Source organism: Nilaparvata lugens, chromosome 5 (assembly GCF_014356525.2).
Source record: "Nilaparvata lugens isolate BPH chromosome 5, ASM1435652v1, whole genome shotgun sequence".
NCBI classification, from domain to species: Eukaryota; Metazoa; Arthropoda; class Insecta; order Hemiptera; family Delphacidae; genus Nilaparvata; species Nilaparvata lugens.
In genome coordinates this window covers 14965547-15243134 of record NC_052508.1, presented here as the reverse complement: position 1 = coordinate 15243134, position 277588 = coordinate 14965547, and the positions used below count along the sequence as shown (strand labels likewise).

The 277588-nt window shown below is 34.4% G+C and overlaps 7 protein-coding genes across 9 annotated transcripts; 2 read left to right on the top strand and 5 right to left on the bottom strand.

The window, feature by feature from the left end:
- Positions 1-2574: 2574 nt before the first annotated feature.
- LOC111060500 (enoyl-CoA hydratase, mitochondrial) lies at positions 2575-21769 on the bottom strand. The gene is made up of 8 exons (XM_039427728.1): positions 21371-21769; positions 13497-13697; positions 12476-12600; positions 10602-10806; positions 7556-7675; positions 5402-5469; positions 3106-3192; positions 2575-2739 (listed from the first exon to the last, which is right to left on the bottom strand). The coding sequence occupies exons 1-7, from the start codon at positions 21471-21473 to the stop codon at positions 3127-3129; spliced, it is 888 nt and encodes a 295-aa protein (XP_039283662.1). The 5' UTR covers positions 21474-21769; the 3' UTR covers positions 2575-2739; positions 3106-3126.
- Positions 21770-30072: 8303 nt separating this feature from the next.
- Positions 30073-50438, bottom strand: LOC120351246 (exonuclease 3'-5' domain-containing protein 2-like). Of its 3 annotated transcripts, XM_039427726.1 has the most exons (5): positions 40559-40701; positions 37588-37762; positions 33213-33349; positions 31699-31785; positions 30073-31065 (listed from the first exon to the last, which is right to left on the bottom strand). In XM_039427726.1, exons 1-5 carry the CDS (start codon positions 40661-40663, stop codon positions 30997-30999), a joined length of 573 nt encoding a protein of 190 aa, XP_039283660.1. In that variant the 5' UTR covers positions 40664-40701; the 3' UTR covers positions 30073-30996. The 3 variants fall into 3 exon arrangements, with proteins under 3 accessions (XP_039283660.1, XP_039283661.1, XP_039283659.1); XM_039427727.1 differs by lacking the exon at positions 40559-40701 and adding an exon at positions 49749-50438 and having other exon boundaries at positions 30073-31785; XM_039427725.1 differs by having other exon boundaries at positions 30073-31785.
- Positions 50439-57344: 6906 nt separating this feature from the next.
- Positions 57345-84112, bottom strand: LOC111058434 (exonuclease 3'-5' domain-containing protein 2). The gene is made up of 9 exons (XM_039427711.1): positions 83560-84112; positions 82697-82853; positions 80637-80811; positions 76150-76286; positions 73504-73802; positions 72011-72210; positions 64259-64404; positions 60648-60835; positions 57345-57629 (listed from the first exon to the last, which is right to left on the bottom strand). Exons 1-9 carry the CDS (start codon positions 83802-83804, stop codon positions 57437-57439), a joined length of 1740 nt encoding a protein of 579 aa, XP_039283645.1. The 5' UTR covers positions 83805-84112; the 3' UTR covers positions 57345-57436.
- A 1033-nt stretch (positions 84113-85145) lies between these two features.
- On the top strand, positions 85146-86426 carry LOC120351570. The gene is made up of 2 exons (XM_039429388.1): positions 85146-85295; positions 86175-86426. The coding sequence occupies exons 1-2, from the start codon at positions 85146-85148 to the stop codon at positions 86424-86426; spliced, it is 402 nt and encodes a 133-aa protein (XP_039285322.1).
- A 754-nt stretch (positions 86427-87180) lies between these two features.
- LOC111058435 (kinesin-like protein KIF23) lies at positions 87181-122616 on the bottom strand. The gene is made up of 15 exons (XM_039427710.1): positions 122463-122616; positions 121862-121964; positions 119180-119356; positions 109290-109594; positions 106699-106869; positions 105078-105139; positions 103267-103403; positions 101580-101906; positions 101036-101223; positions 98212-98342; positions 97396-97499; positions 96746-96850; positions 94964-95394; positions 92296-92635; positions 87181-90463 (listed from the first exon to the last, which is right to left on the bottom strand). The coding sequence occupies exons 1-15, from the start codon at positions 122465-122467 to the stop codon at positions 90272-90274; spliced, it is 2778 nt and encodes a 925-aa protein (XP_039283644.1). The 5' UTR covers positions 122468-122616; the 3' UTR covers positions 87181-90271.
- A 13175-nt stretch (positions 122617-135791) lies between these two features.
- Positions 135792-261917, bottom strand: LOC111063155 (calpain-C). The gene is made up of 18 exons (XM_039429387.1): positions 261689-261917; positions 252099-252236; positions 239925-239994; positions 206865-207141; positions 162102-162285; positions 160998-161072; positions 159347-159519; positions 157013-157185; positions 153776-153870; positions 152667-152780; positions 150599-150717; positions 149408-149453; positions 146400-146415; positions 140698-140756; positions 139333-139480; positions 138117-138233; positions 136950-137008; positions 135792-136020 (listed from the first exon to the last, which is right to left on the bottom strand). The coding sequence occupies exons 2-18, from the start codon at positions 252234-252236 to the stop codon at positions 135994-135996; spliced, it is 1890 nt and encodes a 629-aa protein (XP_039285321.1). The 5' UTR covers positions 261689-261917; the 3' UTR covers positions 135792-135993.
- Positions 261918-262470: 553 nt separating this feature from the next.
- LOC120351245 lies at positions 262471-264298 on the top strand. The gene is made up of 2 exons (XM_039427723.1): positions 262471-262921; positions 263960-264298. Exons 1-2 carry the CDS (start codon positions 262620-262622, stop codon positions 264261-264263), a joined length of 606 nt encoding a protein of 201 aa, XP_039283657.1. The 5' UTR covers positions 262471-262619; the 3' UTR covers positions 264264-264298.
- Positions 264299-277588: the final 13290 nt, after the last annotated feature.

Here is a 277588-nt window from a genome sequence, read left to right as displayed (position 1 = left end):
CCGGTGTTAAATGGTGTCATCTGAACCAATGAACGAATCGGGCAACAATGCATTGCATTGACTTCATTTATTTGCTGTTTAATTTACTGAACGTGCATCCGGGCCTAAGAATAATATCATTTTGTAGAACTGAGTTGTTGTGAATATATTGATTAATACATCAGCCCACAAAAAAGAAAAATCTGGTGTGGCGCACTCACACAACTTTCCTTGCCGTTATGAAAATTGATCACCTGACGCTAGTGTTCACGCGCATCTCAAGTCTACTTATGAACAAAGATCTGATCCAGCTGGTGACAGGACAATAATGCTGGAGACATACGAGGTCTGCTATTTCTTTATAGTGAATAATTTAATAGAATCAACAGTTGCCAACAGTTTGCAATTGAATAATCACATTTTCTCAAATATCAAGCTTATTTTCAATTTTAGGTAAAAATGTTACTGGACATTAATTGAAGATATTTTCATGTTCAATCTTTTCCACTCGAAACTTTTTGGTTTAAATTATATCTGAGACCTGATAATTGGAAATCTAAAATCAAACTTTGCATAGATAGGGCGGAGCTCCTGAAATTTTTACAGATATGCGACTTGTGGCAGTTGATATAGCTTATTGAACCATCCATATCAGAATCAGTCATTCCATCAGAATATCTGAAAATAATCATCACAATACAATCGTATTATGGAACTCACATAATCACTCTTGAACTTTCCTCAGTAAATTTACTCCTCATTCTTCAATGTCTATGATAGATGATGAAGGTTGGAAAAATTACCCTCATATGAAAGTGGGACAGTCATCTCCGTTGAAACATTTTTTGTCAATAATTTCAAATTCATGTAATTTATGATGTGCATAATAAAGTTAGAATCAAAATTTTAGTGTCATAAATTGATGGGATAGAGTCGCATTCTTAGAAATTATAATATTTTCCCTACAGTTACCTTGAAAAGTGACCATTCCTGCACTGATTACAGAACGCAAAGAATCACTTTTCCGCTCTAGTGCGCAAAGTATTACTTTGTGTACTCTTAATACTTTGCGTATTATCTTGCAGCCATCCCAATCAGCTGTTGACATTGTTGGCGTGTATTTTGTCTATCTATATTTTTTCTGATTTAATCAAAATTATTCAAATTTATTGGATTATCAAGTTTAAAATAAATTAAGATTGTTATTAATAACAAAATTATACAAACATTTGATGGATTTCAGCCATCATTTTACCCATAATCAACTACTTATCATATTCAATGGTAACTGTAGGAAAAATTTAATGTGAAATACGTGCGCAAAGTTCCTCTGCTGCACTCAAGAAACCATTCCGCCCTCGCCTACGGCTCGTGCGTAAACGTTTCTTTCGGTGCAGCAAACTGTCACTTTGCGCACTAGTTGCACAAATAACTATTTCCTACAGTTACGTTGAAAAGTGGCCATTGCTGCACTGATTACAGAACGCAAAGAATCACTTTTCCGCTCTAGTGCGGGAAAAATTTTTCTGCACTCCAGATTTGCAACATGGCAACGCAAAATACTTAGTAGGTTATATGGAGCAACAGTGCAGCAAAATCAAAATGAAGTTGGTAACAGTGACTGGGCTGCTATAGTGAGCAGAGGTGCAACGAAGCACAACGAGCTAATTATTAATTATATATTATAACCAAGGACAACGAGGAATTTAGGATTTTAGGATTAGGGTTTTTTATCAATAATAAAATTACACAGAAAAACATTTGATGCATTTCAGGCAATTTTACCCATAATTACCCACTTTTCATATTCAATGGTAACTGTAGGAAAAACTTGATGTGAAATACGTGCGCAAAGTTCCTCTGCTGCACTCAACAAACCATTCCGCCCTCGCCTACGGCTCGTGCGTAAACGTTTCTTTCGGTGCAGCGAACTGTCACTTTGCGCACTAGTTGCACAAATAACTATTTCAATTTATTTACTAGTTCTAACGACATATTTCAATATTCTACTCTTGCGATGTGATAATCCAAACTAAAATAGCCACATGTTTTTTGTGTAGTTGAGAAGTTGAAATTGTGGTAATTATTCATATCGAATGAAAAAGACAAAGAAATTGTCAAAAAACCACTGATTTATTGATAATATTAGAAAGACCGGTTTCGGGTATTACACCATTGTCAATCTCTGATAAACTAAAACTAAATACAAGAGGTTTTTTGACAATTTCTTAGTCTTTTTCATTCAAGCCACATGTTTCTCAATATCAAACTATGCTCAACTTTACATGATGATTCAGAAATTGAAAGAATTAAGCTGCGTTTAAACCAAAGTTATTAACAGAATGTTAATCCTTAAAGATTCTATTAGATTGAACGGAACTTGACAAAAACATATGTTCATCATAAGTGTATGATAAGTTAATTATGTTCAATTTAATAGAATCTATAAGGATTGAGTTATTGACATTTTTTTAATAACTTTGGTGTAAACGCAGCTTTAAGCTGTTGATGTTGACAACATCAACGTCTTATTCTTTCAATTATGGAGAAATACCACAACATCTCGTATCATACACTATAACAAATGTTACACAATTTTAATCAAAATATATTATTTATTCATCAAATAAACATTCTAACTATATTCTCAGATCGCATTCATATAACTGATTTTAGACTATTATATACTTCAACCCCAGAACACAAACCTCATTCCTTTCTCAGTCTTAGTTGGCTAGTTTATTATGAACACGTTGGTCCCTGCAAATCATACAAGAAAAAAATATAAATAGTTTTTGAAAAGCGACGAAATACATTAACAGATTCAACTGACCAAAGATAATTTATTAAAAAGCGCAGAATAAATGTAAAAACTAGACAATAAATATTTTGAAATTTTGTTGGATATGACGCCATGCAGAATAAAAAAGTAATATTCATATGACTATCAAAATGAACCTAGAATGCACTCTAAATTTAATAGTGTTTCTGAATTGTCTACTCTTAATAATTCATCTATCTGGCAACTAATTATACTATTTTAAATTTTCATAGGGGCTTACAAAGCTCTATAGGCCTATACGGAGTATTCCTTCATTACGGTGCACAGAAATGAGTACAACTTACCTTTTTAGAAGATTTCTTTATTTAGTTGTTCTTGAAATTCGGCTTTCTCTTCTCAACGAATGCGCCCATACCTTCCTTTTGATCTTCCTGCAAAATTTTAACAATTCCAAAGTTATTTTAAATTTCTAGATTAATGCTAAACTCATAACAATAATAATTGAGTGATAATTTATTACTTCGAAACAATCAAACAGAATTGAAATATTCAAAACTGTTGACAGGAAAGCCCGGGCAACACTTATCATGCAGCTTTCCGATCCGATCACGGATGACAACGGCTTAGAATGAGGCATGTGATCTGCCCACAACCACCCCTCCACCCCACAGAAATATCGGACATGAGAAGGATCGGAAGCTGCCTGACAGGTGTGACCCAGGCTTAATTCATTCAATTTTTCCGTAAGGAAATCGTAATGCATTCAATTAGAATTATTGACAGTAAATATTTTAATTTAATTGGAACAGATTTAAACTGAATAGAAAGTCAATAGAATAAGTTACTAGTCCAAATAAAATCTCATTCGGTCTATGTTTCAATTCGATTTGCTTTTGTCTGTCTGCATGTAACGCGTTGATAGAATTCGATGAGATTTGTCAGGAATATTCCTTTTTCAACTGCGCGTCGATGTATACACAAGGTTTTTTCAAATTTTGCATTTCAAGGATAATATGAAAAGAAAAGGAATTCCTCCATACTCTGATATCACTATATATCATCTACATTGAAGATACGATCAATCGGACTATAGAATTGTTCATAATCAATCAGCTGATAAGTGGATTATTCATTGCATGCATTACACAGATGTCTGGCCGTGTCTATTTCTATAAGGTAGGGTTTCAATATTTTTTATGATGCGTGCCCATCAGTATCAATATTCTCACATTTGAAAAACAAATTGTAATAGGTGATTGAAAATAAAATAAAAAATGATTAAAATAACTGAATAATGCTGAAGAAATTATATTATTGATAAAAAAATTTAAATAGTTGAGAAATATTTTTATTAGATGGAAAGATTTTCACGAAACTGGATAAATCATCATATGGGATACAAATTCAAACGTGAACTGAGTTTATTAGCATAGGTGAGTTTTTGATCTTGGAGAAAACAAATAACAGTTTTTACAAGTAAATTATGATTCAACTGTGAATTGTGATTCAACTGAATCAACTAGAACAGGTGACATCAGATACTTGTGGATGAGAAAACTGCGTGAGGTCTAATGTTCACAGAACTACTAGTTAATGATGACTCAAATAAAAAGATTCAGATATTAAAGAGAAAGAGAAAGGCTCAACTCACACTTACGCGACTCAGGTCAAGAAGAGACTCAACTCTAGTCGAAAGCATGTGTTTTCAAATGGTGACATCGCGGAGACTAGAATCGACTGGTCTGAGTGTCACCTTTGGAAACACACGGTTTCAACTAGAGTCGAGTCTCTTCTCGACCTGAGTCGCGTAAGTGTGAGTTGAGCCTACGAGATGCCAATAGACAAAACTACGTGTTAATGAAGGGATGTTGTCATGAACATCCATGTTAAATAAAACGAGTTGGTCCCGATTGTACAAAAGTCTATTAATTTCTAATCGCTATTGAATGCTACGAGAACCAATCAGAGAAGACTTCTCTACGGAAAAGCCTTCTGTGATTGGTTCTCGTGGCATTTAACCAAGATTAAAATTTATCAGGCTTTTGTGCAACCGGGCCTTCTATTTTTGAAACCTACTTATTTATTAAAATTTTAGACTAAATTCGATTCTCAACTCATTATCAATCTCTAGAAACAATTTCAATATTTTCAATAAAAGCTGTCATAATTGGTTCAATGGAAAGCATAGATGTTATTTATAAGGAATGCTCCTAAAGAACAAGAGTGCAAAAATTGTGAACATGCGATTTTTACAAGAACATAGTGAAAAATTGGTTTATAAATTTTTCAATTGATAATTGGTTTGACAACAATTTCAAGATGTCAATCCTCCCTAGTTCAATAAGAAAGTTACATAAAACACGAGACATATTTTTAAGATGGGAGATTTATTAGAAATTATTGCAGTTGACGAAATGCTGGAATATAATAGCCTAATAATAAGTAATTCGAATATTTAATGGAAATGATATAAATAGAACTAAGGATTTCTGCTACTGCAAATATTGACCGAATATCTCATATGTACCCCTTTATTGGAATCGAATTAATTATTATTAGAAATATTTAAAATGACTATGACTTATTGACGACAATTAAGATTTCTTACAAATTTCTAATCGATTTTAGACTGTTACTTACAGTAGCAAAAGTGGCATAAAATATTTTCTTCTCGTAACGAAGTCCTTCAGTCAATGTTGTCTCAAACGCTGAAAATTGAAAATAAATTATTAAACGTCTGTTTAAACAATGAAATGAAAACAACTCGATTAAAAAATTAATTGTAGTAATTCAGCTTATGATCGAATGGAGTTTAGACCTTTCAATGTAAAGGAAATCAATTTAGAACTATAGTGTGATCACATTTTGATCATACAATAGAATTCACTAACAGCTATACCACAAGCTCGATTTATCGTGTTATCCCAAATATAGTCAATTCTCCTCCCTTGAACGTACTTGCACAGTCATAAAACTGATTGTAAAAGTGCCTTGGTTTTGAAGAATATATCCCAACTTAACAGAATTCCCTGAATTCCCGAGTTGAACAATAGTATCTCTTGGTCCCCTGAGATACATTATATATTTTACGCTGAAAACGGAAGACAAGACGACATTTCTATAATCAATTTTCATAAATATAAATTTGATAGACTATTCAACACATAACATTGATTGAGTACTATCATAATAATCTATTTCTCTACAGGTCTGCCTTTACAGTCTACCATTTTTCTCAATACTTATATTTTTTGTATATTTTGTTTGTTTTTTTGAATATGAAATATTGTTTTGTGCAATGAATCTCTCGAGACCTAAGTGAGGTCCACGTTATAATGGCATTGCTATCCTTGTCTATCATTCAACAACGCTGATAGCGCTATCTATCTCTTTCTCGCTTTGCTCTGTTGCCAGATTGTCTTTTAACAATGTAGAATATTAATGATTGGTTAACAAAATGTTTAATCTTAATTAAGGAATTATTAAAAAATATAATTTATTATTTTAAACGAGAATGAACAGTTAATATTACATCAATAAACCTGTATCTGCTGCCTTCTATAGAATGCATTGACAAGACAGAGGTTCGGCAACATTTATCTCCTATCTTTCTCCACTGCCATTATAACGTGAACCTCACTATAGCACAACAAATAAAACTTACTCTACCTGGATGCTATAGTATTACAATAAAAGTATCATTACTAGTGAGGTCCACGTTATAATGGCAGTATTTGATAAACATTGGTTTTGCTATATTTGACTATCATTCGACAAATCAGATAGCGCTATCCTTTTCTAGCTCCCCAACGTTGCCAGATCGGTTTTTAACAATGTAGAGAAATAATTAATTAACAAAATATTCAATCTCATTTATGAAAATTTATTATTAACTCATTCAAAAATATCCTATACTATTAAACGAGCAACTTCTGTTTATATGTTTGGATATTTAGATGTTTATATGTTTGTATTTCACCGTATCTCGAAAACTGCTCTAACGATTCTCACGAAATTCAGAACATAGTAGATTTAAAATATAAAGATTCGATTGCACTAGGTCTCATCCCTGGGAAAACTCGCTGAAGGACATTAAAAGGATAATTATTATTCATCCTTGGAAAACAGCTGATAATAATTATTTCGTCGTCTGTTGGTGATGGAAGTGAGTGAGCGAGTTCATGTGTGTGGGACTGTGCCAAAATTATGACTCAGCTGTTGAACTTTTGTAATCATTCAATCAGGTACTTAGTGCCGGTTGCAAAAAGCCAGGTTATTTTCAATCCTGATTAATTCCAGTAGATCCATCAAATGGTCTTCTCTGATTTGGTTCACGTGAAGTTAATCAGGTTTCAAATTTAACCGACTTTCGTGTAACTGGGCCTTTGTGAGGGAAATTTTTGCATTCCTCTGAGAATTAATCTCAATTTACTGTGATTAGATAGAACATTTTAGTATGAATGTTATAAATGTTATTATAATTTCTTCTTCCGTAATAATTTTTTATGCTTTTGTTCTCCAGAGCGAAGCTCGGTCCCCCATATTTTATTATCTTGACGAATATAATATAATTTTAAACAAGTATGGAAAGTTAATGTTGCATCAGATATAGGCTACCGGTATCAGTTATCCTCTATAGAAGACAGTCGAAAGTCAGAGAATCAGCAATGCTGTTCTGCTATCTTTCTCCACTTTCATTATAACTTGGACCTCACTATATACTTTTTATCCCTAGTTAATATTTTGATTCTACAATATTCAAAGTATTAATTAGATTGATGATGAGATGTATACCTGTGTTTACGGATTCCTTGCATAGGGCAACAATTAGTGGTGAATGCGATGAAATTTTCTCTGCAGTTTTGATCGCTTCATCAACCAGCTTATCGGCGGGGAACACTTTACTGACCAGTCCTGCAAAAATTAATTTAAAAAAATTTAATCAAATGTGAACATGTTGTATTTTTTAATATTGCGCACTACATAGGAGGGTCAAAAAACCAGCTTCAGTAGGAATAATTTTACAGAATAGTGTGAATAAGGCGGGATGCACACCGGAGAAACGCGTTTCGTGAAAAACGTTTCAGGAAACGTGAAACGAAAGTTGCTCGCAATCGACTGATTAGATTAAGCTGGGAACGTTTCTTTTGTATGCATGCGCGAGTGAAACGGATTGCATGAAACAAGTTTCATGAAAGAGGGCTTCACGAAATGCGTTTCTCCGGTGTGCATCCCGCCTAAGTTGATTAGTTTATACAAAATTAAATTAATCAATAGTAAATGAAAGTTTTAATATGACAACTTGAGCAACCTCACCTCAACACCGCCGAATTTAGTCACTCTTGTGACCTAAGTTTATTTTTGTATTATTCAACAATAAATCAAAGTATGACTATATATTTAGTGTTTATTACGTTTACGACAGGAATGCCTGATAGAAGTTATGTGAATATTAGTGTTCGTAATGGATAATTTATCAGAAATATTAGTTATACTGAATTCTTGTTAACTAATTAAATGAATCAGTTTTTGAAAAAACTTATTAGGACTATCAACTTTGTAAAGATCTTCAGGAGAACTAGATTTGAGTAGAAGATTCATCTTTTTACTAGTGGAAAAATATGAAGCTAATGTATTCTGAAGAAAACATATACAATTTGTAGCTAACCAGACAGTAGAAACAGCAGTTGATTGTTAGTTAAAAAGTTATTCGAATGGAGACTGGATTTATAAAAAGAAGTAATCGAGGATTATTTCATCAACAATAATACAAAAATTCATATTAATCGCTTTCCTCCGAAGACTTTTGACAACAGGAAGAACAATTAGAAGGAGTGCTACTATCAAAACATGATTATTTTTTCCCGTATTAATTTCCCTCTAGCTGTTTCCCTGTTGTTAATATTTGCATAATCAGAAGTCTAAAGCCGTTTTCATAGTTCCAGTTTAAACGAAATCTCAGTTTAAACTGTATAAAAAAAACCTATAAATTAAGTTTCATTTCTTACAATTTGATTCATTTTGAGATTAAGCCATAAGCTGATTCAATTTAGTTCAAGATTTCACTGTGCAAACGGCCCTTAACGGTATAGACCAGTGATGGGCAAATTACGGCCCGCGACGTTGTTTTGATCACCCCTAAAAAACGAATAAAAAGGGGAAAACAACAGGACTTGAAACAGATTATCTGTTACCTAAAATGTACAAGTTTGGAAATACATTTAACAGACTGGGAATATTGCCTATTGTTTCAGTATGAATAACAGCCTTCTTTTGCTTCACATAGATTTACGAGCATTTCATAGCTTGTCTTGTTTGGAATGAGTCTTCCAAAGACTGCTAATATGAATGAGTTTTTATCTTATTTTACTTGTCTATGAAAATCAATTGGTTTATCATGCATGTTTTTTTTTGTTATAATACTATTTTGTGGCCGCCAGCATATATTTTATTTCATCCCGCCCTCTCCTTGAAACGTTTGCCCATCACTGGTATAGATGGTCAAGTCACAACAAAAATCACGGGCCTCTCAAGGCGGCTGCAATTTCAAGCTTTTCCTCGTGATTGAATTATCTGTAGTTGATAGTAGTTCATTTGGATTTTCGTTTGATGATTACTAAGTACACATTAGCATTTGAACGAATGTAATGTACCATATTATTTAGAATTAAGTTTGTTTTTCGGTAATTCTTTTTTTAATATTGAATATTTCCTATTTTAGTTATAATAATGTGAAATATTTCTAGTTTTGAAGCATCAAAATTTGAATATTTACTTTGAGAAAATGCTTCAGGACTGAAAATTTTGTGAATTGAAGAACTACAAGACTTAACCTATTTCGGACTATGTGTTATCTAAAATTGGGAGAGGAATAGCACAAGGTTTCCTTATTTTTCCTGTCCCTATCACTTTGATGATGTACTTACTGGGCCATATGAATAAAACCAGAGCAAATGCTCATGAGCAAGAGCAAGGAGCATAAGGTTTTGCTCATGAGCAAAAGGTAGAAGCAAAAGCATTTGCTCATTTTTATATGAATAAGCTTTACCTTATACTCTTACCTTATGCTCCTGAACTCTGGAGCAAATGCTCACGTATTTTAGAGATTTTTCATCAGCTGATTCGCTTTTGTAGCCTTAGTTTGTTTTTATAGCTCACGGAAGCGCTAAATATGCAAATAGGGTGCACCGCTTGTATTTGCGTCGTCTGCTCTGTTTTCTATTTATGAATAGAGTTTTAGGATAGTTGAGTTTAGAATTTTGAAATAATAGCGTGAAAAAATGTCATCTCTATAATAATCTTCAGCATATTCTTATAATATCAATAGCCTTCTTATAATCGTCTACTCTTTCATCTTCTTAAATACCTATTTCCTATTTTGTGATGGCTATCTTTTGTATTTATTCTTTTGTAGGGATAATGGTGATATGTATCAGGGTTGAATCTAAAAAGAGTTTTATAGTTCTCAACTATTGGTTGTGATCGTATCTGGTATAGTTTCCTCTTCCTCAAACGAATTAGTTGAGCCATTTTACTATGAGCAAAAGGTGATAAACTGCTCTAGACTAGACTCACCTTCAAAAGTTGAGCAAATGCTCTAGTTTATTCATACAATTTTGAGAAAAAGCTTTTACTTTTGAGCAAATGCTCAAACTATTTTTTTGATGAACATGAGCAAAAGGTTTTGCTCACTTTTATTCATAGAAAATGAAGCAAATGCTCCATATTTTAGAAGTATAAGCAAATGCTCAACTTTATTCATATGGCCCATTGTATGAATGAATAAAGAATATTATTTCTTTCCATCTAACAAAGGTGATCTGATCGTAGTTGGTCTCACCCATAGATTCGGCTTCTTGTGCATTGATTGGCGATCCAGTGAGACACATTTCCATGGCCTTCGACTTGCCACAGCTCTTGGCAATGCGCTGAGTGCCCCCGGCACCCGGGATTGTCCCGATGTTGATTTCCGGCTGGCCGAATTTCGCCTTGTCGCCCGCGTAGATTATGTCACACAGCATTGCCAGTTCGTTGCCTCCTCCCAACTGAATAGAAACAATAAGATTAAATACAAATAATCACTTGCACTCTTATACCGTATTCAAATTCAAATTTATTTTCTCAAAAAACATACACAATTATAATAATAATATAATATTATCACATCTAAAAATAATACAAGAAAAATACTATTAAAATATATAAAAATACTTTTATATATAAAAAATAATATATAATATATTATATATATAATATATAATATATAATATTATATATTATAATTATAATATTATAATATATAATATATTTTATATATATTAAAATATATAAAAAATATGTTCAAGGATTAGTAGCCTACAAGGTAAAACCTGTGCGTAGACCTAAGTTGCAGAATATATTCAATATAAACTAAGAACTTACAACCAAATAAGAAACAATGATTAGTGGAATTTACAAACAAAATATAATTTTTTAGATCAGTAAATGATAAATTAGATAAAAGTTAGTAACACAAAATAATAAATTATTCTATGATCAAAAAAATAAAACATAAAACAAGAAACAGTAGGTGCCTAGAAGATTTTTTCTTCAGTTTTATTTGGTATTATCTATTCCTCAATCTCGCAGTTTAGTGTTTTGCTCCGGCTCATATTGGCAACAAAATGAGTAGGAACAAGATTTATCAGCCTCTGTGTGATAAGTAAGTGAATTGTCTTCTACATACATTCAAATCCATCCTGTCTTGATGGAATGTTACTCTAGTAGGACGTATAATTTTATTGCCGACGAAAAAATTATTATTCAATTATTATACTAGTAGTTCTGTGAACAGTAGACCTCACGCAGTATTCTCATCCACAAGTACATGATTGAAACTATAGACCTTATGGAAATACAGCAATAGACTGGCTACTCCACACATCTGTGTAATCACTTGTCAGATGATTTATGATAATTCTATAGTCTGATTTTTACTCTAATAGAGGCTCCTTTTTCCTTTTATATTATCCTTGAAATGCAAAATTTCCAAAAACCTTGCATATAGCCTACGTCGACGCGCAATTTAAAAAGGAACATACCTGTCAAATTTCATGAAAATCTATTACCGCACTTCGCCGTAAATGCGCAACATAAATAATAGTATATTTCGCACCTAGGGTCGAAAATGTACGTTTTCCGGCTCGAGATCGCGGTTTTCAAGTTCGAGACGAAGTCGAGAACTTGAAGCGTTCGAGAGCCGGAAAAACATTTTTGCCCGTGTTGCGAACGCTATTTTTCGCCACACCAAAAAAAAAACTTCCCAATATATAAGAAATTGGGAAATAAATAAAATTCAAACAGCGTATTTTGATAGTTTGAATCTTGGTTATGACAACTTTTATTGCTTCAATTTCGCCCACATTACTTTTGAAATTGTAAAGTGTAAATAAAAGGCATTTATCTATCTATCTATCTACTGTATATTTTGTAATGTATTGGTATTTTTTGCTACCGACGTGGTTAAGTGGTAGAGTAGACATTAATGAGCAAACTTCGCCACGTCAACAAATAAAAAATTCATTCTATTCTATAAATGCGTACGTGTTTTAATGCCTGCGAAATTCTCTCAGGTGGCGTCTTAAGAAATATAAATAGAATTGAAAACAATTTTAAAAAATTGAATTAAGTTTTTCTACAGACTATACACTTGAAAATATTTACTAATGCACTTACAGCAAAACCATTGACAGCGGCAATGATAGGTTTCCTGCATCCTCTTATCTTTTCGAAATCTTTTAAAAGACCTTTCTTCACGTTACTTGAGAATGTCTGGCTCTGCATTTCTTTGATGTCAGCACCTGAAAACCAAAACAAGTAACCGGTTGCATTGGACTCAAAATTCAATTTTAAAAAAGATTTGACCATTTTTCAGAGCTACTACTCAGAATAATATGCTTTTTAGACTATTTTTTCAGAACTGATACTCAGAATAATATGCTTTTTAGACAATTTTTCAGAACTACTACTCAGAATATGCTTTTTACACAATTTTTTCAGAACTAGTACTACTCAGAATATGCTTCACACTTCAGAACTGCTCAATACACTCGTGAATAATTTGTCAATTAGAAAAAGCATTCAAAAAATATTCAATTTTATTTATTTACAAAAAGAAAACAAACAATTTACTCATACTGTCATACACATACATACATGTGCAAAAATAAAAATAAAATGTACATAATACAGTTACACATACATGCATATACATGAAGAAGAAAAACTGAACTAATTATAATATTTCTAGGCATCACCAGCAAAAAGATAACTCTCTGCCCGCTGGTGAGAGCTGCTTAAAAAACACTTTAAATAACTGGACATTGAAACGAAAAGGCTTTATAACAAAAGTAGAGGCACTGCAAAATAAACTGCTTAGCCTCCCTCTCTACTCTTTGGGTGGACAAGTTTCGTCCACCTATTTGACATTGTGACACAACATACCATCTTGAATAAGAGTAATTAGTATGTATGGACATGAGTGTTTTCAATTTTTCTATGACGATATAATTATATCCAGCGCAAGGTGGATCTCACAATTCAATTGAATTGAATACTCAGAATATGCATTTTAGAACATACTGGATGGCCTTAAAGTTTTAATTCAATTTATGACAAGGTCATAAATCACCTTGGTAATCTTGGGATTGTCAAACGCTTTTACTATGATTTTTTGTAGAAAAAAATAAAAATTCACCTGCAGCAAACGCCTTTTCACTTCCTGTGATGACGAGAGCTCCAACGGAGTCATCGTTATCGAAATGTTCGACTGCTTGACTCAGTTCCGACACGAGTTTGTCGCACAGGGCATTCAACGCTTTCGGGCGGTTGAGGGTGATCAGGCCCACGTTGCACTTCTCGCCTTTCTTCTCGGTCAATATGAACTCAAATGACGGAGCTGGAAAATAACAATTTGTTAGATTGTACAACTGTAAATGTAGCTTCCTTATTTATGCTACAAGCTTCCTTATTTATGTTTTTTGAATTTTCTATTCTTGATTTAAAATACTCTTTCTTTGCTAATTTTATCAGTTTATCATGCATTGTTTTAGCTCTATTGTATTCCAACTTGATTTCATTTTGATTGTTTGTTGTATTTCTGCTTCTCCAATACAGCTCTTTCAAGTTGTCTTTTGAGTTTTTTATTTCATTTGTATTCCACTTGACCTGAGACTTGTCTTTAATGTAAAAGTTAGTTTTAGGAAAACAATTGTTAAAAACATGTAGAAAAGTTTTATAAAAGTCTTCAAAGAGATATTCAACATTCATGCAGTCATTGTTCATAGGCCAGGTCTGGAGCCCCATCTTGCGCTGGAATAATTCAAGATTTTAAGGGTTTAATTTCCTTCTTTCAACTCTTTCTTCACGTCGTTATCCAATTCCATCATTATGTTAAATACAAGTATACTGTGGTCTGATAATAGTGGTGGTAATGTATTTGTTTTGTATTATATGCTTGAAGATCTGTGATGAAATAGTCAAGTTGACTCCTTTCTCTAGTAGTGTATTTAGAAGCTATATGTAATCCATAAGAATCTAATACATCACATAAATATTCGCTTTCGATATAGTTATCCACATTTAAATCACCACATAGAACAATTGGGAATCCGTAACTCTCCCTCATCAGAGTCTCTCCAAGAACTCCAAATATGTATTTGCATTTGGTGGTCTGTAGACATTTAAAATCAGAAAAGTTTTTTCTTGCAATTCACTATGGCACCGCATACCTCTATTACTCCATCAGCTGATATATCTTGGATTTTATTTATTGGGTGTATCTTAAAAGTAGAATGTTTGCTTACACCAAAAATCGCTACTCCACCGCCAATTCTATCCTCTCTAATATATTCCGTTATTTTTGTAAATCCACTTATTTTCAAATATTTACTTTTATGCTTATTCAGCCAGGTTTCAGCAAGGCACACTATTTGGGGTGACTGCTCACACAGAAGTTATTCTAGTACGTCAATTTTATTAAATAATGATCTGATATTTAAAAATATTAGTTTTAATGTACAGTTTTTACTTCTGTCTATTTTAGTATTGCTCCTTGAAACTTTCTGAATAAAAACGCTTCAAAGTTATGAATTTTGGCCATTTATTAACTATGATGATAAATAAATCCTTCGAGACTGGCACATTTCCAAAGCAGATTAAGATATAAAAAGTAGTACCAATTCCTAAGAACAGTGAAACAAAAAATGTCAGAAACTACAGACCTGTTGCAGTTCAAAGTGTATTTTCAAAAAAATTTTGAAATCATATTTCTCAAAAGACTTTCTATTTTTATTGAAAGTTAAAACATCTTTACTTCTCAACAGTTTGGATTCAGAAAGGGTCGGTCAACAGCAGATGCAATATTCGAATGTTGATCAACATATATGAGAATTGAATGCAAAGGGAGAATCAATGTGCATATTCTACGATATGACTAAAGCCTTTGACCTTATCCCACACAGTCAAGTCAAGATGGCAGTGGATGAGATAGTGAACTCGACTTGTGGTCTGTGTAATAAAGTTATTAAATCAAATTCAGAAGCTATATTTTGTGATTTGTTTTGTGACCAGTGGTTCCATTCAAGTGTGCTAAAGTCTCAAAAGAAAATTATGAGAATATTCAAGCGCTTGGTGATGTGGTCAAGTGGCATTGCTGTGTCTGCGAAGATAGGTTATCAACATTGAAAACCCATAGTATTGACGACATTTTATCCTTATTAGGAAGGTGAGTGAAATGGATGTTAAATTGGAAGCCGTGAACTCATTTAATAGTGAATTGTTTTCAAAAATGGATGGTTTACTTGATATGAAATTCAGGGAATACCTTGACGTAAACATTGGCAAACTAAAATATGTTTGTCAAGCTGATTGTTTGAATTCAAAATTACGCGCAAGCCAACACAGGTCGACCAACACCAACAGTCTAACAAAACAGTCAACACAAGACAACAGTCAACGTTTTCGTAAAAAGTCGATAGTCGAGGTCGAACCTGTCGACAACGAACTGTCATCGACGGGTACTAGTCGAGTTGACTCAGTCGACAGTGAGCTACAAAAACAGTCGAACTCTGAAGATGGCGGGAGTGTTTCGAATTTGAACTTTCCAAAGACCTTAAAGAGATATAGACCCACAATGCCTATGCCTTCCCAATGATAGCTCTTACTTGAAATTGAAGGCCGCCATTGAGGTATTTTAGCACGAGTATTATATCTATATATATTGTAATACAATAGATCACAAAGGCATTGGTGGCATTGGTATGTAATAATCTTATGGGTTGCCCCCTCAATGGCGGATTTCAATTCCAAGTACGACACTAGCGCTGTATGTGAGTCTATGCATCTTTAAAGTCTTTGGAACTTTCAGCATGGTTTTGAAACAAAGACAGAACTACACAACACCTGGTCTAGTATTGTAAAAAAATCGAAAAAAACACCAGTAAGAGATCATGCCAAAAATAATAATTCTACTGCTTTGAATAACAATCATGGTAATAAATGCACATCATACAGTGGGGAGGCTTCTGCTAATGATGTTGTGAGCGGGCGATCTGTGAAGACTTTCTTGAGGACGGTGGAAGAGAGAAAGTCATTATTTGTTTCTCGTCTCCATCCAGGAGTTTGTGAGGTGGACTGGTATCTTATCTAAAGCTTCGGTATTGACAAATCAGACTTTGAATGTGTGAAGCTGAATCCAGGTATGACTCATACTCTTCTTTCAAAATTGTTATGCTGAACGTTATCATGCATGTGTTTTGAACTCTGATTTCTGGAATGATGGTGTACTGGTGAAGAACTTTGTCCCTGATAGAAGAAGTAATGATAGTAAATATCCTAAAGCAACAAGGCCTTTTTTAGGCAAGCCGAACGGTCGACTTAAATGCATGTGATTTAGATAGCATGAACAACCGGAGTAGGCCTCTTAAAATGGGATACAAATTCTTTTCTACAACATTCAGTGCTTGAGCAACAAGATTATGAGATTGAAGCGATAGACAATTTTGATGAGAATATATATTTTGTGCTTCTGTGAACACTGGCAGAGGAGTGAGAACCTGCAACAAATACGAATAAAAAGGTTTTGAACTTGTGGCTGAATTTTACGAAAGAGCACCGTAATGGTTGTGGCAATCTTTGTTAATGACAAAGTAAAAGCTAGCTTTATAGATGTTGGAAGTTTTGCGTAGGGTAAGCATGAGTTTGCATGCATTGCATTGCTACATGAACAGGTTTTCATTATTGTGGTATATCGACCTCCTAATAGTGAATTGGACAGTTTCTTCCAGGTGCTTGAGGCTTTGCTTGACCGCCTTGAATCCCTGCACCCAGCTTTGCATGTGTGTGGGTGGAGATTTCAACATAATGTACTTGTTGATGATAACAAAACTAAGATCTTTGTTAACCTGTTGAAGTCCCGAAATTTGTATTTGACAGTTGATCAACCTACAAGACTGGGAGCTGCCTAGATATGTTGCAACAAGTATGAGGCTGAATGTTGATGTTTGGTCTGATGTCATGCACTATTCACTCAGTGATCATGAGGCCATAAGATGTAGAGTGGTCCCCCCCTCCACTGGTGGGCTCCTGCAAGGTGGACAGTTACCACTTGAACAGTCTGTGACCAGGGTAATTTCGAGGAGTGCTCTTGAGAGGTTTTGCTGCGCTATTGTTCATGTGAACTGGATCTTCCTGCTCCATCATCGCGATGCCCGGCTTGTGTTCTCGGCTTTCTTCAACAATCTCCTGTTTGAATTTAACAAAGCATTTCCCACTAAGGACTCTGAAACACACTGTGAAGAGTCATTCATCACCCTGGATTAGCCATGACTTGCTAAATCTGAGGGACCTGGTTTTAATAGCTTATGAAAGATTTCGGCAAGATGGTTCTGGTGACTCAAAGGCAGCTTACTTGAGACTGAGAGATGATTACCGTCATGAGGTTGCAAGGGCACGGCTTGCATACAATGCTGGCATTATCGGTGGGGCACCAAACAAGTGTTTGGCAGCATGGAAGGTGATTCGGAGTGAAACAAGATCATCTGCTCCTGCACGTGTTCCACTATCATCGGAGGAGCTGAACAATCACTGGGTGGACTCCATCCAGCAGATTCGAGAGCAGATTGCGGCATCACCAGAGGCATCAAAAACACCAATGGAGCTGCTGGAAGACATCAGGCGACCACCAGCGGCAGCCTTCGCTTGGCGTGGAGTGACCTGTGAGGACATCCTCAGGATCTCAAGCAGAATGAAGACCTCAACCAGCAAGGACTTTTACTTTATGTCTAGTGGCTTCTTGAAAAGTATAATTGAGCTCATAATTGTCCCACTCACATATTGTATTAACATATGTCTGTCTCAATCTATATTTCCAGACCAGCTTAAATTGGCAAAGGTAATACCTGTGTTCAAGAAGGGTGATAGGGGTGACCCCAATAATTATAGGCCCATTTCAATTTTGCCTATTTTGTCCAAAATATTTGAAATGGTGATAGCTGAGCAACTCTATGAATTTTGTGAGTTGAATAATCTGTTTGCAGGTACACAGTTGGCTTCAGAGTGGGGAAGTCGACAGTGGAGGCTGTTGAACATATTGTTCTCAAGGTCCATGCAAGTTTTGAGAAGGGAGGCCTTGCTGGGCTCACACTGTGTGACCTTAGCAAGGCATTTGACACCCTGGACCATGCTACTCTTTTGGCCAAGCTCGCTTCCTATGGAATTGGTGACAGCCCTCGGATGCTTCTCCGTTCCTACCTGGAAGGACGTGAGCAAATAGTGCTGGCGAATGGTGTGAGGTCTCAAGTCAGATCAGTGAGCTGTGGGGTCCCCCAGGGCTCTGTACTGGGGCCTCTCCTGTTTCTCATCATGATTAATGATGTTGCCCTTTTCAGGGACAGGACTGTGGTGTGTTATGCTGATGGCACCTCAATGCTGGATATCAGTGGTGAAATGAATGACCTGGGCAGAAAGATGTGTGCTTCTGAGAGGTCTGTTGCAGACTGGTTTCGGGCAAATCTCTTCCTCCTCAATAGTGAGAAGACCAGAGAATTGTGTTTGGCCTCAGGAATGGAGTACATTATGATTTCCCTCCAGTGAAGCTCCTTGGCTTCACTCTGGACCGTAAGCTTTCCTGGGGCGGGCTAATTCAGGTAGTCTGTGGCAGGTTGAGCAGGGTGCTGTTTTTGCTCAGGAGTCTGAGAAGATGTGTACCAGAGGCCCATCTCCGCATGTGTTACTTTGCCTTCTTTCAGAGTGTGATGGCTATGGCATCACCTTGTGGGGTGGTGCCTCTGAGGTAAAAGATGTACTGCTGGTGCAGAAGAAGGCCATCCGGATCCTTTGTGGAGCAGAATTTTTAGCACATTGTAAGCCTCTTTTTGTGAGTGAAAAGATTCTCACTGTATTAAATTTTTACATTTACAGGTCAGTTATAAAGGCATTCCATAGTGTCCGTACTTTGCCTACCAGGGGTGATGTGCATGATCATGGCACCAGAGGCAGGCTGAGGCTGGACCTGCCATATTGTAGATTGGGGAGGACCCAGAGCAGCCTCATCTACCAGCCAGCTGAAATTTTGAACAAGCTGCCAGTTTCAGCCAGGACTCTGCCAGAGACAGTCTTGAAGAGGAGACTGAGGGCTTTCCTTCAGGAGAACCCCTTCTATTCTATGAGGGAGTTCTATGATTGTGATCCTCAGACTGTAAGTAGATACTTCTTGCATTAGTCTTGCTGCCTCTTCTGCTTGCTGCTTTTTGTGTTTGATGTGTTTTTTTTTGTTCTTGACCTGTCTTATGACAGTTTTTTATGTTCTTGACTTGTTCACTTGTGGCCATACTTATGACCATGCCATGAACAGAAACTCATTATTATTATTATTATCACAAGAAATTGATAAGGAAGCTGCTGACTCTGGGCATTGGGGATATGGCATTGAAATGGATTGCATCTTTCAAACAGAAGACAGACAGTTTGTGTGAGGCATACTGGTGTGGATGGCTTGACCAAGCACTATTATTCCAAAATTCTGGAAGTTTCAAATACAGGAGTCCCTCAAGGTTCGAATCTGAGGCCGATTCTTTTTCTTCTCTATGTGAAAGATTTGCCTGAATCGATTACGGAGGGAGGAATATGGATGTTTGCTGATGATGTAAGCCTCCTTATACAGAGTCAAAATCATGAACAGCTAAGAAACAGAACGCAAAGAGGTTTGCAACAAATGCAGGAATGGTGCACCAATAACAGTTGATACTAAACAGAGGCAAAACAAATGTAATCAAGTTCTACAATCGGAAAAAACCTGACCACTCACCACTGCTTAAACTGGACGGCTATAGTATTGCAGTAAATGAATCCACAAAATATCTTGGGATCACTTTGAGTAGTAACCTTCGATGGAATCAGCACATTGAAAATGTGTCTGTAAAATTGACATCAATATGTTACTTGATTCGTAGACTCTTACCTATTGTAGAAAATGATATTTTCATGAAGGTATACTACGGATGTTTTAGTAGCATAATGAGTTATGGTATAACAATGTGGGGTGGAAGCACATTGACAAAAAGATTTTTTCTGTTACAAAAGCGTATTGTACGTACAATTTGTGGAGCACCATACTTAGCGCATTGTAAGCCACTTTTTCGTCAATTAAATATTTTGACTCTGCCATCAACATTCATCTTGGAGTCGGCCATGATGGTGAAGAGGAAGCCAGAATTGTTTATTAGAAATGAGGCAGTCCATCCATACAACACTCGACAAGCAGGATTGATTCATGTGGAGCAGGTGACATCTACTTTAGCCAGAAATGGGCCCAAATTCCTCAGCTCCGCCATATTCAATAGGGTTCCAGCGAACATTAGAACCATAGAGAGGGAGGACAGGTTCAAGAGGGCACTGAAGACCTACCTGCTAGCCAGACCTTATTACTCTGTAGAGGAGTTTCTGCAGAGCGACGACCACGACGCAGTAGCGTTTCCAGTGGGATAACAACAAGTATCAAGTAAGCAAGTAACGTAGTAGAAAAGGATGGCTAGAAGATGAGTTGAAGAGACTATTGTATAAATTTTGTTTGTAAATAAATTTATAGTAAACTAACAGGTAACTAGTGCTCCGCAAGGGTCTAATTAAAAACTTGACCTACTGAAATCCTGAAGAATTTAAAATAGGCCAATAATCATCCTCGGTGGATTAAGATCTATAGGTATGCAAAATTTCAAGTTAAACAGTTCAGTAGTTCAGACGTCATTGTAAATTTCCTAATCCGTACATGTATAAGCCAATTCTTTCTTATTATATTATAGATAAGTCATTTATTAATTATTGTATGTGAATATAGTAATAATGAATTATATAGTTATATTGAATTAGTCATCTATCAATTGAATTGGTCTGAAGAAAAAAAAAACAAAAAAGATGAAGAAAGATTTCAGCTGCCTTTGGTAAGGTTAACTTATCACGCAACTCAACTCGGAACCCGCAATATATTGAACAGTTTTGGAAGACGGTAAAATTTTAAGAAAAACTATTATGTAGCTCAATTATTTTGATAAAGAAGTATTGTAAAATACTTACCGGCACATGAACTGAATCTGGACGATAAAATAGTTTGAGCAAACAACTTGTTGGTAAAGCCCAATTTTGAACAGTTTACAACAATTTTTGAAACAGGAAACATTTTTAAAATTCTGAAAAATTAATTTTTAATGAAGTTATTCTATCAAAGCTCTACAAATATTGCAGCAAATTATAATCTAAACAAGGTTAAGGTTCACTGTCACTAACGTAACCTTCAATCTTATCAGAGCAGACATGACAAAACATCTTTTCATTTTGGAAAATCTCGGAAAAAATAAAAACGACTGTTCTTATTAAAAAAGCTTGAAAATTAAATTTTCTGTGATAAAAATATGTTTTAGAACAGCTATATGAATTGGAACAAAGTAGTTTGCCATGTATTGAGACCGGGAAATTTGAAATAGTTTGGCTTTCTCCACTGGCTTTAGGATTTCCATGAATCAGTGTTTCAAATTGAGTTCAATCTTGGATTTGATTTTTAGTAAATTTTGAAGATGAAAAGCATAAATTACTGTACATGAACTGTATTAGAATTGATTATCAATTTCATCTTTATAAAAGATTAATAACTCTATATTCACATTTATTGGGATGTTCCTTATAGTCACTTGTTACTAAGCTGCGTTTACACCAAGTTTTTAGCAAAATGTTAATAGCTCAATCCTTATAGATTCTATAGATTGAACATAAATTATCATACACATGATGAACATGTTTTTGTCAAGTTCCATTTAATCTAATAGAATCTATAAGGATTAGGTTATTAACATTTTGTTAATAACTTTGGTGTAAGCGCATCTTTAGGCTGTTGGAACGGCTCATTTGAAATTGAATTAAAATTTATTTCTGTCTTGTTAACAAGCTGTTCACTCAATTTCATTTCATTTCTATCTAAGTAGTGGTATGAATTCATATGAAGAGACACACATACATAGAATAATAGAAGATTAAATTTTATGTAGCACAGTTTGTACGATCTTCAATTTTCGTTTCACAGTCCAGGCTGCGTTTCAACTACTGTCCACCACTCGTAACTTGGCCTCTGGAAGGAATGCAGTCGATCTATAGTGAGGTCCACCTTATAATGACAGTATATGATCAACTTTGGTTTTGCTATCCTTGTCTATCATTCGACAAAGCCGGTGGTACTATCCTTTTCTAGGTCCACAACGATGCCAATTATGTTTTGGACAGTGTAGAAATATGATTAATTAATGCAGAGAATCGGCATCGCTATTCTTCTATCTTTATCCACTGTCATTATAACGTGGATCTCACTATAGTTTTAGGCGCGACATATGGCACTAGAGAGCAGGTAGCGAGTACACAACGCTGTGGTCTATTTGCCTTCACCAAATGTAATTGAGCAATTTCCATCCCACCAAATTGTAATTTAACCAGCGATCTATAAGTAAAATTACATCCTAACGTTTTTAGTCGTTACATAAAATGATAGAGTTTAAGATTCAAGTTCAACTTTCAACTCAGAATTCAACTTTTTGATGAAATAAAAAAATCATTGTTTTTTTCAGAATATTACTTCGCTTAGACTTATTATATGATGTTTTTTTTTTTTTTTTTTTTTTTTTTTTTAAGATTACGTCCTAAAGACTCAGTCATGGAGTATAAGACAAGTCATGTTATTACATAATAATTCTAATACTAAGTAGTTCAACCTAGTTTAGGTTTGAAAGGAATTCTTGTACACTATAAAAAGCTTTATCAACTAAATATTTTTTCATTTGTTTTTTGAAAATCTTCAAATCATCATTACTTTTCAAGATATGAGGTAGCTTGTTATAAAATTTCCTACAATATAATCTGGTTTTTGTTCAAATAACCTACTATTGTGACCCATTATATGATAATCTGCTCTGTTTCGCGTATTATACTCATGAACATCTGATTCTGGATCACACCACTCTTTTTCACATGCATTACAACTTCATATACATACAAAGATGGCACAGTTAATAGACCAAGCTTTTTAACAGGTTGGCTGCCGTAATGTTAAAATGAAAACCACCCCCCTGGCCGCAAGAGATAAACAATGCACATTACTCCAAAATATAGGAATATTCTTATATTGCACCAAAACCTTCATAAAACCTCGAATTTTCGAAAAAAATGGTGAGGATCACCGGCTATCCTCATGGCCTACAGATAACGTACTCATTCCCATAGGTAATCTGTATGCATGTATTATTCATTTATCAGTGTAAAGATAGTAATAATATAGATAGGATGTTGATTTTCCAAAACTAACCTCAAACTCCATTAATAGCCCTAAAATAACTCACTGATTGATATCACTTATGCCTACATAGTTAGATTAGAATTTGATGAATATTACTACTTTTTTGAACAAAATTGATATTATTTCATTGATAAATTATATAAAAACAAATTTGAAGTGTTCTGAACTATCAACTTCAAAAATCACAGTAATCTTTCTTTGTAAACAACCGAGTGACCAGCTGAAACTGAGAACATACTTCAATAGTCTGTGGAGATAGTTCTACATGTCACCTAGAGATGGCGTTTGAATCAGTGAGAAGGCAATTCTATTATCTACATGCCACATAATATGAACGGGACATGCTGAGCAGCCTGACCGATAAAGAAAGCATTGAAAAAAACGCAGCCTGAGGATCAAGCGTGGATCCTCACGGCCTATGGGTGATACTTGGCTGAGGAGCGCCTGCGTATCTCACGGCAGCCAACCTGTTAAATAAAGGCCTACAAGAGTCTAACCTATTCACTTTCTCTATACATCTGAGTGCCTTCTTTTGAATCTTAAACACTCTGTCCATATTTTGTTGAGATGAATTACCCCATACTAAAATAGCATACCTAATATGAGATAGTATAAGTCCATGGTAAGCAGTTAACAGTAGTTTTTTATCATTCAGCCTAGCAAGCTGCCGCAGGACAAATACCCCAGATGATATCTTATTACATATCCTCTCAATGTAAGGATGCCATGTTAATTTCCTGTCCAATAAAATTCCAAGAATGCTACTTTCTCTTCTTGGTCTAATTCATTTTCCTCTACAAACACATTTATTTCTCTATCCTCTACTGAATTATATTTACTTTTGAATTGTAGGAATTGACATTTCTTACTATTTATTGTTAATTGCCTTTGCTTCAAGAATTGGACAATTGACTGTACTCCAGTAAAAGCATTTATTTCTAGACTATCTAATAAATAATTGTTAAAGATAAGCGATGTGTCATCAGCAAACAACAGAGCTCTGTGATCTTTTAACTCTTTTGGTAATTGGTTCACATACAACAGAAACAGTAAGGGACCCAGAATTGAGCCTTGAGGTACTCCAGCCTGGACCTCCAGTTTTTGAGATTTAATTTTTACTATTTCATTCCCATCCACCTTGGTAAGCTCAACACACTGGTTTCTACCTATGAGATATGATTCAAACCATTTTAGTTCTATACCATTCACACCTACAGTTTTTAGTATTTCCAATAATATTCTATGGTTCACACAATCAAAAGCTTTGGATAAATCAAGAAATATTGCGGCTGCCTTCTCACCTGAATCTATTATATCTATTAGTCTTTCAACAAGGGATACTATTGCAGTCTTAGTAGATTTCCCTTTCTGGAACCCATGCTGTTCATCACATATGAAATTAATTTCTTCCAGGTGCATCAATAACCTATTTAAAACTACTCTTTCAAAAATTTTACTTATTACATTTAGAATACTAATGGGTCTATAATTTTCAACTCTTTCAGAATCACCGCTCTTGAAAATTGGCAAAATTTTTCCTTGTTTCAGATCATCAGGGAAAATACCCTGCTCTAGTGAAGTATTAAGGAGATGCAATAAAGGGTCCAGTAATTCATTTTCACATTCTTTTAAAATTTTGCTTGAGACCCCATCCAAACCTACTGTTTTTTTGTTATTCAAATTTTTTATTATTCTTGACAACTCATCTCTTGATAATGGATGAAATTTAAATACCTTTTCAATTGGCTCAGCATTTAATGTAGTTGTATTATAAGTATTAGTGTTCAGTGACTTTTGGAGATTATATGCAACCTGTTGATAATATTTATTGAAAAAGTTACAAATGTCTATACTATCATCCATATAATTTCCATGTTCATCGATTATCCTAGGGACATTAGTAACTGTATCCTTTTGAGCTGCTCTCCTATTTCTATTATTACCTCCCAAACAGCAGAGTTAAAATTGGTACTAGTTGTTAATATTTCAGCTGTTTTCTTACACTTAGCTTCCTCACTTCTTTTGCATAGTTTTTCTTTAGACATTGTATTTGACCTCACTCGGAACATCCCTCACTAATTTAAATTCCTCATAAGCTTCCCTAACAATATTCCTTTGAGTAAGGATATCTTCAGTTATCCATTCATCTACTTTGTTTAATTTACTTTTTACTTGACTTTTTTTATCGGACAGCATACACTAATGTGAAATCTTAGAGTATCAATGAATTGCTTATATTTGTAATTTAGGTTACAACTGTTATAAACACTACTCCAATTTTCTTGAAGCAGTTTCTGCTTCAAACAATTTATATTTCCTAGCTCATATTGCTGAATTTCTTTCACAAAAGTTTTTTTCTGCTTGGATTCTGGCCCTGCAACTTAACATCTAAAATTTGATAGTTATGATCTGATAGATCTGAGCTACCTAACCTGACATTACAACCTTCTATATTTGTGAGGATATTATCAATAATTGTCTGTGAAGTTCGAGTTACTCTTGTATATTCGTGGACCTTAATTTCTAAATTATTCATATTAATAATATCTCTAATATCCTCTGTCATTTTATCCTGCCTGGCAAAATCGGTATTGAAATCTCCTACTACTATAACATTTGTGAAACGAGCGGTTGTAATTTCCAAAAGTGTATGGAGCAGCTCACAAAATTTTTGCCAGTCTCCATTTGGTGACCTATAGATACCTAACACTGCTACCTCAAATCGATCATCAATTTTTAACCTTAGTCCCGTCACCTCTAAATCCATCTCAACAGAAAATCTCTTAACAAAATCCAGTTCATAAGTTTGGGTATGTTTAGCATTGCTAGTGAATATACATACACCACCACTTCTATGAGCTATTCTACAAAATTCTGATCTCAGTGAATAGCCTGGAATCCTAACTTGATTTATTTCCTTTATTTTAAGCCATGCTCTGTGAAAATAACAATGTCAGGATCCTCCTGTTTAAGAAATACTTCTAATCTGTCAATTTTGTTGCGAAGATACTGAATATTTTGATGATAAATACTAAAAACCTTACCATCTTGTGCTACTCTATCTCTAGCATTTGTAGCTATTTCCCTTTCCCTGTTTTGAGCCAATTTACTAAAAAATCGTTATTTGTTTTTTTGACTGTTTTTAAACCAGAGGATTGCAAACGGCTTTCAATCAGCTCTGCCAATCTATTACAAAAGATTACTTTGCCAGATCGATTTAGATGCAACCCATGATTAGTGAAGTTATGTCTTTTCAGCCTTTCATTTAGAAAACAAATCCCCAGTTGTTTAGAATTCTTATTTTTTAGGCTGTTGATTGTATTATGGATTGATTTGTTTGTCGAATTGATTGCTTCATTTAATTCTGGCCTATCAAACCTATTAGGAATAGTACTTATTATTAAGTTTGTTTTTTTGCTGAGTGGCACAATTTCCTTGATTTTTTCTGTTACTTGAGGAAGATGATTCAAGTTAGGTTCATTTATATTATTTGAGCCACCCAGTACAATTAGATAGTCATTTTCATCAAAGTCTTTAGTTTGTTCCCTAGCTGACTCTACAACTGCATTAATTGATGCACTTGGCTTGAAAAACATTGGACATCAATTTATTTTTTAATCTTTTATCAAGGAGATCACTGCAATCACGTCCATGACTGGACGTCAGTAGCAGAACTCTCCCTTTCCTATCTTTATTTCCCTCAGCTATATTTTTGGTTGCTGTCTTCAAAACCTCACTGTACGTTTTATTTCGACCATTTTCAGAGCATTTCCCATCATTTAGTTAGATTCTATTTTTTTGCATTTGGACGGAGGTTCTATCATACATTTAGTATTATCAAATTTAGATTTTAGTTTCTTTATTTCCTCCGACATTAGACTACATTGATTTTTTAGATTTAGTATTTCTTTTTTATGGTCTTCATCTTGTAATTTTATAATCAGTTCCAAAGATTTAATTTCTTCTACCATCCCTAACCTTTCTTCCTCAGACGTTTTTAAAGTTACTTCTAATTGGTTTTTTAAATTAGTGTGGCTACTTTGTAGTTGAGCAACTTTTTCGGCTAAAGTAGTTTGAAGAACTGGGGTTTTTGGTTTTGGCGTTTTGAATTTTGGTTTTGGGAACGCGTAAGTACTCCCGCAATGTTTACATTTCTATTATTAACCTTCGGTGTTTTACTTGAGCTCATCTTCCTATCTAAGAAATTATATTACTTGCAATAATAATAAATGATTTATAAATGATAGGATTTTAATTTGGTTATAATTTTAGTCAAGTAAACTATCTATGTTTATATTTAAATCTCAAAAACCTAACCTCAAACTAACCTCTAAACGGTGTTGGCTTTTTAAAATAGAATTAAGAGTTAAAATCTAGAACAAAATGATAACACGTGATCAAGAAACAATTAATAATGAAATAAACACAAAATTTGTACTTATCCGTGACTATTTATAACACAAAATCTTCCAAAACACAGGAGCGAAATTATGTAGTAATTTCATTCACAACCTCTCAAGGTCATCCTTATTAGTTTCTAATCAACTCCATAAACTATGAATGTTAAATAATTAATTATCAAACAAATGAAGAATATTTAATTTTTTACAGTATGTGGCCTATCCTAAAATTCAAATTAGCAATAAAAAATGCCTTGGAATCATTTTTAACAGTGCCAATATTTACTACACAGTGTTCATGAAGGGTGGATTTTATCTACACTTGTACTAAAAAGGGTGGATTTTATGACAATATAATGGGGATAATGGGTAAGTTACTCACAATTGGTTTTCAATATTGTTCATCCACATATATTTCAGTAAAAATCTGGTGTGGCGCACTCCCACAACTTTCCTTGCCGTTATGAAAATTGATTAACTGACGCTAGTGTTCCCGCGCATCTGAATTAGTCTACTATTCGAAGATCTAAGCCAGCTGGTGACAGGACAATAACGCTGCAGACACATGAAGTCTGTTATCTGTTCATAGTGAATGATTCATAGAATCAACACTTGCCAACAGTTTGCAAATTAAATAATCTTATTTTCTCGAACTTCGAGCTTATTTCCAATTTTAGGTGAAAATGTTACTGGACATCAATTGTAGAGATTTTCATGCCCAATCTTTTCCACTTGGAATTTTTTGTTTAAATTGTACCTGAAGCCTGATAATTGGGAATCTAAAATCAAACTTTGCATAGATGGGGCGGAGCTCCTGAAATTTTTAGATATGTGACTAGTGGCAGTTCATAGAGCTTATCAATGACTTTTTTAGTATGAATTTGATCAAAATCGTTAGAGCCGTTTTCGAGAAAATCGCCAAAAACCCTGTTTTTGACAACATTTTCGCCATTTTAGCCGCCATCTTGAATTGCATTTGATCGAAATTGTTCGTGTCAGATCCTTATATGGGAAGGACCTTAAGTTCCAAATTTCAAGTCATTCCGTTATTAAGAGATGAGATATCGTGTACACAGACGCACATACACTCATATACACACACACACACACCACACACACACACACACACACACACACACACACATACAGACCAATACCCAAAAAGCACTTTTTTGGACTCAGGGGACCTTGAAACGTATAGACATATAGAAATTTGGGTACCTTAATTTTTTTCGGAAAGCAATACTTTCCTTACCTATGGTAATAGGGCAAGGAAAGTAAAAATAAATTAAAATGTACATCCATGTCGTGACAATTAGAAGTTTCCCCAGTCTGTGACATTGTAAAAATGCTTGTCTACGGAGGCTAATCCACAAAATCACTATAATTATTTTAAAACTAATTTGATAAATCGCTATAACTATTTTAATAACTATTTTAATACTATTTTAAAACGGCTACTAACTTAATGAAAAAAATAACACAACATTTCGACGTTTACTCCGGTCAGCTGCGGAAACAAAACTGAAAGCTGAATGGTGAATAGCTTTATTAGTGAGCACGGTTTGAAGTCACACTACCAAGTCGTCAACAACATGGCGCCACTCGTTCATTTCCCCCCTGCGCCTCAGACCTCAGAAGCCATGTTACAAGCGGTGGACAGTACCATCAAACCATACATTTTTTATTGTATGGTTTTGTTCTCACACGCATGAGATAGGAAAACTGTTTTCTTAGCCAAACTGCTCAGTTTCAAAACTGAATACCGTACGGTACTGTAAATAAACTAATAATAACAACAGTATAATAACAGCGAGGTGAAAGAGCCTTGAGAATTCACAAGTTAATATTTAAAAGGTACTTCAGAATATTTTTTTTAGGACAGAGCAAAATATTTTGTTTTTAAAAAAAGAAGAATTTCAAACTGTGGAGTGAAAATGATAGAGATTCAGTTTACGGCAAGGTGCAGGTAGCTTATTGCAAGCATTCTCTACAACTATTCATATTGAAATACTATTTTTAAATAATGAGAATAAAATGGGTATTTTGCTCACCAAATCAAATTTATTTCAACCAAAAATACAACAAAAATATGTATTTAAAAATTTGAGGCCTACATTAGGTATTAATTTAAAACTTAATTTCACTAAATTATATGAAAATAAAACAAACCCTGAAATCAATTTGACTTAACAACATATAGAACTTGAAACAATATGCTAGGTTTATGAATTATTAATAAGTTAGGCTACTGTAAAGCTTACCTAGGCAACATATTGGCTGTGCGTAAGCTAGAGTTGAGTTTATATTAAGAGAGTTGTAGGAAAAATTAAAAAGGAAATTAAGGTTTTAAATCTCAAGTATTAATTAGAAGATAAGCTAAAAATAAAATCAAGATAAAATTGATAGAAGATGCAGAAATTTTAAAGAAGCAGCGAACAAAAAATAAAATTCTTTGAAGTTTGAAGAGGATCAATAAATGAAAAAGTATATATATAATATAAATTAAAACAGGAGACACAAGACATAAATAGATTGAAAACACTTGAAAACTTACATTAGAAACGGAAATTTTCGGAAACTGAGTTTCCTTCCTCAACCGAGCAGTGAGTGGGAACAGTTTGAAATCAAACGGTCGTGACCACAGAGTACGCACGGAGAGCCAATTGTAGCAGCAGAGACCATTAATTATTAAGAATCTTAAATATCCCGTTTGTAACCGCCTCCTAAATACCCCATAATGTCCCCTGAATCTGCACCCTTTTTCACAGATTACGCGATGCAGACAGATATTTAAGATTCTTTAATATCCGTTTGTAACAGCCCCCTAAATACCCCATAATGTCCCCTGAATCTGTACCCTTTTTCTCTCCATCTGTATGCACCGCGTAATCTGTGGTCTTATTATTGATAAAGCCTATTGCTTACATTTTGTAATGTTGTTTTATGGCCAATGAATTTCTTGATTATCGATTCATAAAAAAGAATGGCTGAGGAATTCTTAGAATTTGATCGCCAGGGAACAGAAGATCGATGTAGGATCGCCAGTACCATTCAAACCGAGCCCACAGGAAGACTTCCTGGTTGATTGACAAAGGGGGCCCAGCCCCCGAAAATTCTTGTTTATATGTGAGTTTTTAAGTGTTTTTAATCCATCCATGTCATGTGTATCCTGTTTATATATATATATATAACTCTAACAATCAATCTAATAATCTTAGTCAATCTAACTGTAGGTCTACAGTAGTTATCCCTATGTCTAGTGTAAAGTGTACAGTGTACTATGTGTACTATGTCTACAGTTAGATTGACTAAAACTCTGAAAAGTCATAGGTACCTACAAATTGGCATGTTTAATTTACTACCAGATAAAATGTTAAGCAGTTACCATTGAAAACGTTTTGTATTGCTGTTGATAAATGGCTCAAGTCTGAAGCTCTATACTGTTAATGAGTACCTGGATTATTTGAATGTGTATGTTGTGTAAATTTGATCGTTTGTATAGTCTACCTTTGTGATATTTTACTTATAAAGCCTATTGCTTACTTTTTAATGTTGTTTTATGGCCAATGAATTTCTTGATTATTGATTCATAAAAAAAATGGCTGGGGAATTCTTCGAATATTAATTTCGCGAGGGAACGGATCGCCAGGGAACGGAAGATCGATGTAGGATCGCCAGTACCATTCAACCCGAGCCCACACTTTTTTGTAGCTCCAGAACAATCGCTTGTACCAGGATAAATCTCGTTTCAACTGTGAAAAAAAGAGTTGTTAACGAATTTGAAGGCATAAATATACATGTGATTCAACTTTCAACAATAAAATAAGCGTTTATTGCTTGACTAATGAAGAATGGATTTACAACACAGTAACTTATGTTTATGTTTTTGAAGGGACGGATTCAAAGATCCAAATGTTCAAAGAACCTCACACGTCAACCAAAGCTTATTGTGTGTCCCAAAGTATGTTAGTTAGGCAAACCAACTCCCGTGTCCTTTACAAGGTCCTGGAGTTTTTTCCCTATACCAACATCCCACTCCTCACCTGGTTGCTTGCAGCCAAACAGAGCACTTCTTCTAGCTCCAAGACTTTCGCAATCTAGTACAATATGCTTGGCAGTCTCTCAGACTGATTACAAAGCCTACACATCTGGCTTTCATTTCTGAGTCCAATTGTGTGGAGATGTTTCCTGAAGTGGCCATGTCCAGTTATCAGGGCAATCACCTGCTTGACCTGACCTCTACCCAGACTCACCAGCCAGCTGGTGAAGCGAGGGCTTGCGTCTGCTAGCAGCCTTTTGCCAAGTGCTTGACCAGGATGACCCTGCCATTGCTCGTGGTGTAAGTCCCTTGACCATTTACTAATTGTGTGGAAGGCAGTTGTTTTACTTATGCCATAGCCTGGCTCTGGGCCAAAGAATGGCATACTAGAACCCCGCTTAGCAAGCTCATCTGCACGCTCATTACCTCCTATGCTTACATGGCCAGGTACTCTACCAAGAAGCACAGAGTTGCAAGCCTGCTGAGTGTTTTGTGGCACTCCCACACCAATTTGGACTTGATTTCATTGGAGTCAAGAGCCTTGAGAGCTGCCTGACAATCTGACAGGATTACTATATGCTTATTGCAATAGCACCTGGCAAAGCCTATGTTGGCACAAGCCATGATGCCCCAAATCTCTGCCAGAAAGATGGTACAGTGTTGTCCCAGACTTGCATAAACTTGTGTTCTAGGTGAATAACTGTACACCCCGTAGCCAGATTTCCCTTCAATGAGAGAACCATCTGTATACCAGACAAGGCTGCCTCTTTTGGGATAGGGTCCTTCCTCAGACTTCCACTCCTCTCTAGAGCAGAATTTAACAGAGAAAGGTTTAGTAAAAACCAATTCCGTGCTCATGACATCTGACGTCATTTCAAGCACAGGCTGTGAGCAACAGCTTTGGTGATTGTGCAGTGGCCTGTTCCAGACAGGCCTTCTCTCCATTGGCCTGCAACTTTCAGTCGATAGGCTGATTTCCGTGCTTCTGCCATGATAAAAATGTTAAATGGCAGTAGGCCAAGAGAACTTCAAGAGTTGCTGACGGGCTGCTCCTGAAAGCTCCAGTGACTAGAAGTGTGCCCATCCTTTGTAGACTTGTGACACAGTAACTTGTTAATAGTTAATGAAATCAACACTTACCATTAGATTGTTGAAATATTGGAACAACTGGACGGACACTAAGGCGTCATCTGCGGCATATTGGATTTGCCTCTCTGAGAGACAGCCGGCTTCCCAGTTGCTGCACGCGATGCTCCGATCTTTATCCAGTTCTTTATCTACCAACAAATAAAAAATACAATTTTATTTGTTTCTTAATAGTGTGTCACAGTTCGATTACAACAAGAATTTTTTAAAATGACTCAGATGGTAAATCATGTTTAATTTAGATGTAGTTGTGAGCTATGGTTTTTTCATTTCTGTAATTTGATTATTGTTTTTGAAGAGACGTATCCAAGGATCCAAAGGTTCAAGGAACTCCACACGTCAACCGAAGCTTATTGTGTTCCCAAGTAGTATGTTAGACAAAAATACCTGTGTTCTTTTCAAGAACCAGGATGGAGTTTTTCCCTATACTAACATCCCATTCATCACACGGTTGCTTGTTGCAATCCAGTGTGATATGCTTGGCAGTCTCTTCAGACTGATTAGTCCTCGTGACAAACGTGTGAGTTCTACTCCTGGCCTTCTTTGTAGGTCCTTCCGCCGAGGAAGAGGCGGCCAAATTGCCTCTAGGGCGCCTGGCCACCCATGACTCAGCTTCTTGATCCACATTTGTGCCTGGTTTTTCATTCATCACTGGTCTCTTGGGTTTTTTCTTTTCGCCCTTCCGAAACTTCGTAGGGTCAAAAGCCTCATCTCTCCCAAGAAGTTTTGCCTAAATGGCCGCCCTTCTTTGAGCAGTGGTGAGTTTTGGCCTCTCCACCCAAAAAACTCGTGAACTACGTGAGTTCCACTCCTGGCCTTTTTGTAGGTCCTTCTGCTGAGAGAGTGGACGCCAAACTGCCTCTAGGGCGCCCGGCCACCCTCGTCTCAGCCTCTTGACCCACATTTGTGCCTGGAGTTTCACCCATCTCTGGTCTCTCGGGTTTTTCTTTTTGCCCCTCCGAAGCTGCCTTGATGGGGCAGATCCCGTGGGTTTGAAGGCAAGGCAACTTCTGGAGTTGCCTTGAGGTCCATTTTAGTTGCCTCCCACGACAAGCATGGATACTGTGGGTTAATTCTGATTTTCAACACATTCTTGAGTACAATGTCGACTCAAAGCTCCTCCAACCCACAGAGGGCAATTTGATTATGATTCAATGTATGAATATAATAAAATATTTTTTTTAATGTCGTTTTATAATTGTTTTTAAATGATTTAGTTATTCAAACTTCCAAGTTATTTCAAATATCAAATCATTGACGAGCTGCTCTTTAAATTTTTAAGTGCCGTTTGCATAGTGCCAGTTTAACTGGATTCCATTGAGCTTAGACAGGACAAAATTACTCTGGATTCTCTAGATTAATATCCTATTTTATGATTTGTTTTTCAATTTCATTGTTCTAAATTGCACGATAGGAGAGGCTGTTGTTAATTATTTTCAAAAAAGAGTACTTTGAACTTTTGTTTTTCAAAAATGAAAGTGCTCTACAGTGAGGCTCACTTTATAACATTGGAGAAAGATAGAAGAAAAGCGTCGCCAATTATCTGCCATGCCACTGCCTTCCATAAAGGATAGCTGATATCGGTATATCTGATGTAATATTAACTGTTCATTCTTGTTTTAAAATGATCAATTCTATTACATTCAACGGCGTCGGGGAACCCATCGCCCAGTTGCTTCATGCAACTGTAGACACCCACTCCGGAGCCCTTCTTCCCAAATCCCTTCTTCTCTTCCTTTTGCTCCGGAGACCTTTCATCCTAGGGCGGCTGTTTTTCCATTGACTTTGCTTTTGAGCCGCCCTCTCCTATGTGCTATGTGCGTGACTTGTCGGATGGTGGGGGGGGGGGCGCACCGCGTTTTACCCACCATCCAAAGAGTCACGCACAAACTTTCTTTCATATCTGTCTTCCTTGACAAACTCTTCGTTTTCCAAATTTTCTCTAAAAACTGCTGCCTTGCAGAAGGGTTCAGTGGAACACCAAGGAAGGAGTGGCCGTAGTCGAGTGGATTAGATGCTGGCTTTGTAATCCAAAGGCCCGGGTTCGAATCCCAGCCTGGGCAAGATATTTTTCTCGGGCCACTCCCGTGTTTCGGATGGACACGTTAAGCCGTCGGTCCCGGCTGCCTAAAAAGCTGTCGTTAGGTCATGTCAGAGGCCCTGAAATTGATCAGTTGCGACCTGAAAACTCTGACCCCAGACCTGAGCCAGCCAGGTCACACGATATTATTATTTATGCTGGGAAAGAATGGCTTTCGCAAGAAGAGACCCATTAAAGATAAGCAAGGTATGTTACTTTCATCACAAGTGGAACAAATGAAAAGATGGGAGGAGCACTTTGAAGAAGTATTAAACAGAGGAAATGCAGGTGCGGAGCAGGGTTTTGCTCAAAATGAAAATATAGCTCTTGAGATAAGTGTAGATCCTCCAACAAGGAATCAGATCATTGAAGCAATTAGGACATTGAAAGCTGGAAAAGCAGCTGGAATTGACAATCTCCCACCAGAAGTGTTCAAACTAGACCCAGAACTGACAGCAGAGATTTTGGAACCCCTTTTGAAGATGATTTGGGTAGAGGAAGTAATACCCGAGCAGTGGAAAAAGGTATAATTGTGAAAATTCCAAAAAAGGGGGACATCACAAAATGTGACAACTGGAGAGGCATTACCCTGCTGTCTATTGTGAGCAAGGTGCTGGCCAGAATAATCCTTGGTAGAATAAAACCTTCAATTGAACTACAACTGAGAAAAGAACAGGCTGGATTTAGAGAAAACCGTAGCTGCATTGATCTCATTAACACTCTGAGAATCATCATTGAACAGAGTGCAGAATGGCAGAGCCCCCTATATTTAGCGTTTATCGACTTTGAGAAAGCTTTTGATTCCATTGACAGAGAATGCATGTGGAGGATTTTGGAAATATATGGCATTCCACCAAATATCTTGAATCTAATTAAGGGCTTATATGATGGTTACAAATGTCAAATAATTCATGATGGTGTGTTATCAACCCAATTGATGTAACATCTGGTGTAAAGCAGGGCTGCATTCTGTCACCTATCCTCTTTGTTACTGTGCTAGACATGGTTATGAAAACATCACTGAACAGAAGGAAAAGAGGTATTCAATGGGGGATGCAAAACAGACTTGAAGACTTGGATTTTGCAGATGACCTTTGTCTTCTGGCACAAAGACACAGTGACATGAGAGAAAAGCTGCTGGCACTGAGTGAGGTTGCTAAAAATGTAGGCCTGAAGATTAATGAGGCAAAAACGAAGGAGATGGTGGTCAATGTTCATGGAGGGGAAAGTTTTGAAATACATGGGAGGAGAATAGAGAGGGTGGACTCATTTGTTTATTTAGGCAGCATGGTAAATCCTGAGGGAGGTGCCGAGGATGATGTCAAAACTCGCATTAGAAAAGCAAATGGGGTCTTTTCACAGCTGTATACAGTATGGAGGAACAATAAAAATCTCGAAACAGACGAAGCTACGAATTTTCAATTCAAATGTGAAGTCTGTCCTCCTCTACGGTTGCGAGACATGGAAGGTAACAGCTGAAATCCGTAAAAGACTCCAAGTCTTCATCAATCGGTGTCTGCGAAAGATTGAGTGCGTGTGGTGGCCAGATATGATTTAAAATGAAGAGCTCTGGCACAATACAGGACAGATGCCCAGAGACATTGAGATCAGGAAGAGGAAATAGAGGTGGATAGGCCGTACTTTGAGGAAAAGAGATGGAGCAATAGAAAAGGATGCTTTGCAGTGGGGAATCCTCAGGGGAGAAGAAAAAAAGGAAGGCCAAGGATTTCATGGAGGCGAACAGTGGAGAAAGAGCTTGGCAAGGTGGGAAAGACATGGCGGGAGGTGAGAAGGATGGCAGATAATAGAGAGGGATGGCGGCTATTCGTGGATGCCCTATGCTCCAACTGGAGTTATAGGAATTAAGTCAAGTAAGCCAATTCTATTACATTCAAGAAAATATATTTTCAATGATTAAATAATAAATTTTCATTATTGAGATGGAATATTTTGTTAAGTAATAATATTTTTATATTGTTAAAAAACGATCTGGCAACTTTGCAGACCTAGAAGAGGACAGCACTATCTGCTTTGTGAATGATAGACAAGGATTGACACCAATGTTAATCGAATACTGCCATTATAACGTGGACCTCACTATAGTGATTATATTCAAGAAAAGCAATAATGATTGATGCCGCATCTACATTTTGGCCCAGTCTGTTTACCGAATGAAGACAAATGAAGGCCATTGAAGGCCAGCGCTAGCAAACCACCAATTTACACACTAGCGCTGGTCGACATTGGCCTTCATTGGGTAAATAAGTGGATGCGGCATAAAATACTCACTCAAATAGAGATTGGACATCTTTCCGAGGCCCGCAGGCACCGATCCGACAGCCTGGGCCATGTACCTCAAGTCCAGCACTCCATTGCAACGTACGCCGTAGTCTCGCAACAGTCTGCTCGCATCACTGTTAACTGCCACGCCAGTCTTTATTATCGATCTATCAGACAGCAGTGCCTACAAAAGAGCAGCAAAATGTCAGACATAAATCCTTGCAGGGGATGTTTCAAATATCTATAGTGATGTCCACGTTATAATGGCAGAGAATCGACAACCCTGCTCTCCTATCTTTCGCCATTGCCATTATAACGAGGACCTCACTATTGAAGAGAATCTAGGGTAGGAGATATAGTATATCTACTCGCTGAACCATATTATGGTAATTAGCGTAATTATGTAGTAAACTTTGACTCAAATTCTGCATAAAAAATACATAGTCCGGGCGCAAATGTCATTCCGTGGTCATTTTTGAGTAACAGCCGTGGAAGATGTCTCAATTTATTCGTTAGGTCTAGCATAATAAGGATCGTGATGATGATAAGTCGAAATCACAGGCAAACACCTCGGAAACAAGATGGCCGCCAAAATTTTCAGGGTTTTGCTATATCGCTTGTATTTCAATAACCGTTCAAGATATTGAACCGTTTTTTCAGACTAAAATATTTTTAAAATCTTCCTCTACAATTTTTGTTCTATGAAATGTTCCTCTAAAACGCATATTTTTTTTAGTTATAACCTTAAAAAGCCCAAAAAACGTTTTTTCTAATTTTTTTCAAATTTCATTTCATTATCACTTCTTTTATTAAATCTATGAAATTTTAAATCTATGACATTTGGAGCATTTTTTCAACTTTGGAACGATATATTTTCATGCGCTGTACGTCAAAAAATGAGTTCTCCAGCGCCCTCCAAAGAAAAACCTGCATGATTTCTGGTGCGTTTTTCCATACACATGAGGTAACAAGCTAGAACTATAAAATCTTTTTCATGACTAATTTAAGATAGAGACTTGCAAATGGTCTCAATCTCTTCGTTACAACAAGATGAACAAGAATATTGATGATGGAAACAACGAAAATTTTTGACATCATTGAAAAATACAAGATGGCGGTCATTATTGACAGAAATTTTTATATCGCTTGTTATTCAGTTATTGTGAGAGATATCGCATTGGTTTTACCTCCAAAGTGTTTAGAATAATCCAAACAATGATGTTCGATTACGGTACTAATTTTATTGTGATAATGCTTTTCTTATGAATTACAATAAAACAGCATGGAACCCAAGTCCTTTCATTTACACTGGTTGAAAAATTTTACTTACAGAGTGGGAGAAAAGTTTGAGAACTGCTTAATATCTCATACTCAAAGGTAATTTGACGGTGGGTGTGATTGGGGTTCCTACTAAAATTGAAAATACTACTCTACTATGACTTCGAAATCTGGTCTGCCATATTGAATGCAACTTTGTTTTTTTAAATGAAGGTGGTCATGCAATACATGATTTCAATAGGAAATTTTAAAAAGTCTTCCAAAGGGTTCGAGATTCCGTGAAATTGCCTTAAAATTCGTATTGAAACCATGTATGGGATGACCACCTTCCTTCTTAAAAAAACAAATTTGGATTCAAAATGGCGTATCGAAGATGTCGGACCAGATTTTTGAAGTCATAGTGAAGTAGTATTTTCAATTTTAGTAGGAACCCCAATCACACCCACCGTCAAATTACCTTTGTGTATGAGATATTAAGGCGTTCTTGGACTTTTCACCCACTCTGTAATATATTATTTGATGAAATTCAAGTTCAAACATAATGAAAACAACTTCCTTCAAAAAGTATTTATAATTATACGTTTCGAGGGAAAAAATTAAGAACAAAAAAAAGTGGAAAATTCGGGAATCGATCCGAGAACACTCGCGCCCAAGCCGAGCACTCTACCGCTAGAACACGGCTGCGGTAGTATGATGTCTTATACTAACGCTATAAGTTCCTCACTTATAAACAAACAAATTTTACAACAATGTAAGCTATGCTCGTTGTATAAAAAATGTCATGTCCCATAATGAAATTTGAACATAAATTATGAAAAATCTAGAAGGAAAATTGAAATTTGGGCTTCCAGGTGCACGAGATTGATATTTTTAGAATATATGTGCAAAATTTGGAGATCTAAATCATTCCCGGTTTTCCGGTATGCAATCCACAAGTTGACATGTTTTGATGCGAACAAACGAACAAACACAACCCTACTCTCTCTTATTATATAGATAACTCTTTTGAAAATTCAACTGATAAGATTCAAATACCATACTCTCTGCTCTTGTTCAAAAAGGATCACAGAAAGAGGCCATACTGCAAGCTACGAACAAACTTTATGCCTCCTACCTTAATGACATAAGAAGTGAATTTGAAAATGAATGTCTGCACTTCAAAATGTATGGAGAACAGGAAGAACTTGGTGGAATACATGACGTGTTTAAATAAATTATAGAACATGAATTGAAGTTTACTTTCTCAAATCTTGAAGTAGCTGTTAGAATATATTTCTAAGCAGAGCAGTCACCAACTACTCTGGAGATGATTTTCCGCTTTGAATCGTCTGAAGAATTTTAAGAGATCTACAATCTTGTGTTTGAAAGACGTGATCTTGTTATATCCTGTTATCCACTTCATAAGATATAAGTAGGCCTATCATAGATTATTTGCTTTTACATTATAGTAATGAGGGGGGCTCCAGTAGAACATTTACCCAGGGCGCCATTCTTCTAAGCCCGGGGCCTGCTCTATGCTTCTATCCTACCTTCGCCACTCCAAAATGTTCTGACACCTTTGAGAACATGGACTATTTTTAAAACTCCCAGTTACCTTCTCTGATATACTCTAACTTTGCCGCCCACTATGATTATCTTTTTAAATTTATTTTTTGTTTTGACCCCATGTGAGAAGAAAACCCCATGTAGATACAGTACTTACTTCTAATGAACTTGGTACATGGCGTAGAGCACAAAGTCGAATTAGTGAGCAATAGCCGTCAATTGAAGCCAATTGAAGGAGAGCGATCCTGCCTTCAAAAACCATTCACAATCCAGTCCTATGACCCGGACATCTTACATTTTCTGAAAAATGTAATTGAATTTCATTAAGAAAATGAAATATTAATTAATATAAGTATAAAATGGCATATTAATCGATGACTGATAAGTATGTAGTATATTAGTCTTTACACTTATATTGGATTAGACAGATCATCACATATAGGAAGAGAAAAACAAAATAAAAAAAATAGTTACAATTAGGGCCGGTTTCCGAGCTCGGGATCTATACAGAGTCCAGGACTTAAATAAGCTCTCGGGTCTAAATTGACTTCATGAGTCACGATTTTATCTTCTAAACTCCGGAGTCTATCAAGTTCTCGACTTATTTGAGTCCAGGACTTTAACGCTGTAAACGTGAGGGAAATTCACAATATTTTGCTGTTGTATTGTTGGCATTATAGCAAAACGGAAACAACTGATTGCAGCGGGACAATTCAAATGAGCATGCTCTCCCAACTATTTTGTAAAAATACGTTCCGATTTCTTTGTGGGCCTATTCAAAGCAAACCCTTTCTTGTGAATTTCCCTCACGTTTACAGCGTTAAAGTCCTGGACTCAAATAAGTCGAGAACTTGATAGACTCTGGAGTTTAGAAGATAAAATCGTGACTCTGAAAGTCAATTTAGACCCGAGAGATTATTTTTGTCCTGGACTCTGTGTAAGTCCAGAACTTATAAATCCCGAGCTCGGAAACCGGCACTTAAGATCACGATGTTTTAAGTCCTGGACATAACGATTTTTGATAAATCCTTGACTCGGAAAGAGGCGAGAATCTAATTCAAGTCCTGGACTTATAAGCCCTTCACTCAGAAAGCAAAATTATAAACTTCAGGGTCTAACGTGATCTCTAAACTCCAGAGTCTATTTAAGTCCTTAGTTATATATATAAAAGACAATAGATTTAGGAACTGTAAAGTAAGCACTTTGTACTAGTATTTAAACCTCTGTAAGATTATTTCTCGTGTCATTCCGTTACCAATAGTCATGCTGCCATTATGTATGTGTTTTATTCATTAAATAAATCTTTTTAAAAAGTGAGTTGCGCGTTCGTTTATCTTATCTGGCGCCCGATGCACAGGGACTACAGAAGTTTTTTCGGTAAAAGTTCAATTAACTTTTTCGCGACCTACGTTCTCGAGTGCCGAAAAACGTGAGTTTCAACTCTTTATCTGTGGTTCTACAACCCTACACGGACAACTCAACTCCAACTACACGCTGGCAAGCAGACGAGACATCACCCGATACGACGCTTGCAGAACTTTCCGCAGCCCATCGTCGGACGAGGAGGAAGACCCGGATCAGGACTCTACTGCAGTAAGTCCTTCCGTCAACGCAGAGATCATCCATCAAGAAACAAGGTTAGAAACTCTTTCTAATATTACCATGGCAACTAGCAAGCCCTTACCACATGAACTTCTTAAGTGCATACCGAGATACGATGGAACAGCTTACAAATTACCTCATTTCATTTCAACTTGTGAAGATTTACAGAGAGCTTATTGTACAGATCATATTGTAGAAAAGGAAGGTAATCATTGGCTTCTTTTTAAAACAGCTTTGTGCCACCTAGAAGGACCAGCGGAAGCTGTAGCCTACAACAATAGTTGTTCAACACTAACAGAACTGATAAATAGCTTAAAACAGAACTTTGCAGACAATAGGCCTGTTCCAGAATTGATAGCAGAAATATCAGCAATGTGCTCATTCAATAGGGAACACCCGATAGACTTTCTAAACAGACTAGAAGAAAAACGTACTCATGTAATAACAAAATACAAAATAGATGGAGTGTCAGGAGAATTGCTAACAAATTTAATACATCAACTTAACGCAACACTAGTGAACACCTTTGTGCATGGAGTCCATCCCACGCTAGGATCCCACTTGCAGGTGCTTCAAATTCAAAATCTAGATGATGCCAGAAGCAAATTGATAAATGATTGCAGCATTGTACTGAACCAACTAAACCTAAACAGAACTGAAAACAGATTTTTTCAAGCTTCAAATACATTTAGAACCCCAAACTATGAGAGTAGTTATCAATCACAAAGCAGACAAAACAGAAACACCCAAAATTTTTTTCAAAGCAGACAACGTCGATTCCAAAACAATGAGAGATTTTATCAACCGCACTTCCAACAACAGAGCTTCTACTCGCCACCAAGTAGCTCCCAACCTCACAACTTTCAACAAAGTTTTTCAAGTCCAAACTTTCAGCAACAAAGAAATCTTCAACAACAAAATTTCCAACAACGCTTCCCACAACAACAAAATTTCCAACAACGTTTCCCACAACAACAAAACAGTAATTTCAAACCAAGTACTCCGATAAATAACTCATCAAACACAGTATCCATGCGCACTCAGCGAACGGATCCAGTACAAAAATTAAGGAATTATAAGTCTCCATATGAAGTCAACTATCTGGAAGAAGACCACTTAGATTGCCAGAGTAGTGAGTACACTCAGAACCCGATTCAAAATATGCAATCTCAACTTGACACTTTGACTGAATCGCTGAACAGACTAACCGACCATTTTTTAGGGTCAGGCCCCCAATATGCAACGGACCCACCCAGCGATTCGACTTAAACATCCTTAATAAATCGCTTCCTTACTTTGTAGATCAGAAGGATAGGAAATGGCTCGTCGATACCGGATCTGCAAAGAACTATGTTCATCCTTCACTAGTCTCTCCTGGCGTAACTCGTCACAAAGAGGATTTTATTGTGAAAACTCCCGTTGGAGAAAGCACAGGGAATGAGTATGTGTTTTGTAATATAGAGAATGTATTTTCCAAACCTCATAAGATAAAACTGTATATATTTGATTTTTCGTCCAAGTATGATATACTGCTTGGGAATGAAACCATGCGTGCATATAAAATGCGATTAAACTTTGATAATAATAAGCTAGAATATAAGGATGGAGAGAAAGATTTGTTATTTTTGTTCGATAATAAGAGTGTTAAATTGCAACCAGGCTACAACGTGATTTCGGTCCCGGTTAAGTCAGCCTCGGATATGACGTTAGGAATAATTAAAGAAGTAAATGCAGATAAATATAGAATTGAAGAAGGACTTGTTAATATAGATAGTAATGAATGTATGTGTTTAGTTTTCGCCCATGAACTTACGACCATTTGTCCTGAGCCAATGGAGGTTGAACAAGTAGAAACTATAGTTGATTGTACAGATATAAGTGATTCATGTAAATCGAAATTTTCTAAGCTTATAAATGACATTCCAAATCTTCTACGAACAGATCATATGAATGAGGAGGAAAGAGACAACATCTTGAAATTAGTAAAACAGTATCCTGAAATTGTAAAACTAGAAAACGAGATATCAAGTAGCAGGAACTTAATGAAACATAAGATAATTACTACAGATGAAAATCCAGTTTACACGAAAAATTACCGGCATCCCCAAATCTTCCGAGAAGATATTCGATTGGAAATAGACAAACTTTTAAGGAACAAAATAATTCAACACTCAAACTCTCCCTACAACTCCCCGATTTGGGTCGTACCCAAGAAAGCGGATGCATCAGGACAACGAAAGATCAGAATGGTTGTAGATTTTCGAAAATTGAATAACAAGACTGTAGATGATAAGTATCCCTTGCCCAACATTGAGGACTTATTTGGAAAGATAGGACGTGCTACTTATTTCTCTGCTATCGACTTAGAATCAGGATTTCACCAGATTGAACTGCACCCAGACTCCATCCCGAAAACAGCTTTTTCTACTGAAAATGGCCACTATGAATTTCTACGCCTCCCCTTTGGACTAAAGAATTCACCCAGTTTCTTCCAGAAGTGTATGGACATGATTTTCGCGAAAATGGACAATGTTTTAGTGTACATGGACGATATTATTGTTTTTTCTGACAACCTCACTGAACATTTGAAACACCTCAAATCAGTATTTGAAAAATTAAAAGAACACAACTTGAAAATCCAGCTTCATAAAACAGAATTTTTCAAGCGCGAACTGTTGTACTTGGGTCATATAATTTCAGAAAACGGAATACAACCAAACCCCATGAAAATAGACGCAGTGAAGAATTTTCCTTTACCTCGTACTCCTAAAGAAGTTAAACAATTTTTAGGACTTACAGGATATTACCGAAAAATGATTAGAGATTATGCAAAGATAGCAAAACCACTCACCACCGTTTTAGGTAAGGAAAAACCATTCAATCCACACGATAAGGACTTCCAAGCAGCATTTGAGAAATTGAAACTTATGTTACAAAATGGACCTATACTACAATTGCCTGATTTTTCTCGTCAGTTCATACTCACATGTGACGCGAGCAACTTTGCAATGGGAGCTGTTCTTTCTCAAATATTTGATGGGAAGGACCTACCAATCGCGTTTGCATCCCGTACTCTAAATAAACATGAAGTAAACTTATCAACTATAGAGAAGGAACTACTAGCAATCGTTTATGCATGCAAACACTTTCGTCCTTACCTGTATGGAAGGAAATTTTTAATTCAAACGGACCACAAACCCTTACAATGGTTACACAATATCAAGGAACCCAATTCGAAACTAATTAGATGGAAACTCTATTTAGAAGAATTTGATTTCGACATCAAATACGTGAAAGGCCGGACGAATTTCGTGGCTGACAGCTTATCTCGCATTCCAAGTCACCCTGTTAACATGCTCAACCCCGAACCAGATGATGATTTAGAGGATCTCAGTCGAGTTGTTTTGGACGAGTTTCTTCGTGAATGTGGAAATGGAAATCAAGATACTAATAATGACGATGCCGCAAGTATAGGTGTAACAATTCACTCTCAGGATAGTTCGAATAGTCAAGTTGCAATAATGGAAGAAGACAAAATCATGAATGTAGAACATAATCAGTTGATATTAGAAAGAGGTAACGATCCTCTGAAAATTCAGAAAATTTTTGACAAAACAAGATTGACTTTTTACATACTTAACCCGTTTGATAAGGAAGAAATCAAGAACAAATGCCTAGAATATCTTCTACCGAACACAACATACGGTATATATTGTTACAAGAAAGGCGCTCTCGAGCTTGATTATGAAGTGATGTATACAAGTTTTGTTAATATCATAACGGACTCGTTTCAAACAGTCAAACTGAAACGCTACAAGAAGATCAATCTGGATGTTACTGATGGAGAAGAACAGAAGGACATTGTCGCTAACTACCACCGCGGGAAAACGTGCCATCGAGGAATCAATGAAAGCTACAATCATATTCGGAAAACCTACTACTGGCCATCAATGCTTCGCGATATAACAGCCTACATTAATAAGTGCCAAATTTGTTTAAAAGTAAAATATGATAGGAACCCAGTGCAAGTAGAATATAAAGTTGCTCCTACACCACACAAACCTTTTGAAAAATTGCAGATAGACACTTTCCAGTACGATAAGATCAAATTTCTTACGGTAATAGATTGCTTTTCTAAACGGTTAGCAGCGTACCCCTTAGAAAGTTTGAATCAAATCGAGATTCAGAAAATACTTTTCGACTACCTTTCATCTTTTCCAACTCCGCAAATAGTACAAATGGATAATGGACGAGAATTCGATAATAACAGCCTACGAGAATTTTTCAAATTGTATGACATTGAACCATACTATGTGACGCCTGGCCACCCTGATTCGCAAGGACTTCTAGAACGAGCGCATTCCACCCTCATCGAACTTCTCAACGCTCTTCAATTGGAAAACAAGAATAGGACAACACTTGAAAACATGAAATTAGCCCTGATAGCGTTCAACAACACGCTTAATTCCAATCTAAAACTAACACCCATGGAGATTACATATGGAGTTTCGAAGAATCCATATATGAATGATTTGGTTAATACATTAGTAACAGAGGAACGAACGAATGATTATCTGGATAAACTGAAAACAATTCACAATTTCGTTAAAGGAAAAATAATAACTGAGAAAGAGACAAGAACAACAAAAGTAAATCAAGACCGTGAAAAAGAGATTGAAATTCCGGATGAACCGTACATCAAGACGACGTTCAATAAGAAGAATAAGCCGAAATATTTCAAAGTGAAATATGATAAGAACACCAATCTAGCGACAAATTCAAGAGCGATCCAGAAACGCCCCTTCAAGATTCATCCCAATCGCATTAAGCGACCACGTAAAGTGAACAAAACTAATGATAATTCTGTTTCAGATGAACGAACACCTCCGCCGAAGGCGAAACAACCCAAAGATCCGCCACAAGACAAGTCTAAAACTGGCAGACTTCGCCCTCCTGATTGTCAGCCTGGCAGCCCTCAACCTGGCCCCAGTAGACGCATTCAAGACGACTGACCTCTCACGATCAGCAGGAGTCGTACCCATCCGAATCCAGGATGCTTTCATCATTAACAGAACCTACACCTACGTGCATAACATCAACATTACAGCTTTACAAAATGAACTTTCTACACTCAAAAATTCAATACAATTGTTAAATAGAAAAGAAACCGATAAAACAAAAATTAAATTACTTCAATTACATCTCGATCAAGTTACCATGAAATTCGATCATATTTTGTTAAATAAATTTCGAATAAAAAGAGGTCTTTTTAATGGATTAGGTTCCGCTATTTCTTGGTTAACAGGAAATATGGATGCTGATGATAAAGCTAAATATGATGAAATTTTGACAAAAGTGCATTCCAACGAAATTAGTTTAGAACATGATCTTAAGAATCAAGTTTCAATCAACAAAAATCTAATTAGTCGCTTTAACAATGGAATTGATGTAATCCACGCTAATAATTTGAAACTTAACAATTATTTTAATTCTGTCAACAGTAAATTTGATTCTGTAGAACTGAATGAACAGCATCATATTTTGTTTGACACGCTAACAATAATTCACAATAGAATAGATGATATAGGAACGAGTTTGGAATTTTGTAAACTTAACATAATTCATTCAAGCATCCTCACTTTTGACGAGATGGCGCGTGTCATCAGAGCTATTAAATTACAATTGATATCCGATGAGCCTAAGGTGCTATGGGAATTAGGAAGTGTTCATTGTTCTATTCATAATGATATTATTTCTTATTTTATTGAATTGCCACTTGAATCTAATTTGTACGAAACACTTTTTATGCTGTCTTATCCTGTAAAAACGAACAATGAAATAATTACGATACATGTTGATCCATCATTAGTTATTAAAGGCCATGAATTGTATGAAGGCGATTGCCAGTTATTGAATAATAATTATTATTGTAGAAATGCCACACAAGTTGTTAACAAGTGTGTAGAAGAATTGGTTAGTGATAAGAAATTGAATAGCTGTAGGACTTTAGTTATCAAAGGGTATAGTTCTTTTATTAAATATATTCCGATTATAAACCAATATTTAATGTTTAACATCAGCAAGAGTTCAATTGTTCACGGCTCAAGAAATATTGTAACATATCCAAAATCTACACAACTAATAGCCCTTGAAAAAGATGAAGCATTATTAAATTTTAGTAAACCTTATACATTTTGGGAAAGTAATGTTCTATATCCTACTGAAGTACCGACTTATGAAAATAAAATAATCACTAATTTTACTTTTGAAGAAATACATAAGGCAAATACTTATTTAGAGCCATTACTGATTCTTGAAGATTTTGTAGTTAGTAGCAACTTATCAGAATATGTAGTTTATATATTAATTGCGTGCTTAATACTTATTATATTATATGTAGTTTTTCATTCTCATGTATTCAATAACAAACTTGTAATTCCAGACAAGAAATTAGATAATGTTCAATTTCACTTAGAAAACTCTAAAATATTTCTTACACCCCAGCTACCCTTATGAAGGTGAGGACACCTTCATCTTAAGGGGGGAGGAGTTATATATATAAAAGACAATAGATTTAGGAACTGTAAAGTAAGCACTTTGTACTAGTATTTAAACCTCTGTAAGATTATTTCTCGTGTCATTCCGTTACCAATAGTCATGCTGCCATTATGTATGTGTTTTATTCATTAAATAAATCTTTTTAAAAAGTGAGTTGCGCGTTCGTTTATCTTATCTCTTGACTACGTTAACGCTCTGACTCGGAAAGCCAATTTTCTGACTCCAGAGTTCAAAGCCAGTTAAAGTCTAGAACTTAGGTAAATCCTGATCTCAGAAACCGGCTTTCATACTTCAGAATTAAAGATGATGGTCACTTGATCCATTCCGAGCTACATTGTTTACATGTATTATACACTATGTATTACCGAGCACGTCGTGTAAAATACACCAAAAAGTGTGATATACTTCACACAACAAAATTAACTTTTTAAGAAAAAATTTTGTCATAATGTGAATAGAATAATGAACTTCTTTATTTGTGACGATGTTTGGACAAATATGTTCATTCTACCAGAGTTCCGTACCACTTTTGGTATAGTGAGGTCCACGTTATAATGGCAGTGGATAAAGATAGAAGAATAGCGATGCCGATTCTATTCACCAATTAATTATATTTCTACACTGTTAAAAACATAATTGGCATCGTTGTGGACCTAGAAAAGGATAGTACCACCGGCTTTGTCGAATGATAGACAAGGATAGCAAAACCAAAGTTGATCAAATACTGTCATTATAACGTGGACCTCACTATAAGCTTTAAAATTTAGAGTATTGGATATGATATGAAGCATGTATTTGGGTCAAAACATAATATGCTACCATTTAAATATAATATGCATGATATTCAATACTCTCAATCTTAAAGCTATCCATTATGTCTGCACTTTACTGAAAGAGGGTAATCAATTCTTTCTAGTTTTTGTAATTTTAGGTGAAGTTTCTGTACGCTAAAACTTAATATTAGTTACAAAGGGTGATTTTAATTAATGAATTCATCTAGTATTAAATTTTAATAGTCATATGTAATTTTAGCTATGTTTCTTTAATTCATATTAAATGAATTAGGATCTAGGTAATTTTAATTGATCAATTTAATATCACGAAAGTTACGGAACAGTTATTACAATGATGCATGATTGAAAATAAAAACAACCAACTGAGTCTTCTAATATTATTTAAAAACTCACTTTCTCAACTCCAAAACTGCATTGTGACATTCATTAGCAGTGTGGATGATGTTCGGACCATTTCTTCTCCACTTCAACCGGCGCAATAAGAATTTTATAAACTTTGACAAACAAATAATTACAAGAACTATGATTACTACTTTAACTGCTGTTTCAGCAGTTATATCATTTTCTATTTCAGGATTTTGCTTATTGAGCCAACTCTTAAAATACTTTAGCATGTTACTAGGAAATTTATCATTATTTTGATTTTGCCTACTAGGAAATAGTTTATTGAGCAAACTATTAAAAAACTCTAGCAAACTAGAAAATTGATAATAATTTACTATTTTAGTATTTTGCTTACTAGGAAATAGTATATTGAGCAAACTACTAAAAAAGTTTTGCATACTAGGAAATTGATGTCCAAATTAAAAGACGAAACGTTCAATACATTATTTGAATAATGAGAAGTAACGCAACCAACGCTGCTAGGATTTTTAATAACAAAACATGCTTAAAAACTTGTAGAAGCTTTACTAACGATAAATTATTATCGATAAAAAAGTGAATTTTATGAATTGTACTAAAAATTTAGAAGAACAACACAAAATAGGCTATTATGAAATATGAAACTTTTCCTTTAAAATTTACACTTTAAACTTAACCTACATTTGATCAACCACGACGTCCACATCCACACGCTAAACAAAAGACAACAAAACAAGGTACCACGTGTCACTGCCGGGACGATGATAAACTGGGCTAATGCCAAAAATGCACGCCGTCAAACTGGCTACTTTTAAATCATGCCTAAGTTCTGATGTGATTATAGTGAGGTCCACGTTAAAATGGTAGTGGATAAAGATAGAAGAATAGCGATGCCGATTCTCTGCATTAATTAATTTTATTTCTACACCGTCAAAAACATAATTGGCATGGTTGTGGACCTAGAAAAGGACAGTACCACTGGCTTTGTCGAATGATAGACAAAGACAAGGTTAGCAAAACCAAATTTGATCAAATACTGTCATTATAACGTGGACCTCACTATAGTGTATCATACATGGGTGTTTTACATACAGATACATGCTGAGATTATGAAGACAAAGTACTCTTCATATTTGCTGAAGACATAGGTAAGTTATACATGATAAATTATGAATAATTATTTATAATTATAAAAAGGAGAGGGCCCCTAATTTGAGAATTCCAACAAATCATTTCTTCAGGAGTGATAACTCATTTGTCCATTCGAGGCTGTGACTGAGTGACTCCATGGACAACAGGATCACTGACTGATAGAACTTCAATTAGATGTTTTTATTAATTGAGAAGGAACTGCAATTTTTATTATAAATAGCCTACAGGCTCTCACACTGGAATGTGTTTTGAACTCACAATACAGACTTTGGACTTTTCAGAATGAGTCCTTCAATATGCTATATCTTATTCTGTGGCTGAGAACTAAGATTCTGTCGATTGTACTCAAGGTAGGCAAAAAATGCTTAATTAAATTGAGAAATTAATTTGAAAAACATGAAATAATAAATTATGAACAAAATAGACAAAGTAATCCACCAAATTGGACAAAAAAACATGGAAACGTTTTGGGAATAGATAATTTTTGGATAGTAGTTCTCATCGAATTTCCATCTAGCTGTTAACCCTGTTGTCAATGTCTGCAGTAACAGAGGTCTTCGGGGTGATTTACAGCATTCATTTAGGATTTTTGTTGAATAATAATTAGATAAATGACTTTTATTTACAGTACACTTTACAATAAAAGTGATGTGGGCAAATATCAAGAGAAGTAACCACAGCATGCTTCAAGTGATCATCAATGTGTCGAAACTACTGTATTATAATAAAGAAAACTTCTACAACCACTCCCCCCTCATAGGTGTAATGCTGGCTGGACTTTATAAGGTGAGTGAAGCAAGCCATCTGGCGAGTGTAGGCTACATTCATAATAGAATGCACCCTTTTGATAGAAAATTATCTTGTCAAAATATATTTTTTTCAAAAAAGTCTGTTTCTTTTTATAACGTTCTTAAGCTGCGTTTACACCAAAGTTATTAAGAAAATGTTTATATTTTCGTACTTATTAGACTTGAAATTTGAAACATAGGTCAGAAATGGATGACAATGCCGTATTCATTTGTATTAACATAGATTAAACTTACTGAAGAAAAATAAATCCTTATGCTCTATTATACAGAGTGAGTCATATGTATGGGTACCCTTCAATAAGTTGGAGATTATTGTTGATATAATGCTGTTACTCTCAGGATGAGTTATTGGTCGAATACCCTACCTTTTGACATACAACACTGTATTTCAACTCCTCATAAGAGGGTTTTACTCTTACTTGTCTGTGCATTGACCCATGTCAGATGGACTACACATCTATAGAACTAATCACCTGCCATAAACACTTGACTAATTTGCTTTCATAGTTTCTGCAATCCCTCCCTTTTTGGAACAATATTCAAAATTTAGGTAGCTTAATAGCCTATACAGTTGCCAGTTGTACTGTATCTTTGAAGCTCATTTATGAAGTCTACTAGATCTACTCTGTAGTATGTTGGTGCAAGAAGTATCAAATATTGGAAACAATGGTCACTGGACGACTCCAACCTAAAGTGGCGCCTTTCTCTTAAAACTTACAAGGTCTTATGTTACTTGAATATTTGATTTTACTGCTTAGGAGCAGTGAGTCTTATTATAATATGATTCTAATTATATTTTATGAATGAATTTTATTGGTGATTATTCTGTAATGTAAGACATTTGAATTCTATGAAACAGACCCTTCATAACACTTATGCATATTTCATTGTAGATGTAATAAATAAGATATATAGAGATGGAAAGATATAAAAATAATTACAATAAAAAAGTATCTTGCCTTACTCTTTGGGAAAGTTATCTCAAACATCAGAAAACAATCATAAACTTAAGTCTTCTAATTCTAATTCTCAAGAAGTATCAAATTTTAGCAAAGCAAATAGGCTACTCTAGAGAATAAGGAGTCCTGTCAAATGAAGACTATTGATTAAAATTTAAAGATTAGATGAGTTCTATCTGATATGGATAATAAATCAACGTGGGAGACCTCTAGCTGACCCTGAAAATTACACGATCTGGACTCTGGAAGTTGAAACACATTAGTGGTGATTTTCTTCCGAGCCCAACTCACCGGATGGGGCCTACAAGCCCGATCCACGACTCACCCTTTTGGACTCCCCCTTTAAACACAGAGGGTGTTAAAGATTTCATAAAAATGAACTTTCAAAATAATAAAATATTTGTGTTCGAGCAACTCAGATTTGAGTTGTCTTCAGTCTGAATTTGTACTGGTACAGAAAGTATAATATTTAACAATAAACTATTGTAAAAATTTAAATTTCAATAAGTAAAAGAGATTAAACATAATATTGACAAATGAAAAAAATTTAAATTTTGAATAATTGACCGAACGAAGTGAGGTCTAAGATTCAAGTCGACGGTTTGGCATTTCTCTTAATGTTTAAATGTTGCGCATTTACGGCGAAACGCGGTAATAGATTTTCATGAAATTTGACAGGTGTTCCTTTTTTAATTGCGCGTCGACGTATATACAAGATTTTTGGAGATTTTGCTATTCAACGATAATGTAAAAGGAAAAATGAGCCTCCTTCATACGCCAATATAAGAGTAAAAATCAGACTATAGAATTATTCATCATAAATCAGCTGACAAGTGATTACACAGATGTGTGGAGAAGCCAGTCTATTACTGTATTTGTATTCTTCTATATATATAAAAGCGAAATGGCACTCACTCACTCGCATATAACTGAAAATCTACCGGACCAAAAACGTTCAAATTTGGTAGGTATGTTCAGTTGGCCCTTTAGAGGCGCACTAAGAAATCTTTTGGCAATATTTTAACTCTAAGGGTTTTTTTTAAGGGTTTAAAGTTCGTCTTTTAGCATGTATATTCTTCTTCTCCCAATCTCTTAATTATAATTGAAATTTCCATATCATATGTTACTATAGAACTATAATCTAGATAGAGTACCTCTTCGAAACAGTTGTTAACTGGCAACTAAATTAATAATTTTGTCAGGTTGGCATTAAGTTGAGTTGACTTTGTTAGGTTGGCACCAAGTTGAAGATTTAAATGCATTTATCGCGGAAAAATTGATTGGGTACTGCTACTTCAATCCTGGGAATATTATATTACTAGCCGTCAGGCTCGCTTCGCTCGCCATATCCGTTTAGCCAGGCGTTTAGTCTGGACCCCCGACTGGATTGTCCTAACATATGATAAAAATGCTCAAATGAAAAATGCAGGCGAGCGAAGCGAGCCTGCTGATCTCACCCTTGGACGATCCAGTCGGGGTCCAGGGGGCGGAGCCCCCTGGCTAGACGGATATGGCGAGCGAAGCGAGCCTGACGGCTAGTAAGGTATATAGTATCAATCAAAGACCTTGAAGAGGTATGAATCTTTAAGCTGGGTTTACACAAAAGTTATTAACAAAATGTTAATAACTTAATCCTTATAGATTCTATTAGATTGAACGCAAGTTGACAAACACACATGTTCATCATGTGTATGATAAGTTATGTTCAATCTAATATAATCTATAAGGATTGAGTTATTAACATTTTTTTAATAAATTTGGTCTAATCGCAGCTTTAAGTTCTTGGGTTTCAATATTTTGTTTTGCAGTCATGGTATTATTATGCGTGTCCATCAGTATCAATATTCTCACATTCGAAAAAACTCATTCAAGTTGATAGGTGATTAAAAATAATCAAATGAACTAAATAATGCTGAAGAAATTATAATATTTTTGATTAAAAAAATTAATTTTCATTAGATGGAAAGATTATCACGGAACTGGATGAATATTATATAAATTCTGGAATAGAAATATATTCTATTCATTGTTTAAATTAACATAAATATTTATAAATTATGGAATACAAATTCAAACGTGAACTGATTTTGTTAACATTTAAAACAGTTGACATCAGGTACTTGTGGATGAGAATACTGCGTGAGGTCTACTGTTCACAGAACTACTAGTATGTTATTGCTATTTGGACTTTTATCTTGTAATTTTTGATGATAATCTCCAATCTGTTATCAAGCCATGAAGCGCCTCCCATCAATCTCTCTCTGATAATCGATAGAAGACACAAACTCTTGAGAGTGCAACTGGCACTCCTCAGATTTTGTCAGTCGGAACCACAGTTGAACGCCGACAAAGTGGGCTGCATTCCTTAGAGTGCAAGTTTAGCGGTGCATGCAACGACAAACTGGCACTCCTCAGATTTTGTCAGCCGGTGTCAAAGTTGCACGTCGTCAAACTGGGCTACTTTTAAACCATACCTAAACCTAGCTCCGCAGTGCAGGCTGGATGCTTGTCTGACTCGGACTAGGCGCTGAGACAGCAAATAATAGCAGCGTTGGTGGAAATGCGAGCGGCCGCAGTAACATCTTCCACCCAGCAATGGTCGGCGTAGTTCCGCCTAGCGGACAGACGAAAGATCAATCCAGTCGGTTATTTGATCCCTCCAGCCAGGCTCAGCCAAGCAGCCGAGACAATAGAACAATGGAGCAGCAGTTTTCTTTCTCACGATTATTTTGATTTTTGTGTTGCCTATAAACTTCAGTCACCAGTAAAAAGTTTCCAGAAACGTGGGGTACTACCATATTAATGACTTTTCATGATGATTTTTAATTATTTAAAAACATTGTTGACATTCTGAGCCTTCAGGCTAAACTTGGGGTCGCTGAGAACGAATCTGCAATCAGAATTTATCGATCACGAAAAATAACGAAAAAAAAACCAGCTGATGATCTTCCGGCAACCGTTAACAGTGATCCTGCAATGCGGCCGAAACACTTCCAAGCCAGACACCCATCTCAAATGACAACAACGCCAAGCCGTGAGAAACCATCCTGCACTGCGGCGCTAGGTTAAGTTCTGATGTGATTAGTGTATACATAGGTGTTTTACATACAGATACATGCTGAGATTATGAAGACAAAGTACTCTTCATATTTGCTGAAGACATAGGTAAGTTATACATGATTTGGAAACACATGCTCTCAACTAGAGTCGAGTCTCTTCTTGACCTGAGTCGCGTAAGTGTGAGTTGAGCCTAATACTTTCTGCTTCATCAATACCTACTATTACTTCAGGCCCCACAAATGAAGCTATGATGAACTTTGACGTCCTCGCATGTAAATGACTACTACGATAATCTACTGGCGATAGGCAAGCGAAATAAGAGCGCTGATACTTGTTATCACATCTGATATGGTAACCAACAAAGTTCCAACTACGAATTCTATTTTCACGGTCTTCCATTTCAATGAATATGGTGTGTTTATCATTCTTCTAATATTCGTTTGTGAAAAGTAATGGTGAATTTGGGGGTTTTAAATCATGGGATTCTGTTGTTGTGTACCCAATTGTCGCGGGATTTGTAACAAGACTCCAAAAGTTTCTGTATTCTCTTTTCCGAGATATTAAACTTTGAAAAGAAAATGTTTACAAGAATACAAGCGATAAGAAGAAAGAACGTCAATCCTACAAAACAACAGTTTACATGAAGTGTAATAGAACAGTGTAAATAAAGTGTGAGAGGAAAATTTAATTAAAGTGTGAAAGAACAGTGTACCGGTAAATAAAATGTGAAATGACAGTGTATAGAGTTTGGAAGAACAGTTGAATTAATAAATTAAAAAGTGAATGCAAGTGTTCAAACTGTCCATAACATCTTAAGATTAAAGGTTTTACCTAACTGAAAAACATTCTCCTAATGGGTTTCTTTGTACCACAGATTTATTGTGATCAAGTCTGTGGGAGCCTCTTTATTCCTAAAAAAGAGTTACATCTAATTTGGCTTACCTTTTGATTCTGATACAGGCTATTATCAAGTATTTTTGGTTGATGAATTAATCAATAGCTCTATCACTAAATCGAATATGTCTATCAAGCTGAAAGTATTGAGAAGTTATTACATTTTTGGAATAAAGTTTTTTATTTCAATACAATTTCTATTAAATAAATATACAAACGTCTTTAATCTGGAATTTAGATAGTATTTCACGCAATAAAAATCGATACAGTTAGAAAAGTTAGAGATCATACACTGATAAGCTAGTAGAAAGTGTAACTACTATAAATTATTCTAGGAAGAATCAATCTACATGTTATGACGTCATTAATTAGTTGTGGGGACTGAAGTAATAGTAGATATTGGCTTAATTCATTACTCACACTTTGATGGCGTCATAAAATTCAATTTCAATACATTACAAACACAAAACACTATTTAGATGGCAGATTCAAACAGTGACCACTTTTAAATTGAGGATCATTTTAATTAAATAGTCTACAATGAGTATTAATTGATCTTCAAAGAAGGATGGGTTTCATTTATTTTTGTTTCTTCACGGTATATGTTATTACTCATTAAAAATTTTGTTGTATACTATAAAACATTTTGCTGTCATTCTCATTCTGGAATTTCAGGAATCAGAACAATGTATAAAATGAGGAACAAATTTAGAAACTCAAATGAAAATTGAATTTGATAGAAAATGAAAATATTTTTGAATAAGATAGAAAGTTTTATTCAACTAAATATAAAACCATTATCAATTGAAACACATACTAATTTATTACCTAGTAGAAAAAGTACTCAAAATAAACGTTGATTGTGTTCGTAATTGATTGACCATAATTGGGGCAGAAACTCCGGTTGCATGTTATCGACAAAATTTCTTCTCCACATTTTCTCCAATACTCGTAAGCCCTCAATAGGATTACTAAATCTGTCCTTGTAACAGTCGACTACCTTCAATCCGTGTGGATTATAATCCTCATTTTTCACCCTAGAAAAAGAATTGAATAACTTTCATTAGAAATAATGACAAAATAATGCAAGCAATATCTAAGATTTTACTTATTGATGAAGACAAATGATGGCTATCAAATTGGGAGCTAGAACAGTGGTGTCCGAGCGAGTCGCGAGACATAGTTATGACACTATAGTGAGGTCCACGTTATAATGGCAGTGGAGGAGAAAGATAGGAGAAGAGCGTTGCCGATTCTCTGCCTTGTCACTGCTTACTGTAGAGGGTAGCTGATATCGGTATATTATCTGATGTAATATTAACAGTTCATTCTAGTTTAAAATAATTATATTATATTCGTTTAAGAAAGAAATATTTTTCAATGATTAAATGATAAATTTTCATAATTGAGATTGAATATTTTGTTAATTATATTTAAACATTGTTAAAAACCGATCTGGCAACGTTGCGGAGCTATAAAAGGATAGCGCTATCTGCATTGTCGAATTGTAGACAAGGATAGTAGCACCAATGTTAATCAAATACTGTCATTATAATGGGGACCTCACTATAGACTAGGGTTACCCGATCTCAGCCACTACTGTCCTAGAATCATAGCAGAGCATTGAACCGAATTACTGCTATTACACTACTGCACAGTACTGACAGTGACTGTAGTCTCACTGGTCTCTCAATCAACCTGGTGTTCTAGTAATGAATATTTATACATTCATAGGTACAATATAATTCTTGACTCATTATGAATGATTGGGAAAGGAGCAACAGGCTTAAAGCTCAAAACTGTTCCTTTCCTAATATAATCCTTTCCAATTGTGAACCTAATTATCACAGAGTGCTAAAGTCCTTTCCTAATATGAGCCTAATTATCACAAAATTGACATCTAGTCCTTATTAATTACAAGTGTTACGTAAATTAACGTAAATTTTAAAGTACAGTAACTCATTTATTACATGGTTATACTTGGTTGTTGAATAGAATAGAATAGAATTTATTGTTTCTCATTAACAAAAGTACAATATTCAAGAAAAAGCAAAACAAGCCCCATTATTAAAATTTATTGCAATTAAAATTATACACTGAGCTGAAGAATATAATAATTTACATGTGAAGGCCAATAGGGAATGAGAGGATGCGACTAAAACATTTTGAATTAAGTTTACAAATTTTCCAAGACGTGACGATTCAGGAATAATTATTAAATGTTCAAATTCTTATAAATTAGCATGAAATATCCTTTACTTAGTGGAGTTGGGATAAACCACTACATAACATAACTAAATAACCAACTACATTTACATAACTTGGCGATAGTCCACACTATAGCAAAGTCGCTGGTCAAGCTGGTAAGCTTGGACAAAAATCGGAGTGATGGCAAGCGTAGGCCAACAAAGGCGAGCGCTGGCAAAGCAGCAATCCACACTCTCGCGCTCGTCGTCATTTGTATGCATTGGGCGATAGTGTGGATACGGTAAAACATGAATTAAGTAAATAATGCAATATGGTGTAATAATATAAATTATTATTTCCAAAATAAGTCGTATAAGTAAGACAGTAATGCTGAATCATAACAAGCGGGAGTTTCCATGGATAGTTACCTACTTGTTCTACAGTGCAGACACTTCTTATACAGTAAGTTGAAATAATCTACAAAAAATGTCTAGTATCTCAGTTGATATTATCATAGAGAAAAAATAGCGTACCGGTAAGTAGATATCCCATGGTAAAGGGCGTTTATGTCGCAACTTTTACTGTTATCTCAAGCCGATTACTGACGATTATTATAGATTCTTACTGTTTTGGCCGGGTGAGAGTGTACGAATGGCACAATATGAGAGACTACCAGCGTCACATAGCTTCAAAGTAAAGAAATACGTGGATTATCGGCTTGAGATAACAGTAAAAGTTGCGACATAAACTCCCTATACCGTGGGATATCTACTTACGCTAATGTTTCTCTATGATATTGTGCAATTCTACAGAGTGTTTACGAACTCCCTTCCAATACTCTAGGGCATTGTTCCTGGGTGAAAAAAAAAACAAAATATCATATTTGAATTGTCCGGAAGTCTTCAGTTACTCACACAGAGGCCATTTTGCTTTTTTCACTTTTTTTCTAAATAATGGTTGAACATACACAATTGAAACTTTGCATGATCATTTACAACAACTAGACTAAGCTACAAAAAATATGATAATTTTTCAAATTCATAAAACAAAATTGCGGCCATTTGAAATCGTCATTCTTAAATAAATCAGAACCCGTTATTTTTATAAAAACTTTACTAAAACAACTTTTTTAGTAAATTTAATTGCATATCGATTGGTACCAGATGTTTCAAGACTGGACTAATATTAAATGAGATATGGCAGCTTTAGAGGTTGGTGACCCATCTTTAGAGGTTTATGTAACGCTATTTTATTGTTTGAAATGACCTAGAATCGCTTACAATTAACATACAAGATTTTTGCATCTTAGAGGCGACTCTATCAGCATGCCTTAGCATGCACTGCAACTAACCTCCAGCAGTGTCCTATCACTAATACTGCCATATGTCAGTTTATATTGATCGAATCTTAAAAAATCAGGTACCAATCGACAGGTAATTCAATTTACTAGAAACGTTATTATTATATATTTTTTGTAAAACAAACGGTTTCTGAGTTATTTGAGAAACATAATTAAAAATGGCCGCCATTTTGTTTTATGAATTTAAAAAATTATCATAATTTTTTGTAGCTTTGTCTAGTTGTTATAAATGATCATGCAATGTTTCAATTTCGTATGTTCAACCATTAAGTATTTGAAAAAAAGTGAAAAAAGCAAAATGACCGCTGTGTGAGTAACTGAAGACTTCCGGACAATTTAAACATGATATTTAGATATGTTTTTTCCCAGGAACAATGCCCTAGAGCATTGGTAGGGAGTTCGTAAACACCCTGTATAATGAATTATCAAAACTTTCAAGCGTATTTTCATTTCAAAATAAATACTAGTATTAAAAAAATAATAATAAAAAAGAAGAAAAAAATATTACCAGTAGCAAGTTTGACCGAGTTCATTCAATAATTGATCATTCAATTCGGGCACTTGATCATCTTTCCTTCTCAAATAGTTGGTGACGACGCTTCTCAATTCTTGTTTCCTCGGTTCGGGTATGCGATCTCCTTTCAATAGAGCTCTAGCAGCTGACCGAACAGCCATTATATCAGGTAATTCCAATCTCTACAAAACCAAATTACGGTACAATTATTAATCATCATCATCGTATTTTCTACTGAATTTGCATAACAGAGATTAGACAGCCACATTCTAAGAAAGGAAAGAACGTCGTGAGATGAACGAAAGTGACTTCTTGATACAGTAGCCTAGAACAAACTGTTATCAAAAATTAAATTACCAAGTTCAAGATTAGTACAAAGTTATGTAGAGTACAGTATTATCATGTACATATATACAGTATATATACATGTATATATACAGTATTATCATTCGTAAATAATTATTAAATTATTTACGAATACAATTTTTGATAGGGAACGGTTGGGGATTGGGGCTTATTTCTTTCCTTCATTTAATTTTTTATCATTTTTGTAGTTATTAGTAAATGAGTAAAAAATAATAAGTTGATAAGTTAATAAGTACATATTGTACAAGAGTAACCAATAAAGATACCTACCTTGGACTCATTTTCGCACACAGGCAGTTGCCTATGCGAAAATTTTATTTCCTATTCATATTAATTTGTATTTAATTTAAGACTCTTTTCAGTGTACCTTATTCATTGTCAAGTGTATGATTATTTTGTACAGCTGGAATTTGTTTTTTTATTATGTTTCTTTTTTATTATGTTTCTTTGAAATAAAATCTTTTTTGAATTGAAAAAAAAAATTGAATCATTTACAGCCGGTTTCCGAGCTCGGGATTTAGCTAAGTTCTAGACTTTAACTGGCTTTAAACTCTGGAGTCAGAAAATTGGCTTTCCGAATCAGAGCGTTAACGTAGTTGAGGACTTAAATAGACTCTGGAGTTTATAGATCATGTTAGACCCTGGAGTTTACAATTTCGCTTTCTGAGTGAAGGGCTTGAATTAGAGTCCAGGACTTGAATTAGATTCTCGCCTCTTTCCGAGTCAAGGATTTATCAAAAATCATTAAGACCAGGACTTGAAACAGCGTGATTTTAGACCCTCGACTGAGGTAGGGTTTAAATTCAAGTTCTAGACTTAACTGAGCAAACACAATTCAGTTATTGTTTTGGAGTAGATAAAAAGCCAAAATAGATGTCATGGAATACCTAAATTATTTGGATTAGTCCATATAAATTAATAATTTATAGTTTGCAAGTTCATTTTGGAATATAATTGTATCAGAATTATGCGTAAAAAACCAACCTCATTTTATGACATAACCTAAAAATGTTCAAGCAAAATAATACAAGGATTGCTTTGGAATTTATATTCCAATCTGAATGTTATTAATCAATGTCATATTCAACATATTAATAATAACAATAATTAATTATTACTCCAGTTTTTTTTCAAAACAAATACGTTTCAAACTAAATAGCCTAATGAATTTTTATTCCAAAATCACTGGTTAGGATCAATGATCAATAACAGCATAACGTAAAATGAAATGTTTATTCATTCACCTTTCAAAGGTTTTGCTTCGAATAGGCCTACAAAGAAATCGAAACGTATTTTTACAAAATAGTTTGGAGAGCATGCTCATTTGAATTGTCCCGCTGCAATCAGCTGTTTCGTTTTGCTATAATGCCAACAATACAACAGCAAAATATTGTGAATTTCCCTCATGTCTACTGCGTTTAAGTCCTGGACTCAAAATAAGTCGAGAACTTGATAGACTCCGGAGTTTAGAAGATAAAATCGTGACTCAGAAAGTCAATTTAGACCCGAGAGCTTATTTGAGTCCTGGACTCTGTATGTCCAGAACTTATAGATCCAGAGGTCGGAAACCGGCCCTTAGATTTTTCAGATGTACCATAGGATAGTTGATAATTTTGATTCATTTTAAATTCACTTATTTTTTAAATTCCAACGATGGAGTTACAAAATAAGAACCATTTGTTGAGTAAAGAGTAAATAGGAGAGGTTTGCTTGTTTCTGGTCCAAACAATGTATTTCTTTGCCTTGTCCAATAAAAACATGAACAAAAACTTTTATACCGAGGGTGTTACTAGCTATTTTCGTTTTTGCTTAGTATTCAAATGTTAAATTTAGTATTAATATCGGGGTACCGAGCTTATTTATTTATTGATAAACAAAACCCAATTCTTTAAAATGATTGGAGAAGGACTAATATTTTTTACTATGGGGATGGTCATGTTTCTATTTTACAGCTGGCTATACGTCAGTTTTTTAATTTCGGGGATGAGATATTTTAATTTTCTACAGATGCACTCAATCACTCACTTTTATTATTCACAGACGACGAAAGTCTCAGCTGTTTTTCCAAGGATGAATTATCCTTTTAATGTCCTTCAACCAGTTTTTCCAGGGATGAGACCTAGTGCAATCGAATTTTTATACCATAAACCTACTATGTTCCAAATTTCGTGAAAATCGTTAGAGCCGTTTTCGTGATCCGTTGGAAATAAATAACCACATAACCAGATAAATATAAGAATATATATACAGAAATTGCTCGCTTGATATAGGATGTTGCTTCCAAACTCTTGCCAAGTACAGTACATACAAAAAGAATGCCGACGAGCGCGAGAGTGTGGATGCCTACTATGTCACCCCTCGCCTTCAATTATGGATGCAATCAATTCACCGCTTTTGATGTGATTATGCTCGCCTCCACCGCCCGTATAGTTGTATACAGCGAGCCGCTTGGCAAGCGACTTGCCGAGAGTGTGGCGCTGGCATTAGGGTGGACTCCCACTAGCCAGCAAGTTGTACTTTTGCTGGTGGTGATTTTTATTTGAATTATATTAAATATTCATCTTTATTCTAATCTTCCACTCGCTCCTAATTCACGGAATTATTTTCTGGGGGAATTCTAGTGGTGTGTTGGAGGTGTTCAGATTACAGAAGTGGGCCTTGAGGGTGATGATTGGGGAATCAATACGAACAAGTTGTCGGCCTGACTTCAGAGATCTTGAAATTCTTCCACACCCAAGCATTTATATTTTTGATACAATCTGCTTCATAAAAACATATTAACGAATTTAACACAGGTGAAGCATTTCATAGATACTCGACCAGGTATAGAAGTAACTTGAGAGAGAATGCGCACCGGTAGAGCATGTATGAACGAGGTGTACGGAGCTCAGGTATTCGAATGTACAACCTGTTGCCAACCCACTTAAAGAATTATCAGGGAAGAAATTTAGAATTTTATTGAGAAGGGAGCTGCTGTCAATTGGTGCATATTCAGTTGAGGAATTCAATGAATATTACAAACCTCAAGTTGGAGGTTTAAGATGATAGCACACATTTTCTTGTGGTATAAATTTGACAAATCCATAAGCCTATACCCCTTTTGTAGGAGGTCAGTGGATTAAATGAAATATACTAATTGATCATATTGTATGGGAATGGAACAATGAATTTGATTTTGATGTGTAGTTCAAATTTGTAGTTTGGATTCAAGTTTTTAAAGATTTCAAATTATGTGTTACCTGTCGATTCTCTTTTGTATTTGAAAGAGGGGCATTGCATTCGGCAGCCAGTGAATTCTTCAGTTCCTGTTCATAATGCGAGTTGCGAATGTGACACTCAAAGCACAGAAGAAGTACGTCATGGGAACAATGATCTTTCATTTTTACTGCAAAAAGCAAAAAAAAAAAAAACATAATCAGAGCCAATGAATCATTCATAAAATCAACCTGATTATACTAGGCATAACTAATTAATACAAACAATATAACAACGTGTAGTACCCTTTATTAAAAACTTCAAAATATTTTTCTAACAAATATTTTAAAGTTTTCAATAAAGGTTACTACAAGTTTTTATATTGTTTTTATTAATTTAAATCAAGTAGCCCATATAAGTGAAGTGATTTTAGGCATAACTAGTTCCTTTACTAGGCATAAAGAGATTCTTCTATTTTATAACCATAAATTTTAATAATAAATAGTTGATTATTCGAAATAAATGAATTTCGGATTTTTATAGTCAGCGAATTCGACAAACATTGGAAAACATTAATATTAATTACTACTATATGTCATGCTTCATGGTTCCTTGAAATTCAGCTTTATCATGTAATGAAGTCACTATACTCATGAACTCAACCACAGGGAAATAGTAGTATAAGAAGATCTTCCTTGGTATATGACGTTCATGTTCCAAATTTCACTGTTTGTTCAAGCCGATTATTGTGAATTACTTTTGACTATTGTTGATTATTACTGTCTTGGCCGGATGAGAGTCTTAAGGCCGGCCACTAACGTTAGAACATGCATCATACACAGTCGTCATACATTGTTGTCTTCACAGCGAAACGCTTCCAGCAAAATTTTTTGAGGTTAGGTTTTTGTATCTCCGATTTTTGTTGCTTCTTCTTCTTCTTCTTCTTTGATGGCGCTACAGCCTAAATCGAGCCCTGGCCTCCTCAATACTGCGCCTCCATCAATCACGATCTCTTGCATCCCTTCTCCAATTCCTGATGCGAAGAAGTTCTGCAGCATCCTTTGAGATGCCATCCACCCATCTCAGTCTTGGCTTTCCCAATGGTCTTCTGCCTCCTGGTTGTCCCATATATTATATTTTTCTGGGAGACCGAGTGTCTGGCATCCGCTCCACATGCCCTGCCCTTCGCTGCTCTATTTGAGGTCAAATTATTTTTATTATAATTTGAAAATTTTCAGTGGTTTATTTATTGTTATTGGTTGTTTAATTTATGTTGGAAGCCTCTCGCTGATGATAAACAGGTGTATGTGCATGATAAACATGTATATCATGCATGTTCTACCGTTAGTGGCCAGTCTAAGAACGGCACAGTATTAGAGACTACCAGTGTTACATAGATTTATGACGAAGAACTAGGTGCACTATCGGCACAGAGAAATTTGGTACATAAACGCCTCAAACCATGGAATATCTTCATACATGGATATGGATAGCTATTAAATTATTAGACATCATGACCCTGGCTAGTATGTACATTTCCAAGAAATGTGGTTTTTATTGAAAAAAAAAATGAAAAAATATTTTATTAAACAATATGAATCTCATGAACATGACACTAGGAAAAAGTTCGATTTGGTAAAGCCCGTCATAAGATTGCACAAATCCTACAAGAGCAATAGATATCAACGGTTCGTACTTTTCAATAAATTGCCCTCCGTGATAGAAGGAGAAGGTGAAGGAGATATTAAAAACTAGGGTGTTCTATACCTTGCTTAGAGGAATACCTTGACAGCGAATTTGAGACCATATAATGAGTCAATTTTAATCTAGTCTTGATATACCAAATGTTCTTCTATGTTATCTCATGCTGTTTCATGTTATCTTATGTTTGTTTTATTTTATCTTAAGTTGCGTACAGATATACGCGCCTCCAACAAGCTCCGCGCACGATCCGCCCTTGCTCCGCAATCGCTCCGCCCACGCTCCGATCATGAACGTTACGGGAGATGTTAGCTCTTCTCTCGTTTTCCACTCTTGTTCCCCGGTCGATCATCAATCGATCTGCTCGAGTGACGTTCGATTGCAGAGCAGAGCGAAAGTCATTTATTTGACGAGACGTATATTTATATATTTGTTGATCAATAAAACTATTCTATTCTATCATATAGATAAATCGATATCTTTACACTGCATCAAACTAATTATATTTTCAGATCTGCAAACAGATATATTGTTCCTCGAACTGACTTAACTATATGTAGAAGACAATTCAACTATCGCAAACCGGCCAACGGTCTCGAAGGCGGATGAGGAGCAATCCCAACGGCGGAGAGGGCGGATGAGCCTAGGGAGTAAACCCAAATGAAATCCAGGGTAGGTTACACTCTGAAAGCTGCAGCGAAAGCAAGTGCCTAGGAGAAGGCGACTCTAAACAAACGACCCTGGTCCTCCAGGTTGGGGGTTTGGCGTGGTGTTAGCTGCTCCACCCAGTAAAAACTCAAGTTGCTGTGAATCCTTCAAACAAGCCTCGGATGTCGGACGGAATTTCGGAAAATTATAAAGGAAAAAGAAATGGACTAAGGAAAACAAAACGGAAGTATGTATTGAATGTAGCAACATGGAATGTTAGGACAATGCTGCAGCCTGGTAAGATGACAGAGATAGCAAATGAGTGTGAAAAGTTTAAGATTGATGTTTTAGCACTACAAGAGACTCGGTGGTGTGGAGATGGAAGAATCGATAAGAAAGGATATTCTCTCTTCTATAGCGGTCCAGACAAGAGAACGGGGGGGCAAGCAGGAACAGGGTTCCTCATAAATGCAAAGGTCAGAAAGAGCTTCATTTCTTTTGAGCCATGTGATGAAAGATTATGTAGAATTACATTGAAGGGGCGCTTCAGGAATATATCTATTATATCGGCATATGCACCCACAAATGAAGCACCAAATGAAGACAAGAATGCTTTTTATGACAATATGAGCAAACTGTGCGAAAGGGTATCAAGGCATCACTTGTTACTTGCAACAGGAGACTTCAATGGAAAATTAGGGAAGGAAGATTTCCTGGCAGGAATAGCAGGAAGGTGCTCAATGCATGATGAGACAAATGAAAATGGAAGATATCTAGCACAGTTTGCAGCAGAACAAGATCTTTTCGTTGCAAGTACCAAGTTCCAGCACAAAGAAATACATAAAGGAACATGGAAAGTGCCTGGAACCCAAAATACTAACCAGATCGACCACATTCTGGTGTCTAAAAGGCAAACTACATCTCTACTGGATGTGAGAGCACTGAGAGGCCCAAGCTGTGAGTCGGACCACTTTATGGTCAGAGCTATGATACTGGAGAGGATATCGCTAGTAGGGAATCAGAGCGGACCTAGAAGAGAGAAATGGGACCTGGAAAAGCTGGAAGATGAAGGGAAAAGAAATGAATACCAACAAGAATTGAAGAGACATTTTGAAAACAATGAAAGAATGGATATGGATATAGATATGACATGGTCTGACATGAGTAATGTAATCAAAGATGTGGCAGAAAAAGTAATCGGAAAAAAGAAAAAGGTCAAAAATGCTGAATGGTTTCATGATGAATGTCTACAAGCAGTGAAAATTAGAAATCAAGACAGACTGGTTGCAATGCAGAGAAAAACAAGACTTGCCCATGAAAAGTATAAAGAAAGCAGAAGAGAAGCAAAGAAACTCATCAGAGGTAAGAAAAGGGATTTTCTGAAGAAGGAGATGGAGAAAATAGAGAGGCTGAAAAGTCAAAATGAGGTTAGAAAATTCTACGAAGCAGTAAGAAAGTTGAGTAAGGGATTCCAGCCAAGAATCAATATATGCAAGGGTGAGAATGGCTCTCTTCTGACAGAGGAAGGTGAGGTTCTGAACAGATGGGCTGAGTTTTTTGAAGAGATTCTTCGGGGAGATGACGAGGTGAATGAGGAGTGGGCACCAAAGTACCAAACTGCCGAAATTGAAGTGGAAAGTCCAACTCTAGAGGAAGTGGAGCAGGCCGTTAGGAGGCAAAGTAACAATAGGGCTCCCGGTGGTGATGTCATACCAGCTGAACTATGGAAGTATGGCGGGAAAAAATTGAACAGCATGCTCCATAAATTGATAATGATGATATGGGAAAGAGAGACAATGCCCTCAGAATGGAACAATGGAATTATATGCCCAATACTGAAGAAAGGGGACAAACTAGATTGTAAAAATTATCGAGGCATCACACTCTTAAATGTGGCATACAAAATCTTCACCTCAGTCCTCCTGCAAAGAATAAGTGCGTATGCGGAGAATATTATAGGAGAATACCAGTGCGGCTTTAGACCTGGAAGAAGTACCACTGATCAGATATTCAATGTTAGACAGACAATGGAAAAAAGTTATGAATTTAACATAGATCTACACATGCTATTTATTGATTATAAGCAAGCATTCGACTCAATAGATAGGAATAAGCTGCTAGATGCACTTGAGAGCTATGGTTTGCCAAAGAAGCTTATAATGCTGACAAAAATGACATTTATGAGAAGTCAAGCTAGGGTTCTAGTGGCAGGAAAGTTGAGCCGAAGTCTTGACATTGTCAAGGGCGTCAGACAGGGAGATGCCCTGTCAGCTGTTCTCTTCAACTTGGCTTTGAACAAGGTCATGCGGGAGATGGACCCAAGAGGCACAATAATATATAAATCAAAGCAAATTCATGCCTATGCTGACGATATCTTGTTGGTGACCCGGAATCTGGCTACACTTAAGGAGACGTTTTTAAAGATAGAGCAGGAAGGAAAGCCACAAGGACTTAAGGTGAACGAATCTAAGACTAAGTATATGCTAATGTCAATTGCGCAGGCCCGAAGAAGAAGAAATGAACCAGTTAGGATAGGACAGTTCTTGTTTGAAAATGTGAGCAGTTTCGTTTACTTAGGCACAGAGCTGAATGTAGAAATTAAAATGTCTGAAGAAATAAGCAAACGAATAATCAGTGGTAATAGAGCATATTTTGCAAATGTTAAAATAATTAAGTCCAAGCTGATAACACGTGACACTAAAATAAAACTCTATAAAATAGTAATCAGGCCAGTAGTTACATATGGCAGCGAAGCTAGGGCGATCCTCCACGTAGGAAGTGAGGAAGTTCCTACACTTTGATACAGAATAATAATAATGTCTTCATAGTGTATCTATAGGTTATAGGAGCATGCGAATACCTATCAAAATATTATAGAAAATACGGAATTGAAAGATACGGAGCAGTGAGGTTTTGCAACATAAGAAGGCTTGTAGCGTTGTAGGAAGTCTAATCTATTCCTACAATTCGACACTAGCGCTGCGCTACATGCCAAGTGGACGCGGAAGGAACTACTCGTATATAAATGATTGAATAAGGTCCTTCGTAAGTAGCTCCTCAACCACATGGATTATCGAAACGAAATAATCGATATTTGATCCAATCGATAGACTTGCCGACAATGTTTCTGCTTTCTGCAAGACCTAATGAAGTCTCCATACGGACACGGACAATATTTCAATGTAAATAGTTTGGAGGCTGAGTTGTCGTAATTTACTCCTCTTCTTCCTTCATTAACTGCATTTCTAAATTGAATGACTATTTAGTGAATTATTTAACAGGGACATTCATTAAAAAAGCAGGAGTGATCCGTGGTCTAGTGGATAGAGTGCTTGCGTAGCAGCACAGAGATCCCGGGTTCAATCCCTCTCATAACCAAAAGTTTTTTAACCAGATCACTCCCGTGTTATCGGATGGGCACGTTAAACTGTCGGTCCCGGCTGAAGTATGACAGTCGTAAGGCCCATTGACGGCTTAAATTATATATTCAGGCGGTGGGACCTTCCCGCAAGGGACTCCCCACCAACAAAATCCATACGAATTTACTTTTTTTTTATTGAAAAAGCAGACTAATTCATCTAGTGCTCACTATCCCAGCTACAAAGTGCTTCTGCTGAACGCACCTTTTCGGCTCTTAAACGCATAAAAAAACACTAGGAATTCAACCATCAAAATCGACTCAATGGACTAGCTTCCCTGTGTATTGAAGAACAGTATTTCAAGAAATTGATGACAGAAGCAAAATTCTACGACTCTGTCACCAAAATGTTTGCTTCAAAGAAGGATCGACGAATCGAATAAAATTAAAAGTAGACCATGATGTGAGTAACTTATCATTTTGAGTTGTGAACTTGCATGTTGTGTTTATATAGGCCTAAAGGTGCGTACAGATATACGCGCCGCGAACATGAGCAATAGCAATTCACTTTTAATCAGCTGATGCCAAGCTTTTTATAACTATATCTTACCGTTTCTTTAAAAATACAGATATAATCAGCTGATTAAAAGTGAATTGCTCATGTTCGCGGCGCGTATATCTGTACGCACCTTTATATGCCAGCATCCATACAACATTTGAATTTGTCTATGGCAGAAAAAGTCAATGTGATCTTTTCCATTGCGACTATACTGGGGAGGGGGGTTGTAGCCCTACTTATACTTTTTGACTCCTACAAGTTCAAAAATCCACGAAGCGCCACTGCAGCGAAGCATGGAAATTCACTGTAGCAGATATATCCGCACTTAGAGTCTTTGAAAGGAAAATCATCCGAAGAATTTTTGGACCAGTTCGTCAAGATGAAACATGGAGAATAAGAAGCAACAGAGAGATAAACAATATCCTCCAAAACCAGGACATAGTTCGTTTCATCAAATCACGAAGAATCAGCTGGCTGGGACACGTCTGGAGAATGGAGCAGAACAGACTCCAGAGACAACTAACTGATTGAGGGTGAAATTTTCCAAGTAAGAAGAAAAGGGAGACCCAGGAGAAGGTGGCTGCAGGATGTCGAAGGAGATCTGAATAGAATGGGGATTCGTGGATGGAGAGGGATGGCGAATGACCGGAACGAGTGGAGGCGAGTGACGGAGGAAGCCAAGGCCCACCCAGGGCTGTAGTGCTAAGAAACAACAACAACAACAATTCAACTACATAGTAAATAAACTAATAAATATTATTCCAGAACATTTTATAAAAATAAAACCCTCTAAAGCACTTAAAACAAAAATTGAGAACTGGATCAAGACCGAAAATGTTATAGTCAAAATATTTTAATTCTAGGTATTCATCAATTCGTTATTATCATGTTTTATCCAATTATTTCCCCCTTTACTATCTGAAAGTTGAATCTGAAAGTGTCTACTATCAAACTGAATTCAATTTATATAATGTTATCCTGCACTAATTTCAAATTCTTGATAATTATATCAAAATGAATATTTGTTTAACGAATAATATTTTATTTACGTTTATGTTTATACTACGAACGACTCCACTATCATGTTTTTTTCTTTTTCTTTTTTGAAAGTGAATGCTAATTTTTTGTTTGAAGTGTTTGCTAATTTTTTTTTTGTTTCTACAGTTACTTTTTTCTAATTTTCTCAAATTGGAGTGCTTACTGAATGCTCGTTGCTAGCATTCACAAACTTTGTTTTGCTGGCAACGCCAATATTATATATTTTATTATTATTTAGTTTCAATAAAAGCTTTTGTATTTTTGTTAGTAAATTTCTAATCTATGAAACTGAATTTTGTTTTCCATGTTTTGTGAATTATCTATATGAATTTGGCAATAAATTTGATTTGATTCTATATCCATTATTATGCTATATTTTCTGTATGGTTGAAGCATGTCAAGTTCAGTTCATGACATAAAGAAGCTGTATTTCAAGGGTAATTGATATGATATATTTTCTCTATGCTTCATAAAGCATCCTGTTCAACTTACTAGGAAAATATTTTCTGTACTCGAGGGGAACTATGTTCTTGCGTCTCAATGCTTGCTTGGAGCCACAAACGACACACTCGTTATTCTTGGGCAGAGCGTAGTATTCGTCGCCGGCCCCATTCCTGCCTGACGGCTCAAATGTCAAACGCAGTCGTAACGGTTCCTCCGAAATGATTTCAGCTAATCCTTTCGTCAAGTACCTTCAAAAAAACGTTAAAAACTCAGTCAGTAAGTGATATTGTAGCAATTAGTGATAAAATGAACAAGTAAAAACTACAGTTTACAGTAGGTAATACAGGAAGTAATTCTGTAATAGCTTCAAGCTGTCAATTTAAAATTGAAAAATATGCATCTATAGTGAGGTCCACGTTATGATATGACAGTGGAGAAAGATAGGAGAAAAACGTTGCTTATCCTCTGTCTTGTCAATGCCTTCTATAGACGGTAGCTGATACAGGTTTATTGGTTTAATGTTCAAGTAGAAATTTCAATATTGTATAGTTTTTATTTTTTGTGTAGAAAGAATGTATTTATCAATACAATAATTGATTAATGCATTTGTTCACAGGAAAAATGTGGGAAGGATGACTTATTACTTCTCAAGTAATAAAATCAGTTCAAATGTTCAACTAAAAATTTCAATTTTTCTTATGTACCGTAATATTAAAAAATTCAATCAATGTATAAAAAAATTCAATCTCGTTTCAAATAATCCATTATATTTTATTAAGCAAGAAATTGTATTTTTCAATAATTTTATAATACATTTTCATAATTAAGATGAAATATTTTGTTAATTAATTATTAATTCTACATTGTTAAAAGACGATCTGGCAACAGAGCAAAGCTAGAGAGAGATATAGCTCTATCAGCTTTGTTGAATGATAGACAAGGATAGCAATACCATTGCTAATCAAACACTGCCATTATAACGTGGACCTCACTATAGAATTTTACAGAATATTTCAGACTTTATCGATAGGTTTTTATACCAACACTAAATTGAAAGATTGTTTTATTTTTGCACATAGAACTGTTTCGAATTGAGTTATTCTTGGATTTGATTTTAGTAGAAATTATAGATACTTCATCACAATAAGTAAATAATTTATAGTGTAGAGAATAAAATAGAAAGAATGCTATATTATTCAAGTTAACACAATACAATATAATACAATACAAGCACACATAAATTTACGACTTGATTACACACAATCGCCAGCCAAAATATCGTAAATAATTTATTTATTTATTACAGAACAAAGAAGACTACAGGCATTAAGACCAAAACAGTTTTCACTACAATTTACAATCGTATTAAGCAAGTTACTGAAGAAAATAAGAGATACAGTACATGCAATTTACAAATACATGAGAAAAATATGAAGAAAGCGCAAGTAATTGAAAGTAATCTAAGTATAAGTAATAAATACAGAATGAAGATAATAAGAATACAATTGAGCATAGAAACAGGTTAAATGAATTTTGCTCACCATGTGGCTTTACTGTCATCACAAGTACAAAGGACTTCCCCATCAGGCGCCTCCAGGTAGATATTGTGGTACAACGGCTTTTGGCGTGGATTGTCCTTGACTGGTTTAGTTGAGAATTTACGAGTGCTGTTCACACTTTTCGATGATTTCGAGAACTCACTGCCAACTACCATTTGCTCGCCACTGCCTTTCTGGTTGAACGGAATATTGATGTAGATTCGCCAGTAATTTACTGAATGAGCCCACATCTGTGTGTCGCTCCACAACAATCGCTTGTACCAGGGAAAATGTCGTTTCAACTGTGAAAAAAATACAATCTACAGTGAAATGGAAACATGAACAACGAAGGAAATTGGAATTTTCCGAATTGTCTTTGGAACAGTTTTTGGCTAGCTAATGTGTCTTCTTCATTAACATAGAGTCTGAATAGATTATACTATATAATTATTAACTACACATATCTGTGGCTTGGTGCAAGAACTAACTACCTATGTCAAAATATCAACTTTCTCACAAATCAGCTTGAAAGTTCACCTTGTATTTCGAACTACGGCATTTCAATACGGAAATGCGAGTGCTAGAAGTGCAGAAGTCGACATTGGTAGTTCTGGCACGGAGTATGAATGACAATCTAAAAACATATGTCTTCATTGGTAGTTTTCGCACTCTCAGGAAACTGTCAATCATGAGAAATGAGAAAAATGTCAATCATGACATTGGTAGTATAAATTTTATAACTCTTTATTGCTTTGAGATAGGACATTGGCACGTCTGGAACTGAAAATAATCTATATTTTTTGAAAAAAATTGACATTGTTAGTTTTTGCACCAAGCTACAGATATATAAATAAATTTAGTACAACATTTGCTGACTTACAGCACACCACACTTCGTTTAGTACGATTCAGGGTATAAATTCAGCATCTGATTAACATGGATTGCTATCCTTGTTTGTCATTAGACAAACCAGATAGCTCTATCCTTTTCCAGCTCCGCACTATTGCCTAATTGTTTGTAGACTATGTAGAAATATGATGACCTATCAAAACATTTCATCTCAGTTTATTATTAAATCACGAAAAAGTGTTTTCTTGTCGAATAAAAGTTTTTCAAATGGAAAATAATAAGTCACACATAAGTTTAATAAGTAATGGTACACACTTGACGGATCCTCATAGTGTGAGCAATATTATTAATGACTTTGTCGTTATGGCAGTTATGTTTTACTAGATATTCCTAACAGTTCAAGTCCTGTTAATGTACCAAATCCACTAAATTGTCAGTCTCCACAAAGATTTAGATTTGAAACTATTGCTGAGTGTCAATTAAAAAAAATAGTGATGTCATTTGAAAACTAACTCTCCTCTGAACCGAATGATATTCCAATGACATTAGTTAAAAAATATCCAGCAATAATCAAACCATTAGCACATATTATAAACTTCTCCCTAAAATCAGGTCATTTTCCAAACAAACTGAAGGTAGCTGAAGTCTTGCCAACATTAAAAAAAGAATACCAAGGATTCAGGTGGTTAAAGGCCAATATCATTGATATCAGTATTTTCGAAAATCATTGAACGTGTGGTATACGGAGTGAGTCATATGTATGGGAACCATTCAATAAGTTGGAGACTGTTGTAGATATAATACTGTAACTTTCAGGATAAGTTATTGGACAATTACTCTACCTTTTGACGTAAAACTAAATTTCAACCCCTCATAAGGGGATGACTTAGGGGTTGTAACTCGAATATTTTAAATGTAAACACCCATTGTGTGGTACATCATTTTAAAGACAGTTTTGAAACTATATGCTATGCGTCAAAGGTCAAATTTATGTACTATTCAAACATTAAAATCAATATACCCTGCAGTAGTAGATGCACATTTGGCATACGGTCGTTGCATATATTGTCGTACAAGTAAGAGCAATCCAGATAAAATCCTTAAGCAGCAGCAAAAACATGCATTACGAATTATGCTAAACCTTAATAGAATTGACTCTGTAAAAGTAGCCTTCTATCAACTTGAAATCTTGACTGTATATGAACAATACATATTTGATGTTTTTGTCTTCTTCAAAAAATATGCTGGTACAAATCTATGAAATAACACTTACAACTACAATACAAGATTTGGTCATATTACAGACAGACACAGATTAGTTCTTTTTGAGAAAAAACTCATCTATAGAGGAAAGAAATATTTTATGAAGCTACCAACCAATTTGCAAGTATTAGAAGATATTCAAATATTTGTAAAGAATTTGAAGGAATATCTGGTGAACCTATCGCTATACTCTTTTACAAGAGTTTGATGTTAATCTTTGACTATTTAAGTTGACAATTTATTTTTTCTTTTATAGTGTTTGTATAGGCTAGCCTAGCTTTAACTTGACACTATTCAAATGTATTTGTACATGTCCATGAATAGAGAATTTTCAATCAATCAATCCACTTGAAAACGAAAGATAGTATTTATTGAGAGTAGTTTAAAATGAAAACCTTGTATAAAAACACTTTTGAAGTAGAAACAATTAGGTTTCAGCAGTGACGACGTTTTGACCTGTTTTTGGTCATCTTCAGACTAATGAAGAATGGATTTACAACACAGTAACTTGATAAAGTTCATCAAATCATCACTTACCATTAGATTGTTGAAATATTCGAACAACTGGACTGACACTAAGGCATCATCTGCAGCGTATTGGATTTGCCTCTCGGAGAGACAGCTGTCTTCCCAGTTACTACACCTGATTCTCCAATCTTTATCCAGTTCTTTATCTATCAACAAATAAAAAATACAATTATATGAATGTCACAGTTCGATTACCTACAACAAGGATTTTAATATGACTTGGATAGTAAATCATGTTTAATTTAGATATAGAAGTTGTAGACTATGTTTATTTAATTTATGTAATATGTTTATGATTCAATGTATTAATAGAATAAAATATATTTTTTTAAATGTCGTTTTATAATTGTTTTTAAGTTATTCGAACTTATTATTTATAGCTGCGTACACATATTCGCGCTTCCAACCCGCACCGAGCACGCTCCTCCCTCGTACCGCCCTCGTACCACCATCGAACCACAGTCGCTCCGCCCACGCACCCATCATGAACGTTACGGAAGATGTTAGATCTTCTCGCGTTCCCCGGTCGAACCACTGTTGCTCCCCGGTCGATCATCAATCGCTCTGCTGGAGTGACGTTCGTTTGCGGAGCAGAGCGAGAGTCTGTACGCACCTTATTATTATCAAAGTTATTTCAAATATCAAATCATTGACGAGCCGCTCTTTACATTTTCAAGTGTCGTTTGCACAGTTCCAGTTTAAACTAAATTGATTTCAAACTGGATTAAATCCATATTAGGCCCATGTTATACAAGCGCTGATGCCGCGCTAATGACGCGAGAAACAGGGCGTTGAATGTCCTTGTTATAGATCAGCGCTCGTATAACATGGGCCTAAGTTTCATGAGTTATAATGTGATTCATATTGAGTTTAAACTGATTATATTTAGTTTGAGCTACGACGGTGCAAACGGCCCTAATTGACTGCATTGTTACGATTAAGTTCAGGTTGTCAATCAGAATATTGATAAACTCATTCTCCAAATTGATTAATATCCTATTTTCTGATTTCTTTTTTAATTTCAATGTTCTAAATTGCACGATAGGAGAGGCTGTTGTTAACTATTTTCAAAAATAAAAGAATCCTTTAAACTTTCATTCAAAAATTAAAGTGCCTAAAGCTGGGTTTACACCAAAGTTATTAACAAAATGTTAATAAATTAATCCTTATAGATTCTATTAGATTGAACTGAGCTTGACAAACACATATGTTCATCATGTGTATGATAAGTTATATTCAATCTAATAGAATCTATAAGGATAAAGTTATTAACATTTTGTTAATAGCTTTGGTGTAAACGCAGCTTTACAGTGAAGCCCACTTTATAATAACATTGGACAAAGATAGAAGAAAAGCGTCGCCAATTCTCTGCCTTGCCACTGCCTTCCATAGAGCACAGCTGATATCGGTATAATGATGATTTAATAAAATGAATATCGGGGTTCCAAGATTCGCTCGTTATTTATTTATTGATAAAAAACACAATTCTTTAAAATGATTAGGGAAGGACTAATATGCAAAGCCCAAAACTGTTTCTTCTCCGAATTTTGATTTATACACTATAATTAATCCAAAAAGTAGGTTATGTTGCATACACTTGAATCCAGGTCCAATTTCCAATCCAAACAGAAAAGTAACAATTTAGATTGTTTACAAACCAAATTGAATAAAAAAATAACACTCACTAATCACTTAAAACTGTAAAATAATGATTAACTTTGAAAATTATGATATACTTCAATTTAGAATGATATACCATGTCATGTCAACAAATAATCATATTATTTTGATCAAGTCGATTAAAATTTCTATATTAATATTTTCTCGTGAGGTAAGCTGATTGATTACACAGCTGGAAATAATTTTGTAACTTTCCCACACACGCATCTTCTGTTATCGACAGACGACAAAATTATCATATGTTTTCCCAAGGATAAATAATTATTATCGTTAATTATGTCCTTCAGCGAGTTTTCCCAGGGATGAGACCTAGTGCAATCGAATTTTTACATCATAAACCTGCTATGTTCCAAATTTCGTGATAATCGTTAGAGCCGTTTTGGAGATCAGTTGAACATAAATATCCAGATATAAAAATATATAGAAATATACAAATATACAGAAATCGATCGCTTAATATAATAGGATTTTATTTATCAGAAAAACTCAATTACAATTTTTGTAATAATACAATACACAAATAAACAATTAAAATTAACACACACACACACACACACACACACACACACACACCACACACACACACACACACACACACACACACACACACACACACACACACACCACACACACACACACACAACACACACACACACACACACCACCACACACACACACACCACACACACACACACACACACACACACACACACACACACACACACACACACACACACACACACACACACATATATATATATATATATATATATATATATATATATATATATATATATATATATAAATGTATAACTGATGTAATATTAACTGTTTAAAATTACCAATTCTATTACATTCAAGAAAATATATATTCAATGATTAAAATTTAATTATATTATTATAAAAATAGTATTATTTAATAATACATACTTTTCATTATTGAGATGGAATATTTTGTCGAGTAATCATATTTGTATACTGTTTAAAATTACCAATTCTATTACATTCAAGAAAATATATTTTCAATGATTAAAATTTAATTATATTATTATAAAAATTGTATTATTTAATAATACATACTTTTCATTATTGAGATGGAATATTTTGTCGAGTAATCATATTTGTATATTGTTAAAAAACGATCTAGCAACTTTGCAGATCTAGAAAAGGATAGCATCACTAATGTTAATCAAATACTGCCATTATAATGTGGACCTCACTATAGTGATTGTATTCAAGAAAAGGAATAATGATTGATGCCGAATCTACATTTTGGCGCAGTCAGCTGGCCCAGCCTGTTAACCCAACGTAATGAAGGCTGGCAAGCCACCAATTCACAAACTGGCGCTGGTCAACATTGGCCTTCATCAATCAATCAATCAACTCATTTATTTCACAAACAAACATAATACAAAATAACAAAGAAAGATGTAAAAATGTGAAATAAAAGTGGACAACCCTAGGCATAAGCCCGATTGGGGTGTACTACTCCTAATAAAACAACTAAAAATACTCAGAAGAGTAGGCCTAAGGCCGCTCCGCTCTATAAATAAACTTGGCATAATAAATTATAACTTAAAAGAAAATGCATTTTTTTCTGCTACGGTAGCCCATCACATGAAAACAAGGATGAAGTAATTACATTATGAAAAATAGAAGTTATACAGAGATGAAACCAAAAATAGAAAATTTACAATGCAAAATGCATGCTCTAAAAAAGGATACGTTAATTATTTTATTATTTAGGATTCAATAATAATCAATGATGAAATTTCTTATTTAAGAATATCATCTTACAATTTTCAGAAATGATTCAGTCATTAACACTGAGCAGGTAGTTTTTCAAACATTTCAGAAATGAATGTGAAAGTTCCTGGCAATTGAGATATTGTGACACTAGATTGAACAATCTAGGATCATTAAAATAATATGAATGTTGAAATATCGTTAAATTCGATTGTGGAACCTGAACCATAAACCGTCTAAAGTTATATCTCACATCTCTAATGAGATTTTCAATCAAACTCCTAAGAAAAAAAGCTTCAATACTTTATAAACATAAAGATTTCTTATTGGAAGTATCTTGAAATGAACAAATATTGGTCATGAATGCCGATAATTCAACAATTGGCAAGAGAAAAACCTAGAAAACCTAGGCAGTTTTAGGTGTTCTGGTTATAATACGAATGAAGGACTTTTGAAAAATTATGATGGGATAAAGTGTTGAGACCATAACTCATCCTGGAACTAATGAGAGCATGATAAGCATTTATCATCACACCAGTGGGGCACAGCTCTCTCAACATGTAAAAACTCCTAATCCCTCTACAGATCTCTTTTTTTAATTTAGCTACATGTTTCTTCCAAGATAGATTTGATTCAATAACTAGACCAAGGTAATTAATATTGCTCACAGTCTCAATTATCAGGCAGTTGCAGTAATCTATAGCAGCGCATGAGTAACGGTGATACGACAATGGTGTATTAAAGAATAGATCTCCTCTTAGGTTGAAAATCATATATTTAGTTTTTTCACTCATTACCATGTAATTCTTACTAAACCAGTAGTTTAAGACTCTCAAGTCGGCATTCATTTTCACATATAATGCATCACAATCGATTCCTGAATATTTAAGTGCTGTATCATCTAATTTCCCATCTAGTTTAGCATTGCATAGGTCATTGATATACACAAGAAATAGAATAGGCCCTAATACAGAATCCTGGGGCACTCCATATACAATGTTTTCAAAATCACTATAACATCCACCAAATGTTTATTGGGCCAACATATGGATGCGGCATAAAATACTCACTCAAATAGAGATTGGACATCTTTCCGAGGCCCGCAGGCACCGATCCGACAGCCTGGGCCAAATGCCTCAAGTCCAGAACTCCCTTGCAAGGCACGCCGTAGTCTCGCAACAGTCTGCTCGCATCACTGTTGACTGCCACGCCCGTCTTTATTATCGATCTATCAGACAGCAGTTCCTACAAAATAGCAGCAAAATGACAGACAAAACTCCTAAAATTAGCGGAAAATTGTCAGATAAAAATCCTAGCACTGTATATTTCAAACAAAAATCTTTGAAGGGAGTATTTCAAATATCTATAGTGTTGTCCACGTTATAATGGCAGACAAAATGTCAGACAAAAATCCTTTCAAGGGATATTTCAAATATCTACAGTGAGGTCCACTTTATAATGGCAGAGAATCGGCAAAGCTGAAAAGAATCTAGGGTAGAAGTTATAAGGTTCAGAGTGATAATATGTAGTAAACGTAGTAAACTTTGACTTCAATTCTGCATAAAAAAATACAAGACAAACTTCATAACCAGAACTGGTGATGCCATCCTTGTCTATAATTCGACAAAGCAGATAGAGCTATCCTTATCTAGCTCCGCAACGTTACAAGATCAATTTTTAACAATGTAAAAGTATAATTAATCAACAAAATATTCAATCTCAATTATGAAAATCTATTATTGAAAAGATTTAATGAATAAGCCTAACCTGTTTTTCCTTTTCTGAATATTGTATTTGTTTGCTCCATCAATAAATAAATGAATAATTTATTGAAAATATATTTTTTCGATGAATTAAATTTAATTGATTAATTTTAACAAGAATTAACTGTTAATATAACATCAGAAATACCGGTATCAGATATATTTTAAGGAAGGCAGTGGCAAGGTATAGACTCGGCAAAGGTGTTCTCCTATGTTTCCACTGCTATTATAACGTGGACCTCACTAACTTTTTTCGTGTTGTCCTATTTTTCCCACTAACATTAAAACGTGGAAATCACTACAGATCTGTGTGTTGACGGTGCTAGCAGTGTTTATACAATACCAATACTTTTACAATATTAACTATCACCGATAAACTAGACTAGGACCAGACGATTACCATCGTGAGTTATCGGGGTATTTCTATTTTGGAACACAAACTGTTGGTGTGAAATGAATCATTATGGAATAGGTAAATTATAAATTCTCAACTTACTCCCTATCCTAAGGGCCAAGCCACATTTAGCGTTTTAGCACTGGCGGTGGACGAGTTGATAGGGCTGGAAGCTCTCCAATTGGTTATCAGCTGATTAGGTTGACTGATAATTAGCCAATCGGAGAGCTTCCTGCCCTGCCGACTCCCGTCCCTCGCCAGTGCAAAAACTCCTGAAAACCCGCTTCATGTGGCTTAGCCCTTGGGATCAAAAGTGGAGCGGCGAAGGTAAGTGTATCAGATAAGTTATTGGAGAATGCAGCTGGAAATTTTTCATGTATTCGAACATATAATTGGAGCGGCAAAGGGAGAGTGTATCAGAGAAGGTAGCTAAGAGTGTTTTAATAATGCATATCTCAGATTCCTTCTACCAGAGACGAATAAATTTGGATTCGCACACAACAGTGACAGTGAACAATGAAAATATATTTTTCAAAATGTATAAATTCAGGGCTACTTCAACATTTATAACCTGACGATGGTGTGACCATCGAAACTAGTAGTTACGTTACAATTTGTATTATTGTTTTATTATTAATTTTAAAGAGTACTAAAATTCTATTTTTTGGAAATATATTTCCCTAAGTTCTAATGGTATTATTCATACTCACTTGGGCGGACAAAGTGGGAATAGTCTAATTAGAACTCGAGAAAATTATATTTTTATTGTTCTCCACTGTCATGTGCAAATCTAGCTATGCTAGTATAATAACGGTATCTTTTCTCTATGCTTCTATCCTACCTTCGCCACTCCAAAATGTTCTGACACATAATTGAGAACATGCACCATTTTAAAAACTCCCAGCTACCTTCTCTGATACACTCTACCTCGCCACTCCACTATGTTTTGACGCAAGTGATATACAGTACTTACTTTTAATGAATTTGGTACATTGCCCAGAGCGCATAATCGAATTAGTGAGCAATATCCGTCAATGGAAGCCAATTGAAGGAGAGCGATTTTATTGGTTTTCTTGCCTTCAGAAACCCATTCACAATCCAGACCTATGACCCGGATATCTTTACATTTTCTGGAAAATGTGAGAACATTTTATTATTATAATAAAATATTAATTGATATAAGTATGTGGTACGGTATATTAAATTTTACAGTTACATTTGGATTGTATTAGGAAGATCATCACATATAGAAAGAGCTAAACTATACAAACAAGATATAGCCTAAATGAATGGACAAAATAATTACAATCATAATTTACAATACGGTACTCCTCTTTTTAAGGAAAATTTGGTCATAATATAAATAGAATGAATTTCTATATTTGTGACAAAATTTGGACAGAAATGTTCACTGTACTTCTGTACTAGACAACAACTTCGGGTATAAGCTTGGAGGTGCGGCTAAGGTAGCTTTAAGATTGAGTGTTTTTACACTCTGATATAGAGCATGTAGCTATATAAATAGGTCAAAACATACGCTACCATTTTACGCTATTCATGATATTCTATATATTCAACACTCTCCTTATAGTCTCTTCCACCGCTCCACTAAGTCTGCACTTTTGAAAATCACTGAAAAGAGAGCATCCCATAAATTTTACTTTTCGTAATTTTAGCTGTTTCTTTAAATTAATATCAATTGGGTACTAGGTGATTGATCAAGTTAATATTACAAAAGTAAAGGAACAATTATTATAAATATGCAAGGTTAAAAATGAACAAACAATCAACTCAAGGTAGGCTAACTGAATATTCTATATTTATTTAAAAACTCACTTTCTCAACTCTAATACTGCATTGTGGCATTCATTAGCAGTGTGGATTATGTTTGGACCATTACTTCTCCACTTCAACCGGCGCAATAAGGAATTCATAAACTTTCTCAGTCCATAGCATCTACAGACACAACAAATAATTCCAAAAGACGTAACTATGAATGCTAGTTTTAATGTTCTAGCAGGAACATGGGTTTGCTTTCTAGGATATAGTTTATTGAGAAAACTATTAAAAAACTTTAGCATACTAGGTAAATTATGTCCAAATTAGAAGACGAAAGGTTCAAATCGCATAATGTGATAAGTAAATCAATCAATGTTGCTAGGATCTTTAATAACAACAAATGCTGAAAAACTCGTAGAAGCTTTACTAACGATGAATTATTACTGACAAAAAAACAGTAGATTTTATGAGTTGAACTAAAAATTTAGAAAGAGAACACAAGATAGACTATTACTAAACTTTTCTTCTAAAATGTACACATTTTAAACTTAACCTACAAATGACCAAACACACACGCTAAACAAGGAGCCACACAGCTGATAAGCACGCTGCACGCTTTACACTGGCACCATACATGCACGTTCTAAAAATCCAAACATGGATCAAACTTCAGCGCTTTAGTGGGAATTACATGAACATTACAAAATAGAAAATAAAAGATATTATGGTTATAAAATAAATTAAATGGAAGATATGGATATAAAATGGAATGGAGATAAGGGAATAGGTCCTCATAGCAATCATAAGGTATTTTGAGGAGGATAAGCGCTCCTCAAGGAATTCCCCCGGGACATCCAACAGATCACGGTAACTGGTGTAGAGGTAGGTAGTGAATGTCACAAAGTACATCAAGAGTATGTTGTATCCTCTTAAAATACACCAAGCTCAGGATGTAATGACTGACGACAATCAGTACACCAAGGCGATCAAAGATGGTCATGGTCTTGCAGCGGGCAAGATGGCTGCTTACTGTTATGATTCTGTTTTGCAGCCCCTGTCGAGAGACCCCACAGGAGCGATTCATAGATGATGTGGCAATGGAGGACAGGACAGAGTGATACACATTACAACACAGGTACTTCTCAGTCATCGAGCTCCTTATCTTGAGCAGCAGGAAGCAAGTGTTGGGAGAGTTGGCTGATTACCTGCTGATTGTTCCAGCTGAGTGCAGTCCAAGACAAAACCCAACAGTTTTACTAAATTCTGAGGGTCACACATTTCTTGTGACAAGCTGTAGATGACCCTTTGTGTCTTGTCCCTATTCAGCTGGAACATGGAATCGATTATAGCCAGAAATCACAAAGTGACAGATCGAAGATACCTCCAAACCCGCTCAAGCTCAGCACCCGACAACAGTACAGTGTAGATATGTATCATCCACAAACATCAGAGAGGAACCATGGTCATTTATCATGTATATAGGAATAGTGTAGACCCCAGAAGCGATCCCTGAGGTACACCAAAAGTCACCAGAAGAGTCTGAGAGTTTACATCACTGAGGGAGACAAGCTGAGTCATTCCAGAAAGAAGGTAAGAGCCCAAATGGAAAGGTCCGACTTCCATAGACCAGCTCTCTAAGTAGAATGCCATCACGACACACAATCATAGGCTCGGCTCAGATCACACAGTGCAAGAGCAACAGACTCACCATCCTGGAAGGAACCATCAATCTGCTCAGCTACATGGTCCACTGCATCCACTGTCAATATCCCAACTCGGAAGCCAAACTGCATGTTGGAGAACTGGGCCCTGTTTCATAAAACTTATAAGTCACGTAATACAGGAGAATCACCATTCCAATTACAGTACATGCTCAATATAGCCGATAAAATCAGCTGTTCCCGTATTACAGGACTTTTTATGAAACTATATTTACAGGAAGTTTTTATGAAACAGGGGCCAGGCCATTCTCCTCAAAGAAAGCCTCCAGCTGACGCTTGATCACTGCCTCGATCACCTTGCCAAAGGCAGGAGTTATAGAGATTGGCCTGAAACTACAAAGGCTCTCACGATCACCCTTGCTTCTTGAAGACTACAATAAATCTGGGAAATTTCCTGACTTCAAGCACTCGTTTGCTGATGCAGAGAAACTGCAATGGCATCCACACGTACCTCAATGTAAAACAAATACATACCTTAAATGAAAAAGACTAGGAAATTGTCAAAAACCACAGATTTATTGATAGACCGGACTTAGAAAGACCGGTTTCGGTAATTATTACCGACCGTTTATTAGATTGACAATGGTGTAATAACCGAAACCGGTCTTTCTAAGTATCAATAAAGCTGTTATTTTTTGACAATGTCTTAGTCTTTTTCATTTAATATGAATAATTACCACAATATCAACTTCTCAACCACACAAAAGTGGAAATACATACCTCATGTCGATCTTGACCTTATATTATATACCTCTACCTATTACCTCCTCATGTATAAGATGCTCATATAACATGTAATCAGGCCCCAAGGCAAAAGCATACAGCAACAGACGATGGAAAAATTCCTCAAAAATGTGTTTGAATGTTATAACGCACATAGACGTTTGATTTTTTCACCGTGTGTATTGGCCCTTTTTACGATCAAATCATGAGCTGTGTGATCTGTACCAGAAATGTCAAATTGTTGACGAGATAAAACTGAGGCGTTTGAGTTGGCTGGGACACGTTGAGAGGATGAGTGACTCAAGAATTGTAAAAAAGGTCTTCAGGAACAACCCAGGAGGAAGGCTGAGAGGACGTCCGAGAAAGCGTTGGCTGGAGGACATTAGGAAGCTGGGTGTCAGGGGATGGAGACGTAAGGCTGTCGATAGAGACGAATGGAGAGGCTTTTTGAATGAGGTCAAGGCTCTAAATGAGCTGTAGCGCCAAGGAGAAAGTAAGTGTATTGGCCCTTTACACCATAGACACCTCCTTGGGAGTATGACCAATCCTCTTCGAGTGAGGAGATTGAGGCCTAAATTCCGTCGAAATGGAGATACCTCAATGTAATACAAACACATGTATTAAATAGAAATGTAGCATATGTCATGGCGCCCGCATGGTGAGGAAATCGAGGTAGGCCGCGCGGTACATCTTTATCTCGGCCTCCTCACAATGAGAGCACCCTTATGTAGGTTTAATAAACTTGACAAAATGCTTACTGGCATGCCAGCGTATCTTGCAATGTAGGTAATTTAAAAACGTCATATCAGTCTCTTCAGATCAGTGAAACCAGACAAAAATGATAGTATGAGTAATATGCTTACTCTATGATGAAACAGTGCCGGTAGGTACTCTATAAAGTAGGATGAAGCTATATGATTTGGAACTTGAAATACATTATTTTTGTTGTTAGACTTGACGTTTTGGGTGGAGAAACAGATAAGACAAACATTTCGTTTGTATTGTAGTCATGTGGTTGAAAATTAAGATTATCATCTTGTTCTCCTCCTTCTTTTTCTTCAGTAATCAATCTTCATGTATACACCTTCATTGAAGCAGGACCTCTTATACATTATAAGAAGAAGATCCTGATTGAAGATAGAAGCAGCATGTGACTATGCCGCAGGTTCCGTAACTGTAAATTTAAAAATCTGCAACATCAATTTATTGAAGGGCAGTGTTAAAAATACTACAATTGCAAAAGTTACAAAATTTTATTAGTACCGTAAGAAACATAAAGCGTGATGATAAGATTAACATATTCATGTTAATTCAAGTTATATCTTATATTATGTACATTTTCTAAAAAAATAATTAGTATTTCGACAGTAAATGAAAAAGATGGAAAAATGAAACATTTAGATAGTTCCCAGAGTAGCAATAAATATAGACAGAGTTTAACGTAAGTAGTAAATCGATACTAAATAAATACTATTGTATTAATATTAAACAAACAGTTCTTATTTGCATAATTTTTTGATCATATTATTTTACCTATTAGATTATATATGATACCTAGTATTAAATAATACAACAGCATGGAAAACTGGATGGTCTGTGAATCCCAACGGGCTTTGGTGCCAGAAACCTAGCAGATTTTGTTTGTGTACAACCCTCAACCCAAACCAGCAGAACATAAATGTAAGCAGCATGGTAGTTTAGTAGTGCTGTCAGATAGGTAGCCTCCTCACTCTATCCCGCTCCATCTTATCTGTTGTAGAATCTCCCCTCTCTTCTCCACTACCACCAGTTGCTGCTTGGAAGCAGATACAAGAATTGCAGCTTAACCTTCCGGCAGTCGCGCTGTTGTAAAAAGAGCAACAGTTTTTGCTACACAAAACTATTGAATGCGGGTGTCAGTGAATGAGTCACCTATATATTCCAAAACTTTCTCCACATCACTCCACTGAGTTGCAGTATCAACCGAACAATCGTTAAGTTTTCAGGTGCCATTTAGTCGCCACAGTGCATAAGTATGATAGGGAAAGACTGTATACGGGGACTGTAAACGAACCAATAACACAGAATTGATGGCTTTGCTTGGGATACCCTTTTGGGTTACGAAATGGTAATCATCCAAATGTTTATAGGCGTGAAATAATACAATGAGATGGGAATGGTATTTATACAATTAATTAATATGTTTTGACAGTGAACAGAATACATAACAATTGGAAAATTGGATGTTGTGAAAATTACAACACGCGACTGCTCTTGTGATTGAGTAGGGCGCGACTACCGGAAGGTTAAGGCTGTGCAAAGGCTAAAAAATAACTTTCTACTGATGACATTTTTATTTTTTTACATTTTTGGTGACAGTTATTTTTAGCCTTTGCACAGCCTCAAACAGCAGACCCAAAACATTACTGTAACTACCACTGTGAGATTTTGCTACTGAATTGTGGCCACAAAACTAAATATTCTCTACAAAGTTACCCAAACAGTTCTAATTTCAGTTATTTTGTTTTTGTATCAGTCCTCAATCATAAATGAAAGCCTACAAAAATGTACCAAGTATTATCTAAGCTTGTCATGAAATTTAAAAATAACATTAAATCTTAGCTATAAAAATGTAAGATTGAATACAAAGTTCTAGATCTTAATTTCAACTGAAAAAAGAGAACACTAGAGATCTAATGTGTTAGTAAAATAATTAGATGGTCTAAGAAGAACACATTATTATAAGAAGCATACACTTTGAATACTGGAATCCCTGAATTGAGCAATATAATTATTACTGTATTACATTAAATTTATCCTTTCATGTAAACCCTAAGTTGAAGTAGAAAAAAGTTGTAGTTCGTAACATTAGGGGTTCAAAGAGAGCTTTGTCAACTTAAACTTATTAACCAATACTTCAGAGAGCTTAGTTTACAATAATTGAAATCTTCTAACTAATCTTCATTATCACTTTTTTGGTTCAATTTCATTCATGCGTTTTCAGGCAACCTGATTATTTTTAAAACTCATCTAATAAGATAATTGATGTTTCTAATGACAAATACTTGTAATCATACAACTCTATGGCTTCATCGCTTTTCCTAAGAAGATTTAATTTTCAAATTTATATTAAATACACTATCAATTACATCTATTAAAATACTTCACATTCATTTATACAAAAAAATATATAAAAATAAGTCATGGATATTAAATTTTTACAACTAATTTATAAAATGAGGTATTTGATAATACAAATTTAAGTACATTTTGTGAAAACAAATTACTTTGAGTAGGTTTAATACTTCATAATATTATTGCATAAGAGAGCTTGAATTTTGTAATATATATCTATTCTACATAAAATTTGTACATTTTACCACGTTTTTTCCTAAATATTGGTGGTTAGGCTATACTAATTTGTTCGAAAAATCAAATAAGAAAGCTCTGTATATCAAAGATAAAAGTGAAATAATATAAATTGATTTATTATTCAATAGATAAAATCAATGATTAAAAATAGGTCATAAGTAGTCAAAAAAAAAAAAAATTAAAAGAGCTACAAATTCAGTTTCAGCAGGTATATTAATCTTCATCACCATTCTCCCATGCACAAGCATGTGGATAATTTGTTAATCATCCTTAGCTAAAGAAAAAACCTATTCTGCTTTATACACATACAGTAGGACAGGACCTCAGAAATAGACGGGTTTTATCTATCTTCTTTGAATACTCTTAAAGTTACTCGTATATAAAGCTCAATGTAAAAGTAGCCCCATAAGTCCAGGCACCAACTTCCGTTTTGCAGGACAATTTCGGCAACCGGGACAACCTTCGACGCAGGTGTTCAATAATTTGCGTGCATTTGCAGGTGAACTGTTACAGGAGACTGTTCGTCGGTAATTCGAAAATGTGCGGTGAAACTTGACACAGAATAGACGCTCAATATTATTGTACCTACTTATAACATCAGGCCACAGTGTTTATGACATGTTTATCACAGTTGTGTGGCCTGATTTTGTAAGGTACTGTACTATAATACTGTACTTGTAAGTATTAGTACTTGAACTAAAAGTATTGTACAATACTAGAGAATCTAGTTCGTGCTTTAATGTTAGTGGCTGGCCTAATTGACGATATTCCGATATGATTTTTCTCCTGATCTAGTACGTTAAATTGAGATTCGACTGTACGAATCAGTAGGGGGATAAAGATGTTATTCTTAATCCCTTGATACAGCTCTACTTGATCCCTTGATACAGTTTCTTGACTCTACGAAAAATAAGTAAAATAAAATGTGATCGATTCGCATAGATTCAGAAAACCTTATCAATTTGAAGCATTTGTTAACGACGAGATTTCTTCGCATGACACTCAACAGACACTGCACAACGATTTTCAATATCTTCATAAGGAACTGCATTTCTGGCACTGGAACGTTTCCTGGTTGGAGAATCGATCGGCGATTTCTGTTTGAGAATTTCCACATCGCTGAAAGTGACCTGAGCGCCGCCCGAAGAAGTGGGCAATACGTCTCCCTGTGTACAAAAATTACATTAGTTTTAGATGATTTCACATTAAAATCATTAATCACAAAATAATACCCAATAAAGATAGAATAAAGTGAGAAAAGGAAGCGAGATTAAGAAAAATCCCACCAGCGAGCAAGTTTTGCTGGTGGTGATTTTCACTATAATTTTGTTTAGTTGAAGTTTTAACTTTGCTGGTGGCGATTTTCATTCTTGTTTGTTTAGTTGAATTATTGTAATTTTTTATTAGAAAATAAAATAATAAATATGATGTTGAAGTTTTAACTTTGCTGGTGGCGATTTTCATTCTTGTTTGTTTAATTTAATTATTGTAATTTTTAATTCGAAAAAAAATTATTTTAATTGATTTGGATACAGTAGAATCCCGATAAAACGGGTCACTCGCTATCACCAATTTATTTGTAATACATTTGAAGTTACTGAATATGACACAAATCAAATCAAATTGGTTTTTATTATCCATGATAACAGAGTACAAAACATTCAAATAATACAACAACGTTACATCTTCTGCAAACAAATAATCATAAATAAAACTAACAGATGAAATTAAATAATTAATCGTAATAACTAAATCTATCTGCTGCAATATATCGTAGTTACAGAAAATACAACATTATTTTTTAAATAAAATTCATGAAAACTCTCCACGAAGGCAAAGCCTGTGATAAATAGTTACACATGTGTACATTAGACTCAATGTGAAAGTAAGCAGTTTCAAAGAATAAGTCGATGCAACGAATGTTGGCCCCTTGAGACTAGCCGACTTATTTTGAATGTGAAAATTTTTGAATCTATACGAAAAATTGAAATTTTGGCTCGAGGTCGAGGGGCACCAATTCAATATTTGGGGAAACTACAGAATTCAGTGTTAATTATTCCTGGTTTTTTGATATTCCAGCTTAAACTTCTCGCGAATGAACAATCTAACAGACCCCTATTAATTGTGGCCTATTTATTATACAGATAATAGATTAGAAGTAAAATCACCCAACTTTATAAGAATTGGATTGATAAATAGATTGAATTGGTACTCACATCTCACATGTAACGGGTGACCCAGAATAACGGGAACATTATTTTGAAAACGCCATAAAACATTAGTGGGAAGGGCAAAAATGATTCTATTCAAACTAATGTAAAGTTCAAGACTTGCCATTTGAGAATTATTAATAACATCTATCACTTTTTGACAATTACTTCTTCAAGAATGCTTCCTCCTGCACGAATACACTCTTGAAATCTGTGTTGAGATTCCTGAACGATTGCTGCAACATTTCAGCTGGGATATTGTTAATTTCATTTTGAATTGTCTGTTATGATTCAACCACAGTTATTGGTGAAGTTGTGAAAGCGTTTGATTTGAGATAGCTCCATAAACAGAAAATCGCAGGTGGACAGATCATGGGACCAGGAAACGCAGATATTGCAGCGATCAATGAGGAATCGTCAAAACGGATTTTAAGAGTAATAAGAAAACAAGGATATTGTCAAATTTCACTAAACATTTAAATTTAGATTTCACAACATCACCATCAATTCTACTGATTTCAAGATTGTATTCGTTCAGGAGGAAGCCATCTTAACACTGTAATTGTCAAAAAGTGATAGATGTTATTAATAATTTTCAAATGGCAAGTCTTGAACTTTACAAACTCATCAGTTTGAATAAAATCATTTTTGCCCTTCCCACTAATGTTTTATGGCGTTTTTAAAAGCTCCCGCTATTCTGTGGGACGACAGAGTTGCCACTTATTTTTGTACATACAATGATGAAATAAATTCCTATTCAAATAATAATTGATAAGGATTGTACAAACCTTGTACAAGCAGGTTTCAATATCGCCGTCCGAGTCCTTATCCAGCACTGTGAGACAGTACTTGGACGACTTATTGACCTGCCTGATGTCGGTCAGTTTGTCGACGGGATGCGAGCGCTTCATGACGGGCTGGAAGAGGGTGTCGGGGGGGACGTTGGGCGGCCGATGGTCCAACCACACGTCTCCGGGTCCCGCTGACCGCGAACGACGGAACGCTGACCGCAGGTTGGCCACGCGACCACCTGTCGAGGTCGTTGCTTCGCTCTCCGTTGCCGTTGGCTGTGGAGTTTCGGCAAGCCGTTCTCCGGGGCCTGACGAACGCGAGCGTCGGAACGTCGACCTAGTAACAATAATATTTGTTACAACATCAAATAAAATTTATTGCCAAATTCATATAAATAATTCACAAAACATGGAAAACAAAATTAAGTTTCATACATTAGAAATTTACTAACAAAAATACAAAAGCTTTTATTGAAACTAAATAATAATAAAATATATAATATTTGCGTTGCAAGCAAAACAAAGTTTGTGCGCTAGCAACGAGCATTCAGTAAGCACTCCAAATTGAGAAAACCAGAAAAAAAGTAGCTGTAGAAACAAAAAAAATTTAGCAAATACTTCAAACAAAAAATTGGCATACACTTTCAAAAAAGAAAAAGAAAAAACATGATAGTGGAGTAGTTCATAGTATAAACATAAACGTAAACAAAAATAATATAATTCGTTGAACAAATATTCATTTTGATATAATTATCAAGAGTTTGAAATTAGTGCAGGATAACATTATATAAATTGGGTTCAGTTTGAGAGACAACTTTCAATAGTAAAGGGGGAAATAATTAATTTGAATCAGTGCAGGATAACATTATATAAATTGAATTTAGGTTGATAGAAAACTTTCAGATAGTAAAGGGTGAAATAATTTGAATAAAACATGATAATAAAGAATTGATGAATGCCTAGAGTTGAAATAGTTTGACTACAACATCCAATAATATTTGTTATTTATTCCAAACATGCAATAAATAATTTCACTTTAGATACTGTTGTTGGTGAGATGTAGTGATATTTATCCATAATAAATCCATGTTTTCCTTCATTTGCACATTCAAACCCATTTTATTCTTACTTACTCCTTATTTTCAAAGTTCTTTGATGGCAGTTATCATTATCACCCTCATCTCATCATTCATATGAGACTGCATGCTCTCTTATCATCTTTATTGATAACACCTCTCTTTCATCACTTCATATATTCATTTTCACCATCAACTCTATTAAGGAATGTTTTAGAAGTAGTTTTCTAAGTATTAACAGTAGTTAGAAGACAGCTCATTTATATAAGTACAAGATTCATAAATGATTTGCCTTTTGATCTGGAAGCAAAAATTAATTACAAAAAAATAAAAAATTGGATAAGAGAAAACTATTTCTTTTCAATTGAAAGCATTATCTAATTTTTTAAAAGCATATTTTTAAGCGTGGATTATTTTTTTTCTCTATTATTGTATAAAACTAGGAAACAACCAATGTAACTAGCTGATTGCAACTCTCACCAGCGGGCAAGGCTTGATTCCTTTTGCTGGTGATGCCGGATTACCATTGAGAAGTATCTAATTATGATTTTGGTATTATTTATGCTTAATTTTTATTTTAATTATGTTATACTTTTGATTATAAAATTAAGTATTTTCTTTTATTATGTTTTGAATATGTATTTATTGTATGGCAAATAAATGATTTGATTTTGAATAAAAAAAATTAAATTTGAAAAAAAGTACTTTTTTTCTTTTCAAGCATTAGTTTTAGTATTTTTTGTTTTGATTAAATTGTATAGCCTACTGTACTTATTGCTGTGTTAAGGAGACATATTTGGGTCTTTACCTGTTGTTTCCGATGTGATATTGTGAATAAATAAATAAATGAATAATGTAACACGGGGATGTTGCCTAGAAATATCAATTCAAAAGTTTTTGAATTTTCAACACTGAAGATGACACCATAGGTTTTGAAACATGTATTTAATTTTTCAATAAATTCGTGATGTTTCTCGACAACATTTCAGTGTTTCATAATAAAATTTTACTTTCTTTGTAAAAAAAATTATACAAAACAAGTGTATGTATCAATCAGTAAGGGTAGCCACTAACAATCCAAACTTATTCTACACTTGATGATGCATTATTAAAAAAGCTCTAGGAGAGTTATAATCTGTTTTTTTACAACTGCATTTACGAGAGTAGGAGATTATTTTATGATTATCATAAATGCACAGTTCATATATACCTAAAGTGAGGTCCACGTTATAATGGCAGTGGAGATTGATAGGAGAACAACGTTGCCGATCCTCCGTCTTGTCAATGCCTTCTGTAGACGGTAGTTGATATAGGTTTGTTGATGTAATATCAAGTGTTCATTCTCGTTTAAAATAAACAATTATATTTTATTAACAATAAATTATATTTTTCAATAATTTCATAATGAATTTTCATAGTTCAGATGAAATATTTTGTAAAGTAATTATACATTGTTGAATACAATGATAATATTCAAACATAGTAGTCAAACATGACTTTGAAATTTTGTGCATGACGTTGACCATACATTGTTGAAAATGTTCTTGTCAATAAAGCAATTTCTATTTCTATTTGTCTATGTTGTTTACCTGAGGTTAGCCACGCGGCCGACAGTCGCCGCCTTGCTGGCTAGATCCGCCTCACTCGCCGCATGCTTCGGTTGCGGCGTTTTGAACTGCGCGGCCAGAATGCGATTGCGCAGTCGCAACGGTGCTACGTCCGATTCGCTGCTCTCGGTAGTCGAAGGCGGATACCGTGACGTCACTGACGGGGTAGCACCACGTGTCGTCGCCGACGGAGTGGCACCGCGTGAAGTCACACTCGGGCCGCTATCTAGAATCTTCTTCACTTTCCTGAGCCGCCTGTCGCGCTGCCACATTTCCATCTCCATCTGACTCTTCTGTCGCTGCAGCTCTTTGGCCAGTTTCTCAGTTTTCTGCGTGATCTGGTCTTTCATGCGCATCTTCTCTCGCTCTCGTGCCTCCTGCTCCTTCGACAACTGCTCTTCCTTGTCGGCAAGCTGGAACGGTTTTGAAAACAAATTAGTAAAAAATCAAAGATATCTTAGATTAAATGTCGAAGGATTAAGGTCAAGGAACAACAAAATGACAACTTGACATAAAACCTGGAGAAGAAGTGAGTAGAAGGAGGCGGAGGAGGAGCTGGAAGTGGAGAAGAAGAGCGAAGGAGTGAGGAGGAGGAAAAACTGCTTTATACGCTGAAACTGGTCCCTTTTCAAGTTGAATATCAAGATCACCTTCTTCCAACACAACATTATAACAAATTAATTTTTATGCAATGAATACGATGAAAACCCTGAATAGGCATGAGCCTAAGCACAGGTTTTTGATCACATTGAATCATGACGGAGTTCGAATGGGTAATGTCCAGAGTACGAGTTTCCTCCATAATTTCTCAATTATATAATTAATTATATTTTCAATATTTCTCAGTTCAAATAATATTAACAATCAAAGAACAGGCTGAAGACAAGTCAGAAAATAGAAGGATTGTCAACACACATCATCATCATCATCATTATTGGCACTAGCCTACAGCCTTCGCAACCACATCCTTCCATCTCTCTCGACATTCTGCTGTTCTTCTCCATCTTCTTACATCCAGTCTTCGCAAATCCTCCTCCACATCGTCAACCCACCGCTTTCTTGGTCTTCCTTGTAGTCTTCTTCCTCCGGGTTTGCCTTCCAGCACTATTATTGGCACCCTCCCTTCCGGCATTCTGTGCACATGACCAGCTCATCTCAACCTCATAATTTTTACAACAGATAAAATACTGGTCTCCTCAAACAATCTTCCAAGTTCCTCGTTTGTTCTCATCCTCCATATTTCATTTTCCTTGATTACTCCAAAAATTATTCTTAAAATCTTTCTTTTCCCATAGCAGACCTTCTTCTCTTCTAGTTAAAGTCCAAGATTCGGCCCCATATGCCACTATTGGTCTTAAAATTGTTGTGTAAAATCTAATTTTGCCTTTTATTGACACATTCTTGAACTTGAGGATATTTTGCAGGGCGAAATAGACCCTATATCCGGACATTATTTTAGCATCCACTTCTTCAGCCACATTATTTTTTTCTGTTATTAGGGAGTCTAGATACTTGAATGATTTTACTATAGTCAACACACACCTTCACAATAACAAATAAAAAAATAGTAAGACTAAAGAAAACTAAATTCACAAAAAATAATGTAAGTTTATTGATTAGGATAGAATAGATTCACATATTTTCATCTATAAATGAAAGGTCAAGGTAAAATATCATGATGATTCTGAACTTTTTCAGTTTATGTGAATACTAATCGACAAATAATGTGGATGTGAAATATAAACGCAAATAATGTCACCTCACCTCATTTTCTCGACTTCGAAGATAATGCTCTGTACTAGTGCACTTCATTTTTAAATTAAGTTTTTCTGAATCCATTTGATGAATTTTCCTCCGCAATTCCTCAATCTGTAAACAATACATCATTAATATTAATTTTGCTCTTGTTATTATTCACACATTGCTGTCGTTAAACCATAAATTATATACCCATATATTGTTGTATTTATAGTAAGTTGTCTACCTACATAGATAAAATTGAATTATACAATTCTTATTGTGAAGAAATTTGAAAAGTGACTTCAATGTTATAATAATGTGATCTACTTTCAAGTAAACGGGCCAAAGTAGCCAAGTTGAAAGAGAAACGATGTGAATATGAAATTGAAGGATCACTAATGAACACATTAACGTTAGCAAATAGACACCAGAATAAATCCAATAGATCACAATATGAAAGACATGATAAGAAAACAATTTAATGATTGAGAATATCTTATATCAAACTATATTAAAGACAAACATTAAAAAAAAAAAAAACACTGAATCCAGCTATCCACGAATAATCCAAACATAATTATGCAGTTTGTTATTTATTACATTGAATTTCTCCATAATAAATATCAAGTTGATTATTTTTTTAAATTGGATGAGTAGATTTATATAATACTTACAGTTTGATCTTTTTCTCTATTGTTTTCGGCCAATCTTTTATATTCGTCTTGAATAGAATTCACTTCGTTGAAAAAACTCTCTTGTCCAACACGGAAGGAATTGGCTGCATTGAAAAAGAAAATAAATTTATTTGCCATAAAATAATACAGATTGATAAAATAAATATTAAAAAAGAAAATAAATCAACACATCAATTGAGAATTGGTAACAATAACTTCAAACACCAACAAAAAGCAATAACTCACTAACCAACATGAAAAATAAACAATAAATTATATATGAAAAAGACTGTAAATGATTTCTGTTTTCTAATTTATTCAAATATACCGGGATAACTATCACTCACAGCATAGCCACTTCTAATACAAGGCCCCGGCCTACGATATTGCAATGTCGCAGCGTAGGCCTAGAATCTAATACATGATTGGTGAAAAAGATCAGCAGGTATTTTAAAAATTCTTTTTCACCAATCATGTATTAGATTCTAGGCCTACACTACGACGTTGCAATATCGTAGGCCGGGGCCTTGTATTAGAGGTGGCTATGCTAACAGCAAACTACTATAGAATAAAGTGGAAAAGAAAAAGTGGCAACACTGCTGCCATATAATTTTTACTGACTTAACAGCATGAATGTCACTATAACTATATGTATCAATCATTATAAAATATTTATTACCCTGATTTTTTCATTTTTGATTACAGTATTCAACATTTTACCTTCAATCATCAAACCTTTTCCTTTTCCTTTCATAAGAATATTTTTTTCTCCCAATTATTTTAATGATAAATGTTACTGTGAGAATAAAGTATTACCTAATGTTTTTATGTGAGTCTGCAGTTCCTTTGCTTTCTCCTTCCTAGCAAGCATCACTTGAAGCGTTTCCGTAATGAAGCCGTTATTTTCAGGATCTGTTATCTCGGGCACCGGAAATGCTTGTTGAAAACTACCAGAAAAAATATCGAGAGGTTGTTGATAATAAATGAGATTAAAAATAAATGAATAAATCAGTAACAGTGAGGTTACTGTGACACTATTCAAATCACAACCAACTAAGAATAAACTAAAAATTAACAAATAAGAAAGTTTGTTTTTCGGTTTGTGTTTAAAAATTTCTCTAATAAATGAATATTCTCTATTTTAAAAATAACTGAGTATTATAATTTATTATTATTTTGTTATTTGGAACATCAAAATTCAAATGAATGGTTTGAATAAATTATTTATGGACAGGAAATTTTTGTAAAAATCTAAAATACATAACTTCATTTGGATTTATGTAACTAAATTTGGAAGAGAAATAGTACAAGGTATTCTTAGTTTTTCTCTCCCGATCTGTGCTTCATTGTAAAAAATAATAAATAAATAAAGAATAAAAGTAAAAATGTAAAAGAAAAGTTTATATATGTATTCGATTGATAAATAAGCATCCTTTGCCCACCTAATCAGGGGATCTGGAACTTCAAAAAATCGTAATGGTCTTAAATAGAGATCAACACCCGGTTGCACAATAATCTTTTAACTTCTAATCCAGATTAAATGCCACGAAAACCAATCAGAGGAGCCCTTTTTTCAAAAACCTTCTCTGGTTCTCGTGGAATTTAATCTTGATTAAATTATTCTAACAGGCTTTTGTGCAACTGGGCTATAGAGATATAGGCTACATCGCTTTGATTGAACTTCAAGAATTTATATTCAGACACTCAAAGCTTGATTGCATAATCAACCATTTCGAAAGAGTTGATTAATCACTATACAGAGTGTTTGAAAAAGAACTCCCTAGTTTTAGGTATAAATTTAATGTGTAAGTTGATGGAAAACTAAATCAACAAGTACATCAACAATGAAAGAGAGAGCCTTCAAGTTTTGTTTAAAATTAGTACTCTTCAACATATGGGATCCATTTGTTGTCCTGCACACGTCGAGACGATATTCAAGTTTTCGCCATGTATTCATCAACATATCAGCATCAGGTGTAACTGTCCCAACCGCCGTCATGATTCTTTCCCGTAAATGGTTCATGTCTCACGGATTTTTACTTTCCTTGCCCTACAACCATAGGTAAGGAAAGTATTGCTTTCCAAAAAAAATTAAGGTACCCTAATTTCAAGTTTTATATACGTTTCAAGGTCCCCTGAGTCCAAAAACATGATTTTTGGGTGTTGGTCTGTGTGTGTATGTCTGTGAACACGATAACTCCATTCCTAATTAACCGAATGACTTGAAATTTTAAACTTAAGGTCCTTGTACCATGAGGATGCGACAATAAGAAATTCAATCCAAAATGGCGGAAAAAATGGCGGATAATTACTAAAAAACCATGTTTTCACGGTTTTCTCGAAAACGGCTCTAACGATTTTCTTCAAATTTATATAATGGATATCTATTCATAAGCCCTATCAAGTGACATGAGTCTCATTTCTGGGAAAATTGCGGGAGCTTCGTAATATTCTTGGGAAAAATGGCGGATAATCACTAAAAAACCATGTTTTTCACGGTTTTCTGAAAAACGGCTTCAACGATTTTCTTCAAATTTATACCATGGATAGCTTATTCATAAGCATTATCAACTGACATGAGTCTTATTTCTGGGAAAATTGCTCTTGAGAAAAATTGTGGATAATTACTAAATAACCATGTTTTTTACGGTTTTCTCGAAAACGGCTCTAACGATTTTCTTCAAATTTATACCATGGATAGCTTATTCATAAGCCCTATCAACTGACATGAGTCTCATTTCTGGGAAAATTGCAGGAGCTCCATAATATTCTTGCGAAAAATGGCGGATAATTACTAAAAACCATGTTTTTCACGATTTCTCAAAAATGACTTGACCGATTTTTTTCAAATTCATACCCTGTATAGTTATTTATCAGCTCTATTAACTGGCATGAGTCTCCTTTTTGTGGGAAACTAATGGGGGGTCCACCCCATCCCTGAGAAATAGACTTTGTCGTGCATGAGGTAGGTAGGTAGAGCAGTTCATAAAAAGAATACATAGTCTAGATATTTCATCTGTAGAACAGCTGTTTTAACTTTTGAAAAATATCATAGAATTTCACAATATTTACACAAAGGAAAAAGTACTCTGAAAACAATTATATATACACATATACAGTAGTCTGATCGTAGTTTCAATATGTTGCTGCCAATCGTCATAATGTTATTCCCCTAAATTATTCTCCTTTAAGAATGGGGCTTACAGTTCAATGAGCAAGGAAAGTTGTGTGAGTGTACCACAACAGATTTTTTCACTTTACACAACATTATTTCATGTGTCCCCAAAGGAAAAAGTGCAGAGTGGTTAATTCCGGGCTTCGTGGTGGCAAGCAATTGGGCCAGCTCTCCCTATCCACCTTCCGGAAAGCCCGAACTCAAATGAGGAAACTGTTCCCTGGCGCCGTCTCAAGGTCAAGCAGTTCTGCTCACTACAGGGGGACAAAACTTAGACAGTTTTTGAATAAAACACCACAAACTATAATAGTGTATATCACTTTTTACATATTCTATGACATATCAAAACTAGGGAGTTTTTTTTTCAAACACCCTGTATAATGATAAGGCATATCACGATATACGGCAATAATTAAACTGTAACTGATGTCATAATTTAAAAAATATTATTGATAGTTCACTTACCGACAACTCGCTAGGAAAGACGAGCTCAGGTTGGTCTTGCTATTTGCTGACGTCACTATCTCTTCTTGTTGCTTCATTTCCGTAGAAGGTGGTTTCCTCTTGGCAGGTGGAGGACATGGAATCTCCTTTGGCGGCCTGATTCTATTAACTTTGACCTCTTGCGACATCTCTGCGAACTTCAGAACATGCTGGAACAAAGAAGGTTGAAAATTAGCCAGAGCTATTCTCTGTTGTAGTTTTGTATTGATAACAAGATTGCTTTTAAAGTAAAGTTAAACGAAAATGAGTTTGTAAGGATATGAATGGATCAATTTTTATAGTGAGTTTTACTCCAAACAGTCCTCAGTCAATATTAAATTATAGTTGAGATTTTAGTAAAAAAAATGTGTGATATAATATTCTTTATTACAATAAATTAAAATTAGCCATAGTCATAGTGAAAGAAAATCAGAGTTGAATCTTAGACCTCACTTCACTCGGTCAATTATATTATTCAAGGAAACTTGACTAATGTAAACGCCCCTTTAGATACAGATTAACTCACATTGATCTCATCACAGTCGCCAGCGCGCGGATTGACACAGATGATCATGCGCACATCGCCGTCGCCGTCAAAGTAGTTCTTGAAGAGATGCGTGAGCCGCGACTCGCGATAGGGAATCATCTTGCTGCCACCGGTCAGTTGATTGTCTCTGAGCAGCTCGAAGCATGTGCGCAGCGTCATCAGCGAATTGTTGATGTTGCCCGCTTCGCGCAGGCGCTGGCCGGCCGTGCGAGCGCGCGACGTTCGCTCGCTGCCCGCCAAATCAACCAGCGACAGTTGACTCACCGTTAGCCAGCGGCGGTCGCCGCCTGCTGCGTCCGAGGGCGCCTAATCACAAACACAAATTCATTTATTGCCTCAAAATAATACACAAAAACAATACTAATTGTGATTAGTAATCTAAAATGAAAAGTAATTAATAATAATAAGAAATTTTATTTCCATTAATATACAAATAAGCAATCTAACCAATGAAATGTACATAATATTCAAAAATACAATATATGAAATTTACTACAAATATAAAATAAATTGCATTTTTTCGGAAATTAACCTACTCAACTACGGGAAACCCATGTTCTAGAGCAGGCATAGTAGTAATACAATTATATTTAGAGTGGGAGTGCAAATACATTGGGTAAGTGAGCTCACATATTGTTCAAAATTATGTTTTCTATATTATGTCTTCCAGTTGTTGTGATACAGCAGTTTTTAACGATGCATTTAAATTTTCTTGAGTTTTCTATTATCTTGATATGTACAGGAAGTAAATTGTGGAGTTTTGGTGCTAGGTGGTTGAAGTGTCGGTGATGTCATTGAACAAATGATAAGTAATAGTACAAAACTTATGAAGTGATAAACATAACCAATTTTTGGACAATTTCTATCAAGACAGTTTTGGGCTCAAAGCCTGTTGTTCCTTTCCCAATCATTCATAATGAGTGAAGAATTATATTGTATCTACGAATGTAGGCTATAATTGAATAAGTACGGCTACTGAAAGTATTTAAAGACATATTAAGGACCCGTTTATTATATTACAACACAAAAAATAGTGAGGTCCACGTTATAATGGCGGTGGAGAAAGGGAGAGACAGAACAGCATTTCCGATTCTCTGCCTTGCCACTAGCTTTTATAGGGGATAGAGCTGATCCCGGTACACGATATCAGATGTTATATTAACTGTTTATTCTCGTTACGTTTAGTGAGATAAACTATTTTTTATTCATTTATTATATTATTGCATTGTTAAAAAACGATCCGGCAACGTCAAAAAATGATTAAACTAAAACCAAACACAAATTCACTCCTAAAATCACAGCTACTGTATCTAATTGAAGGTAATCATCAGTCTTGAAAACCATCATCCCTTTAGCACAAGGGATAGTAATGGGTACTTTTGATATGCTTTGATATGCTTACCTCCTAACTACTCTAAACAAAGCTGCAAAGTCGTAAATTGTGTTCAAAACATTCCCTCCTAATTCTGTAAGTCCGGTCAAAGAAGGATTATAGAGAATAAAGTTCGGAAGACAATCTTTGACCCCGCAGTTCTGTATGAGTACTGATGCTAGAACTTCTGTAACTAGCATTTTTGTAAATGGGCACCCGCCGGAAAACCTACGGATTTGGCAAGTCCCTCAATGTTTGAATTGTGAATAAAAATTTTGATTTGATATGTCTGACCTGAACAAGCCGTATAGTGAAGACCGAGTGGCTACGACTGGATTCAGTGTTGAGCGCAGTATGAGCCAGGCGCCTTCTCTTCTGCCCTTTATAGAATATCTCAACGGCTTCATCTGGTGTGGTCACTTCTATTTCATCTAAAGACCGTGGGGAAACCCATGTTCTAGAGCAGGAGTAGTAGCATAGCCACCTCTAATACAAGGTCGCGGCCTTCGATATTGCAACGTCGCAGTGTAGGCCTAGAATCTAATACATGATTGGTGAAAAAGATTTTAAAAATACCAGCTGATCTTTTTCACCAATCATGTATTAGATTGTAGGCCTACACTGCGACGTTGCAATATCGTAGGCCGCGGCCTTGTATTAGAGGTGGCTATGATAGTAGTAATACAACTAAATTTAGAGTGGGGGTAAAAGTAAACGTAAATTCGTATGGCTATTGTTGGTGGGGAGTCCCTTGCGGGAAGGTCCCACTGCCTGAATATATAATTTTAGCCGTCAATGGACCTTACGACTGTCATACTTCAGCCGGGACCGACAGTTCAACGTGCCCATCCGATAACACGGGTGTGATCTGGTTAAAAAACTGTTGATTATGAGAGGGTTTGAGCCCGGGATCTCTATTAGAGTGGGGGTGCAAATACATTGGGTAAGTGAGCCCACATATTGTTCGAAATTATGTTATCTATATTATATCTTCCAGTTGTTGTGATCCAGTTTTAACGGCGCATTTAAATTTTCTTGACTTTTCTATTATCTTGATGTGTACAGGAAGTAAATTATGGAGTTTTGGTGCTCGGTGGTTGAAGTGTCGTTGGTGTCATTGAACTAAGTAAATGAAAAGTAATTGTACAAAACTTATGAAGTGATAAACATAACCTATTTTTGGACTATTTCTATCAAGACAGTTTTGGGCTCTAAGCCTGTTGTTCCTTTCCCAATCATTCATAATGAGTGAAGAATGATATTGTATCTACGAATGTATAATTGAATAAGTACGGCTACTGAAAGTATTGAAAGACATATCAAGGACCCGTGCATTATATTACAACACAATTATTATAATGAGGTCCACGTTATAATGGCAGTGGAGAAAGGTCAAAAGACAATTCTTGTCTTGATTGCCGATTCTCTGCCTTGCCGATGGCTTTTATAGGGGATAGCTGATCCCGGTACACGATATCAGATGTTATATTAACTGTTTATTCTCGTTACGTTTAGTGAGATAAACTATTTTTTATTCATTTATTATATTATTGCATTGTTAAAAAACGATCCGGCAACGTCAAAAAATGATTAAACTAAAAACAAACACAAATTCACTCCTAAAATCACAGCTATTTTATCTATTTGAAGGTAATCATCAGTCTTGAAAATTCTTGAAAACCGTCATCCCTTTAGCACAAGGGGTAGTGATGGGTACTTTTGATATGCTCACCTCCTAACTACTCTAAACAAAGCTGCAAAGTCGTAAACTGTGTTCAAAACATTCCCTCTTAATTCCTTCAAGTGCAGACAACGAAGGGTTGTACAGAAAAAAGTTTGGAAGACAATTTTTGACCCCGCAGTTCTGTTTATAGAGTACTGATGCTAAACTTCTGTAACTAGCATTTCTGTAAATGAGCACCCTCAATGTTTGAATTGTGAAAAAAATTTTGATTTGATATGTCTGACCTGAACAAGCCGTATAGTGAAGACCGAGTGGCTACGACTGGATTCAGTGTTGAGCGCAGTATGAGCCAGGCGCCTTCTCTTCTGCCCTTTATAGAATATCTCAACGGCTTCATCTGGTGTGGTCACTTCTATTTCATCGACACCATGCACGTACATATTCTTCGAGCCATCTTCTCTGATTATTTTCGGTTGCAGAGCCCTGACAGAACAACGCATAAGATAAATATTAAAGTTCTTCGTTTTAATATTCAATAGAAATTGTATAATAAATAAAAACAAAGTAAATGTTGCCAAATACTTCTTTTTCTAAACTGCTAATCAAGCTAACAATATTTCAAGATAAAGTTGACAATTAAATAAAAATAATAAAATTGAAAATTACTGAATTCGGGATTCCACTACAACCAAAGATAAAATATATAAGTGTTGAACAATTTCATCAATGTTTCTGAAGGGGACCTCAGCCGGAAGATCTCTGTAAGAATCATATCAGATCTAAAGACTCAATTTATTGTTTACTTTTTCTTCATTTGTTTAAATCAAATCACAATCCAATGGGAAACTCTTCTGGAAAAGCAGAGAAAAAAGTGATTTGCAAAGAATAAGAATCTTATTGTAATTTGATATTTAATATTTGAAAAATATAAATTTTCACATAGGCCTACTTTGTCACAAAGAATGAGATGAATGCTATGTTATAGGCCGTTATAGTTATAACATGAACCTCAACCCCTCAAACGGTAAAAGAGTGGTAGGGATTTAGAGGTGGGAATATATCTCTCTCACACATCTTTCAGTCTCACTCAACATTCATAATGCCAGTGTAGAGAATGTTCAAAGAGAGGGTACCGACTGATGAGAGCAAACTGATCAAACTTCCACCTTAAAAAGAGTTGAGTCTCATGTGGTGGGAGTCGAAAGTTCATGTTTATAGCTCACAGCCTGTATTGTAATAAATTTCGGTCAGCACCAGGAATCGAACGAAAGATTTCCGAATCCATATATTAACATTCTTAAACATTCTAATCCCTACATGGGATCCCCAGCGGAAGGACCTACAAAAAGGCCAGGAATAGAACTCACGTAGGTCACGAGTTTGTGGGTGGAGAGACCAAACCTCGCCACTGCTCAAAGACGGGCGGCCATTTAGGCAAAACTTCTTGGGAGAGGTGAGGCTTTTGATCCTGCGAAGTTTCGGAGGGACAAAAAGAAAAAACCCGACAGACCAGAGATGGGTGAAACTCCAGGCACAAATGTGGGTCAAGAGGCTGAGTCAAGGGTGGCCGGGCGCCCTAGAGGCAACTTGGCCACCCCTTCCTCAGAGGAAGGATCTACAAAGAAGGCCAGGAGTGGAACTCACGTAGGTCACGAGGACTAATCAGTCTCAAGAGACTGCCAAGCATATCACACTGGATTGCGACAAGCAACCAGGTGATGAATGGGATGTTAGTATAGGGAAAAACTCCTGGTTCTTGTAAAGGATTCAGGTATTGGTTTGCCTAACTAACATACTACTTGGGAACACAATAAGCTTCGGTTGACGTGTGGGGTTCTTTGAACTTTTGGATCTTTGAATCCGTCCCTTCAAAAACAATAAACAAACAATCCCTACATGACACGATATAACTGGTTATCCTGAGTCTTATAACTGATGTGCATGTAAGACTATTGTTATAACTTACATTTCAGCCTAAAACCGGTCAAGCAATTCAATCAGTTGCATATTTGAATTTGGGTGGCAAATAAAATACAGCTTACCTGACTCTCGTGCAATCATCACTTTGATAATCTTCTAAAAGATCATAAACGCAGTTGTTATAGATCTCAATGTAAGTTATGAAGACTGCATAGACATTCTCATCATTGATGTTAAGTTTTTGAGTACTTGCTTGGCCACCTCTCGACCTCATGTCAGCATATGCATCTTTTCTGAAAAATAAACCAGATACAATATTGTGAAAAGTGTCATAAATGCAATCATCGAATGTGTTTTTCATACATAGTCAAAAACAAATCGAAACATACAAGTATTCCCTAGAGGCAAAATCACGAGTGTTGATTGAAACTATGAACAAAATCAAATTAAACTTGTAGGTAGAAAATATTTTCCAAAATGTACATAGGGCTAATGTAGAAGTACATCGTGAAATCTAATCTTTAGCATATCTAATTGATCTTTCTTTCATGTATAATCTATTCCAAACTAAAATCATGAATTTCCAAACTTGCTAGCATTCGCCAATTGTTATTACAAGTCAAATTAGTAGCTTATACAAATACGGTATTACTACAGAATTTGTATAGGGTGTCTGATAAGTCACTCCCTATTTTTATACAGCTATAATTCTTCACCTATGAACAAATTCTGTTAGAACTACTTTTGCTAGATGGAGCACTCCTTGAGGTTGTGTTTAACACCAATTTTCATTTGTTTTAGTTTAAAAATGCCCCCTCTCTTGACTGTAGAAGAACGAGCCAAAAAAGCAGCTCGTTATAAGGTATGGGGATCTGTGGTGCGAGTAAAAAGGTGGTGGAGGGCTGAACGAGGGATCCATGCAGCACTGGATATAAAAACAATGAGATCTTTATAGAGAATCGTTGCAACAGAGTATTGTGAAAGATCACTTTCATGAGATTTCTTAGGGCTCCTCATGAACATTTCACGAACTCTACATTCTCTGCTGTCCTTGACGTTGATGGTCTTCCTGATCGTCTTGCATCTGCGACACTCCCTGTTGATAGTAATTTGGAATGGGAAATTTTAACAGTTATTGCATCAAGTGTTGCATGGATCCCTCGTTCAGCCCTCCACCACCTTTGTACTCACACCACAGATCCCCAGACCTCAAAACGATCTGCTATTTTGGCTCGTTCTTCCACAGTCAAGATAGGGGGCATTCTTAAACTGAAACAAATGAAAATTGGTGTTAACACAACCTCAAGGAGTGCTCTATCTAACAAAATTTGTTCATAGATAAAGAAATTATAGCTGTATAAAAATAGGGAGTGACTTATCAGACATCCTGTTGTTACAATATCCAAGAACCTGTACCATGAATTCAGGAATTTGGTTTGATAAATGAGTAATGAGTATGAACGGTGTTGGATTTATAACTTGGTGCCACAACTGCAATCACGGTCCCCTACCCTCACCTTACTACCCAGCCGTAAACTGAAGTGAAAAATGAAGAAATAAAATAGAAAAGAGCAAGTAAATTCGAATGACTTTATAATGGTGAGGAGTTCCTTAAAAATATGAATAAATCTAAAAAAACCTAAAAATATGAATCAATATGAATAAAAAATATATTATAAAAAATATAAATAAATCTAATAAAGCCTAAAAATATGAATCAATACATCAATGAGCCTTACAAATTTGCTAAATTATAGAGAGATTTATGTTTAATCTCAGCCACTAATTAACATTTGCTTCCTATCCTTGTCTGTCATTGGACGAAGCATATATAGCTTTATACTTCTCTACCCCCGCATCATTGCCAAATCGTTTGCACGCTATGAAGAAATGTAATGAACCAACAAAATATTCAGTCTCAATTATTATAAAAAGTTATTATTCATGAAAAGAAAAATTCTCTAGGTGAATATAATATTTTTGAGGCAGAATTAATCTTCATTAACTAGAATCAACAATTAATTTGAGATCAGATATACAAAGGAGACTTGAATTACAGCTATGTACTATGGAAGGCGGTGGAAACCGAAAAATGACATCATTGTGCTCCTATTTCTACTGACTTTATAACATGAGTCTCACTATAGATGAAAACTGGCTTTGAAAATAAGCCAGTTTCTTATTTAGAGAGTCTACATGAAAGATGTGAGTACTAATTCAATATAGGTGAGCAGTTAATTCTGACTTTTAACACAGTGTCAAGTGAAATCTAGTGATACTTGTTGACGATTCATCATCGATTGCTGCAACATCTCATCTGGGATATTCCTGGTCCCATGATCTGTCCACCTGCGATTTTCAGTTTGTGGAGCTATCTCAAATCAAAAGTTTTCACAACTTGACCAATAATTGTGGTTGAATCGTAACAGACAATAATTCAAAATGAAATTAACAATATACCTGCTGGAATGTTGCAGCAATCGTTCAGGAATCTCAACACAGATTTCAAAAGTGTATTCGTGCAGGAGGAAGCCATCTTGAAGAAGTAATTGTCAAAAAGTGATAGATGTTATTAATAATTCTCAAATGGCAAGTCTTGAACTTTACATTAGTTTCAATAACATTATTTTTGCGCTTCCTACTAATGTATTATGGCGTTTGTAAAAGTTCCCGTTATTCAGTGTCACCCTGTATTTGTGCTTAGATGACTTACTTCTTGGCCGACTTGGGGTTCCGCATGGACGACATGAGCTCCCTCTGGCGTTCGAGCAAGGCATCCGGTTCAGACTGGACATCGAACCCGTTCAACTTGTCCGGTTTGAACAGGTATTTCGGCGCCAACCGCGTGTTGATCGAGTTGAAGAGCACGCTGATGCTGCGAGGCATGATGCCCAGGTTGTCGGGCGCGCCGTCCATTGTGAACGACTTCCCGCTGTTCGACACTCCGTAGGTGAACAGCAGACCGTTGCGACCTTCGATCAGATTCTGCACGAGGGGCAGCGAGGTCTCATTGAACACCTGGACATTTCAATTCACATTTATTTACTCAACAAAATTCAACAATGTTAAATCAAAAAACAATATTTAACTGTTATTGATGTTGAATTACAAAGCTTGCAATGACATGTACCTTGACCTTGATCTAAATTCCCGGAAATTCAAGATTGAGTAAATATTCCCAGGAAATTCAAGAATGAGCAACTAATCCCAGGGAATTTGTAATTTTTGAGTAGAATTACTTTCTATTATAATTCGGTAATAAACTGCCCTCATCCATTGTGCATAGTGGCTCACCACAGCTGTTTAAACGTAATTTGAAGATTTTCCTGTTAAATCTGGGTGAAGAAGATGTAGAAAGTATGTATAATAAAATAGTATATTTCTTCTAAAGTTTATCTTTGGATTTCTGACAAGAACTGATTGATGGTTCCCAATATAATAAATTTTGAACAAATAGTGTGAAAATAGTTTATAATTCATGAATATTATTGTTTTTTTGTGATTGGATGCCATTTCCATAAATGTTCATTTAGCTGGTAGTGCAAAAATCAAGTGAATGTGTCATCTTTTATTTTTTAATTGATAATGAACTGTTATCAAAAGGAATATCTTTTATTTTTTTGTAGATACTCCCATATGCGGTCAAGCTTTAAAACTTTGCATAGGTGTAATTTTATCAGGATTCATTAAAATTAATTTTTAATTGTTTATTTGTGTATTGTATTGATACAAAAATTGTATTATGAGTTTTTCTGATAAATAAAATCATTATTTCATCATTATTATAATCATCAAAACAAAAGTCAATCACAAATAATACATGAATAGTTGTATAAAGGTTAGGCAAAAATTGATAAGAATAAATAACTTAAAACTGTAATAAGTTCAAAGAATTCAGTAACATCAAATTTACAGAATGATTATCATTTTTCATGATGGGTGTAAGGAGGAATGATAACTCATTCAATTGTACAGCCTACCAACTCCTACTATCATTCTTCTACTAATGTCTTAGTAGATGTGAATTGAAAATGGCTCAACTGAACCATAATGTCAAGTTTATTGAATCGGCTAACAATAAATGCTCAGCGGCTTGGAAAATTATTCGAAAAAATTCCAAGCCTGCTCAGTCTACTGTTACAACTGTATCCTCTGAAGAATTCAACCAATACTTTATCAGTGCTGTAGCAGAAATTCATAAAGTGATCGAGCCTTCAGCTGTTTCTGCTGAGGAGCTTCTGGTATCTTCCCCAAAAACGCAGGCTGTATTTGTATTAAAAGAAGTATCATGTGATCAAGTCTCTTACATAGTTTCTAGAATGAAGTCCTCCACTAGCAAAGATATTTATTCCCTTTCCAGCTCCTTCATAAAACAAGTCATTGAATTTCTTTTACAGCCATTAACATCTTGTTTTAATGCCTGTATCAGAGAATCAGTTTTTCCATCATCACTCAAGCATTCTAGAACAGTGCCCATATACAAGAGGAGGGACAAAGACTCACCAGAAAACTTTAGGCCAATATCGGTACCACCCATCTTTAGTAAGATATTTGAATACATTATTGCCTCACAACTATATGAATTCTTTGAATCAAATAGTTTGTTCAGTGAAACTCAGTACGGATTTAGGAAAGGTAGGTCAACTATTGATGCTGTTAGTACCATTGTGGCTGACATTGAGAATGGTTTCAATGATAAGAAGCACACAGGATTGGTTCTTTTCGATTTGACTAAAGGATTTGATGTGGTGGATCACAACATTTTATTAAGTAAATTAGAATTTCTTGGTATCCAAAACAACGCTCTTAAACTATTAGAATCTTATTTACAGGGTCGTATCCAGACAGTATGTGTTAACTCAGAGTTTTCCAAGCCAATTGCTGTACCACATGGCGTTCCTCAGGGGTCCATTCTTGGGCCTCTACTTTTTCTGGTTATGATGAACGATATTGGGTTTAGCATTCGATCCAAGGTGGTATGCTATGCTGATGATTCATCATTAGTTACTGCTGGAGTGGATCTCAGTGCTCTTGAACAAAAGATGTCCAGATGTCAGGGCGAGGCAGAAGCCTGGTTTAGGGCAAACCGTCTATTTTTGAATACAACCAAGACCCAGAAGCTAGTGCTTGGTTTGAGACAGATCAGTCAGAGTGCAAAAAGTGCTAAGCTTCTTGGCATTACACTAGATTATAAACTCACTTGGATACCTCATATAGAAAGTGTCTGCTCCAAACTTAGTAGGGTTATATACCTTCTTCGAAGGCTCAGGGATTGTGTACCCGCACACTATTTAAGAATGTGCTATTTCGCTTTTTTTCAGAGTGTACGGATTGGTCTTGTGGGGTTGTGCCCCAGATGTGCAAAGAGTGTTCTTACTACAGAAAAAGGCTGTAATATTACATTTTTTCTCACATTGAAATCGAATCTTCAATTCGAGATCTATGAAACTTTATAGTAAATATCAGAGTCATCAATAGACGGACAAACTTTTCGACGGAGAATTTTTTATCGTAAATGATTGTTGCATTGTTCCATGGTGTCACCGAGGCTGAGAAACAGAATAAATAGTTTATTTAAATAGAATATGTATGAAAATTTAAAATAACAGTTTCAAAATAAAGTTTTATTGAGAACAGATGTAGAATGTGAATTCTAAACTTGTAAGTTATAATTTTTTGGTGACGTGTCTGTAATATCTACACCGAACAAGGCGTTGGCTCTGTGATTTGTAACTTAGGCTTTTCCTGTTCTAGCTTCTCTGAAAACATGGCTGGCTTTGTGTTGTTGTAAAATTTTGCTCTGAATCATTTTCGTTTATTAATGTTTTAAATTGCGTTTTAAACAGTTTATTGTGTTCTATTTTGTTAACATATAGCTATTAGTGTATTCAAGCCAATAGCCACTGTTTTTCAACTGTAAACTAGATAAGTATTTTAGTTCGTAGTAACTCTAATTAATTAGGCTCAAGATATAGTTCTTTGTGTATTTGTATAAATTCATCTGAAGATTATAAGTTCATTTGCTCTGAAAACTGGATTTCTCATTCATAGGCGATAGATCCATTCACAATTTATCAAGAATCTATTTCATTGGAGCCGACAACTATCCTTAGGTTAATAGGTGTTAAATGCTATTCCAACCGATTTAAGGAGAAATTGGTAGCACGGCAAATGTTACCCCTGTGGTGGGACAGAATTACAAAATAAATATGTCCCAAATGGTACACCATGAAATCCCTGGTTATAGAAATTATTAGTGGATAGATATCTTGATAGGTTATGAATGGTTTGTTGCTGAGTGGGAGGTCGGTTCAAGAGAGATGAAGTTTTAATGAATCAGTGCATATTACAAAATGGCAAACATTAAAAATGATCTGAATCTTATAGCATTCTTAACACAAAAGTTTGATGAGCAAAATGCTAGATTTGATGAGCAAAATGCTAGGTTTGATGAGATGAAGCAAGAATTTGCTAGCATTAGATTAGAGCAGGCTAGTATAAACATTCTATTGAAAGATGCACATGAAACATTGAAAGAAAATCATAAAGATGAAAACAAATTGAAGCAGGATGATAGTAGTGTTAAGTTACAAGATCAACTCATTCAAGTTTTTGACAATGTAGGCCTAGTTACTGTTGTTGAAAAAGTCAACCATAGTGAGACAGTAGAATTGAATAAAGAAGTAGGTAGGGAGTTGTCTTCACTGAAAGTCAACTATCATGAAAGTAATATTGCTACATTGAAGGTTAGGAAAACTATGAACAAAGTGAATGATTACATGAGACAGGTTTCTGTAGAGGTTAGGAAAAATGTAAACAAAATGAATCTTGCTTTGAGTCAAGTTGATGAGTTCAACTTTCAACTGAAAATTGAAAAGGTGTATGCAATGCATTCTCAAGTGAACATGACTAACTTTTGTAGGCAAAACAGCTTTGTTGAAACAAATGAACCCATGAATAATATCATGTTCTTGAAGAAAACGAAACGCAAAGTCTCCATTGATGTGTTAGTATTCAAAGGTTGTTTCAAGTTGCTTACTTACAAGATGATGACAATGAATCACATGATGAAAGGGTATTCCCCAACACACAATGATTAGGAATCCTGTGTTATGCCGGGATTCAGAATAGCATAATCGCTACACAGTGTATGGTAAGAGTCCATAATTGTGTCTTTTTTCTTTCCTGTAGCCTATTTTTCTTGGCCCTTAATCTTTTCAATTTTCGATTCTTTCCTGTCTTTGTGTAATATTCAGTAAATTTCTTCTATGAAGCATACCTTAACCAATCTTGTCCATAGTCATTTAAATTTGTATTTTTTTTTCTGAAATAATTTTGGAAGTTGAAATAGTAGCTTATTTTCCTAATCTTTAAATTGTTGATAAAACTTAACTTTTCTAAAATCTATCCATTGTTGTGTAAATAATTATGTGCTTGTGATATATTTTTTCATCATGTATCACTTATGTGAAGTGTATCAATTTTGTGTATATTGTTTTAGGGAATTTATTTACCCAGTTTTCTATTTCTCTTTTTTGTATTTTTTAGGGAACTTATTTACCCATTATTCATCTTGATCATCTTTGTATTGTAATATTGGAATGTTTGTACTTATTATACAGTCTTTAAATTATAAATAATTTTAAAAAATAAATGGTTCGATTTAGAACATGCCGAAATTTAATCTTATGTATTAATAAATCTGTTATAATAATAAAACTTCAAAATTTGAAAGTATTAATGAATTCTGTAGCCATATATATGTGATGTATTAATGAAAGTTAACTTGAATAATAATGTTTTCATTGAATAAAAACGTTTTGTTATATTATTAATTGAAATAAGTTTTTGTGATTGATATCTTTTTCAAAATTTTTAAAATTGTTTGTTCTATAAATTTTGATATGATTGATTATCGTTTGAAATGGATGCTGGAGTGTATGTAGAATTTTTAGTGGGGTTTGTTGATTAGAATTTTGCTGGTATGTGATTGTTTTTTGAGATGGAAACCCATTATTGCCTAAAGAAGGAATAACAGAGGTTATGACTTAGAGAGGCAGTAATGAGATAATTTTTTTTGTGTTGATTAATAATGTTGATTGCCATAGATGCAAAATAATAATGATGATTAATTATGAATATTGATTGCCTTTGAAGCAAAATATTATTAATGTTTTGAATGATTTCTTGTTTAATGATTGATAGTAAAGTTTTGTCATGAAATGTAGCTTGTGTTCAGAACATTGAAAAGTTGAAATAAACTATAGTATCCAACAAACGATGATTAATAATATTAAATAATTTGCTTTTTATACAATTTTTGAACAAAAAGTTAAAACTAAATAATTTTGAAACCCTGAATGATAAATCATAAATGTGAAATGAACTTTCTATAAATGCTATAAATGAAATGTTATATTAAATGATAATGAAATGCAGATATATTATGAAATGATTGTGAATAGAAGACCAATTGTCTGAAATTATTGATATATATATTGAAATTAATTTTTGTTGTGATGATCTGATGTTTTTTACAATTTTGATATTGATACAGGGTGTTATGAAATTCTATTTCTATTTTGAAGAATGGATTAAATTTTGATAATTGAACAGTGAATAGATGAAAATGAATTTTTTTTAAATTTATCATTGATATGTCCATATTTCACAATTTATGTATTGCTGACTGTATAATAAGATGTTAACAAATTTCAATTTCATATATACTTAAAAATAATTTTCATGTGTATTAGATTGTATTGATAGCCTAATCAAGTTTTTCTTTTTTAGTTTATAAGCATTTTAAGATAACAGGTACAGCACAGACATTAACATTGAAATAGTTATCATGTGAATCTCGAAATCAGCAACAAGTGAACGCCATGAAGAGTGTTAAGAACATTTGGGTGATTTTCGAACTAGTGTGACATAACTACGCCAATATCTATGCCAATAACTACGCCAAAATCTACGCTGATGCCTACACTAATAACTACGCCAATGTCAACGCCAATAACTAAGCCAATATCTACGCCAATAACTACGCCGATGCCTGTGCTGATGCCAACGCCAAAATCTATGCCAATGCCAAAATCAACGCCGATGCCACCACCAATATCTACGCCGATGCCTGCGCCAATGCCAATGCCTGTGCCAATGCCAAAATCTGTGCCAATGCTGATGCCAATGCCAAAATCAACGCCAATGCTGATGCCACCGCCAATATCTACGCCGATGCCTGCGCCAATGCCAATGCCTGCGCCAATGTCAATGCCTGCGCCAATGCTGATGCCAATGCCAAAATCAACGCCGATGCCTGCGCCAATGCCAAAATCAACGCCGATGCCTGCGCCAATGCCAATAGCTATGTCAATGCCTGCGCCAATGCCAATGTCTGCGCCAATGCTGATGCCAATGCCAAAATCAACGCCAATGCTGATGCCACCGCCAATATCTACGCCGATGCCTGCGCCAATGCCAATGCCTGCGTCAATGTCAATGCCTGCGTCAATGTCAATGCCTGCGCCAATGCCAATATCAACGCCGATGCCAATGCCGACACCAAAGCATACGCCAATAGCAATGCCAACGCTTATTGCTGACTTTGTATCTAAAACTTCAACACTACTACATTACCTGGAGGTAATTGCCATCCATGTTCACATTCACAACTTTGAATTCAGAATAACAGTCACAGTATCATGAAAGAATTGATTCAAAAAATCCTCTCCTAAATTATTCCTGTATGCAGAACTCTAAACCTTGAAAGCTGAAAATATCAAAAAACCAAACCTTACCTAAATTAATCCTCACCTAAATTAATCCTGTATGCAGCATCTATCTCTTTCCCAAAAAACGAATTACATTGTCATTTCAAGCCTGAAATGTACATTGTATAATTACAAATATGATACAAAATTTACGTGACTCTGTATCGAGTTTGGTATGCAGCCATCTACTACGAGCATGAGGCAATGCTAACTGAGATGTCACCGGTATCGAGTTTGATATGCATCAGTCGACTGCAAGTATCAGCCCAACACTACGTGCATCCAGATCAGCCCAACACTAATGTCATCACATTGGAGTCACACTTAACTGAAAATCATACTGAGTGCCTTAACGGACTGTTTTCCAAAATGTGCATCAATAAAATCAACTGCGTCAATAGTGAAACAAATAAACATTTTTTGATTTATTGAAATTTTATGTGAAAATTAAATGTAACAATTCATCAATTCATTTAAAAAAAATATATATATAAAAAATAATAATAAATTTTTTCATTCAACATACTAATTTTTTTGCAATAAAAAAAAAATTGAATTTTTCTATCTATTAAATTTATGTGCAATTTCAAAAAACTATTCTTTACATATTAAACTTTCTGTTGAGATATTTTCCTTTAAATTATAAAGCTAAATCAAAAATAATTTTGATATTCTATACTTTGAAATATTGTTTGGAAACATATAACAAATGCTATTGATGAATTTTTATAATAATTTTCAATTATAATTATAATTGGCTGGCTTTGTGTTGTTGTAAAATTTTGCTCTGAATCATTTTCGTTTATTAATGTTTTAAATTGCGTTTTAAACAGTTTATTGTGTTCTATTTTGTTAACATATAGCTATTAGTGTATTCAAGCCAATAGCCACTGTTTTTCAACTGTAAACTAGATAAGTATTTTAGTTCGTAGTAACTCTAATTAATTAGGCTTAAGATATAGTTCTTTGTGTATTTGTATAAATTCATCTGAAGATTATAAGTTCATTTGCTCTGAAAAATGGATTTCTCATTCATAGGCGATAGATCCATTCACAATTTATCAAGAATCTATTTCATTGGAGCCGACAACTATCCTTAGGTTAATAGGTGTTAAATGCTATTCCAACCGATTTAAGGAGAAATTGGTAGCACGGCAAGGCTATAAGAATTATATCAGGTGCAGCGTATTTGGAGCATTGCAGGCCATTATTTATAAAGGAAAAAGTTATGACAGTTTACAGTATGGTAGCTTTCAAACTCCTACTTCAAGTAAAGAAGGATATAGGATCATATAGATGCAGAGTTGACATCCACAGCCATAATACACGAAATAAAACAAAAATAGATGTACCTTACACAAGACTGAAAAAAGTATTAACTAGTCCTAATCATGTATCCTAGAAACTTTTTAATATTCTGCCAGACTCAGCCAGAAACTTGCCTTTAACAGTATTCCGACAAAAACTTGAAAACCTTCTCTTACAGTTCCCACTATACTCGCTTTCTGATTTCCTCCAGCTGCCAGTAGAGAATAATTTTTTTTGAAAACCATATGTGATAGTACTCTGTAGTCTTTTATATTTTTATGTGCTTATATTTAAATGATGCATTATGTACGTTGGATTGTTTTAGTCTTGATATTATTGATTTATTGACATATATGGAGGAAACCTTAAGTAGAGGTTTCCAATAGCATTGTTTGTGTCCTGAATGGAATGAAACTTTTATTCTATTATTCTGTTATTTTATTATGATGTATTTATAATGTATATTTTGACGTTTCCGATAGCATTGTTTGTATGCACTAAAGGAATAAAAATCATTCTTATTCTTGAAAATTTGAATCTATTGTATATTAAATGTCTGCCAGTTAGCACCTTTACCTTGCAGAAGAATAAGCATTAACTCAAAAAATAACAATTAAGAACAAAGTAGAAGGGTACACTTTACTTTGAGTGAACCTGTAAAATAGATGGTATCAAATTGCCTTGAGGTGTGTAAGCTATTTACTCTGCTTCTATGAATGGTTGATTTATTATCATGTCAAATATGACTGAAATTGATCAATTTTATAAATCCCCAAAATATCTTGGTCAGGGAAATAATCCCAAAACATAAATTTCTTCCCACTGGGAATATTCCCGACCATAATTTCCAATTTCTTGATTGTTGTCAAGGACATTCCTGGGTGATCGCGTTAGTTTTATGTTAACATAGAACATTTAAATAGCAGTGGCTATATAAAACCGATAGTGACCCACATCACTATCTTCTATGAACTACAGATGGAAATTACTGAGATATTGCAATTATTCAAATGCTAATGAATTAATTATTATTATTAAACGAAAATTCAAATCAAATGCTGTAATTCACCCCGAAGACTTCTGCTACTGCAAATATATATATATATATATATATATATATATATATATATATATAATATATATTATATATATAATATAAATCATCACCTTCTTAATGATACTTGACACTTCCTGAATAAATATTTTATTTTTTGATTGTATGTATTATAGTATTAGTATTAGTACTGACAAGTTACCTGTCAAATGGGATTATTCCCAAAATTGATGTAATGTAATGATTATTAATAAATAAATAAAAAAATAAATAGATAAATATTGACAACAGGGTAAACAGCTAGATGGAAATTCGATGAGCGCTACTATTCAAAAATGATATTTTTAAAATTTCCATCTAGCTGTTTACCCTGTTGTCAATATTTGCAGTAGCAGAAGTCTTCGGGGTGAATTACAGCATTTAATTTGGATAATCGTTTAATATTAATAATAATCTATGAACACTAACCTGTAGCTGGGTGGCTGTCTCGTCAAACACGTGCTTGAAAAGAAATCGCATCTGCTTCTGGAGGCCAAGGCCGGCTCGATTGGCGTCGGTGACAGTGAGCAGAAGGCTAGTGGGCGATTCGATGCTGACACAAGATTGCTCATTCTCGTTCTGCAACGGTCGCACCCTGCAGTACACCTGCACACAAACAATAAATCAATACAATTTATTACACACAAACACAATACAACAAAATTCAACAGAAAACAATACACAATAAATAAATAAATTTTATTTTCATTAAAATACAAACAAACAAATTAATATAATATCAAAAATACAATATAAAATTTACTGTAGATGTAAAAAATTATTTTTTAGGAAATTAACCTACTAAACTATGGGAAACCCATTTACAATATGTTATACAATATTAAAGAATTAAGAAGAAACAATATCATAGAGAAACAATAGCTTGAGTAGATAACCCATGGTATAGGGCGTTAATGTCGCAACTTTTACTGTTATCGATAACTTTTAAGTAAGTCGATAACTATTGATTATTGTAGATTTTTACTGTTTTGGCCGGGCGAGAGTGTATGAACGGCACAATATGAGAGACTACCAGCGTCATACACCTTTTTGGGGGAAAAAATACGTGGACTATCGGCTTGCGATAACAGTAAAAGTTGCGACATAAACGCCCTATACCATGGGATATCTACTCAAGCTATTGTTTCTCTATGACAATATACAATTATGTTAGACAATTCATAATATCAACCAGCCATAAATGTTGCAAGTATGAATACATATGTGAAAGAAAAATGAAAGGTACTACACTAACGACAGTAGACAGTACACCTTCAAAAAGCACATAATATGCTGAGCCTAATCCTCAGGTTAATAGGTAAAGTATTATGCGTAAATTTCGGGAGATATTACATTTAAGATGTGAAAGAAACATGAAAGGTACTACACTAACGACAGTACACCTTCAAAAAGCAAGTACTGAGCCTAGTCCTCACATTATAATACGTAAAGTATTATGCCTAAAATCCAAGAGATATTACTTTCAATATGAAGAGGGAACCCGATTTTCCATCCGTAGTTTGTAGCATGGACAGAGTAGTGGAGAGGAGTTCCCTGCTCCCCTGAGGGTGTGAGGAATAATAGCTTCCCTGTCCGAGCACTCAAGATCTTCAATATGCCCGTGCATTTCCGTGAGCAGGAGGAGAAGGTCTTTGAGAGGGCAATTTGGGAGTTGCTTGTGAGTCTGGCACTCTACTCATTAGAAGAAGAGGCAATACAATGTTTTCTGAGATCTATGACTGACCTTCCATCTTAATCTTGGTTATCAAGTTAAAACAAACTTTGACACAATCTATCCAGAAAGTGCTGGTCATGGATGCAGATTACTGAAAGCATGCTGCGCACAATTGGATACTGACACAAAATTAGGGAGAATGCTGTTAGTGGAGTGATTAGTGAAGGAAAGAGCAACGGGCCTCTCTGACTTTGAGAGAGAGCCGTGTAAAAAGTAATATCTCTCGGACTATAGTCCACACGTCGGCCTAGTGGCTTGCCAAGTCGCTGGCCAAGCTGGCAAGCGTGACCGCATTGGTCTTGCCATCCACACTGCAATGTGACCTGTGCCTCATCACGGCTAGCGGAAGCGAGCGAGACAAATCCATGATAGAAACTGGAAATATTAAGGCTGTGCAAAGGCTAAAAATAAACTTTCTACTCATGATATTTTTCAAAGTTTTTTAATTTGTATATCATCAAGCTATCAAAAAGAAAAAGTTTTCTCAGGAAAACATTTTTTTCCAATCATTACTTTTTGATATATGAGCGCCTGAAGTTTGAAATTTTGGGACAGAACATTTCAAATTCGGTAAGATATAAATCCATGAGATTTAGAGGATGGAATTGTTGATCTAGTAGAACAAAAATTTTTGAAACAGTTATACAATTTACCAAAAATAACTCAACTAAAAGTTATTTTTGGTTATTTTTAGTAAATTGAATAACTATCTTAAAAATAGATATTTTCAGAAAATTTTTGTTTTATTATATCAACAATACCATCCTCTAAATCTCATGGATTTATCTCTTACCGAATTTGAAATGTTCTGTCCAAAAAATTTTATCTTTAGGCGCTTATATATCAAAAAGTAATGATCAGAGAAAAAATTTCCTGAGAAAACTTTTTCATTTTGATAGCTTGATGATATACAAATAGAAAAACTTTAAAAAAAAATATCAGGAGTAGAAAGTTTATTTTTAGCATTTGCACGGCCTTAACTAAAAGGAACACTATAACAATTAGGCCTAAATCAACACAATTATACAGAAAAAAAAACAGCAGAGCAGACGACAAAACAGGAGACAAGACGCACTGGTTGACAAGAGTGTGGATGGGTGGTTTGCTAGCGCTCGCCTTCATTGGTCTTCTCTCGACAAAAATCGGAGCGATGGCCAACAAAGGCCAATGAAGGCGAGCGCTAGCAAATCACCCATCCATACTCTGGCGCTCGTCGTCATTTACACGCATTGGGCGATAGTGTGGATGCGGCATTTCAAGTAAAAATGTATAAATGGATAGTAAATTCAACTATAAATATGTAAAAGTTGGACAGTGTGTACTAAGCCTACACTATTATTAAGTAAGCTCTTTGAAGAAAAAAAAAATCAACTCACCTGCAGTGGGTGCTTCTCTTTGACGCTTTCATTTGACTTGGCTTTCTTAATGGCGCTTTTTATAGGTTGCTGTTGTTGTTGCTGCTGCTGCTGTTTTATACGCCTGAGAACAAATTAAAATTCAATTGGTTTTACGTTACTTAAAGATTAATGACTACAATCTACGGTTAGAAATGAAGATTTTAAAAACCATACTAAAAAATAAATAGCCAAAGTATGCAATGGAAAGTTCCATTTTTTATATCACCCCGCCACTATACACAACTATACCGAAGCATAATACAAATCGTGAACGATTCGTGTATGACAAGCAAATTCTCTATTTAGTGCTACAGAAAAACTAGACAAAGAAGTAGACTACAAAATATGTTTAGGCCTGTAAGATCTTGGAGAAATATATAAAAAACTTCAATGAAACAATGGAAAAGTAAAAAGCAAGATATAGTAACCTTGTCTAATATGAAATAACTGTTGATGTGAGACACAAATCACAAAGAACTTTTGCAATAATTCTATGCATTAATAATTTTGTTGAGGTTAAAAATCATTACAACTTTTATGGAAAAGTTGAACCTGTAATTCATTAAAATACGGTACTTACTTCATTTCATAGTTTGTAGTGAACAAAAGTATTGGGTAAATTAGATCACAAGCAAATTAAAAAAATTATTCACTCTTGTCTTGAGTTGAATTAAATCAAATCACAAACTCAAACAAAAACTGAAACTGAAAACAAAAATTTCCAACCGTTTTGCATCATGGTAGGCAACCTAACAGCTATAATTGTTATGGAGTTGGAATGAATTGATGAGAAAGTTCATCACAGTATTCTATTTGTTAAGATTTTCGGTAGAAATGTATGATTTACCATCAATAATTGAAATATTATTAAGTTCCTCATTTTCTAGAAATGAATCTTGCAACCATTGATATGGGACTACTTTTGACGGCAATGCTGCTGGAAACAAATAAATTTTAAAATATTGAAATTTCTTGAGTTAAGTGTAGACGTTTTTCACTTACTTGAAAAGTGTACTTTAGTTCTGTATTATCAATATTTTTGTTGTGTTGCTTGTTGAATAAAATAAACTAAACATTAATATGAATTGGAAAATTATTAGGAATTATATATAATGAAAAATTATACAGCCTGGAAAACCAATTTTACAAATCCACCTAACCATTTCAAATGAATCTGGAACTCTGGACTATCCCAAATAAATATCAAATCCATTCTGGAACCCAAATATTCCCCTGATGATTGCAATATCAATTTATGTGGTAATTACCAACTTAGTATGCTTTTTAATTCATTGAAATCATTGAAAAATGGTGTCTTACCCTAAACCCTAGATGTTTAATATTTTACCTACATTTATTTTAGCTAACAACACCAAGTTGGCGTGTTTCAATAATTATTTCCAGGCATTGGAATTCTTCAGCAGTCATTTCAAACCCAACGTTTATAGTAATTCTGCAGTATCGATTCCAGCTCCATGGAAAATTAAAATAGGTGAGACTACAGTAACTATATTACCCAATACAATTACTGTAGGTGACACTAGATAAACGTTTCATTTCACAACCTCTCCTAAACGCTAAACCAATACCGTAGCATAATGCCTTTGATACACACTACATTACCCTTTTTGGTTGACAGAATAATAAGAACCAGTATTTGAGAGCAAAGAGTAGGCATATACGTTGATCAAAGATTGTTATGAATCAAATGACCAGATCAGAATCAAAACCAACTGAATTCACGGTGCCGCGGACTGTAATTCCATTAATAATTCTGCCTGGTCCTCAGCAGGCTTGCTTGTATAAATCAGATCCCCAAAGTGAAGCAATGCCAAATGATTTCTTCAGATAAGAAAAGTAATTCAATACAGAACTATTCAGATGGCAGCAATCCAGTGATCACTTTTAGCAAAAATTCATATTATCAACCATCATAAATACATTTACATTGTAATATCCCTGTTGTCACACATCAGTTTCCTGAAGGTTCTCTTCGAGAGGGTCTCATCCAACTGCCTCACACCAGGAAACAGCCTGTTGAAGAATTTCAGGGCAAAAATAGGTAATACATAACTGGCCAGTGATAAGTGAAGACATCTCCAGAGTATGATTACAGTAAAGCTCAACTAGCACTTAGGCCTAGGCACTAACAGGCGTCTGCTGCTTACTGTTCACTGCTATCTATAATAAATGAGTTTCTGTTTGGCTTGAGAATGTGCAACACCAGCACGAAACGGTCCAAGCCGGCACCAATAAAGGATGTGATTGTTTTTTCACTTTAAAGTTTTAAAAGAATACAATAATAGTAATTCCAGTGAAAACAAGATGAATAACCAACAACGTATAATAAATTATTCAACATCATGAAATCTGATGACAGTCATCGAATGTTTCCAAAGACCGTATTCGCATCTTAGAATGTTTCTAATTGAACTTGAACGGTTTGAAAAGCTACATATGGCGTATAAGATTATTTCACGTTTATTAATATAATTTCTATTGACTACAGTATTGAATAAATTAATAGTATTTTTTAGCCAAAAATGGTGCTTTTGGTTCCTTCAAAGTCAATGCTACCTATAGCAATTTGCATTATACAAAATGCCCCATGAAAGGTGTAACAGCCGAAAACCATATAACTGCGTTTAAACCAAAGTTACTAAAATGTTTATTCTCCGTCCTTACCGTATAGATTCTATTAGATTGAACGGAGCTTGACAAACACTTATGCTCATCATGTGGTTGTATGATAAGTTATGTTCAATCCAATAGAACCTATACGGTAAGGACGGAGAAATAAACATTTTGTTAATAGCTTTGGTGTAAATGCAGCTATGGATTCTACATTAAATTCGGAAGAGAAAATGTCAAGTCAAAGTTTCGACCTTTATAGTTTAATATGAGATATAATAGGATTTTTTCTATATTTTCGAAAAACGTCAATAACTAGAAAACTATCAGACAAAATCTACTTCCAACGATATGGTTGGAAAGAGGAAGAAATATCCAATAAAATTAACCTGTTCCTTTTTATGCGCGTTCAAACGGTTTGAAATATTTGGGATTTGAACTAGATGACTCTTTTCAACTTTGAGCGCTTATAAAGATTTCAAAAACGTTTAACAAAGGAACAAATCCTATTGGAAATGTCTTGGAACAGTGCCGGCCCCAGCATCGATCCCTGAGACACACCAGAGGTACTGGAAGAGTCTGGAAGTCTGCACCACCAGGGTAGCTTAGACTACCTACAGTAACTATATTACTATGGGTAATATAGTTACTGTAGCGTAGACAAACTAGTTCTTCCAAAAATCTATCCCCTCACAGATGAGAAAAATCAATCATTTTCAAATGCTATAATAACTGTAGAAAGGGAGCGAATTTCGCAAATCTGATGACATATTCGTGTTCGTCTCGTCGAGTACTATATCATTCCAGATAGTTTAAGCAATTTTGATATTTTATCACTTTTGCATAAATTTTTTTTTTTTTTTTTAAGATTACGTCCTAAAGACTCCAGTCATGGAGTATAAGACAAGTCATGTTATTACATAATAATTCTAACACTAAGTAGTTCAACCTAGTTTAGGTTTGAAAGGAATTCTTGTACACTATAAAAAGCTCTATCAACTAAATATTTTTTCATTTGTTTTTTGAAAATCTTCAAATCATCATTACTTTTCAAGATTGAGGTAGCTTGTTATAAAATTTCCTACCAATATAATCTGGTTTTTGTTCAAATAACCTACTATTGTGACCCATTATATGATAATCTGCTCTGTTTCGCGTATTATACTCATGAACATCTGAATTCTGGATCACACCACTCGTTTTCACATGCATTACAACTTCATATACATACAAAGATGGCACAGTTAATAGACTAAGCTTTTTAAATAAAGGCCTACAAGAGTCTAACCTATTCACTTTCTCTATACATCTGAGTGCCTTCTTTTGAATCTTAAACACCCTGTCCATATTTTGTTGAGATGAATTACCCCATACTAAAATAGTATACCTAATATGAGATAGTATAAGTCCATGGTAAGCAGTTAACAGTAGTTTTTTATCATTCAGCCTAGCAAGCTGCCGCAGGACAAATACCCCAGATGATATCTTATTACATATCCTCTCAATGTAAGGATGCCATGTTAATTTCCTGTCCAATAAAATTCCCAAGAATGCTACTTTCTCTTCTTGGTTTAATTCATTTTCCTCTACAAACACATTTATTTCTCTATCCTCTACTGAATTATATTTACTTTTGAATTGTAGGAATTGACATTTCTACTATTTATTGTTAATTGCCTTTGCTTCAAGAATTGGACAATTGACTGTACTCCAGTAAAAGCATTTATTTCTAGACTATCTAATAAATAATTGTTAAAGATAAGCGATGTGTCATCAGCAAACAACAGAGCTCTGTGATCTTTTAACTCTTTTGGTAATTGGTTCACATACAACAGAAACAGTAAGGGACCCAGAATTGAGCCTTGAGGTACTCCAGCCTGGACCTCCAGTTTTTGAGATTTAATTTTTACTATTTCATTCCCATCCACCTGGTAAGCTCAACACACTGGTTTCTACCTATGAGATATGATTCAAACCATTTTAGTTCTATACCATTCACACCTACAGTTTTTAGTATTTCCAATAATATTCTATGGTTCACACAATCAAAAGCTTTGGATAAATCAAGAAATATTGCGGCTGCCTTCTCACCTGAATCTATTATATCTATTAGTCTTTCAACAAGGGATACTATTGCAGTCTTAGTAGATTTCCCTTTCTGGAACCCATGCTGTTCATCACATATGAAATTAATTTCTTCCAGGTGCATCAATAGCCTATTTAAAACTACTCTTTCAAAAATTTTACTTATTACATTTAGAATACTAATGGGTCTATAATTTTCAACTCTTTCAGAATCACCGCTCTTGAAAATTGGCAAAATTTTTCCTTGTTTCAGATCATCAGGGAAAATACCTGCTCTAGTGAAGTATTAAGGAGATGCAATAAAGGGTCCAGTAATTCATTTTCACATTCTTTTAAAATTTTGCTTGAGACCCCATCCAATCCTACTGTTTTTTTGTTATTCAAATTTTTATTATTCTTGACAACTCATCTCTGATAATGGATGAAATTTAAATACCTTTTCAATTGGCTCAGCATTTAATGTAGTTGTATTACAAGTATTAGTGTTCAGTGACTTTTGGAGATTATATGCAACCTGTTGATAATACTTATTGAAAAAGTTACAAATGTCTATACTATCATCCATATAATTTCCATGTTCATCGATTATCCTAGGGACATTAGTAACTGTATCTTTTTGAGCTGCTCTCCTATTCTGCCCTACTAAGCAAAAACGCAGTATCTACAAAACTCTCACAAAATGAGTTATATACATCAAAATTCTCAGCTCGACGAGCTCTATCCATCTAACTAAACAATAACGCAGTATTTCTTTTCGTTTAAGAAATAATGGCATCAAAAACGCAGTATCTACATGATATTTCTCTTATTACTAAGCAGAAACGCAGTATTTTCAATGTACTAAGGAAGAACGCAGTATCTACAGCTCAGATACTGCGTTCTTCCTTAGCAACATCACTTACTGCGTTCTTGCTTAGTATATTAGAGGCGACCATATGCTATTTGCAGTGATTGACAGTGTTTAAGACAGCTGCTTAACCTATATGAAGAAAAGATTCATCAGTGATGATAAAGTTTGCCTTTCTCTGTCTATTAGTAGTAGAAGCTGAGTGTTGAGAGTTTTGAGTGAAGTGAATTTTGTTCAATAAGTTTGTAATGTGTAGGCCGAAAACTGAAAATAAATGTGAATAACTACAGTTGTATAAGTAGTCGTGTCAAATTGATGATGGATCTCGTGAAAGAAGACAACAGTGAAAATGAAGTTGAACTTCAACCCACACTAGAAGCTGATGCTAACAATAGTTCAGATTCAAATTTAATTGAACAATTTGGTATTGCATCTGGATCTGGTAATGATATGGTTGAAGTAGAAGTCATCAGCATTGATGATTATAGTGGCCTTCGTGAGATGGTAAATACAGAGGAACTGTGCAATGGGACTGAAATTAGTGTAGATGTACCTATATTGAATACAACCAACGTTACTGATGATCTTTCTTCTGAAGGGGTATTAATATCTGAATTAGATGCATCTCAGGAGGCTACTTCCTCAAGTACTTCCGCAAGTAACTTTACAAAACAGGGCATTCCTAGAAAACGAAGAAAATTTGAGAAAATTGTTTTACAGAGAAAAGTGGAAAAGAACAATGAATTGAAAAATAAACATAAAGTTCGTGAAGGGTGTCTTGAATCATGTCGATTGCAATGTAGAAAAAATATTTCAGAAGAAGAAAGAGTAAACATTAATTCTCAATTCTGGGACCTAGCCTATGCTGAACGGAAATCATTTGTGCTGAATATGTGTGAAAGACTATCTGTTAAAAGAAGAACCAGTGGGTGTGATATTGAAGAAAGAGAATCAAGGAAAAACACATATAAATACTTTTTAAAGAACAGTGAAGGACAGACCAAACAGGTTTGCAAATCATTCTCCCTAACTACATTAGGTTATGAAAAGAAAAATGACAGATTTGTTTTTGATGTTTTAAATGACACCTGCTTCCTCTTTGCAACCCAAACCTGATATGCGAGGTAGAGCTACACCAGCCAATTGTATTTCAAAACAAGAGGTTTGTGAACACATCGAATCATTCAACCCAGTGATCTCACATTACCATCGGGAACATGCACCACTGAGACGTTATCTTCCCAGCGATGTCAATATAAAATTGATGCACAAAGACTTTCTCATGAAATTCCCAAATATTCAAGTTTCATACGATTTTTATAGGAAGGAAGTTGGAAAAAAGAATATTTCATTTGCTGTGTTGGGCAATGAAGAGTGTGAAACGTGTGAAAGTTTTGAAATTGAACATCTTCATAAGAAAAATAATTTACAAAGTGCTCTGAATGGAAGATTCATCTAGATTTAGTTAAAACAGCAAGGGAGTTGTATAAAGAACATGTTAGGTTGTAAAAAAACTACGACAATACTGTGTGTTACACTGCAGATCTACAAAAAGTGATAATGCTACCGAGGATGGAGTCTTTCAAAGCAGTATTATTTGCAAAACGTCTTGTTGCCTACAATGAGAGCTTTGTACCTGTTGGTGAAAAGTCCAAGCATAAAACATTTGCAACCGTATGGCATGAGGGAATAAGTGGGCGTAAAAAAGAAGACATTGTGAGCACATTTTATGCATTTTTTATTAAACAGAGAGATGCAGAGAACATCATCCTATGGCTCGATAATTGTGCGGGACAAAATAAAAGTTGGTGCTTCATTTCGTTCTTAGTTTTCTTGGTGAATAGTGACCGAATAAATGCAAAAGAGATAACATTTTGTTATTTTATTCCCGGGCATACTTTCATGGCAGCAGATAGTTTCCATCATTGCGTTGAATCTGCATTGAAGAAGCAAATCAGAACCTACGATTTTGACGACTTCAAAGAAGCAGTTGCAACATGTAAAGCACATGTAGAAGTGAAGAACATGCAGGCAGCCGACTTCTTCTCTTGGCAAGACCACTCTTTGCAATTGAAGTTAAAACAAGAAACAATACATTATCTAAGGGACATGGCATGCATCAAGGTAGTCCGCGATTCCTATACATTAAAATACAAAACTTCGCATGACCAGGAGGATTTCCATGAATTAGATTTTTTGAAGAAATCTGCATGTAAACCAGGAGGTATGAAAATGCCAAACCACTTGGAGAGACCATGCGGTTTTCCAAAAGAAAAAAGAGATGATATAATCAAAAAACTTGGTGACTTAATGCCTGCAAACAGAAGACAATTCTGGCTACAAATGGATGTTTGCTGAAATGATAACAATATAATTAAAATACTCAATGAGGCTACTTGTCAAAATAGATAAAAATGAAAAATCATAGCATCCTTTTTTAAAACTTTAAAATAATATATTTTAAAATCACAAACATGTTTCAATGACATTGATAATGGCCCAAATGCTCGAAACATGTTTGTGATTTTAAAATATATTATTTTGAAGTTTTAAAAAAGGGTGGTAACAATTTAATATTTTTCATCCATGTTCGAAAGTATAATATCATAATTTTATTAGTTTTTTCTTTATTCCACTCAACATAATGTGTAATGGAACAAAGTTATAACAAATACAATTTAATTTTTTTGAAAGATGATCAGCTAATATTTCTTAGTTCTGGAACACATTTTGTCAGACTAATTTATCATTAAACTACAAGTTGTCATATCTGCTAAATAAATAGGGAATCACACTGAACTTTTATAGAAGATAGAATGAATGACATTGATTTTTTTTAGTGTATTTTTATAATTTTTGACAAGTCACTGTTTAGTTTTTATTGAATAAAATAATAATACTGTACTATATTACTTTTTCACATTAAAATATTGAAAAATAGTTTTTGTCACTATCAAATCTCTGTGTGTCATTTATTTCAAACAACAATGATTAGTAAAATACATAGAACTTATGTAGATTTTGTAAAATCTATTCATTATAATTGGAAACAGAATGGGTATTTTCAAATTTCACTATATTAAAAATTTTCAGTCATAGATTGCTACTCTAGTTTAGCCAAAGATGTGTTACTTAAACATAGAAACTGAAAATTGTTAATATTATTTTGAAATTATGATATAAATATAACTATTAATTCTGTTTCAACAAAATGTAGTAGACTGTACTGCATTTTTTCCAAGAAGGTGGTATAATGTTGGTGGTTTATACTAAGGAAAAACGCAGTACTGCATTTTTACTAAAGTATTGGAATGAAATGTTGGTGGTTTATACTAGAGAAAAACGCAGTATACTGCATTTTTGCTTAGCACACTCATGATTAAAGAAATGCTATTGCCCGGTAAAAACGCAGTATCTGCTTTTTAAATGACCTAACATATTTTTTTGAGGATTTTTACTATTAAAAATTATCTTCTATGTAGACTATATCTATATACATCCACAGTATGAGGTTAAACCTATTTTAGTGGTTTCAAACACAATTCAAACTTTGACCTCATTTTTCTCAGTTTGGTTACTTCAGTAGATACTGCGTTCTTGCTTATGAGGGCAGTATTTCTATTAATTACCTCCCAAACAGCAGAGTTAAAATTGGTACTAGTTGTTAATATTTCAGCTGTTTTCTTACACTTAGCTTTCCTCACTTCTTTTGCATAGTTTTTCTTTAGACATTTGTATTTGACTTCACTCGGAACATCCCTCACTAATTTAAATTCCTCATAAGCTTCCCTAACAATATTTCTTTGAGTAAGAATATCTTCAGTTATCCATTCATCTACTTTGTTCAATTTACTTTTTACTTTGACTTTTTTATTGGACAGCATACACTAATGTGAAATCTTAGAGTATCAATGAATTGCTTATATTTGTAATTTAGGTTACAACTGTTATAAACACTACTCCAATTTTCTTGAAGCAGTTTCTGCTTCAAACAATTTATATTTCCTAGCTCATATTGCTGAATTCTTTCACAAAAGTTTTTTTTCTGCTTGGATTCTGGCCCTGCAACTTAACATCTAAAATTGATAGTTATGATCTGATAGATCTGAGCTACCTAACCTGACATTACAACCTTCTATATTTGTGAGGATATTATCAATAATTGTCTGTGAAGTTCGAGTTACTCTTGTATATTCGTGGACCTTAATTTCTAAATTATTCATATTAATAATATCTCTAATATCCTCTGTCATTTTATCCTGCCTGGCAAAATCGGTATTGAAATCTCCTACTACTATAACATTTGTGAAACGAGCGGTTGTAATTTCCAAAAGTGTATGGAGCAGCTCACAAAATTTTTGCCAGTCTCCATTTGGTGACCTATAGATACCTAACACTGCTACCTCAAATCGATCATCAATTTTAACCTTAGTCCCGTCACCTCTAAATCCATCTCAACAGAAAATCTCTTAACAAAATCCAGTTCATAAGTTTGGGTATGTTAGCATGCTAGTGAATATACATACACCACCACTTCTATGAGCTATTCTACAAAATTCTGATCTCAGTGAATAGCCTGGAATCCTAACTTGATTTATTTCCTTTATTTTTAAGCCATGCTCTGTGAAAATAACAATGTCAGGATCCTCCTGTTTAAGAAATATTTCTAATCTGTCAATTTTGTTGCGAAGATACTGAATATTTTGATGATAAATACTAAAAACCTTACCATCTTGTGCTACTCTATCTCTAGCATTTGTAGCTATTTCCCTTTCCCTGTTTTGAGCTAATTTACTAAAAAATCGTTATTTGTTTTTTTGACTGTTTTTAAACCAGAGGATTGCAAACGGCTTTCAATCAGCTCTGCCAATCTATTACAAAATATTACTTTGCCAGATCGATTTAGATGCAACCCATGATAAGTGAAGTTATGTCTTTTCAGCCTTTCATTTAGAAAACAAATCCCCAGTTGTTTAGATTTCTTATTTTTTAGGCTGTTGATTGTATTATGGATTGATTTGTTTGTCGAATTGATTGCTTCATTTAATTCTGGCCTATCAAACCTATTAGGAATAGTACTTATTATTAAGTTTGTTTTTTTGCTGAGTGGCACAATTTCCTTGATTTTTTCTGTTACTTGAGGAAGATGATTCAAGTTAGGTTCATTTATATTATTTGAGCCACCCAGTACAATTAGATAGTCATTTTCATCAAAGTCTTTAGTTTGTTCCCTAGCTGACTCTACAACTGCATTAATTGATGCACTTGGCTTGAAAAAACATTGAACATCAAATTTATTTTTCAATCTTTTATCAAGGAGATCACTGCAATCACGTCCATGACTGGACATCAGTAGCAGAACTCTCCTTTCCTATCTTTATTTCCCTCAGCTATATTTTTGGTTGCTGTCTTCAAAACCTCACTGTACGTTTTATTTCGACCATTTTCAGAGCATTTCCCATCATTTAGGTTAGATTCTATTTTTTTGCATTTGGACGGAGGTTCTATCATACATTTAGTATTATCAAATTTAGATTTTAGTTTCTTTATTTCCTCCGACATTAGACTACATTGATTTTTTAGATTTAGTATTTTTTTTTATGTTCTCCATCTTGTAATTTTATAATCAGTTCCAAAGATTAATTTCTTCTACCATCCCTAACCTTTCTTCCTCAGACGTTTTTAGAGTTACTTCTAATTGGTTTTTTAAATTAGTGTGGCTACTTTGTAGTTGAGCAACTTTTTCGGCTAAAGTAGTTTGAGGAACTGGGGTTTTTGGTTTTGGCGTTTTTGAATTTTGGTTTTGGGAACGCGTAAGTACTCCCGCTATGTTTACATTTCTATAATAACCTTTGGTGTTCTATTTGAGCTCATCTTCCTATCTAAGAAATTATATTACTTGCAATAATAATAATTGATTTATAAATGATAGGATTTTAATTAGGTTATAATTTTAGTCAAGTAAACTATCTATGTTTATTTTTAAATCTCAAAAACCTAACCTCAAAATAACCTCTAAACGATGTTTGGCTTATAAAATAGAATTAAGAATTAAAATCTAAAACAAAATGATAAAACGTGATCAATAAACAATTATAATGAAATTAAATACAAAATTTGTACTTATCTGTGACTATTTATAACACAAAATCTTCCAAAACCCAGGAGCGAAATTATGTATGACTTTCATTCACAACCTCAAGGTCATATCACAAATTCATGCATTTTATTGGCAGAAAAACGAATACCTGCCAGATTTTCTTGGTTTTTGGGCTATGGATAGAGGTTAACCTGACAAGTGGTGTGGCATAATATGATACTTTTTTCTATAATACAAGGTGAGTTATTCAGTAGAACCAAAGATTTTTTTCTACCCTCTCTGATGAGAAAATCACTCACCGTACATTTTAATGCTGATATCTATCTCATCAACAGTAGCAAATTTCGACAATTTGATGACATATTCTTGTTCCTCTCGTTAAGTACTATCATTCCTAACAGTTTGAGCAATTTTGTAATTTTATTTTTTGCAAAAATAATGATGTACCCTAGCCTGTATACATATCGTGCAAAAACATAAGACCTTCCTTCCTAGCTAATACTGTAAATGGAATTTTGTCAGATATCCTTGATTTTTGGGGAATAGATACTGTAGCATTCCAGTACATAATATTTTTGAAATGATAATGATAATGAAAGCAGTGTATGATTACATAACCTTAACTTTTGGAAAACATTAGCATTTTATCAACATTTTTAGAGAGAAATAGTACAGGCTCAGCCTAGTTTTTCCTCCAATTTAATAATTGTATTATGATTATATTGTTTTATACAATAAATAAATAAAAATAATCTGGATTGGACAGTTACAAGAACAAAGCTACAGTAGTAGAGTTTGATGTAGAGTACTCACGCATCTTTAGTTTAAAGGGCTACTACATTTTGAACTTGAGAATGACTCTTGAAAGTTGGAACTATACTCTGTAGAAATTAACTTCTGACTTGGGAGAGACATGCGCAGCAGAGAAGGCATACAGAGAGGCATACAACAGATGCGAAGTTGCCGTTCTATCCGGCCAGCATTCCTCTAATTTCTCGTGAGTATTCAAGCGCTCAAGTTAAACTTACGGAATAAGTTCCTTTCCTGTCTGGAATCCTTCATTCGACTGAATCTAATCGACAAATTGGCAACTGCGCTTCTACCTATCACTCTGATCATCACTATAATTGGCTGATCTCCCTCCATTTCTCTGCGCCGCATATTCCTCCAAGTCTAAAGTTAATTTGTACAGAGTATTATAGTAGTTGTGACATCATAAAAAAAGGATTTGATAACTCATATTGTTCTATTCTTCAAAACAGAGCCATACAAAAAGCAATTTAATCCAAATAATATAACGGTTTGAGTGGTTGGTTTCAAGTTTGTAATGATTCTGTTGATTTGGTTTATCAAAATCAATTTATTTACAATAAACAGTCACTATTTATATTTTTACAACAATAACGTCCTGTACATCTTTATAAATACCATAATACAAAACAATAATAACAAATGTCACAAATAAGACAACATAGAATCAAATCTTAATCTATATATCTTTTTACAATCCAATAAACTATGTATATGTATTACATAATTGAGTTATGTTGAGATAAATGGAGAGTGTGTGTTTTTTTAATACATTACATTAAATGTCAAATTATATTTTGTTGTTTAAGAATTTCGATATAAAATTTTCTTAAATTTGAAGTTTAAAAAACACTTATGGAGTGAAAATGCACTTACTTTGGTAGTGACGATCGTTTCGCCCTGTTGTTGGTCATCATCAGACTGTGGGAATTTACTCAGATGTCAATGTGTTACCACAGTCTGATGATGACCAACAACAGGTCGAAACGATTGTCACTACCAAAGTAAGTGCATTGTCACTCCAAAAGTGTTTTTAAACTTCAAATTTAATTTTAACAGTGAAAAAGTATGGATATGCAACAGAGTAAAATTTTCTTGTTCAATGACTTTTTCTAGTGAGTTAGAGGTAATTGAAACACATATTTTCAGTCATGATACCTCAATAAACTAGTTACAGTATGACTGATATATAATCGAATAGTACACAGATAATGTGAAAATTTCATGTTAGGAAACATAAAAAACCATAAATAGCATAACATTTTGATATGTAGGTCTTTAAAATATTACACTCAATAGTATGACTATTGTCTTTCGCAATATTAAATATGTGTTATAATTTTACAATAATGGCAATATCAACATTTACATATAAATAATTCATGAAATCACAAAAACATTACACAATAACCATTGTAGCAGTTACAGTTATTTTATTTATTAATCGGAAATAGATACAAACCAGGCGAAAACAACAGGTATTCACACAAAGCTACTTTAAACCTGAATTTAAAATAAATATTCAAGGGGGAAAGCAGAGACCATTGGTGATATTCATAAGCAAAATGCGGTGTTGTTTGAATCTGTTCTGGTACGCTATAACAATTTTTACATCACTCGAAAGAGTTTACACGAACATCAGCACATTAACGATGTTTTGAGCCACTGAAAACAAACAAAATTATGATTAATAATCAAATAGATTGTAGTTAAAATACTCCAGTAATTACTTTGAGCCAGATGACTTGATGCGTTTTTTCATGCATTTGTTCAGACGTTTTTTCAGGCGCCAATCCAAAGTCCTGCAGACTCTAAAAACGCTTACATAAAGAATACTCTAGAAGAATTAATAAGCCAAAATAAAATTCTAATGCTTTTTTCTCAAGCGTTTCCCAATCCAATCAGCCAATCTTAAGTCCTGCAGACTCTAAAAACGCTTGAAAAAATTCTTAATATGGTCTGGTCCTAAAGAATACTCTAGAAAAATTAATAAGCCAAAATAAAATTCTAATGCTACATTTTTGCTTTTCTGGCTTATTACGACATCACTACTGGCTAAAGCTGGATTCTCACATATCAGAATGTACATGTCTGGTACAGTGAAAATATAATTTTCATTGAATCTAATGGGACTATTCATACACGTTTGGCAAGGCTGAGTAGGAATAGTCCATTAAAGAAGACTAAAGTGTTAAGATGCATAATGATAATCGACTCTCCGGATAAGTGCATCCTTTTTTATTGTTTGTTATCATATTTTTGTAACCCTATGCTCTGGAAGTAGCAAGATTTGGTAGATTTTTAATGATAGATTAAACAATTTTTATGTTCAAAAATGTTCCCTGAATAAAAGAAAGTTTCAGTAAGTCAATATAACAAAACTTTCGCCAGGAGAGGAAGCCTTGCTTTTAGTTGGAAGTAGCCACTAATCCCCTAATAAATTCCCTGGCTTATTCATTTCTCAGTTTTCATGGGAAACTTAGAATGTGTGGTAGAAAATGATTAGTTTTTGGGATATCAGAAAAAACTGGACCGTAAATAGAACCATAGGAAATTTCAATAATCTACTGAGATGAATACCAAAAGTTACTTACTTCTGGTAAAGTCAACTTAATGTTTCCATTTTGTAGTGGGTCCTTGGACTCGAAAATAGCTGTAAGTAATGAAAAAATAAATTAAAATCATAATCAGATACCTACTGTAGTTTAGAACTATCTATCAAGAAAACTTATTCTAGAGAATTTAACAACTGAGAAATTGTTTTTAGCGATAAAGTAAGGGTTGATATTTCAAGATTTGATTATTCACCAATAGAGTGATAGGTGCGAAACGTCACTTTTCAAAAGAATATGAATTTCTGTCTTTTAAAAATACAAGCTTAGGAAAGCAGTTATTTACGGAATTATCAAATTGCTGTTCTTGAATTTATTCAACAAGAGAGGTACGTACGATCAGTGGTTTTTATCATGCTAATCACGAAGAAAAATAAAAGGCTAATGGAGAAAATTTATAGAAAAAACTCTAATTACAAAGTCATTACATATAATTTATTATCAATATATGAACTCTGGTTGTGCATAAAAAACGCAAAATGGGAACTTTTATGACATTTGACAAAACGTTTTTAATCAATCTGATTCAGTTTTCTTCACGAGAAAATAATATAAATTTAGAAGAATCAAATGTCTGAAGTTTTCTAGTAAATAATAGAATAGCTCTAATCAGGAGATAGTGTTGAAGGATCAGCTTTTAGCAATAGTAGCTCTCAAAATTTGACTCAAATTAGCACTCAAACACTTTTGAACAATTTATTTTAACTGCTGAGAGTACGCCTACAGGTATTGTCTACTGTAGAAATAGATTATACATGATAGATAGATATGTTTGATAATACAGTTCTTGGAAAAAATGGTGGAAAGGTTGTTGAACAAAATATTATACATATTTGAAAAATCTAGTGTAAAGACAGTTAGTATCGGTACATTATAAAATGAATAGTTGACTAAATAATGGATAGTTGACTGAATAGTCGGCTAAATAGTTGAGTGAATAATAATAGTTGAATAGTTGACTAAATAGTTGAATAGTCGAATTAGCAGTTGAATTAAATTGAATAATCGGCTTTATTAAGGGCGGAGTGAGGGCTCTAGGTTGAATAAATCAGTTGACTAAATAGTTGAATAGCTGTCTAAATTAATGTATGTCTTACAAAAATGGAACATTGTAAAATGAATAGTTTAATAGTTGAATAGTTGACTCACTGAAAGCAACAGTCAGGTGAAGAATTGTGGAAACAAAATCGCCGAACCGAAATGTTCCATCTTTCCTCATGTAACGCAGAATTATCACAGACATCACATCTGTACTCAACTGGAACCCTGCAATAGCAAATTGAATTAGTTAATACAGTAATAGAAAATTGTTTAAAAGTTGCAATCGGACGAGATATTGCAATTCGCGATTGCAAGTTCAGTAAGATGATACAGAACTAATTGTGAAAAAGTTGTACAGTTGAAAGAAAACAATTTCATATAACGGTATAATAACTTATAAAATAATATAAATCTTTATATTCTTATAAGATTGAAAGCCTGTCAGATTGAACAATCGTGAGCTTGCTTATTTAATCTGAAATCCAACACTTCTTGTTACCATAGAGAAACGATAGCATAAGTAGATATCCCATGGTATAGGGCGTTTATGTCGCAACTTTTACTGTTATCCCAAGCCGATAGTTCACGTAGTTCTTTCCCATGCAGCTGTGTGACGCTGGTAGTTTCTCAAATTGTGCCGTTCATACACTCTTACCCCAAAAAAGCAGTAAAAATTGACAATAATCGACAGTAATCGGCTTGAGATAACAGTAAAAGTTGCGACATAAATTCCCTATACCATGGGATATCTACTTACGCTATTGTTTCTTTATGGTGTTACTCAATTTTTAATCAAATCACAATAATTATTATTGTCATGAAGAATAATTCAATTGTTTAATTATTCCACTTCTGCGCAAGTTATACGCAATTCAAGGGGCAATGGGTTCAAAAGATATGAAATTCTGCATTCTGGAGCTCTTTTGCCATAGTTATTTATTATTAAATCTTCGAGGTCTATAAATCGATCTATAGGTGTCTCAATCCATTACATTAATTTATCTAAATTGGTTTTTGAAATAATTTAGTGTGAAATCTGTATAATTGGCTAGGGCCTCCATTGCCACAATTAGGCTACCAATAACTGAAGATTAATACCATTGTAGAGTTAAATAGAAATAAAAATAAAAATCTCAGTACCCTTTTTTGAATTATTTTTTATTAGTTGTGATAAAATAATTCAAAAAAGGGTACTGAGATTTTTATTTTTATTTATATTTATATTACAAGTAGCCCTATACAGAAAAGAGACATTGTAGAGTTCTTTATATATTTTGCTATTCCATTTTGACATAAAATTAAGTGGTATAACTTTTTGTCTTACCAACTTCCAGTAGTGCATCTTTCAACCTTTCAGCTTTCAATATTCCGGCTCGTTCCCTCGTGTGGTTTTTGAAGGCTGTCTGCCAATACTTGAGACTGCACATCAGATCTTTGAAATCGCCCAGTTTCAACCTTCCGCTGCCCGTTGTCTAATACTCAGAGTCAACGATTGTATCAACATTGTGAGAGGATTTGATAAAAATATTCAGGTTTTCATCAGGTGGAAATTGAATTTGTTAATTGCAATAAATTGCAATGTTAATGAAAAAAATTATTATTGAACGAAAATCTAAAGTTAAATGTTGTGAATCACCCTGGAGACTTCTGCTACTGCAAATTTTGACAACAGGGTGATAAGCTATTATAGAAATCACTAGTATTATCACTATACTTTTCTACATAAAAAAACTAGGTTCAATAACTCATGCTATAGTTGTGTTATATGTAGTTGTAAGTAAAAAAAAAAATAGAGAAGCCTACTAGTAATTTCTATAATAGTTAAACAATTCCAGTAGCTATATTCAAATACTTTATAATTTTTAGCTATAATTCATTAGGTTAGGTTAGGTTCGATAAATACCGTATGTCAGCTCATCAGTAAATAATTTATATCCTATACGTCAGTTTTTGGTACCAGCCGCTAATAAAATCAACTGTAATAATGAAGTACAAAGCAGTCAACTGCTAATAAAGCTAAATTTCGAAACCAAATACAATCGATTTTCCAGAGAAAATTAGAGTAGGCCAAAAGTAGAGTTGAACTCCAAAACCCAAAGAAAATTTGATTGGTGATCTTCAGTTCCTTCAACTAGCTCTCAAATGGAATTTAATAGATTTTAAATGAATAATGATAATATTTTTACTATTGTATGTTTAGATACCTTTGAATCACTATTGAATCTCACTACAATTTGGAGTAAGATCTAAGTACGGTCTTAAGTTATATTGACGTTGGGAAGTGTGTATTGTATAGTGTATATTGAAATTACTTTATTATTGGAATATAAAAAAATACATTCCCATGAGAAGAAATAGCTGGAGTTGAATATAAATTTATTCATTACAAACTCCCACTTTGATAGAAATGGAAGAAATAGTTCAATAAAATTGAGCAAATTATTAGTACATGAATAGAATAAATGAGAGTATATCACACGTTATCTAGCCAAAATATTAAAACTATTAGTGCATTCCAATGTCGATAAAATGCCTTCTATTCTAGAATACCTTTATTTTAACTATCTTGGCTATTAATTCAAACGACAAAACAATATAAAGTTGAAGTGGTATTGTTTTCTGAATATTTGACGGAATTCGAGGAATTAACATAATAGATTATTTCATGCATAAATTTCGAAAAGGATACATCCAGAGTTAAGACGACTTGTCTGCAAACCTCCATGCAAGCGCAGCTTTTGATGTAATCTGTAAGACAAAATGAATTATCAATTAAAAAATACCAAGAGTGAAAGTCATTATTGATCAATTAGTAAATAGGCCTATGTATTTAATTCAAAAACTGTTAAACAGGAAAAGTAAGAAACACGATTAATTTATATACGTGGTACATAATTTCAAAGTCTTCAATCTCTGCTAGCAGACTCACTCTAGCAGACAGAGTGTGAAATCTGACAAAGCATTTATTGTAATGGTTCCACTTGTTACTTGTTCCGCTACTACGTAGACATCATGTCGTCATTTTCCGTCTGCGCTGTCCGGTGACGTCACAGTCACGGTTCTATGGCACTGCTATTATCAAGTTGGTTTCCTATATTATTTGTCGTGTTATTTGTCGTTTCAATTTTAATATTTGTACTATTCGATTTTTTGGAATTTATTTTGTCTTTAGGCATCTTACTTTCTAGATATTTGTTACTTTTTCACCAAACGTTTGTAAACGTTTTACTTACGTTTCAAACACATCCGGCATGTCCCTTTTTTTCAACCGAGCTTTAGCTGTTTCCTTTTCTTTCAATGGAGTCTAGTCGGTGTGTGCACATCTCGCGCCCGGTCTAAACTTTTCATCCAAATTCATCTGATCTACGGAACGTTTTTAAAGTGTGAATTACTCCTTCAAATTAATTCGTTTATTCTATTCTTCAATTGTGATTCAACTATTCATCGATTTCTTCACTTATTTACTCTGATAAACTTTGTCAAAATTGCAACCTCGTGTGGGCGTTTATCGCTATTTATTTGATCTACGGAACGTTTTTAAAGTGTGAATTACTTCTGCAAATTAATTCGTTTGTTCTATTCTTCAATTGTGATTCAACTATTCATCGATTTCTTCGCATATTTACTCTGATAAACTTTGTCAAAATTGCAACCTCGTGTGGGCTTCAATTGCCATTCTTCTAACAATTGGCTTCACCTTGTGTAACTCAAACTTTCAAGTTCATCATCTCTACCGTTTGGAAATCATTCTAAAAATTCCACAACTTGAAGGTCGGATTATTCGTTTGGAATTCTACATGCTCCTGCTTACATTTCCACTGGGGGATTTGCCTGCTGTGGTGGACGCTTCCATTCTTGTCATCGCATGGCCAGATCACATCGTCGCTTGCTGATGTCCTGTTCCTTTGGGTATTGCGGATTCATTGCCTGTCTGCCTGGCTGCATCTCCTCTTCAAAATTTTATTCAGGTTACTTAAATCGTTCTATTCAATTTTCATTTACGTATGTATTACATAATTGTTTTATTGATGTCTATCTTGACATTCAATTCATTGAGGCCACCGACGCCTATTAATTGATCTATTGATGTCCATCTTGACATTCAATTCACTGAGGCCACCGACACCTATTAATTGATCTATTGATGTCTATCTTGACATTCAATTCACTGAGGCCACTGACGCCTATTGATTGTTCTATTGATGTCTATCTTGACATTCAATTCACTGAGGCCACCGATGCCTATTAATTGTTCAATTGATGTCTAACTTGACATTTAATTTACTGAAGGCCTATGCCGCCTATATTTTAATGTATTCTATTTGTTGAGCACTATCTACAGATTATTGTCATTTATTATTATTCCTTTTGTCAATTGATGTCTAACTTGACATTTAATTTACTGAAGGCCTATGCCACCTATATTAATGTATTCTATTTGTTGAGCACTATCTACAGCTTATTGTCATTTATTATTATTCCTTTTGTAAATCACTAAGATTGAAATTTGCAGCAATAACTTTTCAATATAGCACTCAATTTATATTCGCAATTCAGGTATCATTAATATTACCTTTTCGATTATTGTCAGGCTTCAATGGTCATTAATGTCATTGACCTAATTTCATTTAAATTTTGTATTTCTCTAACGTTTTTTATCACATGTTGTAATTATCCCAAGATCTTTTGACTCAACCTACTTACAATTGTTTTTGTATGTGGCCATCTGCCTATTATTATTTTATTATTATTAAATCTTATCTTGTTGACTCATTTAGTCTTTTATTGGCGTACTTACCACACTTCAAGCTATCTGTATTTTTATGCACAGAATTCAAAGATATATTTGTAGGTATTAATACCAACTATCATTCACAGTCCACTGCCCTGACTTTGGATTCTGTCATAAAAATTGGTCCTCCGGGCCGGATTTCTTGATCCAGTGTTTATCTAGGATAATTGTTAATTGGACCAATTGGATAAAAATTGGTCCTCCAGCCCGTTCATTTTTGATCCAGTGTTTACCTAGGATAATTGTTAATTTTTATTACCCATTTCTTGGTCCATTGAACCTTAGGGTTTCAGTGACCGTGTGCCTAATAGTCTAGCTTGACGCCAATGATTAGGTCCCACTCTAGAGTATATTTTATTCCATTGTACCTTTGTATGTTTATATTGTTTAATATTAAGCATTCACACACTTGTTTCAAATTTTCAGTACTGGCTGCAACTCAAAGCACGCTGCAACGTGTATGCACCAGCTATCAACTATCTTGTACCCTGAGAGACTGAACCGCACTGAACTGGTCACAGACGGCTATTGCACATTGAGAAAACAACACACAGCAAACTACACCGCCTTGCGAGCTCGCTACTTGACTCGCCGCACAGCAAGCTTGATACAACTTGCCTCAAACGCACAGGCGTGCCTCTCTGCGTACTGGACCAGCGCCCAAAGTTGCTTGTTGGCGCAGCAATCGCATTGCTACAGTGCAGCATCGTTTCGTTCACTCAGGTTTTTCTGTTAGTTTTTAAGCATGTCCGATCATGAGGAGATTCACTTCCTGAGCCTTCTGCTCTTTCCAATGCAAGAGACAATTTACACCACGAAATAGATTGGTTCATAACCAGCTATAGCGATTATGTTGTGGACACTGAAGCCACTTATTATCAATTGTTGACTGTCAAAAACGAACTAGGTTCACTTAGAATTAAGTATGATAAAATCCATGAACAGTTATGGAATTCAGAGTTGCAAGCACAGACACTTCAACTCATTTTGAAATACTTAATAAGTTTATCTCCATTACCTCTAAGGCAAACGCTGCATTAACTGCTTTTGAAAGCAGACAACGCAACAATGAGGCCACTGCTGGTGCTTCCCAGCGCCAACATCTCAAAACTCACATTTGGCAAATTTTCAGTTGCCTCAGATTCCGCTTCCACGCTTCAATGGGGAGCTTTCAAAATGGCAAGCATTCTCAAGTGCTTTTACCAATATTATTGGTAATCAGATAATATTAATGACTCATTGAAATTTTTCTATCTTTGTCAATCACTCAGTGGTGAAGCTCTTGCTAGAGTGGAACACATTGAAGCTGACGAAAATGGTTTTCAGCTTGCATGGAACCTCTTAAGGGAGAGGTATGACAATAAGAGATTAATTGCTGCCAGGCACATCACGGCAATTGAATCTCCTCCTACCATAAAACGTAACTGTCCGCAATCATTACAGGCATTCATTGACTTTTGCAAGTCCCACATTACCGCGCTCGAAGTGCTTCAACTTGGAGTCCAAATCAAGGACTTATTGTACATGCACAAAATGTTGTTGCAGTTGGATACTGCTACTGTTCGAGAATGGGAAAAGAGTGTTGGTATACACAACATTCCCACCATTGATAAATTTTGGAATTTTTTGGAATCACAATGCAAAATCATGGAAGCTGTTGCTTCAAGCTCAGCTAACCATCATCAAGGAAATGTACAGCAAAGTACATCCAACTCGGTTGGTGCTCATAGCAAGCCGAAGTTCAATCAAAATCAATCGAATGTTCAAGCTAGGATGCAGGTTACTACCTCTTCTATGTCACCTTGTAGTTTTTGTAATTCTGTTGGTCATTTTCCAAATTGTTGTAATGAATTATTGAAGTTGCAGGTTACTGATCGTTGGAATGCTGTCCGTGACAAAAGGTTATGTTATAATTGCCTCAAGCCTTTCACACCCAATCATGTTTGTTCGGACAAATCGTGTACACTTTGTGGCAAGAGTCACCACACTGTTCTTCATAGGTCGTACCCTCAATCACGAGACACTCAGCCTACTTCTAAGGATAAGGTAACTTCAAATGTTATTCATTCTCAATCTTTTGCTCCCTCCAAGGGTAAGAATGCTGTTTTGAATTCTGTCATGGTTCAGAATGCGGAAACAACTAAGCAAGCTGTTTCTCATGCAGAACAGCCTCAGAAGAACTCTCATGTCACAATGAGCTCCACTTCGTCATTGTGTTTGCAACAGCAATCAACTGTCGCTTTGTTACCTACTGCCGAAGTTTTGGTTCAAACTTCTAGTGGGGAATTTATTAAAGCAACCGCTCTTTTAGATTCTTGCTCTGATTGTAATTTGATGTCAACTAGGTTGGCTGAAAAATTGTCACTTGTTACTTTGTATTCGGACACTTTGATTCATAGTGTAGGTGAGAATAAGACCAAATCATCTATTTCTCATTCAGTTTGCTTGTCTTCATCTGATCGTTTGTGGTCGGTTGAAGAAAATTGTATTGTAGTTGATAGCATATCATCTAATGTTCCTAGTGTGAACATTGATCTTTCTAAAATTTCAATTCCTGTTGAACTCAAATTAGCGGATCCATTGTTTGATCAGCCTAAGCCTGTAGATTTGTTACTTGGTGCTGGCATATTCGCATCTGTTCTTCAGCCTGGTAAATTGTATCTAGCTCAAAACGCTCCCATTCTTCAGAAAACCAGTCTAGGTTGGGTCATATTTGGTTCTTGTAAAACCATTCGTCCTATTGCAGCACCTCGTTCGTGCCTCCCCGCTTCACCTGTGGCCGCTCCCCGTAGGGTCATGTCAAATTTTCTAACTTCAAATGATGTCTCTCATCAGTTAGAGGAATCAGTTCAGGTATCAGTTCAGGAAATCAGTTCTCAATCAGTTCAGGTATTAGCTACCACTTCTTCTCATAATGATGTTATCTCAGGCATAATCAATAGTTGCTCCACCTATCACAAAATTGTTCGTACAACGGCGTATGTTCTACGGTTCATTCATAATTGTAGGAAACAAAATTCAGTCGCTCCGCGCTTTGGTCAATTAGCGGTCTCTGAAATATTAGAAGCTGAAAATTGTATCTTCAAATCCATTCAAGAAGAAGCTTTCTCTGCTGAACTTAAAGCATTGCGTCAAAATCAGGAGCCATTGCCTAATAGTTCTATTAAAGCCTTGTCACCATTCATTCACTCAGATTCACTGCTCAGAGTTGGTGGACGTTTGCAAAATGCAAATGCTTCCTTTGATTATAAACATCAAATATTGTTGCCCAGCAATCACAAATTCACTCATGCATTGATTGTTGCTCACCATCGTTGTCTAAGTCATGCTGGTGTGCAGGCCACCATGGCCAGTGTAAGACAACGATTTTGGTTTCCCTCCACCCGTCGCACCATCAAAAGTGTATTGCGGCATTGCATAATATGTTTTCGCTTTTCGGCTCTTCGTTCTGAGCAAATCATGGGTAGTTTACCAGCGGCCCGCATTCAGGCTAATTTTCCCCTTTATAATTGTGGTTTGGATTACGCCGGTCCTATTTCCATCCGTGTAGGCGGCCCCAAATCTCATACTTTTTCTCCACCACTCTTCAGAAAAAAGACCCATTCCTCCACCACTCTTCAGAAAAAAGGCAAATGGTTAAACAATTGTGAAAATTTGAAGGTCGGTACGGTTGTCATCTTGAAGGATCCTGGTTCCGCGCAGTCCACTTGGAAGCTGGTGCGCATTACTGAAGTTCATCCCGGTAAGGATGACAAGGTTCGAGTTGTCACTGTTCTCACTCCCTCCGGCACTTTTAAGAGAGCTATTTCGAGTTTAGCACCTCTTCCCATTGATGAGGATTCTAGTTAATCCCCTTGCTCTGTGGTTCATTTCGTATTTTCAGGTTTCATTGTTTTTTCCCCTGGTTCTCACATGGGGCCCAGTTTTCAATTTCCAATTGCCTTGCCAGATTTTACATATTTCTTACCTTTTCTTATTGTGCCTTACCCCCGTATGACACAAGGGGCCCAGTTTATGTAAAATCTGACAAAGCATTTATTGTAACGGTTCCACTTGTTACTCGTTCCGCTACTACGTAGACATCATGTCGTCATTTTCCGTCTGCGCTGTCCGGTGACGTCACAGTCACGGTTCTACGGCACTGCTATTATCAAGTTGGTTTCCTATATTATTCGTCGTGTTATTTGTCGTTTCAATTTTAATATTTGTACTATTCGATTTTTTGGAATTTATTTTGTCTTTAGGCATCTTACTTTCTAGATATTTGTTACTTTTTCACCAAATGTTTGTAAACGTTTTACTTACGTTTCAAACACATCCAGCATGTCCCTTTTTTCAACCGAGCTTTAGCTGTTTCCTTTTCTTTCAATGGAGTCTAGTCGGTGTGTGCACATCTCGCGCCCGGTCTAAACTTTTCATCCAAATTCATCTGATCTACGGAACGTTTTTAAAAGTGAATTATTCTTTCAAATTAATTCGTTTATTGTATTCTTCAATTGTGATTCAATTATTCATCGATTTCTTCACTTATTTACTCTGATAAACTTTGTCAAAATTGCAACCTCGTGTGGGCATTTATTGCTATTTATCTGATCTACAGAACGTTTTTAAAGTGTGAATTACTCCTTCAAATTAATTCGTTTATTCTATTCTTCAATTGTGATTCAACTATTCATCGATTTCTTCACTTATTTACTCTGATAAACTTTGTCAAAATTGCAACCTTGTGTGGGCGTTTATCGCTATTTATCTGATCTACGGAACGTTTTTAAAGTGTGAATTACTCCTTCAAATTAATTCATTTATTCTATTCTTCAATTGTGATTCAACTATTCATCGATTTCTTCGCATATTTACACTGATAAACTTTGTCAAGTTCACAACCTCGTGTGGGCTTCAATTGCCATTCTTCTAACAATTGGCTTCACCTCGTGTAACTCAAACTTTCAAGTTCATCATCTCTACCGTTTGGAAATCATTCTAAAAATTCCACAACTTGAAGGTCGGATTATTCGTTTGGAATTCTACATGCTCCTGCTTACATTTCCACTGAGGGATTTGCCTGCTGTGGTGGACGCTTCCATTCTTGTCATCGCATGGCCAGATCACATCGTCGCTTGCTGATGTCCTGTTCCTTTGGGTATTGCGGATTCATTGCCTGTCTGCCTGGCTGCATCTCCTCTTCAAAATTTTATTCAGGTTACGTAAATCGTTCTATTCAATTTTCATTTACGTATGTATTACATAATGTTTTATTGATGTCTATCTTGACATTCAATTCATTGAGGCACCGACGCCTATTAATTGATCTATTGATGTCCATCTTGACATTCAATTCACTGAGGCCACCGACGCCTATTAATTGATCTATTGATGTCTATCTTGACATTCAATTCACTGAGGCCACTGACGCTTATTAATGTTCTATTGATGTCTATCTGACATTCAATTCACTGAGGCCACCGACGCCTATTAATTGTTCAATTGATGTCTAACTTGACATTTAATTTACTGAAGGCTATGCCGCCTATATTTTAATGTATTCTATTTGTTGAGCACTATCTACAGATTATTGTCATTTATTATTATTCCTTTTGTCAATTGATGTCTAACTTGACATTTAATTTACTGAAGGCCTATGCCGCCTATATTAATGTATTCTATTTGTTGAGCACTATCTACAGCTTATTGTCATTTATTATTATTCCTTTTGTAAATCATTAAGATTGAAATTTGCAGCAATAACTTTTCATTATAGCACTCAATTTATATTCACAATTCAGGTATCATTAATATTACCTTTTCGATTATTGTCAGGCTTCAATGGTCATTAATGTCATTGACCTAATTTCATTTAAATTTTGTATTTCTCTAACGTTTTTTATCACATGTTGTAATTATCCCAACTTTTGACTCAACTACTTCCAATTGTTTTTGTATGTGGCCATCTGCCTATTATTATTTTATTATTATTAAATCTTATCTTGTTGACTCATTTAGTCTTTTATTGGCGTACTTACCACACTTCAAGCTATCAGTATTTTCATGCACAGAATTCAAAGATTTTTTTTGTAGGTATTAATACCAACTATCATTCACAGTCCACTGCCCTGACTTTGGATTCTGTCACAGAGCAAGGAAGCATGCTCTGTGAATTTTTTTCTTACTTTGCTTTTATTTAATAGTAAAATGCAGTAAAATTGCAATTATTCAATTGGGAAATTTGTTAGTTAAGCCAGGGAAACAAATGCAATGGAGTAGATCAGAGGAGAGGCAAAATGTACGTCTGTGTGTGTTGCAACATTCGAACACCTAGGTCGAATTTTTTCTGTCTCAATTTGTCTGTTGCTGTGTGCGTTTGCCTTAATATTCTTATCAATTCTCATTGTTGAAACATTCTAAATTTAATATTCTTTTCGAATTTATTATTGAATCATTCTGAATTTAATATTCTTACCGTATCAATTTTTATTATCGAAACATTCTGAGTTTAGATGGGATAAAACTCAATTCAATTCAATTCTACATTATTAATTCAATCTCCATTTTCAGCAATAATAATATTCAAAGTGTCTTAGTAGTGAATTATGGAAATAAGGAATCTTACCTTTATGACAGCTGACTTCACTAATGAAGGATGTGTGTCCAATAATCTGAAAAACAATGTACAAAGATTAAAAAAAAAAAAATTTATAGAACAATAATGAACAAATAAATCGTTATCATGGTACCTGTAATAATAATTTGATAATCCATAGTTAGCAAATAATCAGTACAGCAAATGCTGTGCAAAATAATTAAACACCGCTTTATAGAAACTTAATAATGCTCGGTTGCTCAAAATGTTAAAAAATATAAACATATCAAGTGCTGATTATAAACGTGATATCCGCTTCTCTCATTGGTTCTCGTGGCATTTAACCGCTATTTACAAGGTTATAATGCACTTTTGTGGAATTGTGAGTTAGGCTCAACTCACTTACGCGACTCAGGTCAAGAAGGGACTCGACTCTAGTCGAGAGCATGTGTTTTCAAATGGGTGACGTCGCGGAGACTAGAATTGTCTGAGTGTCACCATTTGGAAACACTAGAGTCGAGTCTCTTCTCGACCTGAGTCGCGTAAGTGTGAGTTGAGCCTTTGTATACTACTCGAATCTAAGTAATCCGAATGAAATATTAGGAAGCCAGCTGTATATGAGAATTGAAAAATAAAATATATAGATACAATGTGAAACAATTATAGGTATGTAGAAAGATCTTATCACAACCCTAAAGCATTTTTTTACATATATATAAAGGCAGAGGATAATCCACAATACAATATTTCATTCGAACATTCTTACATTCACATTCTAATTCAAATTAAAAACAAAATAGAATTTCAATTTTTCATGAGTGATTAGTGAAATAAACATCAGTATTCTGCCCATTTTCATTATAATTTTATCATTATTAAACGAAAATCCAAAGTAAAATGCTGTAAACTACCCCAAAGACTTCTACTACTGAAAATATTAACAACAGAGTTAACAGCTAGATGGAAATTCGATAAGAGCTACTATCCAAAAATTATTTGCCATCCCGGGGGAATCGAATCCGGTACCTCCTAATTGCTAGTCAAGTATGCTCACGCTTTCACCAAACTAACAATACATTCTATTTATTTGCACATTGATAGTATACAATTCATATGGATGATTGGGGAAATTAGGTAAAACAGATTCAGCTCAAAGCTGATTCTAAAATTTACGTCAATCATTTGATAATGTTTACTCTGAAATGTGATTAAGTTACTTACTTCAACTTGAGTGGTTTACTAGAATAAACTCGTAACGTAAAGCTTGACTCCTGTCCAGGTTCAAACGTGGTAGGCATTACCAAGTATCCACCCTGTTCCAGTTGACATCTATGGCTAACCTGGAAAACAATGAACAACATTCAAAAATTCAATTTATTAACTATAAACAATACAAATTGCACAATAGGGCAGAGTACAAACACGCCAATAAAAGCATTTATAAAATAGAAGATCAGTGACAGTTTCAATGAGTCCAAATTCAAATTCATTTACCGAAAAATACATAATAATATGTATAAAATACATATAAAGAATATCGACAGAGATGTTGACTCGACATATCGGAGTGTATTTTTGAAAAAAGTTAAAGCAGTATGGATAGTATGTGAATTTGGATTGATTTGATTGATTGATTGATTGATTTAGTACTTTATTTATGTAGATTACAATATATACTGTCTTATACACTTATATACAATAGCTTACAATACAGCAAAATTATAGATGAATTTACATGATATAGACTAAGAAAATAATTATTGAACTGTATATGATATGAAAAAGCAATTTGTAATATAATAACTATAGATAATAATTATATTGTTATGCATCTACATAAATTGGCGGAGCTTTGGACATATCAATGTCCATTCTTCGGAAAGAATATTAAAAATATCCTCCCCACTAACTCTCTACCAAAACATTAATTTCATTATTTAAACTAAGGATTTATTTATTAATGGAAATATTGTAAAAGTTTTAATCAATATGAATATTTAAGAGAAAAAAAACAGAAAATTTATAAAGTAAAATAATTATATAGGTAGATAAGATCAAATAATTGATTAATAAAATGAAGTAGGCTGAAAGTAGATCAGGGTAATAAACTTTCAGTAATATACAGCAGTATGCAGTGGATAATTGAAATAACATGAGTTTATATAATATATATATATATATACAATTCGTTCTATAACAGGTTTAAAGGTTTGTATTTGTGGGATGGGTGGGGGATGGTTGTCGTGTGATCGTTCTAGGGCCGGACAGTTTCAGTCATTTGTTCCAAAAGATTTTTTTTAAAGTCAGGATGAAGCTCGCTCGGCTCTCGATGGACCTGATAGAAACAGGAAGTGCATTCCATGCACGACAGGCACTGACTAAGAAGGATTTTGTGAAAATAGTAGTTCGATGATTGGGTATCCTTAAAGTACTTTCTCCTGTTCTAGTATGTGAAGCATCTATCCTCCTACCTTCAGAGACAAATTTGAAATCATCTTTAAAATAGTTCGGATTACCGTATTTCAAGATATCTCTAACAAGCTTGACTATTCGAAAAAGCCTTTGATTGGGAAGCTTCAATGTTGAACTAGCAATATGGGCTGGGGTGATATGATCATGGCGTTGGAGAGAGTAGACGAAACGTAGACAATAATTTTGGCAACGCTGTAGTTTATCATTCAGAGTGACTTGCATATCGTTAAGAACAGAATTACAATACATTAAATGTGGGAAGATGAGAGATTGAACCAATAATAATTTAATGTTTCTAGGGAGAATATCGTGCATTTTCTTCAATGCATGCATGGCTGAGAATACCTTTTTACAAGTTTTGTTCACTTGTTCTGACCAGTCATTATTATTCATAATAATGCCTAAATTTTTAACTGAGCTACAGTAAGGAATGTCATTACCATCTACACTAATTTTGTGAATCGATTCAAGGTCAATATTGTTTATAAGACGAGAATATCCAATTATAATGGGTTGTGTTTTGATGGGATTAAGCTTAAGGCCATTTTTCCTTGTCCATTTGGAGAGAGATAAACAAACGAATCAAGCAGAGAATTTGAAATAAATTTCAGGAAATCCAGGTTTCCAGAATTCAAAACTTAGGGAGAGACGAGGAGTGAAGTACACAATTCAATTATTCTTCAAGAAAATATTTAATTTACACTATCACAACATCAAATTGTATAATAGTGTTAACACTACTGTTGAAAATAATATTATTATTCTTATAATATATTTTTCATATTTTCTTATTAAAAGTAAATACAAAAGCACTCACTTGTCTACTATTAGTGTACTGAGAATTGACGAGTGATTTGTTTTTCTTGAAGAATGCCCTTCCTATGGTATCGGAGTTGTTTTTTGGTAATGAGTAGGCTGTGAATCCAATAACCTGAAAATAAAGGAAAAGATTGTCAAAACTTATGGAAATTTGTCAGATGTAAGTTAGTTTGAGTAAAGCTATATAGCCAGCAAACCTTACGGTACCAGTGTACAAGTAAACGTCTATCATTGTGTATTGATAAAATCATTGATTAATATGCAAATTAAAATGTATCAACTGTATTAAGGAACCGCACTCAATGTGTATTGAGGAATCCTCAAGAGAGAGTTTTTTAATAAGTTTGCCGTAATAGTAGTTGGTAGACGTTGCGTATAGGTAAATTTAATATAATTACACATTATGAAAAATATAATTATGCACTATGTAGGCTACATATTGAATATAATAAATTACACATAAGGTAATTCCAAACTGAGTCGATGTTGTTTTCCATGGAGAAAAACTTCATATTAACTCAATGATTTTAAAATGAAAAAATGTAAATAAATATTGTATTATTTACTGAGAAATACAAGTTCTATTTTTAATAGAGTTAACAGATCAGTTTGAGATATGGTTATTAATTAAGTTCTAGTTGATAGTATGATGTGCTTTTATAAATTATCGTATTCAAATATACATGAAAATTAAAGATCAAAGTACCGTACCCTTTTAACATTCATTTGTACTAAAAAGTCAATCTATATTTATAAATTCTTTAATCAACTACAATTTGTGATCTGTTTTCAAGATTTGCTATCTTTATTCTTCATTTCAACAAAAAATAAGTTATCACATTTAATCAACGATACATATAAAAATGATTAGGATAGAAATAAGGTTAACCTTCAGCTATTTCTCTTCCGAATTTGATAAAGTTTATTGATTATACATTTCGATGATTCCTTGATGCAGTCTGATTAATCTGCTGTGATATTATGTGAACTCTTTGTTTTGAGTAACACAATTCATTTCAGTGAATAGAATACAGTAATCAAATCGAGATATAAATTATTACTTTTATAAAATACCATTAACGACCTTAATAGAAAGGCATAACATACCTTTGGCTCCATTATGCTGTGTTGATTTAATGATATGATGACTTCTTCTAGCTCACTAAGTATGAGATGCAGTTGTGGATTGATGTGAAACGTATCTGAAAAAAATAAAAATAAAATTAAAACAGTTTATACTAATAAAGCATGAGTAATATCCTGATGGTATCATTACATTATTTATACCTTTTCAAAAATGGTTCAATGGCATATTTTTTCACAGCCTCATTATATGAGGGGGTCGTATTAGCAGGTCAAGATGGTGTGATGATCTACACATTGTCATATCGTAGCAGAGTGATGCATTTGCCTGTGCCTGACATCAGATGTAGGGTGTGTCACAAACACCAGAGACCCTGATGCACATTGGCAGCTTGTTCTGTGCATGCAACTGCAGGCTACATTCACAGGCATAATGCTGCATTGCGAGTGTTCTATTACCATATAAGGCACTCATACGGTATTATAGACAAAACACCAGTGCTGCCCCAGGAGATATAGAACCCATTGTGGAGAATGATAAATTCCGATTATACTGGAATCAATCATTCTCTACCACTATAGTGAGGTCCACGTTATAATGACAGTATTTGATTAACTTTGGTTTTGCTATCCTTGTCTATCATTCGACAAAGCCGGTGGTACTATCCTTTTCTAGGTCCACAACGATGCCAATTATTTTTTTGACAGTGTAGAAATATAATTAATTAATGAAGAGAATCGGTATTGCTATTCTTCTATCTTTATCCACTGCCATTATAACGTGGACCTCACTACAGGCTTTTAACGGGAATCTGCAACTTGCGCCCAGCGGTCAGAATGTGTTTGGGCACTCACAGATTGAACGTAACGAAGTGAACGTCCGTGACGTCATCACGAGTCATGCCATTTCGCTCTCACTAGTAGCTGATATTAAGTTCCCCGACTGAAGGAGCGAAATTCAAATTCACTACAGTATCCTAAGGAAGCTTCAAGCAAAACACTAGATATATTTTTTTAATACTTAAAACCTTCAAATACTAATAACTTTGAACCTCTGTCACTTAGCGTAGCAAACATATCAACACTCATGTTCATTTTCTCACTCATGGTGACAGCCTGAAAGAATCAATATGTGCTAATTATCGAAAAGTTGATGGGGTGGTGTGGTTTTGACAAACCGGGGGTCAACCTTCTCAACATACTGTCAGAGCTGGAAATTCGATGTATTAATGATTTCAAAATTCGTCACAAGTCGAGATAAATCAATGGAACACTTTTGGAGTCGAATAGGAAGGGATGGTCGTTATAAAGCAGATGGTTGTCGGAAAGTTTATATACCGTTATCACTTCCAGAGAGAGTGACAGACAAAATAATGTGACTGGCAGTGATGACGTCACGACGTAAACAGTGTACGTGTGTATCGGAGCCATGTATCACTCCCATTTGACCGCTGGGCGCAAGTTGTGTATGTCCCTTTTAACAGCAACAAAGCCTCATATCATCCTCCAGGATTTGATTGCAAAGGCAATATTTGTCATTGAATTCTCAGCACCAGCTGAATGCAATATTGCTGCCATGGAGGAGGACAAACGAACCAAGTATCAGGAGCTTTTTGTGGAACTGCGGAACTGAACCCAGGCTACTCAGTTAGAATAGAATAGAATAGAATTGTTTATTGATCAACAAATATAACATAATATATATGGATCGTGTCAAGTTAAAAACTACAAATAAAAAATGAATAGGCTATAATAGGTACAGTCATGCCATGAGAAAATGTCTTAAATTAGTCGCGACAATAAGTTATTCCGTACAAGCAGGCAAAACAAGGTGAGTAGTTCATTCTCATTTTGAAGTTAACATGTGTAAATTTAACATTGCAATATTTGACTATCGAGATATTCCTCTATTGTATAGAATGCGTTACGTCTCAGCAGTTCTTTTACTATTCTCTTGAATGTGCTGCTTGGAAGACTTCTAAATGTTAAGGGAAGTTTATTGAAAAGAATAACCTGCTGGTATTTATGGCTTTTATAGGTCTTGTGCAGTTAAATTGATAGTGCTCATGATTGTTGTCCTTGGAGGGGTTCTTTCATCGCTGCTTTCAAATTTGAAAACAATGCCTGCTTGTGAAAAGAGTGCCAACTCACTGGCAGGCCAAATACAGAAAACAGTGATGTTGGGCTCACTCCGTCTGCTCAGAGCAAACGATTTGTGGATCACGAACATGGCATGATTGCTCACCTCACGGATGTGAGGAGTAATTGTGTCAGAAATCGCTTGTCAAACCTCCTGGGAATCGAAACCCAGGTTGGGATGGCCAAGCAACTCCTAAATGGGAAATCCAACTAAATATTATTCAAAGAGCTTAAAGTGTTAACAGTCCGTCAATTATATATTAAAAACCTCATAATTTTCATTAGAAATAATAAAGATATTTTTCTATTCCGTGAATCAAACCCCAATTTACGACCTTCCAGAAATAGGTTTGAAAATATAAGAATGGATCTTAATGTTTCGCCGGAGACAATATTTTTACCTAGCTAATAAATTGATCAATAAAATTCCAGATTACCTTACTGAACATATTAATGGAAATTCTGTTACATTGCTTAAAAGAAGAACTATTGAATGGATAATTACCAGTAAAGTCGAGGACATACTTTTTGAGTGACTCCTATCTTTGTTTCAATAGTATGTTAGCCATCTCTCTTTCTTTCTCTTTTCTTTCTTTCACCCTTATTCATAATATTCTTTTATTATTATATTATATAATTTCTTATTTCATCTTTTTCTAAGCTCTTAATGACTCGTATTGAATCGTATTAGCAACTCTCACCTGCGCACAAGATTTTCCTTGCAGGTGATTGGTTTCTTATACTTTTGCTGAACGTTTTGTTTTTTTGTATATTTTTTGCTTTGAAGAATCAATAAATTTTTTTGAATTTGATTAAAATAATAATAAGAAATCGATACTGTAAATCTCGAAAACTAAGGTCGATACAAGAAAATTTGATTGAACATTTTTTGTTGCAAATTCCAAGTAGAATGTATATATGGCAGAATCTATACGTTATTGAATACAAATTTCAAGTAGAATCTTTATGGTAGACTATTGTATTGAATCTATAATATAGAAGATATAGTAGAATCTATATTGAACATTTTTTGTTGCAAATTTCAAGTAGAATCTATTCAGTCTTCAGCTGTAACACCTTTCGTGGGTCACTCTGTATTTTTGTGAAAGTGTGTTCACTTGCCAGGATTGTTTCTGCAGCCTCCGGCCGACACTCCCTTCTGCCAGGTGCCCTGGAAGAGACGCATCTGCCAGGTCTGCTTGTGGTGCAGTGATGGCTCGTCACGTGACGTGTCCGAGTCCAGGTGCACCGCCTCCAAATGTGTGAACGTTTTTACAAAGTCCGAGTACGACATCCTGCACAATTACAAATCAAATATTACAATGAAATATGTTTTTTCCAATTTAAACAAGACTAAAATAGATTAGACTAGACTAGACAAGACTAATATTACAATTAAATATGTTTTTCCAATTAAAACAAGACTAAAATAAACTAAACTAGTCTAGACAAGACTAATATTACAATGAAATATGTTTTTTTTTCAATTTAAACAAGACTAAAATTATAGACTAGACTAGACAAGACTAATACAGTATTACAATGAAATATGTTTTTTCCAATTTAAACAAGACTAAAATAAACTAAACTAGTCTAGACAAGACTAATATTACAATGAAATATGTTTTTTTTTTCAATTTAAACAAGATTAAAATTATAGACTAGACTAGACAAGACTAATACAGTATTACAATGAAATATGTTTTTTTCCAATTAAAACAAGACTAAAATAACTAAACTAGTCTAGACAAGACTAATATTACAATGAAATATGTTTTTTTTTCAATTTAAACAAGACTAAAATTATAGACTAGACTAGACAAGACTAATACAGTATTACAATGAAATATGTTTTTTTCCAATTTAAACAAGACTAAAATAAACTAAACTAGTCTAGACAAGACTAATATTACAATGAAATATGTTTTTTTTTCAATTTAAACAAGATTAAAATTATAGACTAGACTAGACAAGACTAATACAGTATTACAATGAAATATGTTTTTTTCCAATTTAAACAAGACTAAAATAAACTAAACTAGTCTAGACAAGACTAATATTACAATGAAATATGTTTTTTTTTCAATTTAAACAAGACTAAACTAGACTAGACTAGACAAGACTAATACAGTATTACAATGAAATATGTTTTTTCAATTTAAACAAGACTAAAATAGACACTGGACAAGACTAATATTACAATGAAATATGTTTTTCCAATTTAAACAAGACTAACATAGAAATCATAAAGACAGAGTATGACATCCTGCAAAATTACTAGTAAAAAAGATGGGGTTTAAAGTCAAACATCCAATCAGAACTAAAATAGAACTCATTTAGAATGAGCTAGAAGCTTTCAGAAAATTATTAAACGGAAATATAATAAACCATGCTAAAACTGAACGTTTTTACTAGGTCAGAGTACGACATATCCTGTAAAATACTAGCTATACATACTAGAATAAAGGATGGTTTTTAAATCAAAGTCAAACAGAACAAAAATATAATTCAATTATTCAGAATTACACAGTTGTCAGAAAATAATTGTCTACGTTGGCAATGACGTGACATATACGATGAAGATTTTGATGTGTGCAATAAAATAATTCCAGAGAATCTTTACTATATTATATCCACATATCCATGTAAACCTCAAAACAAGACAAGAAACGAGAATTAAGTTTTATAGTACGGTACCGTCCTAATTATGATCCAACTCTTCTACCTACACAGAAGTGAGAATTAGATTCACACAAAATATTATAAACTGATGATAGGGATGGAAGTTAAAGGGTTTCGTTGCCCAATCAAATCTACCATAGGCTATACGCTATATTATTTATTTATTCATTATATAAAAAACAAATACAATATTAAGAAAAAATAAACAAAGCTTCTGTATAAAACTTCTCCCATTATGAGCCAAACGCACACAGACGGACGTATGCAGAGAAACTGAGGACAACATTCCCTGCCAGAATATCGATTGTTGCAATTCACACAGATGTTTGATTTTTTCTCATAGTCTGTCTGTTGATGTGTGCGTTTTCTTCAGTGTCAGAAAATGATTCAATTTTGTCTAAATTGAATATTTTTTCAATTATTAAAAAAATATTTTAGTTGAAGATTCGTTTTGTTGAGGTTGAGACACTTTGGCCCCGATGAGCAGAAGCCTGTTATATCTTAATCATGATTAACTACCACGAAAACCAATCATGAACGGCTTTTTTGAACAGAAGGCTCCTCTGATTGGTTCTCAGTGATACTCAATCACGATTAAAATTCAACAGGCTTTTGTGCAACCGAGCCTTTGTTTGAAAGTGAAAAGACTTGAAACAATTTTCAATAACTTGAAAAAATTAATTATAAAGTGCTTGGCCATGAAAAACAAAATGTGAATTGAAGAGTACGTGATGTAGTGACAATTGTGAGGAACTAGTTTGGGTTGTTACTGACCAAAACTCGCCGTCAGCGCAATGCCTGGCATTGAGGCGCTCCTTCTCGTGCGGAGGCACCTCGTCCCACTCGGTCGAGTCACGTGACCACGCCCCCACATATTCTCCACCCACTACCCCCAACGGATTCCGAAGTCGCACCAGCTGTATTGGCTCTCCATTGAATGTCTCCACCTGAAACAACAAATTTCAAAATTGACGATTCAAAATATTATGCTATATAGTGAAATTCAATTCAAGCATAAATTGGCATTCTATGACATCACAAAACAGTTCAGTTTAGTCAGCAATCGGCTTGAAATTTGGTACACAAACGACCTATATCATGGGATATCTTCTTATTATGAAGAATTTTGTACTGGAAAAATACCTCAGAAACTCAGCATAATTATTGCATACGGAATTTTAGTATATGGAAACAGCTGCCACATTAATAAGGTCCTACTGTTGCAGAAAAAGGCTATCAAAATATTGACAGGTGCAGGCTATCTAGATCACTGTCGACCTCTTCTCAAAAAAACAAAAATATCAACTGTCATAAATCTCTACATATTTCATGTAATCATGCTTACTAGAAAGAATCTCCATAACTTGAAGAAAAGATCCAATAGTCATGCTTATGATACTAGGAAAAAAACCACATTGATATTCCATATCAACGTCTTGATATACCGACAGCGTCGGCTTGAGATTTTACAATAAGTTGCCATTGGATATCAAATGTTGTGGAAATATTGTTATTTTTAAAAAGTGACTTTTTGAGTGGCTGGTTTTGAGACCTTTCTATTGTTTGAGAGAGTTTTTCGATTCTACTTGATATTATTCTACTTTGTTGACTTTAAACTATTACTTTGTAATTGTATTTCTATGACAATTACCTATATTGGTCTACGACGATAAAATGTTTTTACTTATTTATGCTATTTTTTCTCTATGATTTAGTTTAGTTTTTTTTCTTTGTCACAGTCTATTGACTGGGGAATTGTAAAACACATTATAATATGAGTTACACAGAGTGTTTTATTAGTACATGGATGATTCAGGATTGTTGAGAATTCAGGATGATTCAGGATTCTAAAAATTATTATGCTGGGGTGAAATTCACTACAATTATCAATTTTCAGAAATCACATCAGTTGAGATAACCACACAAAATACGTATAATATATGTGTTGTACAGAATGATTGTTCAAAGATTTTTCTTTTACTGAGTGTGATGCCCACATAAGCTCTTAGGCTTGTGCGTGGGTAATGAATGAGAGAGATGATGATGAGTGATGACAACTACTTTTCAGGTAGTCGGAACCGACGACTTATCGTCTCCTCCGAAAGACCGGGTGGCCGTATCTATGTGATTGTGCTGTGGTAAAAAACTTTTTGCCCCGGTCAAGATTCGAACTCGGGTTCTCTTGATTATCAGACCGGCGCGTTATCACTTTCTCCAACGAGCCACCCAAACCATTGATGATTCAGGGTGATCAAGGATTCAAAATATTATGTTGTAGTGAAATTCACTACAAGTATCAATTTTCAGAAGTCACAGTGGACACCATCACACAAGTACAGGGTGATTGTTTACTCCATAATTGAGAATTACTATGAAATAAATTGAGGCCTGGGAAGTTGAAATTTGAATGCCTATTTTAACTCACCCTTTCAACAGCGTAAAGTCGATAATTTGATCCAATCTGAATTCCATTGGCTAGCTTTTCTGTTTGGTTTCGAACCTGTAAAAGTAAAAATTCATAATTGTTTACCATCAAATTCATATCTTGCAAAGCTTAGAGTAGAGGTGGCTATTTAAAATCAAGTTACAAAATTACATAAAATATATGATTGGAGAATATTATTAATATAATAGGAGATTCCAATATTTTAATCGGTGTACTTAGAACTTTACATGCAAATGTAAAAAAGCATGGCAAATTTGAAATAGGAACCTATTAGATACTTTTGTCTTATTGATTAGTTGATTAAACTTCACAAAATATACTATCAATACATTTTTTATGAAGCGACATTATTTATAATTTTTAAAATAGAATTATAGTACCCTTTGAAATCAATAAAATAATTATTTATTATTTCATAAATAAAAAATAGCCCTGAATTCATACATTTTAAGAAGTTATTTATAATTGTTTGGATATAAATGGCAATAGAAATTAGTTGAACATGAATGTAAAGAAACAAACTATATGGGTTACAATTTGGCTCTTCTTTTCTCCAAATGCAATTTCATATTTCTATTTTCACATTCTATTTGACTATCAATTAACCTATTTTTATTTCTATCAAATTATCCTGTTTTCGCTTTTCTGACAGTTGTGAATAGAATTGAATTGATGTGAATACGGATAGATTATTCTCCTTGCTCATTTTTTCGATCGGCCAATAAATTATCAAAATATATCCTGCAAATAAGGTCCTTATTTGAATTGAAAGTGATTACATTCATTCATGAAAAATAACTACGTTGACTTTCGGCTTGAGTTAACAGAGAAATTTGGAGCATAAACGCCCTATACCATGGGATATCTTGTTATGGTATATTTTCTCTATGTTTCAACTTGAGTAGAAGATATTGTTGAAGATGAAAGATTTCTTATCTTCTTATGCTATCTTTTCGATTACGTATAGTCTACAATCATTGTTATACATTATGTATAGCAAAATTACGAAATAGATTACCTGTAAATTACAAAGGATAGTTAAATTTTATTTTGAAAGTATGAATGAAATTTTCAAGAGCTTACCAGCGTAGTGGAAGATTGTACGGTACATGTGATGAGTGTGGTCATTTCGAGGAGTTTACTGAGCATGCGCCCACATGTGGTTGGGTCCTGCCTTATGCTAATGCTCTCTGTTATGCCACCTGTAAGATCTGCCAAGCCATCTAACAAAGTTCCATACTTGAGTGCTTCATACGATCCATGCAATCTGCAACACAATATTACAACATTTTTTATAAAAAGAACAAATTTCCCAACTAACAAATATTATGCCTTTACACAACACTAAAATACACACCCAATACCAGCATTATCTATTATATAGATAATAATGATGGATGCCAGTAATAACACTTGAAATGTATTTGATGATACACTCAATAAAATACCTAGTTATAAGAAAGTGATATAGGATTATTTAGTATTCTATGTATCATTGTATTAAAATACACACAAAATCTAACCCCTTTATAATGCTGGACGATAGTAATAGTACTTGGATCCATCTATTTAATGATCCACAATAATTAATTATATTCAATATGATGATACATTCAAGAGAATTGAACACTGTAGTAAGAGATGTCGAATTTTCCCATGAAATTTAGTAGAATAGACAATTTATTGAGTTTTCATCTCGAAGAAATTGTTCTTGTAATATAGGATTGTTTAGTGTTCTATAATTACACTGTTTTTACGAGTTTGGTCTGTCTGGGTGATTCTTTCAATTTTCTATGCAAGATATTCCATTTATATTATGTAATTGTATTCCACGCTAACAACAAGCATCCGTTGAAAATTGATAATTTTAAATGGATTACTGGTTGACAAGTTGGCATATTATTATAGTCTACATCTACACATCTAAATATAGTGGAATATAACAGAGCATAATGGAATAGAAAAAAAGCAACAGTCTTTTCAACACAAAACTGTACAAGAAGTTTTGAGAATTCAACACAGGACTTTACAAATTTTACAAAATTTCCTTGGTTGGACACAGGTTAATAGGTAGAGAAACTTTCAAAATGACCATTAATAAATCATAACTCGAAGAGGAAACAAGATTACAAGCTGATTCCAGTTCCCACATGTATAACGATTTCTCCAAAAATTAAAAAGAGGAAAAACATTAATTGAACAAAACTTCTCACACAACACCAGGAAGAGATAGAACAAGGTATCCCCGAAAATTCACAATCAAGCATTATCACTATAGCATGAATAGTAAGCTTTTCAAAACAAAAACTGAAATTAAAACGAGAACAGTGTATGTTAAGATTCACGTCAGCGTTCGTTTAATGGGAAATATTGATGTTTTTTACAAGGTATACTGCCAGTTAAACGTGAATCCCACGATGCAAAGTAAAACAGTGGGTCACTGGATCTTGTGTAATGTGCGGCTTGTGAGAATGACCGGAGGCGCGATAATTGAAACAACAATGCCGGTCCATTATCAAAATCACAGTTGCTAATAAACACAAGTCCGTTCTCTCAGAAGCAATTAAAATCAACGGACACGAACTAATTGTGAGAACTGAATCAGTTCTACACTTTGAACTAGGAGAACTCATTCAGGTATAGAACTAAGTTATCCTAGTTTCATTCACAAACTAGTGCCTTCTTGTTGAAAGATTAGATGAGGTAATCTGAAATGTGGACTAATTGATTGATATGTGTAGTGGGAAAGGATGAAGAGATTGATATCTATAAGATTCAACTGTCATTATTGGTTAAATGGAAAACATTGATAATAATAGACTATTATAGCAAAATTCTGACAATTCGAAGTGAGTCTCACTACAGGTTGTTGATTGGCAGGATAATATGTAGTAGCAAAGAAAATAGAGCCTATTGTATACTTATCCTGTTTGGTGGTAGTAGCTAGAGATCTAGCTCATATATCACTGCTATGAATGTTGCAATAGAACAACTACAAGAAAACTCTGATTGATTGAATCCATCATTCAATCAAACTTTGGAAATAAAATTTCATAATCTATTGAGTACAGGCTAGAACTGAGATGGTTTCATGAAAACAATTATTGCATGGATAACAGAAAGATAATATTCAATAATAGATTTTGGCAATTGCTGGATGCTGGATTACTGGCTTTGGAATAATGGAAGTGCTGGACTCATTGACCTACAAACAGACTTTTTTAGCCTATGTGGGCAATTACTATTTCATTATCAGGGTATTGGTATGCTGTACATTCACCGTAATAATAAATTTCCGTATATTAATAGATCTATAGTTTATAATAATAATAGTATTTAGCAATAGTAATAATGGTTTTATCAAAGTAATGGGGATAATTCCCACTATTATGTACTGTATTGCTTTATTTAATTAATTTGAATTTTTTGTAGTTGCTATACCTGTGTATGTATTATATTTTATAATATGTTGTATTATTCTATGGATTAATATAATTTAATTCAATTCAATAGAAAAAATAAACGAATAATTTTTTTCATGAGAATTATTTGTTTACAATTTTCAAATTCCTGTGACAATTATTCATCAATATGACGTAAGTCATCTCAACTCATCAGTTTACACGACTTATTAATGTATAAAGTTTGTTATTGTAACATACAGTACTATCACCTCTTATATAAGTTTTCCTCTATAGTTTTTCATCTTAATAATATATGAAGACTTATTTCAGTACTTCCAGTAATTGAACTCAGTCAAATATTTTTGGGTGTTTTTTATTGTTGTAGCAACAATATTGTTTGATGTATATAGATTAAAATCATCTATTATTTCAAATTTTACCAATAAATTTGAATTTTAATGGAGTCTAAGACTATAATATACTGATGAAAAAATGAAGAAATATTCTCAAATATCCCAAAATTTATTTCCAGAAAAACAGAAACATGCTTCAGTGTCATCTTCCAACACTAAAGATGACAACATAGGTGTCCAAATATGTCAGTGTTTTTCTCAAAATAAAGTTTATGATATTTGAAAATATATCTTTGTTTCCATAATGAATAGTGTATATCACTTTATTACACCTAAAGGTGCGTACATATTTACGAGCAATTCACTTTTAATCAGCTGAGGCTAAGCTTTTAATATCTGTATCTGTACCTATATATCTGTATCTGTACAGATATACCTGTATCTGTATTTATATCTGTACAGGAACGATAAGATACAGATATAATCAGCTGATTAAAAGTGAAATTCACGTGTTCGCGGAGCGTAAATCTGTACGCACCTTTACAACGTATCAGGAAACTATAATATACAATATTGATAATTATTGTTCTACTAGAATATTGACAACATAAAATTGTTTGGGAGACGTAAATACAAAGAACCAATCCTTAAAACAAAGGCTGAACACTACACTCAAAACTAAAACCTCTGAACGTGACCTCTAAATGCCAGATCAGACGAGACAATGACGATTCCCCGATTAAAATGGGTCAAGATCTAGAGACCCTGGACGTGACCACTAGAATATTGAACACTCTGAAACGTACTAGGCCAGATATCGACCAGGATTCTTTGTCAGTCAGGTGAGACAAAGGCCAAAAATCAAACTTGGATCACGTCTGTAGAGTCAGAGCTAGCTAGTACATAGTTGTCAATGATGGCACTACCATTAAAAGACTCACGCCTATGCTAGTGGATCGTTGGCAATCATTACACAGACTCGGTCGATCTCACGACAAAAAACTGGTCGATTGATTCGTGACAAATCATAGTTCACAAATAACACGGATCATGGTATGATTGGATCTCTTTTCAGGACCGGATCATTTTTGTTCAATTTTTCAGAGATGTCCTCTCTAGGAGGAATCGAGTAAGGGAAGTTACAAACAGCTTCTACATCTACAGAAACCAGAAAGTGATATTATTTAAATAAGTCTATCCATTAACCATATACCCTATTAATCATCCTTAAGCTGGGTTTACACCAAAGTTATTAAGAATATGTTAATAGCTTAATCCTTATAGATTCTATTAGACTGAACGGAACTTGACAAACACATATCTTACTCATATGTATGATAAGTTATATTCAATCTAATAGAATCTATAAGGATTAAGCTATTAAAATTTGGTTATAACTTTGGTGTAAACTCAGCTTTAGACCATTTAATACCTCATACTCCTTTTTAAATTCCTATACTCCTTTTTAAATTCCTTAATAGAATCTATAAGGATTAAGCTATTAAAATTTGGTTATAACTTTGGTGTAAACTCAGCTTTAGACCATTTAATACCTCATACTCCTTTTTAAATTCCTAAACTCCCAGTTTCAGGAAAAAAAATTACTCCTTAGTTTAATGTTAAAGTTAGCATATCATTCTATTTATGTATTTTATTATTTGTAAGCACAAATAATCTTTTAGGTTTAGCGGGACCAATTTTGTAATGCATTTTACTGAATAGTATGATAGATTAATTAATTGATTGATCCTAGTTTATAAATTAAATTCCACCCCGTTGGAGTTTATTGACAAGGGGTGGTTTACTGCCGAAAAGTGAATGAATTGCAAAAGATCGAATTCTGAACTTTTTTATTCATTAACATGATTGATCATTTTAGTTGATATGAAATTGATATTTAGTTATAAATCTGATATTATTTTTCTAGTTGTTGAATCTTTATGAACAAAATTGCTATTAATTGTTATATTTAGTGATATAAATAATATTATAGTGGGTGAGTGAATCCCTTGATAAATGATAAAAGAAGTAGGTACATTCATTTGTAAGTTGTAATTTGCAATAGTAATTGAACCAGTTAAAGTAATATCATACTAAACTGTAGGATCCAACAAAAACCAATCACATTAAATGAGTTTTTTCGACTGACGATTAATGGTCAATTTGTTATTGTATCCACGTATAAATAAATAATAATAATAATAATAATAATAATAATAATAATATAATAATAATAATAATAATAATAATAATAATAATGATTAGAAATTTGGATTTATTGATTACTCATTATCGTGGGCTTGAAAACTTTTCTTTGTGTAGTTGAGAAGTTGATAATGTGGTAATTATTCATATTGAATAAATATACTACGAAATTGTCAAAAAACCACAGATTTATTGATAGTTTGAAAGAACGGTTTCGGTTATTACACCATTGTCAATCTCTGATAAACTAAATAGTTTATTGTCAATCTCTGATAAACTAAATAGTTTATTGTCAATCTCTGATAAACTAAATAGTTTATCAGAGATTGACAATGTTGTAATAACCGAAACCGGTCTTTCAAACTATCAATAAATCTGTGTTTTTTGATAATTTCGTAGTATATTTAATTCGAAAACTATTATTTTTATGTATCTAAATTTATTAAAATGTGAACTTTTTCAAATTCACTTTTATCAAGAGAGACCAATACTTTTTTTTTGTTAATTTGTATTCATAATCATAACTTTATGACTTAAATTTTAAGATTACTCACTCTCACAATCCATTTGCATGTAAATCATTGAATTGTTCACTTTTCCAAATTTACTTTATCACCAGAACTATTTCGAACATAACGAGGACTTACATGAAGTAAACAAAGCAGACTATATACTCAAGGAAAAACATGAGTCATTGAGCTTTACTATTGAAATGTAAATTATTGTATCTCCTTTTAAATTCCACAAACAACATCTCACAAGCCGAAACTAGTTTTAGTGTATACACTATACATCAAAACCACAGAGAAAAGATAGCATAATATATCGACTCTACAATACTTGTCACTCGAATCGTAAAACATCAGTGAAAGTTTTCGAATCTTGTTTTTAGTTTCTCTTTATTTTTTGTTCTTGTCTGATAACAGTTCTGGAGCTAACTCTATCTCGAGTCACAATCATTAGAATGTCTATTTCTCTTCAATTTTCGGGTTGTCAAAGTCACACCAGAGCTATTATCTGCTCCACTGATAGATTTTTTCAGATTCGTTTAGACTTTTATTTCTTGTGTGGTCCCTCTATTCAAACTGTGGGAATGGAATGGTCGAAATTTTACTTTTATTTTTTGTTAGTCTAATCGACTCAAGGGAGATGAAGATAAACTGTTAGATCGTGAGAGCAGCACTGATCATTATTGTGATAAAAATCTGGTTTTCATGCTCAATTTATTTTTAAGACTATTTATTTATTTATTAATTTTGAGATTCATTAAGACCGAAAGAAGGGCTACTGGTATGTCACGAACTAAATCTGAGCGTGAGTTCACTCTATCAATACTGGCGTTAATGATATATTTAATTATGATGATACAGTTGAAATGAAATGAAAAAGATTTTATTCATCCAAGAAACAGTACAATAATAGGAAAATCAGTTTCTTATCAACAAAACATAGAAATGTACAGTAATATAATGATTCAACATAATGATAAGGTTCTTTTATATGAATGAATAAAACAAAAAACGCCCCGAGGCCTAGCCTGTGTGGGTTGAATTGTTTGAAATTGAGAAAAGCTGTTTACATATATCACAGTACATCGTCAATAAATTATTATCAAATACAATACAGTACACAATACTGGGTTTTGTTGGTACGCTGATATGGTCACCCTCATACTGAAGCTCAAATACACCTCAACCATTGAATACTTTATCCATGTCTCAATATCTGTAGTTGATGTAGTTGTATACTGTAGTTAATGAAGAGCCAATATACTGTAGCCAGTTATTACTGTAGTTTAAATGAATAGATAGTTGGATGACAGGACAACAGTACACGGTAAATAATGTATTTTTACAGATGGAAATATTTGCAGTAGCAGAATTCTTCGGGGTTATCTACAGCATTTAATTGGGATTTTCGTTTAATAATAATTACTAAAATATTTTTGTTATTGGAGTTTTTATTCAAGTCACCAACAAAGTTTGTATCGCATTCGAAGGTTTTTTAAATCTAATAGGTAATTAGAAGATGAATTTATAATAATTGGATAGAATAAACTAGTTTGATAACGATATAACATTGATAAAATAGAATAGATGAATCGTTCAAAAAAATAAGGCAACTATCACTGGTTGCTAAAACCTATTTCGGACTATGTGTTATGTTATCTAAGTTTGGGAGAGGAATCGCACAAGGTTACCTTATTTTTCCTTTCCCTATCATACTGATAATGTACTTAATGTATAAATGAATATCACTACCCTACCCATAAACAGACTCGTTTCAAGGTGAGGAGTACTGTTCTAAAAAAAAATTGTACAGTATTTTTTTATAATTCACATTTCAAATGTTTGTAACATGTTGCTTTTTGAGAATAAATAATTTTTCATTCATCAATCGCGACTATAAAGATTATTTATTTTTTAATAAAAAACAGAATAAAAACTCAGTTTCAAATGTGCTATGAATTTTCGATCCCTGTTTTCCAATGAACTGTTCAAGTAGTAAAAAGCCTACGATAGTCACAATTCTCAACATTTTATGGAAACTCTATAAAAGGCTGAATTTGAAAGTCCCGTTAAGAAGTGGGTAGCAAAAAGTGAGAATTATGTTCAGGTTTGAGTCTAGACATGCTCTTCTATACTTTGATTTGTATCATTCAGGATGCAGTGGAAATTAATAGTCCATGACGCCCTTGAAAGAAAAGAAACCGCGAATTGATCTTGTTAAACTTTCAACAGAAAAGGTCAGCAGCTACCTATCGATTTCAATCCTTAATAATGATAGGTTGGCGATCACCTTCCCAAAAATTTATTGCCATAAAAATGGCTTTATAATTTATGTTTTTGCATCAAGTGATAACATAGGTTGCCAACAACAGATGTGGATAAAGCTGCGTTTACACCAAAGTTATTAACAAAATTTTAATAACTTAATCCTTACAGATTCTATTAGATTGAACATAACTTATAATACACAAGATGAACATAATGTGTTTGTCAAGTTCCTTTAAATCTAATAGAATTTATGAGGATTAAGTTATTAACATTTTGTTAATAAATTTGGTGTAAACCCAGCTTAAGTGTGGAACTTCTATACCTATATTATGACTTAATACTGTAAACAACATTAGAATATGTGACTGAATGAAAACAGCTTTCTTTTTGTACTGGAAGAATCAAACGTGATTCTGGAGAAAGAATTTGTATTATTGAAGGATGCTACTTTTAGATTTCAGTCGGTTCCCAGGTTACAAAAATGTTTTTCTTGTCCTTGCGAACATCACGATTTCTGGCGACTCAGTTGAGAAGTGTATTCAGTTTTCTGAGCTAAGATTGAATGAAAGCAAAGATGTCGAATAGAAAACCAGCTTCCTGATTCATTATTTGAATGTGGAATTGAAGATAAAATTATTCAAAAAGCAGTACAATTTATTAAATTTGTATTTCATGATCAATATAATTATATGAAATGTGAATGGATTTACCTTCCTATAGTCATTGTTTCAAATGAAAATAGAAGTCATTGTTCCCCGCTGTTATAAATATAATTTTATGAGAGAACGGCAGTTTTGAAACTGAATTGAAACAGTTGGTGGTTTAATCTCAGAATATGACATTATAGAAAAACGAAACTCAATACTTATTTAATCCAGTTCAAACTGAGATTCCATTTTAACTCGCACTGTGCAAACGGCCCTTATCGTTGGTTGCAACGTTGTAGTTGGTAACGTTTGTAGCTGCAACGTTGGTACTTGACTGGTTGCCGGTGGGCCCATATAACAGCCCTACCAAAGTCTTTCTCTCAGATAAAGTCAAGCAATCTCAACCAGGGTAAACAGTGCATTTATGCTTGATTGATCACAATATTGATTCAGGCCTAGGAGCATGCAATTTGGACGGGGAGTTTTGCGAACTGATACAAGACAACAACAAGCAACACAAAAACCAACACAACAACAAAAAACAGTAACAACACAACACAACATAATCAGGCGTGAGTGGAACTCGTTCTCTTTACACACCACTAAGCACAAGCACTGAACGCCAAGTTATGTTTCAATAGCGCCAAAATCAGCCACTAACAAGCAAACAGGTATGATCAAACAAAAAAAAAGATAAGTTTTTGTAATTTGAACGCAGATTCAACAATAACGCTATGCTGTTATACAACAAGTAACAAGGGTTAAGATCAGACTATGGCTTTATCGTGAAGGAAAGTGAGATGACGACGTGACAATAATCAACCCTGATTTTGTAATTTGTTTTAAGGAAAGTGAGATGACCACCTCTATCATCTCTTACAATAATCAAATCTGATTTTGCAATTAATTGTCAATAAATGAATACTAGTTTTCATAGAAATTAAGAATCCAACTGATGAGTTGGTTATCAAGTTATGTGCAACTAATATAAATTAACACTATTAAATTTTATAAAACTTTAAAGTGAAAAAGCACTCAACTTATTTGATGTGGCGACGTCCGTTTCGTGCTGGTATTGCACATTTTGCACATTTTTTTAATATAAATTGTTAGAACAAGAGACACGTCTTATTTGTGACTGGAGAACTGTCATCTTGAGTTATCAGTGATGATTATCATAGCAGCTTTAGAAATGAATCCTTAAGCTTTTGAAATTATCCATGACACATTATCATTCCCTAAACTTGTAAAATAATAAAACATCAGGAAATAGATGAACCATGTTTCAGTATTACCATAGAGAAACAATAGCATAAGTAGATATCCCATGGTATAGGGCGTTTATGTCGCAACTTTTACTGTCATCTCAAGCTGATAGTCCACGTAATTCTTTCCTGTGAAGCTTTATGACGCTGGTAGTCTCTCATATTGTGCCGTTCATACATTCTTACCCGGTCAAAACAGTAAAAATCGACAATAATCGACAGTAATCGGCTTGAGATAACAGTAAAAGTTGCGACATAAACTCCTATACCATGGGATATCTACTTACGCTATTGTTTCTCTATGGTATTACCCAACGGAGAGAATTTTGCAGAATGGAGACTAGCAGAAATTGGAATTGAAAAGTATACAAACAGGAAACGAATAGACCATATTGTTGAGTTATCAGTGATTATCATTAGAGTAAAAATAAGACTATAGAATTATTCATCATAAATCAGCTGACAAGTGATTACACAGATGATGTGTGGAGAAGCCAGTCTATTGCTGTATTTCCATAAGGTCTATAGTTTCAATCAGGTACTTGTGGATGAGAATACTGCGTGAGGTCTACTGTTCACTGAACTACTAGTAGGAAACAGTAGGATGGAGACTAGCAGAAATTGGAATTGAAAAGTATACAAACAGGAAATAAATAGACCATGTTCGAAGAATACCAATCGGACAGATTTCAAATAGAAGCATACTGATGAGTCATGAATGAAGATTGTCATTCATCAGTGATAGCATTCATTGAGAATTCCTGACACAGACTGTCAGTGAACGCCCACTCCACTACACCTGGTCACTGGTTCTTACTACAGTGTGTATCTTGTCTCGGTATACAGTATAGTGTTCCGTCATAAACCTACAGAGTATCTGTAGTTCAATGCAAGCTCTGTGTCAGCCAGGACTTGGAAGAGCCACGCCCATGTCAGTGAATCAGGTACATAATGCGGATCTCGCTTTCACCTCAACAAGTGCCACAATACAAGTCAAATATCAGATCAAGAAAGCAGTACTCGGTAAAGAATGAGGCCCGGTTAAATTTTAAACGTTATTAATTCATGATTAAAATGTACCCGGCTTTTGTGCAACTGGCACAAAATCTTTCAAAGCACGAATCGGTTAGATTTTCAAGAAATGTAGGCCCCCTATTATGTATTAGATTTTCGTTCTGTTCAATTTCATTTCATTTAATTCATTTAATATTAGTGAAACACTTTTCATTTTGAAATTAAATTTGAAATAAAAACAACCTGAAGATGACGACCCAGCCGAAAGATCTCGTTGTCAAAAGTAAGTAACTTTTGAAATAAAAGTTTTGAGGAATAGTTAGGATAAGCGTACATTTCAAATGATTGGAGAGTAAAACAGGCGATCCCTCAATATTTCTCACTCTCTCTCTCTCTCAATGGTTATGTGGCAGAGAGGACCTGGAGTCCTTAGTCCTCCCTTAATAAAGACAATCTCTCTTTCTCTATTTTCTATAATTACGTTTCATGTGAAAACATTGCAGTAGTACCTTAACTTTCGCATATTTCGTCATTTTTATTGCTCAATATTATTGTAGAACTCTTTAGTTTAATATGGTATTTATTTTTAACGCTAGAACGTAAGTTGAATTTTCTATTGTTAAACACATGAATAAAGGAATCCGAATCTGAATCTCTAATTCAAATAGATGACAAAGTTCAAATTGCAGTTTGATTTTTTGAATTCATTAATTATACTTGAAGCTATTCTATTCATAACAATCGTACGGTACTCATGAAATGATAGATATGAATTGGTAATAGAATGAATTTGTCATCAGTATGCATTGGAAATAGAATGGAAAGCAGTATATTGAATAAATACGTATGTCACACTCACAATATTACCAAAGAGTATCTCTTTGTAGTTTCTACTTTTCTATGATATTACAAAGTCAGAAAAACAAACTTTGAGGAGTGTGAGCTCTCAACGAAAACCTTGAGAAATGAAAGGTGACTTGAATTATTTGACACCAAGCTTTAGAGGGCAAGAAAAATAGTGAAAACGAAACAATAATAAATCTCAAACGTGTCAAAGATAAAAAAACATGTGGAGTATAAATCATCCATGTGCATATTAAACCCTTTTTCCCTAGTAATTACAGATACAGAAAACTCCTCATGCCAAATAAATAACAGCCGATAATGACTACTTTGGAGTGGACATAGGCCTTCTAGTTGCATTATGTTGCTATTCCCAAAAACGGAATCAAAACAGGTATGTGGCAACAATATTTACAGAATCTACTTTTTCGTAAAAGAAGAGCCAGCTTGTCCACCTTGTTCCATATCATTATCTCTGCCACTCTTTAAAAAACTTTCATAGTTTTCTCAACATCTCTCAATAATAATTTACAACGGTGATTAAATCCATTTGAGATGAGATCGGATTTGTGTGAGGGTCAAATTGAACCGAAGTTTTAGTGATTTCGATGGAAACTGCCAGATTTATCTCCAGAAAGACTACGGTAAATAGTGTTGAATATCTCTAAAGAATTGAAATACCTTTTGGAGAAGTCATAGCAATTGATTAGCTTTTCTGGCTTGTTTAAACAGCCATACTCAATCAATAACAAAGAAGTATACTTTCTTCAGGCAATCAAACCGCAATAAATAATACGTGAATTGGAACTATTTAGTTTTTTTAGTTTATTATATTTTTCATCCAGTGACCTCCTGTGGAAGGGGTATAAGGATTTGTCAATTTTTTAATAAAATCCAGTTTTCGCTAATCAAACGAATTATCTTTATCAAATATTCTATTAACAAGAAGCTTATTTTTATTTATTTGATAATATGGCAATTATTGATTCTGGACTTAAGACTATTGAAACAAAACTTTTTAAACAATAAATGCAAATGAAAAATACAAAATAAAATGGATACAGAAAAATAATGAAATACGTACAGCTAATAGGGAAATTGATGGAATTTTAAACACTGACCATATACCGGTAGGTTACTATAGTGAGGTCCACGTTATAATGACAGTATTTGATCAACTTTAGTTTTGCTATCCTTGTCTATCATTCGACAAAGCCGGTGATACTATCATTTTCTAGGTCCACAACGATGACAATTATGTTTTTGACAGTGTAGAAATATAATTAATTAATGCAGAGAATCGGTATCGCTATTCTTCTATCTTTATTCACTGCCATTATAACGTGGACCACACTATAGTTGATATTATTAGTATTGTAGAGAAAATATAGCATATGAGTGAATAGGCAAAAGAGTTCTATATTTAGCAAAATTTTCTCAATGGTATTATTTACTCAGTTAATTAGTAAGAGAGTATTTCATCTTAGGCTATTTACATAAATTAAGGACACTGAACCTAGAGTTGAAAATACCCAAAAGTATTGTGAAAGATCTAGTTGGAGTTTCATATTTCACACTACATTGAATTATTTTCTCTTCAAATTCTTAGATTCTTGACTACCGTACATTCTAGTGGATATTTACTTCCAACCTGAAAGGTCAAGGCACTATTCTAGGCAAAACTGCACAGTTGAAAACTGTTCAGCTTCTAGAGTTGAAAATACCCAAAAGTATTGTGAAAGATCTAGTTGGAGCTTCATATTTCATACTACATTGGATTATTCTCTCTTTAAATTCTTAGATTCTCGACTAACATACCGTACATTCTAGTGGATATTTACTTCCATTCTGAAAGGTCAAGGTATTCTCGGCAAAACTGCACAGTTCAATACTTTGTCATCCATGCTCATTACAACAGAAATAGAAGAAAGAAATAGGAAGAAATATAAATAGACGAGCAGTCGTGATAATATTCACTGTTATGTCGTGATAGGAAAAATGCTTCTTTCAAAGGCAATGGTCTGTCAATATTCTTGCTGTAGCCTTCAATTATTTATCAAGTAAAGCGGAAAGCATGAGGCTAACAATAAGAAGCATCATTATCGTCACTGCCAAAAATAAGTGACATCCAATTTCGTCCCACAGGTTCAAAAAATTTTGAATAGAGTAAAAATGTGTGTAGGCTAACTTATGTTGATCTTTGATAATCTAGGCTATGTCACTAGTGTTATTCAACTTATAGATACTATACATGTCTCTATTTGTGTAGCTCAAAATGAAGGTCCTGATAATTGCATTTCTATTGTTCCGTGCAAAATAAAGCTTGGAGATCTACGCTCTTGAAGAGCTGATAATTTCATTGGAGAAACAGAGCGTTGACACAATATGAATCGAAAATTGAATACAGTAGATTCATGACGTTGAAGGTCAGATTTATCCGAAGGTCATTTGAAATAGAATTAGGATCAGGTGTTGCAAAATTGATAAAAATGTGAAGTAATGATTGATGATGGAGATGGAGTTCTATCAGATTGAAGGTTGAGTTTAATCAACTCAATCTATATATTATATAAATGAATGTCTGTTTGTGTATTAGTTTGTTTGTTTGTTTGTTCCCTATAGACGTAAAAACTACTTGACAGAACGGCATGAAACTTTGACCAGAAATGTTAATAGGGGGGCTAATAATTATCAATTATTATTAATCCATTTTACAGACCCATGTTTTCGAAATTTTCGGCCGAGCGGCTACCGAAGAACGGAAAGATGATCATGATTCAAGATCATATTGTGATAATATGATTTAGCATCTAAAGTTACCAGCTGTAATAAACAGATAAATTATGTACTGGTATTAAAACGGTAGTTTGACTATCTATTGACAATCAACAACTTACTATGAAAACATTAAATTCATCTTTGAAACACTGATTTAACCAATCTATTTTTTTAATTCAACACTTTACTGATAGATATTACTGCCAATTGATTGAGGAGAATATGTTTTCGGAATAATAAATGATGCATGATCAAGCACACAGGAAGTCCGTATTGAGATGTGAATGAAAATATTGATTGTCAGATAAATTTCATGATTCACCAAATAAAGTCAAGTGTGACATGATATACATTGACTTTTTGGCGGTACGAAGTTCGCCGGGTAAGCTAGTTTCAAATAATAGGCTCAAGGAATGGACTAATCTTTTGGAAACCTGCAGGATCCAAATATTTGGAAGAGGAATCAACAAATATCATTGAAATCTTCATCTAAGAAATCAGAAGAAATGTTTCCAAATAGTCGATACCATATCAAGTTACGGGATAAAATCAATCAATATCCCCACATTTCATATGCAAAAATAAAAATTATTCATACTCTTCCAAAGAAAAATCAGTAACAACCCTTGATGGGGAAAATACACATTAGAAACCATCCGATAATACCGATTTTCAATAAATATTCAAATGTTGTGAGGCTACTGACTGAATTACTGATGAAGAGATGCGAATCCTGTTATAATCCGCAGAATCAAACTGAGAAAAACGTGCAGCCGAAATTTTGGTGGATAGATTCACTGAAGCATCTAAGTAGATTATTATGATAAGTAGAAGATTGGATGAATTCTACAACTGGACGTGGGAAATCTGGAAATCAGCCTCTGGGGTTCTCAAAACATCTATGAATGAAAACCGTAGGTGTTGAAACAGGTATGTAATTTTCCAATAAGTTCGTGATATTTCTAGACAACATTCAAGTGCTTCATTATCTATGAATAATATGTGCAGCATCTGTATAATTTATAGTATCTGCTATATTCAGTAACATCTAAAGGTGCGTACAGATTTACGCGCCGCAAACATGAGCAATTCACTTTTAATCAGCTGATGCCAAGCTTTTTATATCTGTATCTTACCGTTTCTGTAAAAATACAGATATAGTCAGCTGGTTAAAAGTGAATTTCTCATGTTCGCGGCGCGTATATCTGTACGCACCTTAAGGTGCGTATCTTACGCACCTAGCTACACACACATCGATTTTCGTTCGTACGATTTTTTGCCGTCCTTATAAATTCTATTGGATTAAACAGATTATTTCAAATAGATGATGTTTGTCAAGTTCCTTTCAATCTGATAGAATTCATAAGGACGGCAAAATACCCTACGAACAAAAATCGATGTGTGTGAAGGGCTTGAAGGTGCGTACAGACATATGCGCCACGAACACGTGCATTTTGCTTCCCAACAGCTGATGCTATTCTTATTATATCTGTATTTCTATAGAAACAGTAAGATACGAAGCAGCAAGACATCAGCTGACGAAGAGTGAAATGCGCGTGTTCGTATGTAAGTCTGCGAACTTCATAGAAATGTTTCACACAACAAACATTACAAACATTTTGGTCTAAGTGGCCCCTTAAACAGAGTATGTCCTAACTACAGTATACAGTATATGAGTAGTATCAGGACCTCCTATTTACTACGGGACCTGAAAAAAATGGCCGTCGTATGTGGTGGACTTATAGAAATTCCTACTGAGAAAAACCCCTAATCAGCTGTTAGAGAGCGTCTCAGATTGTCAATAAATAAGTTCGTCTAGTTCCCGTTTAAAATATCAATGCCGGCCACCACCGACGGCGGCCATTTTTTTTTTGTAGGCGCAGGTCCGGTATATAGGAAGTCCTGGTAGTATCTACCCAAAGAAAACTTGTCACACTCACTAGAGTGTATTTCACTTTAAAATAAAACTAAAACTAAAATAAAACTGACAACATTTCTAACAATTAACATAAATGGTTCCCATTTTAAGAATAATGTCAGTTTGTAGTGAATATACTGTACCACCAACACTGCATTCTTCACAAGTCAATACCCGAAACCGGCGATGTTCTCACTGGATTGTCATATTTTTTCAGAAGCAGTAGCAGAAGCATACTATTTGTTAACAATTCGTTGGAGTCAAGGTACTTCTGCTGTAACTAATTTTGATTTGAGGTGTGCATGGACTGTTTGTTCCCTGCTAGCTGAGGTGTGAACTGTAATATTACAACATAGTAAACTATAGTTACTGTAACTATAGTGAGATTCACATTATAAAGTCTGTGTAAATGATAGGACTACAGAGTTGCCAATTCTCTTTTACTACCGCCTTCTATAGAAGATAGCTGTGATTCAAGCTATTCTGGTATATCTGATATTACTGCTGATTCTTATACATTAATGTTCAATAATTATATTTTATTCTTTGAGAGTATACATGTTTCCATTAATTAATAATACAATCTTATAATAATTGAGATAGAATATTTTGATAGCCCATTATACCGGGTGATTCAAAAATAACTTTAAAACTTTGAAAATTCGTATAAATCTTATTAAACAAGGTACAGAGCTGGTTTTGGTGTTGTTTTAAAGGAAAACACTTCAAGTCTTTTACCTTAAACTGAAGATGTTCTATGTGACTTCCGATGGTTATCCTGCAGACATTCCATCGATAGTTGATTTCTTCCCAGACTCGCACTAGCATTTCAGGTGTAACTTGCTCAACAGCAGCGCAAATCCTTGCTCTGAGTTCAGGTAGAGTGGCTGGCAAAGGAGGTACGTACACCATATCGTTTATGAAACCCGACAAGAAAAAATCCAGCGGTGTTAGATCTGGGGGACGAGGAGGCCATGCAATTGGCGCATTACAGCGACCAGGCACTAGCCGACTACGCGAGTCAAAACTTGAAGTGTTTTCCTTTAAAACAACAAATTTTCATTGCTGCAACAAGTGTCAACTCAGCGGTTCCACGCCTTCAACAGAGGGGATAAAGTTGCGCACTTTTGGTATGTTCACCTACTAACTAGTCCAAATTCAGCTGCGCATAGTCAAGAATTGTTTCACAGACACCCCCTTCAAATGACATTGTCAAACGATCAATAATTGTTACAGCAATGAAAATTTCACCCCTTACATTGAAGGTGCTATAACAATGAGAGGAAAACTTGGAATAGTAAAATAATACATAATTTCAAAGAGGATTCAATGCTCTACAAACTAACAATAATCATCAATTTTTACGATGGATTGTTGGAGAGAGCCCTTTAAGAGCAAAACATTGAATAAAAACCTGTCATTTTAACAACTACACACCTTCAAGAGCGAATATCTCGGGAAGTATTGGGAATATCACAAGATTCCACAAAACAAAAAGTGTAGAGAATTTATCAAGCTTCATTTTTAAATGGTCAGTTTTGTCAGTTAAACGCATTGTTCTCAAGATATGAGCGTGGGAGAAAAACGCTGAAAAATGCAACTTTTAAACCACCCTCATCCCCTTAGCACATGAGTTAGGAATGAGGACTTTTGATATGTTCTTCTAACTAGTCTTAACAAAGCTGCAAAGTAAAAAAATTGTGTTTAAAACATTCCCTCCAAATACCTTTGTCAATTGGTGTATTGTTACAAAAATAGAGATTTCACAATCAACACTAAAGCTGCTGCAAAAAGTGTAGGGAAATTCGTAAAAGTGTGAAATTATACATCAAATTTGAGAGAATTCAATGCTCTATAATTTCATAATCAGCATGGATTTTTCCAATCGATTTTTCAAAAGTTATACGAGCGAAAATTGAAAAAAATATTGGAGGCAAACATGTTTTTTTTCAAAAATGTCACACCTTCAAGAGCGGATATCTCGAAAACTAGAGAGAATGAATATTGGAGAAAATTATGTAAGCTTCAATTTTTTATATAACAATTATGTCCGTGAATTACGAGTTATATGCGAGAAACAAAAAAATGGTACCTTTAAACCACCCCCACCCCCTTAGCACTGGGGGTAGGGGTGGGGACTTTTGATATGTTTACCTCTTTACTACCCTGAACAGAACTGCGGGGTCAAAAATTGTCTTCCAAACATTTGCCTATATAACCTTTCCTTAACTGGACTATACTTTTTTAGAGCATACAAAATTCATTGCATCAACTTCCATCTACCGGTCAGATACAGTACTACGTCCAACTATATTCAACAACTCTTCCACCAATCACAAGCGACTATCTTCGGTCTAGCACACGTCCTCCAATCCTATTAGTAGATGACAAATCACCAACGTCATATACTCCATTTTGTGAAAGTGAGTTTCCAATTCCAAAACAACCAAAAGTCACAAGACAGAGTTTGTGCGAATAGTGAATGTGGTTCAAGTAAGTGATAAAATGCTCTTTCTAATGAGTATATCTGTTGAAGAAAAAATAATCATATTTTCTTTAAGATCTACTTTGTGAGAAATAGATTGTGTGGATGGGACAGAGACAGTAAACTGTCATAATATTATATTTGTGAGAGTAGTAAATTCTGTTCAAGTGATTTGATAAAAAAATTAGATTAAAAATTAACAAATTTGATCAATTATCAAGAGTAAACAATAAATATTGAATCAGATATACTGGGATGATTCAAATCACAGATATCTACCATACAAGACAGTGATGGAATAAGAGAATTGACAACATACTTTCCTATCATTTCACTGATTTCATAACTTGTATCTCACTAATAATAAACAATACCAGATGCCGAAGACAATACAAATAGATTTTAGCACAGACCTAACACAAACACAGATCTGTTTAGTAAGTCTATGATTCCAGTTGTATATGCTAATAATACCTAATCTCCTTCTTTTCGTGATATAAATCTTCTTTACTGATATCCTCTTGTTATAATATATTAACAGAGACAAACAAGTAGTACTTACGTTTATCCTTTCTCTATTATATTACTAAGCACGTAATTGACAATAGGCCTATACTGCAGCAACTTTATTTAACACAGGATAGTGTAGGAAGCAACGGGTCTTGGATCGCCCACTTTTGTAATTGCAAGGTCAAAAACCTGTTGGTCTGCACTGCACCAGCAAATAATGCAGTAACTGGGAACCGTTTATCGCTGTTATGCTGTAGGTGTACAGTTCGATCTAGACCTTGCTTTAGCAAGAATAAAGTTTAATCAATATCGAAAAAATGTTATTTGGATTCAGTGGTTCAAGAGGTGTTCCTTGCGATGATAGTTGAATCAAATTTTAGATAACTGTGACAAATACTCAAAAGTACTCAATCAATCAATAAATTGTATTATTGATAATAGACATAAATAACGAAAAGTTGAAATCATAAAAATCTATTAATAAATACAGCCCCGAATTACTTAAGTGAATAAAATTGGTTATTCGCTCATTCCTTATTGGTAAGAAATAAAAATGCAGTTTCTGTTAAGACAGAGAAAATTGAATAAATAGATACTTCTGCTTGTCAGTGCATTGAATAAGTAGCTTGCAAGTGAAGTCAGTTCTTGCGTGTTGTCCAAGATTCTTGTGAAAGGTTGACTGACATGTGGAGAAAGCCGCATGACGCATGAGCGTGAGTTGTCAAGTTTAGTGCAAGTCAAAAGTAAGTTTGCCGCATCTCAATTAAGTTCTATGCACTTCTTGGTTCTCTTCAATAACGTGTGCAAGTTTTAACGCATGATCAAGTTCGGTAGCAAATATTCAGCACTAGTTATCGTGATAAGAAACTGAGGCTTCCTAGGTAGTAACTTCGCTAACTCTGATAACATTTATCATGCATGTAATGATTGTGCACGTGATGTGAACCATATATAATGAATAGTTCTAGTAAGTTCTAGCATAGAATAAGATTAGAAAATCGCTTCTTTTTGGAGCATGTCTTATGTGGCTCCACCAAAGTAGTTTAGTTTCAAATTTTCTGCCTGTTTCAGAAAATATATTATTAAAAATATTCAATAAAGTCTTACTATTTTTTTTCATAAAAACTACAGATTTCATAATGGAACAATCTGGTGTGACGCACTCACACAACTTTCCTTGCCGTTATGAAAATTGATCACCTGACGCTAGTGTTCCCGCGCATCTCAAGTCTACTATTCAAAGATTTGAGCCAGCTGGTGACAGGGCAATAACGCTGGAGACACACATGAGGTCTGCTATCTCTTCATAGTGAATGATTTAATAGAATCAACAATAATTTGCAATTGAATAATCACATTTTCTCGATTTAAAGCTTATTTTCAATTTTAGGTGAAAATGTACTGAACATTAATTGTAGAGATTTTCATGCTCAATCTACTCCACTTGATTTTTTTTTGTTTCAATTGCATCTGAAGCCTGATAATTGGGAATCTATCTGCATTGATGGGGCGGAGCTCCTGAAATTTTTACAGATATGGGACTTGTGGCAGTTGATAGAGCTTATCGATGACTATTTTAGGTGTGAATTTGATCAAAATCGTTGGAGCCGTTTCCGAGAAAATCACGAAAAACCCTGTTTTTGACAACATCTTTGCCATTTTAGCCGCCATCTTGAATTGCATTTGATCGAAATTGTTCGTGTCGGATCCTTATAGTGAAAGGACCTCAAGTTCCAAATTTCAAGTCATACCGTTAATTGGGAGATGAGATATCGTGTACACAGACGCACATACACTCATATACACACACACACACACACACATACAGACCAATACCCAAAAACCACTTTTTTGGACTCAGGGGACCTTGAAATTATTATTATTATTATTATTATTATTATTGTCATTTGTTACGTGAAGCCACAAATCTGAGCAGAGCTCAAGTGGCATGTAACATGTCGTGAACATTTTTTCTATGCAAAGTGTATGCATCTGTATACACTACGTTTCTATACGTTTCTATACTGAAACGTATAGAAATGTAGAAATTGGGGTACCTTAATTTTTTTCGGAAAGCAATACTTTCCTTACCTATAGGGCAAGGAAAGTAAAAAATGTAATCAATTCTTTTAGATACTTAGGTTCATCGTAAGCTGTCATAGGTGACCATGGACGTTCAAAGCCCTTTTGTTTATTCATAGAATTTAGACTATACATGGACCATTCCATTCAACTGTTCAATTCCTTGTGAATGTTTTGTTGAAAAGGTTTTGAAAAATATATTATTGACATGTCAATTCATAGATCCATATTCTTCATCCTATTATATTAGGCGAGCGATTTCTGTATATATTTGGTTATTTATATGGTTATTTATAAGGTTATTTATTTATGTCCAATGGATCTCGAAAACGGCTCTAACGATTTTCACGAAATTTGGAACATAGTAGGTTTATGATATGAAAATTCGATTGCACAAGGTCTTATCCCTGGGAAGACTCGCTGAAGGACATGAAAAGGATAATAATTATTAATCCTTGGAAAAGCAGATGATAATTTCTTGGTTTGTCGATAACAGAAGATGAGAGTGCCTGTGTGGGAGAGAGACAGAATTATTTTAAGCTTTTGAATCAATCAGCTTATCTCACGAGTAATATTATCTAGAAATTTCAATCGACTTGATCAAAATAATCTGAGTTGTTGACATGACATGGAATATCATTCTAAATTAGAGTATATCATAATTTTCAAAGTTAATCATTATTTTACAGTTTTAAGTGATTAGTGAGTGTTTTTCTGTTATTCAATTCGGTGTGTAAAAAATCTAAATTAGAACTTTTCTGTTTTCAAATGTTTGGACTGAAAATTGGACCTGAATCAAGTGTATGGAACATAACCTACTTTTTGAACTATTTATGGTGTATTAACCAAAATTCGGGGAAGAAACAGTTTTGGGCTGTGCCTGTTAGTCCTTCCCTGATCATTTTAAAGAAATGTGTTCTGTTTATTAATAAATAAATAACGAGTGAAGCTCGGTGCCCCGATATTATTCAATACACACGTATATCAGAAACTTCTTTCACATTCTCGTGGGCCTACTGGAAAAAAGAAACGGCTAGGTAGTGTAGAGTAGAAGAGTGGACAGCCTTATAAGTAGAGGGGACTAAGGCGCTGCAATTTTCAGTTTTTCATCTATGACAGGTCATAGGTTCATATTCCGCCTGTAGGCATGAAAATTCATCTCATTCCATTACCCCAAGCACACGCAAAAATCTTTTGTAGACATCATTCGCAAGAAACATGTGTCAATATTGTAGCAGATGCTGTATGAAATTATTTTTCTGATGTCAGATACTATTTTGACTTAATAGAATGATTTCTATAGTACTGCAAATTGTAAAACTTTAAATTGTCTCACGATACTTGTATTGAATGTTAATGATCACTTATCCTATGCTATTAAACAAACAACTTCTGTTTATATGTTTGGATGTTTAGATGTTTTTATGTTTGTATTTCACCGGATCTCGAAAACGGCTCTAACGATTCTCACGAAATTCAGAACATAGTAGGTTTATGATATAAAGATTCTATTGCACCAGGTCTCATCCCTGGGAAAACTCGCTGAAGGACATTGAAAGGATAATTATTATTCATCCTTGGGAAAACATGATAATAATTATTCCGTCGTCTGTTGGTGATGGAAATGAGTGAGCGAGTTCATGTGTGTGGAACTGTGTCAGAATTATGACTCAGCTGTTGAACTTTTGTAATCATTCAATCAGGTACTTAGTGCCGGTTGCAAAAAAGCCGGGTTATTTTCAATCCTGATTAATTCCAGTAGATCCATCTTTTTGAAATGGTCTTCTCTGATTTGGTTCACGTGAAGTTAATCAGGATTAAAATTTAACCGGCTTTTGTGCAACTTTGTGAGGGAAATTTTTGCATTCCTCTGGAAATTGATCTTAATTTACTGTGATTAGATAGAACATTAAATGTTCACCAGTTCATACAGAAATTTTCTGTATGAATGTTATTATAATTTCTTCTTTCGTAATAAATTTCTTATGCTTTTGTACTCCAGAGCGAAGCTCGATCCCCGATATTTCTATTTCTATTCATAAAGGATTTTCCTATGATACTATGATATATTATGGTCTCATCATCCGCAAAAATAACAAGTGTTAGTTGTAGCAGATACTATTTTGACGAAATAGAATGATTTCTATAGTACTGCGAATTGTCAAACTTAAATTTTGTATCACGATACTTGCATTTATGATCAATATTATTCTATTTATATTGATAAAGGATCTTCCTATGATACAATGATATTGAACTGCACAATATTGTAGCCTTCAGTTTGTCCAGAACTATGACAAATCACAGTCTCGTACCGAGCATTGGTTGATCTTTATCAGCCCTGGGATTCCAGCATTCCACCATCAGATCTTTCCAGCTTTATTTCTCCAGTGGAATTTAATAAACTGTGTCGAATTTCGTTGCCAGAGTCAAATGCTCCAGATTATCCCGACATTACATAACATGGAGGGCGCTTGGCATAATCCGGAAATGGAAAATTTTCCCACAGTCGACTGCCAGCTTTTATTATTCCATTTCATTAAATCGGGACTCGCTCACGCAATTCTTAGCCGCGGAAAATCGTTGGACAAATGTTCCAATGTTGTTTCGTTTCCGTATTATCTCATAACTAACCGTGAACTCAGTTGCTGATGGCTTATCTATTCTCGTTCTAGTTTGGGAAAATTGATGGACGGAACGTGTAGAGGAAAAGCCATGGAAGAGGTAGAAAATAGGGTGAACAGAGTTGAAAGGATAGGGCAAGAGTCGCAGAACAACAGAGATGGATATATACTTGATTTGTCAATAATTGTTACTATAGTGAGGTCCACGTTGTAATGGCAGCATTTGATTAACATTGGTGTCGCTATCCTTCTTCCAACTTTATTCTATCTCTCAGGACATGTTTCGACTTATAATGTCATTCCAAGTCACTCACTTTTGAAACTGACATTATAGGCCGGTTTCCGAGCTCGGGATTTAGCTAAGTTCTAGACTTTAAACAGCTGGAGTCAGGTCAGAAAATTGACTTTCTGAAACGGGGCGTAGTCGTAGTCATAGTCAAAGTCACGTTTAAATTAAAATATCGGGGCACCGAGCTTCGCTCGTTATTTTTATTTATTGATAAACAGAACACAATTCTCTAAAATGATCGTGTTTATATTTCACAGCTGGCATCTTATGAATTTTTGGGATGCGATATTTTGATTTTTCACATACTCACTTTTTTACTATCCACAGCTGTTTCAGCCAAGGATGAATTATCCTTTTAATGTCGTTCAACGAGTTTTTTCAAGGATGAGACCTAGTGCAATCGAATCTTTATATCATAAACCTACTATGTTCCAAATTTCGTGAAAATCGTTAGAGCCGTTTTCAAGATCCGTTAAACATAAATAACCAGATATATAAATGCAGAAATTGCTCGCTTAATATAATAGGATTTCGAAAAACTATAAAATTGAACACAAAATAAAATAAAGAGAAAATAGTGTAGAGTTTCATCTATTTTTAATTATTTAGGAATGTTTCATTTCGTCAAGGAAAAGCCTTTCCAATTATTATAGAAATGAGAAAATAAATTTTTATTTTGCTGCAACTTTTTACTGCTACAACGCCCCGTTTTGGAAAGCCAATTTTCTGACTCTAGCTGTTTGAAGTCTAGAACTTACCTATATCCCGAGCTCGGAAACCGGCCCTACAAGGCGAAAAATGTCGTGAAAATGAAATAAAGTTGAAAAATGGCACTTTGATTATTTAATTTTCACATAAATACGAATAGCCCTTACCAAGGGAGTGTTAGATGTGATCTGTTATTGTATTCACGGATAAATAAATCTGAATAATTAACAACATTCCAACGTGGGAATTATTGTCACACTCGAAAATATCGTATGAAAAACAAGGTGAACAAACAGGTACAACCACACATATATCTATTGTCACATGAATTCCTCACACATGTGACACTCATCTAACGGAAAACGCAATTTTCGCATTCCCAAACTGATGGAACCTAACAGCAATAAATGAAAATTAAATCCAGCACTAGGAATTCAATTTACAGTCATTTTTCCATCAACACGTAGGCATCGCTTCGTAGATGGATTGGTAGCCAACAATGCAGTTGACACGATCATCGCTAACTGTATTTCGGCAGGAAAAAACCGTTCAGATTTTTGAGTATGGGGCCTAGCGGTTTGTTAGCGATGTGATGTGTGCTTCTATGTATGTGGCAGCTCTATGTTCGCTTGATGGACATGGATAAAGAATCACACTTGGTACCTACAACCGTAATTTACCGTAACTTTTGTGGTTGTGCCGTAATTGCGTTAAGGTTGCAGCAGGTATTTAATGCGCATGCACTTTGTTGTATTAAATTGTACGTAGTTGACCTTTAATCTGTTTTCAAGTCCTGGAAGGATCCCAAAACTAACGGAGATGTCCAGGGGATTGGATTGTGTGAAAATTATCAGGGATCTTGAAAAGCTCAGCAAGTTTTCTTGACAAATAATGTAGAATGATGAGGTTTCAATGAAATTCGAACAGACCGGTCAGGTCGACATGTAGATTTCAGCTCGCTAGCATTCCACTTTATCATCATATCTATGTCAAATGACTCCAAATGCTTTTATCATTGCACAGCTATTTAGTGGCATCGATCTTCACCACGACTTCCTTGTTCTGTTCGCACCTTGAATACTATACAAGTGATTGAAAGACAAGTGCCTTCTAGAGACGGTAGCTGATACAGGCTTATTGATATAATATAAGCGTTTCAATCTCGTTTAAAATAATCAATTATATTTTATCAAGCAAGAAATTATATTATTCAATAATTTCATAATGAATTTTCATAATTAAGATGAAATATTTTGTTCATTAATTCTACATTGTTCAAAGACAATTTGGCAACAGAGCAAAGCGAGAAAGAGATAGCGCTATCCGCTTTGTTGAATGATAGACAAGGATAGCAATCAAACAGTGTCATTATAACGTGGACCTCACCATAGCAAGGACGTATACTGTACATGTAAAAATTGATAATCAAGTACCCTTTTTTGAAATATATTTTATTTTGAACCTCTACATGATAGTCAAAATGAATTTTGAGAATTAAATTTCCTATTTCCTTCATTTTTAACACCACTAAATTTTTCCAATTCCAGGGTACAAAACCGTTCATTTACAACCTTATAAATCTCATTTTTGTCTTAATTTTTGATTCGAGTAGAGAAACCTACGAGCTACTTCATTACCAATTGGATTTTACACTCTTTGATCAATGGTTTTCAGCTCGTTTTATCTGTTACTAGAGAACACTATTACATAGATCAAAGATCAATACAGTATAATATATTAATTATAATAAGAGACATCATTATATTATATCACAGAATACAAATACAACATTGTATTCAGCATGTTGTATTCTGTGATTATATATATTATTATAGACATTATTGATTTTCATACCCTCAAAACCCTCTTTTCTAGTATTACGAGCTTATTCTTTGAAGCTACTGAATCGAACAATAATGCAGTCTGTCAGCTTGAAGGATTAACTCACTATCAATGCATAGAAGCTATAGATTGAGATTCACTTAAAACCGTCTGAATTCCTCAATGCTTTCCATGTAAAAAATTATGTCAGTTTAAAGTGAATCTAGGATGAATGATCGATTTATCGATCAGCTGTAGTGAGATTTACTTCAAACTGTGTCAGCATCCTTTATGAATGACTTCCCAATCCCATTCAGTCAATGGTGACAGGATAGAGTGACTCTCATCATAGCAAAGTATATGGCATTCATGTGGCAGTATTTCTTCTGAATAATAATTGTAACATAAATGCATCCTTAACAACACTAGTGACTCCCTGGGTTGGAGAACTCACTCAAGAACTGTTGTATTGTAATCTTTGAACCCGCAAGCAGTTTTTAATCATACAGAGTTGATAAAAATGATGATAACAGCAAAATATTTCTCTCACAAGAATAATTTGTCAGTAGGTTTCACTGGGGATCCCATTTGAAATGAAAAATTACTCTTCAAATATTACTCTGTCGCTTCAACTTCTTTGACCCTTATATGAATCCAAATTCAAGAAGGTGGTCATGTGATACATGATTTCGATACAGAGTTCCAAGAGGAAATAAATACTCTTCAATGTTTCTTTCCATTACGAACTGTTTGTTAATGATCACTTACGAATACTTGAGCCGCGTTTACACCAAAGTTATTAAAAAATGTTAATAACTTAATCCTAATAGATTCTATTAGATTGAACGGAATTTGACAAACACATATGTTTATCATGTGTATGTTGAGTTGTGTTCAATCTAATAGAATCTATAAGGATTATGTTATTAACATTTTGTTAATAACTTTGGTGTAAACGCAGCTTCAGATTACGACGAAAATAAATGCCCAAAACCGCATATTGATAATTATATCAACTCGTTTAATTTTGTTGATGTAAAAGTTGTAAATTATGTTGTATATTAAACAGCTGAAATCATGTGTCAGTGCGTGTGATAGCTCCCAAATAGCCTCAGCTGATGTTATGAATGAATGGAAAACTGTAGTAATTGCATGCAATGGATTCTTTAGCTGACTAAATGATAAATCATAATAATTTTTTCTTAATAAGAAAAGCATAATATGCTTTTTCAATTGTATTATTATATCTTGAAAAAGAACTAAGGAGTGCGTCAATTTTGTTGTCCAACGAACTTGATCTGTAAAAAGGTTCGAAGAATACGTGACCAAAATTTGAAGCTGATTGATCAATTCTTTCTAAAGTTATTGTAGAACATACAAACAGACGGACAACGGCTTTGGCCTCTAGTAAGTCAAAAATGAGAACTCGCTAACGCTCGTTCAACAACTAAGTTCAAAGTTTGGTAAATCTGACCATACTGTAGCAAACTACATGTTGTAGCAAAGACCATACCATAGAATGAAACCAGTGGCGCCATTTCACCAAACTGCTAGGGGGGGGGGGGGGCAAAAACCAAGAGGTATGAGGGGGGGGGAAGGAATACGCTCAAAGGATAGACTGTCCTGGATTTTCCCATAAATGTTAAATTCGAAGATGTTATTATATGCTTCATTTTCTCCAGTTTTATACAAATGTGGTTGAAGTATCAATACAAGCATATAGGCCTACATTATTAGTTAATCATGAAGTATTTATTAGAAATATAGGCCTACAGAGAGGCCCTAAAGTAGGAATACACTGAAACAGATTTCTTAAAAATCATGGAAAAAGATAAATTTTTCTTTTACAATGACAATTTCAACAATTTCATTGGGGATCATATTCTAATTAGAAAATAACTTCCAGTTAGAAAGCTAAAGAAACATTAAGCTGTCACCATAGTACTCACCAACTCTGTTCATATATTATTGATTGTCTGATTGTGCCCTTTCTTTTGCTTTCACTGTGACATCTTGCAACTTGTTCATTCTCACGTTGAAATTTATGCAATAACTCACTTATTGTGCCCTCATCAATAATTATTGTAACCATTCTATATTTAAGCTTCAACTATACCACAGAGAAAAATACATTCTTTATTACGCCGTACCCATACTTTCAAGGCAATTTCGCTACATTCTTGTTACTGTAGAAGGAATTATACTACTGCTATTTGAAAAAAGTATTAAACCAGTATGAGATTCTAAGGATTCGTGTAGATAGACCCGCATTTTCATTATTCATCTGATCCTTGGGGAGGGGGGGCCTGGGCCACCCCTGCACCCCCTAAATGGCGCCCCTGAATGAAACAATCTTCAATTTTCTCTGACTATACTATAGCAAAGACCTCAGTTGATAGTGCTGCTGTCAGTTTATAGTGAATTTGACTATAGCAAAGTACAGTATGGCATCCATCGTCATAATCTAGCAGTGAAAGGGAAATCGAAGAGCAAGGACAGTCATGGAAGTTAGCGTGCGGAACGAATGATTTGTATAGAAGGCAGCTTTGAACGTTTTGTTGGTTGCTCGAAAAACCAAACGAGCAACATGAACTGAAAACAAAGTCTTCACCCTTGCTCTTCACTACCTTTTCTTCAGCTTTTTGTTTGGCGGATAGTTGTAGAAAATATTCTGTTTTGTATCATTTTTTGGTCATTCGTTCAGTTTTCATTGTAGAAAGAATACATCCAGAGAAAAAAAATGAACATTTTCCTTTTCACAGCATGTTTGAACTTTAAAGTGATTATCACTTGAATTTTTATTGTAAAATAGAGACCATTTTCAAGTTTTAATTTCAGACATGGAATATTTTCGTGGGACTTCAACCGTTTAGTCGTGAACCATAACAACTTATCTCGTCAAAGTGACAAAGTCACTCACAAAGTCAGCTCAGAACTCTAAGTTCCTTCGCGATTTTCAATAATCTCCGACAAACGGTGGATTATGGTACTTGTATATCTAGAACAGTGGTGGTGCATTAAACCTATAGTGAGGTACATTTTATAATGGCAGTGGAGAAATATAGGAGAACAGCGTTGCAGATTCTCTGCCTTGCCACTGCATTCTACAGAGGATAGCTGATACTGGTATATCCTATGTGATATTAATTATTGTTCATTCTCGTCAAAAAGAGTAAATTATATTTTAAATAATGGGGGTCTATAGTAAGGCCCACGTTATAATGACAGTGGAGAAAGATTGGAGAACAGCAATGCCGATTCTATGCCTTGCCACTGTCTTCTATAGAAGATAGATGATACCGTGATACCGGTATATCTGATGTAATATTAACTACCCATTCTTATTCAACATTATCAATTATATTTTATTCGTCAAGGAAATGTACTTTCCAATGATTTAATTATACATTTCATAATTTAAATTCAGTATTTAGTCAATTAATTATATTTTTACATTGTTGAAAACGATGTGGCAAAGTTGCGGAGGTGGAAAAGGATAGCACTATATGCTTTGCTGAATGACAGACAACAAGGATAGCAACATCAATGTTAACCAAATACTGCCATTACAACGTGGACATCACTATAGGGAGATGATACTAAGATGATACGAAGATTATACAAGGGTGATACAATGATGATACGAAGATGATACAAGGATGATACAAAGATGATACAAAAACAATACGAAAAAGATACGAGGATGATACAAGGATAGCAACACTAATGTTAAAATCAACTACTGCCATAATAACATGGACCTCACCATAATGGAGATTTCTTGCAATGTTCTTGAATATTATCCAACATTACACTTTGGCAGAGGCACGAATAATTACGGGTTGTGCTAGACCCTGCTCTGTGGTTGTAAGTTATTGTTGTACCTTGATTAGGCTTGTTTTCACATACAGTATTAGAGCGGCGGCGGCGGCATACTCTTTATAAGGCATATACCCAAGTGAATGCACTCTGAAGGTCATAGAATGCTTTTGCTGATAGGATGACTATGGCCAAGGAGGAGGGTAGAGATTAGTCTGCGCTTTCTTCTTCCACTTCTTCGGCTTCATCTACATCTTCTTTTTCTTCTATTCCTACTACTGCATCCTCTTCTAGTTATTATTCTTCATGTTCATGTTTTTGTTCTTGCTCTTGTTCTTCTTCTCCACCATCTTCTTCTTCTTCTTTTTCTTCTTCTTTTTCGTGATCTTCTTCCTCATCATTTCCTTTATCATCTTCTTCTTCTTCATCATCATCACCTTCAACTTGTTCATCTCATTCCTATTCACCACCATAATCTCTATATTCTCTTTCTTACATTTCTTAATCTTATTCTCCATCACCAACATCTTCTCCATTTTCTTCTTATTTTCCTTCCTTTTCCTCATTATCACCTTCTTATTTTCCATCTACTTCTTCTTCTTCTCCGTCATTTCCTTCTCCTTCTTCCTCCTCCTCCCCATTTCCTTCTTCTTCGTATCTTCTTCCTCATCATTTCCTTCTTCTTCTTCTCCCTCATTTCCTTCTCCTTCTTCCTCCTCTTCTTCCTCCTCATCCTCCCCCATTTCCTTCTCCTTCTTCTTCTTTTTTTCTTTATTCTTCATCATCATCATCATCATCATCATCATCATCATCATAATCTTGTTCTTCTCTTTCCTTTTCACCATCATGCTCTCTATATTCAACATCTTCTTCCTCATAATTTCCATCTTCTTCTTCTCCCTCATTTCCTTCTCCTTCTTACTCCTCCTCCTTCACATTTCCTTCTTCTTATTCCTCCTCCTCATCCTCATTTCCTTCTTCTTCTTCTCCTTATTCTTCATCATCATCATCTTGTTCTACTCTTTACTCTTCACCATCAACTTCACTATATTCAACTACTTCTTCCTCTTCTTCTTCTTCTTCTCCACCTCCTCCTCCTCCTTCTTCTTAACCATCTCCTTCTCCTCCGCCTTTCCCTCCATCTTCTTCTTCTTTATCACAACATCATCATCTTGTTCTTCTCTTTCTTTTCTTCACCATCATCCTCTCTATATTCAACTTCTTCTTCGTATCTTCTTCCTCATAATTCCCTTCTTCTTCTTATTCTCCCTCATTTCCTTCTCCTTCTTCTTCCTCTTCCTCCTCCCCATTTCCTTCTTCTTCTTCCTCCTCCTCATCTCCATTTCCTTCTTCTTCTTCTCCTTATTCTTCATCATCATCTTCTTGTTCTTCTCTTTACTCTTCACCATCATCGTCACAATATTCAACTACTTCTTCTTCACCACCTCCTCCTCCTTCTTCTCCATCTCCTCCTCCTCCGCCTTTCCCTCCATCTTCTTCTTTATCACAACATCATCAACTTCTCTTCTCTTCCTTTTTCTTCTTCTCCAACACCACCATCTGCTCCTTATTCATTTTCTCCCCCTTTTTCTTCTTCTTTATCTTTTCCCTCTTCTTGCACATTTCCTCCTCCTTCAGGGAAGTTTTTAATAGAGTCTAGACTATGACTATTCATCTTCTCCTTCTCCTTTTTCTTCTTCTTTATCTTTTTCCTCTTTTTGTACTTTTCCTCCTCCTTCTGGGAAGTTTTTAATAGAGTCTAGACTATGACTCACAGTGTTTAATAGGAGGCTACTTGAACCTTCTTCCACCGCTGAATTGTTCCAAGATAGTGAGACTTGAGGCACTTACAATACCTAGCACAACATATGCTCTTTCATGACATTGAATTATTATTGTGGGGTGGTAAGATTTATTATTCTATCGAATCGGTTGTAAACCGAGATATCTCGTTCATCTGTTGAACATATTATTTGTGTATAACATTGTATTTCTCTTTATATCGAACACATTGGAGTGCGGGTACTGGTTTTGGGCTGATAGTTTGAATAAATAATTGGACTGAAGCATCAGATAGCGAATAGAATTGCTGTAAGGATGAATTTAAAGGAAAAATTCCAAACTTATTAAATTCTTCTTCTTCTTCTTCTTCTTTCCAGGATTAGGCGTACACACCTGTTCCGGTTTCAAAGGATATAACTATTTATTTTACCATCTTTTCAGAGGTCTGCCAATATCCCTTCTACCGTAGGGTCTGTATTTCATGACAGCCTTTGGTATCCTAGTATCTGGCATTCGTTCCACATGGTTTTTCCAGTTAAATCTGTGTATTTCAAGTTGTGCAGCTAATGATGATGTTTACGAACTTATTAAATTATTATTGAAATTATTCATTAAGAATAATAAATTATTACACAATTCTCAAAAAAGTACCACAGGCTCCAGCCACAGCCCTAAACAGTTCTAATTCTAATTCATATAGCAGTCCAACAGTAATTAATACAATGAGCCATATGAATAAAGTTGAGCATTTGCTTATACTTCTAAAATATGGAGCATTTGCTTCATTTTCTATGAATAAACGTGAGCAAAACCTTTTGCTCAAAATTGTATGAATAAACTAGAGCATTTGCTTAACTTTTGAAGCAAATGCTTCAAAAAAGGTGAGTCTAGTCTAGAGCAGCTTATCACCTTTTGCTCATAGTAAAATGGCTCAACTAATTCGTATGAGGAAGAGGAAACTATACCAGATACGATAACAACCAATTGTTGATTCAACCATGATATAAATATCAATCACCATTATCCCTAAAAAAAATAAATACAAAAGATGGCTACCTGTTATAAAGATAGCCATCACAAAATAGGAAATATGCATTTAAGAACATGAGAGTGTAGACGATTATAAGAAGGCCATTGATATTATAAGAATATGCTGAAGATTATTATAGAGATGACATTTTTTCACGCTATTATTTGAAAATTCTAAACTCAACTAACCTGAAACTCTATTCATAAATAATAGAAAACAGAGCAGAAGACGCAAACACAAGCGGTGCACCCTACTTGCATATTTAGCGCTTCCGTGAGCTATAAAAACAAAGTAAGACTACAAATGCGAATCAGCTGATAAAAAATCTTTAAAATACGTGAGCATTTGCTCCAGAGCTCAGGAGTATAAGGTAAAGATTATTCATATAAAAATGAGCAAATGCTTCTGCTTCACCTTTTGCTCATGAGCAAAACCTTATGCTCCATGCTCTTGCTCATGAGCATTTTCTCTGGTTTTATTCATATGGGCCAATCTGAAGCAAGTTACCAAAAATCCAGGGTTCCAGTGCTACATCCAACTGAAAAGTACAGCTCTGGACAGAAAACGATGGAAAGCTGCCTACCAATCTAATGATTGAAGCTAAAGAAAAAGACAACAGTCTTCACTAAACATAGAACGAGAACGCAAATAATTATTACTTCTATTTTCAAAACTCATTTGGGAACAAAACTTTAATATTTTATGCACCGGATGATAATGATGTTATTAATAGTGGAATGTAATATGTACCTGCGGTACGATGACACTATGCAACCACCTCCTTCATTCCATTGAAACCACAGCACAGTCTTTCTTCTACTTCTTCTTCTCCTTCTTCTTCTTCTTCTTCTTCCCCTCAACCTCTTCCTCCTCCTCATCCTTGCTTGTGGTTAATCATGAATCATGTTCAAGCTAAACTTGTAGTTCTGTAAACAGTAGACATCACGCAGTATTCTCATCCACAAGTTCCTGACTGAAACTATAGACCTTATGGAAATACAGCAATAGACTGGCTTCTCCACACATCTGTGTAATCACTTGTCAGTTGATTCATGATGAATAATTCTAGTCTGATTTTTACTCTTATATTGGCGTATGGAGGAGGCTCCTTTTTCCTTTCATATTATCCTTGAAATGCAAAATTTCCAAAAACCTTGTATATACGTCGACGCGCAATTTAAAATGGAACATACCTGTCAAATTTCATGAAAATCTATTACCGCGTGTAACGTTCAAAAATCCGAATGGATAAATAAAGATTCCTTTTGAAGAAATTTATAGGTCTAAGTGAAATAATAGGCTAATATCGCCAAAGATGATAACGTTAAAGATTGGATAATATCAGGCTTCCTGGCCAAATTGTACAACGGCCGAATAGGAATGGAAATAATTTTTTCTACTGTATAATATTATATAAAATATTGAAAATTTGAGGTTAGGCATAAAACATCTACTGATCGGCGACCTAATGATCGACCGAGTCGCACAACGTAGAATCTGACCAAACTCCTTGGCAGAAACTTATTGTGGCGAAACAGTATTCAACTTGAGGAACTAAACGTCCCACGTGGCTAATTATTGTAATATACGAAACAACTTATAATCTGTAAAAAGTTACTTTGCATGTAAAAAGCATATTAAAAAACCCCAACAAAAATAATTAAATGTATTAAGGAAGTAGGAGGTTACTAGGCGCATGAATACTATAATAATTTGCATGCACCAATCAAATAGTGGCAATTGATAGGCGGCAATAGAGAGCCGATTCAAATATATTTGTATATATTTCTACAAATGATAAGAATTTGTAAATTATTATTGTGCAGTTTATGTTTTGGATATGGCCCGAAGGCAAATAAAATATTAAAGATGTAACATGAGTAATAGTTTAATAGTTTGGTATGGTCTATTTGAGCCATGAATGGCGGAGGAACAGAATATTTAAATTTCATGTAAATTTGGAAATCGGAAGTAAAAATTGTAACTGAGAAAAGAGAACTTCGACACTTGCCTGCCAACCACCACCATGAGAGGTCACCAAAAATTATAGAGCGCAATATCTTACAGTACCTTTTAATAACTTAAAGTTAAATTGAATTATTAAATTTTCTCATAAGACTTTGTGATGCTAATGTAAAGCAGAAGTCATTTTAAATAATTTTTCAACCCCTTGGAAAAGACGACTCCAGCTACAATAATCCAGGACCACCAGGAGTTTGGATCGACATCAGCAGCTCATAGAAAATTCCAGCACGTGAGTGAAAAATATTGAAATAGTGATAGGGCGCCCTCAGTGCTTCGAAATGAAATAAGAATCAAAGCTAGCTCGTCGAAAGGGTTTTTTATAAATTAAGAATTTGGTAAAAATACTTGCGCAAGTAAATATAGTATAAAAGGTATTTTATTAGATAGTAACGAATCAATCCATATATCAAATGATCCATCAATCAAAGAAGACTAAAATCTAGGCTGTTAATACATTATTTATATGATCATTAATTTCTACAATATAATTTGCGATAATTTTATATAGCTCTGATTCACTAGATGAATTGATCTATCTATTCCGTCAGGTGTCGAATCTCGCACCCTGAGATAAAATATATTTATTATAAAGAAATCTATTGGAAACCATAGAATTTAATATATATTTGGATTATTAGTTTATCAATTTATCATGCTGATTTAAGAAATTTATTCGAAATAGAATCGTCCAAGACGACAAGTATCAGCAAGCTGATATCGAAGCTGCATGCAAATAAATGCATATGATCATAAAAATGAAAGCACATGGTAGCGTTTCGTGCTATAGAACTTAAAGAATAGTATTAGCCTGTGATATTTTATTGATTTCGATTATTGTTTTGTCTTATATTATATATTTCTGTCGCTCTATATATTTTTGCTCTGATTTATTTTTTGGGATATTTGTTAATATATATATCAAATTTTTTATGGTGTACTATTTATTTTTATTCCTCAATACTATAGGATAAGTTTTATATATATATTTTTTATAAATTATCAGTATTATTGTGGAAGCTCATATCTGGGCCTATAAAGATTTTTATGAGACTATATCCTAGTAAAAACCACGACCAGATTTTTATAATTATAAAAATATTCTTATGCTCTACCGATTGATGCCAAGCAGGAGGCTAATCGTTATTTAACTATAAATAATAACGTGACACGCGTTTCGCCGTAAATGCACAACATATAAACATTTAAACATAAGAGAAATGTCAAACCGTCGACTTGAATCTTAGACCTCACTTCGCTCGGTCAATAATGATGTTATTGGTAGTTGAATGTAATATGTAACTACGGTACGATGACACTACGCAACCACCTCCATCATTCCATTAAAACCGCAGCAGTCCTTCTTCTTCTTCTTCTTCATCTTCTTTTACTTCTTCTTCCCCTCAATCTCTTCCTCCTGCTCATCCTTGCTTGTGGTTAATCATGAATCATGTTCAAGCTAAATGACTGTCATGTTGCAATAGAGAATGAATGGAATAACCTGCACTCAACAATCCTCCTATCAAAAACGCATATATTGCATGCTTACTATAAATGATTAATAATTATTACATTTGTTGCATTGTCTATTATTAGTTCGCTTTCCTCAATTTCATCATCAGAATGTGAAGCGCCATTTAAAACGACGGTAACCAGTCAAAATTACTATCATTTCGGTTAAATAGGAAAATGGTAGTGAATTATAAAATGTTGACCTCTGTAAATTGTGTAGCCTATTCGTAAAGCAAGACCAGTAAAAATGAAAGAATCTTGATTTCAGAAGAATGAAATTAAAAGTTTGATGTGATGTCCCAATTCTAGAAAAGGTTACTGGTTCCTCGTTCTTTATCGACCAATCTTTCAATATTGTTCAACATTATTTCTCGGACAATATTAAAAAAATATCAATATAAAGAAATTTTGATTTCAAAAGAATAAAATAGAGAGTTTGTTTGATGTGGTGTTTCAATTTCAGAAGAGGTTATTGATTTCTCGTTCTTTATCGATCAATCTTTCATTAGTCGGTTGAACAATAACCAAATCTATTGCTGGACTATATTTTTTATTTTGAAATTCATTTTTGTTCATATTAAAATACAAAAATATAAGAGTTTTTGGCGTGACTGGAGAAAGAAGCCTTCAGCTCCAACCACGAGTTCTAAAAATAAGAAATACATTTTTTAATCTAACAACAGAAGTACACATGAAACAATTCTGTTGATGGATGATAATCTATAGATGTTGAATTTTATCAATAATCCAAGTACTTCAAAACTGATATCCACTTTTGAAGAAGGAATAATTATTACTACATTGAATCTGGTTACATATGCATCACATTTACTTCACATTTCACGGTTTTCAGTAATAACCGTAGAGTTTAGAACTTACTTCTTACCAGGTTCAACCCATTAAACAGTATGGCTTATTTAAAACACAATTTTTTCAGCCAATTGTAGCTGTGCGAGACAGACGCTTGTAAACTTGCTATGAATCAATGGCTTTATGGAGTAATTCCAATTGGTAGAGAATTTATCGGTTGAGAGGTTCCGCCAACATGCATAACGGCCTTGGTTGGTTGCAAAATGATTCAACTTGCACTCTCATGTTGTTTCTGCTAACTCTCAAACCCAAATGAATAGGTTCAGACACAACTAAATAGGTGTAAGATAGGTGTAGTATGGGTGCAGACAGCTAGACAGGTGTAGACAACTGGTAGACAGCTAATCAAAGCCATTATATTAATGAAATTTCAGTGGGAGTTGGCTGGCTGATTGTCAATGCTATTTGGTAGTCTATAACAGAGAGAAAAGACGGCTAAAATATGTGCTATCTTATGCTATATTTTTTCTATGATGGAATGCAATTACATTTTAAATTCTCTAGTATGAAATCTATGATATTTTTCATTATTCAACACCTAGAGATGTCCATTTTGTATGAGATCTAGGAAAAAATTGATTTTTTACTGAGAGCGCGAGCACTGGATCACTGCCATCTGAACTGTTACCGGTTTTGTTGAATGTGTACAGTTTTTTTACAGAACTGTTACAGTTTTTTTGTTGTGTTATGTACGTGTTTTGATTTTTTCACGCCATCGTTCCCACAATAATTATCGTGGGTAATGGCTGAAGCAGAAGGTAAAGGGAAACAAAACTTAATTCTTCACTTGATAGTACTATCAAATCTACATTTTGAAATTTGAAAGGTAATTACGAAAGAATCGAAAACTCAAAAGAGAATGGAATGAAAAACGAAAGAGGAAATCACTCTCATCTACTCATCTATGTAGCGGAATCTACTTTGGATGATGCATTTCTTTATAATCTGTTTTGCTTATGGAATGAATAATAGAATCACCTGCGGGGTTAATTAATTTCGTGTGAGCTCATCTTCCCAACTCTGGGAATTGGTATACAATCCTTGTTTTTTTCATAATTCAACATTTGGAAGATGTCCATTTTGTATGGAAATATAAATAAATTCTTCACTTGATTGTACTATCAAATCTACATTTTAGATAAGTAATTACGAAAGAATCGAAAACTATACTGAGAAAAAAAAACTAGAAAAAGGAAAAGACTTCTATCTATATGGCTGTCTCAACTCTGGATGATACAATTTCTCAGCTTCTTTACATTATAATCTGTTTTGCTTATGGAATGAATCATAGAATCACCTGCAGGAGTTCGTTAATTTCCTGTGAGCTCATCCTCATCTGAGAAATTCTGTGAACTTGTTTGATGCTTATCAAGAGTTGAATTGCTCTCCTATGATTCCACGAACAAAATCACCGAATTACAATTTTTGTTTGCAACCTTGAGCTAGATGGAATTGTCTAATGAGTCAGTCTAATTATATTTTTGTATTACACCTGTATTATTTTAGTTATCCTTGACATCCGTCTTTCATTGTTCTCAAATTTAGTTTTTCCCTGACATCAGTCTTCAGAGTTGATACGTAGAGTGAAGATATTTAAGATAGCTGGATTATTTGTCTCTGAGATGAAAGGCTCCAATAATTGATGAACATTATATTCCTTTTATTAAGATAGCTGGATTATTTGTCTCTGAGATGAAAGGCTTCAATAATTGATGAACATTATATTCCTTTTATCATAATAGACAGCTCAACTTGTCAATAATATTGTTAAATGAAGAGAAACGTTAAAAATGTTCAAATCGAAAAAATGTTTGTTGGAAACATTGAAAATCAACATAGTTTGGACCAAATTACCAATGATCCATTTTCATCTAAGGAGCTCGTTTTCTTCATTGGGAGTAATAATAATGATAATGCAGTGGTAAAGATCTATACAACAATAGATGAATTATGTAGTAAAATTAAACATGTTTGAAATAACATTTGATTTTTTTAATTACTGGGCTTCTCTCAACTTTTGTGGTTACGTTCTCATGGCCATATTTGGAATACTTGGGCGTGTCTAGTCTCGACCAATAACAGTAGTGGAGTAGAGCTCAACCTTCATTGGTTAGCTAATAACCAATCGCAGGGTTCCACTCATACTATATTTCCTTCTGCTCAAAGATTTAACCTTTCAGTTAACTAGAGATTGATAATAGTGTACGACTGGAACTAGTATTTCAAATTGTTTTTATAATACAATGGTTTCGACAATATCGGATCGTTTTCATTCAAGCTTATGATACAAGCTTGTAGTTGATGAAAGAATGATTCTGCTGAAATGAGTATGTCTCTCACTATCCCCATTTATTTATTTGATAAAGCAAACAAATACAACATTCAGAGAAGAAAAAACAGGCTATTGCCCAGAAATTCTTCTCTTCTATAATTTTGTCTCAAATTGTTCAAATAGGTTTCAAACATTTCCACGTTTGAACAAAATAAGAAAGTACGTAGGCTAAAGGCGATGAAGAAATTATGTTACATTGCAAGGAAACGTTTATTTCAGTTCAACGCACTGGTGGCAGAGATTCACAAAGTACTATTCTAGCAAATAGATGTACAACGCGTCAACAGAATTAACACGGACAGTACTATTTCAGTAAATAGATAGAGAACAGAGCAAACACTCACTAGAACGAACAAATAGGCACAGAAAATGAACACAAATTGCCAGATAAGTACTGGAGACAACAAAATAACAGCAGGAGAAATAGCAGAAAAAGGAAAGATTAGCAGAATTGCAGAGACTTCAAGATTTACAGCAACATTTTTACAACTTGCAGTGAGTATATTACTGGAATTACTCTGAAGAGAATGTCGCAAATCTTCCACTTTTCTGCTTTTATCTTCAAAGCAAGAAAATACACATAAAACGTTGAAGTAAAATTATACATCACTAACTTGTTATTAGGTGATTATTGTAATGTACATTCTTGATTGCTGACCAAAGATAATATACAATAGAGTTAACAGTTAGAAACTATCACAATGAAGAGTGAACGGAAATAGGTAATGACGGGAGAGAGGGATAGAAAGAGCGAGAGAGAGATTGATTGATTGCATTTATTAAAAACCTAGAGACAGTGGGAGAGAGAAATAGTGAGTGATAGAGTGAATTATGAATGAACCTGCTTCATGAACCACATCAGTGATTTACTAATGGCTTCGGACACTATACTACTAGAATTTTCTATAGTAATATAAATACAACCGATTCTACAATCTTTGTTTGTTAGATTTTCAATGAATAGATTACTAGATTAAAGTAAATAGAATTGGAACTAGGAAGCTAGTTAGATTAGTTCTATTCTCTCATAGTAATAAGAGCTTCTATGAGAGATATTGAATATCTATCTCCCAAAATCTAATGAAAATTTGTGTATTTATCAATATGACACAACCATTAGAGAGAGAATCCTATAAACGTTGCATTATCAAAAAACTTGAAAAATTATCATGTCAACTCAATCTTCAGTCAGCAGCAAGTATCACAACTTTTTCCAAATAAAATATACAAGAACTCCAACTTTCTAAGGAAGGTTCTGCTATTGACAAACTATCGAAACAGGGAAAATCTGAACCAATAGGAACAAGTAAGTTGTAAACAAGCTTTTACAGTGAAAGTATCCAGCAATTCTTCATAGATAACTGAAGGTATTCGCCAGAAACCACTTAAAATAAACCGTAAAAGATTAGTTCACCCAGACACACATAGGTCACTTCTATTATTGTATAATAAATGTGATGGGATAAATCAGAAGCTAGTAGTTTCTAAGGAGATTTGTGGTTTGGATGAGGAAATAGAATTCCAGAAGCCTTTCATAATACTGCAGGCGAAGGCCTCCAATGTTGTGATTGGAAAATAACTGTACTTTCAAGATGATGATTTTACGATAGTACCGTACCTGATAATAATATTAGTGGTCAGATAATCAATAGTACTCCTGACCTCACAAGAAATCTATGAGACTTATTGGAATGTTAACTTGAGGTTATAAGCTAGAGGTAGATCATAAAATTGGAGTAAACAATAGAGCAACGGATAGAGCTTCAATCATGAATAACGTACAATGCTATTTCATATAAAATGCTACACATTAGTTGTTGGAATTCTGTAATATGATTTGGTACAAAAGTTTGAAATTATGTTCAACGTAAGTAAGAAAGATTGTGAGAGCATAGTTTACACATATAGGATATTTTCAGATTATGTTACACACTCAAAACATAGGAAATCTTCTATTATTTGATTGGAAACTTAACGATATTTTCCATATCATAATAATACAGGTGGTTAGTAAGAGTAATGGATATCCTGACCTTCAAAGGTGCCAATCAGATTTATTGGAATCATATAGTTTGAGGTTTTCAGCAAGATAATTTGACCATCCAATATTGTAGTAGATGATGGGACAACGGACAATGAATCGATGATGGAAAACTGTCATTATTTGATTGGAAACTTGAAGATATTTTCCATATCATAATAATACAGAAGGTTATTCAGAGTAATGGTCATCCTGACCTTCTAAGGTACCGATGAGATTTATTGGAATCAAATAGTTTGAGGTTTTCAGCTAGATAATTTAACCATACAATTATAGTAGATAATGGTACAACGGACAAAGAGTCGATGACGAGAAACTAACATTGCATCTTCAATCTAAAATGCAACACATTAGTGGTTACAATGATATAATTCACTGCGAAGGTATAAGGTTATGATCAAGGTAATTATTATTAGACCGCTTTTACATCACTTTCTTGATTTTTCCCCCTTTTTGTGTAGTTGAGAAGTTGATATTATGGTTATTATTCATAGTAAATAAAAAAAACTAAGAAATTGTCAAAAACCACAGATTTTATTGAAAGTTAGAAAGACCGGTTTCGGTTGTTACACCATTGTCAATCTCTGATAGACTCAGAGAGTTTATAATACGTCTTATAATAAATAAATCAATAAGTAAATCAGAGTTTATAATAATAACAACAACTATATAATAATAATTGTCAATCTCTGATAATTGAGTTTATAATAATAACAAATATATAATAATAATTGTCAATCTCTGATAAACTCTGAGTTTATAATAATAACAAAGATATAATAATAACTGTCAATCTCTGATAAACTCTGAGTTTATGATAATAACAAAGATATAATAATAACTGTCAATCTCTGATAAACTCTGAGTTTATCAGAGACTGACAATTGTGTAACAACCGAAACCGGTCTTTCTAATTTTCAATAAAATATATAGTTTTTGACAATTTCTTAGTATTTTTATTTAATTACAGTACTTTCTTGAATTGAACAAAGATCGCAAAGATACTCTACTCTACACATTAGCTGACTCATTCAGTACTCTCAAATTGCAAGAAGAAAACTATTTGAACTTGAAGCTCGATTAGGAAGAAGCTGACAACAACCAACAACAGACGAGACAGGATTTAGGAAAAAGTTTCAGCAACACCTCCACTGGACAGTTCTTATTTGGGGAAACTGGTTGCTCACTTTAGATGGCAAAGCCTTTCTCAAGATGACCGGAGCGGAACTGGTTAGTTACTGAATTCGTTTGTTCCCAAAATTAGGCTGATGAACCGTTGCTGGTCACTGCGCAAAATTCATTTTATTTTTGGTGGGTCATTCGCCTCACACCTCCACACACAATGGTTCAATATCACTGATTTTACAGAGAAAAATAATGAAAACGTTTCAAAATGCTTATCCAAATTACTTAGATTATTCATAAAAACCAACATCCATCAACAGAATTGTTTCATTTGTCATGCTATTATTAGATTAAATAATGTATTTCTTATTTTCCAACTCGTGGCTGGAGCTCAAGGCTTATTTTTCCAGTCACGCCAAAAACTATTGTATTTTGATGATTGTTTTTATTTGTAAAAATATTTCTCGTATTTGGCAATAAATTCATTATTCATTCATTAAAAAAATGCTAGTTATAATTCGAGAATATATTTATCCAGCTGTTACTGATTTCTGATTTGGAATGATAGATAATTACTACAACATTTTTATGCACTTTCAATGTTATCTGTTATATCACCAAAAAGGACGAAGGAGTGAGTTAATTTCATTAGCCAACGAAATTGATCCATACGATGATTCAAAGAATATGTGTTGATAATTTCAAGGTGATAGATAAAAGCATTTAAAGTAATCGCCAAACATACAAACAAACTCACAAAAGGACAACGACTTGAGCCTCTAGTCAAAAGAAGGAACTGGCTAAGCTCGTTCTATAAATTATATTATAGTGAGGTCCACGTTATAATGACAGTGGATAAAAGATAGGAGAATAGCGATGCCGATTCTCTGCTTTAATTAATTATATTTCTACACTGTCAAAAACATACTTGGCATCGTTGTGGACCTAGAAAAGGATAGTACCACCGGCTTTGTCGAATGATAGGCAAGGATAGCAAAACCAAAGTTGATCAAATACTGTCATTATAACGTGGACATCACTATAGGGAGTTATCGAACAAACGTAGTGAGTTCTTACTGATGACTAGAGCTTTGAGTCGGTGTCCGTTTGTGAGTTTGTTTGTTCAACGATAACTTTTGAATGTTTTGATCAATCAACTTCGAATTTTCAAGACTTATTCTGTGAACCATCATACAGATCGAGTTCAATTCTTCGTGAAATAATCCATTATGACAATGGATATGTATATGACATACATCAAATCAATTTCAAACTTGGGTTTCTATTTTCATGGTGTTCAGATATCACTTACATAAGGTTGCAACGAGGATTTGTTTATGGTCAACTAATGGCCAACTAATGACTCACTCCTTGGTCTTTTACGAGTATATAACAGAAAAACACAGAAATTGCATAAGAAAAAGTTTGTAGTCATGGACGCATTACTTGATCCCTGGACCATAGCACTAGACTATTGAATAATTATAAAATGATGCATGCAAAGGAACAATTAATTATATGTATCTTATTGGAAATTTCTTCCTCTTTCCAACCATATCCTTGGAATTTGAGAATAGGAAGCTCACTCACTTTGCATAGGCCTTCTCGAGCAGCCCGGGCCAGAATTGGTCGGTATGTTGCGCCTGCAGGAAAGCAAGCCGTGTACCGGCGCTGGACAGTCGATCCCCGAACGTGGGCAATCTGTCGTCGACTAGCACCTCCACCCACTCGCCGCACCACCACAGCCGGAACCGGAACACGCCGCAGTAGTCGCCTGACTGGAAGCTCTGGTCCGCCGGAACCACCCGGTAGAATAAACCCTTGCTCAGGTAGAGCACACCCAGGCACGACACCAGCCACCGATCACCTACACAAACATATCAATTAATGAATGAATGGACGTATTTGTATAAATGAAGGATATACTCCAAGAGACATGTAGTCTTGAAGACTTGATATTAGCTAATGACAAAGCCGTAATGGTGGCTAATCACTGGGGATCCGGTATGTAGATATAATGCTTGAAAATTGTTTTATTTTTAGTCTGGCCTGGACACGGAAACGAACTCACGAATATAAATGAAAATGACGACAATGAAAATAAGTTCTATTTTGACTCTGAATAATCCAACAATTACATACAATCATGGATTCAGAATTATATAATAGTAAAGTCCACATTATGATGACCGTATTTAACTGCTGTAAAATTGGTGTAGTTTGTAAAATTGGTATACTCTTGTTTATCATTCGACAAATCAGGATGACATCCAAAGGCTTCTATCAATGTAAGCTGATCTAAAACGTCTTTGTTAGCAAGAGAATGCTTTTGGACAGTTAATTGCAATGTACCAAGAATACTAGGTATTCTAGGTACATTGGTTAATTGATTACAAACTGACAACTTGACGTACTGAAATCTTGAACAAACTGGAAACTGACCTATAATCACCCTCGGTAAATTTAGAATCTTTATGCAAAATTTCAATCAGTTCATTAGTTCAGTGCGTCATTCGTGTATTTATTTCGTGCATGTATTAGCTAATTCCTTCCTTTACAATATAATAGATATAAATTGAATAAATATTTGAAATTATTGAATCAACCACTCAATTATTGGCTCAAACAGACGATTCTTATGATGCATCATAACCATAAATTTTCGCGATCGCTTTTTTCTTCTACATCATTACTGCTCTCCATTAGCTTGTGGTTGGTTATATTTCTCTCACCTAAAAATGTTTAATGTTTTTTAACATTGTCTGTTCTCATGACAATGGAATAGCTGCTCTCTTATTGGTTAAATTGCGATTGGCTCAATTCTCAACGCTCCTCCCATGACTGACGACAAGACAATAAATTACTGCTCTCTCTCTCATTGGCTAGCTTGTGATTGCGCTGGTCGAATTCTCCCTCTCAACAGTCATTGGCGGTAGCGATGACGATGCAATCGCTACTCTCTGATAGGTTGACTATGATTGATTCAATTCCCCATTTGGGATATTATCGAGTACATAAGTAAATAGATTTTTCTACAAGAGTAACTCCAACTATAACCACTGGAAATGGAAGTGAATTAGAACTAGGGTTAGATAATACAGCCTGCTGTAATTGGAATACTGTTAATAATATTTAATCATGATAGTTTCACCATGCAACTGACATGTAATCAATAAACTTCACTGCAAAATGAGTATAGACTAGTAGAATGTGGAAAGCGCATACTCTAATACTTAGTATGAAGTCTATAATGATAATACTCGTACATCTTGTGCAATAAATCAAGTACAAATATCAGCAGACTTGAAAGGATTCTGTTCCAATATTAGTTACTTCTTATTATTGTATTGTAGAGCCGGGTTCGGTTTTATTTCATGTATGGGATGAATAAATCTAACGCTCTTAAACGTCAGTTGGAGTTCGTTGAGTGTGTATAGAGTTGTATGATTATCAGTTTTCACGCAAGTGCTTCTTCCTTAGGTTTGATGAGAAATATCTAAGGTATGGATAGAACCTCTACAAAACAGCCATAAAATAATTTGTAAGTCAGTGAGAATTCACTCAGGGAGATACAACTTATAATTACAATGTCAAGAATGAGTATTAAAAAATCATTCACCTCAAGTGACTAGGACGATAATTTTAAACATCTTCAGCTTTGAGAGACTTGGGATCATATTGAAGCAATTATAACCATGGAACCATATTCGCTATCTGAATTCTTCAACAACAATGTTGGGCCGGTAGTTGGACCATTAGTTGGATCCTTCACCACTCATGCTCCGACTGATTATCCACGAGTTAGTCCAACATCTCCACTCAGATCACAACTCGACTCTGACTACGCGGCTGACCTGAGGATGTTGGATGTGTTGGGTCTAGTTCACCCAACTTGTCCGATAAGACATCCAGTATTTGAACCAAAATCAACAACCCCATTCACGGTCCGACGACGAATCCAACATTGCATGTTCGACCACAAATTGTACAAGAAATCGGATATTGAATGACCCACTTTAATCAGACATACATGATTGAAATTGACGTATCTATCGCTAAAATACTGTTTGTGAAGGAAAAACTGTTTGTGAAGAGGTTTACTAAGCTGTGGACCCAGCACTCTATTCAATCATTTTTTTAACTTAAAAATAATTTCCTTGAAATGACTTCCAACTCCTCTATCCTTTTACAGTTTTCATGCAGAAGAAAGGGACATCTTCATGCACGCAGAACACAAAAGAAAACTCCCCGAAATTTTTCAAGCTCTGATCATTTCTTGACGATCTGATTTCTTCCAAGAAGTCAGATTAAACTTCTCAGTTTCCAATGTGTAGGTCTTTGGACTTGAGTTGCTACGAAAATATTGTAATAAAGAAAAGGGTGAATGGTTGACAGCGAGCTTTCTGAAACTTTAGACCGCACTAAACTCTCTCTCTTTCTGATTCTTTGCTTTTCTTTAGAGGATTCTATTCTATTCTTTTCTCTCTCACTATACCCTCTCTAAACTTCAGACCTCTATTGCACGCAACTCGAACGTCAACAGAATAAAAATCGACATACCACCGTGCTTTGTTTGCCCTTTGTGAGACAGAAGTTATGAGCAAGATTCCCTTGCTTTGGCTGAAACTCGGCTGAAATGCGTTGGTTTTTCTTGACTTAGCTCGCTGGATAATCTTCGTGCGTGGTTGTACAGGGGATCAATGAACTCCACGCTATAATAATGAATAAAACATCTTTCACGATAGATATTCAACTTTTACAATAAATTGGAGCTGGAAAATATTATTATTTACTACCAGGTAACCCGTGCTTTGCACATTTTGTGTTGTAAAATGCTATTTCCTTATGTCCAGGAAACATAAAAAAGTTCAATAATTATTTACTAGCGACACCCTGGGTTGGAGAACTCGCTCATAAACTGCTGTATTCATCTTTGAAATCAGAAACTTGTAATATGGTGAGAATTTTGGATACAGCTTGATATTTTTCATCACAAGGATAATTTGACAGTAGAAATCCTATTCAAATTTAAAAAAACTTCCTTACCATCGCTTCAAAATTTTCGCCCGCCATCTTCATTCAACCGTTGCGTGAACCGTTCCGGAGTGTTTTTAAATGAATGAATTTCAATATTTCCGACGAGTTTTATGAGCCTACAAGTCAAAAATGGTAGAAGAAATAGTTTTATCTTGGTGACATATTCTGCTCTACTTCTTCTATTTTCGACTCACTAATGAGAAGGACATCGTATCAAAGTAAACTATCGAAACCAAACTCACCTAAATCCCTTGGCCCAATGTGAACTAGTTTTTTCATCTGGAAAGATCCGTTCTCTATAACAACTACAGTATAGTGTAATAAACCGGTTAACTAATCACCACTATTGGGAGGGACTAATCTGGAATTTATTACAGTAACGGGTCAAAAAATATCTTGTGAAACATCCTCAATTTCTTGGTACCGCTCAATTTCGCAAGATTTGATGATGTGATAACATCAATTTAAATTGGGTATAATTTACGAGAAATGACAATAAAAAAGATAGAGGTTGTAAGAAAATCTTCGTTTGAAGAGAGAGATGAAAATTAACAATTTGGAATTGAATTATTGTTTTCGTTCCAAACCTGATTCATTTAACATAAATTTGTCACCATTCTGGAATCATTTGAGAACATTAATGACACGACTCGAACATTTTCGGTTCCTCCCATTTTAAAAAACCTTACGTATGTCTTAGACTGCAGGCATTTTTCCATTTCAATTCTCTAACATCTCACAATAATTCCTGTTCTTTTTTAGATCTCACAATAAATTTTACACATTCTCCTTATATTTTGGTAAAGTTGTATAACTCAACCTCAGAGATGATTTCAGTAATTGATTCTGTGATGAAAACTATAATGAGGCATAGAAAGTGATGTTGTAATAATATTGAATCTGAAATGTATACCTTATACTATGATGAAATATCTCTTCTCATCAAATTCTTAATCTTTACTTATCCTTTTAAGTCTATTTTCTGATCAATTTTGATAAATTTATTTTTATAATATTATGCCTTCTTGAATGAGAGATAAATTACAAACCCAAGCGGTATTTGAAGCAAATTGCTTCATGAGAATTACAAACCTGTTATAATTTTCATGCGAAACAACGTAAAAGTGAACATATTCGAAGATAGCAAAGAGTCTATTCTTTTGGTGGAACAAACTTATTTCAATTGTTTTAGCTCAAGGATCTAGTTTTATTTTCTAGTTTCATTCAAAATTTAGACTTTTTGAAGAATTACCAAGTTACTGTTCTAGATTTTTTTATTTTAGACTCTAATAGTAGCCTACCTATTTGATTCAAAATTTACTCGTTTATCTGAGTATAATTTTATAATTGTATTTTGAAAAGTGAAAGTGACATAACCAAAATTTTGATTTGGACATCTTCTATATATATAAAAGCGAAATGGCACTCACTCACTCACTGACTGACTGACTCACTCACTCTCTCACTCGCAGAACTAAAAATCTACCGGACCAAAAATGTTCAAATTTGGTAGGTATGTTCAGTTGGCCCTTTAGAGGCGCACTAAGAAATCTTTTGGCAATATTTCAACTCTAAGGGTGGTTTTTAAGGGTTTAAAGTTCGTCTTTTAGCATGTATCTTCTTCTTATTCCAATCTCTTAATTATAATTGAAAAATGTCCATACCATTTGTTAATATAGAACTATAATCTAGAGAGAGTACCTCTTCGAAACAGTTGTTAACTGGTAACTAAATTAATAATTTTGTCAGGTTGGAATTAAGTTGAGTTGACTTTGTTAGGTTGGCACCAAGATGAAGATTGAAATGCATTTATCGCGGAAAAATTGATTGGGCACTGCTACTTCAATCAGAGCTATTACTGGGAATATTATATCGCCTGATATGGCGAGCGAAGCGAGCCCGTTGATCTAATTTTTTACGGGTGTCCAGGGGGCGGAGCCCCCTGGCTAGACGGATATGGCGAGCGGAGCGATCCTGACGGCTAGTATAGTATAAATAGGAAATGGGACAGTTTTGGTCATGAGCCTGTTGTGCCTTTCCTTATGTTAAGTATTTGTACACAATCTGATAAATAAATAAATAATAATCTACAACTACTGATAAATCCAATCTGATATAAATAATCCTCAAACAGATGATGGGTGTCGAAAAGCCGTGAAAAGTGAGATCTTCATAATTTTCATAACATAAACTATGACCTAGTTCGTCTCTCAAAGTGAACGAGCTAGAGTGATATAGACGAGCTCAAGAGCTTAGAACAAGGAAGTGTAAACCAGCAGACATGCAGTATATAGTACAAATCTGTAACCTAGGATGAGCACCATACTATTACGAGCGATATTATCCATGCTTTGAAATGCCTAAAGCTAGCTCTGTCGTATTCTACACAATCGACTATAAAAAGCTGTAAAAGGTGGAATAATTCTTGTGAAAGAGGTGGGCTATAAAACTGGTGGTAAAATAGAGGCCTAGATAGTTGAATAACCCATACAATGGTATATCATAAGGGCTTCTCCTATAAGAACTACTCAAAAACAGACTAGGCCTTCACTATGTGTATTGTATAATTGGACTTCATTTGAGAGATTGCGTAATGCATGAGATAATAATCTCGTAAATAATTCAGTAGTTTCTGGTTCTAGTGATTGTATTATCCATTGCTTTCTATCTAATCTGTTTAGAGGTAGTAGTAGTTTGGTGTTAATGTAAAATAATCAGTTTAGTAACAAAGGGAAAGTTCAAATATGACCTCATATAAAGATACAGCAAATAAAATTCAATCTATGAAGAGCTGATATTTTGAGACAGTATACATTGGAAAATATGATATTTCCAATTATTGCATACATTACAAAATAGTAGTTAGTAGTAGTTTAGTTATAAATAATTAGTTCAATAACACAGGAAAACTTAAAATATGATCTGATTCATATAAAAATACAGCAAATTAAATTCAATCTAAGAAGAGTAGATATTTTGAGACAGTATACATTGGAAAATATGATATTTCCAATTATTGCATACATTACAAAATAGTAGTTAGTAGTAGTTTAGTTATAAATAATTAGTTCAATAACACAGGAAAACTTAAAATATGATCTGATTCATATAAAGATACAGCAAATTAAATTCAATCTAAGAAGAGAAGATATTTTGAGACAGTATACATTGGAAAATATTATATTTCCTATTATTGCATACATTACAAAATATATTTGATTGTGTGAAAAATTCACACTACAAAAACCTAAATGGATTTAAAATTTGAAATATTTTATATTAGAATGTGAGAGAAACAGAGCAAGAACTAAACAATTCTATAAAATTTAACTTCAAATGTATATAGAGTTGTTCTAAAAAAACTGATCGCAGTATCAGGTACAAAAAATGGTTGCTGATCCTTGAACTCTTTTAATTATTTACCTACAAATTTGACAAATTTATTTAGAAGACACATCTATTTTGTTTCTCCTATCAAGTGTGATAGCTCCGCCCATTCATGGGTGTGTGTTGTCTCGACCAATGGCAGGCGGTCAGCCAACTACCAATCATGTGGCTCCATTTACCTTGCTTCATTTCCGAGCATTTTGTTTACATGTGGATTTTGCAGTAAATTTTCTGCTGCAACCTGTTTAATTTTAAATTCATTTTTGTTTGAAAATCGTATAAAGATCCGTAGCTGATTTCACGAATAGTTATTACAATATTTCAAGACGTTAACATATAAATTTATTTTATTGAGTATATCTAAATAATTATTCCAGATCTCTAACTCCTAATTCCCGAATACAGTAAGCAAAATACAGCAGAGAAACTGCAATCTCATTCGTAATCATACTCCCAATAATTGGCAAAAATAATCAGAGAAGCTGAATGTAATAAACCACACACTATTTCCAGGCAAATGTCACAAACATTCTAAAGTGTTTAATGAATAGAAAGTTGTCTAAAACGATTTTAATTGATATTCATTACTGGAGGCACGACTTCGTAAGAAGCAAATAAAATAGAGAGTAGAGAGTTGATCTCATGTAATCCGTGATGGTTAAGGTCAACCTTTTTAGCATTAGGCCAATTTTTAACTACCTGTCTAGGTTCACTTATATGTAAAAACAATAGGTATTTTCACAAGATAAAAAGATGAATGTAATGAGTGCTATGAAATTTCAAATAAATGCTGTAAGACTGTCTGGCGACTTCCGCACACAACAAATTTTGGTAACAGAATAGCTAAAGAGAATTTCAAATGAACAATATAATACACAGATTTCGTTTAATTGATAATAACATCTATGAGTAGCAATTTATCCAATTCCTTACATCGTTAAAGTAATAAAATATAATATTCTTCAGAACAAAATTCAGGAAATAACATTATTTCATTTGTGAAATTAGTAGTCCTATCAGCTCGTTATCACAAGATGAAATCATCAATATAAATTAAAATTAATTCAATAGAATTCTGAATACGGAAATCAAAAGAGAGAAACATTTCAATTCTATTTACGATTTTTGGTAACACCGGACTATAAATCATGAATGATAGAATCTGAGTAAAACAACCAAAAGAAGACATTTCTCAAGTGTAACAAGGTGGAAAATCGATTATAGGAGAAAGATCTGGAAATTTTATACGAATATAGGATAATTATGCCTAGTTATGATGCGATATTCATTTGGTGATACACAAATCATATTTACAAATAATTTCATGTTAGATTGAAGGATGTTTGCTTTAAATCCACCAATAGGAGTGGCTAAATGCAGCATAACCAGTAGACAATAATTAATTTATTTATTTATAATTTTTACAAAGTAGCACTGATTGGGAGAGAAAAACTAAGGATACTCCTTGTACTATTTCTCTCCCAAATAGATCTGTCATAGACAATAACCAAGCCCATATTATCGATAATCTCCGATAAGATACTATTAATAAATCTACTACTAGACTAGATTTTCCGCTATAGTGATGTCCACGTTATAATGACAGTGTAGGAAGATGGGAGAACACCATTGCCGATTCTCTGCCTTGCTACTGCCTTCTATAGAGGATACCAGTATATCTAATGTAATATGAACCTGTTTAAAGTAATCAATATTACATTTTTGTCAATGAAATATATTTTTGAATTATTTAATAATACATTTTCATAATTAAGATTGAAAATCTTGTTAATCAATTACATTTCTACATTGTTGAAAAACAATTTTCAAAGGTTGCAGAGGTAGTGAAGAATAGCGCTATCTGCTTTTTCGAATGATAAACAAGAATAACAACACCACTGATAATCAAATACTGCCATTATAGCGTGGACATCACTACTGTATTTTTCATGAGACTAGTATATTCTGTAAAATAGCATTTGATCCACTAGCCCAGTGGTTCTCGGACTTTTTACTTCGATATTTTCCGCTAGCAGTTTTTTGGCATCTTTATCACAGTAGAGATAATTATGATTCACAATTATTCAAGAGTCAGTAGTAGAACGATCTACAACTCACTGATCAGTGATTACGATCCGGTGAATGAAACTGGTCTACAGTGAGATGCACTTAAAACTGGCAGAATTGGTTGAATGAGAAGCTTTCAGATTATAATTGGAAAATGCTGACAGTTAAAAGTGAATAATGAAACTGGTGTGTAGTGAGATTCACTTCAACCTGGCAGAATTACTTGAATGAGAAACGTTGAGATTATATCCATAAGAAAGCTGACAGTTTAAAGAATTGAAACTGGTCCAGTTCCCTGTGAACCGTTCTAAATGAAAACTGTTCTATCAGTTCTCTCTTACTCACTTACTTAGCCAACTGTTCTCTCACTCACTTTTACCCATTCACTATGTTTCCCGCACCCACTCTTCCTCCATCACTTTATCTCTCTCCATCTCTAAAATGAACAGCCAAACAGCCTCCAGAATTAGTGCAACGGTATAAGTTATTCAAGTCCAGTATCGAGATACTGAGAGCCCGGTATCAAGTTTATGGTGTGGAATAACCGTGAACATTACAACAGATAGACCATGAAAAATGGTGCCTGAAATTTGTAGTCTGGAAGCCCTTCCGACTAGAGGATCAGAGGCTACTTCATTTTTTATCAGAGTCTTAGTGCCGGTTGCACTAAAGCCAGTTAAATTATAACCGTGATTATTTTCACGAGAACCAAACAGGAGAAGCCGTCTTTTCTAAAAGGCCTTCTCTGATTGGTTATCGTGAAAGATTTAACCGGCTTTTGTGCAACTGGGCCTTATACTCTGTTTACCGAAAGGAGAAATAGAACAAAGTTTGCGTTAGTATAGAAGTAATGACTCTTATCAGCTATCAATTAGCTAGTGAGAAACTAGCGAACATATCCTGTAGTGAGAATCATGTTTGACAATATCATTGTTTTAGAAAGTTATTCAATTTACTAAAAATGACCAAAAATAACTCATCTAAAAGTTATTTCTGGTCATTGAAAATATCAATTCTTGAGAAAGTTATTCAATTTACTAAAAATGACCAAAAATAACTCAACTAAAAGTTATTTTTGGAAATTTTTAGTTAATTGAATAACTTTCTCAAAATTGATATTTTCAGAAAATTGTCGTTTTATTCAATCAACAATACCATTTAGAATTTATCCTTTAAATCTCATGGATTTATCTCTCACCGAATTTGAAATGTTCTGTCCCAAAAATTAAACTTTAGGCGCTCATATCTCAAAAAGTAATGATCGGAAAAACATTTTTTACTGAGAAAACTTATTTATTTTGATAGCTTGATATATACGTATCAAAAACTTTGGAAAATATCACCAGTAGAAAGTTTATTTTTAGCCTTCGCCATCCTTAAATCAGTGGAAATGATAGGACGGCAGATTTGCCAATTTTCTGTTATCATCGTATTCTATTGTACATGGCTTGTTATCTGTAATCCAAGTTTTCCGGAATATCTAATGTAATATTGATAATAAAGATTACTTCTATATGAAATATTTTATCCCCCATGAAAGTATAACTTTCCATATATTTCTATATACATATATTCGTATGACATGAGAGACAACACGTCAGTTTTGATTTGATAATACATTTTCATATCTAATTGAGAAGAAATATTTTGGCAATTTATTATATTATTTACTCAGAGCATACAAACGATTTGGCGACAGGGTTGAGGTAGAAGATGATGGAGCTGTAGGCTTTGTCTGATGACAAACAAGGATAGCAAACCAATGTTAATCAGATGCTGACATGAGAATGAACATGAAATTCACTAGCTAGCATGCTAACATGAATTAAGCTAGCATCATCGTCTGTCAATCAGGATGACTACTAACATAAACGTGCCTGCTACTAGTTAGTAATGAAACAAGAAGGCACGTATCACTTCCAGTAGTTGAACTATAGAAACAAGATTAGAAAAAGAAAACGCGAAAAATGAATAAGAAGTAAAATAAGAAGTAAAAACACACAAGTGAAACTTCTACCGTACGTGAGTCAGAGATAGCCACTATACTAGACTCATACATCTAGACTCTAGACTCTACTGGACTCTAGACTCTACATACTGGACTCCAGGACTCCACATTTATAGACTCTGTCCACTCCTCTACTTATTTTCTTAGTCATGGTCTACAGAACTGAGCTTATACCTAAGTTGTCAGTAAATAGTATATTCCAGTGAGGACTCGACAATCCTGCAGTCACCATGTCAATGGCAGTCATACGTCATACCAGAGATTAAAGTATTATTTTCTCTATGGTCATTAATATCAATATCAATTAATTTGGAGTTAATATTTATCTTCATTTTCATCCTTATGATTATTTACTTATTCTGTCAATTAACTCAACTCTCAATTATTTATTGTTTTCGATTTTACTTCTTGATCTATTTTTAGTCTTAATTTTCTACGCTAAGGACAGTGAGGACACGACAATCCTGCAGTCACCATGTCAATTGCAGTCATACATCATACCAGAGTATTCTTTTCTATATGGTCATTAATATCAATATCAGTTAATTGGGAGTTAATCTTTCTCTTCATTTTCTTCCTTATGATTATTAACTCTATTCTGACAATTAACTCAACTATTAATGATTTATTGTTTTTATGGTTTATGATTTTACCTCTTGATCAATTTTTAGTCTAAATTTTCTACACTCAACCACAATATTTCGCTTGAATTTCCAACTTTATTTTTCACGGTCAAGTGCTGAAGGGAGGGTATCCTCGATACCATCCTTTCTGAGAATGGACTTCTTAAGGTCCAAAATTCACCGTTTCATGTGAAAACATTACAGTAGTACCTCAACTTATATTTTATCATATTTCTTTGCTCAATATTATTGTAAAACTCTTTAGGTTAATATGATTCACCATGTCATTTCAACCTTACTGGTAATTATTTTTAACGCTAAAACGTAAGTACTAGTAGTTCTGTGAACAGTAGACCGCGCGCTCAGTAAGTTACATTGGCCTGTTGTTATGTTTTCTCAAAAATTAATAAATAATTTATCAATTTAAAATGTCTAGAAAAAATCCTAAATAAATATAGAGCTTTCTGTCCTATCGTACCGTGACGTGTCGTCCCGGAATGTGAGTGTGAGCGCTGTTATCAGGTCTAGCTGCAACTGTCTGCAACGTTGATGGAAAGATAAATTTTCAAGATGTTCGATGTTTTTGAACGGGTTATATTAATTATAGTCCACTAGACAGCTGATTTATGATGAATAATTCTATAGTCTGATTTTTACTCTAATATTGACGTATGAAGGAGGCTCCTTTTTCCTTTTATATTATCCTTGAAATGTAAAATTTCCAAAAACTTTGTATATACGTCGACGCGCAATTTAAAAAGGAACATACCTGTCAAATTTCATGTAAATCTATTACCACGTTTCGCCGTAAATGCGCAACATAAAAACATATAAACATATTTAAACATTAAGAGAAATGCCAAACCGTCGACTTCAATCTTAGACCTCACTTCGCTCGGTCAATTAGCACATAATAAGACACGACGCATTCACGTCAAGTATTCTGGAAAGTACAGTGGATGGACAAAGGGGTCGTGGGAGACCCCAGCTGCAGTATTTAAGAAAAATTACGAGGGATCTGGGTGCTAGAGCTATGTACAATGGAAGAGAGTAGCAAATTAGCAATGGACAGATTTAGATGGAAGGCTGCCAACCAATCAAACGATTGAGCTGTGAAGAAGAAAACGTAAGTTAAATTTTTGTTTTGTTAAAACACATGAATCTGTATCTGAAGTTATACGGAGTAATGAATGATTCTTGACTTGACTCTGGACTGGGAGTCACCATGTGAGTCAATTGTAACCATATGGATTAATGACTCGGACGAATGGACTGACGGACAGTGGCCGTAAGTGGGTCGTCCGTTATAAGATGAGTCGGCACACATATTCACTCACACTAGGTACCACTTCCTAATGGCATATATCAGGGTCAACTTGATCTCGGTCTGCATTCTTACAATTCTACAACTCTTACTCCTCCTCATTCTCCTCCACCTCCTCCTCCTCTTCCTCCTCCACCCATGTACTCATCTTCTTCCTCTCCTTCTTCTACTACTTTACACTTTTCTTCTTCTTCATTCTTATTTTCTATTTTCCCCATTATTTCTTCGAATCTTCTATCACCCTTACTGTGTTCTTGTTCCTCTTCTTTTTAGTATTCTTCTCCTTTCTCTTTTCTTCTTCTCCAACTCGTCTTCGTACTTTTCTTCTTCTTCGTATTCTTATTTTTTCTATCTCCCTTTCTTTTCCTTCCTCATCATCACCTTCTACTCCTAGTCCTTCTTTCCTTCTACCTCTTTCTTCTTCTTCATCATCATCATCTTCTACTTCCAGTACTCCTCTTCTCCTCCTCCTTCTTGAAATGAAATGGAAAAGTTCTTTATTAGGGAGAGTAAGGACTTTTAAGTCCACTCTACCACTCAATCTCTCCTTTTTCTTTTTCATCATCATGATCATCATCATCATATTCTACTTCTAGTCCTTCTTTCCTTTTTCATTTACTGCTTCCCAAGTATTTATTATTTCCCTTTTGTATTTTTGTATCTTCTCTATTCATTGAAATCTCCCAACGTCATCTTGTTCCCCCACTTTTTCTTCTCATCTACTCACGTCCTACGTCTCCCCCTTCTTTCTCTTCGTTTCCCTCTTCTAGCATTTCTTTTCACAAACCTATTCCTGCATCTTCCCTTTCTGTTCTAAATCTTTCTCTCCATAGTCTCTTCTTCGGGTTATCCATCTTCAACTTCTCATTATAGTTCGTTTCCTTTTTATATTCCTTCTAACATTCTTCCACGCCTTTTCATTCTCTTCATCTCACTTCTGATCCTATTATTTCTTGATTATCGTCTTCGTCTGATCTTTTCTAAACTCTTTCATTTTTCATTTACTCACACAACCCCTCTTTCTCTTATATTTTACTTTTTGTCTCGTTGTCTCTGTTTTCCTTCTTCTCATTCTGTTGTCTCCTTTTCGTGTGCATTCTCTCTCTCCTTTACACACTGCTTCTCTTAAAATGAATCATCCTCTTTGCTCCCTCGCATACCTCTTCCCCTTTTTTTCTTTCCTTTCCAACAAAGTCGTCTACTATCTGCAAGAAAGGAAAAATATTTCCCTTCTCCTTCTTTTCTTGCTCCAACTTCAACAACGTCGTCTACAGTCCACAAGAAAGAAAGCACAAGAAAGAAAGACGAGGAGAGGAGGGAGAGAGAGAGTGTGTGTGTTTGAGAGAGAGAGAGAGAGAGAGAGAGAGAGAGAGAGTGAGAGCAAAAGCACTGGCACAAAAATGTGTTTATTGTTGTTTGACCTTCTGCACGGTTCTTTCACCTTTTCCTCAACATAGCATTTCGTTTTCATTGCGATGAAATGTCATTTCGATCCTTTCTGCAAGTTTCATTTTAATCCTTTCTTGAAGTTTCAGATCCATCTTCTAATAAGTTAGTTCTAATATAAAGAAAAAAGTCAGATTATTCTGCTCTGAAAAGCTGATTCACTACAACAGTAAGCACTAGAGCGAAATCGTAAGTCACGTTTTTATCCATCTTGTGAATGATATAATTATAATAATGTTCGTATTAGTCTATTTTCAAAATTATAAATACTGTATATCGTAGACCGTAGACTCGTTGAGCGAGTTATTTGCATTTTATATATTCTCTGAAAGATTGAGGGACAGTTGCTCAATCTAAAATATAAAAGTCACATTCTATGCTATCGCTCTGGAAATCATGCATGCAATGGATAAAAAGTAAATTGCACAATTCAACAAATTTATGTATTTTGAAAAGTTACAAATGTTGAAAAACACAAAGCCATCACGACCAAAACTACCTGGAATACAAAAAATCAGTATAATCTTTGAACTACCATCACTAAATCACTTGAATTGTTCAAAATTCGAAAGCTTGAAGTCTGATTATCAAAAATTTGACTAATAATGAATTACTAATTATGTAAGCTTATGAACAGCTTACATAATTTTCAAAATGATGGCTTATAGCAACTAAGAAAAACACTGATTGCCAGTAAGCCTGTATGATGTTAATTTTCTCCGACACTCTATATTAAGGTATTAAGGTATTAAGGCACACCCAGTACAGTACTCATCTATTTCATCTACAGTACTAGTCTTCATTAACAATTATTCAAAATCTTAGACTGTAGTGTCGACAAAATAGTTCAAAAACGAACCCAGTATAGTATTGAAGCCTACATAAAAGAATGTTCAATTACATTTTTAATGAAGTTGAGAGAATTAGAGAAGAAAGTGTAAGACAAGAAAAGAGAAGGCACACAGAACGTAACTGGAGCGATGAACATAGCGTGTTCGAATTGACACACTGTAATCAACACGTCTTTACTAATTAATAGTGCTACAGAACGAACCTTCCAGAAACCTACTCGAAAATCAATCAACAATCTCGTGCTATCAATCTCTGTCAATCGATATGCTGCTATACAAGAAGCCAATCAAAAACTGTCGAAAGAGTGAAAAATTTTACAACGTTACTCAACTTTCTAGCAGCTTTCTTCAAATCAATATTCTACACCTTGAAAGTTGGAAGGTAGCTGTTTTGAAACGAGAGATCAGTTGAAAAACAAGATTAATGTTGTGTAATCTTGTTCTCGATCCACATAAATGGTAATCAATTATTAGTCTTCAGGAGGTTTCTAACAGACAAGCGAAGATGAGATGTTATGTTACAACAGTTACGTTTATCGGATATGATAAGTGTCGCTGGATATCCTTGTCAAATCTTTGTGAAGAAATGTTTACAGTATATCGAGATTCAGTATATTCGACAGTATCAGTTCGGCAGTCGAACTAGACAGTTGTCTTTTTGAACGGTCTTATCGCTGATGATAGCTGACTAACTGTATTCTGTTTTCGGACTGCCGTGATTTGTGAATTGTTTTGAACGGAACTATTCGAGTGAAGTGTTAAAAAGTAAACTTATTTTAAAATTATTTGTTCAGCGAAAAACTTTGTCATTGGTCGGCAACATGAGTACTTGTGGAAAGTGTAAACAGCCTGTAAATCGTTCTTCAAATGCATCTAATTTGTTATGCAAAGACTGTAAGTGTTTATTCCATCCTGCGTGTGTTAATATGAAGGAGACTGAAGTTTCGTTTTTGAAAAACAAGTCATGGGACTGCCCTGATTGTTTAAGTGTTCAGCGATCTCTTAGGGTAAATGACTCTACTCCTGTCAAAATAAATAGACAGTGCTCAGGGGAAAGTGAAGTTTCGGCTGCTGGCGAGCAAACAAAATCCATGGAGCCTTTTGAGGGAAAGTTGGAAGTTGTAAAAACTGAATTGTTAAATTCTATTGAGGAACTAAAATCTCTTGTAAATGCCGGACAGGAAAAGCGGGATAAATTGGAGGAGATAATTGCTAAGCAGAGTGAAATTATTAATAGACAACAGGAACTGATAGAATCTCTGAGAGGCGACGTTAATAGTGTCCAAGAACGATTGCGAACCACTGAGGAGCGACTGGATGACCTGGAGATGTATACGCGGCGCAACACGTTGGAGATACATGGCCTCCCCGAGCCGGCTAATGAGAATGTAGTGGATACATTCGCGAGAGTGAGCAACGCGATCGGCATGCCTCCGGTCATGGTAGACGCCATACACCGTCTCAGGCCGCTCAAGGGTAAGCCTGGTGCAGTACCTCCCCCACCTGGTATAATCGTCAAGTTCGTCAGAAGACTGGATGCCCATCTAATGTTGAATCTAAGAAAAAAATTCGGTAAGCTGTGTAGAAATCAAGTTGAAGGCTTTGATGGACAGCAGCCTGTGTTCATCAACCAGAGTCTGTCGTCTAGGCGGAGAGAACTGCTTGGTATAGCACGGCGTTTCAAGAGAGATGCTAAAATTAAGGATGCCTGGGTCGACCATCTTGGCAGGGTTAAAATTCGTAAAATTGATGGGGGGATTTCCTTCATTAAAAGTGTTGATGATCTTAAAGTAAATTAAAATAGCCCCCACTTTATCAAACGGAATAGTAGGCTTCGAAGATATTGATAATTCATGTTATTTGTTTTCGCCAATGACAATCCGTGTTTTGCATTCTGTACCGGTATTATAGTTATAAAGGGAAGAGAAGTGGGATTCAGTTGCTGAGTGGATGACATCTTGGGACTGGTAATGACAGTGTTATCATAGTAGTCTAGTTAATTTTTTTTTTCAATTACTGTAATTGATTTCTTATTTTTCTATTCTGTTTGCCTATCTCATGATTCTTTATTTCATTCTTCATAAATCATTCAATAATGTTTCATTAGAATAATTAGTATTGGGTTTTAATCTTGGGTTGTATTTAAATTAATGAACGAATTTCTAGTTAGTTTTGTTGAGTCGTATAAACTAATTTTATGATATTCTGTAGCATATAGTTATTATGGGTCAGTTTCTGTTGTATAGTCTCGAGATTCAATATATATAACTCCACATTTATATTTATTGTGTTGATGATAACAAGAATGAAAATATATTGATTGGTATGGTCAGTTCTATCGCTTAAGAATTTAATGAAAAGGATAAGAAGTTGCCAAAGAACCACAGATTCGTTGGTGCTTGGAAAGTCTTTCTAAGTATCGATAGGTCTTGTCTTTCAATCAATAAGTCTAATAAGTATCAATAAATAAGTGTTTTTCATTCAATATGAATAATTACCACAATATCAACTTCTCAACTACACAAAAGTGAAAATCGCTTAAGAGATTTTATTCTTGGAAAAATATTCATAATAATTGAATAATACAAGTGTATCGAGTTAATACAACGAGAAACGCTTTTTGAGATGTTGAATGTTTTGAAAAAGAATTTAAATGATTTATGACAGCATCTACCATTATTAATTACTGACCTAATATTGTGTCAGTATAGAGATAGAATTATTGTTCAGTTGGTGAAATTTGTCACTGAGAACAGCTATGATAAAATTCCAATTATTGTCGTTTATCGCTGCAATCTTATCACTCCACCAGTGTTGTAGTCAGATGATACGTCAATGTAACTTTGAATGATCTAATAACAGTTTTCTTTATTTTTTCTCCCTATTATCTGTTTGTCAACTCACAACACTATATGTTTTTTTTATATATTCTGATAATTCAAGTAATTCATATAGCAGTAGTTCAAGTCGATCAATTCGAGTTGTACCGGTATTGTTTATGCGTATCAATTGTTGTATTGGTAAATATACGTATTATGAAGTGTAAAGACTTATATATTGCATGAACATTATTTTCGTTGCACAATTTATGCCACATGCAATATTATTGTCTAGCATGGCAGTCCGAGAATGGACTAAATACAGTAACACATTTTTTTTTCTTCTCTCTTTTACTACTTCTCATTGGATAACAAAGTAACATCTAACTTTTGGTACATTTAATGGATGATGACAATGATATTAGTAATGAATTTCTACCAGCTTTCATATCTTCAATTCCAGAATACAATAATTTTTTTAACACTGATAACCTCACAGTTTTTCATATGAACATCCATAGTATAAGAAGAAATTTTGATGTATTTCTTTTGTATTTAAATAATATTGTGAGGAAACCTCATATCATTGTTTTATCAGAGGCATGGATAAAAAGCGATTTCAATATGAACTTGTACACCATACCAGGTTACAAGTCTCAGTTTTCTTGTAATGATAACAGATGTGGTGGTCTTATAGTTTTTTATAAAGATAATTTAAAATGTATTTTATTGGACAGTGCAGTAGAAGGGGCTGATAGTATTTTGCTAAATTTTACTTATGAAAGTCTTGTATTTACTCTGATTGGAATTTACAGATGGCATACGGGAGGAAACATTAACTTATTTTTAGATTCATTTGGAAAGTTATTGGAAAATGTAAAGCAGGAGTTAATTGTTTGTGTAGGAGATTTTAATATTAATATTAACCATGTGGATTCTAATGTCGAAAATTATTTTGAAATTTTAGCTCTGAATGGTCTGGACTCTTTGATTAATATAGATACTAGAGTAACAGATACCAGTTCTTCATGTATTGATCACATTCTGTTTAGAGGTAGGCCCTTATCGGATGTGCTAGCAGCAGTGATCGATGCGGGATTGACTGATCACAGAGCCGTCTGTGCTGCAATACCGTCAAAGAGAATCTGCGATATTCATGGTGTCACTAAGTCTTCCAAAGTAGATTATGACATGCTAAATGGGCTACTTGGGATGGAGGACTGGATGTCTGTTTATAATGGTGTAGACGTAGATTCGGCTTACTCAGCTTTTCTGAATACTTTACAGACACACATACAGTCTTCCAGTATAAACATAGAAACAGTCAGGGCAGGCAACCACCGTTCTAGGGCACTCAAGCCTTGGATGACTGCTGGCTTAGTTCGGGCTATTGAAACTAGGGATAAATTATTTAAAATAATGAAAAGGGACCGAAACAATATATTAGCAGATAGAAATTTCAGGAAGTTCAAGGATAAAGTACATAAATGGATTAAGAAGGCAAAGGAGAAATACTATTCAGCCCTTTTTCATAATGCCAGGGGTGATAGCAAGAAACAATGGACAATTATCAATGAATTAGTAGGTAGGAAGAAAACTAAGAAATCCATAAATTTTGTTAGAGGAGGTGAACTTATAACGGATGAAAAGGAAGTAGCAGAGGAACTGAATAATTATTTTATAAATGTGGCAAAATCGGATTCATCCACTCCCAACCCGCCAATAGAGGCCAAGAATGTCTTCCACAGGTCTTTCAATATTAAGCGTAGTCCAAGATCACTGTTCTGGATGCCTATCAGTGCAGATGAAGTGTTGCTACTTATTCGTAAATTATCCAGTAACAAATCTTCTGGTGCGGACACCTTCTCACCATTCTTGATAAAGAAAATAGCACCGAAAATATGTGAAATACTTTCATATATATTTAACAAAAGCCTGAATGAAGGAAAATTTCCATCCTACCTCAAAATGGCCAAAGTGATAGCTATTCCGAAGAAGGGGAATACAATTGATTGCAATCGCCCAATTTCTTTGCTATCTGTCTTCTCTAAACTATTTGAAAAACTAGTAAAGCCTCGTCTTATAACTTTTCTCCATTCAACTGATTTTTTTGTCCCTAATCAATTTGGATTCAGAGAGGGATTGAGTACTGAGCTAGCTCTGCGCAAGTTTCTCTCTGAAGTCCATTCCAATATCAATAATAAAGATGTTTCAAGAGTCTCAGCACTGTTTCTGGACATTCGTAAGGCTTTTGACACAATCGACCACAATATTCTGTTGGATAAACTGGAGTTAGCCGGTGTTCGGGGTGTTGCGCTGAGCTGGTTTCAGTCATATCTCTCAGGCAGGAGTCAGTTTGTGTGTGTGGGTGGAGCTAAAAGCTCAGTGAAACATGTCTGTGCTGGGGTTCCACAGGGATCTGTTTTAGGACCCATTCTATTCTTGATATTTATAAACGATCTCTATCTTGGGCCTTTCTATGGAACCATAACTGCTTTTGCAGATGATACTGCCTTCAACTATGGTGCAGACTGTTTGAAAAATCTGCAGGTTCAAATGCAGTCTGATCTCAATCTGTTATCCCTGTGGTTTTTCTTTAATAAGCTGAAGCTCAATGCTGACAAAACAACATACTTGAATATTTCAATTTATGAATCATTCACCTTCGAGAAACCACTTAAATACCATAACATTCACTGCATCAGTCATGATAGCTGTAACTGTTCCAATATATTACAATCCAGTCAAGTAAAATATTTGGGTATATCTATGGAAGATGATCTTCTGTGGAGGAGCCATGTGCGGATGTTGAAAAATAGCCTGCGCATGCTTCTTCATAGATTCTACCATATAAGAAATGTATGCCCAATTTATATCCTGAAGAATGTTTACTTCTCACTTGCACATTCCAGACTTTCATATGGCATATCATGTTGGGGATGTACTTACATTACCCACTTGAAGCCACTAATGCGTTTACAGAGATCCTTGCTTCATTTCCTGCATGAAGAACCTATTGCTCACTCCGATCTCTTCAGCAATTTGAGAATTCTTAGCCTGAGATCATTATATGTATTCAAAGTACTTATGCAGTTTTATTGGGCTAGTGGGAACTTGGGGAATACAGTGGATTTAGCTGAGCATGTGCCTCTTACTCGGAGGGCTGGTCAGGTTAGAGTGCCAAGACCCAATTCAACTTTTTTCAGAAAATCGTTTCTATTCTTAGAAGGGAAATTCTGTAATAAACTGCCTCCATCCATTGTGCATAGTGGCTCACCACAGCTTTTCAAGCGTAATTTGAAGACTTTCCTATTGAATCTGAGTGAAGAAGATGTAGAAAGTATGTATAATATAACTGTATAATTAATAGTTTTTAGCTTTGGATTTCTGATGACATTGATGGTTTCCAATAGGGTAAATTTTGAACAAATAGTGTAAAATTGTTTTAATTCCTGAATATTATTGTTATGTTGTGATTGGATGCCATTTTTATAAGTATGTAATGTGAATGTGTATGTATGTATATGTGCATGTATATGTATATATTCAAATATTTTTTGATATTTGAAAATTTAAGCCAACTGATATCCGCTTAGAACTTGGAATGTCTATTCAAATCAAATCAGATCAATGTTGATTTTTTTGAGATTCAACAATAGATTATTTGTGTGTTGGACAGTTAAATAATGCATTTTTCTGCAGTATTCAACAAAGGCATCAATAGAGTTATACAGTTTGAGAATTGATTAATTGTAGTAATTTATTATCAGAAGAGGTACCTTTTGTTGCCCAATACAAGACTTTCTTCAATTGGAGAGAAATTTTATTAATGAATAAAGCCCTTTTTGTAATTATCATAAGATGTTTAAAAATCCCTACAAGATATTTTACATCCAAGTTCAAGGGATATAATTTTATCATAGCCCACCATAGAATTCTCCAGGCTACGACCCGTGCTCTGCAAGGGTCTGTTAAAAGCACACATATTGAATACAGTTTTATAATTCTACAAGTATAGTAGCACAGATTAAATAAATTTGTTCTCATTATTGGAATTATACTTGATTGATTAATGAGAATGAAAATAGGCCTATAACCATCTTCGGTGAATTAAGAACATTTATGGAAAATTTCAAGTTGATCAGTTCAGTAGTTCAAATCAGACGTGATGATACGTCAAGCATGATTTTACTGTATTTCGTATCCCGTCCATGTAAAAGCCAATTCCATCATAGGTCGCTAATATCATAAGATGTTTCACATCTAAATTGAAGAAATAGAACAGAATTAGTAAGAGATTGCCGTTGACAGTAATGATGGTTTGAAAGAAAGTGGTATCAGATGAGAGCACCTATCGGTGGTAAACAGAGCTTGTCCTTCCTTCTCTCTCTCTCTTTACTCACTCACTCTCTCACTCTATCTCTCGAAAAAGAGAAAGAGAGAGAGTGTGAGATGCTACCTCCAGAAGCAGATCTGTGTTACGAAATTTACCAAGAGAGGCGGACCGTGAACCAACACAACAATACTTCTAATTGTCGTTCCAACTGTTTCAATTTGCAGTTTTGCTCTGGTGACAAAAGTAGCTGTACATTCAATCAAACGACAGATTCTGTTAATTGAGACCAAATTGAGTGAGTGAATGAATCTCGATTTGATTACGTTAATAATAATAATATAATAATAATAATATTGATGTATTCAAAATTATACTAGTTGAGATGAGAGAATAGAAACTACGCCTATTTCACATCCATAATTCATTGCTCCATTCTATTAATTAAATTGGCAAAATCATACAATTTTGAAAAGATTATTTCTTTTTTGAGAGAGTTAATAATTCACTAGATAAATTCGTTGACTATCGTCTATTCACTGCAGTCAAAATGATTATTCAAAAATCGAGACAGTGGCAAAAACAATACTTCAATAGGGCCGTGATAGGGCCGACAATACTTCTAATTATCGTTCCAACTGTTTCAATTTTGAAGTTTTGCTCTGGTGACAAAAAATTTATCAACAGATCTACATAGAAATATTATTATCCTTGGTAGTATTCAATAGTTTATTCTCAGATATTCATGAAATTGAGGAATTTGATAAGTATTCCCTTAACAATATTGAAATGCACTGAATGGACCCAATCGCATCATTACCCTCTAACATCTAACTTGAAACAGTTGTTCAAACTCTGAAAGATTCCACGAATAAAATTCAATGGAAACGAAGCTTTATTCTCGTTCACATTAACATAGATGTTTCTAACGTAAAATGCTTTCCATTTTCCATTTCGGATACATGATAGATTCTTAAAGACTGTAGCACAGACAATCTATGAACCTGTGAAACAGGCTTGGATCTGTGATGGTAGTATTACCAAAACATGATTATGAAGAAAATTTTGCTCAATTTCCAACTTCTTATTGTTCCAGACGAGAAGCTCAACAGATAAAAAATGTGTGCACAACGCTGATTGACTCGTCTTTCTGAATCGCCCATAAAATAAATTTGCAAAAATTTTGTAGTCATTATCTGACATTGGCAATGGGGAACCAGTTCGGTGATAAATTTGTCACTGAATTTTGAAAGTAGGCATAAATCTATCCTGAACAATTTTGAAAGCGATTGCTGTATTGTTGGATATTTTTTAAAAACTGTTTGGAGTCTGCTCCATTTCCGGAAAGTGGTTCTGGTGGTGGAGTCAATTGAAACAATTTGACTTTACCACTGGCGCAACACAATCCGGGTGCTTAATTTTTAAGCTTATATGCCCCACAATATTAACACACAATGTTCATTGTGCCAATAGCAACAATTGATAGGGAACTGTACTCGATTGTCGACTTAGCCTCGGGCACAATAGGGAATGCAGCTCGCTGGGAATAGAATAGTATATCTCCTTGCTGCTGATTTTCCCGTGCATATTCTAAATTTACAGCATTTCGAGTTCTACGACCCAAGTTTGGACGTCGTTCGTGCCGCGGCATTTAGAATTAAAATTTTTGAGAATTAGTAAAAGGAAAATTGAAAAAAAATATAATAAGTCTGAATAAGTAACTGAATATATGTGACTAATAACTAAAATATGTAATAACTCTGTAACTAAATAATTTACTAAAAAATCAATAATTGATTTAATTAATTATTAATCCTAAACACCGAAGACAGCACAATTATTCGAAACAAAGCAATTTCTTTAACCTGAGGACGCACTGCTGGTTGGTTACACACAGAACAGTCATTTTGTTTTTAGTCAGGGCGTTTAGAATGGGTTGTTATGGAGCAGCACACACACTTGTCTACTATCTACCGACAGCTGTTGGATGACGCAATGATTATAACAGCTGATTTTTATTTCTGTGTGTGGCCAGCTCACAAATCTTCTCCCATAAGGATTGCATGTAAACTTTGAAGGACCGTAGGAAAGAGTCCTGAAATCGGATTATAAATTTGATAGGTCATAAACCTCGTCCTGAACATAACGAACACAACTGAAGAAAAATCATCAAATTCGGTGCACACATAAAAAAGTTTTCGAACGTCAAAATTTGAGGCTCGATTTTTATTTATATAGATTGCATTTACATTATGGAACTCCTTGACCGATCGACCAGTGATGAAAGATGAAAATAAAGACCAGAGAATTTTGAGAGAAAGTCAAACAAGCAGATTTATTCCCAATCAAAAAACTGAATCGCCCTTTAACATGGAAACTTTTGTGACTGAAACAATATACTCCAACTTGTGAACGATTTGTAGCCTATTCTAATGAGCTTCAAACGAAGTTTGTACTTGAAGTGTAGTTTGAGCTTTAAACGAAGTTTGTACAGCTAGTCTGCTCAACATAATTGTACAACAGCTGTAATGGGTGGGCAGTAAAAATAATATATTTAGAAAGTTAAAAAACATCAAGGCCAACAAGTCGGTGATATTTTAAGTAGGCATTCAACCAATTGAAAGGCGACATTTCAAATGTACTAGGTGATAGGATCTTGCCTTTGTTTCCAATTTTTAACTGGTGATGGTAAATTTCAAGGTTCTTACATAGTGTGAAAGATGAGATCTGAGGTATGTATTGAAGAGTTATCACTTTTAAAACCAAATTTTTCAGCTCATAATGATCATAGTTATCATTGAATCAAGTTGCCCAGAACCCAGTAGCCCTATTCCAAACCAAACTATATGAGGATCGATCTATGATCAATCAAATAATGTAATAGTTGATATGAGATAAAGCAGTTATAATATATTTCATGCAATTGACCTGAAATTTAAAACATGAAAACAGTGTTTCAAACAGTCTTTAATCATAACATGAACTAATTGAATACACATTTATCATGAATAATCCTACAAGCCTACAACTGAAAATAATTAACCTACATTCATACTGAAATTTATTAGCACTGACACTGAAAAACAATTTTCCAATTAATGGCTTAATTTAAGTGGATTTCAAATCTGAATTAAGTATTGATATTTAGAACGTTTTTCAAGTTCTAGCCTATTCTCTCATAAGCTGTGTCCACACTGAACAAATGTTCGACAAACATGTTTGTTGAAAAAGTTTGGGCAAATTTTATTATATTTGACAAACAAATGTTTGCCCGGAGCCAGTGTGGCTGCGTCACCAAACAAAATATTTGTAAGTGGGAAGAACAGGTTTTATGTTTTACAGCTGTCAACCCTGAAAATGTTTGGAAAAACAGTAATTTTTGTTTGACAAACAACGACTATCCAAACTTTTTAAAATGTTTGTCCCTGAGCTCCTCAACAAACATGTTTGCCAAAAATGTATTTCGAACATTTGTTCAGTGTGGACACGGCTATACACAAGAAGATCTGCAAAACTATATTATTTCAATACTACCGTATAATACTGAGGATGATGCCCACATAAGCTCTTAGGCTTGTGCGTGGGTAATGAGTGAGATGATAATGAGAGATTACGACTACTTATTAGGTAGTCGGGACCGACGTTATATCGTCTCTTCCGAAAGACGGGGTGGCCGTATCTATGTGATTGTGCTGTGGTCAAAAACTTTTGCCCCGGTCGAGATTCGGACTTGGGCTCTCTTGTTTATAAGACCGGTGCGTTATCACTTACTCCAACGAGCCACCCAAAATATGTCTCGAACGTTTGAACCAATACAAGAAAAAATAATATGATACATTCAAATATTGTTCAAAGAAACTGAAATATCTTTGGGCCTCAGTTGAATTAACAGCAATAACTTGTCACTGAAAGCCAAAAAAGACATTTTCCCCAACTAATGAATAATAATTATGTTTAGCTCACATTCATATAGGTCTACCTATCCGAGAACTATTGATATTAGAAACACAACTCCCAAAACTTCCACCCCTAAAATCTAGGCCACAAAGGCCTTGCAGCAGTTTATTTCCAACACAACTTTCTCCATTAATACTTCCATATGGAAGAAATAAATTGGGAAAAACTGAAGGTTAATTTGGGGTGGCCTGAGTTGAAAAAATAGAATCGGCACGCGAATGTATTGGCGTGTTACAGCAGAGTACGACGAAGCCTACCTGACCTTTTCAAGTCGAAACTCAATCGGTGCTGGTAGCTACTGAAAATAGAGCCTCAGGAATTAAATACCACTCACTTTACACTGTCAGCATTCCTTCTTAACGCGCCCCATTCAATCAAAGCTGACAATTTGAAGTGAATCTAGGGAGCTAGATCGCTGACCTCAATGCTGTGCAACAATGAATGGGACTTTGGACTTTAGTTGTAGCGGGGACTTAATCGATCGATACTTAGCCTTTAAAATGCTTGAAAAACGTTACACAATGCACACGGATTATTATTAATGGAGAGCAATTCCTTCACTTTCAATGATGCATGAGTACTTTGCTAAGTATTTGCCATTGGAAGCGAGGTTTTCAATTTGAATATTAAGTGCCATTGAGTATTTTTGTATGGGCACATGATCCAGAAATATTGTTTGGTGAAGGTATAATAACACAAGAGATCACCTATTGTTGATAGGGGTATGGTTGATGATGCTTATTGATTTCAGAAAAAGACACACATAAACCATTGATGGGATTCAAAGTAGAACCGGATGAAAGCACTTTTTATAGATTCCATTTTTTATTCATATTGTTCACTTTTAATGAAAAACCTTTTCTAAAGAATTATCTGATTATTTGTGAATGTTCTTCACTGTTCACAATATTTTTTATTGCTTTATAACTTGTTATCACAACGATTGTGTTACAATAGGTGAGCTTACTTTTGCTCACTTTTCACTTTTGATCACCAATATTCATGACAAAATTGTCCTCTGATAAACCCTCCATTGAAGGAAACCAACTAGGTTACACTTTGGAATTTAGGTGATAAATAATTGTGAACAAAATAAAACAAGGCATGATAATATCATACAATAATTATTTATCGTAAGCTCAGATTACCATTTAGCCGATTTAACTTTTGCTAACCATATACGAACATAAACTAGCATTAATTCAATATTTGTGTAGTTGAGAAGTTGATATTGTGGTAATTATTCATATTGAATAAAAAAGACTAAGAAATTGTGAAAAACCACAGATTTATTGATACTTAGAAAGACCGGTTTCGGTTATTACACCATTGTCAATCTCTGTTTATCTCTGTTTATCTGAGATTGACAATGGTGTAATAACCGAAACCGGACTTTCTAAGTATCAATAAATCTGTGGTTTTTGACAATTTCTTGGTCTTTTTCATCCAATAATTCAATATTTTATTATATTTGCACTTGAAAATGAATCTTAAAAGTTGAAACTGGTTGTAATTTGATAAAATAAAAATGGTACTTATAAATTTTATTGATAACTTTTATTGTGCTTCAGTGAGCAGACTTATACAATTCAAGGAAGGTGAAGAAATAATACCAATATGCTAAATCAGTTCTGTATTATTGGGAAGTTGAGTTCTGCAACTTCTAGAATATTTGATGGATTATTTTATTTGCGGAGTTTAAAAGCCTGAAAGTACCTATAATTCACTATTAGATTGTAGAGTACAAGGATTATGAATAACATTCATTAGAAGACGTCTTTCATATCCATTCATCATACATACCGTATCATGATTCACTTTCAAAAGAAGAGGTATTGTTGAAATACCTTCAACAACATTTTCGGAAGTATTATTACATAATGAGACTAGAAATAACGTTCGTATTGATACTGTAGTTCTTTTTTATGAAAAATTGATAATTTTAATCAAGTTTGATAATATTGAATCATTATTACTTTAATTCCAGTATGAGCATATAACATAATGAGCTTGAACCATAAAATACAATAGACTGGCCAAACGTGTTTGCACGTCTCATCTCTCATGTCTTATCCGAGCCAGTTCAGACATTGATGTAGAGTGAAGTAATTGTAGACACCGAGATAAACTGTAAAGAATAAAATGTATTCTGTACTGCATACTGTACACGTACAGGTATATTAAGGTGCGTACAGATTTACGCGCCGTGAACACGAGCAATTCATTTTTAATCAGCTGATGCCAAGCTTTTTATATATCTATCTTACCGTTTCTGTATAATAAGCTGATGGATGAGAAGTGAATTGCTCGTGTTCGCGGTGCGCAAACCTTTGGAAATCAAAGTAGCTTTGAAATTAATTTTTATTTTCAACTTAACAAGAAAGTGAACGTAGTATGTAAGTAAGTTACGATTTTACTCAGTTAGACTTCTCCTTTCTATTTAAAGCAGTAACAAACCTGGCCAACTCCCTGTCTTGCATCCACTTAATTAAAAGCGTTAATTGGAGGATGATGGCATATTTGCAGGAGAAATTGACACCCGGCTGTGTCCGAGACCTTGTGGGGCCACGCTAGGTCAACAGTCAACATTTCGAGAAAGTTGTTCGGTTGTCAGCCGACAACACCCGACAACCAACACTTTTGTTGTCAGTATGGCACCTGGTTTCAGTTGCCAGTTTACAAACTTTTTACTTTGACATGCGCTGCACACAGAGAGTATAGAATTTAATGTAATTATTGTGTGAATGAATAAAGAATGAAGAGAATAAATTCTATACTCTATAGTATATTCTAGCTAGAATGTAAATTATATTCTATACTACTGGCTGCACAGTCTTTCCTTAATGCATCATCTTCCATGCATTTATTAGTTTTCTTTTGAATCTGCTTCTCCATAACATTCAACCAGCTTTCGTCTATTTCGTATTCAAAACACCTTTCAAGTATTTCTCTTTTCTTTTTAAACTTACTTTTTTCAATTTATTTCTACGTTATTCCTGTAGATGACATTTTTATACTTCACTCATATTATATTTAGTTAGGTTCAATCCAACATGCTTTTCTCTCTTTCTCTTTCTCCATTTATCTCTTTCGCTCTCCTTTCGTTATTATTCTTCTCCTTTATTGGTAATTATTGTTTCAGTTTCCAATATCTATTCATGATCCCTCGTTTTATCACTCTCTCACTCTTACTATCTCTCACTTACTCACTCTCTCCCTCTATCACCCCTCTCCACGGCATACTTCTCCTTTCCCTTCAACTTCTTCTCCACCACCACTTTTTCCTTGTTGTTGTTCTTCTTCTTATTCTCTTCCTCTCCTCCTTCTCCTCCTCCTTCATGTTCTCCTCCTTCTTCTTCTTCTTCGTTTTATCTTCCTCCACCTTCAACTTCTTCTCCTTTAATTATTTTTCTACTTCTCCAAATCTACTTTCTTCTAGTCCTCCTTCTCTTGCTCCTTCCTCCTCCTCCTCTTCTTCTTTGTTCTTCTTTTCCATTTTCTCCTCCTGCTTCAACTACTTCTTCTCCTTTAATTTATTTTTCTACTTCTCCAAATCTACTTTCTTCTAGTCCCTTCTCTTGCTCCTTCCTCTTCCTCTTCTTCTCCTCCGTTCTTCTTGTTCTTCTTCTTCTTATTCTCCTTTTTCTCTTTTCCCTCCTCGTCTTCCTCCTTAAACTTCTTCTTGTACTTCTTCTCAAACTTACTTTCTTCAAGTCCTCTTCCTTCTGTCACCTTCTCTTGCTCCTTTCTCCCTTCTTCTTCTTCCTCTCCTTCTTCTCCGTTCTTCTGCTTCCTCTTGATTCCATCTTGTTCTCTTTCTCCACCTTATTTTTTTAGTCCTCTTCCTTCTGTCTCCATCTCATGCTCCATTCTTCTCTTTTTCTCACTTCTTCGTGGTCTTCTCCTTCTTCTTTTTCCTCTTCTCCTCTTCTTTTTTCCCCTCCTTCTAATTCCTCTACTATACTACTCGCTACTTACACTACTCACTACAATTACTGCTACTTCTCCTCCACCTCCTCCTCCTTCAGCTTCACCTCCCAAATTTCAGTTCTCGTTGACTGGCTGGCTTCAGTCTCTTCTGCTTGGTGCCTGTCTACTTTCACTGGCATGGAACGTTGGCCCTTCTGGCGTTCCCCTACTGACCAACTAACTCACTGCTTGCTTGCTTGCCTGCTCGCTTCACTCGCTTGCCTGCTTGATGCTAGAGAAAGCATGTGGCCCGGCTTGGCCTTTCCTCTGACCCAATGCCACATGTTTAACACAGCAACATAAGTGCACGGCACCATAATATTGTAGACAAATATAGCTAACAAACTACAACATCCAATACTACAGAAATTGTACGTCTTCTAGAGGTATGAAATTTGCAAACAAATTATGGAGTGGCCGTAGTCGAGTGGATTAAATGCTGGCTTTATAATTCTGAGGCCTTGGTTCAAATCCCGGCCCGAGCAAGATATTTATTTTGGGCCACTCATTTTTACTTTCCTTGCCCTATTACCATAGGTAAGGAAAGTATTGCTTTCCGAAAAAAATTAAGGTACCCCAATTTCTAAATTTCTATACGTTTCAAGGTCCCCTGAGTCCAAAAAACTGGTTTTTGGGTATTGGTCTGTATGTGTGTGTGTGTGTTGTGTGTGTGTGTGTGTGTGTGGTGTGTGTGTGTGTGTGTGTGTGTGTGTGGTGTGTGTGTGTGTGTGTGTGTGTGTGTGGTGTGTGGTGTGTGTGTGTGTGTGTTGTGTGTGTGTGTTGTGTGTGTGTGGTGTGTGTGTGTGTGTGTGTGTGTGTGTGTATGAGTGTATGTGCGTCTGTGTACACGATATCCCATCTCCCAATTAACGGAACGACTTGAAATTTAGATCTTAAGTTCCTTTCACTATAAGGATCAGACACGAATAATTTCGATCAAATGCAATTCAAGATGGCGGCTAAAATGGCGAAAATGTTGTCAAAAACAGGGTTTTTCGTTATTTTCTTGGAAACGGCTCCAACGATTTTGATCAAATTCATATCTAAAATAGTCATCGATAAGCTCTATCAACTGCCACAAGTCCCATATCTGTAAAAATTTCAGGAGCTCCGCCCCATCAATGCAGATAGATTCCCAATTATCAGGCTTCAGATAAAATTGAAACAAAAAAAAATCAAGTGAAGTAGATTGAGCATGAAAATCTCTACAATTAATGTTCAGTAACATTTTTACCTAAAATTGAAAATAAGCTTTAAATTCGAGAAAATGTGATTATTCAATTGCAAATTATTGTTGATTCTATTAAATCATTCACTATGAAGAGATAGCAGACCTCATGTGTGTCTCCAGCGTTATTGCCCTGTCACCAGCTGGCTCAAATATTTGAATAGTAGACTTGAGATGCGCGGGAACACTAGCGTCAGTTATCAATTTTCATAATGGCAAGGAAAGTTGTGTGAGTGCGCCACACCAGATTTTTCGGGTAAGATACGTTAAGACGTAGGTCTCAGCTGCCTGAAAAGAATCACTGATAGAATCACTACTATAATCTCTCCCTCTCACATATAGTAAGATTCATTATACACTGTCAGAAAATAACATCAATGCACCACATCCCCGTTCAACAAATGATGTCAGTTTAAAGTAAATCTTACTATATATATAAAATTGAACAGTGATTTTCTCTCGTTGGGTTGATTCCATATCCCACACAGTATATCTACAGTTTAATAGCATAGATAAAAAATAGCACAAGACGATATCCCATGGTAAAGGGTGGTGGGTGTTTATGATACAATTCCAATGTATCAACTCAAGTTAAAAGTCCTAGTAGGTACCTCTTTTTCGTGTAGCTGTGTGATGATGAAAGTCTCATACTGTGCTGTTCTTACTCTCACTTGGCCAGAACAACAAAATACAGTAGTCGACAGTAATCGGCTTGAGTTCTATTGTTTACATCAGTTTTGAACGAAATACACCACATCAACAAAAAATATATCTTCTTATGTTATCTTTTCTCTATGATGATACGTGCAATACAAGAGTATTATAACGCATAACCCATGGATTGATGAATATTGTCCATATTTACATAAATCTATACACTATCATACAAATATAGGCTTATCGATATCTCAAATATTATACCCATGGATATCAACAACTATATTTGCATGAATTCACTTTCCAATACAATTGTTCGCTTATTATTTCCACGAGTTCGAGAAGAAAGAGATTGTGTGTCAATTTCGTTGAGTTGAAATCGAAGCTTGAAAATTGTTTGATAATAAAGAGTGATTGGGTTACTTTTGCATGAGATTTTCACCGATTTGAGAGGATCAATGCACCTTTCACTTGCAAAGAAATTTTTCCTTTCTCATCGATTTATTGCAAATAGTGATCTCTATATAAAGCGTATTCAAAGTATTTTGATGAAACCAACTCTTTTTAAAAGTATCTCTTTACCAAAAACCAAGGTTCCCTGTGTCGAAGTGAATCAACCGATTCGGGATTATCACAAGTATTTTCTTACTGAAATAACGAGAAGATAAGTAAAAACTTCAACTTTGAATGCACCGCCCACTGTGGGCGTGTCTTGTCTCTCTTTGCCAATAGCACACGTTCTCTGCCATAACTTCCAATCATGTAGCTCCATTCAAAGTATATAAAGTACGCCTCTCGTTTTTAGTTACATTATGTAATCAAGCTAATACAGACACTCATCTCACTATGATGATTCGACTGTAATCTATCTACAATTTTAATTAATCAAAATTATATTTTTAAAAGTTCTGAAACACTAAAATGTTCACTGTAAAATAACTCACCCATTTTGCCAGGGCTGATGTCGAATTGAGAAGGAGAGTCATGAACAAACACTGGTCGCGAACATAAATCCTGAAAAAGATGAAATTTATTATAACCAAAGAACAAAACTAATTTAATCACACAAAATACTACAGAATCATTAAAATTGTCTATTATTCAGAGTAACTGAAAAAATGACAAATTTTATGAAACTGTAAATGATACAGGTTTAAAAACAAATGAGTTACCAGCAATACGAAAATCTCTACATTACATGGATAATATGATTAGCCTGCTGAGCTATAGCATAGCCACCTCTAATACCTCTGTACAGAGAAATCTTCTATAATATATATTTGTATTCTTCTATACTTCTATTCTTGTATACTTCTATAATATTCTATATTTGTATTCTGTGCTCTGTATTAGAGGTGGCTATGGCTATAGTAAGATTTACTCTTCAAAGTGAGTGGAAATGGTAGGAAGGCATAGTTGCCACGTTTCTTTTTCCACATCCTTCTATACTAGATTACTGTGATTCAGGTCATCCCGGGGGGATTTCTTGGGACTTTTGGGAAAATCACCCTCTGGAAAGATTCTATTGATGATGAGAAATTCAGCTTCCATCTAATTTTCGGACCGAAAAAATCATTTTGTTACTGACTTGAAAAACCTTTTAGTTACTGACTTGGCTGATAAGAAACTAATGTTTCAAAATGTTTTGATCGTTGATTAGTGTTCACGACAACACATGAGTCATCGAGAGAAGTAAACATGGAAAGATATGACCCGTCAAATATGCTAGAGAAATTTGGAGGCCAACTTTGTTTACAATTCATATTTATGTAAATTAGATGAACTCAATTGGCAGACATGAAGGTCGTGCTTCGTGCAGTGCTTGAGTTGTTGAGTAGGCTAGATTGGAATTCTCATTTTAAACCAGTTCCGAATTCCTGGCAGTATTTCAGACCACTTCCTACTCAAAATTTGTTCCACAATAGCTGTAAAGAGGAGCTGTTGAACTATTTATCTTAGTGCCAGCACACCTAGTTACACCTGTTTTGGTATACACACATTAGCAATAATTGAGAAAGGGGGACGTCATCAGAATAATTGGCAACTAGTTTTGTAAATTATACAGGTGCAAAACAAATGAGTTTCCAGAGTCTTCATCTTCTTTAATTTTTACATGAACTATTACATTCTTTTTCTAATTAAACATACAGTGTGGATTTGATAAATCCTACAGAAAATCAACACTACTGTGCCTGGCTGGCTCAGGTCTAGTGTCAGAGTTATCAGGTCGCAATTGATCAATTTCAGCGCCTATCAATTTCTACAAATATAACATATTATTAAATCCTTTACATATTTGAATGGAGTTCAACATTCAACAAGTTGCTGCCTTTTTATCAACTCAATTGAATTCTACATTCCCAAGAAATGATGCAAGACAATAACTTAATACAAAAACATTAATATTAGAAAGAATAAATTTCGTTGCATTGACTTATCATTAGGAAGAATGACTTGCATTGACCTAAGGTGATTAGGGAGATGGCATTCCCTATTCGCAGTACAGAGGTGTAGGACAGTTAGTGCATATTTTTCTCCCCTCAACCACATGCCAAGATTGTTGATCGAACTTGGCTGTGGGGTGGACGTGTTTTCTGATGGCCCATTAAGTTTCAAGTGCTTCTGAGAGAGAAACTTAATAACTGAATTTTTAATCAGCAGCCATATTTTTCGTAAATATTTCTGTCATTATAAAGATATTACTCTTTTGACTTTAGTTTTCTTTCATTTGCACATTTAAACTCATTTTATTCTTACCCCCCTTATTTTCAAAGTTCTTTGCTAGCAGTTATCATTATCACCCCCTCATCTTATTATTCATAATATACTGCATGCTCTCTCATCATCTTTATTCATAACACCTCTCCTTCATCACTTGATATATCCATTTTCACAATCAACTTTATCAAGAAATAATTTAGGAGTGGTTTTCTTTTCTTTTCAAACATTAGATTTAATTTTTTTTTTGTTTTGATTAAACTGTATACTGTACTTATTGTTGTGTTGAGGAAGCATATTTGGGTTATTACCTGTTGTTGACGATGTAATATTATGAATTTTAATAACTAGATCTTTATTAATCTTTATAGATCTATACTAAAAGATAAATGTTTTATTTAAATAAATAAAAGAATCAATTCCTTGCATAGACGAGGATTTCCATGTGCGAGTAGAGACTATAATTTATTTAGGAGCCGAGAAACAACATATTCATCTCAACATAATCAATTTCATCATTTGCAGCATTCATGAAAGAAGTAAAGAAGGTGACTCCATGAAAAAATAGACTCCACTTTGTAAATAAACTTGGACTTATGAAGTCCTGAACAATAGATGTATTTTACAAAGAAGGTAAATAAGGTCACCTCTGTTTTCTCCAAGAACAAATAATATTATATTCTACCATGTGAATATACGAGGAAATAATAGTGCTGAGCAATGGATATATTATTCTACAAATAATGAATAATTTTTGTGAAGTTGAAAAGTTGATATTGAGGTAATTATTCATATTATGGTTTATCAGAGATTGACAATGGTGTAACAACCGAAACCGGTCTTTTTAACTATCAAGAAATCTGTAGTTTTTGACAATTTCTTAGTCTTTTATTTAATTTAAAATAATGAATGGGTACATAGAGTTGGTACATCATTTTTCACTCACGATTGTGGAGGTTAGTTACATCAGCATTACTTGGGAGACTGCAATCAAGTTACATTCGACAAACCTTTACCGAAAACAAATTGGATCCAGACTACAGATTAAAGATTGGTCGTGGATTGAATCGGTTCTCGAAGATCGTATAATTTTTTATAGCGTGAACAACAAAGACGGAAGGGAAAGCTACCTGCGTACAGCGTACCGCTTTTACAACCGAATCATATTCACAGCAAACCTATAACTTCCTGAATCAGATCCGACAATCTTTCCCAGCCACCTATAGGCTTGCTAAACTATCAATCGCTATCAATCACAAGCTGGCTCTACATCCAAGTGAAACGAAAACCGTATCCATCACTTTATGCAGACATCAAGTTTTTCTATATTGTAGATTTTTGACCGAGCGAAGTGAGGTCTAAGATTCAAGTCGACGGTTTGGCATTTCTCTTAATGTTTAAATGTTTATATGTTTTTATGTTGCGCATTTAAACGCGGTAATAGATTTTCATGAAATTTGACAGGTATGTTCCTTTTTAAATTGCGCGTCGACGTATATACAAGGTTTTTGGAAATTATGCATTTCAAGGATAATATAGAAGGAAAAAGGAGCCTCCTTCATACGCCAATATTACCGTAAAAATCAGACTATAGAATTATTCATCATAAATCAGCTGTCTAGTGGACTATAATACTACCCGTTCAAATACATCGAACATCTTGAAAATGTTTCTTTCCATTAACGTTAGTAAACAGTTGACGATAATACTACCCGTTCAAAAACATCGAACATCTTGAAAATTGTATCTTTCCATCAACGTTGTAGACAGTTGCAGCCAGACCTGATAACAGCGCTCACATTCACATTCCGGGACGACACGTCACGGTACGATATAGGAGAGAAAGATCTATGTTTATTTAGGATTTTTTCTAGACATTTTTAATTGATAAATTATTTATTAATTTTTGAGAAAACATAACAACAGGTCAATGTAACTCACTAAGCGCGAGGTCTACTGTTCACAGAACTACTAGTTATCCAGAATTCAGATTAATTTATTCATGTGTTAACAAAACAAAATTCAACTTACGTTCTAGCGTTGAAAATAATTACCAGTAAGAGTAAAATAATATGATGAATCATATACTGACTGAAGCGTATCACAATAATATTGAGCAGAGAAATATGCGAATATTGAGGTATTACAGTGATATTTTCACATGAAACGGTAAAGTTTGGACCTTTAGACTGGATGTCCATTCTCAGAAAGGGTATCGAGGAAACCCTTCCCTACATCACTTGACCATAAAAGGAGAAGGAGAAGCACATATAGTGAGGCCCACGTTATAATAGCAGTGGAGGAAGAGAGAAGGACAGCGTTGCCGATTCTCTGCCTTTCCACTGCCTTTAATAGAGGGTAGCTGATACCGATAGTAATATTAACTGTTCATTCTTGTTGAAAATGATAGAAATTATATTTTATTCGTCAAGATTCTATATTTCCAATGATTGAATAATACATTTTCATAGTTGAGATTGTATATTTTGTAGATTAATTATACTTCTAAATTGTTGAAAAACGATCTGGCAACGGTGCGGAGCTAGAAAAGGATGGCGTTATCTGCTTTGACGAATGATAGACAAGGATAGTAATACCAATGCTAATAAATTACTGCCATTATAACGCGAACCTCACTATAGGTGACGAGGTGTGGGTAACGAACGATCATTAATAATCAATATCGGGGGACCGAGCTTCGCTCTGGAGTAAACTTTGGAGAGTTGGACTTTCTAGAGTAGAAATTTTGCCCAACATTCACAACTATATAATAAGTTTTCAATTGAGAATAACCTATTATCCAAAAAGGGACTGTTATTCAACACTATGAATACTGAAAATGGTCATTGCTAAAACTGTCTCATCATTTACCGTGTTTGAACACATCACTTTATAAACAAAATACTAAACATGCCAAGGCCAACCAACATCTGTGTACATCTGCTAAAAAAAGTTTTAGGGTTGAAGAATTAAAAGGAAAATTTAACTATTTGATGAATTTGGAAACATCACGAAAATATGTTTCTATTTTGAATATGATTATTATTATTTTTGATTAATTATGACTAATTTGCCCTTTCAATCCCTCAACGTTTCTTCATCTTTTAGGTCGTATTTATTTTTTTAAAGTTTGGCAATACGCCAGCTTGTGAATTTCGGGGATGAGATATTTTGATTTTCCACAGATGCACTCGCTCTTTCACTTTTTTACTATCCACAGACGACGAAAGTCTCAGCTGTTTTTCGAAGGATGAATTATCCTTTTAATGTCCTTCAGCGAGTTATCCCAGGGTTGAGACCTAGTGCATTCGAATTTTCAAATCATAAACCTACTTTGTTCCAAATTTCGTGAGAATCGTTAGAGCCATTTTCGAGATCCGGTTACATACAGATAAATATAAACATATCTGAACAAATGAACATCTAAACATATAAACATAAATTGCTCGTTTAATAGTAAAGGATGTAATGATTATTATGAATAAATGGATTATTATTTGATACACATTTCAATCCACAATTTTCAACAGTTGATTGATTATGAAAATACTTTATAAATTAATATTGAGCAAATCTTGGTTTTATCATCAGATTCACTCATCACTCTGAATTGTCAGCATCTATAGAATGATAAGAATATTGATTCTATTTACGAGGATTTCCGATTTTCTAACGTAGTGAATTTACAATCACAATAGAATCCACTCTTGACTTGAGGACCTGTGTATTTTTTCCTATCTTGTCCACTAGAGAAGTAGAAAACGTAATTGTCAAGTTCCAGTTTCTAGTGTGCCAAGTGTCTTCTGTGCCTGTACATATTCCGTACCTCACAAGTACATGAATATACCTATACATATAGTACAATATAGATATATATTCCTTGCATTTTCAAGTTGCGTCCAGCTGAGGAGAAAGCTGCTAACTTAAACCTGACCAGTCGGCGCACGTATTTTAATAAGTAGCCAGTAGTAAGCCGGTAGCTCTCAACTTATGTGCGACATTTCGAATTCGTTACAGCGTTCATTCTCTCTGCGTGATCTGGAGATTTCAGGCGCATTTTCAAGCGTCCACATTAACCTCTTTTATATAGTATAATTCACTTTGAACGGTCAGCATCGATTGAATTTCAAGCACTCATGTTATAATCAAGGAATGATGACAGAGTGTTCATTTCACTATAGGTCGCAACCAAGGTTGTTCACAAAATAATATGACTTGAATAATAATCAAGAGTGGCGATCGATTTTTGATTTTGTTGTTATTTATACATGCTCATCAGACTTGAATTGAGTGCATCGGAATTTGAATGACTTTGTGATGATAATAATAATATCGAGTGACCTGGCTGACTCAGGTCTTTGTGATGAAAGATTTGAATCCCAAATCGAGTTTTGACTTATTTATTTATTCATCTATCACTGGTGCACTACAATTACACAGAGAATTGATTTGATTCGTTCGATTGAACAATTGGTTTCAAGTGTTCTTAGTTTCATTTATGCAATCGTTTATTTACAACCTTTTTATATACTGTATGATATTCAAATTGAAGAAGCCTATGTCTTGGAACATGTACTAGCTGAAGACGTCGAAGTATCTTGATAATAGTATCTTTCCAATAGACAAGTTTCATTGGAAATTTAGTACGTATAATGAAGAGCTACTGAAATTAAAATTTTCAAATTAGCTGAATAATTTGAGATACCGGTAAAGCTTTTGTTCTCCGATGACTGTATATTGATGTTGCATTGTCATTTAAAATCATTCATTACTATTAGAGTCTGAAATACTGAAATAAAATAGAAATATTCTTGTTTTGGCGGAGTTGAAACTTTTTAGTCTTCCCTACCACTCAACTTTCATTGAAGAAGGAAAGAATCAAACTCTCGTTATTTCAATAAATTGAATCGTGAAATTGACAAGAGAATTTAATGTAGAATTAAGCTACACGTACATAGGAATTCCTCTAATTTTCTCTATGATAATAATTTTTCATTAGGAATTCCACTTATAGAAATGAACAGTGCAATACTAGATGATATATTATGTAGATTTGAACATTATGACTGAAGCTGCTTCAAACTGTAGGAGAGTGTAAACCATGGAAATCTATTCTATTATGCTATCCAGTGCTAATAATAGCTATAAGCTATTTTACTATGATGACACCTTACACAGGGATGTTCATTTATTCTAAAATATTAGATTACTCTGCTACTAAATTACTTGCTGTGAGTTGTAACGTCTTTTTAAGAGCGAAATTTTTCTCTCAAAAGCACACTCAATTTCATTCACACCGTTTAACTTGATTTGTATAATTGCTTGCGTGCAGGAATAAGTTCAACTTTGAACTTGTCAGTTCCAAGTCCTATTTCGACTTTGATTCACAATCCTATAGGTCTTACCCATGCGATAGCTAGAAATACAATGAAATACAAGCTCGAGCTCTGTCAAAAATGAGAAAGGGATCTGATCAAAATTATCCGTGGTTCATTAAATGAATAATGGCTTTCAAACTATTTGATCTTTTGTTTTAATATATCAATTGTTTTGACAATATCTAGTCGTTCTTATCCAATAGGTATATTTACCTCAATATCATTTTTACAACAATAGCTCAGTAAGTCAACAGTTTCAGCTGATAAGGGCTAAGCCATATGAAGCGTTTTTTCAGGCGTTTTCAGACGGCGTTTTTAGAGTCGGCAGGACAGGTAACTCTCCGATTGGCTGATCATCAGCTGATTGAGCTTCCTGCCCTGCCGACTCTTAAAACCCCGTCTGAAAACGCCTGAAAACACGCTTTGTATGGCTTGTTTCTGATATGGGGTACCATTTTCAAGCTAATATGAACAGTTCATTCATTAGATCATTTTATAATAATAAGTGACACATTTAAAATATAGTGTCAAGAGAGTAGAAATGAGAGAAATGTAGAAATTTAAAATTGGATAATGACTACCAATATACTAACTACTGAAAGATGAAGGGTTATAGTTGTGAATTAGGATTAGGGACAAATTAACTGTCGTTATTACCAAAGAGGTACGGTCATTTGAAATTTAATTTCGAAAATTGTTTTGAGTTTGTTACAACATTGAATCACCATAGTTCACACACAGTTACAAATCAATCATAAATCATATATAGTCTATGGAATGCGTTCCAAGAATCTAGAAACTGGATAATTGTGAGATCTTTGTAATCTAGAACAAAGATTCCCAAATTTTGAAAATTTGACTCAGTCTCAAAAATGTTGATGGATTCGAAAATTTGATTGTTACAAGCTATCCAGATATTCCGCCCTTCCCAGTCCCTCCACATTTTCATTATAGAAAAAATAAACTTCCATCTTACACAGAAATCATGCCACTGACAAAAAATATGAGATAAGTGCGCCTTACTGATCAAAAGTCTAGCCCAGTCTGTATCCAAGTTCTTATACTGATTAGAATTCCTCGCTTCCAATTGTACAGTCCTGATAGTACTACGTCTATTATTAGCTCTCGTAGACCAAAATTAAAGTTTTTACACTGAAATAACAACTTGCAGACTATAATAATATGTGATATTTCATATTTTTCACAATTATTACGGTTTGTAAGACGTCATTTCAGTGTTAGAACTCAACACTGAAATAACAGCTTGCAGATTATAATAATAATTGTGATATTCCATATTTCTCACAATTATTTTAGTCTGTAAGTCGCCATTTCAGAGTTAAAACTTGCTGAAACATATAGCAGTTCGTAGTGGATGTTACAAAATTCAAGATCATCTCATGCTCAATACGCAGTGTCTACAAAGTTTGGTGAAAGTTTCATGTTGATTAAAGAATTATGTGTCATCATTATTTTTGAAGGCGATCAACAAAGCATACAACTTAATACACCTCCCATCTGTTTCAAATGCCTCTAATGACTATCTTTTACAATCAAATGAGACAAACGTGAAAAATCGACTTCACAGTAATGACAGTAACGTACAATGAGCTGGGCAGTGCTGGAATGACGTTACGCCAATAGAGATGACGTATCCACAAACGTATTCCGAAAAGAAAGCTGCTCTTAAATAATGATAGACTCAAGTTGGGATTAATTTAAACTTCCCTGTCCGCGTGGATCCTTCATTTTCTTTTCACTTTCTCTCTTCAATCTACTCTTCCCTTATCGTCCAATAAGTTTCTCTCTCACTCGATATTCTTCAAAAATTTCTCTCTCACTCACTGTCTCTCTCACCATCTTTGTTTATCACTCCTTCCTCTATTGCTGTTCCTTACAACTATCTTACTCTTACTCCCACCCTCTTCTTTCTCTCTCTTCAATTTGCTGCAAATCATTCCAATGGTTCAAATAAATTGCAAAACCTTTGTCCATTTTGCAACGTATCAACCTACAATATTAATGAAGCCAGCTGCTCAGAAGCAAGCAGGTAACCTTATTACGAGTAATACTCGAGATAAGTACTTTGAATGCACTGCCATTATTACGGTATTACTTTCTATCCACGCTTTATCGGTCGAGATTGTTCAATCAAGGCTCTAAAGTCTGTTTCATAACTAATAATGTTGGTGATTGTAGTTATAGTAGAAAATGAAATGTTGATTGAAGATATTCTTTTTGTTGAGGAACATACTGTACTGTAATATTCAGATTAGTTTATAATAAAGAATGTGAAAACTTCACAAATGAATATACTCAAATTCAGATGATTTTTATGGGCATGAAATGATGATAATAATAATAATAATAATAATAATATTATTATTATTATTATATAATATACATATCTTTCATGACAGAAAGAATAAAGAGGCTTACATAATTGATGTGGCAGTGCCCCTTGATGAGAATCTTGTGAGTACCATTGCCGAAAAGAAAAGAAAATACCAGCCCCTGTCAGTTGAACTGGAAGATATGTATAAATTAAGGAACGTGGTGATAATCCCTATAGTAGTGTCTGCCAATGGACTGGTCACAAAAGAATTGAGACAAGCAATGGAACAACTGCAGTTGGAGAACTGGCATATGAGAATTATGCAGAAAGCAGCAGTCCTTGGTACAACTAATATTGTACGTAAGTTTCTAAGCCTCTGATCTGGAAAAGAGTGAATGAGTCTCTGCTTTGAATTGCAACTATTTTAGTCTTGAGATCAGAATTGATCTCCGGCTACTTAGTTATTAAGACAAAAAATATTTTTCAATAATAATAATAATATCGAGTGGCTGGCTCAGGTCTGGTATCAGAGTTTTCAGGTCGCAACTGATCAATTCAGGGCCTTTTGACATAATCTAACGAGAGCATGAAATATGGGAGTCGATTAATTTGCTCATTCAATTATATATATGGTTGTTGTTAGTGGAATGACACAGAGGCTTCAACACCACGCCAAATATTCCTCAATATTTAGGAAACCGGTAGAGGCTGATCACTTGAAAATCCAATCTCTTCACTTCAGAATTTCAATTTCACAAGAAGTTTGAAAGATTCTCTAGTTTTTGCAAATTCAGAGCAGAAAATTCCTCATGTTATGTAAAGTCAATGTTGAATGAAAAAGACTGAGAAATTTGTAAAAAAAACCCACTGATTTATTGATAATTAGAAAGACCGGTTTCGGTTATTACACCATTGTCAATCTCTGATAAACTAAAACTAAATACAAGAGCAGCAGAATTTATACTAGTAGGCAAGTACTGCTATTGGTCGAGGGCATGAACGCCTGCCATTAGCCCAGCTAGACAGTCTCCTCCCACTCAACGGTGTGACAAAATGGCGGCTTAAGCAACAGAATCGCCATGATAACAAAATTTACTTTCAGTACAAAATAAGAACCAAGAAAACAAGTGTGAAAGATAATAAAACAAATATGTAAATGGAAAAACTATTGACTAATGTATGCTTACAATTTTATGATAAAACTAAATTCGTAGTGTTGTATTGGTTGAAATGAATCTGGTCATTTAAACTATACTGGGAATTTTTCCTGAATTACTCTTGTTATTTCTAAAGCCTCTAGAATATTCAAAGATCTGCCTTTGTTATTAAAATGCAGAAACTCAACATTCTCCTTAACTGTGAACTTGTGATTATTTGTTATCAAATGTTCTGCAAAGTTAGATTCCCCATTTTGTTTATTCCAATCTCTGATGTGTTATTTAATTCTACTTTTGCACTTCTACCAGTTTGACCCACATAACAATCATTACAATCATCACAGTTAAGTTTGTACACCCCACTTTTATCCCAAATATCAATTTTTGTCTTTACTCCAGCTAAATAGACTATTTAAAATCGGTTTGGTCCTGAAAGCAACATGAAATCCATTCCTCTTCAATTCCCTACCTATCTTATCAGATACAAGGCCTAAATATGGGATTGTTATCCAAGTCTTTTCCTCACAGTTTGAGCCTACAAAGCTAGAATTGATTGAAATTTGTCTATTAATTTTACTCAATAATCTGTCCACCATACTTTCTTCATACCCATTTGTGACAGCTATCTGTTTAATTTTAGTGATCTCAATATCAAAATCATGATGGCTCATAACTATTGATAGTGCTCTATAGACCATGCTATTGAAAGCAGCAAGTTTGTGAGAAATAGGATGACAAGAATAGAATTCATCATTTTATGAAAAGTCAATGAGTTGAAAACTTACAAAAAAAAGATGCATGATTTATTCATATTATCACAGATTCAGACAATAATTGATTGTCAGTGATATACAGTTTATTGAGCTATTGCTATAGTCAACCGCACAAAAATAGTCCGATGGAAATTGGAACAGTTGTGTACAACGTTGTCCACTGCTGATTATAAATGAAGATAAATTAATATTTCTATGATATACCTGACGAATTGGCGGGTGACTATGAGTGCGAGGGGGTTTAGGAGGAACTCATCTGTTCCAATTTCCAACGGACTATTATCGTGCGATTGACTATAGCAATAAGCTGTATATCACTGACAACCAATTATTGACTGAATCTGTGATCATATGGCTTGATCCTGTGATAATATATGGAGAAATCAAGATTTTATAGATCATGCATCTATTTTTTGTAAGTTTTCAACTCATTGACTTTTCATAATATGGTGAATTTTTGGCTCTGAATTTCCAGTATAACTAGAACATTTTCCAAAATTGTTGTGAAGTCTGTGATAAAATTTGTTGTGATAATATGAAGAGATCATGCATATATTTTTGTATGTTTTGAATTCATTGACTTTACATAACATGAGGAATTTTCTGCTCTGAATTTGCAAAAACTAGAGAATTTTCCAAACTTCTTGTACCGGTACAAACAATAGATTGGTACATAGTTCAGTGCGAAATAATGAAATATATCATTACAAATAGTGATATCTGCGAATTAAATACATTTTCAAGATAATTTTCTCACCTTTGGTCGTTTCCAATGGAACTGGAAGGGGGGCGTTTGATGGTAGAACACTGAGGACTGGGTGGCGGGGAAATCCGGATCTTCCCACAACTCATTGCGTTTCAGGCAAGATCGCTTGATCCGCTCAAAGTCCGACATCTGAAACCAAACAAAGTCATGCAAAATTATTTAAAAGTAATGCAAAAATTATAACTATATTATACAAAATTACTTGAGGAAAAAACACATAGACTACAAGAAATGTTGAAACAACATACATTATGCATGAACTTTTTGTGAGGGCTACTCTTATTCATCAAGTAATAGAAAATCTAAGTACCCTATTTGAAGAAATAATTATTTATTCATAAAATGAGCGCTGCTATCCAGAGATTGTCAGTTTAGTGTAAGGGTATGCATTCCTGACCGGCAATTAGGAGGTACCGGGTTCGTTTCCCGGGCTGACAAATAATTGTTGCATAGTAGCGCTCACCGTATTTCCATTTAGCTGTTTACCCTGTTGTCAATATTTGCAGTAGCAGAACTCTTAGGGGTGATTTACAGCATTTAATTTGGATTCTCGTTTAATAATTATTATTATATTCCTTCAGTGATGTCAAGGAATAAGATATGGAAAGTAGTTCAAGCCACCATCAATCTACATCGAGTACTGTAAGCTATTTCTCACTTGACAACAATCTTCACCGATAGATCATCAAATTATGACTCCAGCACTCTAATCTAGAATGCATTTTTTGCGTTTCATCCAACTCTGAGCATAAAACTTTCTCATTGAACTTGTATTGGACAGTGGCAGTTAAGGCCCAATGATGCGTAAAGATGTTTCCATCAAACTGGAACAGCCGGTTTCTTTAGTGAGGTCCACGTTATAATGACAGTGAGAAAGATAGGAGAACAGTGTTGCCGATTCTCTGCCTTGCCACTGCTTTTTATCGAATATAGTTAATACCGATATATCTGATGCTATAATTAATTATTATTATCAAACGAAAATCCTAATTAAATGATGTAATTCACCCCGAAGACCTCTGCTACTGCAAATATTGACAACAGGGTAAACAGCTAGATGGAAATTCGATGACCGCCACCATTCAAAAACTATTTGTCAGCCCGGGGAGCATATTAATAGTTGCAATATCTCAGTAATCTCCATCTGTAGACTATAAATTGTTAATTCTTGTTTAAAGTAACCATTTATTCGCCAAGAAAATATATTTTTAAATGATCCAATGATAAATTTTCATGATTGAGATTGAATATTTTGTTAATTAATTATATTTATTCATTGTTAAGAAACGGTAACGGTGCCAAGCTAGAAAAGTAAAAGCGCTATCTGCTTTGTCGAACGATAGACAAGGATAACAATTCCAATGTCAATCAAATACTGCCATTATAACGTGGACTATAATTGATGGACTAAACGCAGCACATATCAAACCGTGTGGATTATTATTATTATTAAATCCTCGAGTGGCCGGCCACTCAATCGTCGGGCAAAAGCAAAGCGAAAGTCCAATCAGATGTGACCAGTTTCTTCTTCACATTCTGTCCAGTAAAAGTTTTTATGAAATCAACTGGCAGCACTGTTACATGAATAACCTCGTAAATAACGTCGCAACGGTACCTTGCGATGTAAAATTTAACTAGGTACCGTTCTTGTTTCTGTTTGATGGGGTAAAGAACAGACGGACGTATACAGAGAGACGGAGGAAAGCTCCAACCACGTGTTCGAATGTTGCATCGCACCATAGAGAAATGAATGCTCTATTCGTTTGTCTCTGATCTCAAACAGACGTCCGTCTGTCTCTATATATGACTGCTCACGTATGTATGAACACGTTTGATTTGTTTCTCCGTCTGCCTGCATACATCAGTCTGCTGTTGTGTGTGTTCACCTCAGACAGGAGTGATCCGTGGTCTAGTGAACAGAGTGCTTGCGTAGCAGCATAGAGATACCGGGTTCAAACCCTCTCAATACCAAAAGTTTTTTTCCCTTCCCGCAAGGGACTCCCCATACGAATTTACTTTTTCACCTCAAGACAATGTAATTGATCCAGCCTTAACGACTGTTTGACTGTTTCAAATTAATTGCAAGACAGAGGTCCGTATTTATAAACGATATTTGAGAACGAACGTAAGGTTTGGTTGCCAGAAACTAGAATCACTCTGATTTCAATATTAATCATTTTTATTAATGGAGACAATCATTAACCAATCTTCCTTGTCATTGGTGGCTTGAGGCAAACACATGTTACTTGCATCAGTAGCCTGCATGCTTAAAAATCGCTTATCAATAACGTTTATAATCAAGTAGGGTCTGGATTATGAAATTTCATTTCCAAAATACAAATTCAAATTCAAAATTCTTTATTCTTTAAAATGCACTATACAATACAATTTAATAGTATTATTATTACAAGAGTACCCCTACAAGACTATATGTCTGTGTGTAGGGGTGAATTGCGAACTGCGAATTGGATAAACAAAACATACTTAAACTAAACTGGACACCCAAATATCAGTATCAGAGGAAGTGAACGGCATAGTTGAAATATAATTTGCATGAGTTCTGATGGATCTATTGCCACTCAGCACGGCCGAGCGAGTATGGATAGTCCCATTAGAACTTATGGGAATAGTATTCTCACTGTACCGGCCACTTTCACTGACACTGATATGTGAGAATCCAGCAAACCAGTTTATCAATGTTTTACAGGGTGATGCCTGCATAAGCTCTAGGGCTAAGACGAGTTATTAGTGGGCCTATAGCAAGGTGGGATTCGAACCACTGGGAAGCGATTTGTAAACTAATAACTTATATTTAGAGGAGTCGGCTCTTCAAGTGGTCACCTTTCCAAAGGATGTAACAGGTGCATGAATCTCAACTTATCTAAGTGATATCTTAAGATAAAATATAGCATAAGCAATAAGCTTATGCTATTTTTTATCTATGGCGATATACTGTAGGAGTAGCTTATCAGCGCAACCACGCAGCCAACCACTCCCTCTAAAATATTTCTAGGAGCTCGTAAGTATCCTTTCCATCGCATAATCTGTTAAATTCTCCTATACGTGAAAAGGCAATATATGAGCTGCTAATGTGATACATTACATTAACGTGAAAAATCCTTCTGATTAGTTGTGAAGATAATATCACAGTATGGAAACTTGGCTAGTACCCTGGCGCAAAAATCTGCCATCTTGTTAGGAAGCTCCTAAAGTATAAGAATTGTATTGTTAGAAGCATTGTAATAGTATTGATGGAAGGTTCTGATCACTTTACTGATCCGGATCAATTGATCTCGTTTACTGCCGCGAGCTAAGCAGAAGACCAGGATAGGAACTTCCTAATGTCACGTGACGTGTCTAGTATTTGTGCCATGTAAAAAGCATTGGTTAGATAGGCGTTTGATTGACAGTTTCCATTCTGTACCTATTCTGTGATAATATTGTGGTAGTTATCCATCAAATAATATAATAAAGGGAAGAGTTGGCTTATACACGATCGGGATAGGAAATTCACGAATGACGCATCATCACGTCTGAAATACTGAATTTATTAACTTGTAATTTTGCATTCATAGATTCTTAATTTAACGAGGATGATAATAGACCTATTTTAAATTCTTCAAATTTTCAGTTTTTCAAGTTTTTAATTTAGACCCTTGCGGAGCACGGGTTACCTGCTAGTACTGAATTGAAAGACTAGGGCCCGGTTGCACAAAAGCACGATAAGTTTTAATTATGATTAATTTCACGAGAAATCTCCGATTTCTATCTCAGCTTCTCTGATTGGTTCTCGTGAAATTAATCATGATTAAAATTTAACCGGCTTTTGTGCAACCAGCACTAGATATTGTCAAACCACAAATCTATTAAAAATCAAGATACTGGTTTCAGTTATTACATCATCTATCTCTGGTAAACAAAACGATATAATATAAATGGAACAGAGATGGTTGAGGTATTGACAAATATCCATTTTTTCCACTGGTTAAACTTGAAACAAAATAAAACAAAGATTCAAAAATGAGCATAAGCTGTTAAAGTTATCCGTAATACAATGAACACAATTTCACGGTTGGTTACCAAGAGTAAGAAAATTGTGTTCACTTTTCCCTTCAACATTTTTTATTATCACTGGTATAATATGTATGAATAATCCTTCGGTAACCATCAAGTCACGCATGACAGATAAAAGCGACAAAGACATAGGACAATAAGTAGTACTTCTCTCTCTCTCACTCACTCACTCAAACGATGAGCACATCTTACGACAATGATTTACAAAGATATGATTGTGCAATGGATTCATTCAGTGTGAATATGAAATGGGTTAGTTGGGCGAAATTGCGATCGACGAGATGTCAAAATGTTACGAAATATTTTAAAAGAGCAGAAGAGAATGATATTCATCTCTGGAACTAATAGTAATCATTAGACCAAGGATTAAAAAGTGCCGTACCTTCACAGTCACAGGCTAACAATAATGCTTAGTTGTACCATAGAGAAATGATATATATAAAATAAGATGTAGTTATTCTATGAGTGTACGCTATTATCCGAAGTGAGGTCCACGTTATAATGGCAGTGGAATAAAGATAGGAGAACAGCGTTGCCGATTCTCTGCCTTGACACTGCCTACTGTAGAGGAGAGCTGATAAAGGCATATCTGATGTAATATTGACTGTTCATTCTCGTTCACTCTAGCTCCTCACCGTTGCCAGATCGTTTTCAACAATGTAGAAATGATTATTAATTAACAAAATATTCAATCTCAATGAACATTTATTCTTCAATGTTTGATTCCATTACGAACTGCTTGTTTAATAATCACTTTGAACAATTAATGTGTTTCTAGTGTCCGAAAGCGCTACACTAATGTAAGTAGAAGCTAATAGCTTTTATTTATAAATACCTGACTGCTATGTCGTAATTAATTGTTCAAAGTGAACATTTATTATTTAATCATTGAAACATATAATCTCTTATTACAATAATCTCGATTATTTTAATCGATATCATTTTATTTGTCTTATTATTTACAATAATCTCGATTATTTTAATCGATATCATTTTATTTGTCAAGAGATTATTATGTTTCAATGATTAAATAATAAATGTTCACAATTGAGATTGAATATTTTGTTAATTAATAATCATTTCTACATTGTTGAAAACGATCTGGCAACGGTGAGGAGCTAGAAATGGGTAGCGCTATCTGCTTTTTCGAATGATAGAAAAAGATAGCAACACCAATGTGTCAAATACCAAATGTATCATCATCAAATACTGCCATTATAACGAGGACCTCACTACAGATGACAACAGATGACACTGCAGATGACAACACTCTTAAATACTTTCGAAATTGAAAGTCTTATTCATTAGGTTCAATTTATACACTTTTACAGATGGAAATTACTGAGATATTGCAATTATTCAAATGCAAATGAATTAATTATTATTATTAAACGAAAATCCAAATTAAATGCTGTAATTCACCCCGAAGATTTCTTCTTTTGCAAATATTGACAACAGGGTAAACAGCTAGATGGAAATTCGATGAGCGCTACTATTCAAAAATTATTTTCAGCCCGGGAATTTCCTCTTTGAAATTAAAGTTGTTCTACTTTGTTTTTTGGAATTTTAATTTGATGCTTCCGGGTGATATGGATCAACTATTCCATTGATCAACTAATCTACTATGTTCAAAACATTCTTCTATTTGAAATGTGATTGATGTTTATTTGAAATGTGAATGTTAGTTGTTTCTCTTTTTTTGTAAATTTACTGTTTAGATGAAGCTTCCTGGTGACACGTATCAACTATTCCATTGATCAACTAATCTACTATGTTCAAAACATTCTACTATTTGAAATGTGAATGATGTTTTTTTTTTGTAAATTTACTGTTTAGTTGAAGCTTCCTGGTGCTTCGTTCATTGACATTTTCACTAATGACAGAGAGAGTTAATTAGTTGGGTAGGCCTATTTATACTAATACCAGAGAGAGTATAATACTTCAGTTTATATTTTTCTATACGAATAGTACTAATGAGCATTTAATATTAGCAGCAAAGGACGGATGGACGGATATTGAGTTATATTGGATTTGATTTTTTAATTCGCGTCAGAACTCAACATTATTGCTAGGCGTTGATTGCTATATAGTGAAATTATAGTTGGACTTGATTGTTATAATAGTTAAATTTAAATACACGTTATAAAGTCATTGGGAATGATAGGGCTGCAAAGAGTCAGGCTAAAAAGACAGCTTTCGCTTCTGATTAACATTAGTTCGCTATCTTTTTGTCATTAGGAAAAGCAGGTGGCTCTATCCTTTTCCAACTCCGCGTCAAATCGTTAGTAGACTGCAAAGGAATTTAATGAATTACGTGAATGTTTAATCTTGATTAGGAAAATGTATTATTGAATCATGAAAAATATTCTTTCTTGATGAATATATTATAAGATATCATTGATGATTATTAACAAGAATCAACATTCAATACTAGATCAGGAATTTGACAGCTATTAATGAGACTTTTCGATATTTTTGAAAAAAAAATCTGGTGTGGTACATTCACACAACTTTCCTTGCTCATATTTGAAACTACGATCAGACTTCTGTATAAATATTATGTGTATCTAAAATTGTTTTCAGAGTACTTTTTCCTTTGTGTAAATAGTGAAATTCGATGGATTTTTTTAAAGTCGTCAAAACAGCTGTTCTACAGATGAAATATCTCGACTATGTGTTCTTTTTATGAACTGCGCTACCTACCTACCTCATGCACGAGAAGGAGGTTACTAAGTCCATTTCTCAAGGATGGGGTGGACCCCCCATTAGTTTCCCTGAAAGGAGGCTCATGCCAGTTGATAGAGCTGATAAATAACTATACAGAGTATGAATTTGAAAAAAAATCGGTCAAGTTATTTTTGAGAAAATCGTGAAAAACATAGTTTTTTAGTAATTATCCGCCATTTTTCTCAAGAATATTACAGAGCTCCTGCAATTTTCCCAGAAATGAGACTCATGTTAATTGATAGGGCTTAAAAAGGCTTTAAAAAGCTATCCATGGTATAAATTTGAAGAAAATCGTTAGAGCCGTTTTCGAGAGCTTTAATAGGGCTTTAAAAAGCTATCCATGGTATAAATTTGAAGAAAATCGTTAGAGCCGTTTTCGAGAAAACCGTGAAAAACATGGTTTTTTTAGTAATTTTCCGCCATTTTGAATTCAATTTTATTGAATTTCTTATTGTCGGATCCTCATGGTATAAGGACCTTAAGTTTGAAATTTCAAGTCAATCGGTTGATTAGGAATGGAGTTATCGTGTTCACAGACATACACACATACACACACACACACACACACACACACACACACACACACACACACACACACACACACACACACACACACAGACTAACACCCAAAAATCATGTTTTTGGACTCAGGGGACCTTGAAACGTATAGAAAACTTGATATTAGGGTAGCCTACCTTAATTTTTTTTGGAAAGCAATACTTTCCTTACCTATGGTAATAGGGCAAGGAAAGTAAAAAAAACGGCAATAGCTAGAAAACTATAAGTCAAAATCTAATTCTAAGGATATGGATGGAAAGAGGGCAAAATTTCCAATAAGGTTCATAAAATGTGTTGCTTTGTTTTGAGCTTCCAAGTTCCTTGAGCTTCCTATTCCAACTTTTTGAACTTCGCATGAGCGCTCAAAGTTGAAAAAGTTCATTCGTGAAGTTCAGTTTCAAAAACTTAAACAATGGAACAAATTTTATGGACCTTATTGGAAATTTCGCCCTCTTTCCAACCACATCTTTAGAATCAGATTTTGTCTCAAAGTTTTCTAGTTATAGCCGTTTTTTCATTTCAAAAAATATTGGAAAATCTATATAACATCTCGAAAACTAAGATTGATATAAGAAAATTTTACTGGACATTTTTTTGTTGAAAATTTCTTCTAGAATCTATTCTATGGTATTCGGTTGTTACACATTTCGTGGGACATTCTACAATCTGTATATTATGCCGGAATTACTAACTTTTGTCACAGGGTGTACATACTTTTTGGTATAAAGCCGGGGACACACTTGTCATAGGTGAGACACACTTGTGATTGGTGGAGGGGTGGTCCGGTATATGACATACAGTAGGTGAGACCTGCCTCATTCAATACTGTCGTCTATTACGCTGTCATACAATCGTCCGACTGCATGATCAAAGTGGGATCAGAACTGCGGCATGACAGGTGTCCCCGGGAGCTTAATTCCTGACCAGCAATCAGGACGTGCCGGGTTCGATCCCCGCACGTACAATTTTTTTTTTATCAAATTACCCAGATTACATAGAGAGAAGCAGTTGGCATCTTTACAGAAAAATCACTTCTCGGCGGTTCGGAACCCACCTACAGCTGTAAGTGTGAGTTCTCTCATCACATTATGTTCATTGTCCTTCATTTGTTCCAGTATAATGGAACTTAATTTATAATATTCCGTGCGAACCTTAACACGGTGCCCAAGGGGCTTTATGGTAAATGTTCTCTCTTACAAGAATAGGAGCACACTGTTGCCGTTTCAAAGCTGATTCTTTTAGACCTACGCTCTCTGGTTCGCTCTTTCTCTCACACAGGCTTTCTAGCTTCAGAAAAATCTGGCAGCACTGTCCTCCATAACAGTAAGGCTCAACTCACACTTACGCGACTCAGGTCGAGAAGAGACTCGACTCTAGTCGAGGGCATGTGTTTCCAAATGGTGACACTCAGACCAGTCGACTCTAGTCTCCGCGACTGTCACCATTTGAAAACACATGCTCTCGACTAGAGTCGAGTTTCTTCTCGACCTGAGTCGCGTAAGTGTGAGTTGAGGCAAATATTATAATTTTACTCTAAAATTTGCACACACCATGGAATTATCTAAAACAGTGCTTGGAAAGCGATTGGTTATTTTACGAGTATGTTCGCGCTGATAAGCTATCGATAATAATTATAATCTAAAATCCATGCGCCTGCTACTCCCGTTGTAAGTGTGACCACTCCTCAGAAGCAGAATTCCTCTAAATATCATTTATGACTTTAAAAATCGCTTCCCGATGGTTCGGAGCTCATCTGAAGCTGTATATAGGTCCACTCATCTATCATAATCCGTCTCATCAACCACGCACAAGCTTGGAGCTCATGTGGGCTTCCTCAGCCAAATTTCAGTTTCTATGGGCTTTCATTCATAAATTCACTATGGAATCATCTGCTACAACAGAGCATTGATTTGAAATGAAGCTGGATTCCTACACTTCAGTATCAGAGAACGCGTGTCCGGTACAGAGATAACAGTAGCCTATTATTCTCATAAGTTCCAATGGAAGTAGCTCTACCGGACTGAGTGAGAAAAGTTCAATTGGAACTCATGGAAATTATATTTTCACTTTGCCGGTCACGTTCACTGGTAATGATACTGGTACGAGCAAATCCAGCTGAAGAATGAAGATCTAACAGGTTGTCACTGACTCGCTACGTAAGTCGGTCAACCCACACTACACACATGCTTTTGTTTACCAACAAGAGGAATTATTTATCTTACCTTGTACGGTTTTAATCCATTAATGCACAACACTAGAGATTAAAAGAGCCGCGGAGTTTCACAATTAAAAACAACAAACGAAATTGAGCACTGAAATTGAGCACTTTAGCAACCTAACCACACAAATTCACAACCGACTAGCGCTGCGAAGTTGAACGCAGAACGCTGAACTGAAAAATGCAGACTGAAGAAAGAACAGAACTTGAAGCAAAGGTTTCTCCATTCCACGTGTCACGTGTCAGGTGACTGTCCTTTCGCCGGGTAAATTTTTGAGCACTGAACGCCATCTAGCGGCATCATGTTGCATCTATCCAGCGGCAGGAGTCACAACTATCTCAAGCGGCGCCAAATTTTAAAATGATGTGACAAGTTCGGTACCCACTGCGTGTGGGGACGCGACAGTCGAGGACTGATTTTCATTTTTGCTTTTGCTTTAATTTGCTTTTAATTTTATTGACCGAGCGAAGTGAGGTCTAAGATTCAAGTCGACGGTTTGGCATTTCTCTTAATGTTTAAATGTTTATATGTTGCGCATTTACGGCGAAACGCGGTAATAGATTTTCATGAAATTTGACAGGTATGTTGGTTCCTTTTTTAATTGTGTGTCAGCGTATTTACAAAATTTTTGGAAATTTTGCATTTCAAGGATAATATAAAAGGAAAAAAGAGCCTCCTTCATACGTCAATATTAGAGTAAAAATCAGACTATAGAATTATTCATCATAAATCAGCTGACAAGCAGTGATTACACAGATGTGTGGAAAAACCAGTCTATGGGTACGTCCACAATGCACGCTGGTTAAGCAGGTAGTCAGATTCAGATTTTCGGCGCCGAATATCTGACTCTGGTGTATCTGACTTGGAGGTGTCCAAAGTGCAAGCAGGTTGGCAGGTTGGCAAACGTCACCTGCCCGTTTGTGATCAGTGTATCATGGATCTTACAAGAGAAGAGACAGCAGCTTTACTGCTGCTTACTGACAATGTGGTGACGAAGTTAAGACCTCTGAGAAGTGAAGTGCATCCTATTAATAAGTTAAGATCTACTTACGGGGAATACTCACATCTTTTTCCGCAGCTTCTGGCCGATGAGAACAGATTTTTCGAATATTTCAGGATGAGCCCGAACACATTTTATTTTATTCTGTCGAAAATCGAACACAAGCTTACCAAAAACTGGGCGAATTACCACAAAACCCCTATTCTTCCAGAGGAGAGACTGCATATCACGTTGAGGTATGCAATGAAACAAATTTTTCTCAGTTACATTATTTATTATTTTGTAATAAGAAATTAGAAAAAAACATTATTTTAATTGCATTACTTTTAAAATCAGACTGAACATTTTAAATTGTTAAATAATCTAATAATAGAAAAATACACAGAACTTGCTTAATGTGTTAGTTGAATTGCTCATAATTAGGATTATATAGGTTTGATGACTCTGTGAATTTCGTGCCTCCTGAGAACTACCCTTGATTCTGCGGAAATGTTCCTTGGGGGGATGTCATCATTGATAGTTGGTAGTTGTTGTTGACAGATGGCGGCCTGCTGTCATAACAAGAGCTCGCTGTAGATGGCCTGCTGCTTGTATACTGGGCGACTGGGGTAGATTGGTGTGAGTGTTCACCAAAAGCAAACTCATCTACAATTTGCTGAATCCGGCTCCGAAATCTAAGCTTTTTTTCTGGGGCAATTTTTGAAATGAACGGCAACAGACTTTTAAAAAACATCAAATCATCATTTTCAGGTTCCTTCTGAAGAGCATTTTGTATTGTAGCTATCTTCTGTTGCTCCAGCTGCAATATCTTTTCGTTGTACTGTAAATTGCCCATCACTTGCTTCCTTTTTTTTGGCAGACTTGAAAGTTCCTTTGGCTCGTTTGAAACAGCAGAATGGACGTCCCCCAAGTCACCAGTAAGCGGTTCTTCCCCAGCTAGAGAACTTCAGTTCCGGCTGTGTCTTCAGTTTCCTGATGATCAAGGACAATGTTTTCCTCATTTTGTTGATAATTTTCTTCTTCGTTGACGGAAGGTACTTTTTTTAAGTTGCTTGAAGATGCTCTAGGTCTAACTACATCTTTCAAAAAAACCATAGCTTTGAAGTAAGGCCATTTAGGTTCACTTTTATTTTCGGCTGTGTCCCCCGATCTTGCCGGCTTTATTTTGCTGCACTCTACGCTAAATTGATCCCGCAGGTACTTCCACTTCTTCCGAAGCACAGGTTCTGAAACCAATTACAGTTTGTTATATTGATATAAGGAATTTGTTTCAGGTTTTTGTCAACGGGTATGTCATTTCGAGGATTGGCATTCTCTTTTAGAATGGGAAAATCTACAGTTGCTAATATTGTTAAGGAGACAGTTACGGCAATATGGGATGAATTGCAACCACTTTATATGCCTACACCATCAGAAGAAGATTTTAGTAAAATAGCTAATGATTTTGCTGAAATATGGAACTTCCCACACGTGATTGGTTGTCTAGATGGCAAACATATCAGAATAAAGTGTCCAGATAATTCGGCTGCAATGTTCTTTAATTATAGAAAGTTTTTTCTATTGTTCTGCAAGGTTTAGTGGATGCATCCTACAAATTTAAGGAGCTTCTCTTTGTCTCAGAAACAGAGTAACGGCCAGCAACAGTCACAGTTATAACATAGTTATTCAAAAGTATTCTTCGAGTATCTATTGTGAGGTCCACGTTATAATGATAGTGTACGATTTGCAATGGTGTTGCTATCCTTGTCTTGTTCAACAAATGTGAAAGAGTTAGGGGTTAGTTTTTATTTAGGTTATATTTAATAATGTTTTATTAGGATAGGTTAGGTTTTTGCTTTAAAATTGCAATATGCTAGAAGGGGCTAGGGTCTAGGTGGAGTTATGTTTTTTGATGTTTCAAAGGTAAAAGGATAGGTTAGGGGGTTAGGATTTTGCTTTGAACCACATGTTTGTGAACATGTTCATGAAATGAACCGCATGTTTGTGAACATGCTCATGAAATGAACCACATGTTTTTGAACATGTTCATGAAATGAACCACATGTTTGTGAACATGTTCATGAAATGAACCACATGTTTATGTTTTGTTCTAAAGATGACAAATAAATCTGAAGTATTAAATATGAAAGGGTTAGAGGTTAGGTTTTATTTAGGTTATATTTAATAATGTGTTATTAGGATAGGTTAGGTTTTTGCTTTGAAATTGCAATATGCTAGAAGATGTTTCAAATGTGAATGGATAGGTTAGGGGGTTAGGATTTTGCTTTGAAATCTAAATTATTAAATGTGAAGGGGTTAGGGGTTAGTGGTTAGGGTTTTTTTTGGATTATTTTTAATAATGTTCCATAAGGTTAGGTTAGGTTTTCGCTTTTAAATTGCAATATGCTAGAAAGGGCTAGGGTCCAGGTAGAATAATGCTTTTTGATATTTCAAAGGTGGAAAGATAGGTTAGGATTTTGCTTTGAAATTGCAATATGCTGGAAGGGATTGGAGGTTTTTAAAATAGTTATGTTTATTGATGTTCTAAATGTAATAGGGGAGGTTGAGGGTTCGGTTTTTGTTTTGAAATGACAATATGCTGACTTAGTTATAGTGTTTTTTAACAACAGTTAAAAATAACAACTGTTATATTTTATTAATTATATTTTTCAAAAGTATTCTTTCTTTTATCAAATAAAATGATAATATATTGATTATTATATTGAATTTAATGATAAATCATCATTGGATAATAATATCTTCATCAAATAGAATGACGATTGGCTCCAGTTACAGTGCTCGGTAACCATCATCACAAAGAACGTTACATTCAAAGATCTGACTGAATGGAACGGGAAAAATCCGTTGCTAACGCATGCGCGATACGGTGCTGTCTGAGACAGAGAGTGGTTTGTCAAATTTATAACTGTTGACGTTGGAGGTTATGGAAAGCAAAGTGATGGTGGAACTTTTCTTGCATCTCACTTGCACAAATTCATTGAATCTGAAGATATAACATTTCCAGAACCTAAAATGGTGCCTAATACAAATGTCCAAGCTCCTTTTGTGATGTTGGCTGATGAAGCATACCCGCTGCTGCCTCATTTAATGACACCTTACAAGAGAAAGAACTCGGACCCAACGAAAAGGAATTACAATAAGAGACATTCAAGAGCTAGAAAACAGTTGAGTGTGCGTTCGGAATCCTGTATGCAAAATGGAGAATACTTTCAAAAGTACTAGATACGGATGTCGAGTTGACAGAAATGATGATTAAATGTGTATGCGTTATTCACAACACAATAATAGATCGAGAAGGCTTTCAAAGACATATGACAGAGGTTGAGGTCCTAGGGGAATCATTGGTGTGTCAAAGGGAAGGCAGGCAATTGGACAACGCAAAGGAAATCAGAAACACGTTTGCAAAATTTATTGAAAAATATCCGCTTATCTACAAACACAATTAAAAGTGTAAGGGTTTTGTGTCAATGTAACTGCCTTTTTTAGCAAAACTTTAATCAATCAATAATGTTCACATTCAATCGATCAATGTTAAAAGTGTATTAACTACTGACATAAAATGTATATATTAAAATTTCAATTGCAACTGATTGTTTTTATGATATGAATTATCCTTGTAAAGACGTATTTTGTTAGAAACTGATTTACAATTATTTGACATTAAACTTTAAAAGGGAAACATTGCCTTATTTGTTATGCTTATTAAAAAAGAATTTACCTCTTTTTTGTGATTTTTTATTATTGTTTACATAATTTTAGGACATTTTACTCTTGATATTTTTCCCCTAAAACTGCTCATTTAAAACAAACGAGGTGCTGAATTTTCGGAATTTCCAGTGTTACCAATCAATAGCCTCTAAAGGTGTGGTTAGGAGAAAAAGTCTTAAATTAAGTGAACAATTCAAAAACATCATGAAGGAAGGGCATTTACCTTAGTAACAAAATTTTAATAAGCAGTAATAAGGTGAAGTTCCTTATTTAAAATTTGCTGTAAAATCATTTGTTACTAAGATCATAATCGTGGCCGACTTAAAAAGAAACACCCTGTATTCTTGGGAATACAGCTGAAAAAGTATTGAGTTTTGTATACTGTGTTTGTATAATTTCAATACTATCATAGCCCATTTTCGTAGAAACAATTTTGTTATCTACCGGTCTTGTTTGGGTTAATAAGGTTAGCTTTTAAAGTGTTGTGGCCAGTTAAGAAAAAATATATAAAGTGATGCAGTGAAAAAATAAATGGCGGCCATTTAAAAACTTTGAATTAAAATAAATCGAAATAGGTATAACTTAATATTTTTAAATATCTATCACATCTACTTACCATCAATCTTCATTTGTGAGGCGATTTTCCTCCAACAAGCATCAACTATGTTCCTATTAGAATGTTCTTTCATTCGTTCATCCCAAATCGGTGGATTTAACTGCACTAATGAAATTAGTTCTTCTATATCCATCACTAACAACTTATAACTTACAACTTATAACAACACGAACGGTCCGACTCGCAGGTTATCTGAAACCAGAATGAAAAATTCATTCCGGTAAAAATCTAGTTATTTAATGATAATTATTTTGGTGCTGTCTGAGACATTCTGAAGACTTTGCAGATTCGGTTATTGACGTCGACGAACCTGAGTTCAAATACCGAACGGCCGAAATGTACAGTCTGGTATAAAAGTAGGATGTGTCCTCAACTGTCGCAGGCGACATTCGAGGACTCTTTATCATATCTTCCCCGCAACCCCCTCGCCAAACATCCCTACCCTACAACTACAGCTGCAGACAAAACACGTGACAAAGTTATTAAATTTTGTTGATAACAAAACTAGCAGCCAAAGCCACTGTTTTTCAACTGTAAACGGTTAAGTACTTAGTTCGTAGGTAGTAATTTTAGACGCTTAGACTTGTAAGTTATTGTTCTTTGTACCTATATTTCTGTATTTTGCCAAAATTCATCTGAAGATTATAAGTTAATTTGCTCTGAAAACTGGATTTCTCATTCATAGGCAATAGATCCATTCACAATTTATCAAGAATCTATTTCATTGGAGCCGACAACTATCCTTAGGTTGATAGGTGTTAAATGCTATTCCAACCATTTAAGGAAAAATTGGTAGCACGGCAAATGTTACCCCTGTGGTGGGACCGAATTACAAAATAAATATGTCCCAAATGGTACACCATGAAATCCCTGGTTATAAAAAATTATCGGTAGGATAGATATCTTGATAGGTTATGAATGGTTTGTTGCTGAGTGGGAAGTCGGTTCAAGAGAGATCAAGTTTTAATGAATCAGTGCATATTACAAAATGGCAAACATTAAAAATGATATAAATCTTATAGAGTTCTTAACACAAAAGTTTGATAGACAAGATGCTAGATTTGATGAGCAAAATGCTAAGTTTAATGCTAGATTTGATGAGCAAGATGCTAGATTTGATGAGTTAAATGCTAAATTTGATAAGCAAAATGCTAAGTTAGACCAAATGTTTAAAAATCAAAATGCTAGGTTTGATGATATGAAGCAAGAATGTACTAGCATTAGACTAGAGCAGGTTAGTATAAACCTTCTATTGAAAGATGCACATGAAAAATTGAGCGATAATCATGAAGATGAAAACAAATTGAAGCATGATAATAGTAGTGTTAAGTTACAAGATCAACTCATTCAAGTTTCTGAAAATGTAGGCCTAGTTACTGTTGTTGGAAAAGTCAACCATAGTGAGACAGTAGAATTGAGTAAAGAAGTAGGTAGGGAGTTGTCTTCACTGAAAGTCAACTATCATGAAAGTAATATGCTACATTGAAGGTTAGGAAAACTATGAACAAAGTGAATGATTACATGAGACAGGTTTCTGTAGAGGTTAGGAAAAATGTAAACAAAATGAATGTTGCTTTGAGTCAAGTTGATGAGTTCAACTTTCAACTGAGAATTGAAAAGGTGTATGCAATGCATTCTCAAGTGAACATGACTAACTTTTGTAGGCAAAACGGCTTTGTTGAAACAAATGAACCCATGAATAAAATCATGCTCTTGAAGAAAACAAAACGCAAAGTCTCCATTGATGTGTTAGTATTCAAAGGTTGTTTCAAGTTGCTTACTTACAAGATGATAACTGTGAATCACATGATGGAAGGGTATTCCCCAACACACAATGATTAGGAATCCTGTGTTATGCCAGGATTCAGAATAGCATAATCGCTACACAGTGTATGGTAAGAGTCCATAATTGTGTCTTTTTTCTTTCCTGTAGCCTATTTTCTTGGCCCTTAATCTTTTCAATTTTCGATTCTTTCCTGTCTTTGTGTAATATTCAGTAAATTTCTTCTATGAAGCATATCTTAACCAATCTTGTCCATAGTCATTTAAATTTGTATTTTTCTGAAATAATATTAGAAGTTAAAATAGTAGCTTATTTTCCTAATCTTTAAATTGTTGATAAAACTTAACTTTTCCAAAATCTATCCATTGTAGTGTAAAGAATTATGTGCTTGTGATATATTTTTCATCATGTATCACTTATTTGAAATGTGTGTTGTTTTAGGGAATTTATTTACCCAGTTTTCTTTTTCTCTTGTTTGTATTTTTTAGGGAACTATTTACCCATTATTCATCTTGATCATCTTTGTATTATAATCTTGAAATGTTTGTACTTATTATACAGTCTTTAAATTTTAAATATTTTAAAAAAATAAATGGTTCAATTTAAAACGTTTTGTTATATTATTAATTGAAATAAGTTTTTTGTGATTGATATCTTTTTCAAAATTTTTAAATTTGTTTGTTCTATAAATTTTGATATGATTGATTATCGTTTGAAATGGATGCTGGAGTGAATGTAGAATTTTTAGTGGGATTTGTTGATTAGAATTTTGCTGGTATGTGATTGTTTTTTGAGATGGAAACCCATTATTGCCTAAAGAAGGAATAACAGAGGTTATGACTTAGAGAGGCAGTAATGAGATAATATTTTTGTGTTGATTACTTATGTTAATTGCCATAGATGCAAAATGATGATTAATTATGAATATTGTTTGCCTTTGAAGCAAAATATTATTGATGTTTTGAATGGTTTCTTGTTTAATGATTGATAGTAAAGTTTTGTCTTGAAATGTTGTTTGTGTTTAGAACATTGAAAAGTCGAAATAAACTATAGTATCCAACAAACGATGATTAACAATATTAAATAATTTGCTTTTTATACAATTTTTGAACAAAATTAAAACTAAATAATTTTGAAACCCTGAATGATAAATCATAAATGTGAAATGAACTTGCTATAAATGAAATGTTATACTAAATGATAATGAAATGCAGATATATTATGAAATGATTGTGAATAGAAGACCAATTGTCTGAAATTATTGAAATATGTATTGAAATTGAATTTTGTTGTGATGATCTGATGTTTTTTACAATTTTGATAATGATACAGGGTGTTATGAAATTCTATTTCTATTTTGAAGAATGGATTAAAATTTTGATATTTGAACAGTGAATAGATGAAAATGAATTTTTTTTAAATTTATCATTGATATGTCCATATTTCACAATTTATGTATTGCTGACTGTATAATAAGATGTTAACAAATTTCAATTTCATAAATATTTAAAAATAATTTTCATGTGTATTAGATTGTATTGATAGCCTAATCAAGTTTTTCTTCTTAGTTTATAAGCATTTTAAGATAACAGGTACAGCACAGACATTAACATTGAAATAGTTATCATGTGAATCTCGAAATCAGCAACAAGTGAACGCCATGAAGAGTGTTAAGAACATTTGGGTGATTTTCGAACTAGTGTGACATAACTACGCCAATATCTACGCCAAAATCTACGCTGCGGCCTACACTAATAACTACGCCAATATCAACACCAATAACTACGCCTAAATCTTACGCTGCGGCCTACACCAATAGCTACGCCAATGCCTGCGCCAATGCTGATGCAACACCAAAATCAACGCCGATGCCTGTGCTGATGTCAATGCCTGCGCCAATGCCAATGCTAATGCCTGCGCCAATGCCAATGCCTGCGCCAATGCCAATATCAACGCCGATGCCAAAGCCGACACCAAAGCATACGCCAATAGCAATGCCAATGCTTATTGCTGACTCTGTATCTCAAACTTCAACACTACTGCATTACCTGGAGGTAATTGCCATCCATGTTCACATTCACAACTTTGAATTCAGAAGAACAGTCACAGTATCATGAAAGAATTGATTCAAAAAATCCTCTCCTAAATTATTCCTGTATGCAGAACTCTAAACCTTGAAAGCTGAAAATATCAAAAAACCAAACCTTACCTAAATTAATCCTCACCTAAATTAATCCTGTATGCAGCGTCTATCTCTTTTCCAAAAAACGAATTACATTGTCATTTCAAGCCTGAAATGTACATTGTATAATTACAAATATGATACAAAATTTATGTGACTCTGTATTGAATTTGGAATGCAGCCGTCTACTACAAACATGAAGCAATGCTAACTGAGATGTCACCTGTATCGAGTTTGGAATGCAGCCGTCTACTACAAACATGAAGCAATGCTAACTGAGATGTCACCTGTATTGAGTTTGGTATGCAGCCGTCTACTACAAGCATGAGGCAATGCTAACTGAGATGTCACCTGTATCGAGTTTGATATGCATCAGTCGACTACAAGTATCAGCCCAACACTACGTGCATCCAGATCAGCCCAACACTTAACGTCATCACATTGGAGTCACACTTAACTGAAAATCATACTGAGTGCCTTAACGGACTGTTTTCCAAAATGTGCATCAATAAAATCAACCGCGTCAATAGTGAAAGAAATGAACATTTTTTGATTTATTGAAATTTTATGTGAAAATTAAATGTAACAATTCATCAATTCATTTAAAAAAAAAAAAAATAATAATAATAATTTTTTTTATTCAACATACTAAAAATTTTTTTATGCAATAAAAATTAAATTTTTCTATCTATTAAATTTATGTGCAATTTCAAAAAACTATTCTTTACATATTAACTTCTGTTGAGATATTTTTCTTTAAATTATAAAGCTAAATCAAAAGTAATATTGATATTCTATATTTTGAGATATTGTTTGGAAACATATAACAAACGCTATTGATGAATTTTATAATAATTTCAATATTTTGGATGACATGTAATGTTTTTCTAGAAAAAATTGTTACTGTTCTCGAATTTAAATTTCAACAATTTTCATTAGGGTCAATGTAAATTTTTCTTTAAATTTTCAAACAGTAAAATTTTTTTATGTCAAGAGGGGGGTATTTGTAATATTACATTTTTCTCACATTTGAATCGAATCTTCAATTCGAGATCTATGGAACTTTATAGTAAATGTCAGAGTCATCAATAGACGGACAAACTTTTTGACGGAGAATTTATTATCGTAAATGTTTGTTGCATTGTTCCATGGTGTCACCGAGGCAGGGTTAACAAATTACTAGATAAATAGTTTATTTAAATAGAATATATATAAATTTAAAATAACAGTTTCAAAATAAAGTTTTATTGAGAACAAATATAAAATGTGAATTCTAAACTTGTAAGTTATATTTTTTTGGTGACGTGTCTGTAGCATGGACAATGAATTTTTGAGGTCTCTCTGTTCTGACTTGTAGCTTTTCCTGTTCTTTCTTCTTCTGAAAACATGGCTGGCTGTTGTGTGTGTAATTTTGTGCTCTGAATTATTGTCTGTTTAAGTGAATTTATTAATGTTTTAAATTGAGTTTTAAACAGTTTATAGTGTTCTATTTTGTGGATAATTTGTTTTTTCTGTATCCAGCCAATAGCCACTGTTTTTCAACTGTAAACTGGTTAAGTACTTAGTTCGTAGGTGCACGGTATATAGACGTGCTTGTTAGTAACAAGGAATTTTCTGTTAGAAACATGAGTTATTAACTTTTGTCAAGAGAAATTTTTGACGATTCAGTCAAGTTAATAACTTTTTGTTAATAACTCGTGTTATTAAACTCCGGTGTAAACGCAGCTCTAGCATCATTTTTCTGGATGATAATGTTCATATTCACTTATTTATTCTCTTTGCATATCAGTAAAATTATGAAAGCTTATCAAATATAAGTTGCAAACACTTTTTCGATACGTCTTTTCACTTTCTATTAATTTAGTAATTTTATTACTTTATATTAATTTGAGCCCAGAAAAATATCTCAGGAACTCAATCATATTTGCGTTTTTTTACAATAATTTCTGGGATATTCCATGAAATGTACTGAATTGTGCACATTACTGTATTCTTGAAATATATAATAATCATTGAAGACAGATGAACTTGGGACCAATTGCATTGAACTCAAAATTCAACTTTACATGAGATTTCACCTTTTTGGAACATATTTTGCTCCACAAGAATATTATTTAGCCAATGCTCGTTGAAAATTATATTAAATTCTGGGAAATTCCATGAGAAATACTGAATTGTGTACATTTTTTACATGAAAACAGCAGTCATATGAACATTTTATTATTGCTAAAAAGGCTGTCAGAATCTCACCAGGTCTCAGAATTCTTATGTACACTTGAAACTTTGTCGAACTCTCTTTAAAAATTAAAAGTATTGACTGAGATTATATTTTTATATCTACAATGTGACTTAGCTTAAAAATTTACATAACTTTAAGACAAGATGCAAAATTTATTAATATGATACAATAGGCTATATGAATATCACATTGATATAACCATAGAGTAAATATACTGTTTGGTACTTGTATAAGTTATCTCTGTCGAACTGTCTTTAAAAATTAAAAATATTGACTGAATTATATTTTTATATCTACAATGTGACTTAGCTTAAAAAATTTACATAACTTCAAGACAAGATGCAAAATTTATTATTATGATACAATATATGAATATCACATTGATATAACCATAGAGTAAATTCACTTGAATCTCTGTCGATGTCTCTTTAAAAATTAAAAGTATTGACTGAGATTATATTTTTATATCTACAATGTGACTCTGAAAAATTTACAAAATTTCAAGACAAGATGCAAAATTGTATAGGTTATCTCTGATATAACTTACCATATCCAGGCCCGTAGAGAGGGTACGGCAGGTAAGGCTGGATCCGGGGGGCCCGGCCTCCCAATAAAAAAAAATTGGGGGTGATGGTAAAATAATAAAAGATGGGGGCGCGGCCAGGTGTCAATAAAAAAATATTACCCCTAGATAATTTGAAATCAGAACTTTTGGATGATGAAAGGAGTAGGCCTAACAACGAAGGTAATATCGTTTCTTTTGACATACATTCACAACACACTTGAGTATCATCTGCAGCTAAAACCTGTATCTCTTTAAACTCCAAATCCATCGCAATCTATTGGTTTTGATATAGGGAAACTTCAATCGCTAAACCTTTCATTTGAAACTGTTAGAGAAGTGGTGACTAAAGGCCCTATACCTCACCCACAGTCATTTCCATGTGATATGCAAGGCAATTACTTTCATCGATCCATTCTTACAAGCATCTTACAAAATGGTGAGTGTAGGTATACCAAGAGATTGACTAGTTTGGAGGTACAAGAAAAATAAGTTATTTTGTTTCCCATGTCGAATTTTTAGCAAACAACCTATATCCGCAAGATCTTCATTAGCTTCTAAAGGGGTTTCTGGGAGTAATTCTGTTTGGAGAAGACTGTATGATAAAGTAGATGTTGTAGGTAATCCTAGAAATGGAAGCTTTCTAGGTATTTTAGAGCTGATCAGTCATTATGACCCTTTAGTGCATGATCACTTAGATAAAGTAAAGGAATCTCAATTGGATAAAATTGGTTACATGCACATTATCTTTCTGCTGAAATCCAAAATGAATTTATTCAGGCCTTTGCTAAACTTGTTATACTTGAATATACAGGCTATCCTGTAGCAAGTACTGCCAGGCTATCCTGTATAACAAGTTCAGCCTTTCAGTTCAAGTCTTTTCCAAACAGAATTACTTCCAGAAACCCCTTCAGAAGATCTTGCGGTTATATAGGTTGTTTGCTAAAAGTTCGACATGAGAAATACTGAATTGTGTACATTTTTTACATGAAAACAGCAGTCATATGAACATTTTATTATTGCTAAAAAGGCTGTCAGAATCTCACCAGGTCTCAGAATTCTTATGTACACTTGAAACTCTGTCGAACTCTCTTTAAAAATTAAAAGTATTGACTGAGATTATATTTTTATATCTACAATGTGACTCTTAGGTTAAAAAATTTACATAACTTTAAGACAAGATGCAAAATTTATTAATATGATACAATAGGCTATATGAATATCACATTGATATAACCATAGAGTAAATATACTGTTTGGTACTTGTATAAGTTATCTCTGTCGAACTGTCTTTAAAAATTAAAAATATTGACTGAATTATATTTTTATATCTACAATGTGACTTAGCTTAAAAAATTTACATAACTTCAAGACAAGATGCAAAATTTATTATTATGATACAATATATGAATATCACATTGATATAACCATAGAGTAAATTCACTTGAATCTCTGTCGATGTCTCTTTAAAAATTAAAAGTATTGACTGAGATTATATTTTTATATCTACAATGTGACTCTGAAAAATTTACAAAATTTCAAGACAAGATGCAAAATTGTATAGGTTATCTCTGATATAACTTACCATATCCAGGCCCGTAGAGAGGGTACGGCAGGTAAGGCTGGATCCGGGGGGCCCGGCCTCCCAATAAAAAAAAATTGGGGGTGATGGTAAAATAATAAAAGATGGGGGCGCGGCCAGGTGTCAATAAAAAAATATTACCCCTAGATAATTTGAAATCAGAACTTTTGGATGATGAAAGGAGTAGGCCTAACAACGAAGGTAATATCGTTTCTTTTGACATACATTCACAACACACTTGAGTATCATCTGCAGCTAAAACCTGTATCTCTTTAAACTCCAAATCCATCGCAATCTATTGGTTTTGATATAGGGAAACTTCAATCGCTAAACCTTTCATTTGAAACTGTTAGAGAAGTGGTGACTAAAGGCCCTATACCTCACCCACAGTCATTTCCATGTGATATGCAAGGCAATTACTTTCATCGATCCATTCTTACAAGCATCTTACAAAATGGTGAGTGTAGGTATACCAAGAGATTGACTAGTTTGGAGGTACAAGAAAAATAAGTTATTTTGTTTCCCATGTCGAATTTTTAGCAAACAACCTATATCCGCAAGATCTTCATTAGCTTCTAAAGGGGTTTCTGGGAGTAATTCTGTTTGGAGAAGACTGTATGATAAAGTAGATGTTGTAGGTAATCCTAGAAATGGAAGCTTTCTAGGTATTTTAGAGCTGATCAGTCATTATGACCCTTTAGTGCATGATCACTTAGATAAAGTAAAGGAATCTCAATTGGATAAAATTGGTTACATGCACATTATCTTTCTGCTGAAATCCAAAATGAATTTATTCAGGCCTTTGCTAAACTTGTTATACTTGAATATACAGGCTATCCTGTAGCAAGTACTGCCAGGCTATCCTGTATAACAAGTTCAGCCTTTCAGTTCAAGTCTTTTCCAAACAGAATTACTTCCAGAAACCCCTTCAGAAGATCTTGCGGTTATATAGGTTGTTTGCTAAAAGTTCGACATGGGAAACAAAATTACTTCTTTTCATCGTAGCTCCAAACTAGCTAATCTCTTAGTATACACTCACCATTTTGTAAGATGCTTGTAAGAATGGATCAAGGAAAGTAATTGCCTTGCATATCACATGTAAATGACTGTTGGTGAGGTATAGGGCCTTTAGTCACCACTTCTCCAACAGGTTCAGATAAAAGAATAATATTAGTGATTGAAGTTTCCCTTAATCAAAACCAATAGATTGTGATGGATTTGGAGTTTAAAGAGATACAGGTTTTAGCTTCAGATGATACTCAAGTGTTGTGAATCTATGTCAAAAGAAACGATGTACCTTCGTTGTTAGTTCAACTCCTTTCATCATCCAAAAGTTCTGATTTCAAATTATCTAGGGGTAATATTTTTTATTGACACCTGGCCGCGCCCCCATGTTTTATTATTTTACCATCACCCCCCGGCCAATAAAAAAAATTTCTTTTATAAAAATTCCTCTAGCCCCTAACGGTTTGAGTTTAAATTCATTTTGTAAAAATACTTTCAAACAAAAAATAATTTTTAAATAATTTTAATTTAAATAAACCAACCCCCTGAGAAGCCGGGCCCCCCGGATCCAGCCTTACCTGCCGTACCCTCTCTACGGGCTTGTGTTTCTGAGAGAAATGAAAACCTTTAAAATACCATGAAATTAAGGTGTATGAAAACCAATACATTAGGCCTAAACCATAATAATAGCACCTTTAAAATAACGTGAGATTCACGTGTATAAAAACCAATGCTTAGGCCTAAACCATAATAATAGCTTCCTTTGAAAAATGATAAGACGCTAAAATAGGAAAAAACAAGAACATTTCAAACAAAACAATTTTGATGTCCATAATAATATAATCTTATTATGATAGATGACGATAATAGTGACAGTGTAATGGGGTCATCCCACATATCATAAGTTTTAATGAAACTGTTCCCACTCTGCACCACAGCCGAAAGAATTTGCGAGTATGATCAGTACCATTGAAAGTTATGTAAATTATATTTTGACTGTACCGGACCATTCACTTATAAGATAGAGTAAAGATACCGTTTAATTATTTGTCTCACCTAACACATGAGAGGGGATCCGCCTCTTTTTACATGTCTTTTGGAAGATGAGGAGGAGGAGGTAGAGGTGAAGGAGAGTGAGGTTGAGGAGGGAAAAGTGGAGGAGTAGGAGGAGGAAAAGGAGGTTGAGAAGGTGGTGGAGGAGGAAGAATAGGAGTGAGAAGTGGTTG

Coding starts and splice junctions, on each gene's coding strand:
- LOC111060500 (XM_039427728.1), bottom strand. CDS start 21,473: ATGTTTCCTGTTTCAAAAATTGTTGTAAACTGTTCAAAATTGGGCTTT. Junction 7,676..10,601: donor ACAAGAAGCCGAATCTATGG/GTGAGACCAACT, acceptor TAATTTTTGCAG/GACTGGTCAGTAAAGTGTTC. Junction 5,470..7,555: donor CAAGGAATCCGTAAACACAG/GTATACATCTCA, acceptor TTCAATTTTCAG/CGTTTGAGACAACATTGACT.
- LOC120351246 (XM_039427725.1), bottom strand. CDS start 40,663: ATGGTTTTTGAAGGCAGGATCGCTCTCCTTCAATTGGCTTCAATTGAC. Junction 37,763..40,558: donor ATGTACCAAGTTCATTAGAA/GTAAGTACTGTA, acceptor GCTCTTTTGTAG/GCACTGCTGTCTGATAGATC. Junction 31,786..33,212: donor AATATTTCAACAATCTAATG/GTAAGTGTTGAT, acceptor TTTTTTTCACAG/TTGAAACGAGATTTATCCTG.
- LOC111058434 (XM_039427711.1), bottom strand. CDS start 83,804: ATGCTAAAGTTTTTTAATAGTTTTCTCAATAAACTATATCCTAGAAAG. Junction 80,812..82,696: donor ATGTACCAAATTCATTAAAA/GTAAGTACTGTA, acceptor GCTATTTTGTAG/GAACTGCTGTCTGATAGATC. Junction 76,287..80,636: donor GATGTCCAATCTCTATTTGA/GTGAGTATTTTA, acceptor ATTTGTTGATAG/ATAAAGAACTGGATAAAGAT.
- LOC120351570 (XM_039429388.1), top strand. CDS start 85,146: ATGCCATCACGACACACAATCATAGGCTCGGCTCAGATCACACAGTGC. Junction 85,296..86,174: donor ACTCGGAAGCCAAACTGCAT/GTTGGAGAACTG, acceptor GATCTGTACCAG/AAATGTCAAATTGTTGACGA.
- LOC111058435 (XM_039427710.1), bottom strand. Junction 109,595..119,179: donor AGACAGCCACCCAGCTACAG/GTTAGTGTTCAT, acceptor TGAAATGTCCAG/GTGTTCAATGAGACCTCGCT. Junction 101,907..103,266: donor TCACTATACGGCTTGTTCAG/GTCAGACATATC, acceptor GTTTGTGATTAG/GCGCCCTCGGACGCAGCAGG.
- LOC111063155 (XM_039429387.1), bottom strand. CDS start 252,236: ATGTCGGACTTTGAGCGGATCAAGCGATCTTGCCTGAAACGCAATGAG. Junction 207,142..239,924: donor CATCAGCCCTGGCAAAATGG/GTGAGTTATTTT, acceptor ATGTTTGTGTAG/GTGATCGGTGGCTGGTGTCG. Junction 152,781..153,775: donor ACAGCATAATGGAGCCAAAG/GTATGTTATGCC, acceptor CTTTATTTTCAG/GTTATTGGATTCACAGCCTA.
- LOC120351245 (XM_039427723.1), top strand. CDS start 262,620: ATGGATCTTACAAGAGAAGAGACAGCAGCTTTACTGCTGCTTACTGAC. Junction 262,922..263,959: donor AGACTGCATATCACGTTGAG/GTATGCAATGAA, acceptor AATTTGTTTCAG/GTTTTTGTCAACGGGTATGT.